This window comes from Monodelphis domestica, chromosome 6 (assembly GCF_027887165.1).
Source record: "Monodelphis domestica isolate mMonDom1 chromosome 6, mMonDom1.pri, whole genome shotgun sequence".
Taxonomy (NCBI): Eukaryota; Metazoa; Chordata; class Mammalia; order Didelphimorphia; family Didelphidae; genus Monodelphis; species Monodelphis domestica.
Window position 1 is genome coordinate 265,244,404 of NC_077232.1, and position 288,358 is coordinate 265,532,761.

At 38.8% G+C, this 288,358-nt stretch overlaps 2 protein-coding genes and 1 long non-coding RNA gene across 4 annotated transcripts in view; 1 reads left to right on the forward strand and 2 right to left on the reverse strand.

The window, feature by feature from the left end:
* Nucleotides 1-1,369: 1,369 nt before the first annotated feature.
* Nucleotides 1,370-217,910, forward strand: TSPAN5 (tetraspanin 5). Its single transcript, XM_001370035.4, has 8 exons — nucleotides 1,370-1,505; nucleotides 169,371-169,421; nucleotides 200,266-200,412; nucleotides 206,497-206,667; nucleotides 208,756-208,881; nucleotides 210,537-210,584; nucleotides 210,713-210,829; nucleotides 215,525-217,910. Exons 1-8 carry the CDS (start codon nucleotides 1,425-1,427, stop codon nucleotides 215,588-215,590), a joined length of 807 nt encoding a protein of 268 aa, XP_001370072.1. The 5' UTR covers nucleotides 1,370-1,424; the 3' UTR covers nucleotides 215,591-217,910.
* Nucleotides 26,120-74,749, reverse strand: LOC103103649 (uncharacterized). The gene is made up of 3 exons (XR_468472.2): nucleotides 74,560-74,749; nucleotides 71,581-71,759; nucleotides 26,120-28,737 (listed from the first exon to the last, which is right to left on the reverse strand). It is a non-coding gene; the product is annotated as an uncharacterized LOC103103649 (long non-coding RNA).
* A 10,369-nt stretch (nucleotides 217,911-228,279) lies between the features above and the next one.
* Nucleotides 228,280-288,358, reverse strand: part of RAP1GDS1 (Rap1 GTPase-GDP dissociation stimulator 1) — a 275,766-nt gene continuing 215,687 nt past the window's right edge. For both annotated transcript variants that reach the window (XM_007495911.3, XM_007495910.3), the window contains 10 exons: nucleotides 284,716-284,844; nucleotides 266,652-266,777; nucleotides 256,653-256,796; nucleotides 256,437-256,568; nucleotides 255,444-255,578; nucleotides 253,207-253,332; nucleotides 252,301-252,440; nucleotides 241,415-241,541; nucleotides 234,335-234,463; nucleotides 228,280-228,950 (listed from right to left, as the gene is read on the reverse strand). In XM_007495911.3, the coding sequence (XP_007495973.1) occupies nucleotides 228,823-228,950; nucleotides 234,335-234,463; nucleotides 241,415-241,541; nucleotides 252,301-252,440; nucleotides 253,207-253,332; nucleotides 255,444-255,578; nucleotides 256,437-256,568; nucleotides 256,653-256,796; nucleotides 266,652-266,777; nucleotides 284,716-284,844 (1,316 nt within the window). In that variant the 3' untranslated portion in view covers nucleotides 228,280-228,822. The remainder of the gene's footprint in view (nucleotides 228,951-234,334; nucleotides 234,464-241,414; nucleotides 241,542-252,300; nucleotides 252,441-253,206; nucleotides 253,333-255,443; nucleotides 255,579-256,436; nucleotides 256,569-256,652; nucleotides 256,797-266,651; nucleotides 266,778-284,715; nucleotides 284,845-288,358) is intronic.

Here is a 288,358-nt window from a genome sequence, read left to right on the forward strand (position 1 = left end):
TTCCTAACTGGGCAGCTCTCTCTTCCCTAGGGGCCTGCTCCCTTCTCAGGGAAGCAAACTGTCTTTGTCTCGCCCCTGCTCAATCTTTCGTTTTCCAAGCAAAGTCCACGCACACTGAAGGCTCCTGGATATAGAAATAGAAGGGACCACAGAGGCCACATAGTTCAACCGTCTCCTTTTGAAATGAGGAAACTGAGACTGGGGTGGTTAAGCAACTTACTCGAGGTTCCACCGGCAGTAACTAGCAGAACGGCCTGGGCTGCTACCTTAGTTTGCGTCTTTTCCTGCGTGACTCTGGCCAAGGCTCAGTGCAGGGAGTGGGCTGTGTCGTGTGCATGCGCTCACAATAACCATATCATTAGGAAAGGTGACCCTTAGGGGAGTCCCGAAGCCCACTCCTCCTCCTCCTCCTTCTCCTCCTCCTTCTCTCTGTGGCCGTGGCTGGGCGGGATCACCGATGCTGTTAATCTCCTTCTGGCAGGCCCACGGCCTCCGCGAACTCCCCCGCCCCCTCTGGGTTGTCTCAGCAGCCCCAACTGAAGGGAGACAGGGTCCGTTCCGCCCCGCCCTAGCCCCACCCCCCTCCTCCAAGGGGGCGGGGAGAAAGGCGGCGGTGGGAGGCCGCAAAGCCGGGAGGAGGAGGAGGAAGAGGAGGAGGAGGAGGAGGAGGAAGAGGACACGTTATTGTGTCAAAGGGGCTCGGGTGCTCTCAGTTCCTTGTGTGTGGTGGATGCGTGAGCGTTGGGGTGATCAGGCGCGCGCAGCTCTCCCTGGGTCCTCTTGGCTGCTTCCCACCGAGGAAGAGCGAACGCAGGAGAACCCGATCCCCACGCAGCATCTCCTGGCCGCGGGCAAGCAGCAGCTGGCCGGCAGTCTAGAGTGCTGTGCGCTCAGTGCCGGAGAGGCAGCCTCGGCGGCTGCTGCAGGAGGAGCAGCTGCAGAGCCCGAGGCAGGGGCAGAGGCTAGGGCTCCGGTTCTAGCTCTCCGGGGAGCCTGCGATCCGAGCCCGTTCTGTCTGTGTACTCACTGCCGCCACCAGCGCGGAGGCTCTGCTCGGCAGCCGGGGCCTCTGTGCAGGAGAGAGGCCGGCTGGGAGAGAAGGAGGCAGTCAGCCCAGCACCGCGTAGAGCAGAGCCGCTCTTCGAGTCCGCTCCTCGGCGCCCAGCTCAGCCTTCAAGGTCCTCTTGCTGCTGCTCCTGCTGCTGCTGCTGCCGCCTCTGCCTCGTCCTCCTCCTTCTCTTCCTCCTCCTCCTCCTGCGGCAGCTGCGACTGCTGCTGCTGCTGAGCCGGAGGTGGTCGCCGCGACGGGGGCTGCACCCGACCCCCTCCTGGAGCTGGGGCTGCACTGCCTTAAGGTCTTATCGGGGTGCTTCGGGGGCTCCGACCTCTGGCTGCCCAGGAAAGTGCCTTCATGATCCCAGAGGATGTCCGGGAAGCATTACAAGGGTCCTGAAGTCAGTTGTTGCATAAAATATTTTATCTTCGGCTTCAATGTGATTTTCTGGGTAAGTTGGCTCGTTGTTGTTATAACCCCTGGTGGCGTGGTGTCGGTGTTTTATGCACTATCGTTTTCCCCCAGGTTGCCCCAAGTGATTTCTTACTTTTCGGCCAACCGCGAGGCTTTTGCCTGCTCTTCCCAGAAGCGAGAGAAATTGCCTTAAAACCTTTTTCTTTTTTAATTTCCTAAGATCTTAATTCTTTATAGTTGTTTTGTTGTTGGGGGTAGGGGGGAGACGACTAACAAAAACTGAGATTGAAAGGCAGCTCCCAGGCCTCAGATTGTCTCTGGAAGACGAGAGTGAACTATTGTTGGGATAAAAATGAGATCAAGGGTTTGGCAGTGTGGGACAATGAGCAGCGACGTGGAATAGATTTGTTCCCATAGGATATTGATGTTGTGCATGGCGTGTGTAATATTCGGGCAGATTAACCATGCAAAACACCCTCCCCGAAGTCCACCTTTGTGAGAATGATTTGATTGGGCATGAGGTTGCCACTGCTTTTACTGCTCGATGTTCCAGGCACCGAGGCTATCTGCCTTCTCCATCACAGGCTTTTGTGTTTGGATGATGCAGCTTGAATGGTATATGGTGTACCGTATTCAATATGCACATAAATAACACTTCTAGCACATTCTTTCCAAGTCTCGTTCCCAAAAGCATTTTGCATAATGGCCCGTCTGTGGGTGTGGATGATGGGGAAGATTTATTTTTGTATCTGTCATTGTCAGAACAATAACTAGTAAACCGTCTACATGTATTTCAGTCTAGTCCCTCAAACAATTACTCGTCTTTCGCTAAGGGATGACTTTAGAGTGTTTCTTGGGGGGCGGGGAGTGGTGGTGGTGGTTGGAAGAAGAAATGCAAACCAGAACGTGTGCTGGATAGAGAAATAAAGCAAATGCTCCAATGCCACTCAGAAACTCGTCCTTTGTGTTTAGACCTCCCTTAAATAATGGAAATGATTTTTGTTGTTTTGAGCTCACTATTGCTTTTCAGCAATTAGACAGAGTTTCCTCGGACCTGAGAGACACAGGTGTTCGAAAGACCTTGATTTCTAACATTGCCTCTTCCCCCTCCCCCCCTTCACACTACCCATTCTCAGGCTATGAGAAGTAAAAATGGTGATTGTTGGGGTTTGCAGCAAGTTACTGCTTAGTGTAAGTTTAAAAGTCCCCCAACAGGGAGAGGAAGATGTAGAATGATCAAATCAAAAGGTCATTAGGAAGCCCAGAGTCCAAATGTGAGGCATTCATTCAGTATCTTTTTACATTTTATACATTTCACAGGAGTAAATATCAATCTCTACGAAGTGTTTTCAGAAGAATTCTTTTTTGCTGTTTCTTTTGCTGCATTTCTTTAAACGGATTCTTTTCTTTCTTTTTTAACTGTTTTCTTTTTTATACATGTGTCGCATTGAGAACACATGTTTTGCAGAATGAAACAGGATTGGAGAACTCTTTCCATACCATCTTGCCATCTGCCCTCAGGACTGATGAATACGATTAGGAGGATGGGTGAATAAATATAATAAACAGTCCAGTACTGCTTTGTGAGTGATTGATTGCCCATAACTGGTGTTCCTGTCAAACAATCTTCTATTTTATGTGACTGTAGCCCAGCTTCTAACTTAGACTAGACTTAGTTCTCCATGGGGAGAAACTCTGCCTTTCACCCCTCAGTTTTCTCTCTGAATTCTTCTAAAGTGGTCTGTAATGCCTTTTTGGACATAGTTTTAATTGCTGGGGACTTGACCTTTAGGGACTTAAGGACATATGAAGTCCCTAGGCTGGTAGTTCCACTTGCTAGTCTTGTCTTGTTTGAACACAAGCAATCCAGTCTAGTTCAGCTACAAGGAAACAAAAAGGGTCTATTAGGCCTTTATGTTGGTCTCACAGAAAAGGATAAAAAGGATATTTTATATATTAAAAATATAAAATGTCGGGATTTGGTGTCTGTTTTCCAGGGTAATTTTGTTAACTGGCTTGGTCTAAAACCACTAGGATGCCTCATCAAAAAGTATGTGGTGGAGTGGAGCTCAGTGGTATGGTTTGGGAGACACCATTAAAAAGATTTAGATTCCCTGTGTGCTTTTGAGTGAGTAATCAAGAATGGAGCCTGCCCTTATTTTGGACTTTGAATGAAGGAACACATCTCTCTCTACAGGGTTCTTTAGGAAAATGGGAGCCCTCGACCTTAGATTGTTAAATTAAACTACCCATCTGGACTTCAGGCAGAATTTTTATATAATGTGGGTATAAATTGCTTTGAGTTGCCTTTTCTGCTTTTTTCCATTCTTTTGCTTTTTGTATCCTTTTCTTCCTTCCCAACTCATATGCTGGCCTCTGACTCAAAAGCACCGTTTTCCTCCCCTCCTCTCTAGCTGGGGTCCTGGCTCCAAAGTTCCCCATTCCCTGCTTTTCTTAAAATTCTAAGTTTCTCTGTTACTGGATCTCTACTGGTAGCTGTAAACATCTGGCTTATCTGATTAAAGTAATTCCTAGATTCAGATATTCATTATGTTGGAACTAGAGAAGGTCTTAGGTGTGAATGATTCATGGTCTTAACTGTACCTGAGGGTATTTGCATTTTAATAGAGTTAGATAATTGGTAGACCCAAAGAATCTTTGTAGGTGAAGTGTTAGGTGTGGTAGTAGGAAGAGGGGAGGATGGGCAGATATATCTTTTGAAGTATGCCTCCCCTATTCTCTGTTCACTCTCTACACCAGCCTTACTACCTCCCACCAAAAAGAAGAAAATCCATCAGTAACTTGTCAATTGAATTTTGAAAAGTTAAGCATTTTGCCCTCTGTTTAAATGGACCTAGGTTGAAGTTTCACTTGATTTATACTGCTCTGTGATCTTGGTCAAGTCACTTATCCTGGCACTGATCTAGGCAACTTTCTAAAAGTGTGGTTTTTTTTGTTGTTGTTTTTAGTTAACAAAAAAATGCATTAACCAGCATTAGGATCCATGAACTTGGATGGGGAAAAATTACAACTTTATTTTCACTAACCTTTTACTTTAGTTATTTGAAAGCATCATTCTGGGAAGGGGTCCACAGTCTCCATCAGACTGTAAAGGTGTCCATGACACAAGAACTTCTGAAGTACACGGAATCCTTTATTGAACAGTTCCTAATGTCAATGGGATCACTGGTTCTATATCCATTTTTATATGGTATGTTTCTCATTGATTCTAAGCCAATAACTCCCTTCCTTCTGTGGATGGGAAAGAATGATGAATATAATAGAGGAAACAAGCTTTTACTCTTGGGCTGTTAATACTAGAGTGAATTTGAAATAATGAGACTTGAGATGTAAGATTTTTGACAGATGGAGAAAAATGTCATGTTACAGGTTAGTGAGTTTCCAGTTGAGTCACCAACAAGCCATTTAACCTTTTGGGATCTTGGGTTCCTTAGAACCTTAGAATGGTTAGAGATGAATACTTGTCTAAAGTCTCTTCTCCCTCTAAAACTCAATATGATTTGGGCCATGTTAAAGGTGAACAAGGGTTTGTTTTTTTTTGTTGTTGTTGTTTGTACTGGTTTTTGTTGTTTTTTTTTTCCATTTTACTGCCTCCAAAGTTGAAAAAGATAGGAAGTTATACGGTAGATGTAGTGTGAATCAATCCCACTAGCTGTGCTGAATTATACTTGGGTGTCCAGAATCCACAGAATGAACTGGGCTGAGGTAGAGGTTATTAGAATTATAGGATTAGAGATAGAAGGATCCTTTGAAACAATTTGGGACAGCCCCTTCATTTTACCAATGAGGAAACCAAGCTGAGGGGAGACTTCCCAAGTTTACTCTGATCACAAGTGCCACTTAAGAGTTGGACCAAGGACTTCTGAATCCAAATCCAGTGCCCTCTTCACAAATCATACTTTTACTTAGGAATTATTCAAGAAGCAGTTATTAATCTTTTAATAGATGCCTAACCCCTGGTATACAAAGAAAGGCAAAAGACATTGTCTCTGTCCTCAAAGAGCTCACATGTTAGCATCGTTTTTTTGGAGTGAGTTGTGGAAGTGGTTGAGCATTTCTTTTGAAAATTTTTACTCTGAGGATGTACCTGGGCTCCACTTTGCATCTCTATAATGCATATATGCCCTTACCTTCTGCCTTGGAACCAATACTGGGCTAGGCAAAGGGGGTTAAGTGACTTGCCCAGGGTCACACAACTAGGAAGTGTCTGAGGTCAGATTTGAATTCAGTACCTCCCCTCTCTAGGCCTGACTCTCAATCGACTGAGCTACCCAGCTGTCCCCCATATTTTTTTAAACTCTTACCTTCTGTATCAATACTAGAATCAATACTAAGTGTCAGTTCCAAGACAAGAATGGTAAGGGCTAGGCAACTGGGATCAAGTAACCTGCTCAGGATCACATAGCTAGGACATATCTATGGTCAGATTTGAACCCAGGACTTCCTTTCTCTATGCTTGTTTTTCCATATACTTGAGGGCTTTCCCAGGCTTTTCTGTGTCAGAGAGCATCTCATTTCTGTGGGTACTCTCCTACAAATATCTGTTTATCGTCACGTTAGATATTGTGGCTTCACTGGGTTGACACTCCCATCCCCTCCTAGGTCTTGGGGAGGGCATCCATCTTCCCTTTCCTGACAGCTCCAAACTGGGGGAATGGATTCAGCTTTGTACTGGGCCCAGTAGGTTTTAATTGTTTTTCTTTGCAACATACATCAAACCCAGATTGTAATGTTACATTTCCCAGAAGACGGACTTGTATTTTTCTCCTTTGCTTGCCTGTACAGAGGCTGCAGGTTGTAATGATTTAGAGAACAGTTTGTTTCATGGGGAAGAGAATAAGCATTTGTTAAGCACCTACTACATGTCAAGCACTGTACTAAGTGCTTTATACATATTATCTTCTCTGATCCAACAACCCTTGAAAGTTGATGCCACTATTGACTCCATTTAAAGTTGAGGGAATTGAGGCAAACAGAGGTTAAATAATTTGCCCAGAGTCACACCACTGGTAAAGTGTCAGAAGTCATATCTGAACCCAGCTCTTCCTAACTCCAGGCCCAGCTCTCTACTTATTATGCTACCACTTAGTGGCTTCTCCCTTGTCTCTCCCCCTCCTGCATTTTGTAAAATCTCAACAGGAATTAGGTTCAAAGAGTTTCAATGACATTTGCCAAGTCTAAAGAACCAGGTTGTGGCAGAACCAGAACTAGAACCCAGTTTCTCTGAGTCTGAATCTTGCCTCCAATGGTTGGATACTTTCACCTAAATTTATTCCTCAAGCTTATTTACTGTGCTTGTATCTTGGTGGAGGTGTCATGGTCTCCTTGTTCCTCTCTCACACCCCTCCCCACCCCAAGCCTCCATATCCAGTCTTCTGCTAAGTCCTGTCATTTTTACCTTTCTAACATCCCTCTGCTAGCCCCTTTCTGTCCTCTGTCACTGCCATCACACTGGTGCAGTCCCTCATCATACATATCATGCATGTCCTTTGGGTTGCTTTCTCTACCTCAAAGGTTTCACTACTGTAGTCCATCTTCTATTCAGCTATCAAATTGTAGATCTGCCATGGCAGCCCTTCCTAGTCAATAAACTCCAATGACTCCCCCTGATCTTCAGGATCAATATAAAATCCTGTCAGGCTTTTAAACCCCTTCGTCATCTGTCTTCCTTCTGCCACCATCCTTATATCATAGTTCTTTCATGTATTCTCTCTTTCTCTATTTTAATACCCTTACCTTCTGTCTTAGAATCAATACTAAGTAATGGTTCCAAGGCAGAAGAGTGATGAGGGCTAGGCAATGGGGGTTAAGTGACTTGCCCAGGGTCACACAGCTGGGGATTGTCTGAGACCAGATGTGAGCACAGGACCTCCTTTCTTTCAGCCTGGCTCTCTATCCCCTGAGCTATCCAGCTGCCCCCTTTCATGTACTCTCCAATCCAGTGCCACTGGCCTCCTTGCTGTTCTTCACACACATCCTCCTGACTGTGTATTTTCCCTGTCTGTCCCTCATGTCTGGGACCCTCCACCCTCATCTCTGCCTCCTCACTTCCTTTAAGTCTTTTACTAAAATCCCACATTTTGCAAAAAGCCATTTCCCATTTGCCTTAATGCTAGTGTCCTTTCTTTGAGATTGTCTCCATTTTATTATCCTGCCTATATCTTGTTCAGACATAATTATTTGGGTGTCGTCTCCCTCTTTCAGACTGAGAGCTCCTTGAGGGCAGGAACTGTCTTTTGCCCTTCATGATTTGGCCAGAGCTTTGCTAGCACAGTGCTGGACACATAGTAAGTGTTTGCTTTAATCAAAGCTTGTTGACTTGACTAGAGGGCAGCGTTTATCTTTCCATTTTGTTCTGTGGTGCTTAAATTCAGAAAATAGGGAGAATTCGGGAACCTTGGGGTACATCGGATAGAGAGATGAATCTTGTGATTCACAATAAATTGCAAGATGTGTTAGGATGATGATACATCAGCATTTTACATGTCATAATTTTTGCCTTAATTTGCTAGGCATCTGTTAGCTTCGGTGGCAACCATATGGGAGTCTAAACTGCCTTTTGAATTTTTACAGGGAGATAGTAGGAGGGAAGCTAAATATGGTTATGTAAGTGTCATATGGGAAAAGTGTAAGGAAAGGGATATGGATTTCTCTGTGGGGAAAGTAATTGAATCCCGCCCTGCTTATCCTAGTTGCATCCTCTGTGGGTCACTGAGAAGGCACTGCCATGTTTTCCCTTGAGGATGCCTGTAGGAGTTTGAATGAGCAAAAGAGGAAATTGATGAAAACAAATAATGCAACACCCACAGTAAATTACCAAGGTGAGCTCATTTAGATGGACTATCCCATCTTTTTAAGGTTTTTGTTTTTCATTTTTTCAGTTACGCGTAGAAATGATTTTTGACAGTTGTTTTTTGATGTTTTTAAATTCAAATTTTCTTGCTTCTTACACTCCCCCCATGATAAATAGTCTGACATAGTTATGCCCCTACTTTCATGTAATACCTATTTCCATAGAAGACATATCACACATATGATAGAAATCTCATGAAAGATATACAGTGAAAGAAAGTGTGCTTTGATCTGCACTCAGGTTCTAAATGTTCCTTCTTTGGCAGTGGATAGCATTTTCTTTTCTTTTTTTAGATGAAAATTTTTTTTATTTTTTAATTTTTATTTAGAATATTTTTCCATAGCTACATGATTCATAATTTTCCCTCCCCCATTCCCCCCAAAGTCAACAAGCAATTCAGCTGGGTTATACATGTATCATTGTTCAAAACCTATTTCGATGTTAATTCGTATTTGCAGTAGAGTGATCCTTTAACATCAAAACTCTAATCATAACCCTATCATACTACATGATCAAGCATATTGTTTTCCAATGCATTTCTGGTTTGTTGATAGCATTTTCATCATTAGTCCCTTGTGATCTTGGACACTTGCTTTGCTGATAATAGTTTAGTCCTTTACAGTTGATTATCGTAGAATATTTCTGTTACTGCATATATTGTTCTGGTTCTGCTCACTTCACTTTGCATCAGTTCATATAAGTATTGCCAGGTTTTTCTGAACTCATCTGTTTGTTATTCCCTATGGTCCAGTAGTATTCCATTACAACCATATACCACGAGTTGTTCATCCATTCCCCAAGTGAAGCCCTCAGTTTCCAATTCTATACCACTACAAAAGGAGCTACTAAAAATATTGGTGCAAGTATGGACCATCTCATCTTAATATTTAGTCCCTGGCAAAAAGTGAAAGCAAACTTCATTGACTAAGGATGCTTTGCAGTAAGGGGGTCTTGCATCTGAAGATTTCAAAGTACTTTAAAAAACACATGATCATTCCTATCTGTCAGAACAAGAAATCTAAGCAGAGAGATGTGGACTAACTCTTTACTTGAAACAAAAGAACATCAAGCATTCTAGGTAGGAATTTTTTAAACCCTTACCTTCTGTCTTAGAATGGACACCAAGTTTCAGTTCCAAGATATAATAGCAGAAATGGCTAGGCAATGAGGGTAAAGTGACTTGCCCAGGGTCACATACCTAGAAAGTATCTGTGGCCACATTTTACCCTGGACCTCCTGTCTTACTATCTACTAAGCCACTTAGTTGCCTTCTCTAGCTAGGAATTTAAAGTCTTGCACTAGGATCCTTGAGTTGGTCTATTGGAGTGAAATTTGTTTTCAAGAACCAAAATTTAGGATGCTGAGAACTTGAAAAGAAGAAACCAAGTAAACAATTTACATTTGATAGTGTACCAAAGGGGATCTTGGTTTTGTGGACATATTTTATTTAAGTTAATGCCTTTCAGCAGAATGACAAAAGAGGGGGAAAATCCACTACTTTTTGGGAGAGAAGGGCAGAAGAGAAGAGCCTATAGTAGTGGCTCTGGACCTGGCCTGGGTATGGAAGATGCCATTACAACTCATCTGAAACTTCTAGTCTTTTATGATTGTTTGGAGGCCCTGAGAGTGGGACATCCATTCAGTGTGTGCTAGAAAGGAGACGTGAATGCCTTCCTAATGACAAAGTTGGGCTTATCCATTGTGCTTCCTTGCCTTTTGAACAATAGAACAGAATAATAAGCAATCATATATGATTATCTTTTAAACATTTCTAAGTGTAAATGCATTTTTAACAGATTCTTTGAATGAGTCACATGTATTTTACATGTTAGTACCATGACAAATGTCCTTAGTTTCATGGTCCTACCTCTGACATTTGAATCCTAGAATTGGCAGCGATTTAAGAGATTAAGTGTAGGAACCTCAAGAAACTGCAGTCACCCAAGATTTATTCTCTGATGTTTTTGTCCCATATTCCATTTAGTCTAGTCTGTGTCTGAAGACTTGGGGTGAGCTAGATGGCACAGTGGATAGAGTGCAAAGCCTAGAGTCAGGAAGACCCGAGTCCAAATCTAGGCTGTGTGTCCTTGGGCAATTCACTTAACCCTGTTTGCCTTAGTTTCCTCTCTTGGAAAATGAGCTACAGAAGAAAATGGCAAACTACTTCAAATTCTTTGCCAAGAAAACTCCAAATGGGGTCAAGAAGAGTAGGATATGACTGAAAAAACAACAATAAATATTGTCCTTCTATTCACAATATCTTAAGCATTCCTATTTTTCCAAGTGGTTCCTTTTAACAATGCCTTTGGTGTCATCCATGCTGTTGAATTGCTTTGAATGGCTCATTGCATAAGGAAAGGTTTCAAGAAAATGGAAATGCTTAGCCTGGAAAAGAGAAGGCTCTAGGGATAGAAGAACCTTCTCATGTAGCCACAACTATATACTTGGCTCTGAGAGGGGAAAACTTCATGTGGGGTGGATGGAGTTACATCCCCCCCCCCCCCACACACACACATTAGTTACTCCTTAATGAATCATCCCCATCCTGTGCTTGGCCTTATTCTTCGTACTTTTCATTTTATTAAAAACAACAACAACACTTACCTTCCATCTTGGAATCAATTCTGTGTATTAGTTATGAGGCAGAAGAGTGGTAAGGGCTAGGCAATTGGGGCTAAGTGACTTGCCCACGGTCACACAAATAGGACATGTCTGAGACCGAATTTGAACTCAGGACTTCTTGTCTCCAATCCTCGCTCTCAATCCACTGAATCAACCAGCTGCCCTTTCATTTTGTTTTAGCCTAGCCTTGGGTAGCTTTTCTGAATCTTGATTTAGCTGAAAGTTTTAAAAATGTTTACTCTCAACTCCATGTATGAACTTCTCCAAATGTTGGAACCAGAAAGTACCGTTCTTGAAATAATAATACAAACTGCATTTCTATATCACCTTGGCTTAAATCCTTTACAAACATTATCTTGTTTGATTTAAGATGAATTCTATAGGACTTGCATCTACCTGGACAGTTGCAGAGTATTGTGTGGAGTTGGGGGAAGTCTCTGTCTCAGTGTCCTTTTATTTCTCAGCAACTTCGGGCACAGGAGGAATGCTCTTGCTGCAGGGAAACGTTTATTCTAGGAAGAGAGAATCCCAGGGATCTGGAAAAGGAGAAAGCAGAGAGAGCCCCTTAGGGCTAGGGCTTCCCAGATCATCCGAATACTTTCTCTAGATAGTGGCTACTTTGTCCCAGGCACTGTGCGAAGCACCTGACAATTATGCTCTCACTTGATCCTCACAACAACCCTGACAGGTAGGTGCTATCCCCTTTGCCATGCTAGGCTCTATCCACTGGACCACCCAGCTGCCTCAAACTGGTCTAAAAACCAGTTTTTTTCTCTTTTAGTGAATTTTTTAACTAGTCAAAAGAAGGTGCCAGTTCAGTTGTGTCTAAGAGGACTAAAAATAAGCTGAGAATGTCATTGGTATAGGGAGGCACTAACTTGGAAATTAATATGTTAAGAAATAAATATTTTTTGGGTGGAAGCTGGTGAATTCTTCCAAGCTGCGAAGGAAGATGGGCCCTTTGCATTCCTTTCCTCTGATGATGCTGGCTTTCCTGCCTTGCCTGAACTCCCCATGTACTTGTTCTGCATACTTTTAATTTAGCAGCCCAGATTTTAACATGTGCCAAAAGGCTCTCCTCTCCTCTCTGTCCTCAGTTAAGTTGGTGACCATTTATGCAGAGTTCTGTTGAGTGAGGGAGATTTTCTCCACCTCCTAAGCTCTCTTTTTGCCTCTGGCTCTGGTAGGGGGGGAGGGGATGCTTCCTGCTCCTGAATCTCTGTGGCAATTTTGTCAAATAGATTATACATAATCGGTGCCTAATAAGTGCTTGTTGAAACAAACTGGATTCTACGATAATTCTATAAATGGAAAATTTCTGGGTGAGTTTTCCACAGTAGATGAAAGAAGTTTGGCTTTTTAATGTAAATGCAGTACTCTTGTATGGACTGGTTATGTCTAGGGGAAAAAAATACAAAACCCTTATGCTATTATACTAAAGAGGCAGCTGGGTGGTGTAGTGGATAAGAGTTCTGGCCCTGGAAGCAGGAAGACTCGTTCAAATTTGACCTCAGACAGTTGGTAGCTGTGTGACTCTGGGCAAGTCATTTAACCTCTGCCTCAGTACCCTGGAGAGGGAATGGCAAACCACTCCAGTATCTTTGCCAAAAAACTCTGAATAGTATGGTCTGCCGGGTCAGGAAGAGTCAGACATGACTGAACAACAAATTCTACTGAATGGGTCAGACATGATTTAGCTCCGTTTCTTCATCACACAGATGAAGAACAGAGGTCAAGAGGGGTAAAGTGCTTTATCCAGGGAACTTCCGTGATTACGCCAAATTCACACAAATGACTCCAAAGCCAATGTTTTTCCCATTATCCCACCTACCTTCCCACTGTTATCTAGCAGGCCATGTTATCTTTCACTCTGGGACTCTTTAGTGGTTCTGTAAATATAATAATTTCCATCAAATTGAAATTATAGTTGTTAGTTTTTGAAATAAGTAAATAAATAGTAATAGAGCTAGCATTTATATACTGCACTTTATGATTTACAAAGCACTTTATAGATATCTCGTGTGATCCTCTCAACAATCCCAGGAGGTAGGTACCATCATTATCCCCATTTTATAGATGAGGAAACTAAGGCAGAAAAAGGTTAAGTGACTTTCCCAGAATGACACAGTTAGCTGCATAGGGAAAATTTGAACTGTGCCACCTAGCTGCTTGTAATTCAGTAAAACCATAAAATGCTTGCAGGGAGATTTCATTCTGTATCACCATTATTACTACCACTGAAAAAGCAATTCAAGACACTGCTGCCATTGTCAGTATTACACCACCATCATTTGTACACAAAGGACAACAGTCCTGAAAATAAATATGAGGAATACCAATGTGATCTTGCTTTAAGCTCTCCAGCAAGATCGAAAAACAGGAGGGTAGCTGGCAAACATTTGGTTCCTAGCCTATCAAAGACATTATAGAATTCTATAGCACTTCTAATGACTATTTATTGTTTTGAGAAGCAATTGAAGGCATAGCCTTTTTTATTTTTTGCTGAAAATCCTTTCTCCATTATGCTTGGCACTGAGGCTAGAATTTCTAAAAATCTGGAGGGAACAGCTGGTGCTCTAATAAATATTCAGGCCAGCCATTTTAATGCTTTGTACTTAATTAACTAGTCCCAGTAAAAGAGAAATACTTGCCTTCAGCATTTCTCTAAGTGTAATATTTTGCTTCCAACTTAAATTTCCCCAAACAGCTTTAAAACTCCATTCTGCCAAGTCAGTAGTTCTAATCAAAGGAGAAATCTGGAATGCCATAGAAGAGCTCTCTGGCACTAAATACTCTGATACTGACAGAGGTTTTTATGTATATTTATGCAAATAAGGGCTCAGGTCCTATAGTTTGTCATAATCCAGAACTTCGTGAACTTCTTGTAGACAGCAGCAGAAAATTCAGTTGATTCATACATAGAATAAGTTGTCATTTTTACTTCTTCCTCACTTCTCCGACTCTGGATTTCAATGTTTTCTTTGCATATATATGTGTGTATATATATATATATGTATATATGTATATATATATATTCATTTATATATAAGTTAACATCAAGGCATAAACTTTTTCTTGTCAACTACAGCCTGCCTATGAAAGTGCATCCAATAGGGGAGGAGATTTAATGGTGGAAGGGGCCTTAAAGGCTAACTCCAACATCTTCCACATGAGGAAACTGGATTGCAGAAAGGTCATATTGCCCCTGTCATGTGTTGGGTTCTCTCTCCCAATGAGCATAAGCTCTTTGAGGTTAGAGACTTTCTTTTTGGCATGTATTTGTATTGCTAGTGCTTAGCATAGTGCCTTTCATATAAAACTTTGATAAATGCTATAACACCCCCCCACACACCCCTTCCCCTTTCTCTCTTTCCTCTCTTCCTCCCTCCCTCTTCCTTCTTTCCTTTCTCATCTCTTTCTTTTCTCTATTCTCTCCCCCTCTTTTTCTCCCCTTCCCCCACTCTCTCCCTTTCTCTCCTTCTCTCCCTCCCTCCTTCCTCTCCCCTCTCCTTCCCTCCCTTCTGCCTCCTTCTCCTTGAGCCAGCACATTTCCCATTATACTTTGCTGCTCATACTGTTCTTGCCTTTATGATGACTGGCACAGCCACAATACCTGCTATCATGGTCACCAGAACGTAGATTCTCGTCTACTGTTATTTGCAAATTATACTGCAATTGTTTTCTTTTCCCTAATCAAACTTAATCCAATTCTTCTGCCACACTGGAGCATCAGATTACCAAGGACTGAGAAACAGAGGCTTCTGGTTTCTTTCTCAAGGGCTGTCTGGATGTTGCCAACACTTCAGTGATCTGTAATCTCTGGGGTATAGATATTCTTTCCCCAAACACATATCATGGCCCTTCTAGGACTTAGTTGAGGTGGAGCTGGGGTTTTAGCTTGAACTACTTGTTTAAGTGCTCAAATCTTTTCCTTAATAATGGCATCTTGGCTGGCATGCCTGGGCATTCAAAGTTTGTCGGCTTTTCTGTCTCCCTCCTCTGGTTCTCATTTATGTAAATACAACAATTTCCTTCTGAAATTAGTGGCAAATTTATGAAGGTTGGAGGGACCATTTGGGGTTAATGTAGCTTTTTGTTATTGTCCTTTGTACTCAGAGGACCAAAATGGCATCACTCTGTTGGGGTCAGTGAACAATGTGTCCAACTATGACTAATCAGAACAATCATGGGTAGAGTTATGAAGGTCAGGGTAAATGTAGCTAATACCAGTGCTTGAATTGAAACAAAATTGGCCAAATTTTGATATAACCTTCTAATTGATTTCTCTGCCTCAATTCTCTGCTCTTTCTAGTTCATTCTTTACCCACTGCCAAAGTGATAATCCTCAAGCTGGGAGCTGATCTTGTTACTCCTTTGCTGAACAAACTACAGTGGTTCCATAATGCATCTTAAAATAAACTATAGACCTTTCCAATTGGCCCTTTACAATTTGGCTCTCACCTCCCTTTCTAGACTTTGACATTAGTTCCCTTCATGCACCCTTAAATAGTATGCCCAAATGGGCTTTTCAGTCTTCTCCCCCACACTCTTATCTCCCATCTCTATTTCTTTGTACAGGTTCTCCCCAGTTTGGGAATGCATCCCTTGAGAAAAGAATGAGAAAGAGAAAAAACCAAATAGCCCAATTCAGAGCAGACCCACACATTGAAAAAGGCTTGACTTCATCTACAGTGGTCCCCACCCATAATGTCCTACCCTTACAGAGAAGGGAGGGAGGGAGGTACTGCCTCATAATTGTTCTTTGGCATCAAATTCAGTTATAATCTCATAGCATCCCCTTTCATTTATTTTCATGTTCTTTCTATTTGCATTGTTGTAGTATTGCACACAGTGTGCTCTGAGCTACTTCTACTATCATTATTAGCCTTCATGTTTATGGATTTTGTGTTTTTGCTTACTTTTCAGTAAGTTCATATTAGTTTTCCAATGCTCCTCTATATTCATTGTATTAATATTTTAAAAAAATCCTTAAGTTAGTATTAGTTAGTTACCTCTTAGTATCAGTTCTAAGTCAGAAAAGTGACAAGGGCTAGGCAATCAGAATAAAAGGATTTGCCCAGGGTCACACAGCTAGGAAAGGTCTGAAACCATATATTGAGCTAGATCCTCCCAACTCCAGATCTGGCACTGCATTCATTGTGCTATCTATCTAGCTGCCATTATATTAATCTTAATGTGTTATTTTTCTTGTGCTGGGCAGTTAGATGATACAGTGGATAGGGCATCAGGCCTAGAATCAGGAATATCTGAGTTCAGATCTGACTTCAGGTACTTTGTAGATGTGTGACCCTGGGCAAGTCACTTAATCCTGTCTGCCTTAGTTTCTTCATCTGTAAAAAGGAAGGAAATGGCAAACAATTTGAGTATCTTTGCCAAGAAAACTCCAAATAGGGTCATCAAGAGTTGGATATAACTGAGAATGATGGAATGATCAATTCACATGCCAAGACTTATTTATTCATTCGCCACTGGTAGTCACTTACTTTGTTTTTCCCCACCACAAGAAAACGCCTTTAATGGGGCCTTTGTTATTGTCATTAATCTTCTTGGAATATATGCCTAGCTGTGGAATCTCTGGGTTGGAGTTGTAAGGAACCCTTTAGTTATTTAGATACTTTGGGAATAATTCCATATTGATTTCCAGAATGATTGGATTCATTCAGAGCTCTACCTTTAATGTGTCCACCTTCCTCAACTCCTTCAGCACTGATTATTTCCATCTTATATCATCTTTGCCAATTTTTCTGGTTGTAAAGGAAAACTTCAGAGTTCTTTCGATCTGAATTTCTCTTATTGGCACATTCAGAACTATTTGTTCATCCCCTTTGAACAAATGGTCAATTCTCTATTGATGAACATTCTCAATTCCCTACTGGGGAATGGCCTTTGGTCTCATATATCATGTTTCTGTTAGTTACTTATATTTCTTGGCTATCAGACCCTTACTGGAAATAATTGAGACAAAGGTTTTTCCCAATAGCTTTCCTCCTAGTTGCATTAATTTTGTTCATTCAAAAGCTTTTCAATTTTTTGTAATCAAAATGAACTATTTTGTGTATGTCTTGTTTCCCTGGATAAGGTCCTTGTGGACAGGCATGTACAGCTTCATTTCTGTCTTTGGAACCCTAGCATCTAGCCTAGTGCTTTGTACTTAAGAAATGGTTATCGATCCAGCAGAGAAAAAAGGGGAAGTAGGATGGCTCCTCTAATGAGCGCAACTGAAAACAGTAATAATGTTTTTATTGTTTTGAGTCATTTTTCAATTATTGTGACCCCATTTGGAATTATCTTGGCAGAGATAATGGAGTGGTTTGCCCTTTCCTTCTCTGGCTCATTTTACAAATGAGGAAACTGAGGCAAACAGAGTTAAGTGACTTCTCAGGGTCCTACAGCTAGTAAGTATCTAAGGCCAGGTCTGAACTTAGAAAAATGAGTCTTTTTGACTCCAGACCAGTTACTCTACCTCCTGCTCCATCTAGTTGGGATGTGCTTTAGACCCACCTAAGAGGAAAAATAAGATAGCGAACATAGCAACTCTCTGCAAACTGAGCAGAAGTATTTTTTAGTCTCAAAGGGAGCCACGGATTATGTCTCTCTCCCTCTCCCAGTCTTGGCAGCCCAGCAGCAATTATAGGTTAATGTGCAGAGATTTTTGTGCATAAGTAGTCTTCTAAGAGACTTCATGATAGGGCATTGATCTCTCTAAGGCAGGAGCAATGCCTTCTTCATGTTCTGTACTATGAGTGCCTAGCACAACCTGAGGACCTTTGGAAGCTGGCTCTCTTGGTTTCACACAGGTGATCAATTCAACAATGAATGTCAGGGCCTTGCAGGACCAGGGCCAGGCAAAATTGCAAGTTGTTGAAAATTGCATTGGGGACTGTTCAGCAGTGGAGCCCTGGTTCCCAGGTCCTTTTAATTCATTTGACTGGGGCACCAGCACCTGCTATGGGAATAGGTCATGAGGATCTTGTCCTTTAGCCTCAGAGCTTTCCCCTTTGATCATTTTTAAACATTTCCTGGGGCATAGAATCTTCTGGATTGGCTAGCCCTGGATCCTGGCTGGCTTTCTGGGTTTAGAGTTCTATGGATGGCTAAATTACCTTTTCTTTCTTTTGTTCCTGTCAGTATATCTGTATGCTTGATCCTGGCATCTTTCCAATGCTTTTCTAGACCACTTTTCTAGTTCTTTTTTAATCAGGGAAAAGAACACACATTTCTACATAGCTATCTCAAGAAGATGAGCATTAGAAATGTGAAGAAAGTAAAATAACCTACAGGCAAATTAAGATTAGGCGGTGTCTACTTATTAGTTTGCTACTCAGCTTTAAAGTTCTGATCTTTTCCAGGCTCAGAGATTCACACCATCATTATAGCTCCGAGGTTTTGTCACCCCCAAGCTCAAGAATGCATGTCTCTATCATCCCCCTACTCTCCTCTCCCAACACTCGCTCTCATACGTATAAAGCATAGTAAACAGATTTTTAAAATGGATTTTTCTCAGTGGTTCAGCTAGGATTTATTATTTCAATAGCAAGGCTCATTCTCAATCAGGAAATTTCATCATTAATGTATGATGTCCATGTTATTAGGGTAATGCTTAGCTAATTAAGTAGGTATCTCTCTGTTCTCTCAGGAATACAGGGAGGGGATAGAAAGAGAACCAACTAGTCCAGACCATTAAAACTTGTCCTTTCACCTAAAAACATGCAAGAAAGACCTTCCTTTGATACTCTTCCACTCCCTGGCACCCCTCTTTCACCATCTCCCACAGTGCCTAGTGATTGTTCAAAGGGCTCTGCTCTACTTTCATAACCCTTTCTAGAAAGTATCCAATGCTTCAAAATAGTTTTTCTTCAAATGTAGAAAATTAGGTAGGAAACTGTACTGGCAGTTCAGTACTAGGTACAAATACTAGAACTATCTCTCATATAAGTTACTTTTCCTTCCTGAGCCTCAGTTCCTTCATATGTTACAATGAAGGTGTTGGATGAGATGATCTAAATTTTCTGATGGTACAGTATTTAGAGCATCAGGACTTGGAGATAGGATAGACCTCAGATCAAATCTAACCTCAGATGTTTTAACTAGCTGTGTGACCCTGGACAACTTGCTTAACCCCGTTTGCCTCAATTTCCTCATCTGTAAAATGAACTGGAAAAGGAAATAGTAAACCACTCCAGTCTCTTTACCAAGAAAACCCCGAATGGGCTCATGAAGAGTCAGGCACAACTGAAATGACTGAACCACAAAAGTTCTCTTCTGAAGTGAAATCCTATGATAACTTACTCATTTCCTTTCCTTATATCCAGCTCTCTCCATTTAATTCTAGATTATCTGGAGGAAAGCAACAGGGCATCCAATCCACAATCTTAGCACTCCCAGGTATAAATAACATAGCTGAGCCCTCCCTATGCAGTTTAAAGAATATTTTATTGCTTTTTTTTTTTGGCATAGCTACTTCCCAATAATCTTTTTCCCCAAACAAACCCTTCTTTGTAACAAAAACAAAACAGGTAAGCAAAACAGATCCATTCTATATAATGGTCCCCATCCATTATAAACCACCTCTTTTAGGGAGGAGGGAAATAGATTTCATCATCAATCCCTAGGAATCAGGATTGGCCATTAAAGTAATATGACTTCTGATATCTTTTAGTGTTCTTTGTTTAGTCATTTCTGATTTCTCATGACCCTGTTTGGGGTTTTCTTAGCAAAGATACGGAATACTTGTCATTTCCTTCTCCAGCTCATTTGACAGATGAGGAAATTGGGGCAGAGTTAAGTGATGTGTCCATGATCACACAGCTAGTATCTGAGGCTAGATTTGAACTTAGGTCCTCCTGACTACAGACCTCTATCCACTGCATTGCCTAATTGCTCACTAGTGTTCTTTGCCTTTATATTATTGCGGTCATTTTGCATAGCATTCTCTTAAATTCTGCTTTGTATCAGTATGAAATGGAGTTTGCCTTTTAGAGTTTGCTTATTAACCTAAGCAAATCTATGAATGGTAGAATCAAGGAGCTTGTAGTGGCAGTGGGAGATTCGTGAGTGCCATTTTTTTCCCCCCTAAATGCCAAACCCAGTCTTGAAGAAGACAGACTAGTAAATTGCCACTTACCCTTAGTCCCTATGCCATTCAATAAACTATGTCATCAGAAAGAGGAAGAATGTTGAAGGAAATAGCACTAATTCCTACTTCCAGGGTACCTGACACAAATATAAGGGAAATCTTATTTCTATTTCTATAATATGTGGATGGTAAGTACTTTAGTAAGTACTTTGAGATCCTCAATTAGAGATACACTCATAACTAGGAAATCTTGGGCAAATTCAGTCAAGGGGATCAGACTACAGAGGACAACGTGCCTTGGGATATATTCCTCAAAGAGGAGCCATGGAACTTTGGAAGCCTGGATCATTCTGGTTGAGGACCATCAGGCTAGAGTCAATTGTAGTATGTCATGAGTAGGACTTGAGTTAAAGATCTTACTGTTTAAACATCTATTTCTATATCACCAGGTCCTTCTTTTCAATTAATTGTTATTCTTGGGGGCAACATATAGAAGAAATACTCTGTACACAGTGTCTTGTGAATGAGCTATCAATTTCAGAGAACCAGGGGAAAAAATCAATACATCTCCTCTAGGCATTTGAAAATCCCTGTACTTTCAAAGAAGGATTCACACTATCAAATAATGTTGTTTTTTAAAATGAGGAGCTCTGGTGGATGCGATTTCCAGCATGACCTTGCCTCAGATAGACAAACAAGGATTGAGTCCCTGCTTTTTTATTTACTTACATCCTCTGTTTTCCAAATGTCTTAGCTATAGAATGGTTCTTGACAATTTATGTGAAAAGAGTTAAATTTCTGGGTTTTTATGAAATCTCATAACTTGAAGCTTACAGAGGATTTGCACATTCTTTTCATCATTCCTATTTAATTGGACCTTTTTTTTTTTGAGAGGAGAATGTGAGGAAAGGGAAAAGGTAAGTGAATAAAGTTTTTCCTTGTCATCTCCCTTTGTTCTACAAAATTGGCTAATTATATTGAAAGTAATCTTTTTTGAATGTTGGTGATATTTTAAAGTTACCCTCAAAAGAGAAGGAATCAAAGGAGTCAGGAGGACCTGAATTCAAATCTAAAGACAGGTTTGACAAAAATGGGATTTTATGTAGGTTCTTTTGTAGAGAATTCCCAACAAATAATTAGGAGTTAAAGAGAAGGAGGCCACTGAATGGAAGATTGAAAAACACTTTTTGGAAAGAATTCTATTTTTTTATATAAGTTAACTAATATCATGTTAGAGCTGGAAGGGAAACAAAGCAATCTAGTCCAAAACCCTCATTTTACAGATGGGAAAACTGAGACCTAAAGACATGAAGTAATTGTTCCAAGGCTTTGGGCAAAAACTGGGACAAGACTCTTTTTCCCACTCCAGGATATCCTTGGAACTATTTCAAGGTAGATGTGAGCATTGTTTGGGAAAAATATGCCTATGGGCATAGGATTCTATAATATTCATGTATTTGGTTTACATGTTTAACAATTACAATATGTAAGCTTGGATAGAGAGAAGAGACAAGATAATTAATGCTCTTCTCCTTTGCTTGCAGAGGTAAGGAACTAAGGATGTGGAACATTTCATGTGCTGTCAAACTCCGGAGATGTGTTGGTTGGTTTTTCTGGATAGCTTTGTTTTAAGGGATGGCTTGCTGGGACAAGATAGGGGCAGGGACAAGAGCTATATTCAGAAATAAATGAAGGTGATATACAAACATTCTATTTTCAATTTTAAAATTTTAGAAAATTGTATACTGTATACCATTTGGAAATTGTGCTGGCATGGCATTGTCAACTGGTCCTTTTTTATGAACTTGAGAGTATGATGTCTCCAAAAGAACATATCCCTCCTCTAATGTATAAAATTAAGTTATGGTTTCTACTTAGAATAAAAATAAAGCAGTTTTTCCTTATCCATGACAGTTTTTTTCTTAAGTTGTGAAAGTTTCTCAGAGAGATCCACATAGGGTACTAATTAAATGGAATTTGTTAGTATATTAGTAATGAGCTATGGAGAAAATGTATGTGGGGGGGGGTGAATCAGCACTGTGGTCTTTGAAGCTTTGAAATTGTTCAAGCTTCAGGGTAGGCTGCCCCACTGATCAGTTTTATGCCAAGAAGTCTTTATGGACTTGGAAGTAATCTTGGTTGTCCCCTAGATTTTGAATCCAAGAAGATCCAGGAAGGTTCAGTATCAGGCAGAAGCAGCATTAGAAAGAGTAGAGAACTGGAGTCCAGCCTAGTGAGTCTTCTCTGTTGCTGGGATCTCCTCTTGAAATGATGCTTCTTCAGGCATCTTTTAGGAATGAATCCTTTTAGGATGAAGAAATGAAACATTTTTTAAAGCATTTATTATATGCTGAGTGCTGTGCTAAGTACTGAATGTACAAATATAATATCAGAGACAGTTTATATCATTATTTCTTGCCATTGAACTTCATCTTCTATTCCTCTATCCCTCTTATCTTTACCAAGCCCAGAGTCATCTTTCTCTGTGTGTGTGTGTCTGTCTGTCTCTGTTTCTCTGTCTCAGTTTAGCTCTCCTTCTCTCTCAAAACCCTTACCTTCCATCTTAGAACTGATAGCAAGTATAAGTTCCAAGGCAAAAGAATATTAAGGGCTATGCAATTGAGGTTTAGCAAATTGCCCAGGGGCACACAGCCAGGAAATACCCAAGGCCAATTTTGTACCCAGGACCTCCTGTCTCTAGGCCTGGCTCTCAATCCACTGAACCACCTAGCTGCCCCCTTTTCTCTTTAATCACCATTTATGATGCACCCTCTGAATTTAAAGCCTTTTATGTATGTGATTATTCTTTCAGTGAATTTTTTGTCTGTTATCTCTTATCCCTTTTCCCTATTGCTTGAATGTATGGCTATGCCAAATTATTATTATCTTTTTTGCATTGAATTCCCTTTTGTTTGGTTCAGATAATCATAATTAATCAACCAAAAAGTATTTATTAAGTTCTTACTATGTGCTCGGCATTGAAGATGCAAGTACAAAGAAAGCAACAGTCCCTGCTTACAATGAGCTTATGTTCTAATAAAAGACTAGCACATGTAAAAATATGAAACACAAATAGAAAAATGAATAAATATAAGTATATACGTAGTAGTTAAACAAGGTATCTCAGGAGAGAAGATGTTAGCAGTTGAGAGGGTCAGATAGTGCTTGAGTCGCATCTTGAAGGACCAGAGGGATTCAATGAGGGAGGAAGGAGAGGGTTCATTCCAGGCTAATGGGATGGCCAGGACAGAGGTGTGCATCAGGACATGAAGTAGGTGAAGAAGAAAGAGACAGACATCATTATGGCTGGATCTCAGGGGAAAAGAAGATGTAATGTCCAACTAGCCAGAAAGAGAGTTTGGGACCACCTTGCGTAGAGAGAGTTTAAAAAATTAAAAAACAAAAAAGTATATTTGGTCCTAGAAATAATACTACTGTTGCCCGAGTATGGGAATTACATAGAGCCTTACTAAAGGACTTTGGTGTCCTGTGTGTGGTGGGCTGGAGTGGGGAAAGTGGGGAAAGACTTGAAGCAGAGCCCAATTAGGAGGCTGTTGCAATAATCTAGGTGAGTGGTGATAAGGACCCTATGCGTGGAGGGTAAGGCTTAGAAATTTGGCAAATGATTGGATATAGTTTGTGAAGGGAGAGTGAGGAGTCTTAAGGTCATGAAGCTAAGAAACCACAGGGATGGAAGTGCCTAGGATAGAAATAGGAAGGTTTGGAAGAAAGGAGGATTTGGGAGGAAAGATGTCTTTAGTTTTGGACATACTGAGTTTGAGATGTGTCAGGGACATCCAGTTTGAAATGTCTCACAGGCAATTAGTGTGGCTGCAATGGAGTCCCTGGAGAAACTCTATAGTCTCTCAGCCCATAGTATTTCTTTATTGTATTGAGTGTTTTCTGTTTATTTGTATCTCTAGTCTCTATTCCTGATTGGGGACTTAGTATCAGTATTTAGCTTTGCTGTCTCCTCCATATTTGGATGGGTTGACCAGGCTCCATGTTGCCCCACTGAGATTTCTAGGAATCTTGCTGTTGGCTTTTACCTTCCCTGGGACATCCACATTTAGAGTATTGGCAAGCTTCATTGCTCCAGGTGTGGGATCTGCAGTCTCCTGCCAGTTGGGGTCCTCAAAGTCTTTGGTGTTCCAGTGGCATCCCTATCAGGGCCCAGAGGTGCAAGTTTCAGAACTTTTTACTTGAATGGGTGCTGGCTTCCTGCAGTCTAGCACCTGAAGCTTTTGGCTTGTTTTTAGTTCAGTCTTGGGCTTTTTTAATCATAATTTTATCTTTGCTAAGGTATATGTGAGAAGGGGGGTTCCTCTGGGATCTTGAACTGCCATTTTGACCACAAATCCCATATTCAGATTCTTGAATGTGTTGTGAGTGTGTGGTGGAGGCGAGGCATTGCTAGTTCACGGATTTTTAGTGTGGTTTTAAGGGTAGATGGTTCAGCCAGTCATACTGAATGAAGTTAAGTAATCTCAAAGCTCTTGCGGCATGTGGGGAAGATTACTTGTTCTCCCTAGGAGAAGGGAGTCTGGCTAAGTCCTTGGCTTGTTAGACCCTCCACTTTGGACAGCTTTGGCTGAAAGATGGAGCCAAGCTTTTAGAAAAATTCTTCTAGGGTCCCACATTCCCCTGGGGGTGGGATTCAAATTCAAATTTAACCCAGAATGTGATGCAGCCTTGGAGAAGACTCCAGGTTTGAATAATATAAACCTGGGGTTTACACAACAACTTTATATGTAGCCAAATAGGAGTGGTGTGGTTTTTCGTGTGTGTGTGTGTGTGTGTGTGTGTGTGTGTGTGTGTGTGTGTGTGTATGTGTGTGTGTGTGTGTGTGTGTGTGTGTGTGTTTTAAAATTTGCTCAGCTCCCAGTAGATCCATGCTTTGGAGTGGGCAAGGGAGAGCAAGGAACTGGAGGCATGCCCCAGACTTGTCAGCAGCTTTCTTTGTTCAGTATCACAGTCTTGAGCTTTTTAGGACAGCATGCTAGTTACAGTCTGTCTTATCTCTCTTAAGGTCTTGGACCTGCTCAGCTTTGAGGCTTCCAGAGCCTGACTTCTCATAGTTTCCGTTCTCTTCTTGAACTTGATATTGTTTCTCACTCTGTTGGTACATACTTTGGGGAGGGCATGGACATACCATCTCTATTTCCCTTCTTTCCATCCTATACCATACCCATTCTGCATATATAACACACAGGTCAAAGACTATGTTTGGGGATCTTTAGGATCCCAATTGCCTTATGGGGCAGTTCAATAAATGCTTTGTTTAGATTAGTAATTAATGGATTATTTACTGACATCTTTGCCAGCATGTCATAGTGGGTAAAGGACCAGTTTGGAAGGAAGGAAGGAAGGAAATAGACATTAAGTACTTACTATGTACCATGTACAATATTTAACACTTTACAATTATTTTCTCATTTGATCTTCACAGCTCTGGGAGGTAAGTGACATCATTATCCCAAATTTTACAATTGGGGAAACCAAGGCAAATAACAGTTAAGTGATTTGTTCTGAGTCACATATCCAGTAAATATCTGAGATTGCATTTGAACTCAGATCTTCCTGAATACATGCTCAGCATTCTATCCAGTGTGCCAGCTGGGTTCAAATATTGATACATACTGAGGTTATGAGTCACTTAACCAGTTTGAGCCCCCCGCATCTTTCTAAGAGCAAGGGATGCAGTGGAAAGGATGCCAGGATTGGAATCAGAAGACTTTGTTCCAAATTTCATTCCTCCCATGTGCTTCCTCTGTCACCTAGGGTAAGTCATTTCCCTCTCTGTGCCTCAGTTTTCTCATCCATAAAAGGGGACTGCTTAGCTTCTTATAGCCAGGCATTTACATTTTAAAGTACAGTAAAACTATTTAAAAATATAAAAACTATTCTTATCTTGTGCTGGATTCAACACAGCCCACCCACCCCACTGTAATTTACTGACCCCTAGGCTGGATGGTTTCTAAGGTCCTTCCTTTTCTGTTTTAGATCTATGATCCTTTAAGTTACAGAAGGTTTGATGACCTGCATCATTGGAGGGAGGCCCTCAAATTGGAGTTCTCTGCACCAGTGAAATCATGGGTCTGCTCTTTCCTCCCTCTGCTTCTCCTCACCCCCCCCCCCCCCCAATTAAGACAGTGGTGAAGGTGTCCAGTGGGAAAGTGTGGCTCTGAATGCCTGTCTTGGCCACATATGTCTGATACACGGACACAAACAGGTGGCTTTCTAAAAATACCACCCTCTAGTTTTCTCGTGTAGACTGCCTGTGGCAAAGCAAACAGGTCAAACAGCCTAATCCCTGTAGATGCAAACCATGGTGTGTGTGCTGAGGAGGGAAGAGAAGACGCATCTGTTTCACATTTACACATATCATTAAGATGAAATCAGTGTTTTGCCTGTGTTATTGCTAAGATGTGTGCACAATGTATTTATTACCTCTGTTTCCAAGTCACAAAGCATTCTCTCCCATTTGGTTTTACTAAACAGTTTTGGCTCAGCCACTTTGATTAACATCAATGTTACATATGTTAAATAAGTCCTCTGGATATTTATTATGTATTACTAGTGTGCTTCGGAATGAACAGCCTTCGAGTCCATGCCTCATATGGATTCCATATGTGACTTTTAAGTTAGCAGAGAACATGAAGGCAATTCAATTAATTTGCACATAAAAATTGCATATTGGATACATTAAGCTGGATGGTATAGGCATTATTTAAAATTTTCAGTCATCTAAAGTACCCTTCATGTTTAATTTTTAAAACTTGCAATCAAGTTTTAGGAGACTGTGGTAATTAACTCAATCTACAAATTCACATACATCTGATGGGGGGGGTTGTTATTTTTTTGTCCACACTAGGTGGTTTTTTTTCTGCATTGAGATTCAAGTAATATGAGGAAATCTAAATGGAGTAAAATATTAATTTTTTTTCTGCCAATCAACTCAACTTTTTGGAATCAACTTGGGATTATGAAATTTACTAGATACAGGTGTGAGCTGATTGCTCTCAAATTCATTGACAGATCTATCGGGATCTTACCTTTTGGGAAGAAAAAATTAAAGATAGAATATTGCTAGAATGTACTGGAGTATCATAGTAACTGGGGTTAGTAATAGAAGTAATAGAAGATGCAAGCTCAGGAAAGACTATAGAAGCCATTTATTTCATTTCTTACCTGAAACATTACTATCCTTTACATGACAGGTAACTTGCTACTTGTCTAGGCAACTATTTTCGATTTGGACAACTAGTTCTAATATTCTTCCTTACACTGTTCAACTCTACTTTCTTCAATATTCCACTTAATGGTTTCATTTCTGGCCTCGGGGCCAAGAAGAATAAGTTGAAACTCTTTCTAGATGACAGTCCTATAAGTACTTGAAAACTACAGTTACATCCTCAACTCCTCCTTTCTCTGTAGCCCCACTCTGTGCCCTCTCCCCTCCCTTTTCTTCTCTAGACTAAACAGCTCTGGTTAATTTATCCAAATTTCAGATTCCCTGACTATGCTGCTCTCATCAGTGTCCCTCTGAAGTCTGAGGGTTCAGAACTGGGCAGGGCAGAGTCCACTTCCTTTGTTCTTGGCTAGACTCCTATTGATGCAGCCTAAAGTCACATTAAGTTTTTTTGGTTGCTATATTCTACTGTTGACTCAGATTGGACACACTGAGCCTCCTCAGGGCTGTATTCAAGTGATTCGTGCTGCCACCTCTCTTTCATTTTGGATTTCCCCCCTTTAACCAGAGTGGAGGATGTTGTATTCATCCTTTTAAAAAGTTATCCTTTTGGCCTCACTGTCACATAGCACATTCTTCCAGTCTTTTAGGATCTATTTTCATCCTAACTGGAGGTGATTTGGTACTGAGGAAAAGAGACTTGGCTTTAAGTTTTGGCTCTGACATGATCTGTGTGGCATTAGGCAAATCACTTTATCTTCCTGGGCCTCAGTTTCTTAATCTGTAAAGTGGAGAAAATATTATATTACCTATCTCTCACTGATTTTTTTTTTTAGCAAAGTGTAAGGCTTAAAGTGCTAAGTAAATGCAAGTGATTGTTATTAATTATCATCCCTCATATTAAGATCTCTCCCAACTCTGTTTTATCCACTGATTTAATCACCATACTATATGCTTTCATGAAAAGCCATTGATAAAAGTGTCAAAGAGAATGGAGCCGTCCTTTGGCATGCCAGTAGAGAACTCCCTCTACATGTAGATGAATTCGTTAGTCATCAGTATTTAGGCCCCTATTTAGCTAATTCCAATTCTGATGAACTGTGTTCTAATCCAACCCACGTTTTTCTATCTTCTCCATTTTCTTAAATGCCATGATGAAACTCAGGTATTCTATGAACAGGGATTTGCCCAGTTTGCCAGTTTAGTACATATAAGAGTGCTTTGTAGAAATATCTTGAACTTTTGGTCTATGGAATCATTTTATTGAAAATATTCTTGTCTAAATAAAAATGTTAGCTCTGTGTGCATCTTTCTATGGTAGTGCCATCCACGGAGCTGGTGAAATCGATAATTATGGGCCATGTTGTCTGAAAAGTCTGTCATCAGTATCTTGGGGACAATTACTCCTTTGGAGTTAGTGCAAGACTCTGTGGCTCTGAAGGACTTTGTTGTATCCTTTTTCTCTGTGGTTTTCTTTCATTAACCTTTAAAAAATCAACAAACTTTATTAGTGCTCCTTAAAAGAACAAAGAAACAAAAAGACTTTGCTATTTTCTAATGATTCTCTTCATCTTGACAGAACTACCTGGTTACTTTAATGGCTAAGAAATTACCATATTGCTTTCTTTTAAAGCAAAAAACCTTTCTGATACCTTGCAGTTAGGTTCTGAGGGATAAGGCACAAGGGGTTCTCTAACTAATGCATTAGAAGCCTAGAAGTTAGCTTAAAGTTAGCTTACTTACTACTTTGCTCACAATTAATTTTTTAAAAACTCTTTAATAGCTGCAGGGATGGATACGGAAGAGGGCAGATCTGTTGACTAGGAGTATGGAGGGGAAATCCCTAGTTTTTGGTTTCTTGCTGCTAAGATTCCTTCCTGGAATTTCTTAAAGCCCCAAATAATTGAAGCATTTTGTTACATTTAAGGATTTTGTTTCCAAGTATTTTCTGTTGATGTTCAGTTTGGGTTCATAGAGCATGGTTAGCCTCTTGAATGAGGATCATTTGTATTCTAGCTTGCATTCCATCTGTCAACTCACAAAATTTCTTTTTACTTGCATTTATTTACTTCTATAGCAGCAGTAATGGCTTTCTGTGGTGTGTGTGTGTGGGGGAGTTGTCTGCTTTTCTTGCTGCAGAGTCCTTGGGAGTCTTGGGCTACATCCTTCTCTCTGCTTACACCTTTACCCCTATTGTGTTTTTCATAGTTAGCCCTTCAGAGTTCCAGCTTAGGAGTTGGCCTGTCCTGCCCTGATCCCTGGAACCAGACACTGTTCTCCTTCAGGGCATTAAAAAACAATAAAAGAAAAATGACACCAACAAAATGAATTAAACATCTGATGACTATTGCACTTGAATAAATGAATTTCATTGTATAAAATGACACTGCTGGGTGGCTTTGTCAACAAGGGATCTGAAGTTGGAGTCTGAAAGATTTAAGCTCAAAGCCATTTTTTTTGATACTTTCTAGCTATGTGACACCCTGGGCAAGTCTCTGAATCTCTGTCAACCTCAGTTTTCTCATTTGTAAAATTGGGATGATGATAGCACCTACTTCCCAGGGCCTTTGCTAGAATTGAATGAGATCATATATAAAGGACTTTATAACTTTGCAAATTTTAAAGCCATATGTCAATACTAGCTATTATCATCATTGTTATTAATAGTAATAAAATAGCCGTAACAATTTATCGGGTATCAGTGAGGTTTTAAAAATATTTATATGAATAAATATATACATACATATGAGAGATAGCACCAATAAAGACACAACATGCAGAATTAAAACAAACCATAGGGGAAAGTTTCAAAGTTTACAAAATAATTAAAAGCTAGCTCGGGTCCTCCATACCAAACTTATAAGGAGAACTAGTGTAGGCTCTTTTGTAGTCTCATACTTCTATTCCTTGATAGTCTTTTCCTGCAGCTGTTATGTCCCAACATGTTTCATTCCATTTTTGTTCCTTAGAGCTATATCTTTCTGGAAATCCCTCTTCCCTTTCAAAAGGCAGCCCTAAAGCAGATCCCTGGTATCTCTGTCTGTCTGTCTGTCTGTCTGTCTGTTTCTGTCTCTGTCTCTTCTCTCTCTGTCTCTGTCTCTGTCTGTCTCTCTTCTTTCTTTTCCTCCTTCCCAGAATGCATTCTGGGATTGATACTTAAGAGGAGGTAACCTTGTACAGTGGAAAGAGCACTGACTTGGGAATCAGATGATTTGGGTTCATACCCACTTCTGACAACTGAGAGACATGAGACAGATTATTTATATTTCTAGGTCTCAGTTTCTTCATCTGCAAAATTGTGTATGTGTGTTGGGGTCAGAGAGTTGGACTAGTTGACCTCAGCTCTAAATCTGTAATCCTACTTGGTCTGTGTCATGGAGCTAACAGAAAGAAGGCTGACTTTCCTTGTGGCATTCACCATGTTGACAGAAGGAACACTGGCTGTCCCTGTGTCATTCAGCTCTGGGTCTCATACCTGCTCAATTCATTGGTGATGAATTTGAATATAATGACTCCTAAAGTCCTTGAACATTCTGTAGTTCTGTTCTCATCAAAGCTGTTACAAATATAGCAAGAAAATGACCATGGGGTATTCTTAACTTCTATCAAGGCTGAGTTAGAGATACCTATGTTCTGTGTCCATATTATTCTCCTTCTTGTCCCACAAAAGAATGGAAGTTCCATGAGGGCAGACTATTTGAGTTTTGTATACCTACTGCTTAGAGCTCATAAGGCACTTACTTAATGTGCTCATTGAACGAACAAATGGAAGGATGACAATAATATTTCCAATTAAAAACTGGCAACTTTTAAATTTAAAGAATTTGAGGATATTATGAAATTTTCTTGGGAAGACTAACCATCTGACTAGCTAAATGCTAGCAGTGTTTAATAAATGATCTTGGAATGTCTATTCCTTTACTTTTCAGTCTTTCTAGAAACACAAAAATCTGATGCTTGGAGGAAGGAAGCAAAATTGGTCTTGTTTCACAAAGAAACTACAAGAAGGCAAGGTATGAGCTGACCCTAATTTGACCTTCTTCAATTCAAACATGAAGCTAACCTGCTTCTTGGGGAGGTTTAGAAAGGATGACTAACTGTGTTTCTCCTTTAGGCAGAAGTACCAGGCATACCTTCTTTTATTGTGCTTCATAGATATCATGTTGTTTTTGTTTTATTGTTGTTTTACAAATTTGTAGCAACCATGCATCAGGTAAATCTGTTGGCACCATTTTCCCAACAGCATGTGCTCCCATTATGTCTCTGTGCCACATTTGGATAATTCCCAATATATTTCAAATTTTAAAATATTATTACATCTGTTCTGGTGACCTGTGATTGTTTTTGGGCACCTTAAAATAATATATAAGATGGGGAACTTAATTGAACAATGTTACATGTGTTCTGACTGTTCCACTAACCAGCCAGTTCCTATTCTTGGGTTTCCCTATTTCCTGAGACACAACTGTATTGAAAAATATTCCCTAAACTTAGTTGATAAAGCAATGGAAGGGCTTGAGAAGATTGACTTTAATTTGAAAGAAGTTCTGCTGTGGCTAAAATGTGTCAAACAGCATTACATACTACAGAGAAGCTTCTGTGAAAGGGTGAGTCAATAGATGTCGCAAACTTTGTTGCTGTCTTATTTGAAGAAATTGACACAGTCCCCCCAACCTTTAGCAACTGCCACCCCTGATCAGTCATTAGCTGTCAATATTGAGGTAAGACCTTCCAGCAGCAAAAAGGTTCTGACTTACTGAAGGCTCAGATGATGGTTAGCATTTTTTAGACATAAAGTCGCTTTATTTATTTTTTTAATCCTTACCTTTTGTCTTAGAATCAATACTCTGTATATTGGTTCCAAGGCAGAAGAGTGGTAAAGGCTAGGCAATGAGGGTTAAGTGACTTGTTCAGGGTCTCATAGCTAGGAAGTGTCTGAGGTCAGATTTGAGCTGAGGACCTACCATCTCTAGGTCAGACTCTCAGTCCTTGGAACCACCTAATTGTCCCCATAAAGTACTTTTAAATTAAGAAATACATTTTTAAAAATCCCATAATGCTATTGAATCCATTATTCAATATGGTATATGCACTGGGCAACCAAAACAATTCATGTGACTCACTTCATTGCAATATTCACTTTATTGTGGTGGTCTGGAACCAAGCCCCCTATGCCTGTTTTGAGTTGAGCTCTTTGGGATAATAAGTCTTGAAATATCTTTTTCAGAACTTTAGGATTCATTCAACAAACAAACCCCCCCCCCCCCAAAAAAAAAACCTACCACAAAATTAATGAACTAGACAATGGTGACATGGAAGATTTATTAATGTTTATAATTGAAATAATGGCTATGGGATGGAGGTCCATATCAGTTGATAAGAATTAATTGCATGGATCCTTTCTTTATTCATTCAAGTCTATTGCTGTGGCCTCCTAATTGGTCTCTTTACCGCTCCTTCTTTTCTCCCTCCTACAGTTCATCTTCTATATGGCTGCCAAAGGGGTTTTTCTTAAGTGCAGATCTAATCAGATCACTCCAGTGATTCTCTGTTGTGTCTAGGATCAAATATAAACTTCTTTGTTTGACTTTTAAAGTCCTACACAACTTGGACTCATCTGAGTTTTCCAGCTTCCTTATGTGCTACAGTACAGCTAAAAGTAGTCTTCTTTCTGTTCCTAAAACAGCAGCAAGCACTCTATTTCCTTCCCTTCCTTCTTTGTGCATTTGAATAGGCTCTTTTATATGCCTAAAATGCACTCCTACTTCACTTCTGCCTTATGAAATGAGGGATGGGTAGATGGCACAGTGGATTAAAATACTGGAGCTGGGATCAGGAAAACATGAGTTCAAATCCTGGTGCACACATTTACTAGTTATGGGACTGAGCAAGCCATTTAAACTTTGCTTCAGTGTCCCCATCTGTAAAATGGGGATAGTAATAATCTTTATCTCCTAGGGTGGTTGTCAGCATAAAATAAGATCAAATATATAAGGCATAATTATCATTATATAATGACAATATTCTTAATATCCATCTCTCTCTTTAAGATGCAGCTCAAACACCACCTTCTGCGAGAAGTCTTTCCTGTTCCACCTTACTACCAACATCCCATCTCTTGTTGTACTTATGTTGTGTTTTCTATATGTAACTGTTCTGTACATACCAACTTACACACACACATACAGAGTGCAATCTCTCTCAACAGAATAAATATATCCTGCTCCAGGGTAAGTGATAGTTTTATCCTTTCTTTGTCTTCACAACACCTAGCAGAGTGCCTGGTATGGGCTGGGTACTTAATACATGCTTGTGAATTGATTAGTTAATTATCCTCGATCAAAAATCTACACCAATCAAGGCCCTCAGAGGCTACTGAGTCCAATTCCTTCATTTTCTTTGTAAGGAAATTGAGAGCCATAAATGATTCTCCCCAAATCACATACTTTCCCAGATCACAGCATCAGATGCAAGATTTGAACTTCAGTCCTCTGCAGAGCCAGTTCTCAGAATAAATAATAAACAGTGTTCCCTTTCCTATTGATTCCTGTGGATAGACCCAACCTAAATCAATATGGAAACAGCATCCTCAAAGTCCACCCACCTGGGGTTCAGTGAAAGAGTAAGGCAGTGGGACTAAGTAGGATTTACTTTTTGGAATTTCTATCCCCCCCCCCCCTCCATGTTTTCTTAACATGAGGTTTCATGAAAGCTTAGGAAGATGCATGGATCCCCTTAGACCTCTAAAGAAGATGGACACGTGGGTAGGACTGACTCAAAATTTTCAGGACTGAAAATTTGTTTTTGGCAGGCCTAATGGTTTTGGAAAAACTAAGGCTGCTGTAATGGTTAAATTGTTAACATATGTTGGAATTGGAGCCTCTGTGAGAAAGGTAAAACCAGGTAATCAGGATTATGTGATTGTTCTCTTCTGGTTTCTTGGGTCCCTGGTCAGCCTTAGAAACATTCCAACAGAGCAATTAAAATGCCCTCTGTCCTCTCGGCTTTCCAGATGGCAAGTCTTCAGTCAGAGAATCAGGGTAGCAGCAAGACTAAGTACCAATAAAGAAGTTATTTTTGTCCTTGCTCTGACCTAGTGAACGAGTCTTCTTTATATGGCCCTAAATCCTTGTGTCTCTATAGTTAGATACAAGTCTGTGTCGATAGAGTTCTCACTATCTCCTTAGCCCTGGAGGACCTTTTCAAAATGACTGAGGCATTTCTGGAGCCAAAGCACTTCTACAGATAGAATCCACTATACTCTAATGGTCCAAATATTGGGGATTTCCTAATTAAGACTACCCATCCATTTTTAAAGGCTTTCTTAGAAGCCCTCAAAAGCAAGGTAGTGGAACTAGGTTTGTACCCAAAGAGACAAAGAAAAATGGGGATGGACATGTTTGTACAAAAGTATTTATAGTTGTGCTTTTTGTGGTGGTAAAAAATTGGAAAATGAGGAGGCGTCTCTCAATTGGGGAATGGCTGAACAAATTGTGGTATATGATGGTGATGGAATGGATGAACAGGATATTTTCAGAAAGAGCTGGAAAGACCTACATGAACTGATTTGAAGCGAAGTGAGCATATAATGAGAACATTACACACAATAACTGAAACATTATGGGACAATCGAATGCAACGGACTTCTCTACTAGCAGCAACGAAATGACCCAGGACAATTCTAAGGGACTTAAGAGAAAGAATACTGTCCACCTCCAGAGGAAGAACTGTGGGAGTAGAAATCCAGAAGAAAAAAAATGATTTATCACGTGTTTATTTGGGTATATGGTTTGGGGTTCTGGTTTTAAAAGAATACTCTATTACAAAAATGAACAATATGGAAATAGGTTGTGAGTTTTATGTGGAAACAATTGAATATAGTGGTGAAGAATTCAGACTCATAGGACCTGGGTTCAAATATTCTCTTAGTCATCCATGTCCCTCGGGGTCCTTATCTATAGAGGAATGACTTGGACTAGCTGGCCTCTAGGGAAAGGAGGGAAGGGAACACATATTTTATTTATATAGCACCCACTATGTACCAGGCATTTTTAGCACACTAAGCTCTAGGTCTATTATTTTGTGACTTTGGAGGAAGGAAGCCCCACACAACTGTATGGTCCTACATTATTAGCCCAAGGCCTTGAACATGGAGTCCAGCTCTAGATAGCTTATCTATGGAGTCCAGCTCTAGATAGATATCCTAATTTTCTACTATTTACAGAAAGAATCAGGAGGAAATCAGCAGTTTTCTACATTTTGAAATAATTGGTTTTAAAAATGTTTTCAAATGGGGCTTTTTACTCTGGGGTACACAGATTGCCAAGAAGTCTCTGTCTCTGTGTGTCTCCCTTTCCCTCCGGTTCCTCTTTTTCATTCTTCATACTCTGCTAGGTTCCCTCTCTCTTCCTGTTCTTTAGGAGCTAATCTAGTTAGGGAGATAAGACATAAGCATCAAACAGCTAAGTAATGGGAGTAGAGTCAAGTTTTTGGAGAGTCCATAGAGCATTTGAGGAGAGTATTGGAGGGAAAAGGGCATGAACTGAACCTTGAAGGATGGGGAATGTTTGGACCAGTGATAGAGAGAGGAAGGAGTAGGCAATAGTGGGAGGAAAAACAGCCAGAGAAAAAGTCATTCATTCCCTGGCCTCCTCTGACCCCTTCAGCCCACACTTATTTCTGAATTCCAAATGATTTTGAAGTCATTATTTAGTTGTTCTCATTGTCCCTGACTCAACTGTAAGCTATGCAAAAACAGGGACTGCCCATGTCAATCTTCCAATTTCCCTAGCAGCTTTGGGTGCCATTTGCTTATGTAGACAATGCTTGGCCAATGGTTTTTATTAAATCATTTTTTCATGCTTAAAAAAAAAAAACAAAACCCAGCCATCTTAGAGTCATTACTGTGTATTGGTTCCAAGGCAGAAGAGCGGTAAGGGCTAGGCAATGGGGATTAAGTGACTTGCCCAGGGTCACACAGCTAGGAAGGGTCTTGAAATCATATTTAAATCCAGGACCTCCCATCCATGCTTTAAAAAAACGAACAAACATGATTGTACTTTTAAAAAAATAGCAGTTGCAAGGTTGACTGCAAACAGACCATACAAAATGCTTTGTATTTCTTAGTTATGGCTATTCTTCTAAGGTTTGGTTTGACTGAAATATTACATCATGCTGGTAGAGTTGTTTCATAGAATTATTTGAAGTGGTTTGGCCCTCTTGTTTTAGAAATGAAAGAACTGAGACTTAGAGGGTGCTGTGCCTCGAAGGTCCCACAACTAGTTTCTGGCAAGGCCTGGACTAAAATTCAGCCATTCTATGAAAGATGATGATGAGACGTTTTTAACATGCCAACCTCCACTTCTTCTGGCCTTCAGCTTCTTTTCATTTATTTCTATTTTTTAACGTCCTATATTTTTACAGGGCAGTCATTCTCCATATCTCTTTGACTCAGTGTAATCCAGCAAGAATTTATAATCTGTAAACTCTGTGCCAGGTGGTGTACTAGATGCAAGTTTTCCCAAGGAATCTCTGAGACTCCCCTGCTTCCTGACTGACAGAAGAGAGGCGTTTTTCCTCCTCTGTTCTCTGGACCTGATTGGATAGTATAGTCCGAATTGCCTTTTAGAGGTGTCTTAGTTTTCATTATTGCTGTTGTGTATTTCATTCTCCTGGTTCTCCTGCTTTACTCAGCCATTGCTTTGTTTCTAGCTTATTGCTACCACAAAAAATTACTGCTGTTACTATTTTGATAAATATGATACATTTTTTCTTCTTTTGATGTTGTTGGGGTAAATGCCCACTAGGCATTGTTCTCCGTCATTGCTTTAATGAATCTTTATTATTTGGACACCTCACTATCCTACTCTTTTTCCTATAAGCAGCTTTAATGGGGGTGTCTATAAACTACACACAAAAAATATCACATCCATTTATTTATAGTTTCTAAAGTTTTGCATCAATTTGGGTTAAGACTAAGTGGATGGGCTAGCTAGGTCGCTTAGTAGATAGAGAGCCACTCCGAGAGACGGGAGATCCTGGGTTCAAAACTGGCCTCAGACACTTTTAGTTGTGTGAGCCTGGGCAAGTCACTTAACCAATGCTAAGTATTGATTCTAAGTCAGAAGGTAATATTAAAAAAAAAAGACTAAAAGGAAAATGCCTTGTCATTAACAGTGCTTCCTTGTTACAAAAACAGGGCCAGAGAGAGATAAGGGAGTTTCTGGGAAGAAAGAATAATAGAAACTATTTAGGTCAGTGAATCAGTGTATCGAATGTCACCAACCTATGTTTGAATGAGTATTTGTTTGTGATACATTGAAACGGTCTTTCTTCAGGAGTTGAAGAAATTCTGAATATTGAGGACAGAAGTTTGACAATGGGAAACACTGAGCAAACAAAATTGGATGTTCTTTTCCTTGCAGTCAGTTTAGAGGATTATAATATTATTTATTATTGATTTTAAATAAAGATCTTAGTAATAAAGATGCAATGTTATTTGTTATTACTTGTCTCAAATAAAATGAAGGGACACCAGGGGTTAATGAATCCAACCTTTTCATTTTACAGATGAGGAAACTGAGGCTGGGAGGGATTAAGTGCTTTGTCATCCAGCTATGTAGTATTTGAGGCAGAATTTAAAGTCATACTTCTTATTTATTATGCCACCCTGTGGGGATATCTGATAAGATCTAATTATCTACTCAGGTTTAGGAGTATTTCTTATAAAACATGCCTATCTAGGTGCTGGTAAAAAAAAAAAACAGTTTAAAAAATTACCCAATGAAGACCTTTGGTTCAATTCAGAAACCATGTATTTCATGCCTTCTATGTGGGAAGGGACAGACGGAAATGTTCAAATGATAGGCCCTGCTCTTAAGAAATGTACAATCTAGACATGTGCATAAATAACTAATGCAAGCGAGAATGTGATTACGCATTTTGGAGCTATTGGATATTTATTTAGGGAGGTATCAGGGAAGGCTTAGGAAGGATGAGAGAGGGCAGCTAGGGGACTCAGTGGATTGAGAACCAGGCCCAGGGTTCAAATTTGGCCTCAGACTTCCTAGCTGTATGACCCTGGACAAGTCACTTGACCTAGCCCTTACCAGGGCTTCTGCCTTAGAACCAATAAACAGTATTAATTCTAAGATTGAAGGTAAGGGATTAAACTACAACAACAACAAGGAGGAAGAAGACTCCTGGGCTAGTCTTGGAAGAAAGATTTCATTAGGTGGAGAGATTTGGAGGCATCTTTTCTAGGTTTTATGGGGAATGGTTACATGAGGATGCTGAGTGAGGTGGAAATAGTCCAGAAGAATGACAGGATGATGAGGAGACATAGTTTATTTTGGTGGGAAGTATAAGGGATCAATATTTACTCCTTTACCAAGGATGCTTTGGGGATTTGTTGCTTTGAAAAAAAAAACAACAGATCCCAGTTTTTGTTATTGTTGTTGTGGTTCCAACCTGTGACTTCATCTCTTTAGGGAACTCTTGGTGGGGAAACTCCCTCTACCACTATTAACTAGCCCTTATAGTCATAGAGTTGCCCAGGGATGCGAGAGGGTGAGTGATTTGCTCATGGACCACACAGCTAGTACATGTTGGAGGAAGAACTTGAACTCAGATCTTCTTATCTTTAATTCATAATCTCAATGCTACATTGCCTTTCTTATGTTTCTTTCTTTCTTCTTATTTAGCCTATGCCAGTAGAATTGCAGACCTGAGATTCAAACCTTGGTTTTCTTTCTGATTCCAGAGTCAATAGTATTCTTTAAGGATGGGGGAAAAAGATGGAATTTTGTGGATAGGAGGATTTTCCTAAAGAAAGCCAAATCACCACATATTCTAATGTCAAACCCAAGAATTCATGCTGGAAGAGATCCTACGAGACTTTACCTTGTCCATATTTTATAATTATTGGTAATTTAACATCCCAAAGCCTATCTTATACTCTTTTGTGGGGCTCAGGCTGGGATGTCTGATATCTTTGGTACAAGGAACTCCCAGTGGGGAAATTCCCTTTCACAATGCTGACACAATTGATACTCTTATTTGTAGTCTTAGTGAGTTGCCTGGGGAACGGAGAGGTGAAGTGACTTGTTCTGGGTCAGGAAGCCAACTTATCTGAGTGGTTTCAAGACCAGTTGGGCAGTTAACAAGCACTTTAAAAACTCTTTGTATGTACCAGGCACTATAAAAAGCGCTTGGAATAGAAAGACAAAAATGGCCCCTGTTCTCAACTAGCTCCCCTTCTAATGGGGGAGACAGCATACGGATAACTACACATACATATGAGATACATAACTCTCTAGTTATGCCAGTCTGTTCCTTCTACATGCCTTCTTTTAACACTTAAAGCATATATACATTTACTTTTCTAACACTGTATTTTCTTGTAGAGATATGCCTCATTTAAAAAACATAGTTGTCTCATTTGTGGCAACACAGACAGTGTGAGGGTCAGACAGCTGCCTGGAGTCAGGAGAGCCACAGGAAGAAGACCTGAAGAGCCCAGAGAACTCCTTAGTCAGCAAGCCTCTGCCTTACTTGCCAAATGGAGAGGAAGATGGCTGCCAAGAACAACACCAGGTTAGAATATAAACTTGTTTTTATGAGCAGTATCCTCCCATAAAGGAGAAAGAAGCAATGGATGGTAAAACCAACTTAGAGGAAGCTTGGCAGTATCCAACCAAGCAAAGTCATCCCAAGGGCATTGAAGGATGAAAATGGAAGGAAAAATATGGAAAAGATTTGGACTTTTCTCCAAGAATATCGAGGAGCTATCACACTTAGATCCAATTTTACTGTTCCTAAAGTGGTCAAAAGAAGTGTTAGAAATGGTACTAAATTAAAGATTCTTAACTTAGGGTCTATGAACTGTGAATAGTTCTTTTTTTTTGAGGGGTCTGTGAACTTGGATGGGGAAAATGTATACTTTTATTTCAATGGAATTGGGTTTCCTTAGTAAGCCTATATATTTTATGAGAAAGTCAACATATAGCCCTCACCAGGAAGAGCCCAGATTGAGCCCATTCCTGTGGATAGTGAGGTCCTCCAGATGCATCTCTTTATATATGACATTGGACTGATTGTATTGAGTCTTAAGAAATAACAAGGCCTCCTAGAAGAAATATCTAATCCCTCAGAGGATGTATCATCCACACAAGAAAGACCAAATGGATAAAGAATTTCTATTCAGATTTCACTTGCCTTGGACGGACATGGAACTTGCCTAGCAGTATTTATATCTGGGATAGACAATACAGATAGACAGTGAGTGGGCTCAGAGTTAAAAAGGAGGAAGATGGTAGGCTTTTACTGGCCCCAAGCTTCCGAGAAAAGTCAAGGTTCATTTTTTGAATACTAATATTTTATTGGTATTGCAATATGGCTGCAAGAACTGGAATAATATTGCCTTGGCGGAAGGAAAAATGGCTATCATCCCAGAGAGGGCAATGGGAAGGCTTATGGTGGGTGTGAACAGGCTGTAACATGAACTAATGAGGAACTTAGAAGAATAAAAAACATTCTTAAGGAATTGTATGGAATTAAGAGGAGATGGGTTGGTAGATGGTGAGAGTGAAGGGTGATGGAGAGGCAGAGTCCTCCACCAGCATCTTTGAGATGTCACAAGAAATCCAGGAAGATCTCTCCCATATTGTGATGAATATGTGATGGGACGACATTGGTAACAGTTGCAAGCAGTGGATAGTATGCTAGGGTCATGAAGATTCATTTTCCTAAGTGCAAAACCAGTCTTAGATACTTAATAGCTGTGTGACCCTGGCCATAACTCTTAAACCTTTTTGCCTCAGTTTCTCATCTGTAAAAAGTGCTGAAGAATGAAATGACGAACTATTCCAGTATTTTTGCCAAGAAAGTCCTAAGCAGGGCACAAAGAGACAGAAATGACTAAACAACAATATATTTCTTTAAAGACCTATTGTAGATTTCTCCTCCTGACAGCCTTCCATGATTCCCCCCAGTTGTTAGTATCTCTTCCCTTATTTTTTTCTAAAGATCTTTCATGCTTCTTTTGCTTCTTTTACTCCCCACTTTATCATAAACTCATCTGCATCTCTGTTGTTGCACCCTTCTCCTTGGTAAGACTACAAGCTCTTAGAAGGCAGAGAAAATTTCATTTTGTGTGTGTCTTTATATCCCCAGCACCTTACCCAGCGCTCTGGGCAGAGAATGTGCTTAGCAATTGTTTGCTGTTGGCTAAAAAGAAGATCTGATTTTTATACCATACAGCAAGGGAAATCTTGTGGAATTTTGCTAGCAATACACATCCCCTCAATTGGACTTGACATTCTTTGGGTCTCCCAGATAGTTTCATGTTAATCCTTTTCACTTAAGGAATGACAAGGTGCCAGCTTTCATTTCACCACAGCATTTGACTGGCAGTAGCTACCTATAGCACTTGTCACCTATAAAAACCCGCTCTACTCTTCCTTCATGGCACGGGACACCCAAATGCCACAAGTGGCCACATGTTTTTCTAGCTGATTGTTCTTCACAGCTCAGAATGGTACCAAAGATTTATTTATTGTAGGGCCAGCCCACTCTCTTTTGTAAAAAGAATGCCATAGAATAGTGCAATTCCTGAGGATGAAGTCTATTCCTCTGGGTGAACAGAGATGCTTTTTTCTTCAGCACTCATATGAAGGCTAATGTTCTGGCTAATACATTTCATGGTAATGCAAGGATTTAACCACTCTACTTATTGTAAAAATCATCATATCTGGACTGAAAGAATTAAGTCCTTTTCTTAGAAGAGTAACAAAGGGAGGAGAATGGAGCTTATGGAATGATTTTTCAAATTTCTTTAATCATTTGGAGAGAGTCATACTTTGCTGCTTGTAACATTAATGAGTGTTTTTCTCACAAATTAAAAAATCTATTCTTGGAAAATTGTTTCTACACGTATTTTTTGAAAAGAAAATCCTATTTAAAAATTTAAATTTAAAAATCAATCTTTGGAAAATTGTTTCTATACGTATTTTTAAAAAGAAAATTTTATTAAAAAATTTAAAAATCTCTTTTTGGAAAATTGTTTCTACATATATAGTTTTTAAAAGATGAGAAAAAGTTCCATTTTAAAGAACAAAATAAAATAAAACTTTTGGTTTCTACCTATTATTTCACTGAATGAATGGGCTTCAGGTGAGGAAAATTCCTTTTCCAGAGAAAACCTCAACTGTTCCACAAGTGCTAGTCAGAATTTTGCTTAGGAACAAAGCAGAAGGGGGAGGCCGACAGTGTACAGGGCTCAGGCAACTCTGTACCTGGGCAGTCCTACCCACCTCACAGTGGGAGACAGGGCCGGGCCAGTATTGGGGAAGTAAAGCACCTGGGAAGTCGGCTAGCCATATAAACAGTATCTGAGTGGGACCTCCTCATGGAAGGCATTCCTATCTCCTGACATGGAAGACTTCACTGTTTGTTGCCCAACCCTGAAGCTGTCTCCCCATTTTCTAGATTCACTGGCTTTCTTAAAATGACAGTGTCTTTCCTCTTTGGGCATCTTTTTTTTTTCTTTTAAAGCCCTTATCTTCTATCTCAGAAGACTGTGTATTTGTTCTTAGGCAGAAGAGAGGTAAGGGCTAGGTAATGGGAGTTATATGACTTGCCCAGGGTCACACAGCTAAGAAGTGTCTGAGGCCAGATTTGAACCTGGGATCTCCCATCTCTCAATCTGGCTCTCTATCTGTCAAGTCACCTAGTTGCCCCAGTGGTCATCTTTAATTTATTCTCTGTGTGTGTGTGTGTGTGTACATATATTTTAATACATAGTTGTTTGATGTTGTCTCCTCCATTGGACTATGAAATCTGAGAGAACAAGGACCATTTTTTGCCTTTCTCTGTATCCCCACTGCTTAGTGCAATACCTAGCACATAGTAGGTGCTTAACTAATGTTTGTTGACTTCAATTAGGTCCTGTCAGACTCCTAGCAAGGAACAGAGCCAACTCTGCTTCAACAAGCAAAGGAGAAGCCACAGTCAGAACTTCTGACAAGAAGCTGAGGCCAAGCCCAGTTACATCTGCAGAAGGTTGAGCCTGATCTTAGCCACTGAGTCTAGTAGCCAGCAGAGACTGGCCATGTTAACCGAGAGAAATAAAGGGTGCAGAGTCAGTTTGAAACAAAGTCCCAATCCAGAAACTATGGGAGACAATAAGGCATTAAAAAAAACCACACCAAAAATAATATAAAACATAGAAGCTGACCTGGAAAGCAGGTGATGGAGAGATAATCTAAAAATTTCTGCCCACTTGCAAATCATGACTCCATCTTCTCTCCTCCCCCTCAAAAACTGTCTGGACCATTACGATTGAAATTCTCAGGTGGCAATACCACTCAAGACAATAAAAAATGACCGTTAAACTCCCTCCTCATCTGACCACCACCAGTGAGAGTGAATTTCGCTGGCTAATATCGTATAGACCCCTTAGTATCTTATCATTCACCCTTCCCTGGACATTCTAAGACACCTCTGATTGTTAATAGCCACTTAGAAGGTGGACTTAGAGACCCCAGCTCCTCTCTCATGACTTTAGCACAGGACAAGGCTGTCTTAGGCAGCCGACATACCCTTCCCTTCTCACTGTGAGGCTGAACCACCATACTTAAAAAGCAGCAGCTAGTTAGGTTATTTCATTTGACCCAAGTCTTTCAAGAAGGTCAAGTGGTGGGGGCAGCTGGGTAGCTCAGTGGATTGAGAGCCAGGCCTAGAGACGGGGGGTCCTAGGTTCAAATCCGGCCTCAGCCACTTCCTAGCTGTGTGACCCTGGGCAAGTCACTTGACCCCCATTGCCTACCCTTACCACTCTTCTGCCTTGGAGCCAATACACAGTATTGACTCCAAGACGGAAGGTAAGGGTTTAAAAAAAAAAAGTCAAGTGGCTACTCTGCCTTGACCTTAATTCTTTCATCCTTAACAAAGATCTTAATAAAAGAAGGGGGAGGGGGGACTCCATCCAGTTTCATGGAGAAACTACAGTATTTCAGCCTGACCTTACAGTTAGGCTGTTCTTGGAGTAGGGCTAAAGGAAAAACTATTTCACAATTCAACATCACAATTTGATATTAATTTTCCACAGGGCAGTGTATGTATGTCTACATAAAGCCCAAGTATCAGTATTGCTTCTAAGGCAGAAGGAGTGGTAAGTACTAGGCAACTGTGGTTCAGTAACTTCAATAACAGAGTCACATAGCTAGGACGTATTTGAGTTCAGATTTGAACCCAGGACCTCCCATCTCCAGTCTTGTTGTTCTATCCACTGAGCAACCTAAGCTGCCCCTGAACACAGTATTTTATGCAAACTAGGAAAGGTCTGCTAAAGCCAGAGTTCAAAGTATAGATAGAAAGAATCTACTTATGATTTAATGAAAGAAACCTTCAAGTTAAAATGCCTAGGAAAGTCAGAGCCAAAATCCAGAGTCACTAGAGCAAAGAAAGTTGTGAAGGGTGAGGAAGTGGGGTAGGATGGAAAGAAGAGATGAAGTGACTTGCCCAGTGTTATAGAGCCAGAATGTGTATTTGAACCTATGTCATCCTGACTTTGAGAATGGTTCTATAATGCCATCTTTCTTTTATGTAGTATATGATGCATATTATTTCTATTCAATGTTTTCCTTTTTTTTATCTCTCATTTTCCTATCACCTCAATTTTGAGGAATTAATTATATGATTATTTTTCTACCAATAATTGTTTTTTTTTTCTAGACACCGTGGACCTCTGAAAAGACTATAAAATTAATTGCTAACAGCATTTTAAGTGGTGTTCGCTTTGCTTCATTTATTCTTTTTCTTTTTTAAACACTTACTTTCCGTCTTGGAGGGTCAAGTGACTTGCCCAGGGTCACACAGTTAGGAAGTGTCTGAGGTCACATTTGAACTCAGGACCTTCCATCTCTAGGCTTGGCTCTCAATCCATTGAGCTACCCAGCTGCCCCTACTTCATTTGTTTTTAAAGGTAAAAAGAGAGAATTCTGTGTTGGGGAAGTGGAGATTATGTTCTAGCCAGGCTACATCTACAGCTGTGTTAAATCTAGCTTTCTTTAGAGAAGCTAAGATGAAGTGAGAACAAAATACTTGACATGCCTAGCTATTTTAACATGAAAGTATCTGCGAGTAGGGGGAAATTTATGCAAATAAATAGAACTCCTCCAGAACACTGTATTTCATATACAGTGAGTAATCGTTGGGAAACTCTTTTGATGTCAGTTAGGAAAAGTTTTCCCTCATGTTACTTTTGCTTTATAATCTTTCCTATTGAGTTCATAGAATTAAATTCAATCACAACAATAGCCATTATTTATATAGCACTTGGAGGTTTGTCAGACATTCTACAAATATAAAACTATTTTGTCCTCACGGCAACCCTAGGAGGTCTGTGCTATAATTTCTCCCCTTTCCCCCCCACTTTTCAGATGAGGAAATTGAGGTATTATGCGAGCTGCTTAACCTCTAGGTAGACATAGCTAGTAAGTGTCTAAGGCTGGATTTGCACCCAGGTCTTCCTCAATCCATATGAGGCACTCTATCCATTGTGACACCAGCTGCATTTATGGAATCCTACTTTTGCCAGGTGATATCTTCTTGATACTCAATTATCTCTGTGAAAAGGCTCTTAGGCAAGAGACATCTATTTTATTAAGAAATGAGTGTGGTGGTATTTTCCTTCTTCAAAGGAATGAGTGCATACTGCTAATTGAGCTAATAAAGAAACTAATCAGAGAAAAATTGGGTTCCCTGCTATTGGCAGAAAGCACTTAGTTTGCTTGTGAGAGAATGGCTGGTGCTTTTTCGAGTTGCATCGATGGTTCAGATTAGCCACTGGCACCTGCAATGAAAGAAAGACTGTTGCCAACAAGCATGAGAACAAAGATGTAGTACTTGGAGATGCCAAGCCACACTCAAGACTGAAGATTTTATAGCTGCCAACAGACTTGAGTGAATTCTGATCACCGTACAGGTTGAAATCCAGCAAGGTTCCCGTTACGGCAAATTAAGAAATCTAGAGTGGGCGACTTATGGGAATTTGCACAGCATATTCCAGTTGATTGGACTAGAACCAATGGCCATGGTTTATAGAATTCTAACTCCAAATAATGGGAATTGAAGTACATGTGACTCTTTTGGAAGATTCTTTGCACACATCAGAGCCTATTACTAGAATGCTATTTTCAGTCCTTTCCTTACTCAACAGCATTTCCCTATTTTCCTTTTGGGTCATTTAAAAAAAAATTCTTTTCTTTGCATGTGACTTCTTGAGTTGGCAGCCGTTTCTGCTTGTTGTTGGACTAATTTAGGTAGTGGTGGGTCACTCAGAGAATGGGGAAATGGGAAGGGAACACCAACTGGTTTTCCAACTGATCCCAAACCTCAGGCTTGGCTCTTAGCCTTGCACCAGACTGTGCTCCACTGATTTCTTGATGAAGTTAGTTCAAGCCAGGTCAGAGGCATTTGGGTGGAATTGTTTTGAACTGCATTTTGCTGAACGAAGAGTATTTCACCATGTTGTAGATGATCAACGCTCTAGGAGAGAAATCTTGGAGGGGCTGGATTTTCTTTTTTTCATCTTTTCATGGTGGTTTTGAATTAAGACAGGTTCTTCAACCTCCCTGTTTAAGGTAGAGTTTAGCACTACTTGCTGTTTTTATATCTGGAGCTCTGTCTCCCAAATGTACTTGTAGACATATGTGACATCAGTTAATTTTCTCCAGTTGTACAAGAAGTCTATGATTTTGCTTGCTTCTTGGGTTTGTGGTGAAGATTAAGGAATAAATTCCTGTTTGGAGCTCTATCCAAACGAATTAGAATGCTAATTAGAATTAGTTACTGTTTTTGTATCATTTCAAAGAACCATCAGCTTACTTCAGGCCTTATACCTGAAACTATGAGAATGATCTTCCTCATTTACGTTTAGAAACAGAATTTTGTAAATCATACGCTGTCTCTTTAATCTAAAGATTGAAGCAGCTAGTTTGTGCAGTGGCTAGAGTACTGGACGTAGATTCAGGAAGACCTGAGTTCAAATCCAGCCACAGATTCTTACTAGTTAGTTGTGTGATTCTGAGCACTTAACCTCTTTCTGCCTCAATTTCCTTGTCTGTAAAATGTGAATAATAACAACTATCTCCCAGGGTTTTTGTGAGTATCCAATGAGATCTTTGTAAATCATTTTGCAAACCATAAAAACACTATTTATATCCTAGCTGCTGTTGTTTTTATCTTATTGATCTCAGAATGGGGGGTGGGGGAGGTGCTAGGATGGACCTCTAAGGCTTATTAATAGTATGTGCTTTTGATGTGCATAGTTTTCTCTTTGAAAGAAACTCTTCATTTCTAGGCTTCCCTATATATAGTTAGAGACTATATCTATTTCTTCTGTTTTTGTTTTAAAAAACTTACCTTCCTTCTTAAAATCAATATTAAATTTTGGTTACAATGTAGAAGAGTTGTAAGGACTAGGCAACTGGGGTTAAATTAATTGCCCTGGGTCACATAACTAGGAAGTATATGAGGCTAGATTTGAACCCAGGACCTTCTGTCTCTAGGCCTGGCTCTCTATTCACTGAGCCACCTAGCTGCCCAGACTATGTCCATTTCTAAAACCAAGTAGAATTCTTCTAACATAACTTTTAAAGTAAAATCAGAAATAAATAGCCCTTCCTGCACTCTCTGGTGGTGTTCTCTGGGCCACTTTCCCCCTTGCTAGTAACTAATCCACTTTGGCTGCATAAATCGATAAGAAACAAGAGATGACATTAAGGGTCCAGATGTTCGTTTTCTACTGAGTTCAGACTCAGCCTTAAGGTTTAGTTTCTGTCCTCTTTTTCCAAGTGTGATGCTTTGCTTCTGTCAAGTAATGCAATTCCTTCATTGAGAATGATAGAATTAGGCCACATCATCTTGAGGTATTACTCTATTCAGATAAAGTACTATTAGTGGAGAAACGCTTTATAGAACTATTTCTATTCATTTGTTCTCTATTAATTAATTACATGTCAGATGACCACAAGGGAACCCAAATCTGGATTATTATAGACATTATACTAATTACTCTCTTGATTTTGCTTTTTTCTTCTCAAATTAATTGTCAAAAGCCTTTCCATATTTATCTGAATTTCTCATATTTGTCATTTCCTATTGAACAACAGTGTTCCATGGCATTCGTATACCAAGCCAGGACATGAGCATCCCTTGTGTTCCTAGATTGCAAGTGCTGCCATGAATATTTTGGGATATGTGGATTTTGTTTCTTTTGGTCTTCCTAGGGAGTATATGCCAGTAATGGGATCAGTGGACCAAAGCATTTGTATGCGTTAGTCAATGTTTTTGCATTATTTAAAATTAAAATATTTGGCTACTTCACATTTTTATCAGTAAATAGTATCTCAGCATTAACTCTTTATCCTGCCTCCTAAGTGTGTGTGTTTTTAAAAATCTGTATCCAGACTAGGAAACTATCCAAAAGCTAAGGCTTATTTAGAATCCTTTCTTTTTTAATTAAGCACGTATTTTCTCTATTCCCCACCTCCTTGGAAACCCTACTTTTAATATATACACAAAACACATTCTCACGTTGGCCATGTTCAAAAATATATGTCTCATTCTATATTTGAGTCAGTCACCTTTCTACCAGGAGAAGGGGAATAATCTTCGTCTAATGGTGGGTCATTGATTGACCGGAGTTTTAAAATGTCTCATAGTTGTTGTTTTTATTAGGCTGTTTTTGTATATATTGTTTTGGTTTTATTAATTGTTTATCTTCTTTATTTCTTTTCATATCAATTAATACATATTTTCTAGGTCTTTCTCTATAATGTACTAAAACCTTTAGTTTTAAAACTTTAAAACCTTTTTTAAAAAATGAGATTTTATTTTTTTCAAGTACATGTAGAAACAATTTTTGGCAACTGTTTTCTGACATTGTGATTCAAATTCTCTCCTTCCTTTCCTTCCTCTCTTTTCCAAGGCAGTCAATATTCTGATATAGTTATATCAGTGCTTTCATGCCGTATATGTTTCCATATTCCCCATGTTGTGGCTGTAGGCACATCAAACATACAATAAAAGACTCATGAAGGAAATAAAGTGAAAGATGGTGTGCTTTGGTGCGCATTGTTTATTGATCAGATTAATTTTAAAACCAAGATGCACAGTGATCTAGTGCATAACAGACAGCCTTGGAGCCAAGAAGACCTACGTTTAAGCTTATTTTTGAGACAATACTGGCTAGGGGACCTTTGGGCAAGTGAAAGGGCCAGGAGAACTTTCAGATTCAAGTTGATGGATGATCTACATTGGTGGAGAGAGATTACACGCCAGGAGGCTTTAACCACTGCCCCCACCTCCAACCCCCATTAAAAATTAACATCATCCAAAAATTATCATTTGGAATTTTATCTTTTCTAATATGGTTTGAAATGGATACATAAAGCTAGCTATACTTCTAGAACAAATAGTTTTTCAGGAATGAGATAATTTTGGCCCAAACTGCAAGAAGTTCTTATGCCAGATGTTTTCTTCATTTTCTCATCATTGACTCTAGTTTGATGACTCTAGTTATTTTCTTTTTAGGAGATGGGACTCTCACTGAATATCATTGTGGAGTTAATGCTTATTTTGCTGGTGGGTAGAGTATTATTTATTTTTGCCTCAATCTCTTAGGCTTCCTATGGATACTTTGAAGTGGAAAGTGTCCCACTGTTTACCTTGATACAATGGATTTTTGTTAGGAACCCATTGAGATGTCTCTTCAGTGGGACTATAATAGGTTAACATAGCTTAATCAAGACTTAGGGAAACAACAGCCACTTCGAGAGATAAATGAAGACATTTTAAAAAGTTTTAGAATAGATAATTAAGGGGCACAGTAGAAAAAGCCCTAAACTTACAGTCAGGAAGGCTTGAATTCAAATGCAGCTTTCATTTTCCAGCTGTGTAACACTTTACTACTTAGCTTCAGTTTCTTTATCTGTAAAATGGGGATAATAATAGTATCCATCTCACAGAGTCATTTCAAGAATGAGATATTTTTAAAGAACTTTGAAACCTCCAAGTCTTATGAATATTAACTCTTAAGATGAATAATTATTAGCTTCCCATACCCATTATTTTGACTTGATAATTCCCTATCCATTCTTTCACACATTTTTCCTCTTCTTTTGTTCTGTAGGCAGTTTGTTGTTGTTGTTGTTGTAGTTTTGTTTTCTTGGCTAGGTTTCATTTGTCACTTTATCACAGGGGAATTAAAAATGACCTGGGATAGGTTACTATCAGAATTGCAGACATCTAATAGAGCATTATAACTGAAAGGGATCTTAGTCCTTATAGCTCATATTTATATAGTGCAAAGTATTTTACACCTATTGTCTTATTTATTCCTCTTTGTCCTGTGAAGTATTTATTATATTATATATTTATATATAATAAATTATATTATTATATTATATTATATATATTATATATATATGTCCTGTGAAGCTAATATTATCCTCACTTTACAGATGAGGAAACTGAGGCCAATAGGTTCAGTGACTTGTGGAAAGGGAAGAATATTTATGAAGAACTTGCTGTGTGCCAGGCACACAGTAGGAACATTATCTTATTTCATCCCCAAAATAACCCAGGGAGGTAGTATGGAAGAGGCATGAAGAAAGAGAGGATTTGCAGGACAAGCCAGGCATGCAGACCAAGGTGAAGGATCTGATCTGTCAATCAAGGGGAAGATTCCAAACAGAATGTTCCCAGAGAGGCAGTTGGAGCTGGCCAGGGGAGAGGAACTGCTTCTCTGTCTCTGGGGGTTTTCTGACCAAATGGGGAGAGACTGGCTTTTCCTGACTTAGGCAGAGAGAGAGACCTTTGTGGCTTTTGACAGAGTCTGGACTCGAGTTACTCAAGCAGAGATTATCTGACTAAAGAAAAAGAAGAAAAGAAGAAAGATACTTGTCCTCCAAACTCTCTGATTGTCCCTGAGTCACAGCTGTGGCTGTACTGACATTTCCCACACCCTCCTAATTCTCCTTGTAGACTAGGGACACCCCATCCTACTCACCTTCAATTTTCATCCTGTCCTATCTTTTCCAATAAACCTCCTTACCTGAGAATGAGAACAAGAGTATCATCTCTAAATCTCATAGTTCACCTTTGAATTATATAGAAAGGTGACTGACTAAGACCGAGGGAGGGGAAAGGGTGCCAGGAAGGCATCAGGTGGAAGACTGGGAGGTGAAGGGTGAAGGGTGGAGGGTAGGAAATAGTTTGATTTATTAGCCATTAATAGGGATCAATAGGCAGCCCAGAGCAACCTCTCTAGCAGCATCTCAGCATCTCTCTATATCTCTTCATCTATCTCTCAGAAGTACTTCTATCTTCATAACAAATAGGCATTCCTGAGGTTCCCCTAGTACCTCTCTAGTCAGCCAAAGTATATCCATTTACCACAACCAGTAATAGTCACATGGATCATCTCTTTATTATAATAGGTGTGATTATTATCCCCATTTTACAGTTGAAGCTACACCAGAGGTTAAATGACCACAACAGGGAAGCACAGCTAATAAGCATCTGAGGCTGGTTTTAAACTCACGTCTTCCTGAATCCAGGTTCAGTGATCAAGTCTCCAAGGCAAGATTTGAACCCAAGTGGCACAGTGTATAGAGGACTGGGCCTCAAGTCAAGAAGATTCCTCTTCCTGATTTCACATCTGACATCAGCTATTTATTAGCTGTGTGACCCTGGACAAGTCACTTAACACGATTGCCTAGCCCATATCACTCTTCTGTCCTGGAATTGATACTTAGCATCCATTCTAAGGCAGAAGATAAAGTTTTAAAAAACATTAATTCTAGTTGGCTGACTATTACTACTACTACTACTACCATCTTCACCACCACCATTACTACTACTAATACTGTTAGTACTGTTATTATTAGAAGTGCTAACTTAAAGGGAAGTCATTTACTTTAAAAAATGTAAAACTTAACAAATTACACTCTAAATGAAGTCAATTTTTTTTCAATGTGAATTCTCAAGAGGAGAGAGAGGAACCCATGATCATATTTTGTAAGTTTAAGCAATCTGCTTTTTGGATGGATGAAGAGAAAGCAGTGGTTGAAAGTCCTCTTTCTTTAGCCTACTCTGTGATATTCACCCAGTGGTACAGGGCTTGGTAATCTTTAATGGTCCCTCTCCTATAGTATATAAAATGGAAATATTTGATTCTCTTCCTCCTTCCATGCCTCCATTAACACACACACACACACACACACACACACACACACACACACAATCCCAAATTCAGGGCTAGGAGAGACAAACATATAACCTTGCCAGGGCTGTAATTCACTTGAGCCCTCCGGCTTGCGCACAGCTGCTCTGACATCTGTATTACAGACTTGTTAGATGAGTGCCAACTTCCCTTCCTTCCGTGTACATTTCCAGGGCCATTTTTATGCTGAAATCACTTGATATGCAGGTGGTTTCAGTTCAAGAAATGAAAATTCATTTTCAGTTTATTTTTTGCCTCTATACAAAAGATGCACATGTAGCTTGTTTGGGTTTTATATATAGCTGAATTGGAGAACAGCCCTTGCAGCGTGAGTGCTGAGGTTTGTTCTGGATTGTGTCAAGTCAGAAGTGAGTCTGGGATCTGGCTGCTTTCTGATTGTAGAATGCTGACCCTGCTCTTCTTCCTTCATGGATAAAAAACAATAATAACAAGAAGAAATAATACAGGACACCTGGTTTTGTCAAATGTACAGATGCATGCTTTTTTCTTTCTTTAAAAGATGGTAGTGGGGACAGCTAGGTGACTCAGTGGATTGAGAGCCAGGCCCAGAGATGGGAGATCTTGGGTTCAGATACTTCCTAGCTGTGTGACCCTGGGCAAGTCACTTAATCCCCATTGTCTAGCCCTTACCACTCTTCTGCCTGGAAACCAATATCTAGTATTGATTCTAAGATGGTAGGTAAGGGTTAAAAAAAAAAAGGATGGTAGACAGTTATTATAGCTAATGTTAGGAGACATAGTGGATTTTGATCTTCTAGTATCCCTGGTTTTTATCCCATTTTTAAAAAGAGGTAATTTGGAGGAAGCTAGGTGGATCAGTGGATAGAGAGACAGGTCTGGAGAAGACAGGTCAGGGTTTAAATTTGACCTCAGACACTTCCTACTTTTTTGACCCTAGGCAAGTCATTTAACCTGGATTGCCTAGCCCTGTGCTCTTTTGTCTTGGAACTGATACTCAGTGCTGATACTAAGATAAGAAGCTAAGGGTCAAAAAAAAAAAGAGGTTGTGAATGCATATCCCTTTAGCAGTTGATTGTGCAGTGTTTCATGTGCTGGGCTTGGAGTTAAGAAGAGCTGAGTTGAAATCTGGCCTTAGACACTAGATGTGTGACCATAGGAAAGTCACTTAACTTCCATCTGCCTCCATTTCTTCAACTTTAAAATGGAGATAATAATAGCCTATCTGCTAGGGTTGTTACAAGGATAAAATGAGATTCTTTTAAAAGATGTTTAGCACAATGAGTGCCTAGCATAAACAGTCAGTGTTTAATCAATGCTTATTCCCTGTAACCTGTTCTTTGTGTGTTGTAGAGCCCTTAAGCAGTCTGATGAAGACTATGAACTCCTCAGAATATTTTTCCCTCTAAAAGCGTAATTGAAGGAAATGCCAACTTTTAGTTAGAGATTGGTGAAAATATAGATTTTTTTCTGTCCAAGTTCATAGACTTTCTTTTGTTTCTAATTTAATATTTTATTATCCCAATTACATATCATAACTGGGGACCTCCTTAAAGCTGTATGTATATATATATATGGAGAGAGAGAGAGAGAGAGAGAGAGAGAGAGAGAGAGAGAGAGAGAGAGAGAAGAGAGAGATGCATTTGGGCTTCAGGTTAAGACCTCTTGCTCTAAAGGTATCCCCAAGGCTCTAAGGGAGTCTCAGTTTAAGAGGTCTTTGTTAGTTCTGATCATTGGGATCATAAAAGGTGGCTAGGGAGGATCAACAGCTGTTGCAGAGCAGAGTTTGTGATGGGGCAAGTCCAGGGACAGATGGATTCTCTGCTATTTGGGACCTGTCCAGCTCACAGCTTTGAAAATGATGGCCAAAAACTTGAATTGGCTTTGAGACAACATTGGTAGCCAGAGCAGGAAGCAGAGTCCCGGGGATGATGTCTTTTGGGCAGCTGCTACTTCTCAGTTGGTAGGTTGGCACATCACACATTAGCTTTCCCATGGCTTGCTGCAGAAATCCCACTTAGTCCATTAACCAAAGGAGATTTAGTAGAAAATGGTAAAACATTTAAATTTGCATATTGCCCCGATCTGTATGATTCAGTGATATGAATAGCCCCCCCACCCCACCCCCGCATTCTTTTAACCACAGATATGTCAGAACTGGGCACAGAATTGTGGGGGAAGAGATAGAGTGTAGTCACATTTGGGAAACTAAACACAGAAGTCCATGCTTTTAATAGTAGTATTTTACCCATGGCCTTGTGGCTCAAAGGTGTAGAATGTGAGAATCTTCAGAGAACCCAAATTAGAAGTATTCAAATGGACAATGGAAAACTCTATGATGTGCATTGATGATACTATGCATGAAATGTGTCAACAAATGTATTTATGATTGATGAGGCAGCTTTAACATTCAAACTAAGAGCTGGCTTTGAAGGCAGGAGAGCTTGGATTCAAATTCCACTTCTGACAGATATTGATTTGCTTTGTGAGCCTCTTCAAGCTACTGAGAATGTGCCAATCTGTTCTGTTAGAGCAGTGGTTCTCAACCTTTCTAATGCCGTGACCCCGCAGTACAGTTCCTCATGTTGCAGTGACCCCAAACCAAAAAATTATTTTGGTGGCTACTTCAAAACTGTAATTTTGCTACAGTTATGATTCGGAATGTAAATACCTGATATGCATTATGTATTCTCATTGCTACAAATTGAGAGGTTGAGAACCTCTGTGTTAGAGGGAACTTCCTAGACCATTGAAATCACAGGACCACTTCCTTTCTCATGAATGGAAAAGATGCAGTTTGTCACCAGGAGAGGAGAAAAAGTAGATGAACAGCCCTTTTGCTACCTTGGTTTCAAAATCTTGAATTACGTTATTGGGGAAATGTAGATGAGAATTGTACAGAACAAGGATTCTATTCTAAATCAGAGGAGAGTATCCAAATATCATGCTATGGTTCTATTGAAGGAAGTAGTCCCACACAAGAGAACTATAGAGAAGCAAAACTGAGGCAAAGAAAATTTTAGGAGGAGACAAATTTTTGTAGAAAAGAAGTGAGGGGGCAGCTAGGGGCTCAGTAGATGAAGAGCCTGGTCTAGAGACAGAAGATCCTGGGTTCAAATTTGTCCTTGAACACTTCTTGCTGTGTGACCCTGGGCTTAACAACCCCTACTGCCTAGCCCTTACCACTCTTCTTCCTTGGAATCAATACACAGGATTGATTCTTAGATGAAAAGTAATGGTTTAAAAAAAGAAAGAAAGAAAATGGAGGCAAAGTGAAGACTAATCTTCTGAAGTCTGCTGTTGCCCCTGAATACTTCTGAGATTTACTTCTTTCTTGATTGTAGCATGCAGGACTGTCCCTCTAGAGTGCCTTTACAGTCCCTTTGTTCAGAAGTGCTCCTGCAAGGTGGGATAGTCTTGTTTACTTTCCTCCTCTGAGGTTTTGAAGGAGGACACGTGATATTTTGTAGCATCTAGACTCCAGAGCCTTTGGAGCTTTCCACAGAGAAGACTGGTTGCTACTTCAGAAGCCATAAGGTCAACATAGATTTAGAACAAAAAAATTTGGGGATCACCAAGTTCCCCTTTTTATAGATGAGGAAACTGAGGCAGAGAGCAGTTAGGTAACTTGCTTAGTGTCACACAGCTAGTATGTTTTGGATACAGGTTGCAAACCCATGCCTTCTTGACTCCTAAGTCCAATATTCCACTAGAATAGGTTTTCTATAAAAATCTCACTTAGTTCCATTAACTAAAGTAGATTTAGTAGAAAATTATAGGGTCTTAAAAGGCATCAATAAAACATTTAAATTTGCATGTTGCCCTGATTATGTCAATTCAATTAGATGGTCAGCCCCTTACATTATTTTAGCAAAACATAATTTTTGGAATAGTAGTGCAGGTATATCAAATGAACTGGACAGGACAGGCTGCATCTGTAAGATGTTCAAATGGAAACAAGAATTTATACTGGAAACCAAGTCATTGAATCCCTAGATAAAGACTAATTTTTAAAATATCCAGAGAATTGCTATTAATTGTCCAAGATCATACAAGTAGTATGTGTTAGAGTTGGAATTCCAATCTCATCTTCTTTATCTCCCTCACAAGAAAATTCATAATATCAGTCTCTAAGCATTAATCTTGGGCTTGGTATGTTTCCTTGATAATAGCTAATAGCTAGTATTTATATGGCACTTTAAAGTTTGTAAAACACTTTAAAAATAGTGTCTCATTTGACCCTCCAACAGTTTTGAGAGGTAGGTACTATTATTGCCTATATTTTTACAAATGAGTCAACTGAGACTGAGAGAAAGATAAGTAAGTGATTTGCCTAGTCTCATACAGTGTTTGAGATTGGATTTGAACTTCAGTATTCCTTGACTTCAAGGCTATCTCTATTCAATTTAAATTAAGTACTTATTGAAACTATGATAAAAGAAGGCGATATGCTAGTTAGTGACAGCTTTATAGTTAATTAGCTGTCTTGGGCTTCTTTCTTATAGAGATTTTTATTTGGCCACCTTTTATCTTTGAAGAAAGCCTGTTGGATGAATCCTTTTGTGGTAAGCTCATGGGAGGATATGATCAAGAGGCAGCTAGGTGGCTCAGTAGGCCTGATAATGGGAAAGTCCTGGGTTCAAATCTGGTATCAGGCACTTCCTTAGCTGTATGACCCTGGGCAAATTACTTAATTAAATTAATTAATTGCCTAGCTCTTGCCACTCTTCTGCCTTAAAATCAATATTGGCTCACAGATGGAAGGTAAGTTGTTTTTTTGTTTTTTAAATGAGTTACATAGTCATGGATGGGTTGGGAAGGAAACTTTCAAACCAGTGGGACCACGTGCTTATTAGTGTATCACCTGATGCTTGAGACAAGCTATCAGTCACTAGACAATTTTAAAATTCTTGGGAGAACTTTGTTTACAAATGAGGATTTGAAAGCTAGTAGAATTACTTGCAATTGGTTACTGGGTTTGGCATCTCTTGATGTATCATTGGTTTCTGTAAGTTATTTACTGAAATTAATGCTTTGTATAAATACAGAGAAGTGTCTCCCTCTTGGAATCTACTTGGCTGGATGACCATCTGAACCCCTCATTGGAAAAAATGGTTATTTGGGGACTCTAGGTTTGTGTAGACTTAGTATTATGACTGGTTTCAGCATTCTCAGGAGAGGAAGAGGGAGGAAAGGAGAGAAGAAAAGGGAGAGGAAAGGCAGGAGAGACAGAGACAGAGAGACTGAGAGGAAGAAAATGTTGCACTAAAAATGGCCACCTGACTTCAAATGCAGTTGAGCCCTGGGAAGAAGCTTACCATGGTATTTCTGATTTGAAGCCTCTGATGGAATATTTTCCATCTTCAAACACATTGTGGAGGCTCCATAACCTGAAAAGCCATTTTATTGACCCTCTTCTCACCATGGAATATATAAGTAGTAGGAATCACCCCCCCCCCCCATCCAATATCCTTGGAAGAGGAAAATAAAAGTTAAAGCTATTATTTGTGCTGGTTTACATCTAAAAAGTGCTAAAAAATAAAAACTAAGTTTAATTTAGAAGAGAAAAATGTGAAAGCTTCCAGTAAACTCAATGTTAAATTGATACTCATTTTCAACCTGCCTTTGTGGATGGATCAGAGTTCTATTGTAACTGTTTTCTCTAATACATGGAGAAAATAAGCAATATGTACTACTTTTATGAGTGCTCTGGTTTATTGCCATATTGTCCCTTGTTCTCAAAACATGATGTTTCTTAGCAAAAGGAAAAAGGTCAAAAAATGTTGACTGTAGAATAGTGACTGGGTTTTCATTTTTCAGTAAGAATCAAAATGAAGAAAAGAACTATTTAGTTCTTTTGCATTGAAAAAAACCAAAACCCAACTGAAAATCCTTTTCCTGAGGCAGCTAGGTGGCTCAGTGGATACAGAACCAGGCCTAGAGAAGGAAGGTCCTGGGTTCAAATGTGACCCCAGATACTTCTCACTATGTGACTCTGGGCAAGTCACTTAACCCCCATTGCCTATCCCGTACCACTGGAACTAATACTTGTTTCAGTTCTAAGAAGGCAAGGGTTTAAAAAAAAGAAAAAGAAAGAAAATCTTTGTCTCATGGGTTGGAAATACACTAAATATAGCGACCTTGTTCTCCTGTCTGCTGCCCTAGATTAAAAAAAAAAAGTCAAATGGAACTTATTGAGCTTTCCCTCAAAATTATAGGATAGCTCTGACAGTCAACAACTTTTCCCATGTAGTTTCAAGAGCATTTTAGCAAACTTTTTGAACTTTTAATTTAATTTTGGAACTGGTGGTAAATATGTGGGCTTGACTAATTCTCATGCATATCTGAAAACAAGTTAAGTGGGTAGGGATGAATGAGAATGCTAGCTGTAGTTCTTATCAATGCACCATGGGATGCAGAAAAAATAAAAGACTCAAGCTCCCAATGGTATTACTTGCCATAAAAACGCCAGAGTAGGGCACATAAAAAAGTAATCATTATGTGCCTGGTTATGTACCCTCATCTGTGGGTACAGGTGGAAATTATGATTGTGGCACTGGCTTGCCTGAGACTGCTTCTTTTAAAAACAATGTCCTTGATGGATTTATAGCTGTTACTGTCAGTGCTTTTGTCATATTTGTGCTTTTGGATTGTAAGTACATTTCACTTTAAGGAGCATGACAAGAAGGGAAAGATTGGCATAAACAGAGCATTTCAATAAAATGTGCCTCATTGTTCTTGCAAATCCTATTGGCTTTAGATGTTCACCATTCTTCGAATTCACTCGCCGTTTAATGTCAGCTGTTGGGAGTACTGGACAGTATGTGGCTTATCATCCTTCCTTTTTGGAGCATTTAGAACTTTCCCGACCTTGGGAGGGCAGAGGAAGAGTGTTGTCATTGCTAGGTGAGATCATGAAGGTAGCATTCTTGGAATGAAATGGGCAAAGGGAGAGCTGAGCACATCTCAGGGAGAAGGAGAAGGCTTAGGATTGGGTCATGCCAACAGGAGGTAATCCCAAAGAGGAGGTCCTGAAACTGTAAGGAGTTTCTCTCCATCCCCACAGACCACTGGAGAGTGCCTTCTTTTTAGGGCATCATCATTGTTAAATGGAGTCATGCACAAGGGAGACAGACTAGCATAGGAGGAGGAAAACCCATTTTTGTGGTTGAAAATGTGAGTGTCCTAATGACCAGGTGGCCAAGATCTCTCTCTCTCTCCACTCTCTGCTCCACTTACACTTCTCATTTACTTGAGATAGTACTTTTTAAGGAAATGCTTTCTTTTTTGTGGTATACTAACATGAACTTGACATTTCTTATGCAAATGGACTAGATCACTGATGGTGACTAGAATGCTGACTGGGTCTTGGGCATTTCCTGGTCCGAAGCTGGGCTAATGGCCATGAAAATGACATAATCCTGTTTTGTGTTAAATGCGTCTCAGTTGTGCCTAGTAAAATGAAGCTCATGGGATCATCCCACTCAGTACCTGACTTCTTTTTTTGGTCTAACTGTCTTCCATAACACTGGATTCTAAATTCTCCTTGACATTCCCAATCCTTTGCTTTTTACTTGGGACCACCTGTAGTTTGTACTTGTTTACTCTCAGTGACTAGTAGTTTGGCTTTTATAAAAGCTGGAGATTCCTAGATAACCAAGGAGCACAGTGGATGAGAAGTGGACTCAGAGTCAGGACATCCTGAATTTGAATCCAGCCTCAGACATTCTGTGATCCTGGGCAAGTCATTTAATGGCTGCTTGCCTCAGTTTCCTCATCTGTAAAATGGAGGTTAAAAACAGCACCTACCACTCAGTTGCTGTGAAGATAAAATGAGCTAATATTTTTAAAGCACTGGGTAAACTTTAGAGAACTGTACAAATGTTAGCTAGTATTAACCCAGGGTTAGAACATCTGCCCCAATTTGATTTGGTCTATGTGCACCATGATGGCAGCAAACACTTGGCAAGTTTGTGTCTCCTTCTTTTACTCCTTCCTTAATATTAATTTTCAGAGGGCAATTTGTTAACATCTTAAATGATTTTGTCCTTGGCCTAGGAGACAGGTTGTTTGAGAAAACCTTTAAGGGGAAGGGGATTTTTACTATGAACAATCTCATTTTTTTTGTTTTTAATTTTATTTTAAATATTTTCCCATAGTTACATGATTCATGTTGTCTTTCTCCCTTCTTCCCTCCTTCTTCCCAGAGCTGACAAGCAATTCCTCTGGGTTATGCATGTATTATCACTCAAAACCCATTTCCATATTATTCATTTTTGTAATAGAGGAATCTTTTAGAACCAAAACCCCAAGTGATAAATCATATGCTTTTCTTTTGCATTTCTACTCCCACAGTTCTTTCTCTAGATGTGGATAGCGTTCTTTCTCATAAATCCCTCAGAGGTGTCCTGCAAAAGTGATTAGCTTTACAAAAAAAATCTCACCTTTTGTCTTAGAATCAATATTAAATATTGGTTCCAAGGCTGAACAGTGGTAAGGGCTAGACAACTGGGGTTAAATGACTGACCCAGGGTCATACAGGCAGGAAATATCTAAAGCCTGATTTGAACTCAGTACCTTCTATCTCCAGGCCGTATTCTTTATCCACTGAGCCACCTAACGGCCCTTTATGCTCATTTTTTAAAAGGAACAATTGAGAAGTAGTTATTTGATTGGTCATCAGATTGAATACTTATGGATACCAGTCTTTTTATTTGTCATTCTGCATGTATCATTCCCACCCCAGCCCACATTTTGTTATAGTATTATTTCAAATTGTTAACCTGAGAAATAAAGACATCAAAATCTAAGATCAAGGCACTCTTGCTTTCTAGAGTTTTCAGCCTTGGCTGTCTCTGGCCCAAAGAATTTGTGGAGGGAGGAAGGTCTTAGGTTCCAGAACAGTTATTTTGGGAAACCTTATCAAAACCGTTTCACTCTGTGACCCATTTTCCATTACTGTAGGGATGCAGGGTGTTTATATAGTTTATTCCATTTACTTTTAATTTGTTGATGCTTTTTATTTTTACATGAAAGTCATTTCAAGACATTGTATTGCCCGCCCCTGCCTCTCTATCTTAAGCATTCCATTATAATCAAACATTTCAAAAATATTCTGGCTACAGCGATGACCCTTGATAGTCCTCCATCTCAAGCAAGAAAGGAGAGATGTATTTCTAATATGTGGCCAAGATTGGTCATTCACATAATTTACTTCTGGTGGCTATAGACCTGGATAGGCATTGCCTCTGAAAAGCTTTCCTGTTTCTCTTGCAGGCAAGTGGAATGTATTGTCCCAGTTATATCTCTGCCTTTCCTTCTGCATCTTCTCTGTCCTAAATGTCTCCTTCATCCTAAGAACCCCTGGTTAGCTCTTTCCTTTCTTTTGCCTTCCCAAGAGCAAATTACACAGGTAAAAGGAGTACTTTGGATTTGGAGTCCTACCAGTCAGTTCCATTTTCCTCTCGTGTCTCTGTTGGGAACACTGGTGAATAGAAATGACCTGAAGAATGTTTTAATGCCAGCAGTGTTATCTTGTAAAAACCTTTAAAAAATGATGATTTATTTTCATTGAATAAAAATGACCAGTTGGGTCCAATGGGAGACACTCTATAAATGTTTTTGGAATCAATGTTTTGGAATTTTCTAGTACTTAATTTCCTTAATTTTGAGACATTTATGCACTTAATGTCTTTTATTATTCCTTGATCAACTCTTATACTCACTAGCATTTAAAGTAGCAATGGCTGGTTAGTTCAATTTCCTTGTCTTACAGAGAAAGAAACTGAGGTCAGTGAGGCAAATAGCACAGTCAGGATTAGAATCCAGCTCTTCTGATGCCCCGAACAGTGCTTTTTCCCATGACACCATGCCCTTTCTCAGTCACTGCCAATAAGCATTAACTCAAAGCACAGAAAATTCTCAGTTGAGTTTAAATAGCCTTGAGGATTTTTCAGCATTCAGCTATTTTCTCTGGCAGTAAAAGGGGACTATAAATAATTCATCTCATTTTCTTCCATCTTTTGTAGTAACTTATTGTAGTTTAGTTATGTAAGTTTCTTAAAACATGCTGCCAGTCAGGGGAGGTTTTACGTCAGAATAGACAATGAAAAATAAGTTTCCCAACTGAAAAAGTGTTTAACTCCAAACCTTTTTTCTTGATGGTATTACTTGTAGTTGTTTGAGGGATAGAGAACATTTAGAAACAGACATTATGTTGTCTGTCTGCATTTTGGGTTGAAAATATTCACCCAGAAGTGAAGGGAATCTAGAAGGCTATTGACTTGCTTGAGGAATTTGAGAAACACAATTCAAGTTGTCAGTTTTGCTCTCTCTATTTTATATTGGTTTTTGTATTTTAACTTCCTTTGAAAAAGATGACTACTAATATTTAATACCGGAATTGACAAAAGAATCTATCATGGTGAGTTTTATAGGAATGAATGAATGGTAAGCATTTGTCATGTGTAAAGCATTAGAGATATAAACACAAAAGGGAGACAGTCCCTGCCTTCCAGGAGCTTAATTTTTTTTATTTTCAAATCCTTACCTTTCATCTTAGAATCAATACTGTATATATTAGTTCTAAGGCAGAAGAGCAATAAGGACCAGGCAATGGGGGTCAAATGACTTGCCCAGGGTCACTCAGATAGGAAGTGTCAGAGGCAATATTTGATCCCAATCTCTATGCCTGACTTTCAATCCACTTGAGCCACCTAGCTGCTTATATTCCCATGCCATAGGGAAATGATGCTCTCGGGAAGGGAGCCATGAACTGGACAGTCATGAAGATGGTCAGTGGAACTATAAGGCAGTCTGTTGAAATGGCCTCTCTAGAAGCAATCGGAGTGGGATTTGAGTTCTCAGAGCTAGTGAGAGAAAGTGGGTAGGTTAAATAGAGAACTGAGGAGTCAGGTGTAAGGGAACAGCTACTTCATGGCATGGCTCACTTTGGAACCAAGACAAAGTCCAGATTCTATGATGGAAGGCCAGAATTGAAGAATAGAAAAGACAAGAAAAGAACCACATACAGCTCTTCCTATTTGGAAGTTACTAGCCTTTAGATGTCTGGTGAGCAGGGACTGTATTTTGCTTTTGTATCCCTGGATTCAGCGTAGCATTTGACACATAGTGATTACTTAATCAGTGCTAGTTGACTGACATTAAAAATGGATCCTTTATGATTTGTACAAACTGATGCAGAACTAGGGAAAGAATCTACATAAGGACTCTGATTAATATAAGTGAAATTTATACTAAAAAAGCAGCTCAAGTCACATTAATTCTAGTGCTCATTCTTACTTATTACTTTCAGGCTTTGAAAACTGGTCATAAGACCCTTCAGAACTTGACTACTAAAGTCATCACATCTGACTCCTTCATTTTTTTAAAGCCTTACCTTCTCTCTTAGAATTGGCATTATTGTATGATCTGGGGTTTTGGTTTTAAAAGATTACTCTAGTACAAAAATGAATAATGTGGAAATAAGATTTGAGTGATAATTCCCATTAGGAGCCCTCAGAGCCCAGAGAGGCCACGCATCTCCCCCCTTAGAGAGTAGGGTCTTCTGAAAAAACAGAAACCTAGAGGCGAAGTCAAGATGGCAGCCTAGAAGGAGCATAGACCTGGCAACCTGGCCAGAGCTTTAGAGATCCTCCATATCTGCTCCAGCCGTCCAGGAAGTTTAAAACTCAGAGTAAACCCAGCCCAACTAAACTGAACTCAATCCCATCAAAAGTCTCCAGAACACAGGGAAGCCCAGGCTCCCCATCCATCCTCATTGACTGCTGGACTTTAAGCCAATCAAAAGCCTCCAGAGGACAGGAAAGCTCAAACCCCCAACAACCCTCCCCCAGAGATTACACCAAGAGATCCTCTGTTAAAACTCCAAGAGGGGAGACTGATAGAAGTCCCCCAAAAACAAAAAAACGAGAGGAACAAGAGCGCAGACAAATACGGGGAGGAAAGAAGGGGTGAATTTGAACAAACAACAGAAACGGAAGAAAGAAACTACAATAGACAGCTACTACTCACCAAATGGAACAGAGGGGGAGAGATCAGCAAACGATAATCCAGAAATCCCAGCAAATTGGATACAGGCTGTGGAAGAACTCAGAACACAACTAAGAGAGGCTGAAGACAATTGGGAAAAGAACTTAAAAATTAAGATAAGTCATCTGGAAACAGAGGCACTTGAACTAAAACAAGAAAATAGTGTCCTGAAAGCCAAAATCAACCAGCTGGAAAATGAGGCAAAGGAGATGAAAGATGAGACAAAGGAGATGAAAGACGAGATAAAGAGGATGAAAGATGATCTTCAAAGAAAATCAGACCAGAAGGAAAAAGACGACCAAAAAGCCACAAATGAAATCCAATCTTTAAGAACCAGAGTAAAACAACTAGAATCAAGTGACCTCACAAGGCAGCAGGACACTATAAAACAAAACAAAAAGAATGAAAAAATTGAGGAAAATGTGAAGCATCTCATTCACAAAACAGACGATTTAGAAAATCGTTCAAGAAGAGACAATTTAAGAATAATTGGACTACCAGAAGACCACGATAAAAGAAAAGCCTGGACATAATACTAGAGGAAATTATCCAGGAAAACTGTCCTGAGATCCTAGAACAAGAGGGGGAAATGGAGATTGAAAGAATCCACAGATCACCCCCCTATATTTAATCCCCAACTGACAACACCAAGAAAGGTTATAGCCAAATTCAAAAACAATCAGATGAAAGAACAGGTATTACAAGCTGCCAAGAAGAAGCCATTCAGATACCATGGAAACACGGTGAGGATAACACAGGATCTGTCTGCATCCACACTGAAGGACCGAAAGGCATGGAATACAATATTCCGGAAAGCAAGGGAACTAGGCCTACAGCCAAGAATAAAATACCCATCGAAACTGACTATATTCTTACAGGGGAAAGTATGGTCATTTAACACAACAGAAGAGTTCCAAGCATTCATAAATAAAAGACCAGACCTGAACAAGTCTAACCACAGAACTCAAGAGAACCATCAAAAGGTAATTAAAAAAGAGGGGAAAACCAACAACAACAACAACAACAACAACAACAAAAATTTTTTAAGAGACTCAATTAGTTAAAATGATATGAATCCCTATAAGAAAAGAGGTCATTGGCAACTCTTAAAAACTGTTGCTATAACCTAAGCAGCTAGAAGAACTATACTCAGAGGGAACAGTGACAAACTGTATAGGATGAAAGGACAAGACATAAATAGATATATAGATATATAGATATATGCATGCATATATATATACATGACTAAAGCTAAAAAAGAAAAGAGGTTATGACTAAAAGAAATGGGAAAAGAAACAAATGGGGGTAAATTTATATGTCACAAAGAAGCTCATGGCGGGAGGGGGGAGAACATTGATACACTGGAAGGGTAAAGAGGTTGGAGATAGGAAATACTCAACTCTTACATACTTTGAAACTGACCCAAAGAGGGAAGAACAATCCAATCCATTGGGGAAGAGAATAGATTTGCGCCCTATAGGGGAGTAGAAGGGTAAAAAACAGACTGGTGGGGAGGGAAGCAGTATGAGGGAGGGAGAGGGTGGGGGGGAAATTTTAAAAAAACTACAGGGGAAAATAAGGGAGGGAATAAGAAGGAACGGGGGTAGAAAGGGAAGTACAAGGGGGACTGATTTAAAGTAAATCACTGGACTAAAAGGTAGAGCTGAATAAGAAAGGTTAGAATTAGGGAAGGATATCAAAATGCCAGGGAGTCCACAAGTGACAGTCATAACGCTGAACGTGAATGGGATGAACTCACCCATAAAACGTAGACGAATAGAAGAATGGATTAGAATGCAAAACCCTACCATATGTTGTCTCCAAGAAACACACATGAGGCCGGTAGACACCCACAAGGTCTGAATTAAAGGATGGAGTAAGACCTTCTGGGCCTCAAGTGACAGAAAGAAGGCAGGAGTGGCAATCATGATATCTGATAAAGCCAAAGCAAAAATAGACCTGATCAAAAGGGTTAGGGAAGGTAATTATATTTTGTTAAAAGGGACTTTAGATGAGGAAATATCACTAATCAACATGTATGCACCAAATAATATAGCACCCAAATTTCTAATGGAGAAACTAGGAGAATTGAAGGAAGAAATAGACAGTAAAACCATATTAGTGGGAGACTTGAACCAACCATTATCAAATTTAGTTAAATCAAATAAAAAAATAAATAAGAAAGAGGTAAAAGAAGTGAATGAAATCTTAGAAAAATTAGAATTAATAGACATATAGAGAAAAATAAATAAGGATAAAAAGGAATACACCTTCTTCTCAGCACCACATGGCACATTCACAAAGATTGACCATACATTAGGTCACAGAAACATGGCACACAAATGCAGAAAAGCAGGAATAATAAATGCAGCCTTTTCAGACCACGAGGCAATGAAAATAACGATCAGTAATGGTATATGGAAAACCAAATCAAAAACTAATTGAAAACTAAACAATATGATACTCCAAAATCATTTAGTTAGAGAAGAAATTATAGAAACAATTAATAATTTCATTGAGGAAAATGACAAAGGCAAGACATCCTTTCAAACCTTTTGGGATGTAGCCAAAGAGGTAATCAGAGGTAAATTAATATCCCTGAGTGCATATATCAACAAACTAGGGAGAGCAGAGATCAATCAATTGGAAATGCAAATAAAAAAACTCAAAAGCGATCAAATTAAAACCCCCCAGCAGAAAACCAAACTAGAAATCCTAAAAATTAAGGGAGAAATTAATAAAATCGAAAGTGATAGAACTATTGATTTAATAAATAAGACAAGAAGCTGGTACTTTGAAAAAACAAACAAAATAGACAAAGTACTGGTCAATCTAATTAAAAAAAGGAAGGAAGAAAAGCAAATTAACAGCATCAAAGATGAAAAGGGGGACAGCACCTCTGATGAAGAGGAAATTAAGGCAATCATTAGGAATTACTTTGCCCAATTATATGGCAATAAATACACCAACTTAGGTGATATGGATGAATATATACAAAAATACAAACTGCCTAGACTAACAGAAGAAGAAATAGATTTCTTAAATAATCCCATATCAGAAAATGAAATCCAACAAGCCATCAAAGAACTTCTTAAGAAAAACTCCCCAGGGCCTGATGGATTCACCAGTGAATTCTATCAAACATTCAGAGAACAGTTAATCCCAATACTATACAAATTATTTGACATAATAAGCAAAGAGGGAGTTCTACCAAACTCCTTTTATGACACAAACATGGTACTGATTCCAAAACCGGGCAAGTCAAAAACAGAGAAAGAAAACTATAGACCAATCTCCCTAATGAATATAGATGCAAAAATCTTAAATAGGATACTAGCAAAAAGACTCCAGCAAGTGATCAGAAGGGTCATCCACCATGATCAAGTAGGATTTATACCAGGGATGCAGGGCTGGTTCAATATTAGGAAAACCATCCACATAATTGACCACATCAACAAGCAAACCAACAAGAACCACATGATTATCTCAATAGACGCAGAAAATAAAATACAACACCCATTCCTATTAAAAACACTAGAAAGCATAGGAATAGAAGGGTTGTTCCTAAAAATAATAAACAGTATATATCTAAAACCATCAGCTAATATCATCTGCAATGGGGATAAACTAGATGCATTCCCAATAAGATCAGGAGTAAAACAAGGATGCTCATTATCACCTCTATCATTTGACATTGTACTAGAAACACTAGCAGTAGCAATTAGAGAAGAAAAAGAAATTGAAGGCATCAAAATAGGCAAGGAGGAGACCAAGTTATCACTCTTTGCAGATGACATGGTGGTCTACTTAAAGAATCCTAGAGATTCAACCAAAAAGCTAATTGAAATAATCACCAACTTTAGCAAAGTTGCAGGATATAAAATAAACCCACACAAGTCATCAGCTTTTCTATATATCTCCAACACAGCTCAGTAGCAAAAACTAGAAAGAGAAATCCCATTCAAAATCACCTTAGACAAAATAAAATACCTAGGAATCTATCTCCCGAGACAAACACAGGAACTATATGAACACAACTACAAAACACTCTCCACACAACTAAAACTAGACTTGAGCAATTGGAAAAACATTAACTGCTCATGGATAGGATGAGCCAATATAATAAAAATGACCATCCTACCCAAACTTATTTATTTATTTAGTGCCATACCTATGGAACTCCCAAAAAATTTCTTTACTGATTTAGAAAAAACCATAACAAAGTTCATTTCGAATAACAAAAGTTCAAGGATATCCAGGGAAATAATGAAAAAAAAAACACAAATGAGGGGGGCCTTGCAGTCCCAGACCTCAAACTACATTACAAAACAGCAGTCATCAAAACAATTTGGTACTGGCTAAGAGACAGAAAGGAGGATCAGTGGAATAGACTGGGGGCAAGTGACCTCAGCAAGACAGTATACGATAAATCCAAAGATCCCAGGTTTTGGGACAAAAATCCACTATTCGATAAAAACTGCTGGGAAAATTGGAAGACAGTATGGGAGAGATTAGGAATTGATCAACACCTCACACCCTACACCAAGATAAATTCAAAATGGGTGAATGACTTAAACATAAGGAAGGAAACCATAAGTAAATTAGGTGAACACAGAATAGTATACATGCCAGATCTTTGGGAAAGGAAAGACTTTAAAACCAAGCAAGAGCTAGGAAAAAAAATCACAAAATGTAAAATCAATAATTTTGATCACATCAAATTAAAAAGGTTTTGTGCAAACAAAACCAATGCAACCAAAATTAGAAAGGAAGCAACAAATTGGGAAAAAATCTTCATAACAAAATCCCCTGACAAAGGTCTAATTACTCAAATTTATAAAGAGCTAAACCAATTGTACAAAAAATCAAGCCATTCTCCAATTGATGCATGGGCAAGGGACATGGATAGGCAGCCAAAGAAATCAAAACTATTAATAAGCACATGAAGAAGTGTTCTAAATCTCTTATAATCAGAGAGATGCAAATCAGAACAACTCTGAGGTATCACCTCACACCTAGCAGATTGGCTAACATGACAGCTATGGAAAGTAATGAATGCTGGAGGGGATGTGGCAAAGTAGGGACATTAATTCATTGCTGGTGGAGTTGTGAACTGATCCAACCATTCTGGAGGGCAATTTGGAACTATGCACAAAGGGCGATAAAAGAATGTCTACCCTTTGGTCCAGCCATAGCACTGCTGGGTTTGTACCCCAAAGAGATAATGTACAAAAAGACTTGTACAAAAATATTCATAGCTGCGCTCTTTGTGGTAGCCAAAAATTGGAAAACGAGGGAATGTCCATCAATTGGGGAATGGCTGAACAAATTGTGGTATATATTGGTGATGGAATATTATTGTGCAAAAAGGAATAATAAAGTGGAGGAATTCCATGGAGACTGGAACGACCTCCAGGAAGTGATGCAGAGCGAGAGGAGCAGAACCAGGAGAACATTGTACACAGAGACAAACACACTGTGGTATAATCAAACGTAATGGACTTCTCCATTAGTGGCGGTGTAATGTCCCTGAACAATCTGCAGGGATCTAGGAGAAGAAACACTGTCCATAAGCAGAGGACAAACTGTTGGAGTAGAAACACGGAGGAAAAGCAACTGCCTGACTACAGCGGTTGAGGGGACATGACAGCGGAAAGACTCTAAACGAACACTCTAGTGCAAATATTAATAAAATGGCAATGGGTTCAAATCAAGAACACATGTGATACCCAGTGGAATCACGCATCGGCTATGGGGGGTGGGGGGGAGGAAAAGAAAATGATCTTTGTCTTTAATGAATAATGCATGGAAATGATCAAATAAAATACTACAAAATTAAAAAAAAAAGATCTGAGTGATAATACATGTAGAACCCAGTGGAATTGCTTGTGAGCTCTGGGAGTAGGGAGGGAAGAAGGGAGAGACACAACATGAATCATGTAACCATGGAGAACTATTTAGAAAACTAAAAAACGAAATCTGAAATGTATTTGTAAAATAAAAGCTTAGATGAATAAATTAAAAAAAAAGAATTGATGCTATTGATTCTGAGGCAGAAGAGTGGTAAGGGCTAGGCAATCAGGATTGAGTGATTTACTAGGATCACACATCTAGAAGTATATGCAGTCAGATTAGAACCCTGAATCTCCCATCTCTAGGTCTGGCTCTCTATCCACTGAGTTACCTAATTGCTCCCACCAACTCTATAATTTTACAATTGAGGATACTAAGGCCCAAGGAAGTTAATTGATTTGTCAGAATCACACAAATAGTAAATGTCTGAAGTAGGATTTGAAACCAAGTCTTGTGTCACTCCTTTATTTTAAGATGAGGAAACTGAGACCCAAAGAGTTTAAATTATGTTTCCAAGTTTGACCATGTAATAAAAGTGGCTCAAGTGAGATTTGAACCCATGGTCTTTGACTCCAAATCCAATGCTTTTTCTGGACTGTCTTTTAATAGTTAGATATTCAGCTCTTAATTCTATAAATTATCCCACTAGATCAGCTTTGCCACTCTTGAGGTTGTGGACTTGCCTTTCCCCTCAAAAATAGTAAAAAAAAAAAGTCTGCCTCTCCCTCCTCCCCCTCCCTCTCCCCCCCCAACCAATTAGCAAAAATTTAAAAAAAATACAGAAAGTGGTTTTAGGTTTTTCCTTTGGGAAAAAGGAATTTGACTTAAAGAAATCAACCCACAAACATTTATTAATGCTTACTATGTGCCAAGCACTGGGAACACAAAGAAAAAAGACAAAATAATTTCTCTTTCCAAGGCATTAACATTCTATAGGAGGAAGGAATATGCAGAGATATAAAGAAACATAAAATATAGATGCAATAAGTACAAAATAATTCCATAAAGCCTGTCCTCTGGATATATGAGGGGAGCAGGGGATTGGAAGAGGTGATGGTGAGGCCAGACTGATTCAAAAAGTCAGTATTCCACAATTTTATTCATAGAACCTTCTAGACTATCCTGTTTCTGAAAAAGGATCCATTCTACAACATACCTAACATGTGGTCATCCAGTCTTCTTTGGAGAACTTCTAGTGGCCACTGTAGAAGTTATATAACATTTTGTCGATGAATTAGTTGGCAGCCCATTTTTTGGCACTTTATCCAAGCTGTCTCTTAGTATTTGGCACGTCCCATTTTTGATTGCACTGACTCAGTTTCTGCCTGAAGCTAGCTGTGAAAAGATGGATGAGAAGCTTTCTTTTAAACAACACGCTAACAATCTTGTCAAAAGACCTTTCTGAAACTGTTAAACTTGCTTTGTGTTTTGGAAAAAACATTGCAAGCAATTCTATGTCTATCTGGGCTTTGGGATTTGAGGTCTTAACTTTTCTCCAAGGGGGGAAAATCCTATAATGACTGGGTTTTCTTGACTTTTCTTGTTTTCAGAACAGAGTGTAGAAATGCCCATGTGATGTAACGAAAGGCCTTGTTACATCACAGGGTAGAAAAAAGTTTCAAGAGACCATTTGCTTGGTAGAATGGCCAAAAGATTCCCTCAGAAACCAGGAAATAGAACTTCCATTGTTGCATTCTTCACTTATTTTGCCATTTTTAGGTTTATGCTAAGACCTTCATATATCTTTCAGAGGAGAAGATAATCATGCTTCTCTTTCTCCAGCCATGGGCAGGCATAAGTACCTCTTATATTCCAGGTAGGAGGGATACAAAAAATGAACTAGTCCCAGCTCTCAAAGACTTGACTCTGTTTTAAAGAAGATCATGTGTACATACAGGCAGCTAGGTTGCAGGGTAAATAGAACACTAGGGAGGCTCATCTTCTTTAGTTCAAACCTGGCCTCAAATATTTCCTAGCTATGTGACTCTGGGGAAGTCACTTAATCCCTTTTTGCCTCAGTTCCTCATCTGTAAAAATGAGTTGGAGAAGGAAATGGCAAATTAATCTGGTATCTTTGTCAAGAAAAACCTAAATGGAGTCCGCAAGAGTCAGACACTACTGAACAAAAACATCAGTTATATATAAACTAACATCCAAGTGTCTATAAGGTAGTCACTAGCAGTTCAGAGGAGCAGGAAAGGCATTTAGTTGATGAGCTTTGAAGGAAATTAGGTATTTATTCTGAGAAGTGGGAGTATGGAAGGGAGTGTGTTCCATAAATGGAGGGTGGATAGTTCAAGGGCATGGAGATAGGAGAGAGACACAACATCATTTTTTGAAGAACAACAAGAAGCACCTTGTGGTGAAGTTTTAAGGATAAACTAGAGGATAGATGGGAGGGTACCCTGCACATTTAGGCAGAAAGGCACTCTATGAATTCAAGTTATTTTAATAATTCTATCTTGGACTTATTTCAACTCATCTATCCTTTTTCAGGAGAGGGAGCCCCATATCAGACATTTTATTCCAAATAAGATCCTTACTTGCTGCCAAAATTAGAGTTGAAGGATTCCTTCATCATGCTTGCATATCATATTCCTATTAATATATCCCTGTATTACATAAGCCATTTTTATAATTGTACTTATTACTGATTCATGATCAGCCCATACTCAGTTCTTGACTGTTACTGTCAGAGGTGCAATAAGAGTAGTTCAGTTGTTTGGATGATGGGATGTTAGTTTCTATTCAGTGTAGCAGAACATTCATTTTTGAGGATAGAAAGGAAATATTCTATCCTGGCAAGGAATCAAGGGAGTTAGGCTTGCAAAGGATCTCATGGGCCATTTAGCCCAGCATTTTACAGATGAAGAAACTGAGATCCAGATGGTGACTTTTACCAAAGATAAGTAGCCCAGGTGAGAATTTGAGCCACGGCCACATTTCTTTTAAGATAATCTCCCGAATGACTTAGAGATTAAGGAATGGAAAGAGGACCCTTGAATAATATTGGATTTAAGAGTTCTAGAAGATCTAAATTGCAGTGATAACTTTGCCACTCATCTTCTGTGCCATCATTTATTTCTCTGCCTTAGTTTCCTGGGCAAGATAGAGAGACTCTGGCTTTTAAAAACAAAGAAAGATATATTTTTTCTGTGTAGTATTTGTTTTGTTCTTGGTTGTGTATCCACATAAACTATCTTCATAAATTGTGCAAGACAAAAGCCATTGTTGTAGGATGCTGTGGTACTGCCAGAGATACTGGCATCTTTCTTTTCCATTCACCAGCACAGATGACACATTTTAGTCACACATGCTCACACAATACTCAGATTTCCCTTCCCTTCCCTTCCCAACCCTTGTCTTCCCTAAACTCTTGCCTTCTCTCTTAGGATAAATATTGAATATTGGTTCTGTTAAATTTATAGTTGGACTGAATATTTAATTGGTCAACAGGGATTTTATTTTCCAATCTGATCCAATCCAAAAATGAATTACTAAAGTAAAATGGAATTTATGCTACTTTATTTTACAATAGAGGTAAGATATTAAGGGAGAGAGAGAGGGAGAAGGAGACAGAGAGAGAGAGAGAGAGAGAGAGAGAGAGAGAGAGAGAGAGACAGACAGACAGACAGACAGACAGACAGAGAGAGAGAGAGAGAGGGAGAGGGGGAGAGAGAGAGAGAGAAACAAGTCTCAACACCATGAGCCTTTCCCAGAGGCTCACACCTCCAAAAAGGGCAAAGAAGGAAGTCAACCTTTACACTCACCACATTGTCAGTTCAATCAACAGATTCTCTTATCCTCAACTTCAAGTGACTCCCTTCAACTCTGTCTTCACTCAAAATCCAACTCTCTCCTGTGTGTCTGTTTCCACTTTTAAAGACCCTTTATTCTTGTCACTTCCCCTAAATTTTATGTCTACCAATCACAGCCAATGCTCCCCTCCAGGACTCCCCCACAGACCTCCCACTCAATGTCTGAAATGGGTGTTCACATCTTTTTGTGGTTAAAATCCAAAATGGGCAGATCTCCATACTCAACTTTAAGTACTGTGTTTACACTTGGGGATTAAAATCTAAAAATAGATAGGGGGTTACAATTTTATCTTCACAATCAAGGAAGAGCTAAGTACCTTCATTGTTACAATCTGGGGAGAGTCTAATCCAATCTTCACAAGTTCCAAGGTAGAAAAGAAGGCAACTCAGGTTAAGTGACTTCCCTAGGGTCACACAGCTAGGATGTGTCTGAGGTCAGATTTAAACCCAGGACCTCCCTTCTCCAGATCTGGCTATCTATCCTCTGAGCCACCTAACTAGCTGCCTCAACTGCCAAGATTTTCAAATAGCAAGTTCCTTGACCAGGAGAACTCTTTGAGTTTCAGAAATCTGACCTTGGAGGCACAGAAGAATTAACTGGTGGAAAGAGTGTAGGTATTGATTTCTCAAGTTGAGAAAATAGAAAAAATAGATTACTTTGCCAGTTAACTAGTCTTAAAGAGGTGGTCAAAAGATTACTTACTGTCAGATGTCTATTGGAAAGAATTGGCTACTTTATTTAAAACAGTGCATGAAGGACTTTTAATGGTTCATCCTTGATATAGCTTTGCTCTCCTTCATGATCACATCTTAGGATCACACTGGCTTTTGCCAAGAGAACCCTTATGACACAGTCTGGAGCCTTCAAAGAATATGTGCTCTCAGAAATGAAAGAAGGGAAGAAACTGGGGAAACAGTGGTTCTTAAGGAGATCAAGCCTCTACCAGTTAAATATATATGTGGGTTAATAATCATCAACTTTTAAAATTGCACAAATGTCAATCAAAGTTCCTTGAGGACAAGTCTTATTTGAACATTTTTCTGTATCCCTAGTGCCTGGCTTAGAAATCTTTATTTATTTGTACTGTTTGGAAATAATCTCTGCCCTCAAGAAGCTTACACTCCATGTGGGGACAATGTGTACAAATATTAAAAAAACAAAGTAGGACCTTGGTTTATTCAAACAATACTGCCCAAGACCCTTTGAGTAAGTTGTGCATAATAGCAAACACCATTATTTATTATTTCTTACGTAAACACTCCTAGATACTTTAGAACTTTTTTTGGGCTTATCAGAGCTACCAGCATCACTACTCATGATCTTTGGAGCCTAAATAGCCTTAATGAAACAATGCAGCCAAGACTTGTTACAAATGAGAACTCCAAACAGACTTGATGGGACAAAGACTGATATGGGAGCTAATGTTTGGTGTGAAACAATGTAATGACTCACACTAATGCTTTTCAAAGGAAGATTGGGCCAACATCTGTGTGACTTTATGTCACCTGGGAAAACGGTGCAGATTTAGCATGTAATTTAACATTTTTATTTTATGTATTTTTTGCAATTGTCAATCACATGTACCTGAATTTGTATGTGCTTTGTTAACATAAAATGAGGTCTTTCATAAAATATATACTATCTAAGTAGAGGGTAATTCCAAATGGGGGAATGAAACTAGTTGGGGGATTAGAAAATGTTTCATGGAAGAGAGGGTACTCAAGCTGATACTGGAGAGAAACTAGATTTGTAAGAGAAAAGTGAAGATGGAGTACATTCCAAAGATGAGGCACAGGCTAGACCTTTTAGGAGTACTGAGAGATGAATTGGATTTGGAATCATAGAAGTTATATTTAAAATATTTAAATCTAGGCTAATGCCCCTACGTATACGATCACTGTTCTGGACCAATTTTCTTCATCTGTAAAAATAAGGATTGGGGTTTAGAAGGTAGATCCCTTCTAGCTTTTAATCCGCTGAGACTACAGCCTCGTCATGCATTAGCATCCTTTGGCTTTTAGCTTTCTTTATAGTACCGAACTGAGTTTTTCTGCATAGAAGAAATGTAAATTTTGATTAGAAGAGAGGATTTCAAAGGTTAGCTGACAAATTAGTGTCCTGTTTCCAAATTTTGCCAACCCTCTTAATACAAGGAAAAGAATTTAAATTTATCCCTTCTTTCCTCCTTCTAAACTGAAGCCTTTCCCCTGGGACCTAGAATTCAAGGTATTGCTATTAATAGTTTTCATCTGTATTTTGGATTACATAGCAAGTAAAAGGGATAACGAATGGATGGATTTTAGAGTTCCAAAGCTATCAAGTTTTAATAGCATAAAATGACACAAAGACTCTTGGGACACCCTTTAAACTCCATTGATATCCATGCCATGTCAAAAGATTCCTAGCACATTGTAGAGAAGAAATGTGAGAAGACATGTATTGCAAATGTTGCCTAAGATGAGAAGTTGTGGACTGGTTGTGATCATGAAATTGATCATTTAGAGACCAAAGTATGGGTTAAGGAGGCTTTTCTAGGCTGCCTTAGGAATCCAGCCAGACTTCGTAACATAGTTTCTCTGGGAAAATACTTTGTGATTTCTAAACAAGCATTTTGCCCCATGGATATTTTTAACCATTAGTGATGATATATGATCCATTTTTTTGTTTATATTACACGGACATTTTACATTGAGACTTTAAAAACATTAATATCAAAATAATTTAAATTAAAATTGATTTTTAAAAAATATTTTAAGAAATCTCTTTGAAAAAAATTTAGAGGTTCTTTTTAGCATCATTTCCCCTTAAGAACTTTGGCATGCTTTGCCCTCAACTGTGAGATGATTATGTACCAGAAAATTCTTTCTCTTTTGCTCCTTTTATGTTAAGCAAGTTTTGAGGCCTTGGCGTTCCTTTCTGTTTTCCAGAGTTTAACGTTCAGATTTTTATTGTGATAGAAATTAAGGGAAAATAAGGAAATTCAGAACGTCAAAGAGAATAATATGACCAAGTTCCCACTTAGAAGAGGTATACCAGAAATCTGAGTGCAACTTTATTCACTTAGGCTTTAAAAGCTTAAAATTACACTAAGACTTTTGGAACATGTAACAGAGTCCTTTATACTTTTCAAGGTAATTTCTTTACAATAATCCTTAGGGAAGTAATAGAGTCAGAAGCCTCCATTTTAGAGATTTTCAAAAAAATCTTAGTCTCAGGGAGGTAAATGACTTATCAGTGATTATGCTACTAATGTCAGAACTCTGCCTGAAACTCAAGAAGTCTTATTGTGGGACTCATCATGAAAAACTTAGCATTGCTTCATCAAGAATAGTCCTTGCTTCATTATTTCTTTTATGACTGACTATAATATATTTTTACACTTAGATTTCAGAAGGATGTTGACAATATCTCTCATAAGACTCTTGTGGACAAGCCGGTGGGTTTTGGGCTAACTTAAGGATAGTAGATGTGAACTTGATTAAATGATAAAACTCAAGGTGTCATGCTTAATGAATTGGCATTAAGCTGGGTGGAAGTCCCTAGGAGTATGCCTATGGCACTGTTCTGTCCATCATTTTAATGTAATTTCAATGAAAACACAAATAGTATGATTATAAAATTTGCAGATGGCATGATATGCCTGAGAACTATCAGTATTTAGGATGATGGTATCTGGACTCCTCCTTACCCTCTTCCCCCACATCCTAACCTTTTGATTAAGCCTAAAATTGAGGGTTAACTATCATGAAATTTATTAGAGACAAATGTAAAGGTTTGTTTTGGGAATTAAAATATCAACTGCACAGATATAGGACAGCAGATATCTGTCTAGATGGTACCCATCTTAGGCTTTAGATCAAGAAGAGACCTTGAGAACTGAGTTCTAAGGTGTGTAAATGACTTTGAAATGTCACACAACTATTAAGTACTGCATTTGGGATTTGAACTGTGGTCTCTCAGTTATAAAAATGAGGCTTTTAATGGTCTTCAACCTCAAAGATGGTCTGCAGATGATCTGACAGCCCAATAACATCATTTATAGAAGTATAGTATCCAGAACAAACTCCTGTATTATTATGTTCAATTCTAGGTGGCATTTCAGGAATGACAGCCTCCTTCAGAACAGTGCTTCACCTTTTAAACAGCAGCTATTTCAGTGATACTACATAGATAGGAGTCATGGGATGTCAGTCTTATCAGCATTAAAGCCGAGAGTCAACCAAAAGGCAATGGAGAGACTCATGGAATGAATATGCTAAAACACATTACTAACAAAGAATAGTCCAGGGAAGATGGTGTAATAGACTTGATCTAAGAGATTTAAAATAGACTAGCCATGTTGTGAGAGTACAGGTGGATATCCTTCAGGCTGGGTAGGATCAGTGAGTACTATGAGTCAGATTCATCCCTTTCCAGCCAATAGGGGATTAGTACAAAAAGAGCACTGAACCTTGGAGTCATGAGAGACTCCTAAATTCTGGTTCTGATCATAGGCCCATTACTAGTTATGTGATAATAGTGTCTCTGAAGCTCATTTATAAAATGAATTTTTGTTTTCTCAATTAACAAAAATCTGTTTTCTTCCCTACCCTACCCCTCCCTATTTGGGAAGAAAGAAAACAAAAACTCTTGCAATAAATATGCAAAACAAAATCCTATAATGGCCTTGTCCACACAAATAAGTATCTCATCCTGTACCTTGAGGCCATGACTTCCCTGTCATCTAGAATCCTGGTTGGGTCAGAGTTCTGAAGTCTTTCAAAGTTGTCTATTTTTACAGTGTTGTTGTCATTTAAGTTGTTCTCAGTTTTCTATTCCTTAGAATAGGGATGTTGCTACTTCTACTACTACCATAAAAGGAGTGATTGCAAAGAAAGGGTTTTGTTCTCTCAAAGTGTGTAGAACTGGGAACTATTTTGATGGTCATAGAATTGGATGAATGAATGAATGGCTTTAGAGCAGGAAAGGGACTTGCAGTTTATCTGGTACAACTCCTTCATTTTATAGACAAGGACATTAAGGCCCCAAGACCTAAAGAGATTTGCCTAAGGTTATAAAATGAGACTTTAAATCGAAGACTTCTGGGCTCAAAATTTCTCCTATGTTCTACATAGAATTTCCCCTTGTGCCTGATGTTGAATCAGACTCTATAGGCTTCAGCCTCTATAGGGATCAGAGTTTCCATCACTTAGTTACTTCTGGGGACTGGCATAGCCTACTCTTGTACATATCCTGTGCATATAGTTCTGACCTACTCATGTCATGGACATCTTGGTGGGTCAGTGGGTAGAGTAGTAAACTTGAAGTTAGGGAGAACTTGGTTCAAATCCTGCATCAGACACTTAGTTATATAATCCTGGGCAAGAGACTCAGCCACTTACTCTGTTTCCTTGTCTGTAAAAATGCAAATAGGAATAGTACCTACCTTATTGGTTATGGTGAAGATCAAATGAGATAACATGTAAAGCCCTTGAAACCTTAAAATCCCATGGTTTTTCCAGTAAAAATGTATGACTGTGAAACTTAGGACTTAAAGGACAATTTAGCCCCACAGAATCCACACTTTCAAGTTGTGATGCTGAAAAAGACCTTTGGGAGTCCCTTGGACAATATAGAGATCAAATCAATCAATATTTAAGGAAATAATTTCAAACTATTCACTGAAAGGTCAAATATTAAAGCTGAAGTTTAAATACTTTGACCATATAATGAGAAGACAGGATTCACTGGAAAAGCCCTTGGGAAATACTGAAGGAAGAAGGAAAAGCAGACAGTAGAGAATGAGATGGAGATATGGTGTCATGAAAGCAATGAACATGACCTTGGACAGTCTTTGAGAGACAGTGGAGGAGACAAGGGCCTGTAGTGCTTTGCAATGTCCATGGAGACACAAAGAGTCAGATACAACTGAACAACAACAAAAATTAATATAGCATGGGGTTGTTGCCCTTGCTAATCACTCTTCCCCCCATTCCTTCATTCCTACTGTAGTTTCCTCCTCTTTCCTCTATCCCAGTGGCTAATCATTTAACTTCTAGACCTCAGTATTCTCTTCTGTAAAATAAGGGGTTTGAACTAGGTCAACTCATAAAGTCCTTCCACCTCTTAATTCTATGATTAGTGGTGGTTGAGTATTGACTTTGCTATGATCTGTGTATGTTTTTGGCCTCGTCAGGACTAATTTTCTTTATTTGTAGAATAGACTAATAATGATTGTATTAAAGGGCTACTTAGAGGAAAGCATCTTGTGAATCCTAAGGCAGTATATAAATATGAACTGCTATTATTACTAAGTGGAGCTCTCAGATGAATCCTCCTAAAGGACCTCTTTATTTATACTCTTAGCTTACTTAAGAATCTGCAATTGCTCCCTGCTGCCCACTTTGTCAGGTCCAGAGTATTCTGCTTGGTTTTCAAGGACCCCTGAATTCTGGCTCCAGCCTCCTCATGCTATCTTATTTCTTAGAATCATTCTTCACTGGAGTCAAGCGATTCCCTGGATCTTAGGAAGGGATGAATTGATGGTTTTCACCCCCTCCCAATATGGGAGGCTATCTATCTAGAGCTAGAACTCTGAAGCCATCTAGTCTGGTCCCTCCCTCACCCCTTTTACAGAGAAGAAAACTGAAACCCATTGCATAACTTGTCCACAGTCATAGAGATAATCAGGAAAACAAATGTGGAATTTGCTCACAGATCTCTGACTCGAAGACTTTTAACACGAGGTGTAAAACACTGGTGAGGAGGAGGAGGAGCTACAGTCTGAACCATATTAAAATGTAACTGGGAAATTTTGAACAAAATGTAGTTTCCTAAATCGATATACAGCAGCAGGGATCCTTATGTACAGTTTAGTGGTCCCTGTTTCTTTTTTGAATTTGATATCATTGTTCCATGCTATGCCTTGTTATTACTAGGTTACAGAATGCTAAAATTGGTACATTCTCTCCATTGTACCATGTTGCCTCTGTAGATAACAGCACTGCTCCTCAGCCTCTCATACCACCTCCATCACCCTGACCCCCCCCCCCTTAAACCTCTCCTTAAATGCTCAAGCATTTGAACACTTCTATTGGAGTTAATGGGGAATTGTTGATCCTCTTTCCTATACTGAAAGATGCTAGGGGACAGGCACCAATTAGAATTACTTTGGTGGTTGTTTATTCATTTTTCGGGCATGTTCAACTTTTCACAACCTCATTTGGGGTCTTCTTGGCAAAGATACTAGAGTGGTTTGCCATTTCCTTCTTCAGCTCATTTGACTTGCTCTCTGCAAGAAGAAACCAAAATTCAGGGAAATTTTCCTTACTGACTTCCTGTAAAAATTTAGTCTGGCAAAAAAAATGATGAACACGGCGGAAGAAGAATGTAGTTCAGTCAGTGAGGAGCATGGTACAATCTAAGCTGAATCCAAAAGATCCCCCTTTCCAACCTACTGCTGTGGAGAGATCACCTCATAAGGAAGTGAAGAATAAGCAAGATAATATAATGGCATTTAGTTATTTTTTAAAAAAATGACTCCTCAGAAGACTAATTGAAGAAGAGCATTCCTATAGAAATCAGTATATTCACTATAACCAAGCCAGGGTCTTGCCTGCTAAAATAGGCTTGACTCCTATTAGATTTGGTTTGGTAACCAGAGAGCAAAGAAAGAAGAAATATGAAGGATGACTCCTAAGAAGAAGAAATGTGCAGTCACACTATGTCCTAGGAAAAATCCCTTTTCATTCAAGTGACTGAAGTTCCCAAGCTTGTTCTCATCCTTTATCCTTAGGTCCTCTCCAACCAAATCCACTGGAAATTAATGTTTGGAATGGAAATGGATCTTTATAACATTGTTAACAATTTCTATCAACCTTTCAGTGTCTATGTTTCTCTCCCAATTTCCCTTTATTCCAGTGTAGCAGGACTGAATTTTCAAATACGTTCAGTTCTACTCAATATGAGATCTGCGTCTTAAAGAAATGTCATTTGGCTAAATGTAACTGGAGGAAATCTATCAGATACTTGTCAATTTTTAAATATATTGGGAGAATAAAAATAAAAAACATTAAGACATTATAATATAATACAATATAATAATAATATAATATACATTGCATTATCCCCCCTTATCTGCTAGGAGTGTGTTCCAAGACCCCCTCAGTGGATGCCTAAAACCATGGATAGTCCCCAACTCTATAAAGACAACACTCAATTTAATTTTTTTAAACTCTTACCTTCTGTCTTAAAATCAATACTGTGTATTGGTCCCAAGGCAGAAGAGAAGAAATGCTAGGTAATTGGGGTTAATGACTTGTCCAAGGTCACACAGTTAAGAAGTATCTGAGGTCATATTTGAACCCAGGACTTCCTGTCTCTAGGCTTGTCTCTCTAACCACTAATCTATCTAGCTGCCCCTCACTTTATCTTTAGCACCTATGTTAACTTTACAATATAGTACTGGACACTTTCTCCCTACTTCCATCCCACAGCACAGCACTCCTCAACCTCTTATCCTCTCACCCCCCTCCCAAAAAACAACCCTAAAAAAACCTCTCCAAATGAAAGCATCAGAATTAACATAACACTCTCTCCCCCCACCTGCAGATAAGGGGGGACTACTATATTGTGGTCTAGGATTGACTTGTGACCTTATGACCAGGGTAGAAATACAGTTATAGTTCTGAGAACAGGCAACTTCTAGGCATGATCATGGGTATCATCCACCCACATTTTGGCCAGATGAACCCAAAATTCGGTATTTCTTCATGACAGGCATCAAAGTCAGAAAAAAAGAAGGCCAGGTTACAGCTATCAGACTTCAGGGATTGTAGGTGTATTTACATATTCAATAAATAAATACTATGGACAAATGATGTGCCATGTAAAACTTAGCTTGATCTGTAGGAATCTGTTGAGTTGACTTTGAGGTGGCATATTGATTTTTCTGTTAAGCATGATTTTATTAGAAACAGAATCCTTTGATTTTTATCTCCTTCCCTCCCTTGTCTTTCCTTTACTAGTAATGGTATAATTGGAAGAGGAAAGGCTAATAATGAAAGCTAATAATGAATTGATCAGATGGGTCCCAACATCTGATTTTCTGCCATTACTGAGCTGGGAGAGAAGATAGAGGAGGTATAACAATGTACATATGCTATTGAAATAACAAATATTTCCTTTACCCTTGGAAAACACATGGAAACCAAACCATTCTGGGGCCATTTCTGTGATACACTGTTGTGGTTCTGTGGAGATTTCGTTTGTTTTGCTCAAACATTTGGTGTAACTATAAACTGATCTGATAAAACACCTTGTATTATTGGTTCTTCAGAAGACTGACATTATGTTTTTAAAAATCTTATTACTGTTTTAGTTCTGAGGCTACAGGCAACACAAATGTTTAGTTTCTTGGTTATCGTCAAACAGTGTTAGCAAACAATATGTGGGTTGTGTAGTATTAGTGCCAGCACTGTGGAAAGCTAAGTGAATGAGGTAGGCAAAGTACTTTTCTAGTTAATTTCTCTAAAGAAGGCACAGTTTGTGAAAAAGCTTTTTATGTTATTTATGTTCAAATCTACCCCAAAAGGTCTTTATAGGTGATTGATTCCTTTGGTAATCTCTCACCTTTCCTTATTATTATTATGATGATGATGAATAGGAGGAGGAGGAGATTCCAGTGACCATCAGAGGCTTTAAGTGAAAGTCAGTTAAATATAAGTATAAATGCTAGTGATCTTTCCCTTCAAGCACTAAAATAAAGCCTGTATCTTAATGCAGATTAAAATGAGAAATTACTTCTAATTGTAGTGGATTGACCCAGGAGCTACCACAATTTGAGGTCCTGGTCACAAATTCTTGACTTTAATCCATTCTATTTTAGCAATTCATTATGTTCTGTAAAAGCCTGGAGACCAATGGAGACTTTTTAAAAAAGCGGAATGGATAAGAGCAGACTGCTTGTTTTTCTTGCTTTCCTTTTTATTCTGTAGATTCAAAATCACAGAATATCTGCATTGAAAGATAACTCAGAAGCCATCAACCTCAACTCTTATCTGAATGGGAATCCCCGTATTGTAAGAATCCCTGGCATGATTATACTGCCTCTCCTTTAAATTTTAATGGGCAGGAGGTAGCTAGGTGGCACAGTGGATAGAGTACTGGGCTTGGAATTAGGAAGACTCATCTTCATGAGTTCAAATCTGAACCTAGGACTTCTTGTCTCCAAGTCTAGTACTCCATCCACTCTACTTACCTAACTACCTCATCCCCCACTAGTTATCTTTTGTTTGAAGTATTTGTTCATTTATAGAATGGAGCTTCTTTGAGGTCTGGGGCTGTTTTTTTAATCTTTGTATTCCCAGTGCCTGGTACATAACAGGCATTTAATAATTACTGTCAATTAATGAAATCCCTCTTCTGCCTTCTGGGGCCCAAAAGAATACATCTTACCCCTATCTCTTGAAGCCCTTCTAAGTCAAAATAGCTCCAAAAAAATGAGGATGAATTAACAGTAACAACAAAAAATGACCTGGTGAACTCTTCCAATATATTGCCTGGTATCTTGCTCTGAAGTTTAAAGTCGGGCTTTTAAAGTATGACAAGAAAGAAAATAAGACACTTCTTCCAGAAAATGTTCAGAACTCTTTTCCCAAATGCCAAGCATTTGTGTCTCTTCTAGAGAATGCACCAAGAATGTGACGTGATGTCTTAAGTAACTTGGGCTGCCGCATTGACTTAAACTAACTCCTGTCCAAAAATGGATGGTCACTGTGCTGAGATCAGTGGCAAACTTCTGATTGGTTCTTCCTTTAGTTCTCTGCACTTAACCTGAAATAAGTAGTTGGTCATTCTATTGAATGAATTCACATTCAGAGTATTTCATTGTCTAGAGCAATAACAAGATCATAGGTGTTCTGTGCATGTTCATTCCTTTTGAAGAGGAAATTTTAGGCTTTCTGATAGCACATAACTTGTTGTGGGTCTAGAGCAGTGATGGCAAACCTTTTAGGCACATGTGGAGAGGGGCAGGGGAGTAGCCCAGCTCTGCTTCCCTCTGGCTTTCTAGTAATGAACTCTGGCAAACTCGGGCCATTGCTCGGGCAATGGTGGGCATCCCCAAAGAGAGGGCTCTGAGTGCCCACTCTGGCATGTGTGCCATAGGCTTGCCTCCACAGGGCTAGAGGTTCCTTTGGTGAAGCATGCTATAGTACAAAGAAATCCCTTTGAGTTATAGAACCAAAATTAGTTTTGAGTACCTGTCTTTTCAATTCCTTCTTAAATATCAGCTCTGGGGGCTTCCAGAATGACTAGCACCTCTGGTAGGAGGGTTTGTCAAACTGCAGTCAGGGCTACCCATCCTCCTTTGCTGTCTACCTGCCATATACTGCTCACCTGTGGCTCTAAGAAGCTGTAGCATGCACAGCAGTCGTATCATGATGAAACCATCTCAGCAGGTGAGCTAAACCAGGTTGAAGGGACATGATAGCTTCAAAGCAGTTGATGAGTTAGGGGGGATGTCATTGGAAGACTCCCCCTTGTAGAAGGGCAGGGATGACAACAATTTACTCCAATGGCTATGAAGACTGCTGAAACAGGTGCTACAGAACGTTTCAAGATAGATACTAGGCATATAAAGAAAGACAAAAGATAACCCCTGTCCTCAAGGAGTTCACAGGCTAAGGGAGAGGAAGAGATAACTATCTATAAACAGGTTACATACAAGATAAATCGGAAATAATCATCAGAGGCAAGAAACTTGCATTCCTGAGTATGGGGAAATGCTACTAAAAGAAGGTGGGATTTTAGCTGAAATCAGGAGGAAGCCAGGGAAGCTATTATGAGCACATGAAGACCAGTACTGAACTATAGGTAGGTTGGCCAAAAAGCTGTGGGAAAAGAGAAATCTGGGAAACCACAGCTTCAAGTTATAAAAAGAGGGTCTTCCAGTGAAGAAAGAAGAGAGAACAAGCTATTAAAAAATCAGTGGTATTTTTCAAAAGCAACAGAATCAGAGAAAAAGTTGAAAAGCAAAGAGTCAGTGAATTATTTAAATGGAAATTAATCCTCAACCCTAGCCTTTTAACTTTGGGAGGAAAGAGGGGGACTATGCTAGAAACAGATCTCTGCAGTTCTGGGTAGTTTTTGTTAATGACAGTCACCTTGTTTTATGCCAAGTTGGCACTATTGGGTCTTTAAAAAGCTCAGTGATCTGTTGGAACCCCTAATGCCTCTTTATTAGAATGTTTTCATCCCTTAGGCCATGAGGAAATTAATTCCTTTTTAACTTTCTGAGGCACAATCACTTTTACAAATAGGAAAATGAAAGGAGGGTACAGATGATTTGGTTTGTAGAGGACACAGTCTAAGCCTGTGTTTCTTGGTAAGGCAGGGCAGGAACCCCAGGAATTATATATTTTATATGTGGTTTAAGGCATCAGAGTGAAAGGTTAAAGGGGAAATTGGACTTACTGTTAGAAAATGGAGAACCCCAGAGGACTCATGCATGGGTTGTGGGCAAGTCACATCTTTTCTCTGGCCTCATGGGATCATAGGTTTCTCATTTGTAAATATAAGTCCGATGCAGTCGTTGACTTCAAAGGTTGTCGATTCTCTGTGTGACTGACATCTCTTTTGGTACTGACTTGGACACTGCTTTGTTCAAGGCTAAGCAGAAAGAATTCATGGTTCTGGGCTTTCTGCATTTCGGGTACAAGTCTGATTAAAACAGTTTCTATCAACAACATTCTAAATACCAGCATATTTAGCTTAGAAGAGTATTGGAACTAACTCCGTGTCTTTGAAGCTTTTGGATTACTATTCGAGAACTAGCTAGGCCAGTGAAGACTCCAGGCTCAGAATGGTTTTTATGCTTTTCACTAAAGTTTTATTACACTGAAAAAGGTAAAACCTAGTCCCTAAACAAAAACCAGCTGCTTTTGGCCCTCAGGCCATAGTTTGACCCTCTTCTACTACATTATAGTAGTCTAAGCATCAAGGGAAACTATTTGAACTTGCCTCTTCCCCATCTCTTCTTCTAGGATTGGTAATCTTAATTCCTTCTGAATTGAAAGTACTCACTGCTTCTAGGTGGGTCATAGCATCCATCACTGTAGGGGATGGAATAAGTAATGATCTTAACTGGACAAGAGGTACTTTTTGTTTTCAGCTTGTTCCCCTTTTCTTCCCACTGCCTCCCTTCATTTTCACAAGACCTTAGTTTTTTGTTCTTCATTTTTTACACACATTCTAAAAGGGAAAAGTTTAGAAGGGATTTGAAACTGGAGTAATATTTATTTCTTAACATTTTCTCTTGAACTAAAAAGGGTTTTAATCAAAACATATTTTACTTTATCCTAATAAAATGTTTTAACAATAAATTTAGTAATTATCAACAGATAATAAGTTACCAAATATTTATTAAGCACCTCCTATGTGTGTTAATAAAACAAACACAACAGGGTGCAAAAACCTTACCTCAAAATCCTACGCTTTGGTAATGAGACAGAACTAACAAGCTAAGGAAATGCTTTTGTTCAGGGTCCCCCACCCCAAGCCTGCTCCAAGGTTTTGTTTTTTTAGCCAGGCCAGTTTTTAAACATAGTGCTAAATTTGTGTTTAAATACACATTTAATATTGTGTCTTGGGTTGAAATGAAGGGAAATAGGCTGGGGAGAAATGGGAGTGACTGATAATTAGATACCTTTGTAGTGTGTGAGAAGTATTGGCAGCATAAATGTCCATGAAAAGACAATGAGGCTTTGTTTGCAACTAAGAAAGCTAGAAATCATTGTGTCTCATTACTCCAGCATTCCAGAGTTGTCAGGTCCCTACACAAGCCTGGTTTTCTAATTGGAGCTGAGCACACAAAAGAGATGATTCTTCCTTCTTCCTCCCCCCTTCCCTCCAAGCACACATTCATTTTTATTATTGTATTATTAGGAATTGACCTGCTCCCCTTGCTTTGGCTCCTGTCCACTTTTCACAGCGCCTGGGAAGCAGCTGCAGGCATCTTGAGTCCTAGGAAGTTGAGTTCTGGTCATTCATTGGAGCAGACCACTTGAAGGAACTTTCCCATTGGCCTCCCACTCTTGGCCATTGGTCTTCTCTACTGCCCAATGGCAGACACACCAGATTCTCTCTCTTTTGTCTAAGATGCCAGGATCACATTAGCCCAGCTTTCTCAGCTTCCTATTGGCTTTAAGAAACCCACATTTCTTCTTTGTCATGCACCATGAGTTTAATATGTGTACCACTAACTTAGTGGGAGGGGAAATAGGAAGTTCAACTGGTTTTTTCCTAAAAGTTGGCAAGGCTGAGTGTGCTGGGCTATTCTGGTATGGACAGAAGCTGCAGAAACACTGCCTAGCCAGGGTTCTTACCCTTTTTTGGGTCAAAACCCTATTTTGCAGGCTGGTGAAGCTGATAAACCCCTTCTGAGAATAGTTTTTAAACACAAAATAAAATATGTCGGATCACAAATCGTTATCAAATATATTTATTTAAAAACCCCCAAATTTATGGACCGTAGAGGAAGAATCTGCTAAGTAGGATTTAAGTTCTGGGTTGTTTATTTTCTTTCTCTAGTTTAACTTTTCTTCATGGGAATTGTTTTTCACTTCATCAACTAAAGCAAAGTTTCTTTTGGAATTTCTTACTTTGGTAACCATGTTGTCAAAGGAGAATCATTACATAGCCTATAATAGTAGCAAGTCAAATTCTACCTATTTACTACAGGAAGAGAAATGGAAGGATTTATAGGCTTTCTCTCCTGTTAGTAAAATATGACTGGTGTGACCTAGTTCATTTACATATTAAATGTGCTAGACATATCTGTGCTTTTTTGACTTGTAACCTAGGAAACCAATACTCTGGTATATCGAAAAGCAATTGTATACAGGCCACTATGTGTCTGGTACATTGTTCTTTTGTACTTGAGAAAGCAATAAAAGGAGACAGTTGTAGTTTTCCAAAATGTCCCCACTGGTTATCAGAGAATGGGAATAAAGCAAGGAGGCATGTATGTTTTTCTTGTAAACTGTTCAAGGCTTTATTTTAAAAAATTAATATGAAACTGTTTTGCCTAAATTTCCATGTAATTATAGCAAACATTTGTGTAGCCTTTTAAACTGCAAACAGCTTGAACATTAAAAAAAATTGTTGACTTAAGTAATTGCAGAGTGGTAAAAGAAGAGCTTAATGTTTTCCTCCAGACCAAGTTTATTGACATCGAAACAAAACCAGCAGGTTAGATTATCAACATGTCCTCCATTCAACTGGGCTAATTGTAACTTTGATTCTGCAAGATGATAGTTTTTAAAGGACATTCTTTCTGGAAGATCTCATTGTAAGAAAATTGGACTAGTGAGTAACTAAGCCCATATCCTTCAATTTGTTTTTGTGGTATGTTCTTGTTTTGAGAGAATATATATCTATCTATATATATCTATATATATATATATATATATATATATATATACATACATACATACATACATACATATACACACACTTTGCATTTTACTCCCAGATGCAGATCCTCGATTTTAGAAGAGAGGCCTTTTTTTTTTTGTGGCAAATATTTTATTTGACTAATTTACATGTAATATCAATCTTCTACATTAAGTTTTCTGGTTAAAAGATCCAAATTGCCTCCCTTTCTCCCTCCCTACCCTTTTCCTTCCTGGAGCTGGTAAGCAATTTGATTTGATTATATATGTATTCTTGTGCAAACCACATTTCTATATTGTTCATTTTTGTAAGAGAATCCTCATATAAAACCAAAACTCCCAAATAAACTAAAGTGAAAAATTGTATGCTTTGATCTGCATTCTCACGCCAGGAGTTCTTTCCCTGGAGGTGGATAGCATTCTTTGTCATAAGTCCAAGTGAGGTCTCTAAAGAGAAGCTCTGAACAGAAAGCTTATTTGTACCATCTTGGAAACAAGATATTGAGAGAGCCATAGTTAACAAAGTATTTATATCACCTGCTACCAGGAATGTGCTAGGTTGGCTGCCTTTAAGAAACTTCTATTCTGCTAGACTAGGGTTCTTGACTGTTTTTCTTTCATGATCCTCCTTTGCAGTCAGGAGGGTCCTCATGGACCCCTTCTCAGAATTATGTTGCAAATGCATACAGTGAAAGACATTGGATTGCAAAATAAACCAAGTCTTTTGAAATAGCATTCAAAATATTTTTCCTATCTCTGTCCATGGACACTAGAATGAGACTAGATGGATGGATACTTCATGCTTAAAGTGAATAAAGGAATTAAAGTCAAGGTCACTGACTTGTAGATTACAGAGGCTTTTCTCATTTCTTGAGAATTGGAAGAATACATACTGGAATCACACACATAGTCTTCTGAAATCCCTTTTTCTAATCTCTTCTGTTCTCAATGTTTTCAATATTCTGTAATCCTAGATGCCAGTTCATTCAATACAGAAGAAAATAGTTCCTACAGTCTAGGTGACTTGAATTTGATAAGGAGGGAGAGAGGAGGAAGAAGAGGAGGAGATGATAGATAGAGAAGTAATGCTTGAGAAAGTGAAGAGAGAGAGGAGCGTGAATGTCTCCCAACAGATGTATCAATAATTGAAGTTATTGGATAATAGATAGAAGGGACCCAGAGACCCCTTATAATCAAACTTTCTAATTTTACAGGTAAGGAAACTGAATCCCAGAGAAGTTAAATGAGTTGCCCAGTGCTACATATATAGTAAATGTCTGAAGATGGATTTGAATTTAGCTCCTCTGATTCCAACTCCCCATAACTATTTTATTATCATTCTATGCCAGACTTTTGCCAAAAAAATCTTAGGGTAAAAGCAAAGCACTTATATTATTTCCTTTAATGCTTAAAAGTTTTTAAGATGTTAAGTATATTGTAGTGGCAAAGAACTGCAAATTGAGGGGATGTCCATCAATTGGAGAATAGCTGAACAAGTTTTGGTATATGACTGTGATGGAATACAGTGATGTGATGGTTTTTTTTTTTTTAATCCTTACCTTCCGTCTTGGAGTCAATACTGTGTATTGGCTCCAAGGCAGAAGAGTGGTAAGGGCTAGGCAATGGTGGTCAAGTGACTTGCTTAGGGTCACACAGCAGGGAAGTGTATGAGGCTAGATTTGAACCTAGGACCTCTCGTCTCTAGGCCTGGCTCTCAATCCACTGAGCAGCCCAGATGCCCCCACAACAAATTTTTAGACATTTAAAAAAAGGAGTAAATATCACAATTTACCTAGCTATTTTCTTATGAAGTTATTTATTTTTATAATAAATGAGTTTAATATATATTTATTTTTTCACTTATTTATTTTATAATCAGAGTTTAATGTATATATAATGAGTAATTGGGGTTACTGATGATACCCTTCTGGAGAAACAAAGGAATTATATACTATCCTATACTTCTTTTACTTTCCAATGGAAGCTGATATCCAGCTTTCTCTAAATACCAGTGTAGGTAGTGTAACAGTTAAAATTTAGGAATATGGGGAGACTGAGGCAGGTAGAAATTAGTTTCTCTCTGCAAGGAGTATTATATTTTTTTAGAGGTTTATTAAAGATTAAGGATTAAAGAATATACAAGTAAGAAACATGTGCCTAGGCCAGAGGCCTAAACAAAATAACCTCACATTATGGAAGAGACGCCTCTGCTCCAAAATGGAAGTCCAAAAAAGAGAAAAGAGCGCCAAAAACCTTTGCCACCAGCTTAAATCCTTCCTCGATCTCGGCCCACCTCAGAATTCCCTTGAGATTACAAAGCATTTTGGGGAAGTGGAGCAAAGGCTTGTGGGGATTGTAGTCCTGTATTCGAGTCTATTTTTTACAGTAGTATGCACATATGGATCTTCCATAAATGTTGGCTAGGGAAATAGATCAAAGGAGATAATAAGTATGTGCTAAATCAATGCTAGCTTACTATTATTTCCTCTAGAAAGCCTTACCTAACTACTTAACCTACTCTATCCACTTGCTTTACTAAAAGCTAGCATGGGTGAATGCCATGGGAGAGAGTGGAGACTGGAATGACCCTCAATGGTACGGTAGGAGTGGCACCCAGCTTTGTGAACCACTGAAAATCTACTTGGGAAGTGTTTTTGGTGGTCCTGCTTCCCTATTTCTACATGGGACTGCACAATCTCCTTATTTATTTTTCTATTAACCACTCTGTTCTAACTTTCTAGTTAAAAGATCCTTCTCCTTTTCAGAAGAAACATTAGCAAAATATGATTCGATCAGCTCTTCCTTTGCTCTGTTGATTTCTCATCCTTATTACCCTGCGTAGTGGTCCTGTCTCTTCTTTGGTCTTCCTGAATTGGGTTCTCCCAAAGAGGAGAGTTTAACCTCAGTTTATAAAGTGTAACATGAGGACGATCTGGGTTCAAAGTTCATCTCCAATGCTGTGACCATGTCCTCAGTTTCCATATGTAAAAAGGGGATAATATTTCCCAGGATGGTCATGTGATAATGTATATGGGATGCTTTGAAAACTTAACATGTTGTGTAAGTGTAAGTTATTATAACCAGTTCTGACATTACTGTCAGCAGAATTTAAAAATTCAAAATAGATGAATGTTGTTTCAGTTGAAGTACCTCCTCTGTGTGCTTCAGTCAGGGATGAGAGATATTTTGGTATTTTTTAATAGCATGTCCTACCTGACAACTATTATTAAGCAATGACTCACTCAGCTTTAAAAACAAAAACTAAAAAACCAATAGCCAAACCCAATTCCTTTAACCTTTTATAACCTATTTATTTCAAGAAGCAAGCAAATGGGGAGATGGAGAGTTAGGTAGAGAACCAAACCTAAGAGAGGTAGGAGGTCCTGGGTTCAAATGTGACCTCAGACACTTCCTAGCTATGTGATCCTGGGCAAGTCACTTAACCCCATTGCCTACTCCTTACCAGTCTTCTGCCTTAGAACAAATACACCATATTAAAATAGGATTAAAAAAAAAAGAAGCAAGCAAATGAACAACAATAGAAAAGCAGGTCTCATAGGGTTCCTTTGTAAATCCTAGACCCATACCTAACTAATTTCCAAGTCAATATCCTCAGTCAAATATTTCTTGAGATAGTTTCATCAAGACATCAAGCATTTATTAAAGACCTACTGTGCACTTAGTACTGTGCAAAGCATTTTGGAAACATAGAAATCAGACACATGAAGGTCCAGTGAATCTGCAGGAGAGAACGGGTGGGTGAAGAGAGGGAAGAGTCATTTTAGTGCCTTCAGTGTTCATTCTTGTTCAGAATATTAGTTGAAGAATATGTATCTGGATGTCTTTTGGCAAAATGAATTGCAAAGCCAAGTCAACTGGCTAAATAATTTTGCTTTTTGAGTTATCTGACTATTTCAGATGACACATTCTAAAGTGGTGGGGCTGAGCTTTGTGTGAATTATCTAGCTTCGTGACAGAGCACATCCTTCTACTTTGTTAGTTTAGGCTTGCCCCGATGTGTTTTTTGAAAGCAGATTGAGCTCCTTTCTCAGCTCGAGAACGCAAAGCTATTTGGAAGCTTGGGTCCTTTGTGGGTAGGAGGCTGAGTGTAGCTTAATTTAATATTGGGACTCACAAAACATTAAATAACAACGTGAAAAATAGAGTAGTGGGAAGACTTCGACTTCATTTCCAAGGAATTACTCCGAAAGCTTTGCACTGTAAAACTGTTTACCCAGAGATTTTGCGCCATTAATGCAATGGCTTATGTCATTAGGAGAACTTGATGGGACTCTATTCAGAGGGCTATCCAAGGCTAAATGCTTTCCTGCAAAGATGAAGATGCATTTCAATGGAAAAAATCCTTCCATCTTTTTCATCCTTTTTTTTTTAATAGTAGTACGTATTGTGCTTCTGTTTCCAGATTTATATGAACTCAGTGCTAGGCAATGTCATTTTTTTGATACAAATTCAGAACTAGCAGCAAGTATGGGAATTTCTGTCAACATATAAGCTTCCTCCCCCAGGGGTCTGTAAGTGGCCCCAACTTCTTATGAAACCAACCATAATTCGTTTTATTGCGATGTTTTCCTTAAGTCTCACTAAAATTTTTATAAGCATGTTCCTTGATGCCCAAATGTCTTTGGAAAAAAATGTTGTTCATCTTTTTTTTTTTTTAATGGGAATGTCAGTTAAGCTTAGAACAAAAGGAAAGAATCCTGTTCTTTGTTGAACTTAGGCCAATAGCAAAATGAACAGCCCTCTTAATTCAGTTTATGGTGTAACAACATGTTAATGCAAAAATGAGAACAAATGAGGAGTTAATCCATGTTGGTCTTCCTTGGTGTATGGAGTTGGGCTGTGTTTGTAGCATGATGCAATGGGGACTGGATAATTAACCCTTCTGAGGGATTAGTGGGAAAGATAGAGGTATAAAAGGCTGGGGAAGAGAATGAATGAGCTGAGAAAAGAGAGTTTAGGAAAAAGGTACTCTGGGAGAATTTCCCTCTGGGGGATTTTCTCTTTTAAAATTTTCTCTTCCAGCCTGTGAGTTTATTTCTTTTCATTTTGAATAGTGACCAGTAACACAGTAATTCAGGTACTGCAAAAATATTTGTCTGAAGACATTTCAAATAATTTAGTTCTGAAATATAAACCCTAGTGAAAAGCATGAGGGTACCACAAAAGGACCCTCATCAGGCAGATGGAAGACAGTACTGGGCCTGGAATCAGTCACTGGGCCTGGAGTCAGGCAGGAAGACCTAATTTCAAATCTAGGCTCAAACATTATGTGTTGATCTTGGTGACCCTGGGCAAGTCTCTTAATTGTTGTCTACTTCAGTTTCCCTAACTTTAAAATGGAGATAACATCTGCCTCTCAAAGTTGTCATGTGGATCAAATAAGATAATGTTTTTAAAATGTTTGATGGGGAAGAGGGCAGCTAGGTGGCTCAATGGATAGAGAGCCAGTGGGGAGGACCTGGGAAGAGTGTAGCTTCATTTAATATTGAGACTCACTAAACATTAAATAACAATGTAAAAAATAGTCTAGTGGGAAGATTTCAACATGATTATTTCCTTCCCTATAAAAGCTGCCACATGTTTTACTTGAGGCCACAGAAAAGGGATCTCTTTTTCCTATCTAATTTTCTAACCTAATCCATTTAACATAGTTTCTATTATTAAAAGAATCTCTTTTAGGCATCCTTAATTTTTCTATGAGGGCAGCTAGGTGGCACAGGGTGCCAAGCCCGGAGTCAGGAAGACTCATTTTCCTGAGTTCAAATCTGACCAGATACTTATTAGCTGTAAGATCCTGGACAAGTCACTTAACCATGTTGGCCTCAGATTCTTCATGTACAAAATGAGCTGGAGAAGGAAAAAGTTCTTCAGTAACTTTGCCAAAAGATCGCAAACAGGGTCATGAAGAGTGGGACATGACTGAACAACAGTTGAAGAACAACAATTTTCTGTAAAGCTTCAAAGAATGGAGGTTGCTTCCCTGATGAGTCTGTTGCCTTTTTTCTAGAGTATGACTGTCCTTTTGATTAGTATCCATTTGGCCTAATGTAATTTCCCTTCTTCCTTTTATCTTTAGAGTCTCAAAGGAAACTTAAAGCAAACAGTAGTCAATAGCCTCTAATCTTCAACTGGTCTCTAAAATGGAATTGGGGAGATATGAAAGTAAAAGGGGGAGTAGTTGGAAGGAAGCAATGAGCTTTGTTTTATATATTTATATTAAAATGTATATATGTGTGTGTCTATAAATATATGAATGTAGCAGTTAAATATTTATATAGGTTATATACACATTCAGATTTACAAATGAAGGGCGATATTCAAGATTTCATGGGGCCATGTTTGTTATAGGTTTCTATAATTTGTAAAAACCCTTACCTTCTGTCTTAGTATCAAATCTAAGACAGAAGAGTGGTGAGGGCTAGGCAGTTGAGGATAAGTGACTTGCTCAGGGTCACACAGTTAGGTAGTGTCTGAAGCCAGATTTGATCCTGGGTCCTCCTGCCTCCAGAGCTGACATTCTATCCACTGAACCACCTAGCTGCTCCTGTGAGGAACATTTTTAACCAATTCAGATTTGCATCTTTGCAACTTTGTCTTAGAGAGTTGTCAAATGCTATGGGAAATCTAATGCCAGGGTCCTTGTGGAATAATTTAGATTCAAACCCAAGTTTTTGAGATCTGAAGTTAGTTTTCTATCCATGATGCCCCTCATTCACATGTACAAGTACACACACACATACACACACACACACACACACATATACATATACACTTACACATACAGGAAACTAGAGCAAGATTAATCTGCTTTTGTCAACATCTTCCTTGTCACCATTTTTGTTTTTGCTTCCATTTTAATGCCTATGAGTTGAAATACAATGTACAATATCAAATTAGGAATATATTTTTTTTTTGGATTGAATCTAATTTATTCTTTTTTTTTTATCATTATCTAATTTGATTTTTTAAAAATATATTTTATTTGATCATTTCCAAGCATTATTCGTTAAAGACATAAATCATTTTCTTTTCCTCCCCCCCACCCCCCATAGCCGACGTGTAAGTCCACTGGGCATTAGATGTTTTCTTGATTTGAACCCATTGCTTTGTTGATAGTATTTGCATTAGAGTGTTCATCTAGAGTCTATCCTCTGTCATGTCCCCTCAACCTCTGTATTCAGGCAGTTGCTTTTTCTCGGTGTTTCCACTCCCATAGTTTATCCTTTGCTTATGAATGGTGTTTTTTTCTCCTGGATCCCTGCAAGTTGTTCAGGGACATTACACCGCCACTAATGGAGAAGTCCATTACGTTCGATTATACCACAGTGTGTTTGTCTCTGTGTACAATGTTCTCCTGGTTCTGCTCCTCTCGCTCTGCATCACTTCCTGGAGGTTGTTCCAGTCTCCATGGAACTTCTCCACTTTATTATTCCTTTTAGCACAATAGTATTCCATCACCAACATATACCACAGTTTGTTCAGCCATTCCCTAATTGATGGGCATCCCCTCGTTTTCCAGTTTTGGGCCACCACAAAGAGCGCAGCTATGAATATTTTTGTACAAGTCTTTGTGTCCATTATCTCTTTGGGGTACAGACCCAGCAGTGCTATGGCTGGGTCAAAGGGTAGATATTCTTTTGTCACCCTTTGGGCATAGTTCCAAATTGCCCTCCAGAATGGTTGGATCAGTTCACAGGAATATTTTTTAAGAGGAAGTTTCTAATTAAATCATGGCATCCAGATTCACAATAAAATATTTTTACTTTGAATATAAAATACATTTTGTACATAAAATAATTTGGAGCTTTAAAAATAATTTGTTCTTTTTTTTTTTTGCTTTCACTATAGTTTTTAAAAAAATAGAGTTCTTTTATGACCAGAGCATTCCCTTTTTTTTTTTCTTTGTACTCCCCCACCACTTCCTAGGTTTTTTTTTTTTCCAATTTCAGGTACTTGACTTTTCTTCAATGTTTTGTTTTTGTTTAATCATTTTAAAGAAAGTTTGCAGTCTATGGAAGTAAATTTTTCATGATTATATATTCACATTGCTTACTATCTCTGGGACCAAAGAGGGAAAGGAGGGAGGGGGAAGACAATCTGAATCTTATAATTTTGGAAAATATATGTTGGAAATTGCTACTACATGTAATTGAAAAAATAAAATATAAAAAAAAGAAGGAAAGCTTGCAGGTTCCTTTTAGATTGGGCATAGCTTGGTTTAGAAGTGTGAATCTAAAGTACTTTGAGGTGGCTTTACTGCTTACAGGAGAGAGCTTAGTATACCAGCTGGAATGTCTTCATTGGAAGATTAATTAAATGAATAGATTTCCATGAAATTTATTATTCAATTTAGTATGCTTTGTTTTAGGGCCTCTTGGGACTGGTCAGAGCTTTGAGGGACAACCACACATCTTAGGTGAGATAGATGAATGTTGATCTAGGAAAGAACATGGAGGAGGAGAATTCAGCTAAGTAGAGAAAGAACTGGTAGCTTTGATATGAATATCCAGAGATAATAGAGTATCTAGGAGGGATATATAGTTATCATCCTCCCTTGGCACTTCCACCCCTGGAACTCTGACTTCTGACTGGTGACCCCTTCTTACTTTGGGTCTACCATACCATTCCTAAGTCATTTGCAAGCATGTCCCTACCCTCTTTCCCAATTCTAGCTTGACTATAGATATTGTTGAATGGAAACTCCTTGAGGGCAGGGATTATCTCACTTGTTTAAGCATAGTGCCTGACACCTAGTAAGATATTTAAGTGCTTCTTCTTTCTAGAGTGCTGCTAAGAAGTCAGGAAAAAGAAAGGACTAAGAAAAAGCCATCAGATTTGGCTATAAGAGACCATTTTTTTAGGTCTAGATAGAACTGTCTTGGTTCAATTCTATCAGAAGTTAGTTTGCAAACAATTGAGAAGTGAGAAAAGAAGAAGTAAAAGAAAGAGTTCTATTATGAGTAACATTGACCTTGATATCTTCCATGAGCAATGGGTGTTAGGTAAAGGGTATGACCCTCCTTGAGTGTGACCTCCTTGAAAAATGAGAAATAATTCACTAGAGTTCAGATTACAGGAACAAGGAGCTGGACAAGTGTTAAAGATAGATCAAAGGAAGCAAGAATGCTTAGTGATTAGCGTAAAGGGAGGAATCTGTAGGTGCCATTGATGAGCCAGGAATATGCCTATTCTTTAGGGAAATGAAAACACTTTGGGCTTGACTGGGGTGGGAGGAAAGCATTCCACTCCCTCTTTAGGACTTTTCTATTAACAAGAAATGTAAAGAGTATGTAGTAAACAGGTCAGGGATAAAGTAAAATTTGTTAACAAAAATAGGACCTCAGAAGACTGAGGAGAATATGAACTGGGTAGGGATAGGATTGAGATGATGAATAATAATGCTCAGGGAATGAAATGGGTTAGTGGATAGAATTAGAAAGGAAACTTGAATTGGAAAGATCCAATTCAAATCCAGCCTCACACTAGCTATGTGATCATATAATTGCTCTCATCCTTAGTTCCTCATCTCTTCAGAGAGGATAATAAGAGCCCTTATCAAAGTTGCAGTGTGAATAAAGTAAGATAACATTTGTAAAGCACATTGCAAAGGGCTATATAAATATTAGTTATTATTGTGATAATTGTATAAAATGATTATCACAATAATTGCATTTTAATTAAACATAATTATTGCTATAATTCAATAATAATTATATATAATGATGTTACAGAATAATATCAATATAATTATATTATTAAATATGATCATCATCATAATAAAATACCATAGATTTTAAATGTTGAAACAATACAATCATTATAATAATTATTCTTATATAATTATGATCATAATAACTAGCATTTATATCACACTTTAATATCTTCAAAGCACTTTACAAATATATTTTATCCTCACAACAAGAGATAGAAGACTAAATATGAGAGAATGGGGGGAAGCATTTCTGGAGGAAAAGGTCAATGCTAGAAATTTTTCATGAGCCTTAACTGAGTCATAAGGACAGAGGCCTTAATCTTTCCCTTGGAGGTAGGATTAGTGAAAGTTGTGTTCATCCTGCATTCTGTCCATCTCTACATACTTGACTAAGTGAATTTATTGGAGTTTACTTCATTTCTGGGAATCTCTGTAACTGAGAAAGTGCCAGAAGATGTCTTCTGACCTGGCATGACCAATGGCAGGGCATGTATTTGACTCATGAAAAATTGTCATTGGACCCTCGAGCCTTATTTTCCTTCTCTGTCCTGGGATTTGTTCATTCAAAAAAAGTTCATCCTCAGTTTTGAGCAGGCACTATGGTACCTATTTTTGATGCCATTTATGTCATCCTTCATTATAATCTCATGTATAATATATAAAAACATGTCTTTGCAGTGAGCTTGTAAAATAAGTTGATGAAATGTATAAGATAATATGGTGCTCTCACTATAAATACTTAGGCTTGCTGATGAGAAATTATGTTTTTTTCATTAACTGAGTTTTGCTGTTAGTGGATGAATTTGGATGTTTGATTTTTAAGAAGTCTTTGATATTTCTCTTGCTTAGAATAGTGGAGTCTCCCAAGTGGAGACATCAAGAAATGTGTGACCCAATCAGAAAAGTGATCATAGGTTTCTATCCAAAGCAACTACACTACTCCCTTCATCTATTATAATTAAAAATGCCAGGCACTCACCTAGGAACATATAAAATCCTTATCTTCACCCAACCCCAAACCCAGCCCTTTATCACTTCATAACTGCTGAAGCACCCTTCAATCAGAGAACTTTGTGCTCTGGAGAAGTGGCAGACAGATAATGCTTCCCCCTCAACCCCACTCCAATGCATGAACACACATTTTTTGATGCATCAGATGAGCAAATATAGATAGGTGGTAAGCTATATTGAAGATTCTGTTCCATTATCTTCCCCCAAGAAACTGCTCCTCTTTTGAATTTCCTTATTTCTTTTCTAGGTTCTTATTATCCTTGACTTTTCACTCAATTGAAATTGTTCTCTCCAAAGTTATCAGGGATATTGTATTTATCAAATCTGATGGCCATTTTTGAGTCCTGTTCTTCTGGGACCTTTCTGCAGCCTTTAACACTATTTCTCATCCTCTCAATTTAGTCTCTCTTCTCTGGGTTCCTAAAAATGATATAAATGTGTTGGCTACAAAAACTCTCCCATCTGTACACTTAGAAAACACTTGGGAACAGAATTCTCTAACATGTTGAAAATCTTCCAAATGAAAGGTTTAGTATATTTTGAATCCATTTGTTAAAAAATATTAAAATGCAACATTTTCTGATAAATTTATAAAAACAACTTATCAACATCAAAGATAATGCATACTTGCTAGCTTCCAATACTTGCTAATTCCAATAAGATTGACATAATTGGTGGATAAGATGTTGAAAAAGAATTATCTTTGTGAGGGTTCTCTTCTTCCACCTTCTCCTTCTCTGCCATTAAAACCAAAATACCAAAATAAACACAAAGTAATTCTGAAGGTGTTAACCTATGATTTTATGAATTAAACATACTTATTACCATACTTTTGCTAAAAATGTTATCAATAATATTTTTAGTGGGAGTGATAATTTTTCATGCTGTTTGTAATAATATATTTCAATTATTTTGTTTGTACTTCATTTAAATTGCTTTTGGGTTTCATAATGTATGTAATAGTATGATAAATATATGGATCATTCATGAATAACTAAATATACATACATTGAGGATATGTACTTAGAAATTTCTTGCTGGGATTATATAGCTAAATTGACTTAGACACTACATCATTTTCTTCTACTTCACTTTTCCCACTCCATATGATTCTTTGAAGATTTGAACTTCTGTGCATTATGTTGGCTTATTTGCTTCTAGTTTTGTGATGGGATGTTATAATCCTACCCCAAATTCAAATAACTGTGTGAGAGTTGACATTGGAGTCTCAATAAGGAGTTGAGCCCATGGTGAATTGGTTCTCTATGTTACTCTGGAAATAACCATCAAGTCATCCAAAGAGCATCTGATACAGATTTGGGCATTTTACCTTCTCCTTGTTCAGCCTCTTTAGCAGTTAGAAAACACAATATTTGGATTCTGGTCCAGCCTTCCTATTCTCAGTGGATCCCTGTGCCTAGAAGCATAACCACTCTTAGAATTTCAGTTTTATTATACATCCTCATTTATTAAGGTGTTGCTCTAATACTTCATCAAATTGCAGAAGTGATTGTAGGTTCTTTTGCAAATTTTATGTTTTTAAAAAAGAGTAATGATAATGAATTCTGATAAAAATAATCTTTTTCACTACTATGAAATCACATTTGTTCACTATATCAGAATTCTGAGTTTGTTTTATTGCTTACTTCACTTTGCATCAGTTCAAACAAGTTTTCTGAATTTGGATGAATTTGTCTTATTTATGGATTTGTATAGCACAATTTATCCAGCCCTTCACTGATCACTCACTTTGTTTCTAATTTTTGTTACCACAGAAACTGATGCTCTGAATAGTTTGTTATTTAGGGAACCTTTTCTTTTGTTCTTAGTCCAAGATGTTATCTCCCACCTGGACTAGTTTGGCACAGAGGAATAGGCATTAAGCTCCCCATTCAAGGATATATATTTACAGCCTAGCTTTTGCTCTGTGGGTGATCTTAATCAAACAAGTCAGTTGTCTGACTCAGACCCTTTCTAGATTGAGAGTAAGGACTGAAATTCTTAAGAGGCAGTATTCCGTAATTTTAGTTAATTTACTAATTGATCAGTAAAGACATCCTACTCTGGCCAGTTGACTCTCTCCATAGGTATAGTGTTTATTGAATACTTATTATATACCAGACACTGTGCCTAGTAATGAGAATACAAATACCAGCAAAAAGAAAGTCTGGATTTTCAAAAAGTGTATACTCTAATTGAAGGAGACAACACATGAGAAAGAGCTATAAAGAGAGTGGGTGGTGATCTGAGGGCAAAGAAAAGATGTAAAAGTCCAGAGGTTAGGAGGGGGACTGTGACTCCTTTCAATGCTCAGCTCAAAAGCTATATTGGCTTCATGAAACCTTTCCTTGGACGAGTCTATATCCTTCTCTCCATCCCATCCCTATTATCACTTTCTTCCCTAACCACTAATCAATAAGTATTTATTTTGAACCATATCTAACCTCCTGCTGTATGGCAGAGATTGGCTAAGGAAGAGCTAAGTCACTGACTTCTGAAGACTCTGGGAACATTTGGGATCCTCATCTTCACCTCAGTCATTTTTCATTCTGCCTACCAATAAACTGTCCCAATTGTTCCTTCTAGTCTCTCAACACCCTCCACTTCTTGGTCTGGAAACTGTATTCAAATCAAGACTACTTTGCCTCTGGTAAATGGTATGCTAACTGACTGCCCTGTTGTTCCACCCACCATCTTTGTCTTTGTAGCTCATAACTCTTGTGACTGGCTACTCCATGCTCCAGGAGCATCTCCCTTTTATATTCAGATGTTCAGCACTTAGAATAGTGTTTGGAACATAGTAAGCACTTAGCCTGTGCTTCCCAGGCATTCATTTTCTGTGGCCATATTGTATTATTCCAGTAGAATATAAATTCCTGAAGGGCAGGATTTTTATTTGTATATATTTTTATGGGTATGTACAATAGCCCTCCCTTATCTGCAGTTTTACTTTCCATGGTTTCAGTTCCCCACTTCCAGGGGAAGAAGAGAGGCAGGAAGAAAGCTGCCACCAGATGAGGGAGGGGGCCAGCTCATGATTCAAGGAGACATGGAGCCTGGGACTGAGCATGGACAGATGGAAGACAGATACTTGGGCCATCAGGTGGAGAGTTGGGTGGGCAAAATAGGACAAAGACTCCTCTGTGTTGGAGGTCCACCCATGGCAAGATCTGGCTGCATGTCAGTTCTTTTGCTTTTACCTGGAGGGTTTTTTGGGGAGAGGGGGGAGGTTGAGGACTACTGAGGAGGAAGATCAGGGAAAGGTGGCACAATATTATAAAGTTTCAGGCATCTAAGGGAGATCTTGAGATTTATCCTGTATGGATGGGGCAGGTACTCTGTCATACTGTATAATAATGTAAAATGTATTTTGTTGTTACTGTATAGGATATTGGTAATATCTTACAATGTTTTTAATTTACCAATTAAACTTTGTTATATGTTTGTAAGTACACAAAAACCACATTATATATAGGGTTAGCAGATGTTCATTTATATCCACAGGTTTAGGCATCCATAGTTAGATCTTGGTCTATATCCCCCTATATGTATATATATATATACATATATATATATATATATATATATATATATATATAATAGTGTGTGTGTATGTGTGTAAATTGTTCCATGTTTGTATTATATCATTTTATCCTCAGAATAGCTTTGTGAATTGGGTGCTATTATTTCCCCTATTTAATAGGCAAAGAAACTAAAGCAAAAAGTTAAATGAATTACTTATGGTCCCAAAATTATAAATGTTTGAGGCTGAATTTGCATTCATATCTTCCTGACTCCAAATCATATACTCTCTAACTATTGTGCCACCTAACTGCTACCATAACCTGACTAAAAACAGTTCCCATTTTCTCATTAGTTCCTGTTGTGAAATCTTGTCTGTCATTATTGGTCCTTTTCAGTGTGGAGGATGTGGTAAGAGACTGCCACTCTGTGTTTATCCCAATATTTCTGGTGTTAGTATTTAGCTGATTTTCTGGAAGCTGTCGAAGAAGATTCTGAGCCCATCTAAATCTCTCTTCTCCGACTCTCTGCAGACTACTCAATCCATTTGGTACAGATGGCTATCTAAGTTGTTCTTAGAAATCTTTCTTTACAACCTGTCTTGACTGCCTTTATCTTAGAGAGAATCTTCATTGTAACTAACTCCAAATCTTTCCCATTGCAATTTAATTTATTTTTCTCTGTCCTATTCCATCTACAGTAACATTTCTGTTGAGGCAATTTTTATTGATAGAAAAAGGAGTATTACTGGACCACAGAATCTCAGAATAGACAGTGTCTGATAGACTAATTCAAATTTCAGTGAGATAAGAATTCCCTTTACAATATGTCTTACCCTAGAGGCAATACAGCTTTGACTGGCACATAAATACTGTCAATGATGAGAAATGTACTACCTCCCAAGGCAGTCTTTTTGGATAGCTGTAATCATAAAACGTCTTTCTTTACATGGAGCCAAAAGCTGCCTCTCTGTGATATCTACCCATTTTTTTTTCCTGGCTCTGCCCTCTGGGATCAAGCAGTACAAGTCTTCCACATTAAGTTCTTCAAGTGTTTAGTGAGATTTGGGTATCTCTTTGTGGAGAGGATTGGTGGATTCTTTCAATTTCTATTTTCCCTTCTGGATCTATGCTATTTGCATCTATGTACTTAAAGCTGAACTATTCTCTAGTCATGTGATGTGGTGGTTAGAGTATGAAGCTCAGAGTTCAGGGACACCTGGATTCAAATCCCACTACCAGCACTTAGTAACTATTTGACTCCATGGAGAAGTAATTAATTTATAAGGGCAGTTTTTCTTGACAATTTCTGGAAATGTGATGTCTTGGTTCTTTGTTGATCATGGTTTTCAGTAGTCCAGCAATTCTTAAATTAAGTTTCTTCAATCTTTTTTTCCAGGTGTATTGCTTCACATTTTCTTTTATTTTTCTTTCTTTTAACTTTTTAAATTGTTTCTTGTTGTATCTCATGGAATAATTAGTTTCCACTTGCCCAGTTCTAATTTTTAAGGAATTATTTTCATTTGGGAGAGGTTTTGCACTAATTTTCCCCATTGGACAATTTTGCTTTCTAAAGAGTTTTTCTTTAGTGAATTGTTCTCCCTCTTTTATCATTAATCTAATTCTGTGGGTTGTTTTTTTTTTTTAATCCTTACTTTCTATCTTAGAACTGATACTAAATATTTGTTCTAACGCAGAAGAAATGGATGGATCAGGCAATTGGGATTAAGTGACTTGTCCAGTTACACTGCTAGAAAGTATCTAAGGCCAGATTTGAACCCATGACATTCCATCTTTAGACCTCTCTCTAGCCAATGAGTCACCTAGGTGCCCCTTGAGGAATTATCTGAAAGTTGTTTGGAGGGGATTTTCCTTGATTTTTTTAATTTTAAAAAACATTTAAACGCTTACCTCCCATCTTAGAATTAATACTATGCATTGGTTCCAATGTAGAAGAGTAGTAAGGGCTAGGCAATGAGGGTTAAGTGACTTGCCCAGAGTCACACAGCTAGGAAGTGGCTGAGGTCAGATTTGAACCCAGGACCTCCTATCTCCAGACCTGGCTTTTAATCCACTAAGCCACCTAGCTGCCCCCATTCTCATTGATTTTTTGAAAGCAGTTCTTGGTTTGTAATCATTGAAGATAAATTTAGGGATCCATTAATCACATGAAATTAAAAGATTTCATACCATATAATAATTTTCCCAGCAGCAATTCAGAACGTCCATCTTTTGACATGTGATGGGAGATATTGTCCATACTGGGATTGCACCTAAATGATACACCAATCATTCAATTAATGAAACTGAGCAACCAACAGATTTTTTATAAAACCTACCCTTTTAATCTCTGAGCCTTCTGTACTGAGAATTCAATATCTCGATTGGTGAATGCCTTAGCAGGCCTTCTATTTCGGTCTGATTCCACCAGCTATATGCTTCATTTCACTTTGGAATCCCTTAGCCATCTTTCATGTCCATATCCTCCCTACCATAATCCCTCCTGCTCTGGAACTAAGATTAAGTTAGCTTTGTCCATTGGTCCTGGAAGGAATATGCCTGTCTATGCTGATTTTTCCATTCATCATCTTGGTAAATTGCTAGACCAAAATTTCCTTCTCTTCTGTGGAAGGTTTGTCCCATTAGAATGTGTTAAGATCAAAATTCTTTAGGGACTGTATCTTAGTTTATCATTATTTATTAAAAGTAATTAAAGGAGTGGCTCAGAAAAGCAAAAGGTTCCAGTTGCCTGTGACCAATTGTTCCCTTTGCAAGCCTCCTTACCTAGCTAGCCCTTGCTCAAGCTCATACTCTCCTGGCCACCTTCCCTGAGTTTACTTCATGGACCACTATAGACGTGCCTCCTCTCACTCTAGTTCCAGGACAACAAGAGACTGACTTTTTTTTCTGACCCAAACTTATGCATTCAGTGATATCACTTTCCTGAGTCCCTCTGATGTGGCAAGGTTCTGATCAAAGACCTGTCTTCCAAATGCCAAGAGTCATATGGGACGAGAAGCAAGTGTCTTCCAGGTGCCAGGGAGCCAACAGACTCCCCGTGCCCTCCCAGAGTGGGCTTGCATCCTCATTATACAGATAGCTCCAGGCCTTGTTCTTAATTCAATCAAAGGGTAGGGTTGAGTTGTAACCTCAAAAGAATAGAGGTTCAGACTGAATTCTCATGAATGTAAACTTTTTTAGAGTAGAGACTGGTTTTCCTTTAGTATTTCCATCTCCATTGAGTATCATAGTTCAGCCACAGAGTAAGTGATTTATAAATAATATCTTTTTCATTTATTCTTTCAAAATAATTGGATCTTACATTTAAAGCTAGAAGGGACTTTGGGGACCATCTGCATTCTTATTTCTCCATTTCATAGATGATGAAACCGAGGCTCAAAAAAACTAGGTGATTCGCTAAAGGTCATGGTAGCTAGTAAATATATAAGACAAGATTTTAACCCAAGTTTAGTGCTCTAATCACCATTTCCTGCTGCCTGTGTAGAATAAACTGAAATTTAAAATAACAACCAACAGGGAAAACTGGACATTTTAAAGCCAATATTGATATTGGTTAAATAATATTGATTAAAATAGTAATGTTGATTAAAGCACTAATTTGATAAATTACCTTCCATATTTGAATCAATACTAAGTATTGGTTCCAAGACAGAAGAGCAATAAGGGCTAGGTAAATTGGAGTTGTGACTTGCCCAGGGTCATATAGCTAGAAAGTGTCTGAGGTCCGATTTGAACTCAGAAAGAAGAGTCTTCCTGACTCCAGGCCCAGGACTCTATCTATTGTGTCACCTAACTGCCCCAGGAAAGACTGGAACAAGTCAAAAGAGCAAGACATCCTGAAGATGCTGTGTGAAAAAAAGAGAGGCTCATAATAATTCATTCAGAAAATTCTTTATTCTTGAAAGAGTTTTTGCATGTGTATATATACACACAGTGAAGTATATACAATGTATATGCATATATGAATGTATCTATACAATGCCTATGTACATTGAAGTAGAAAAGGAGGGGGCAGTGTGGTATTATGGTGAGGGAATCAGGGAGATCTATTGCATGTTCAAATCCCACCTCTGTAACCTACTAGTTATGAAACCTTGGGAAAGCCACTTTGTTGATCCTTTGGGTTTCAGGGCACCATCTGGAACTTACCCTCCATTTTGCTCATGAAATCACAGTCCTTCTATTTTAGAGATACAAAAAATAAATTGGAAGTAAGGAGTGACTCTCCCTGCTCCTCCCTCACTAGCCGTTAGCCACAGGGAATTTGAAGGCACATCCAGTTTTTCAATAATAGACTAATGTTTGAATTGTCAGAATAGCTCTGGGAAGCCAAACCCTGCTGGGTGACCTTGCCAACTCTGTGGCTCCCCCTAGGAAATCAATAAAAGCAGCCACTTCATAATCAGATGTAGACGGGAACAGATAATACATAACCAAAGATAAGGGGGCCAGGATTGATAGTGAAAAATTTCTTTTTAGGAGTTGAATAACATAGATGTGGCATACTGACATGAGTGTCTTATCCTCAGTAGGATTTGTTGATGTTGTTACTGTAATTAGGATTGTGAGGACCTTTGGGCAATTCTCAAAAATCCTAGGTAGGTTGGCAAGAGAGAAGTTTAATTTGGCTAAGCACAAAACACAACCCATTGGCCAGAATAATTTCTTTTACGTTTTAAAAATTCAGCTCCAGATTGCCAAAGGTAGTTGGGAAAACAGATTACCAAGTTAGATCCCAGAAGATATTCTAAATACTGGCATACTTTAATAATAGACTCTTACCATAAGACATATACTTCAAACAAAAGAAGCATTTGGGAAAATGAGGGCCATGACTGACATTTATTTTTTGTATTTAACAAGAATTTGTACTATTTAGTGCTCAAATGAGAAAAGATCAGGAAGAGAAGTCATGCAGAGTAAAGAGGATATTAACCTGTCCTCTGTTAAAACATATCTTCTTCACATGAACATTCATATCATTTGCACCCTCCTCCTCAAAGGGCCAGTTTACATTTAGTTAGTCATTGGACCTCAATGCTGTTAGAGCTTTGAAAGACTGGCAGGTTTGTTGGCCAAAGGTTAACTTAAAAGTTAATAAATCATTGTCCATAGATTTGGGGACATCGCAAATGTGAAAAACTTGTTTCTCTTGGATATGCATATTTATTATAATTTATTACATACTTATAGCAAATTATATCTATTATTATTATATTGCATATTGTTAAATATAAGTATGCCACATAAATTGTTAAATATAAATATAAAAAATAAAAGGGAACTAAACATTATTATCTATGCTTTCCAAGCCTACACTACTTTTAATTTCTTTGAGTCTTGGGTATGGCAATAAGGAACTTTATCCAGCTCAAGCATTGTGGGATTATCTTTTGTTGTCTAATGAGGAGTTTGGACCAGTGTTATAAATTAGAGATATATTACTATGAATGAGTAGATCAAACATCAGATGAATCTGTTCACCTCTCAAGGATGTGAAGAGATGGGAGAACTGATTCTCCATTTTGGCAGAAGCATTAATAATCTGTTTCTCTTGTGCATTTACAAAGCCTTATGTTTTTTAGATAGCTACATTCTTTTATCTAACAGCTTTAAACCCTAGGCACATTTCAGAGATCATTTTGCATTGCTTGTCTTTTGGTTAAAAAAGAAAGTCAGAACATTTTGTTCTCCTGTTTCTTATTAAGATTATTTAGTCATTTTTGGGAAGGGAGTTTTTGGTGGGAGAGAACACATTTGGCAGTTTAAGATTATCTTTGTTCTTAAGAGTCAAAATGCCATTTCGTGTCCAGTCCTTTCAGTTTTACATGGTTTTAAAAGGAAGATTGAATCACTCTATTGTAATCATCATTCATTTTAGATTGTGGTTTCTCTGAAATTGTGGTGATGACTGATATGACAGGCTCACAGATGTTCTAGAGTTTGGTGTAATATAGATACACAGGATCTTTTATTATTCATTTCAACAAATTAAATAGCAGCTAAGTGTGGAGAACTGTGCTAAGTGGTGTGGGAGGTACAAAGATGAATAAGACAATGTCCCTGACTTGAAGGAGTTTTCATTTTATAAGGGAGAGAATCACAGGGAACTTTAGAGGCAATGTAGTTAAAAGGAAATCCAAGCAGACAGCCTCTCTCCTGTACAAGTGGTCATATAGCTTAGTAATCTTAAACTCAAATAGAATGGGATCCATATTCCCACACATTGCTCTAGAAAATCACAAATTAACATTATCTATGTTTTATTGAATTTATTTCATTAAACATTTCCTAATTACATTTTAATTTGGTTCAGGCTTTACTTGGGCTTGAGTATGAGTATGAGACCTGGCCAGACCAGTGGCAATGGAAAACCTTTTCTTCCAGATTGCTCTTTTTACTTTTTGATAGCTCTGATTGGTGGGATCTTTTTCCTTTTATTTAATTAAAACTGACTTCTTTGCATCTTTAAGTATTTTTTCATTTCTTCTGTTTTCTGGAGACAAGCAGAGCAAGACTCATCTCTTTCCCAAGATTTTATATACTTTATGCACTTTAAAGTTCGTCTTCAGATTCTCAAGAAGACTCAGCTCCTGAAAAGCAGGGCCTGTTTTTGCCCTTTTTGTATCTCTGGCACTTAGCACAGTGCCTGGCACATTTGGCCAGTCATTTCAGTCATATCCAACTCTCTGTGATCCCATTTGGATTTTTCTTGGTAAAGATACTGGAGTGGTTTCTCACATCCCACCCCATGGCACATACCAGGCCCTTAAAAAAATGCTTTTTTTTAAGCAGGATAGTGTCACAGCATCTTAAGTAAAGTCTTCAGTACAGTGCCTGGCTCATAGTAAGCACTAGCTAAATGTTAATTGTTACTGTTATGATGAGGATGATGGAGTCCAAAGAACCCATCAAGCACTTATAGCCTTAACTGCTCTCCAGCCATGTGATATGATGGTTAGAACACTAGGCTCAGAGTTTAGGGAGACCTGGATTCAAATCTCACTATCAGTACTTAGCAACTATTTGACTCCAGGGAGAAGTCATTAATCTTCTCTGGGGCTGTTCCTCATCTATAAAAATGGAGATAATATCTTTAGTATCCCCCTTAAAGGGGTTGCTCTGAGGTTCAGATTAGAAAATAACATCAAGTCTTATTTCTTATGTTGAATTTTTATATTCAGTTATAGGATTTTAGCTATATCATTATTAAAATTAATTTCATTGTGACATATTTTGTTGAAATATTTATTGGATCTCAACATCATCTGGTATGTTAGCAATCCTTCCTAGTTTCATGCAATCTGCAAATTTGCTAACAATCCCTTCTATACCTTGTTGAAGAGCACATGACCAGGGATAGAATTCCAGTGGAATTCTAGAAGCCACTCAATGTTAACATTGACCCATTTAATGATCACTCAAGGTAATTGAATTCATCTAACCAGTTTTGATTGTTGTACCTAAGTGCTTGATGAATTATATACAATAATTATTATAAAATAGACTAATTTACAAGTAGTATGTGAAATCTGAAAAATAATAACAACAATGGGTAGCATATAAGGTTTTTAAACTTTAAGGTTTAAAAAGTGTTTTACAAATATCTCATCTTGTCCTCACAACAACCCTGGGAGGTAAGTGCTAATATTATTCCCATTATACAGGTAAGGAAATTGAGATTGAGAGAGATTAACTAGCCCAGGATCACCCAGCAGGTAAATATGTGAACTCACGTCTTCCTGATTTCCAGTGTAATATTCTATCTGCTGTGCCACTTTGCTAAACTGAAGGAAATATCATTTCTGACTGGGGTGCCCTGGAAGTCTTTATTGATATGTAATGATTTGGGCTGGGAAGGATGGATCGAATTTCAACCAGTTGAGATGAGAGTAGAGATACAGAGAAAGGTTAGGAGGGCAGGGCAAACAGAAATATGGAGGCAGAAAATGACATGTATTGGGAGAGGAGTCTAATTGGACTGGAGCCTAAAGTAGCTCGGGATGGCAGGGTAGTATGAAATAAGGCTGTAGAGAAAGAAAAGGCTTTGAATGTTGGGTTATGGAGTTTAGACTTTATTTGGCCAGGAAGAGAAACTCTATTTCTTCTTCTTCTTCTTCTTCTTTTTTTTTTTTTATACTTACCTTTCGTCTTAAAATCAATACTGTGTATTGGTTCCAAGGCAGAAGAATGATAAGAATCAGGCAATAGAGGGGTTAAATCCAGTAAGTATCTGAGACCAAATTTGAATCCAGGGCTTCCCATCTCTAGACCTGGCTCTCAATTCACTGAGCCACCTAGCTGCCCCTCTGAAATTTTGTTGACCCAGCTTGAAAGTTTATCCCAAACAAACTTCAAAAATAAGTGATATAAATAGTATATATAGATTTGAAAACTTTGCAAAATATTACATGACTATTCTCCTGTGTACTCTTCAGGATTACATGAGTGGTCTATGGTATATAGCCATTTCTAAAGATAAGATAAACCAAATCAGAACATGATTTAAATTCTTTTTAATGAGAAAAACAAGAAAGTTTGATCTACAAAGCATTTATTTCCCTCTCTTGTTTTACACACACACACACACACACACACACACACACACACACACACACACACACACACACACACACACACCCCACACCCCTCCCCACTACAGACTCAAGAATGTCTGGGGAACAAAACGTGTGTGCATTTGTAACATTTTGGTTGGACAAAGGGGTATGACTCCAGTTCAGCAATTGATGAAAACAACATATGGTTAGTTTTATGAGGACTTAGAAACAGATGGTGACCTATAGCCTAATTATGCAGTTTGCAAGGTTCTTTAAACACATCTCTGGGGTTTTCAAGTGACTCTTCTGCACGAATTAGATACTCTGTTTTTTATTGCTGTGTTAGATAAACATGCTCCAGGTGAGCTTGTCGGAGCGTTAATACTAGGTGAGGATATCTCATGCTACTTAACTGCTCCATGGAGCCTCTTCTGGGAAATCTTCATGAAGGGACCAAGGAAAGTGGCATTAGGTGGCCACACTAGTCATATGGAGGATGATATATCTCTGACTATCTCAAACTATATAGAAGTGAATTGTTTTCTTTTTAGGAGAGATCATTTTGGAGCTTAAAAAATCTATAAATAACAATTATTGCAAAATGCTTTGATCCAGTGATGTCTTCAAGAACTATGGGCATATTTAACTTCCTTCTAAATGGCCCCAGATCTGCATAACTGAGTACTTGTGTCCACATTTTATCAATTTTTTTCCTGACTCCTCTCTTACTTTCAAATGTCGTTTTCCCCTATTCTTAGAACATATGTTTGAGCTCTCAAATCCATCCCATCTTCTGTTTTGTGAATTTGTTGCTTGTCATCTGTTGTAGAGATAATAATGATAAGGATGATAATGATAGTAACATTCACCCACTACATGCCAGGCACTGTGTTAAAAACTTTACAATCATTATCTCATTTGATCCTCACAGAACTCCGGAAGGTAAGTGCAGTTATTAGCGCCATTTTCCAGGTGAGGAAACTGAGACAGAGGTTTAAGTGACTTGCTCAGGGTCCCACAGCTGGTAAGTCTGAGGTCAAATTTAAACATACATATTCTTAACTTCAAGCCTAGCATTCTGTCCGTTTGGAAGCTATATTTTTTTTAGACATCACATGAGAGTTCAGAGTTTCTGAATGATTGCCCAAGAGGAGTTCATGAATTTTAGTGTGTGTTTTGACTTTTTATTGACTGATCATTAATATTTTCCCTATACCTCTTTTAGCTCTGTGTACTGTATTTCAGAAATGAGTCTTTTGTGAGTTTCTTTTTAGAATCAAAGGAGTTTTATGTTAGTCTATTAGCATGACATGGTATAGGCACAATTGGAAAAATAAGTATCAGCCAAATGTATAGCTACTTAATATAAGAAAGAAAAACCATTTATTAAGTCCTTGTGATATGACAGGCACTGTGCTAAGGGTTGAGGATACACATAAAAGAAGAAGAAGAAAGCCTATTCCGGTCCTCAGTGAGTTTATATTCAAATAAGGGATGGCAACCCATAAAAGGGAAGCGAAAAGATATGGGAGAATGTGAAAGAAACTACCTGTTTGAATAGAGCTCTGAGAGGAATGAAGACTGTCTTGAATCCCATTCAGATTTTCTAATGGAAGAAAAGAGGAATGTGAGTATGGTGAGTAGGGGAAGGAGATCACAGACTATTTCATGAACAAGTGGTAGTTCCAAGAATGAGCCAGGAGTATGGGGATGGGGAGTAGAAATCCTGAAGAAATCAGAAAGGAGGCTAATAGGGGGCTGAAGGGAAAGTCAGTTTGAACTCCCCCAAAAGGCTCTTAACAATGGGAAAAGGTGCCAGGACTTTTGGAGAATAAGTCACGTTGAGTAGGCTGAGGAGATGGTAGTTTATTCCAAGTCAAGGAGGCCCCAGGAGCAGAATGATTCTGGAGTTTGAGTCTCCTTACTGTCTACTTTCCTTTTCTCATCTGTAAAAGAAGGGGTTATAATGAAAAACTCTGAGATCCTTCTGCCACTAATCCCAATATTCTAAGAAAGGTAAAGAGTAAAAAAAAAAGGTTTACGGATACAAGAAGAGCCTTTAATAGTGCACTGGCTAGTTCAAATATGGTGGTTCCATTGTCACCATGAAAATAGACTGAAAGAGAAATAATGACAAGTCAGTTTCTTCCAAGTTCAATCTTTTTAAAAGAGTTGCTGGCTGAGGCCCCCTAGTGGCTGTTTTGGCTTCATAGTTAGATCATTCACATTTATTACTACTCTAAAAAAAATACAATCAAAGCCAAGATCTTTGCTTTTAACCATTTCCCCCCAAAACCAAGTTTGCTTAAGTAGTTTAATAGAGAGACGTGGATAGAGAGAGACATTTTGAAGAAGAATTTGATAAGAGTTGGTTGATTGAATGTGTAGGTTAAGAAAGAGTGCTTTGAATATGAGCCCATGGTGGTGAACCTAAGTGACTGGAAGGATGATTGTGTCCTTGACAGAAAGAGCACAGACAAGAAGGGAGTTTGATTGGGGGAAAGGGTAAGGAAACATTGGTTTCCATTTTGAATACATTTTCTTGAGATAGAAAGGAAACCAGTCTTATTTAAAGTAAAGACAATTACATGTTACATACTTTCTTGTAAGTAAAATTATTCAATATGATACTCATTTTAGCACCTTTTTACAGATGAGAAAAATCAAGGCTTAAACAGTTGAAGTGACTTGTCTAAAGATACATAGCCATTAAATAATAGGATAAAACCTAAAACTCAAGGATTCTGTTTCCTAGTCCAGGACAATTGCCATTGTATATAATGAGTATTGATAAATGAGGTTGGAGAAGATGGGATGTGGGGGTGTATATAAGGAGATGAGGTGGGAAAATAGTTTTCATTCAGGAAAGAATCAAGAGTCCATTGAAGGGGGAAGCTGGGTGGTTGAGTAGATTTAGAGTCAGGCAGGTCCCAGGGTTCAAATCTGGCCTCAGATACTTTCTAGATGTATGACCCTGGGCTAGTGTACTAACCCTTACCACTCTTCTGCCTTGGAACCAAATACATGGTATTGATTCTTAGATGGAAGGTAAAGGTTTAAAAGGGGGGGGGGACCCCTGAAGAAGGTTTCTGAGAGGAGAATGACATGGATTTTTTTTTAAGTAAAAGAAGATTAGTATTACCTTTGTGTTCAGGATTTATTCTGCTAAAATCAAGAAGCTAAGAAAGGAACTGTCATACAGTCTTAGGCATGGGGAGTGGGGTGGTGGAAAATAGAAAAGAACAGTCCAATAGATGACTCATTTTAGAGGAAGAAATCAATAGGACTGGGTGTGGAGTGGAATAGAGGGATGACTTCAAAGGTTCAAACCTGGGTCAGCGTGAAAGAAGCACTTGACAGATATGAAGGGAGTTCCAGAAGGGAGAAGACCTTAAGGAATATGATTAGTAGAGTTTATTGTCTTGGACATGTTGAGATTTCAGTGAAAGCAAAACAGCCAGTGGAAAGATTTGGTAATCAGTGGACTCTGGAAAAATACTAATGAGGTTTTGTCTCTTACTGCCAATAGTTGAAGTTAAACATTTAGGAAAAGTCATTTGAAAGGCTCTTTTAAGCAGTAGCACACTTAGATTTGATAATATGGACTCTAATGGCAACAGAAAAATGAGAATGCTACATTCAACATATAACACTTCTTAGCATTTTTGTGCCATTCTTAGTTGTAGAGTTTTTTGGTAGATATCAATCAAATGATATATTATTTCTTAAAAAGTTTATAAACTAATAAAAAGGATATGCTCACAAAAAAGAAGAGGTTATTGCTATGCAAAGAGTTTCAGGGGAAGATAAGAACAACTGTGATTTTATGGGCAAAATTTGCAGTAGTTTCTTTATAGAATGCCAAATTATTCTGATCATTTGAAGGTCTCTGGACAGTTATTTGATCTATATATCCATCTATAGGTCCTGAGCCTTTTCTCAAGGGAATATAAACCAATTCATATTACTTGTCACAGAATATATGCTCTGTAAAATTTATACAGAGCTTCATTATTGAGCTTCTAAATAGGATCTTTGGGATGGGAAGTCTATTCCTCCTCTTTGATGGTACCTGAGTTAGTATTTTGCATGTAGAATCCCAGAGGCCAAGAATAAATAAATAAATCTATAGTCCTACCTAACTTCTTTGAAACCTTTCATTCCTTTCTTGAGAGAATAACCTAAGGTCAAATTCCTAGTATTTCTGGATACAGGAACCTTTCTTGCCAGGTAATTCATGACAATTGACTTGTCACATGCAATTTATTCTGTAAATGCTAATTGTTTCTTGTTTGTTTATTTGTATGTTTGTTTTTGCTTAAACCAACCAAAAAGTCACCTCCTTTTTTGTAAATAATAAATTCATAGATAAGTGTCCATCTGGGCCTTATGGGCTTCATAGCTCCTTGCATTAGGGATAGGATCCTCCCTCCATATTTCCCTTGTTTGCCAACCTTGCACAAAGCAAGGAATTTTGAATTTCAATGCTCTCAGCCCCCTTAATTAATTATTATGCCAAAAGATCCAAACGTATGGATCTAAAAGTGAAAGCGGCAAGATAGTACCTTGTTTCCCCACCAATGGTGATCTTTGATTCTGTGAATTGAAGGAAGCATCTTTAACATATGTTAGAGATGCGACTTTTTAATGCAGAAAGGGAAACTTGGAAACCACTTTTGCAGTTGGGGAAATGCCAAACCATCACCTCAGTGTGAATGTAAATTTGGAGGCCGCCTGTAATATTCCTCTCCCATCCCCAGATGATCATAAAGAATGTTCTTTAATAAATTACTTTTGGACAAAAAATCTTATTCTGGGTTTCCTTTACTCCTCCCTTGTGTAGATACTTGGGTTACCATGTACTCATTCATTTGGAGAGACTTTTATTTACCACCAAACGAAGGAAATGAAATGGATCTCCTCTTTTTTTTTTTTTTTACTTCTTGAACTTAGGGAAACCTCATTGAAGTAGCTGCAATAAGAGTTCCTTATTTAACAGTGTCAACCCATTACCCTAGGATCAAGTGAAACTTTTAGAATTTAAAGCTCTTCATGTCCTAGAATGAACTCTTTGGGAATGCTTGGTCTCTTTCAAAACTAAATCAAGGCAGCCTTTTTTGGTCCTTTTAGCCTCTAGTACTTTCACCTTCCTCCACTTCCCTATCCCAAGCTATCTTATATCTGTTTGGTATATGTGCTTTTCACTTTCATTAGAAAAGAAGTTCCCAGAGGGCTAGAGCTGATTTGATTTTATGTTTCTGTTTCCAGTGCCTAGGATGTCCATTGTTTCTGCTTATTTCACTTTGTAGCATCTCGTGTCTTTCTGTATTTGTCTGGTTTGTTTGTTGGTTTTGCTCAGAGTGCAGTAATATTCCATTTCATTCATGTAGCATGATTTGTTTAAACCATTTACCAAATGCAGGGCATCTATCTACTTTGTTTCTAATTCTTTGCTAGTAAATAAGTATCCAGACTGATATTCTTAGGGCAGCATAGGGAAACCTTTAGAGAGCTCCAGCATCCAGAGAGCAAATTCCAACTGTCTGAGCCCCCTAGATTACAGAGGGAGTTGAGGGAGAAAGTGCTTGCTTTGGACTGCTGGATAGGTTCTCAGGGGCTAGGAAGAGGGGGAACGGAGCAACTCCCGGAATGCTGGCTCTGCACATGTGCCAACATGGTCCTAGAGCATATTGTTACTACGTTATTGCATGTTATCACTCCCTTGCTCAATGAGCTTTAGAAGCTCGCTAGTCCTAATATGATAAAATGGAATCTTCTTTGGGTGGGAGGCGGGGAGGTGGAAGGGCATTTGGAGCCTTTCCTACTCTGGTTCCAACTGAACCATATTTAGAGCTGGAGGACTTGGTTCCCAGTTTTAAATTTCGCTCCTTACTGCATGTTGGGGACCTCAGATTTCTCATGGGATTTGGAATACATAGATAATTGTTACGGTCCCTTCCACCTCGAAGTCTTGGGATGCAAACCATACTTTCCCTGAGCTTACTTCTCCTTAATTCTTCCTGCCCTTTTCGCAACTAGATAACAAGCTTCTTGGGCATCTATCCCCATCTTCTCATACTTCGGTGACCCCCACAGCAACAGGTAGGAGTAAGAAGTGGACAAAGCACTTTCTCATTGATGCCAGCTCTTCCTGGCATGAATTTCTCAGTAGTTCTAACCTTAGCTCTCTTTTTATGAAGAATACTTGAGTTAAGCCTGAGGGCAAGTCATGTTCAGAAGCTGTCTGGGACTGGTAAGGTGCTGCTGCCCTCCTGAAAAACATCAGAGGGCAGCTCCCACATGTGTTCTGTCAGCAAAGGCTTCCAAAACCATTTCTGGAACAACTTGATCATGTGATTTTCAGCCCCTAGAAGGTATAGGCACGTGGCTTGTCCCCAGGGAAACCTACTATCCTGGTGTCTGATGCCTAGCTCTGTTCTATGACTCAGATCCATTTCCCTCTAAAAGTTTAGGATTTCAGTTTTCCCTGTGTTTCCATTAACATATAGAGAGCTTTAGCTTTTTTTCTGTTTTTAAACCTTTACCTTCTGTCTTAGAAGAATACTGCATATTGATTCTAAGGCTGAAGAGTGGTAAGGGCTAGACAATGGAGCTTAAGTGACTTGCCCAGGGTCACACAGCTAGGAAGTGTCTGAGGGCACATTTGAACCCAGAACCTCCCATCTCTCTCCCTGACTCTCAAAACACTGACACCCCAAGCTTTAGCTTTAAAATAAAACCCAGCTACTATACAAACTCCTGCCTGCTCTCCCTGCTCCTTCACATGGAAGTCTAAATGCCTTCTTACATCTTGCTGCTGTTGAAACAAGCCCACGGCTTGTGGTATCTTAGCACTAATTTGTCACCCACTTCAGTCGGCACTCTGTTCCCGAGCTTCTTTGCTGTATGGTATCTTTCTTTGCTTTGCCTCGTCCAGCTGGTCTCTGGCCCATCGCTGGAATCACATGTTTTGGCTCTAGCTAGATTTGTCTTTGGCATCCTTCTCAAGGTTGTCAGAGTACATCTCCACTGCTTTCTCTTTCTGGTGCAAAGGGCCTTCCGTTAATTGCCAGGGGGCACCCCTCACCACCCCAACCCCCATTGAGACTGAGGCTTTTTTTCTTCTCCAGGCTTCTTTGCATGCTGAGTTGATGTCCAATTCTTTCCTACTGCAGTGATGCTGGGGGCCTGGTTTATACTTAGCTCAGTGAACACATATAACTCTTGTTCTCTTTGGTTACACCACTTGCCAATTCGTTTCTCTCTGCCTGAGGAGCCATTTCGAATTATAAGCGCTCCCACTTCTTCCAAGAACAAGAGAAGTTGGAATCTGTTTTTACCAAGCCCCCAACCAGTTATAGAAGAGTTCTTTCCTCCTCTCCTTTCCTATTGAATGGGTTTGGCTTTTAATTGTTCACTTGGCATTTCACTCAGACTTGTATTAAATTTCCTCGTACTTTTGTGCTGGGAGATGCCTTGGCATGATTGCACAGCAGGCAGAGAGACATCGTTTCTCATTCATGCTCTGCTTCACTTCAGGGGGACTTATGTATGTCACGGGCAAAAGCTCTGAGCCCAGCTGAAGGCTGCATTCTGGGCCACTAGAAGAAGGCCAAAGTCTATTTAGTCATAGCTAACATTTCTAGGCACTTGAAGGTTTGCAAAATCCTTTACGCATAATATCTTATTTGATACTCACAACCCTATTATTTTCCCCTTTTTACCGATGGGGAAACTGAGACAGAAAGAGATAAAGTTCCTAAGGTTACATAACTAGTGTTATGTATAACATAAATGCCTGAGAGGCAGGATTTGAACTCTCTTCATTATACCTTCTACCTCTCTTTTCCTTTCCCCCCTCTTCCAGGTTATTTTTGCTGTAGAAATAAGGTTATACTATCATAGATCTGGGGCAGGCAGAGACCTGAGTACCCATAGCCTCCTGATCTTAAAGAAGAGGACATTGGGATTTCAGTCTATCAACAAACATAACACACCTGCTATATGGCTAGCATTCTGCTGACACGAAGGAGCTTCCATTTTGTCGGGGAATATATTACATACATATACAAACACAGGAAAATAAATATTCCAGAAAAGTATATGTTGAAAAAAGTATTTTATGGAAAGAGGTACTAAAAAAAGACTAAAATAAAAGTTGTTGTTTTTGTTTGGTTTGTGGATATGTGTGTTTAATAAAAGGTAATACTTTTTTTGGGCAAGTCAATTAATTTCATTTGCCTAGCCCTTTGTGGCAGAGGCATGGGGAGAGAGAGAACTTGTAAACCAAGATGCAAGGCTGGAGACCTAGCTGTCAATCAAGAGAAAGTTCCAACGGAATGTTCCCAGGAATGGCAGTTGGGATTTTTTGACCACACTGAGGAGAAGAAGCAGGATCTAAAAAGGCTTTGGACTTTGTCTCTGGCTTTGAGCAGTTGAAGCTGACCAGGGGAGAAGCTTTTGAGTTGGTTGTCTCTTGGAGAGAGTTGAGCTGGCCAGGAGAAACTGAGAGACTTTGGACTTAGTTTTCTCTCTGGGGTTAAGCTGAGAGACTTGCTGATTTTGTGAGGAAGAAGAAAGAAGATTTAAAAGCTGTTGTCCTCCATCTCCCTAATGTCTTAGAGTCACAGCTTGTGACTGGACTACTTTCTTAAACTCTCAATTCTCCCTCAGTTTATATTGGGGACATCCTCATCCCTCTCTCAGTTTCCCATTTTGTTATCCCAATAAACCCCTTGACTGAGAAAGCAACTAGAGTATCTTTGTAGTTCACTTAGGAGGGAGGGAAGAAGCCAAAGGCTTCAAGAAGATTGGGAGGTGAGGGAGGCAAAAAGGAGAGGGTTGGAGAAGGGAGGGAGTGAAGGTAGGAGGAGGTTAGAAAGATATACTGATCCATCAGCCATCAGTAGGGATCAGTAGGCAGACCCCAGAGCAGTACCCCCTGTGTAGCAGTTCCCTTGTGTAACAGTTCCTGTGTACCAGCATCCCTATGTGGCAGCATCCCTCTCATTTCTCATTCCTACCTCCATTTCAAGGAAGCAGTTTCAGGTTCCTGTAGCAGTTCTCTCTAGTCAAAGCCAGAGGACATCAGTCATTGTTAGAAGAAACAATTTCCCATGAGTTTACCTTTCTATTTCAACAAGTAACAGTTTCCTTCCATCTACTTTCTCTATTTCACCATACTAATTTAAAGACAGAAGATAAAGGTTTTAAAATAAATAAATGAAAGATAATATTTAATCTGCTTCTTCAAGACTGCTAAGTGATGCAGTAAATAGCATGTGAGGCAAGTTAAAAAGACCTGAGTTCAAATCAGGTTCAATCACTTAACTAGTTGTATGACCCTGAGTTTAACCTCTGAACTACTCTAACTGTAAAAATCTGGATTATAATGGTGCCTATCTCACAGGGTTGTTTTGAGTATCAAATGAGATAAAAGCACTTAGCACAATTTCTGGCAAATAGCATTGTTGTCCTTTGGTCATTTTCAGTTGTGTCCAACTTATCTTTTAAGAAAATCATTTTGGCAACTATATGGAGAATGGATTGAAAGAGGAGAAACTTGGATACATAGACATTAAGTGTCAGAAAAGGCATTTGACACAGTTCATTTAGAGAACTCAGAACTTCATGAAGACTTATTTTCTTATTTATTTTTTATATTCTTAATATTTCTCCTACTTTCTTATTTTATTAGCTGGTAATCACTCAGTAAATTTTGGATGATTGACTCATCCTTGTCAACTATATTCAGGCTGTATTTCATTTATGAAGAGGTTGTTGAAGGCAATCACCCTACTTAGCAAACATTTATCTGTTTTAAAGCAAATTGAACTACTTAGGGCTAATAGAATTAAATACCTCTCTTTATAAAAAAACCAAGCCCTTACCTGCCATCTTAGAAGAGTAATAAGGGCTAGACAATCTAGGGTTAAGCAACTTGCCTACAGTCACATAGCTAGGAAGAGTCAAGGCAGATTTGAACCCAGGACCTCCCATATCTCACCTAGTTGCTCCCAATACCTATCCTTTAAAAAAAAAAAAGTTTTTGAAGCAGACCTGTGATCTTATCAGTGTAAGAAACCACTAGAATGGAGCTTTCATTTCCAAAAAAGATAGCCTCTTAAATTATATTCTGAGTAACCTGGGCTACTGAGATGTTGAATGACTTGCCTATGGCCAGAAAACCAGGATGTATCAGAGGTAAGTTTTTCTCTTGAACAATTGCAGAATTTGATTTTGGTTTTTTTGAATTGTTAAATTTAACTCTCATGAATCCTGGAGTTTACAGCATAGAGGATTTTGTTTTTGTTTTCATTTCTTTCTGAAGATCATTGGTAGATTCTTTAGATTGTTTTTGTTTCATTGTTTTTGGTGTGTAGAAGACCTGGGTAGTTTATTTGTATTTTTTCTTGCATTACAGTGTTGAAAACACATGTTCTTTTGGAAGACCTATTTATCTTACCTTTAGTTTTCTGTGCATCCTGAGTTTAAGATCCGTATGTTTTGCTTGTATGGGGATAATATGTCATTGCTTTTTTGCTTCTCTTCTTTCTAATTGTCCTTCACTTTTGTGTATGCATTCCAAACTAATTGTTCTCTCTTTTGTTTCCTAGTTTTCCAGTTATTTCTTCTGTGTGGGTTGTATATTCTGCTTTTTGTCTTTTGTGCTTATTTCTCTCTTGAATCATTCAGGAGCATACTATTGTGGTTCCATACTCTTTTGGGAATCCAGACAGTTCTCTGCTTCACTAGGTGTTGATTAATTTCCCATTATCTTCTAATATTTATTCAGTGATGTTTGAGCTCATTTAGATGGCCTAGTGGCTATATTTCCTTTCTGTAATTATTATCTTCCCTGTTGTTTTATCTGCTTGTGCTTAAGGTTTTTAAACTGAATTTTTCTTCCTCCTGAGATTTTTGGTAATTTTAGTCTTTTTCCCTTATATTCTCCTATTGCTCACTTTCTACTTCCTTCCCTTTTGATGGCAGATCCTCTTAGGGCTGAACCTCAAAGCTGTCAAAGCTTTCCTCTTTGCAGGGCAAATTCAGTCTTTAACAGCCTCAGTTTCTGCCCTTAGTTTGAGGGGGAAGAGTAACAATCTTTGCCTCTACTGGATGCCAGTTCCCTTTCTTTCAAGCCTGGTGGAGCTTCTTACAATGAGGGAACTTTGCTCCAAATACTTTTTTTCTTTAGTTCTTTGGCTGAGTATTGTTGCCATCTCAGGCATAAAAAGCTTCACCATCCTGTACTACATCCGCTCTGCACAAGGCATAAGGGGTGGGCAAAGGATGCAGAGTTTTTTTTCTGGTGCTTCTTGCAACATTTCTCACCCAGCAGCTCTCCTCTGACTGTATCATGCTCTTCTAGAATCTTGTTCTGCCAGATCACATCAATCCTGAAACTCATACTTCTTCAATATCCCCTGTCCTTGGTGTTCTTCCCTCCCTCTGGAAAGAATGGAGGGGAGATACTATAGAGCTCCTCTTACATACTCTATTTAAGGACAGCTATCTAATAGGTTTTATCATGATACCATACTGAATTTTATCCCCCCCCCCTTTCCCTTTTATTTCTTTCTCTGTATTTAGAACATTCCCTGACAAATGGTAAATACTTGTTATATGTTTATTGACTGACTTTTCCCAAAAAAAGGTGAACTAAGGTCAAGGGTGGGACATTGCTATTAGATCAGCAGCAAGGGAATTACTGAGCGGATCCCAGAGCAGAAACCTGTGGATCACCTTTTGACTATCTGGAGCTGGTGAGGGGAGGAGCATACACTTCTCCCCTTTCTACTGTTAATTTATCAGATTGTGATCTCCTTAAAGTTCTTGGTATATTGGGCTGGGGATATTGTTGCAATTAGTTTACCTCTTGCCCCCAAATTATTACTTTGGAGACATTTAGAAGGTCTATAGCAGTGATGGCAAGCCTTTTGGAAATGGAGTGCCCCATCCCCACCCCTTTACCCCACACAGGGAAGGGAGCAAGCATTCCCATTGGGCTGCTGGATGAAGGGGTGGGTGAAATGAAGAATGTCCTCAGCAAGTGTAGAGAGGGGGAAAAGAGTGGCCCCAGTGCTCTGCTCCCCTCCAGCTCTGCTGCCTATGAGCTGCCCACTATACCCCCTGTGCACTCTCATTGGGCTACTGGGCAGAGGGGCAGATTGATATGAAAAAATGTCATCAGGTACAGGGAGAGGGGGAAGGGAGCAGCTCCTCCTGAGCCCCTCTGCCCTTCTAGTAACAAAGTCTGGAGAGGGGAGGGAGGCTGCTGTGTGCCCTCAGAGAGTGCTCTGTGTGCTCTTTTTGGCATGCATGCCATAGGGTCACCATCACTGATCTATAGGATTGGAGAAATATTTTGCTCCTCTCTCATTGTTGTTGGTCACATGAAACCAGAGACAGAGACAGAGAAAATGACCCAGGAACATTCTGACTCAAAGGTCAGATGTCCTTTAAAACATTAGAAAAATAGCCAACATAAACACTGGCTTACTACAGGGAAATGCTATCTAAATGACTAGAGAAATAATGCATAGAGGATAGACAGTTGGTCTTAGCATCCTGGGGCTTGGGTTGATTATGTGCTCTAGGCTAAGTCACTTAATATCTTGGAGATCTCTTGAAAACTAGTCATGGCAGAACAGTTGGTGATCTGGATTGGTAGAGGAAGTTTTATCACTGGGAGTTCCATATACCCATGAAATCATAGGGCCCATTCATCCTTCCTTCTTCTGTCCTTCCCTCTAATGAGATGATCATTGTTCATATGCAATTTCAGGGAGATGAGAACTTTAAGAGTACTGTGCATGGAAAACCATTCAATATTTTCTGACCATGTTGCTCTTAGCAATCAACAAAGTATTTTTTGGCAGATATTAATGATCTTCCTTTAGCCCCTGAAAATATGATATCAAATTGAGTTCTTAAACAAAGTGATTAAGTATCAAAAATCTGTGCAGAAGGTCAGGTCCCATGGAAATCTGTAGAAATGAAGAAGATAGCCATTGGAACATATAACTGACACATTTTGATGAGACATTAAGATTTGATGTATAATAGGAATTCTATGTTCCTGAATTCTAGATACAACCCATTTTCCTTGCCTATAGAAACACGTAGACATGTCAGAATGAAAATGTTCTTTGTCAACTCCTGCAAATGGTTTCTTGCCATAGCTATTCAAAGGATGTGACAAGTCATTTTGTCCCAAAGAACAAGGTGCAGGAGAAGTGAGTCTGTAAGTGGCAGGTCTTTGCCCTGTGATTTATGCTCCATGAAAGTTCATTTAGTAGTCAGTGCCCTTCCAGTGTCTTCAATGCTTAACAGATCCATTGTCCACCATGGGATGGGATGAAAATACTTCCATTGTTAAGAAGATGCTGACTTATTTTACTGATACTAATTCAGTCTCCTTTTCCAATGAGATGATAATATTATTTGGAGTCTGTTTGTGTATTTAAGGACAATAAACTGTGTACAGCTAACCTTTTGTGCATCATAATTAAGATGGGAGTCTGAACCTATTAAAATTATGAATACTGTCAGATTAAGTGCTGGAGAACAAGGCAAAATTAAGTTGATTTTTGTCATCCATGAAACTGGGTTAAGCTCATCTCGGTTCTCCTGCTTTTGGAAGCAAAACAATGTACAAATAAGAAAAAGAAATGAGGTGAAAAAGAATCACCCTGAATGAGATTGACTTGATCAACAGTTACTTCATTTCAGATTTTAATTTACATTGTTTAAAAGACTTGACTTCTTTTTAGTAGCTTAAACTTTAATTATCTCAGTTTGTCAAATTTAGAGACTCAATGTTGGAAGTGTTCTGTGTCAGTGTGTATGTGTGTGTGTGTGTGATTAAATAACAGACTGTATTTGACAAGTTTTTTTTAAAAATTTGGATTTAGCACAATTTCTTGTGAAAATTTTTGTGCATTTATTCTATTTCTGTGTAATTTTAGTTGTTTGAAAATGAGAAGGATTTTTTTTTTTACACATGAAATAGTGGGTTTGTTGCCTTCATCATACTTCAGTCTTTTTCCAGGGACTAAAATTGGATGAGTTTGTGGGCAACTGGTTAGGTTAGCCTTTGGCAGAAATCTAAGATATTCTCCAAGAGAGTTACAGAATTGGTCCATGTGTTAAGGTTTGTGTGCACACACATGTGTGTGAGCACACAGAGATTTTTGTTCCCAAACTCCACCTCCTGACTTTATTTTTTCTAAATCGGCAGTCTATGAAATTATAAGTTCTTAATTTTTCCATTTTCCTTTTATAGCATACTCTGATTACATTTAATTTTAGATCCACTGCTATGATTGCTAGTATTATTTTAAAATGTTTCATTGATATCTATGGTTTTCTATAACTTGGGTTTCCCTAAGCAAGTTATACAGAACTAAATAAACATTAACCAAGTTCAATATGACATGAAGTGTTCACCCCTCATAGAGTCCCTTTTAGAGTTTGAGATTTGAAATCAGAACCTTAATAGTTTAAAACTGCACTGAGAATTTTGGGACACTACTATCAGTCCCCTACCCCTGCATTCCCATATGTCTCATCTTTGGGGTTAAAATTCGTCAATATAATTATAATTAGTCATTATGTATATATATATTTAGTCAAATATAATTAGTCATTCACTGTTGTCTGTATAAATCCAGAGAAGAGGATTGGTAACAACCAATTCCATTTCCTTTTTGTACTGATGAATCTTTTTTTAATCACATTCTGATGCATTCATTTGCCACAACTTGTTGGACATTTCTAAGTAGATCAGCACCCCGCCTTTTCCATTTCTTCACTACAACTAAAATGTTATTACTCTAAATGTTGGGGTGTGTTATGTATCCTTGACCTTCTTAGAGTATCTCTGCAGCAAAAGAATCTCTTTGTCAAAGGGTATGGACATTTGAGTGAAGTTTCTTAGCAGAAACACAAATTGCTTCCTATAACGCCACCTATAACAAGAGGAATAAAATTTGATGAAATTCTAAACCATTCCATTTTTAGGATAAAGCAGAAACACTTCATAGTCCACATTTAGTTTTTGTATCTGAGTTTCTTTGAGTGAGCCACCTTTTATTATATACCTTCAATGTGCTAAGCATAAGCAGTAGGGATAGAAAGAAAGACAAATGGTAGTTTGCCCTCAAGGAGCTCACAATCTAATGGGGTAGATCATATACAACAGCCACAAAATATAGACCAGAGAAATAAGAATCTCAGTGGGAAGGCACTAAGATTAAGGAGGACTGAATGGATAGAGTCAGGACTGAGATGGGAAGTCTTGAGTTCAAATATGACCTTGGGCGCTTTATGACCCTGGGCAAGTCATTGCCTAGTCCTTACTCTTCCACATTGGAACTGATAGTTAACATCAATTATAAAGGAGAAGGTAAAAGTTTAAAAAAAGAATAAAAATGTAAAAGTAAATAATGAAATAAATAAAAATTTAAAAGATATTTTCTAAAAGTGGGCCATTCAAAAGAAGCTAGGGAAGCCAGAAGCAGTGAGGCAGAGGGGAGAGAACATTCTAGGCATGAGGGTCAGCCAGGGAAAATGCTGAATCTGGAGATGGAATGCCTTATATTAGAAACAGAAAGGAGGCCAATGTCCCTGCATCATAGTGGGTGGCAGGGAGAGGGGAAGTATAAGAAGACTAGAAAGCTAGGAGAGGTTATTAAGAGCTTTAAAAGCCAATTAGAAAATTTTACATTTGACCTTGAAGGTGATAGGGAGCCACTGGAGTTTATTGTGTAGGAGAGTGAAATGCTCAGACCTGCACTTCTGAAAGATCCCCTTGACAGCTAAGTGGAGGCCAGGAGGAATTTGAGGTAGGAAAGACTAATGGGATATTTCAAGAGTGAGATGAGAGGGCCTGAAGCAGGGTGTTGGCAGCAACAGAGGGTGAAGCATCTGTGAGAAATGTTAGGAAGGTACAAACAACAGGACTGACAATTAATGGATTGGATTATTGGAGTGAGAGAAAGTGAGAAGTAGAGGACCAGGGTTGGGAGTTTAAATAACTGGGAAGATGATACCCCCTAAAGTAACAGTGAGATTAGGAAGAGGGAAGGATTTAGGGGAAAGATAATTACAGTTGTCCCTCACTATATTGTAGTTCACTTATCATGGCTTCACTGTAATGTGGGTTTAAAAAATATATATGTGTCTCTGTATCATGGAATTTTTGCTATACCACAGGATGAATACAGTACTGTAACAATGAAAATGCAGTGTGCCACTACCACTTGCACCAGTTTGCCACCATGAGATTAGAAATGGCTAATGGCAAAGTGGGCATTTCTGTATTGGCTGATGGAAAGAAAAGTGACCAACCACAGCGCTGTGTTCTGTATCTTGGGTGCCGATTGGCTCAGTGTTTATGAGAGTGTGGGAAAGGTTAATCAGAGTGTGGAAAATGTTTATAGGAGAGTGGGAAGGGTTTATAAAATCTTTTATATATACATATATATACACTAATATATAATATAATAAATATAATGCTGCTACTTTGCAGATTTTCACCTATTGGGGGGGGGGGTCTCTGGAACATAAATCCTGCGATAGGTGAGGGATCACTGTAGTTCAGTTTTGAATACATTGATTTTAAATTGTCTATAGGAGAGCCAATTCAAGATATCCAACAGGCAGATGGAGATGCACGACTAGATGTCTAGGGAGAAGCTCAGGGCTGGACAAATATAGCTAAGAATCATCTGCTTAAAGATGATCATTGAAGCCATAGGAGTGATTGAGATCATCAAGTAAAATGGTAGAGAGGGAGAGAAGAATGGAGGATTAAGGCTGGGAAGGTTGGTTGATGGATGCAGGTTGTGGTGTAGAAGACCACACAATAAGGCAACAAGCCTTTATTAGGTATTTACTGTGTGTTAGATACTATGCTAAATCTTGGGAATACAAATATAATATGGACAAAATATAGCCTCTTGATCTCAAGGAGTTTACATTCTTGTGAGAGAGGATAGAGAAAAGAGAAGTGAAAAGTGAAGGGATGGAAATCAATTAATAAACATTTATTTTTATAATCATTTATTATTAAAAATATTTGTATGTTTAGCATTTTTAAGGCTAAAGTAGTGTTTCCTAAAGACTTCTCAGCCACTTAGCTTTCCCCTGCCTTGAAAGTGATGCATAATATTAATTCTAAGATGGAAGGTAAGAGTCATTAAAAAAAATTATCAAGAAAAGGCCAAAAAAGGCCACTAGAGAGTACCTTAAAGAAGATCTGGAATGTTCTTTTCATATATTGACGAGATAATATTTAGTGGGAGTTATTTCAGTAACCCATGATATTCTGCTCTGCAAGAACTATTTTTCTGGAAACCTGAAGAATTAAGAGGCAGATAGCGTGATAGAGAGCTGAACAGTAGAGGATCTCTCTAACAGGGTTGCAGAGCATAGTTTGGCTTTGGTGCACAAAAAAGAAAGTTCTTCTTTTGATTAGTGTTCTCTAGGTTCAGCTCTACTCAGGTCCTCCTCCCCTTTCCACTTCCCAATGAGTTAGAACATTCACCAATAGCAAAGTGCTTCTAAATTGGCAAAGTGCTTTGCTATTCACATGAAGTATGGGGTGTGGGAGGGTGAGAGATGGTGGAATTTCAGATGGCCAGGCTGCCTTTAGCTCTCTTGAGCATATATAGTCTCCATTTCTAATAATAGCACCATTGGGGGAAGGAAGAAAAAAACTTGAATAAAGAGGGATTTGTTAACTAAAGAGAAAATTGGTTGCTTGTAGGAGCAAGGAGATAGCCATCAAGGGCCTTCCTGGGTGCCTTTTGGAAAACTCATTCCAATGAACACTTGCCTCAGGGTCAAAATGAAAGAAGTGTCTGTTGAGCACAGTCTCTTTTTCCATTAAAAAGGTTTCAATTTAGAAAGAATAAAATTGATTTTCTGGGAATTATGGTTCTTTGAAGTGATTAGTGGCAGGTGGAAGTTTCCTTCAGAAGTGACATCTCAGGAAAGAAAGCCCCCAAACTGCCCTCTTTAAAAGAAAACTAAACAGCCAGTCACCTTAATTGAGTGGGGAAAAAATAGTCCTTTGTTCTGCCAGTGGCTAATCCCAATTTTTTTATTCCATACCTTAATTTGAGGCTGGAGAGGTGCTTGTTTGCTAAGATCCTCCATTTGTATAAGCAGGGTTTGAAAATAAGGTAACATTTGTGAAAGGGATTTGACCATAAAGATATTTGCAAATGTAGGTCTTTGTGTCTTTTCAAAAGAATTTTTATTTTTTGTCTTAGTAATAACTCGAATACAGGTGGGCAAGGGCTACGCAAACAAGGTTAAATGACTTGTCCAGGGTAACACAACTAGGGAATGTCTGAGGCCAGATTTGGACCCAGGTCCACTCCAGGCTTGGTGCTCTATCCTCTGTGCCACCTGGCTGCCCTGACTCATTGTGTCTTAATGAAGCTTTAAGAATACTTGGGATATAAAAGTCCAGTACAAGGAAACATGGAACACACAACCAGACAATAAAATAAGCCAGCCTTATAAGGAGATATACTTAGAACTTGAAAGGTAGTGAGCCTCCTGGAGAAGAATGGAAACAGATCAGGTCTCTTGGTCAAGACTAGGTGGAATTAGGTTGGGGCTACAGTGGGAATGGGATACCCCCAACCAGTAAAATCTGTCAGGCTTTTATAGGATAAGCAGGGGTTGGAGAAAGAAGAGGAGTCTAGAGCTGGCAAGGTGACATTCAAATTCCCCTTTGGTGGGAAAGGGACTTTGGCCCATTACTGACGGGCTTACTTTGAAGGAATGACTCGGGTTTTGAGCTTGCCTATTCATTTAATGGGGTGAGGAGGCATTAAAATCATGTGAGACTCACCTTTCATCTCATGACCCACTGCAGAATTTGCTGGTTATTTATCAAATAAAATTTGATTTGATAAGAATATTCTTAGTTTTAGTTAGTGAAAATTCAGGGACAATGTTTTGACAACTTTCTTGATTCATTTTGGATGTAACAAATGATTCATTTTAATGTTTCTCTTTTTTTCTTCTGAATTTTGAAACTGTATTAAAGCAAAGGTCATTGTATTCTTGCTGTTAGCTGGGATGAAATGATTTTTGTTTCCTCTCTTCATATTAGAGTGAGGAGAATTAACTTGAATTCATTCAATTATTAATATAAATTAATATAAATTTGTTATATTCCCTTCTTTGTCAAGGGCCCAGCCCCTCCCTAGATAGTCCTAGGAAAGAGCATTGCTGCTCTTAAGTCATTTTTCCTCTTATCCAGGTTGGGGTGGGCTCCACTCTGAGAATCTGCATTTTGTTTACCCTAAAAACAGAAACCCAGTTGGGCTAGCTCTGGTTACTGAGAAGTGACTTGAGTATCCTTGTCACTTCATTGAGATTTGGGGATATTTTGATCATGAAGAAAAAACTGACTAGAATGATATGGGGTTTTCTGCTAAAATTTGCAAAGGGCAACATAGTCAGGCCTCACTTCTCTCCCTCCCTCCCTTTCTCCCTCCCTTTCTCCCTCCCTCCCTCCCTCCCTCCCTTTCTCCCTCCCTCCCTCCCTCCCTCCCTTCCTCCCTTCCTTCCTTCCTTCCTTCCTTCCTTCCTTCCTTCCTTCCTTCCTTCCTTCCTTCCTTCCTTCCTTCCTTCCTTCCTTCCTTCCTTCCTTCCTTCCTTCCTTCCTTCCTTCCTTCCTTCCTTCCTTCCTTCCTTCCTTCCTTCCTTCCTTCCTTCCTTCCTTCCTTCCTTCCTTCCTCCCTCCCTTCCTCCCTCCCTCCCTCTCTCCCTCCTTCCCTTCTTCCTAAGAAAATCATAGAAATCTTATACATTCTGGGCCATTTGTAGAGAGTTCTAAAAAATCTGAACATTTCACCCTTAGCGTTGATACTACACCTATCTGCTCTGGGGAATAAAATGTTCAATGATAATTAAATTTAGCACCACTTAGGCAAGATCCAAAGGAATCCAAGCCAAGGAAAAAGCCTAAACTGAGAGTCTATACTTAAAAAGAGCCTTTCTGAAACCTTTAGATGAAAAAGCAGTTCCCAAAGTCAGTGGGAATTTTGTTAATTAAGAGGCTGATGATAGTCTTAGTCAGGGCAGGGTGGATGTTGAAGTACTTCAGATCTTTGTTGAGAGACTGACTGTAGATAATTAACAGCTAGTTATCTGAAACCCCATTTATTTGTCTATCATTACTCAAGAACTTTTAAAGCTTTCAGCATAGTATTTTTTCCTAACTTCAGGCTAGGATTGTTCATTATGTAGCTAACTTATCTGGAGGGAGCTAAGATACATTAAAAAGAATAACTTGATCAAGTGCTTTTTATTTGCCACCTTTTCCAGAAACACATTTAGCTTCTTAGAATTTTAATCAAATGTCATCTAAAATATCAGTCATTTTTCAACAATTCACAAAGATTTCTCCTTTCTATTTAAATGATGTTTATATTTTTGTAGGTTTAAAAATGAACAGTGTACAAATCATCCAATTGAACCCTCAAAAAAATTTCTGAGGGAAGTTTCTGTGTTCTAACTGGTAGATGGGAGTGGATAGGTTTTGGTATAGTGGAAAATGTAGCCATGCAGAAAATCCTTTTATATGCCTTCCATTTTTATATGTCTTCCATTGGAGAATTGAGGCATTACTGAACAAGACTACGTCTTGGACCTGAACATTGCATTCTAGTTATTTGTTGTTGTTGTTGTTGAATTGTTCTTCATTCATGTATTTTGACCACTTTGAGGTTTTCTTGGCAATGATACTGGAACAGCTTGCCATTTCCTTCTTCAGTTTATTTTACAGATTAGGAAACTGAGGCAAATAGAATGAAGTGACTTGCCCAGGGTCACACAGCTAGTAAGTGTCTGAGGCCAGATTTGAAACTCAGGAAGATGAATCTTCCTTACTCAGACCCAGCACTCTATCCTGTGCCATCTAGCTGCCCAGGAAACAAACATTCTGAACATAGTTTATAGAAATTTAAAAACCTAACCTTACATTTTACAGTTGAAAGTAGAAGGGGTGGGGGAGGAGAAAGAGATAGATGAATGCAAGTTCAAACAGTTAACAGTTATTCAGTCAGAAATTAAGATGCCCTGACCTTCAGATTCCCAAACCACTGCTCTTTCTGCATCCAGACTCTGCTTTTCTTCAGTGGCCTCTGAAATTCTGAATGATCATTTTGCCATTTCCCCCCTTCTATCCTGGTCCATTTCGGCACATGGTGAGTTATATAATTAATTCAGTTCAACACACACTTAAGCAACACACACTATGTGTAAGGGCTTGTTAGGTGCTTCGGATCCGAATACAGAAAAATATCATAGGTCCATCTCTCAAGGCAGAAGGAAGATAGAAACATGGATTAGTAGTGGAAAGGATCTTAGAAAGCATCTGTTTATCACCTTTATTCCACAGACAAAGATGCCCAGAGAAATGAAATGACTTGCTGATGGCCACACAGGTATATAGTACACATGCAAACAAATGTTATACAATGTAGGATATGATAGAGACAGTCAGGCCTCTATGATCCAGATGAGAGATCCTGGATTCAAATCTGACCTCAGAAAGAGATTTTTAAAATGGGAAAAGTCCTGTTTGTACAAAAATATTTATAACTGCTCTTTTTGTGGTGGCAAAGAATTGGAAAATGAGGGGGTGTCCATCAATTGGGGAATGGCTGAACAAGTTGTGGTATATGATGGTGATGGAATACTATTGTACTATAAGGAATGATGAACTGAATGATTCCAGAAAGAGTTGGAAAGACCTTCATGAACTGATGCAGAGTGAAATAAGCAGAACCAGGAGAACAACGTATATGGTAATTGAAACATTGTGGAATGATCAACTGTGATACTACTAAGAGTAATACAAAGATCCAGAACAATTCTGAGGGACTTATGACAAAGCATGCTATCCACCTCCAGAGAAAGAACTGTGGGAGCAGCAATGCAGATTTCTCACTTGTTAGGGTTTTAGTTTTATAAGATTATTTACTTACAAAAATGAATAATAATATGGAAATGTTTTACATGATAATACACATATAACCCAGACTGAATTGTTTGCCAGCTCCAGAAGGGGGGAAGAGGAGAGGGGGGAGATACTTTGGATCATATAACTTTGGAAAACTTATGTGGAAGTTTGTTATTAAAATAAAAAATAGCAATAAAATATAATTTAAAAAAATAAAATAAAATGACTTTGACACAGTCAAAAAAAAAATAAATTTGGCTTCACACTCTTCCTAGCTGTGTGACCCTATCTGTGTCACAGCCTCCATTACCTAGCCCTTACCACTTTTCTGCCTTGGAACTAATACACAGTACTGAATTTTAAGACAGAAGGTAAAGGTTTAAGGGGAAAAAAAGAATATGATAGATTCCAAAGAGGTCTATACAAAATGTTCAAGGATAATTTGTTTCTTTTATTATATATTTTGTTTGTACATCATTCATATTTCTAACTATATCCTCTTCCTATGTTTACCTGGCACAGTGGCACAGTGGATAAAACACCAAGCTTGGAGTCAAAAAGCCCCAATTTCAAGTCTGGCTTCAGACACTTACTAGCTATGACACCCTGAGCAAGTCACTTAACCTTGCCTTAGGTTCCTTATGCCAATAAAACCCCAAATGAGGTTACAAAGGGTTACACATGACTGAAAACAACTGAAAAATAATATATCCTCTTCCTATGTCTTCCCAAAGAGATTTCATATAATAAAGTAAAAAAAAAAGATGAAGAAATTTTGATTCCATAAAATTGACCAATATATCAAAAGAAAAGAAGAAGAAGAATTTTACCCTTGTGCAAACAGGGGCAAAGGAGGTGCCAATAGCTCTTCCATAGGGCTGAACTTGGTATACAATTCTTTGTATTCAGTTTTTAAAATTTAAATTTATGTACTTATTACATCAAAATGTCCCGCTCTCCCTCCCCTGCCCCCTTTAGGGAAGGCAGCATTTGACAAAAATATATATGCATATAAAAAACTGTATCTTACCTTTTTCTGTTTATCAGTTCTTTCTCTGGAGATAGACAAGCAGAAGTCATGTAACCATGGAAAAATATTCTAAATAATTTTTTTAAAAGCCACTAAATTAAACCAACACCAATACTTCATACTATTAACTCCTTACCACTTCATCAGAGAGAAGGAAATGCATTTTTCCCCCAACTCTTCTCTGAGGCTGGGCTTGTTCATTATAATTACACTATGGAGGCAGCTGGGTGGCTTAGTTGCATTAAAAGCCATGCCTAAAAACAGGAAGTCCTGGGTTCAAATCTTGGTCTCAGACACTTCCTAGCCATGAGACTCTGGGCAAGTCATTTAACCCTCATCACCTAGCCTTTCCTGCCCTCTTGCTTTGGAACCAATGCACAGTATTGAGTCTAATATGGAAAGTAAGGTTTATCCCCCCTCCCCCAATCTTTGAGTCTCTCTAACTTTCCACTCTTATATTCATCTTTAGCTACGTGCTCTTGCTGCCAACTTTTAGGCATTTTAAAGTTTGATTGGTTTGATGTGTTTCCTACATAGGCACCTCAGAACCTTTGGATTGCTGCTCCAGTTTGTACTTAATAGATTCATTCATTTAGGATTCGTATCTTTTCTCTGAACTCTTTTAAATCTGCTTTCCTAAAATGCACACTATTTTCAGGCTCTGTGCCCAGCATTCTCCCCTGTCATGAACTATAAAATACTTTAACACTTTCCTTTCATAATTCTTATACTGTGCACTTGGTAGACCATTTCCCTCTCTTTGGTTCTAGAATCAGTTGTATTTGTTATTTCTGCTTTGAAGGATGAAATTATGAAGTCATCAGAAATTTCTCAGATACCCTTTTTTGTTCCTCAGTTTCTTCTTTTGTAAAATGTAAAATGATTACTTATATTGAGGAAATGGCAAGTTAGCACTTTGCTAACCTTAAAGCACAATCTAATGCTAGCTGTCATTGCTGTTCATTTGTCATAAAAGTTGGGCTAGATCAGCAGTTCTCAAAGTGTTAAAGCTATTTTTCATTTCTAACATGATAAACTTTGATAAATATAACTCACATAAACAAAAGCTCTTGGAGTGTGTGTGTGGGGGTTTCTCAATAATGGTTAAGAGTATAAATAGATCCTGAAAAGTCTGAAAAGTTTGAAGATTCTGGGATAAATCACCTTTGAGGTTTCTTCCAGCTCAAGCTTTCTAGAGCAAAGGGGGTTAAGTGACTTCCCCAGGGTCACACTGAGAAGAAGTCTCTGAGGCAGATTGGACCCCAGAATCTCCTGGCTCCAGGACTGACTCTCTATCCATGGAGCTACTTCATTGCCCCCGATATTGTTTTTTAATGTAAAAGAATAAAGAAGAATGGCCTTCCTTTCTCTGATTCCCACAATATTTTTGGTCTAGTTGCTATTGTCTTATATATTTTATTATGTTGGTTTTCCCTTCCCTATTAGTTTGTAATGTTTTGGAGGAAGCAGGGACCATACTTCCTTCCTCTTTGTAGCTCCACAACATGTCCCCCCCCCCATTTTCCCATGGTAGGGGCCCCAAAGTATTGCTCATTGGCCATTTGTAGGCTTATTAAAGCAGAGGAATATGTACAGTGTTTGCATTTAAATGCCTGAATGTAACATCTTAATCTGACAAGGGGGACTTTTCCTCCCATCTCCTTTCTCTTTATCGAGCAATCATAGTATACATCCAGCACCATAAAAGTCAAAGAAAGCTGGAGTTAGAGACTCTTAGGGGGTTAGGGTTAGTTGCCACCTTTAAGAGGAATAAACAACAACTTAGTATCTATACTTTATTTGGGGATTAAAAAAAAAAAACTTTGAAACTGGAGAATCCTAAAAGGATGCATTTTTGCAATTCTAATGATAATGATTTAGTCTTGGTGCAGTTCAGGTAAAGTACAGATAAACTTATAACAAAATGGGTCTCATCCATGAAACAGTTCCTACTGTTATGATAGGAAATTTTCTGCCAACTAATTTTGGCTCAGCATTTTGAAAGAAGCTCAAGAATTCTTGCCATTAAGTTTCTTTAAAAGGGAAGTGATAAAATGTGAAATGTCACCTTCATTTTGTAAGCAATTTTTGACAATTGTTTAAGAAATATTCAATAGTATGTAAAAGGTAGCCAGGAAACTTTTATTGGAGTTAATTATGCAGTCTGAAGTCAGATCTTGGAGATTTAATTCTTCTCACAGCAAAACCAGAAAACAGTGAAGGTACTCAATTTTAAACATCTTTGCTGCTACCTTGGGTGCATGGTTCTTTTTCATTCTTTTTCAACCATTTAAAATCATTTAGGATTTTTAAAAAGCCTTTTTTTTTTTTTGGTGGCATGGCTCAGAATGCTGCCTTGACTTTTCACCTTCCTTGTATGTATCTGTAGGGAAAACATATAACAAATATTGTTGAATGCTATTGCATTTACTCTTTCAATTTAGCCAGAGAGTAGTGTTGAGTCATTTCTGAAAATAAGATTTTTTTAATTGATAAATTTATCCATGACAGGATACAACTAAATGAAAAGCACAAAGGTATAAAATAATTATCAAATGTTGCTGGGAACTCTGCTAAGCCCAAATAAAGAGAGTGGGGGACTTCTTGTCCTCCAGGACTGTCCACTCTAATTGGAAGCCTAATTTTAATTTTAAGATTTTAATTTTAAGACTAACTCTAATTTTTATAGGTAAAAGAAAATTTAGCTACTAGCCTAATGGGAGATGGTCAGAAGTTGGAAAGATCTAGCCCAGTGATGGCAAACCTTTTAGAGAGTGAGTGCTGAAACTGTACCCTCATACCACATGTGAGCTTCTCCTTACCCCAGACAGGGGAGGGAGGAAGTGCTCCCATTGGGCTGCTGGGAAGAGGGGTGGGGTATGTGAGAAATGTCCTCAGGTGTAGTGGAGAGGGACGGGAGAAGCTCCCTCTGGCATGTGTGCCATAGGTTAGCCAACAGGGATCTAGCCTATAATGACAGCGAAGTCCATAAAAGCCTTAGAAAACAGTGGCAAGTCACATATGAAGTCCTAGTTAACTTCATCACTTGGGAAAACATGGAGTCAACTGCCAAATCATCTGAGCCCTCTGAGCTCATAAGGGTGGAGGACATTGAATGTAAAGAGGGAGGGGAAGAATCCCTGTTCCTCTCTCTTCCCTCCATCATTGGGCTTTCTTGTTGCCAGGCCATCCTTGATGGAATCATCCCCCATCCAAAAAAAGTGCCCCCCCTCCCCAAGTTAAGCACAACAACCACTTAATATTTCAGAAGGTACATGCCTTAGATATAAATATTTTGTTCTTTGTTGAAAAGAAAGAAGGGCATGCTTTGATAATTTAGTTCAGATATTGTTCATTGTTCTTTTTATCAAAGTTTTGTTGTTACTATTGTTACTATTTATATAGTTACTATTTATATTGTTACTATTTATAGTAAAAGTTGTTACTATTTATATAGCTGTGACCACAGAGTATTTTGTTCTTTTTGCTCTTCTCTCCTGGTTCTAAGCTTAGGGAGCCCTGGGAGTTAAATGGGTTAAGTGATTTGTAGCGTATTATTGTCTTCAGGCAAAATGTTAGGGATACAGAGGCATGATAGCAAATGATGTGAGAAAAGAACAGTAGGCTTGAAGTCAGGGAGATCTGGGGGTCCCTGAGACTTAACTAGCTGGGAATTCAATTGTGGAGGGAACTCCCCAGATTGGTGAATTGACAAATTCTTTGAGTGAATTGCTGAGTTTGAGCAGTCTCTTTATTGGACTTTATGGTACAGTTATTTATTTTCAACCTATCTCCTTGAACTCTTGTAGCTATGGGGGAAATTTCTTCCTGTGAATCAGTGCTTAGGAAACTTTCCTTGTGACTGACTCTACCCACTTTGGGGGAAGGAAGAATAATAAATATTTATTTAGCATCAGTTAAGTGGTAGGTTATGCTCAGCACTTTACAGATATCTCATTTGGTCTTCCCAACACCCTTGTTGCTATTAGAATCTAAAACCCAGGAAACTGAGGCAAGCAGAAGTTAAATTACTTGCTCAGGGTCACATATCTAATGTCTGAGGCTTCCTGATTTCCAGTCTATTCTCTAGCTTCCACCAGGTCTTTGATATTTTGAGGATATAATACAAAATAGTATCAGGGTAGAGCTATTAAGTTAACAGCTCCTGGCATTTCAGGGTAAATTTGCTTTGAAGCTGGCCTAGAGTTTGATCCTAGTGGTTTAAAATTTTTGCATCTCTCCCAACACTCTCATTTTCCTTCCTTTGTAAATATTTCCATTACTGAGCAACATGTATTTATTTATAAGCTCTATTCTTCAAACCAGTATTGCCAAACAAGTGGTCAGGGAGAATGGAAGCATTATGTGGCAGAGAGTTTCTATTTTTTATTTTCTTCTATTCTCACCTTGGTTTCTTGTAATTATCATACTGGAAATGTTTTTTGTTCTTTCTTTCTCTCTTTTTCTCTCTCCCTCCTTTAATCTTCCTCCCCCCGTCTCCCTCTCTCCTTCCTTCCTTCCTTCCTTCCTTCCTTCCTTCCTTCCTTCCTTCCTTCCTTCCTTCCTTCCTTCCTTCCTTTCTTCCTTCCTTCCTTCCTTCCTTCCTAGTACTTGACAAAAGTGACACAGATTATAAATGTCAGAGGTATGATTCAAACTCAGATCCTTCCTTTGACTTTAGTTCTAGTGCTCTTCCCAAGCAGTGTGGTAAGCTCTAGGTATATAAATAAAAGTAAACAAAATAGTTCCTATCCCTAATATCCTTATATTCCAACAGAGGGAAAAAAAGGAAGTAAAGGAAAGGGTGAGATGCCCTTAGTAATGACTTGGGCCAGGACTATGTCAGTTCTAACAGTGGCTCTCAAAGTAAAGCTAAATTTAGCATGGGAAGGCTGGTGGTGGAGAGAATTCCAAAGAATAATCCATTATATTAAAGTATCACAACTTGTAAACTATTCTTCAATCAATGGAAATCTCTCTCTCTCTCTCTCTCTCTCTCTCTCTCTCTCTCTCTCTCTCTCTCTCTCTCTGTGTGTGTGTGTGTGTGTGTGTGTGTGTGTGTGTGTGTTTTGTTAAATTTATGTTTGGCCTGAATATATTTAATTGGTCACCAGGGATTTAATAACTAAATTCCAAAAATGAATTACTAAAGTCAGCCTTTTGTTAAATTTTTACTTATGGTTGGACTTGAATATTATTTAATTTGATGGTTGCCAGGGATTTAATGACTAAATCCCAAAATAAATTGCTAAAGTAAAATGCAATTTATGGTAGTTTGTTTTACAATAGAGGGAAGATATTAAGGAAGAGAGAGAAAAAACTCTGACTTTCTCTGAGCCAGGTAGAAATTCTAAGGCCCTAATTAGGGAAAAGGAGTCTTAAGATGATGGCCCTTTCTTGGATGTTCACACCTCCAGAAAGGGCAAAGAATTATGTCAGCCTTTCACTCACCAGGGTGACTGTCTAAAAAGAAAGCAGTCAGAAGTCTCCTGCACGAGCTCCTCTAGGGGTCCAGTTCCACAGCCAAGTGTCTTCACTCCAAGTCTGAGTGTCTGTCTTCCAGTCTCTCCTGAGTGGCTTTTCTTCATTCTTGATTGATCTAATGTTCCTTCTCCCTCTATTTAAAGATCTTTTTCTCTTGTGTCACCTCCCCTAAATTTTACCAACCACAGCAGATACTCCTCTCCAGGACTGCCCACTCTTTCACACATGGGTCACAGACCTCCCCTTCAACGCATGAACTGGGTGTTCATACCTTTTTGTGGGTAGTTCACACCTTTTTTTGTAGTTAGTTCACACCTTGTGGTTAAAATGGGTAGATCTACTTTAAATACTGGGTTAACATTTTGGGTATTAAAATCTAAAAATATACCCAGGGATTACAATTTTATCTTCACTATTAAGGAAGAGGAAAGTATCTTGTTAAAATTAGGGGAGAGCTAAATCCAGTCTTCACAGTGTGTGTGTGTGTGTGTGTGTGTGTGTGTGTGTGTGTGTGTGTGTGTGTGTGTGCGCGTGCGCGCGCGTGTGCGTGCACGTGCACATGTGACTAGTTCCTTGTTTTAAAAGAGTTATTATAATGGTTTTGGTATATATATAGATGAGACCTCCCTGGGATATATGATCAGTTCTGCAATCTCTGGTTCAAAGTTCTAGCCACTTAAAAGAATTTTGACAAATACCTTACTTTGTCTTTGCTGTTGGAATATCTGATATGTTGTTAAGAGCAATAAATGAAGTGCTTATATAATCTCTTATTTCTTCTGCTTTTTAAAAAATGATTTTCCCTATATTCACCCCACTTCAGAATATTATTCTCTTGTTAAGGATATCACGGAGATCCTTCAGCAGGTTTGTTCCCTTCTTATTTGATTGTGCCGAGATCTAACCAATGATCATTTAATCATAGTCCTGCAAAGCTTCTGAAATCTGAATGGAAAACCCCTTTATCCTAGGGCCCTTTCTCTTATCCTTTCTCTGTCGATAAGGGAGACTGAGTGATTTGCCAAATGTCCTGGCATTAGGTTTCAGATCTTGCTCTCTTGCAAATGTTTCAGTGGAATGTCTATGTGTACATCCAAATCACACATACTGACCCCTGCAGATGAAATAGAAGACAATGAGCACTGTGGTCTGAGTCAGGGCAGCCGATGGTAACTGTGTCTGCCAGAGAGTTCAAGAGAGGTAGATGTCTGGTCTAAAGGCAGTCAAGTTCTTCAGTTTTATCTACTTTCAGTAAGCGTGTTGTCTGTGTGCACTTGCAACATTCATTAAATTAGAGATAAAACATGCACACAGGGTTTGTTTTAACTGTGTGGCCTTGTTGTTGGGGGTGCTTATGCTTGACTATTCTAGAGTTAAAACTGAAGGTGTGTGTGTGTGTGTGTGTGTGTGTGTGTGTGTGTGTGTGTGGTATTGTATAATAGCAACATATTTTATCTTTTGATACCACAAATATACACGGTTTCTTTTTTAAAGTTAAAATAAGTAAAAAGTGAAAGTTTGCAAAAAGAACAGAGAAGCCAGGAGATGAAATACAAAGGTTAGAAATATCAGGGTATCTTTAGAAGTTCAGTAACTTATAAATGCATATGAGGTACTGTAAGCATCCCCTAAAAGCAAAAGAAAAACCGGACTTGTTCTCTGGCAAGAAGGAAAGATTAAGAGATTTTTCGTAGATTTTCCAGATCATGGTCAACCCTGCAATGGGGAAAGGATACCTGTACTTTAAAAATTACTTTAATAGTCTTAGCATTTCCATTTCTATGAAGTCTTTTAAAAATCACCAAACATAGCTAGTCCTGAATTTAGAAAGTCAGAGCAAAGGCTTCTGAATCCTGACTTTGTTACCTGTTTCCTGCTACTTTGTTGGGTGTCCCTTATCCTTTACGAGCCTGTGTTTCCATCTGGATAAATGGAAAATATTGAACAAGATGATGGACCCCCTACGGTCCTCCTTAGCTTTATTTTGTGAGCCTGTGATCCAATTAGGAAGAGTAGGACATACCTCTGCCTGGTTTTCTCCCTCCTATTAACTACTGACTCATAAATTCTTTGAGCTACAAAGGACAGTTCGAGATACCTGGTTAAGAACATTTGCTTTACTGTTGTGGAGACTGAAGGCTAGGGGGGTCATCTGACTTGCCTGAGATCACACAGTGAATTAGACCCAGAGCCAGGACTAGGAATTATCGTTATCTTCCAGGCCAGAGCTACTTCTTGATATTCCAAGTTTGTCAAGGAGACGAGAGAACTTGACTGAGTCTTAGTGCTTTTTATAATGATGTTTTCTTATAGGGCCTGAGGTCTTAGGTCTAGAAGGGACCCTGGGAAGCCTTGTGCAAGGCTATTTATATGAATGGTGCATATATTTAAGAGAGAATTTTCCCCAGCCTGTTCTTCCTCATTACTAATAAAAATTTGCCATTTCTTCCTATTTGATCTCTATAATAGACAAGGAAAAATAACATCATTGGGGTTAATATTGTGGAATTATTTGTATCTTAAGAGTTACTTGAGGCTCATTACTAGCACTGAGTCATGAAGGCATATCATAAGGGAAAGGAAGACTTGTATTGGTTCTTTATTTAGATAACATAAAGATTTATTTGGGGGGGTGGCATCTAGGGAGCTCAGTGGATTGAGAGCCAGATCTAGACCTGGGAAGCCTGAGATTTAAATGTGGCCTCAGATACTTCTTAGCTGTGTGACCCTGGGCAAGTCACTTAATCTCCACTGTCTAGCCCTTACTGCTTGATTCTATGATGGAAGATGAGAGTTTTTAAAAAATTAGTTTGTAGAAGATGAAACACAAATCCCAAAGCTATTTTAAAGAGGGAAACATTTTTATTGGTGAACAAAAATTTTATAAATTACATACATCACTCTTTCCAAATAACAAGTATCAAAACAAAAAAGTGCAAACTCTACCTTGCACTTTTTCCTGGACTGTTTTGTATGACTATAGAGTAGACGGTTAATTTTTTTAAAACCCTTACCTTCTGTTTTAGAATCAATATTGTGTATTGGTTCTAAGACAGTAGAGTAGTAAGGGTTAGTTGGGTTAAGTGACATGCCCAGGGTCACAGAGCTAGGAAGTATTTGAGATCTGATTTGAACCCAGAACCTCCCATCTCTAGATCTAACTCTATCTACTGAGCCACCTAGGCTACCTCGAGGGTTATTTTTCAGTGTAAATAATTCCTTAAGAGGCTTATTCTGAAGTTCATCAGAAATTGGATTAACTCTCCCCCCTCCCCCATTTTATTATCATGCAAAACACAGTTCCATATTGACCATTGTTGTAAGAACAAAGTCATCTATAACCAAACCCCCAAAATAAAACCATAAATACATTAATGTGAAAGACAACTTCAACAGTTCTTTCTCTGGAGGTGGTTAGCATTCCCTTTTATAAGTCCTTCAGAATTGTCCCAGATCATTGCATTGCTGAGGGAAGTCAAGTTTTCACAGTTGATCATTGTACCATATTGCTGTTACTATGTATGATGTTCTCCCGGTTCTGATTATCTTACTCTGCATCTGTTCCCATAGATCTTTTCAGGTTTTTCTGAAATCATCTTGCTTATCAAGAAATTGGATTAATTTTGGTGGTAGACCTTGGGGTAGACATTAGAGATCGCCGATTCAACTAATCCAGGACCTCTTATCATTTTAATCATCCTTGGATAGGCTGCTCATCTTCAATCTGACTGAAAATCCAGTCAGTAACCTTCCAATAACCCAAGACCAGTCAGAAACTCCCACTAGAATTTTCTGTTGTGTCCTCGGTCCCAGCTCTGGGGCAGAACTTAATTGCTTCCTGAGATTAGAGCATGTGACATCCTTCTTTTTGAGTCTTGCCTATGAGAGCTACGTAACTATAAACACTGAAAATTCAAGTATTCCTATACTTGTTCAAATATTAGATGTTTGGTAACTTTCTAATCAATAGCCTTTTCCAGAATGCCCAATCTGTTTTGAAACTGAGCATTTCATGGACGGAACAGTCTCTTGAACTGAGGGGGAATTGGTCCCCAGGGTATCCTGCTTCTTTCTCCTCCCTCAGGTGTTAAGAGTTGGATCTGGTCAATTTATTTATTTCCTTACTACTGCTGACTGCACAACAGGGACTTGATCCGAAGCATCAAAGACTGGGGACTCTTAAGTCTTACCTCCTTTTGTATCTGATTAAATCCTGAACTACAGACAGTGGTACACAATCCTCTTTGTCATATTATCAACTGAAATCACAAGAAGCAAAGCACTGGGGACTCAAGAAGGTAAACCATCTCCTCTCCTCCTGTAGAGCTGGAACTCAGATAATGGCGCCACCTGATAAGATGGAGAATGCCAGCTGCTGCTGCCAGTTTTCTACCAGAATAGAAGAATGCATTCGGATGGTGAAGGATATGCGTTCACAATGGGAGTTTCTCAGTGACCTGCATTCTCTCTCTTTTCTCCCTCCCTTTGAAAAGATCACTGGACTGAGAAGCAGGACATCTGGCATCTAGAACTGGCTCTGCCATTAACTAGATGTGTGACCTTCCTCATCTGTAAAACAAGGAGCTTTGATTAATGATTGTAAGGCGCATTTTTATGACAAAGTACTTTCTTCACCAATCTCCAGCACCAGGCTAAATGCCTCCTTTCCAGCTTTTCATTTGGGGCCATATTTAGCAAACTCAGTTTCTCAGTGTGGAGACAGTGTGGGTAAGACACTTTTGCTTCCTGACCAGCTCCTATTCCTCCATCTGCTCCAGCCTGCTGTGAGGCATGATATACATTCACCATCTGCCACCACGTTGACCCTGCATGGGGGTGAAGGGGAAGAAACCTTGAACACATACTTTAATCACATGCCTCCCTCAATAGACCTCTCTCTGACCACTGATACTTCATAGTCTATTATCTACCCACTCCCTTTTCCGTTTCTCATCCCAGTGATTTGAACCCCTAGCCAGCAACGTACAAACACCTTTCCTCATCCCAAGTTCCCTACTTCCATATTCTCATCCCCCTCAACTTTAACCATCTCCTAATGTCCCATTCCAGATCTGCCTGTCCCATTCGCTGTGCTCTTTGGAATGTCTACTCCACAATTAGCAAACTTTCTTTCATTCTAAATATATTTCTTAAAAACAAAACAAAACAAAACACACCCTTGCCTTCCATCTTAGAATTAATAGTGTGTATTGCAGGGGTCCCCAAGCTTTTTACACAGGGAGCCAGTTCACTGTCCCTCAGACCATTGGAGGGCCGGACTATAAAAAAAAACTATGAACAAATCTATATACCACTGTCTAGGATATTGGAGGCTGCAGCGCTGGCTGTGATGGGCCTGTCACACCTTGCCCAGACCCATCACTGCCACCCCTATTCCGGGCAACAGTATACACAGTGCAGAATCCCCTCCCCCAGATCACTGCTCACCATGCTGACATCTTCCATTGTGCAGCCACATAATCCTTTGCTTGGCACCTCATTCTCATTCAGTTACTCTCAGAACAAGGTGCCAGGCAACAGATTATGTCACTGGAAGTAGTACTGTACGTGAGCGATGCCACACTTTGTGGTGCTGCCACATAAGTGCTCCTCTCACTGACGACCAATGAAAGAGGTGCCCCTTCTGGAAGTGCAGTGGGGGCCGGATAAATGGCCTCAGGGGGCTGCATGTGCCCCGTGGGCCATAGTTTGGGGACCCCCGGTGTATTGGTTCCAGAGGAGAAGAGCAGTAAAAGCTAGGCAATGGGGTTAAGTGATTTGCCCAGGGTCACAGAGCTAGGAAGTTCCTGAGGCCAAATTTGAACCCAGAATCTCCTGTCTCCAGGCATGGCTCTCTATCCACTAAGCCACTTAGCTGCCCCCAACATATTCCTTTCCTTGTTGTTATTGTTTAGTCTTATCAGTCATGTCCAACTTAATGTGACTTCATTTTAGATTTTCTTTGCAAAGATCCTGGAGTGGTTTGCTATTCCCTTCTCCAACTCACCTTATAGATGAACAAATGACTTGCTCAGTCACACAGCTAGTAAGTGTGAGGTGGGATTTGAACTCAAATCTTTGTGACTCAAGACTCTGTACTCTATCTAATGTACCAGCAAGCTACCCTTTTCCTACATTATCACTACTGACTCATGGAGCTTGGGCTCTATCCTGATGTTACTGCTTCTCTTGCCACTCTGGTTGCCCTTTTACACATTATCTCCTTTGAGGTTCATACTAATCAGATTGATTACACAATCTAGATGCTGGCAATTATTACTAATAGCACCCCCGTGCACCCTCTCTAGTATATTCTCCTTCCTTCCTCAATGGGTTCAGTGCCTGGCTTATACTTTCTCCTCCCCATTTCCTGCTCTCATCATCACATCAGGATACTTCAGCATGTGTATTTATTCTCCCTGAATATCCCAACTTCTCAGTTCTTCAGGCTGCCTAGTTCCCATGCCTGCCTCTGCCACAGCAAAAGGTGATGGGGCCTTTGATGTTGCTATCACACCTGTGTTCCACTTCCATGTTTATAAACTCTGAAGTTCACTTATTTGATCCTAATCTTTTATCATGTGACTTTCCCTTTTCCTCACCATCCTTAATCCTAATTCTTTTTCTTCCCCTCATATCCATTGACTATGAATTGAATTGAATAAGAATGGTAGCAGTGCCATTCAGTTCTTTTCCATCATTCAGTTCTTTCCTATCATTTTCTTTCTCCTTCCACTCGAACTTTGCTAAACCTTAGCCTGAGATTGCTCCCACCATCCATCTCCTTTACTCCCATTCACTTGTTAAATGGAGCTGCAGAAGATCACAAAATCATGGCAACTGTGACCACTACAATTTTGTTATCTAACATCAACTAGGCCTTCACTACATACAATGAGGCAACCATCCTATGTGCTTCCCTCGAGGCAACTAAATGGTGAAATACAGAGAATGTTGAACTGGAAGTCTGGAAGGCCTGAGTGTTAATCTTGCCCTAGACAAGATTTGACCCTGGGGATATCTCCTTGAAATCAGGGGTTGTCTTTTGTCTCTTTTTGCATCTCCAGGACTTAGCACATAGCAGGCACTTAATAAATGTTGATTGATTGACTTAACCTCTATCTGAGTTTCCTCAATCATATAATACAGGCATCCCTTCCACCACAACTTTCCCCATTGAGGCTTTGATATATCGCAGATTGGCACAAGAGATAAAATGGGAATTTGGGGGGAATTTTGTAGATGCTGTAGACCCGGCTATAATTAACACAAAGTTTACAATAAGGCACTGTAAATATTTCATAAAAGAAAAAGGAAAATTTCAGAGAAGAGGACAAAAATACTTTATAAAAGTCTTCCAGTTGGCAGCTCTGTGCCCCTAACATCCGCGATGTGGAAGTGATACCTGTGATAGCTCCTTCCTCCCAAGGTTATTAGGAAGATCAAATGAGATAATATTTGTAAGGTACTTGGCTCTTAGACCAAAGTAGCTCCTTAATAAACACTTGTTTCCTTCCTCACCTCCTGCCCCCACCCACAACTGCCTCAGTGTCTGTTCCAAACCTTTTCATCCCCCCTCTGGTTTCTCATAGAACTCTTGCCCTACATCTATCCCCATACCCTCCAGGTGAGAATTTAATTTTATACTTGACTGAAGTAAAGGATGGATAGGGTGTTAGGGGAAAGGCAGAGAATAATAACACATACAGAGAAAAGTGAATTAAAAATATATCAAAGGTAGGTACAATGTAATTTTTAGAGAAGAATGCAGGTATCCCTCCCATATAGCAACCTTCCTGATTATGATTTCATTATATCTCAGATTGACCTAAGAAATTAAATAGGATTTTTTTTTTAAGTTTTATGGAAGCTTTAGGCAACATGGTAAGGACAGCAGGCAACACTGAAAAAGTTCCAGAAATGCCTAAAACATATGTATAGTATTAAATACTATCAACATATATTATCTTTTAATAGCATAAAAGATGGTATATCACAAAAGATGTGATACACCACAATATACTATTATATTATCATAAATATACAGTTTCTTTTTTAAAGATAAAATAAGACGGTAAAGTTTGTGAAAAGAATGGGAAAGCCAGCAGATGATACACAAGGGCTAGAAATGCAGAGATATCTTAAAAAGTCTAACAACTCATAAATGTATATGAGGTATTGTAAAGTCTCCATAAAAGAAAGGGAAAAAAATTCATACTTCTTCTATGGTAAGAAGGGAGGACCAAAAATCTTACATGGATTTTCCAGGTTGTGGGGGCACGATTCTCTTCCTCTATTCTCCCCTCTTCCCTCCCACCCCATGATGTGGAAGGGATACCCATACTTACAACCAAGGGAACAACCAAGGTTTCTTGTAAGTAGATGGTTTCTCTAGACCTAAGTTGTGAAGGAAGCTACATATTGTATAAATCAGCCAAATGTCTGGGTACTATCCTAGGTGTTGGGGACACAGTGTCAAAAGTGAATGATCCATTTTAAAGCAGGAGAAACTGATGTATGTTATTAGATAAATACAAAATAGATTAAAGGCACTTCAAGCAGAAAGTGGTACTTCTGATGGAGCCAAGTCTTGGAGGAGGTGGAAATGTCCTTAGAGTTAGAGGAGTTGGAGGGACATATCCCAGGCCTGGGAATACAGCCTGTGCTTGCTCTTTCTCCATGGAGAAAGAAGACTGGAGTGGCCTTTGCAAGAATGGCCAGTTCATTATCAGAGCCTGGAGGAGAGAGTGAAACCATGTAATTGTGCCATCTTCCATAAGAATAGCAGAGAGTTGCCTTTTCCCACCTCATCATATGGTTGTGCCAATTTTTTCATGTTCTTTGGAGCCTGCTTTGGCTATTTTGGGTTTGAAAAGAAAACACAAGCCACTGGATGGAAATTCTTTGGCTCCTTTCATCATCATGTCTGTTGGCTTGTTTCTTAGTGATTATTTTTCAGCCTCTGCTTCAATTCAGCAGCCATTTCAAGTTTCTTTTTCCCTTCATTCTTTAGTCTTTAGTCATTCTCTGTGGCTGGAGGACCTTCCTTTATTCTTGTGGTGCTTCTTGTCATCAAGAAAATGGAGAAATTGCCCATTCTCCCCAAATTCTCAAAGTAAGGCATTGCTTCAGTATTCTGTTCATCAAAACGAGTCAGCATTTCCCAGTTCCTGTCTTGTTTTCCCTCAGCCTCAATTATTCTGTCAGATGTAATTTCCTTTTCAAATTTTTATTTTATGGCTTCTATACCGACACTTCTGGAACTTCTCTAATAACACCATGACTTTACACAGTGTCTTCTCAGTTGCTCACTTCACAGATTATTCCATTAGCCCTCAATCATTCCCACAAGGCAAGCAGGATCAGAATGTCTGCATGTGAGAACACTGGTTGGAAACCAAGGAGTCTGAGGAATGAATACAGTGAGGCAGGTCTTCCTGTCTTTATCAAAGAGTCAGTTCCTTATGCTAACAGCCTGGTGTAGATGAGTAGAGTATGGGCTTGGGAGGCAGGAGGACCTGGGTTTGAATTAAGCCTCAGTCACTGACAGGCTGTGACCCTCGCAAGTTGGGACACTTCTAAATTTCAGTTTCTCCACTTTTACACGTAATATCATTTACTCCAAAGGGTTGTTGTGAGGATCAAATGAGATGATGTATTTAAATCACTTGGAAACTTTAAAGCACCATGTAAATGTCAGCTATAATTGCTTTCATGTCAAGTTTCTCCTCTAGTCAGTCTTTTACATATACATTCTGCAGGCTGAATATTCTCTGACCCTAATTATTCTTTTTGGAGAACTGCCATTGTTGCTGAATGAGATGAAGGTGGTAATGAATGAATTAAAAAAAAAAAACATTTATTAAGCACTAACTATGTGCCAAGAATAGTACTGTGAGTTGTGGTTTTTCAGTTCTGTCTGACTCTTCATGACCCCATTTAGGGTTTTCTTGGCAAAGATCCTGGAGTGGTTTGCTATTTCCTTCTCCAGTTCATTTTACAGATGTGGAACTGAGGCAAACAGGGTAAAGAGACTTGCCCAAGGTCACATAGCTAGTAAGTGTCTGGAACCAGATTTGAATTCAGGAACTACATTTTAATGAAATTATTTTCCTTTGTAAGCTTGTGTAATTTATGCATTTAAAAGCATTCTGCAAAAGGGTCTTAGGGACTGTCAAAGGGGAGGGTACTTGACCCATAAAAGACAAGAATATCTTTTAGAGCTATCAGAAGTAATCACTATATTAAGCCCATGACCGTTGGTTTGGGTTTGAAATGTAGCTTTTCCTTCAAATTCCTTTAAATTCCCATGAATTTAAAATTAAATTAAATATGAAAATTACTAGGATGGAAAGAAACAATTATTTATTAAGTGCCTACTGTGTTCCAGGCACTGTGCTAAGCTCTTTACTCTAATTTGGTCCTCCAACAACACTATGAAGTAGGTTCTATCCTCATTTTGTAGTTAAGGAAACTGAGGCAGCAGAAATTAAGTGATTTCTCTAGGGGTCACACAGGCAGTAAGTGTCTGAGACTGGTTTTGAACTCAGGTCCTCTATCACAACACCTAGTATTCTTAGTGAATAAACAAAAAGCGCCTCTCTACTATGTGCAGGTTGTTGAAATCAGTAAGTTTAGTTGCTTGCTGCTGGCATTGTTAAGTCATTCTAATGCATACCTTGGACAGAGTCAATCCCTTGGTCAGAAACTTTTAATGATTGCCCATTGCTTGTTGAATAGAGACTGATCCTGACATTCTATGACCTGCCTAATCTTCTATTCCCATTGGCACCAGACTAGTATATATTTGTGCCTACATGGGCTATTTAATTATTACTATTAAGTAGCCTTTCGTCCCCACAAATCATAGCATTTGAAAGAGTAAGGTTCTATTTCACACAGTTATGTTACAAAAATCTCCAGTGACTCCCTATTGCCCGCCTAATACAGTGTAAAATCTTTGTGAATCCCCCTCCTGTTGTATTGTATTGATGAATCAATAAAGCCCCTTCAAAATGCCCAAACCAAACCACTTCTGTCATAGCATGCTACATACACATTGCTTTATATTTTAGTTATTTGTGTTCCCCGTCCTAGCTCCATGACTTCTCGTGTTCTGAAGAGGGACAGGAAAGCACCTCCCCACCCTACCCCCACAATAAAATATTACTCATTGGTACAGAATAGAAATTCTAGTCCAAGAAGCAAAAACTTCACAAAAGCAAAATTCTTTCTCTCTGGAATATCTATGAAGTTGGTCTCAGAAGAACTAAAATGACAGTTGTTGGGAAGCATGCGTGGTAATCAAAGATGCTTATGCTGACATCCAGAACTTGAAAGGAAAGGCAGTCCAAAGCACAGACAATATCTTTCAATCACCTGACAAATCATGTACCACAGCTCTCTCCCTCTCTTATTCATATCTTCCATCTTCAGCTGCCTTTTCCTGGCAGAATGGGATAGTATTTTTCTTTCCTTCTTATTTTTTAAGTTAAGGGGAAATTTAGTTCCTCAGGGCCATTCAGTTGATGATGCAGGAGTGGAGTTCAGGAGAGAGATGCTTACTGATGAGAAAACAGGCTTAGAAAAACTAAGTGACCTGTCCATGATAGTGTAGGACTCAGGCAAGTCTGTCTCATGCAAAATGTCTAGGATGGAATAAAATGAGTCATTCATAGGCCATCTGACAGTTAACAAGCATAGTAGTATAGTACTCAGACCATTGGTTCGGAATTAGTCAGGAGATCTGGGTTCAAATTCTGCCTTTGGTAGGTTTACTTCCTGTGTGACCTTATTACCCAAAAGAAAAGTGATGCACTCTTGTGTGACCTTGGACAAGTCCTTTTCTGTCCCATTTTCTTCATTTATAAAATGACCAGGTTGACTAGCTGACCTCTGATGTCTATTCCAATAATTCTATGATTTTACAAAAGGATTTTCAGGAAGGACACAACAGTAGGTCAGGTAAACATGTCCTTGTATCCAGTGGAAATGTGCCTAGTCAGGAGAATGTACTGGATGTGGTGATTTACATGGTAGATTTCACCACGTCTGAGAGACACTAGCTCCTCACAGTTTGCTCTTCATATATCACAGGCAATCAGGCAGCCTGGCAGTTAGCCTTGTGGATCAATTAATTCTTAGACTACTTTCTTGCCTTTTAGGGGAAAAAATTCAGCTCAACCTGTATAACACATTCAGCTCCTATCACATATGGTTAGACAACCAATAAGTGTCAGAAGAGATATTTGAACCCCAGATTTCCCAGTGTTCTTTTCCCTAACACCAACTGTATGACAAACACTAACATATAGATAAACCTTCTATTGAGACTTCCATTTAAGGTTTGCTTCAGTGATTGTTTGTAGTATTGAGGTGGCCTGGGAGACTTCATGAGGGCAGCATGCATCAACTATGATATATCCTGCCAAGGTCAAAGGACTTCAATAATGTCTGATAAAGGACAGTATGTTTGTCCTACCTACCCAACCAAATGTAAAGAGATTAAATACCAAGTTGGCCCACAGAGTGATAACCTTTTTTTTTTTTGGTCATTATTACTCACAGACCATCAGCCAAGTCAGAGTTTTATCCTTTTCTGTGTTATAGACCCCTATGGCAATTTGGTAAAACCTATGAACCCCTTCTCAGGATAATGTTTTTAAATGTGTATTTAAAATATATAGGATGACAAAATAATTTCAATAGAAGCAAAAATAAATTTTTTATTCATAGGATTCCTTGGATTCCATGTATAGACCATAGAATATTAAACTATTCTAAATTGTAGAAGTGACTTCACCCTCAAAAGTCATTCTTATCCACATAATATTTTGATCAATCTCATAAGAAAGTGTTGAAACAATGCAAAATGACATTAAAATGATGATCAGATGTATGTAACTTTGCTTGAGTAGGTGTACCTAAATCTAGTCTTTGTCATCACAAAGACCTCCCTCCCATTTTTCAACTCCCCTTTGCTTCAGAGTGTAGTAGAAAAAGGATTAGAATTCAAATTGGAGAACCTGGGTCCAAATGCTGCCTCTGCTACTTAGTAGCCAGGTGACCTCAGGCAAGGAGTCCCTTAGTGTCTCTAGGTCTCAGTTTCTTCATCTATAAAATGAAAGTTAGCCTAGATGACCTCTAAGGGCCTTGCTTCTTAAAATCTATTATCCTATGATAAATTTTGAGTTTTGTCCAATAAATCACATTTGGGATCTCAATTGCTTTCTCAATGCCAGATACCCTTGTTATTAAAAATACTCATCTTTCCGTTTTATCGATATTTGTACCTCATCGTGTCATCTCACTGGCTCTCTAGTCTATCACCTTTCTTTGAGATCTGCCTGTTAAGAGATTGCCTTCTCAGTCTTTCTCCATTTCCAGTAGTGTTTTTGTTGTTGTTGTTGTTGTTGTTGTTTTGGTTTCTAAGGACTCTTCTTGATATTACAGATGCTTGCACCTGATGTTTCCATCTATATTATTCGTTTGGAGTATGGTACATTAGTTATCTGAAAACAGAGATGCCATGGGCTGTGGTTTCTGCTTTCATTATTAACTCCTGTAAAAAAAAAAAGTAATGAATGAAAGAGTTTCTGTTTGCTTCTCCCCTCTCCTCCCACAGAAAAATTTAGTGATTTGTAAATGCCCTTCCTTGGTCTCTGGCCCTCCCCACCCCAAACCTGGGTAGTGAATATTTATATATAACTTGTTTTATTGAATAAGTTCAGAGTATAAAATGTGTTAGTACTTGTTTCATAGCAAGCAAAAAGGACAACATTAATACAGCCTATGTATTTAAGGGTCTTTCTGTGTAGTATTTTATTTACTGAAAAAATTGAATAAATGGTGTTCTCTCTTTGTAATAGAGATATAGATATAGATATGTTAGAAAAAAGACTGTATATTGCCTCCAAGTCTTACTTGTTCACTTACAAGTGAATATTTTGTTTTTAAACCTGTGTTAGTGCCAGGATTCTTAAAAGAATGATACTCATTTTCTTCTTGGCTTAAACAAACTATCTTCATAAAAGACTAGATCTAACAAAATTGATTTGATTTAAGAAATCTAGTTATCCCCTTTCTTCTGCATCTATATCCTCCTCTGTAGAGCTGGCAACTGACAGCCTCAGACCTATCAGAAAATTAGAGTTATGTCTACCCCAAGCATGTGAAGATTCCCCCTGTGGAGTGGGTGGATACGGTCATGCACTGCATCTGCAGCCATCGCCAGTCATCCTGACTTTTGTCTTGCTGTTGGCCTTCAAGGACTGGAATAGATTGAAGCTGACCACTTTGAGCAACTCTGCCACACTCAAATCCAATTTATTCACAAGTCAAGACATCACTCTATGATATCATTAGTCCTCTTTGAAAATGAGATATAAACAAAACAACAATATAGTCTCAATGCACCAGGCATGGGTCAGATGGATTAAAAAATCAGGCAAGATGAACACTTGAGGGTTCAGACATTGACTAGGAAGGGGACCACGAGTAAATTCTTTCTAGATCTCAGCTTCCCTATCTGGAAATCTGGGAAATTAGATAGTTAAATTGGTTTTTCCAATGCATCTTTTATCTCCACCTGCAAAAATCACACTAGAGTTGAAGTCTCAGTTTTGCATCTTAATACCTTTATGATCTTGGGCCAAGTCTCTTCATTTCTTTGGCCTTCATTTCCTACGCTAATAAATAAGAGTGATAGACTAACTTTTTAAAGTCCTCTGGTTCTTAATCCTACTAGCAGAGACCTATGGAATCCAAGGACAAAAACAAGGATTCCAATTTTAAAAGTGGCATGGTATGTTGACAAGCTTAAAAAAAAAAACAACCCAAACTTTATATTCTCTCTTAGGATTGATATTAAATATTGAGTCCAAGATAAAAGAGCAGTAAGGGAGAGGTCATTGGGCTTAAGTGACTTGCCCAGGGTCACCCAACTGGCAAGTGTCTGATGCCAGATTTAAACTCAGAACAAGTCTAACTATCCACTGAGCCACCTAGCTACCCCTCTAGCTAGGCTTTTAAAAACTAGCTTTCCTCTGTTTCAGTGTGCTGTTTAGGAAAACTAAAGAGTTTGCACAAAGCAGGAGAACTTGTCTTAAAAGAGATTTGGGGAATCACTTTTGTTCAATAATCTAAATGCTTGGCAAAGTGGCATTCCCATATAAGTCATATTGAAGATGAGTAAGTTAAAGGCAAGCAGCCTGATTTATATTCCTGATGGAAATGCACCTGTGACACGAATAAAATGGAACATGAATTAATCACCCAGGCCTCTCTATTCACTAACCACATTGGTTGGTGCTCACTTGCATGAAGTGACTCAAAGGGCAAGCCATGAGCCATTTTTCATGAACATGATGCTACTGCTATAAACAGGCATGGATGTAATGAATGTCGTCAACCACTTACTTTCTCATGATGCTTCTTCCTGGTCAACCAGTGTTAAATCTAGCCTTATACAAAAAACACAAAAGCCACAAAACAAAAGTAGCACTTAACCCCCCCCCCCCGCAAACCCCTTAATTTTCTGTCTGAGAATCAATACTATGCATTGGATCTAAGGTTCTAAGACAATATCAGTAGGGCTCAGCAGTTGGGGTTAGGTGACTTGGCTAGAATCTCTCTCTCCCTCTCTCTCTCTCATACACATAAACATGAAGTGTCAGACCAGATTTGAACCCATAATCTCTAAACCTGCCTCTCAATCCACTGAGCCTCCCTAGATGCCCCCAAAAGTAGCTCTTCTCAAGTTGTGCTTATTTTTTGAAGTCAGATCAAACCTACTAGACCCCTTAAATAGGTAAGTGAGATGATTGTGCCCTGTCTCACTTCCTTAGTACTGTGGCATTTATTCAATTGTTGAATACTGAAGAGAGCCAGGGTTAAATTAAAGAAGTGATTTAAAAATACAGTTTAAAGTCTAAACATGTAAGTCCTCTGCTCAAAATTCTTTAGTGGATCCTTATTGCTTGTGGGATAAAATATTAGCGTCAGCAGTTAAAACTTTCTTCAATATGATTCCAACCCCTCTCCAGGCATTTTATATTAATCCTCCTTTACAAAGTCCACATTCCAGTCAAGTGGCCTCCAAGCTGTTTATTCATTCCTCAAACTCCACACTTAATAACTCATCTGAGAAACCATCTCCCATGCTTGTGGATGAACTCATTTTTCATCTTTTATCTCTTGAAATTCCTATCTTTCTTCCTACCTTCCTTCACAGCATCTATGCAAAGCTTTTCCTGATTCCCCAGCTAATAGTGCTCCCTCCTTTTTTTTTTCCTTAATAAATCATTTGAATGTTACATTAAAGTTCCCAGTTATCTCCTTTTGTCCCTCTCTTCTATGTAGTAGAGAAAGCATCATTTGATAAAAATACGTATGTGTGAAACCATGTATTGCTTGTTTCTGTTTATCAGTTCTTTTTCTGGAGGTGGATATATATTAGTCATCCTTCAAACAATATTTCTGTTCTTGTAAATAATGTTCTCCCTCCCACTTGAAAATACCTTTATTTGTTTACTTAACTGGAAACATTCTATATATACATACATTCCTACCCACCCTAACCCTGTTTTCTTTTTGACTTGATATCTCTAGTTCTGACCATGGTGCCCAGCAAATTTTGTTTCTTTTCAGTGGTGTCCAACTCTTCATGACCCCATTTGGCAAAGATACTGGACTGGTTTGCCATTTCCTTCTCCAGCTCATTTTATATTTAGATTTAAGTTAGTTTAGCTCATTAGATGTGGAAACTGAGTTACAAATGGGGTTAAGTGACTTGCCCAGGATCACACATAAGTGTCTGAATCTGGATTTGAACTCAGATCTTCCTGACTTCAGGCCTGGTGCTTAATTTTTATTGATAATAATTATTGATTGTTTATCATTGGGGAATAGCTAAACAATTTGTGGTACATGATTATAATGGAATACTATCACGTTATAAGAAATGGCAAGCAGAATGATTTTGAAAAAATCTGGAAAGATTTACATGAATTGATGCAAAGTGAAATGAGCATTTTATAAGAAGAATATTTTATACAGTGACATCAATATTTTTTGACAAAAAACTCTTGAGTGACCTAGTTATTCTTAACAATGCAGTGATCCAAGACAATACCAGCATATCATTCTTTTATACTAAGGTCATTTGGATATATTTATCCTTTTTCAGATGAGAAAAATATAGTACTCTTCAAACAAAAGAGAGTCATGATGAAAAATGTCATCTGTCACAACTGATAAGAGTCTGAATGCAGAATGAAACAGACTATATTTTACTTTCTTTTTACTTGTTTTTGTTTTCACTTGATAATATTCTATAAAATGACAATATGGAAAGATTTTTTGCATGATTGCTTCTGGGAAATCCATATGAAATTGTACCATCTCTGAGATGACAAGGAATAGAAAGGAAGTGAGGGAAATGGAGAGAATTAGAGATCTAAAAAAAAAAAGGTTCAAAATTGTTTTTATATACAACTGGCGGAAAATAAAATATCATTAAAAAGAAAAATAAAGTGATAAAAATGTTTCAGTTGGCTAAAAAGTGATTGTTGAATGCAAATAGTCATTCTTTTGATTTTTCTTTAAATTCATGAAAGCTGATTTCAACTTTGATCTGAATTATCAGACGTCATGTCAGCATATCATTCTACTATAATAAGGTTATTTGGATATATTTATCCTTTTCATATGAGAAAAATATAGTACTCTTCAAACAAAAGGAAGTAAGGCGCCCAATGCACATGCCCCTCCTTCTGTCTGACAATTTGTATTCCTTATGATGCTGTTCACCATGACACTCTAGAGCACTCTTAATAGAAAAGGAAAATTGAGAAGTGACCATACATGAAGACCATCCTAGATAACTGCTGGTAACTACAGATGAAGGCTTAGTGTTCTATCTTAGAGCACCAATTGATTCTTATTGCAATTTGTTCTATATCTAAATTAATTGCCCTTTCTTTATGCTTTATTGTACCAGGGGTACAGATTCCAGATGCTCATGTATATAAAAACATTTTGTTATACACTTTTTGTGGTGAAGGAAGACAATTTCCTTGAGTCTTTTTTCTTTCTTTAAACCTTTTTTTAAGCCTTTACCTTCCATCTCAGAATCAAGGCAGAAGAACGGTAAGGACTAAGCAATATGACATGACCAAGGTCACATAGCTAGGAAGTGTCTGAGGCGCTTGAATCTTTTTCACAAAATCCTAGGATTTGGATCCCCCAGTTAGATATACTCTATTCTGTATTCATTTTGTTGGATTGCTGTCATAAAATCATAAAGGAGATATTGTCCCAGCTAAATATCATTAAAGGCATCTGATAATAACGGGATAGACAAAAGTAGGAAAGATCATGAAATGACATTAACTATTATTTTCTTGAGACAGTGTTGATTTAGTTAGATTTATAACATCTGTGATGATTAGCCTTCTGAAGGTCCTGGGTTTCTAGAATAAGATTATAATAACCCAGCATGACTTCATGGGCCAAATGACCACTTACATGGCTCTCTGTGTCAGGAAGATCTAGTCCATATTTTTATGTAGACATAAGGCTTGTAATTTCAGTGTTCAGTAAGATGTTATCCTGAGCATCTTTGCTGTCAGTGTTAGCAGAGAGGATTCTTTGGGATTTTAGTCATTCTGAACATAAGGAAGAAATCTGAATTCGGAACTTGGTGCCTGGCACATAGTAAACATGGAAGACAGGATTTTTTCCTTCCTTCCATTGTGTGTGTGTTTTGTGTGTGTGTGTGTTTTGTGTGTGTGTGTGTGTGTGTGTGTGTGTGTGTGTGTTTTTGGTTCTATAAAGATTGGGGGGTAGGGGGGGAAGAGGGACATTTGGTTTTCCATCATACATTAGCCAGATTCTGGACTCTTGATTTCATTTGCTGAAGAGAAGGAATGGAGTGAGATAGTGTCTATAAAGCACTTGGTAAACCCTTTTCTGCCTCTGTCTGTAAATGCCAGCTGTTAGGATTTTCATTTAGTTTGTTATATAATAGTCAAGCTTGTTTTTCCTGCAATAAATGGAAAATTATTTGTTGAAACAATAAAGCAAAGTGTTTAGAATGCTGGGTAGAGTAAATCATGGAGTTTGTTCCTTTGGAACTTTAAAAAAAGATATTTGCATTAAAATGATTGAAAACATTTTATTAACTCGTGACAGAATTTACCTACCACCTCGCTGTTACCTTAAGATGCACCTCTTTGACCTTTTTAAAAGCTTTTTACAGGTAGGCTACAACCTACCTTTCCAGGGGGATTTTTCATCACTGTCTCTTATGTATTCAGGATCCTGGGCAAACTGGCTTACTGGCACGGTACTCAACAGTCACGTCCCACTTCTGTGTCTCTGGGTGGGCTGTACCATTGCTTTTTTATTCTTCTCTCTGCCTTCTTGAATCCCTGGCTATATAGCCCAACTCTAACTACTGGAGTCTTTTTTTTTATTTCTCCCTAATATTTATGCTTCCCTTCCCCAAATTGGGCATATACATATGTGTAAATTCATTTATTTATATCTATTATAGTCATATATAATACATATTATATAAGATGTTATAAAATATATTTAACTACAATTATCTATAATTATAATTTAATAATTTAAATCTATTCATACATTATAATTATATATAATATGGTACCTATATTATAAAATGAATTTAAATATTATATATGTATATATTAAATCTTTACCTTCTGACTTAGTATCAATATTAGTGAATTGGTTTCAAGATAGAAGAGTGGTAAGGGCTAGGAAATAGGAGTTAGGTGACTTGTCTAGGGTCATTATAGCTGGGAAGTATCTGAAGAGCCAGGACCTTCTATCCTCCAAACCTGGTGCTCTATCCACTGAGCCATCTAGCTGCCTACTATATATTTTGCATTAATTCCTTTCTACCTATTATTTCCCAATAGCCAAATGTAATCCTCAAGATTGCAGGGATGCTCTAATTTTTGTATTCTTTTTGTTTTTTTTGTAAATTAAAGTTCATTTAATTAATTAATTAATGATATTTTTTCATGGTTACATGATTCATGTTCTTTCCCTCCCATTCTCACACACCCCTTCCATAGCCAACGAGCAATTCCTCTGGGTTTTACATATGATCAAGATCCATTTCCATACCATTGATATTTGCTCTAGGGTGATCATTTAGATTCTACATCCCCAGTCATATTCCCATTGACCCATCTGATCAAGCAGTTGTTTTTCTTCTGTGTTTCTACTCCCACAGGTCTTTTTCTGGGTGTGGATAGTGTTTTTTTTCATAAGTCCCTCAGACTTGTCCTGAATCATTGCATTGCTGCTAGTAGAGAAATCCATTATGTTAAATTGTGCCACAGTGTATCATCAGTCTCTGTGTACAATGTTTTTCTGGATCTGCTCCTTTCACTTTGCATCAATTCCTGGAGGCCGTTCCAGTGCACATGGCATTCCTCCAATTTATTATTCCTTTTAGCACAATAGTATTTATCACCAAAAGTTACTACAAGTTTTTCAGCCATTTCCCAATTGAAGAGTTTCCCCTCATTTTCCAATTTTTTAGCTATCACAAAGAGTGCGGCTATAAATATTTTTGTACAAGTCTTTTTCCTTATTACCTGTACCTTTGAGGTACAGACCCAGCTGTAGTATGGCTGGATCGAAAGGCAGACAATCTTTTAAAGCCCTTTGGGCATAGTTCCAAATTGCCTTCCAGAATGGTTGGATCAATTTGCAACTCTACCAGCAATGCATCAGTGTCCCTACTTTGCCACATCCCCTCCAGCATTCATTACTTTCCTCTGCTCTCATATTAGCCAATCTGCTAGGTGTGAGGTGATACCTCAGAGTTGATGACTTTATAGTACAGTTTAAGATCTGGTATTATTAGGCCACCTTCCTTCACATTTTTTTTCATTAATTCTCTTGATATTCCTGATCTTTTGTCCTTCCAAATGAACTGTTTCCAAATTTTAGGGGAGGAATTAAAAAACATTACCTAAGCTGGTAACTGGATAAAGTATTTTGAAATGAGATTTTTTGGGGGTTTAAAACAGTCCTGGTGGGTGATGAAGTGTCCCACAATGCCAAGAATTGGAATCTTTTTTCTGCCAGCAGTTTTATAAGGCATGTCTCATTTTGTTAATTTACTCATAAAATGCAGAATTTAAAATAGAATATGTAAAATATTTTGTACTCCAAAAATCTAACAAAAAGAAGTACCTCTGAGAACATTGAAGGAAAAACATGATCTGAGAAGTGTAACTGAAGGCCACAGTCTTCCTCTAAGAGTTCTCTTGCCAAGGGGCGTCCCTGCTGTCTCTCCTCCTGCCCCAGGGAAAGAGTTGGACTAGAGATGATTGTTAAAGGGTTTGCTCTTTAGCAGAGAATAATCATTTTTACCTTTTGTGCAAAACATGTTACGTTTTCAGATCATTTCCAATGAGCACTACGCGCTGTCGATGTGAATGTAGGGCCTGGAAAGCATCTTGCTCGGTTTTGAGCCTGGTTCTAAAAGCAATCTCCCGTGTAAAGTGTGTGACTAGTTTGATCATTTGTACACAAAAAAATTTGGAAAATTTTTTTTCTAATTCAGTAAAAATTTGGTTCATTTTTGTATTCTTATCCCCAGTGCCTAGACAATGCTTATTGAAAGGAACAGAGCATTATCACTAGCTAATTAGGCTTTGTCCATGTGCCCAAAGAACATAATCATTCTTCTACATTTTCGTTCCTGACTGGGCACAGGGATTCCTTTTCTGTATTGATTTTCATTACTAGTCAAAATATTCCATTTGTGGTATAAATTTATAGAGTTAGAAACTAGATTTGGATTTAGATGATGTGAATTAAAATAAATCCTCAATCCTATTTCTTTAGAGCTATATAACCATGGACAACAATAGCTTAATCTCATCAAACCTTGAGTTTCTCCATGTATAAAATGGGCATAATTATATCTGCAGTGCTAGCTTATAGTATGGAAGCACCAACTCTGGAGTTCAAATCCTGTCTCTGGTGCTTATTATCTAGGTGCCTTTGAGCAAATCGTTTACCTTCCATCCTGGGCCTCAGTTTTTTATCTGTAAAATGAGGGGGTTGGACTAGACAGAAGATTTTTGGGACTCTTTCCAGCACTAGGTCTATTTCCTATGGAGCATCAGATGAGATATGAAATATTCTGTAAGCCATTAAAACATCCCTTATAAACTTCAGCTATTATTAAACTATCTGAACATGGGTTAGAAAATGTCCATGTTTTTCATTAAATGTGCAGCTGATTCATTTCCCCTTATGTGCACATATCACCAAGTCATCCAGATGTTCAAATTGTGACTGAAAATAAAAGATGCCCTTTTGAAAAGATTGTTAGAAAATGAAGCCAAAGTTAGTGAGAGAGTTTAGATAAGAACTCATAAACCTACAGTCTGTTGCCAGATTGCTCTCAGGACTAGAGCCATATTTTATTCATAATGATTCCTCTTTGAGTAAGCAAAATTGACCTCCATTTTAAAATGGGATCTCCAAGTTAGTGTGGGATCTTGAGCTTATCTGTCCTGAAGGCAAAGCATATAAATTAGGTAGTTAATTTTCCATAAATCCATTCTTTAAGGGGGAAATAAAAAAGAACTTGGCTAGTCAGTCTTTTGTTAAGTACTTACTATGTGCTAGGAAAACAAAGAAAAGTAAAAATGTCCCTTTTCCTCAAAGAGTACACACTCTAATGGGAAAAGTAGGTGAATTCAATAGTGGTCCTTTGGTTGAGCTTGAACAGTCTTTGGGAGATATTGGAGGTTAGAAGGTCTATGGGGTTGTGAAGAGTAGGACACAATGAACAACTAAACAACAAAAGGATAATGGAGTCAAGAGCTGAGAGAGATTCCTTTAAGATCCCTTAAAGACTTGGTGATCCCTTCAATTTTACAGCTTACTTGCCAAAGGCATAGGGGAAGAAATAGATTTGAATTCAGGTCCTGACTTAGTCAGGTTCTGGTGTCATTGTGTAAAAGGCATCCTTGCATATAACTGATAACATTTGATTGCTAGTTTGCATATCATTTAGAAATAACATATCATTGTAAAGTGGTTTTATCTTTCCTTCATAAAGGAATTAAGTATTGATTCTTAAAAAAACAAAACAAAACCTTACATTTCATCTTAGAATCAATACTACATATTGGTTCCAAGGCAGAAATAAGAGCTAGGCAAGGGGAGTTAAGTAACTTGCCCAGGGTCACACAGATAGGAACAGTCTGAGGCTAGATTTGAACCCATGACTCTTGTGTCTAAGCCTGGCTGTCAAACTGAGCCACCTAGCTGTTCCCAAGTATATTAATCTTTGAAATTGTGCTCAATGCACATGAAAATTCCCTGGGTCTCAGAATGAGGTCAATCTTTTGTAGTTTCCCAATTAGCCAAGTGTGTCCCCAACACTGTATGTTGTTTCCCCCATCTTTGTTTTGTTTTCTTTTCCTTTTTGTCAGTTTAAAAGCCTAGCTAAGTGCTGAATGCTTTTTCTGTATAGTAGACTCAACCTATTTGAAATCTCTGTAACATAGTATGGCAAGTGACCATTTTGAGGCAACATTGCACATTGACTACTTTGCCATTATCTTGGAAGGATGTTCAAGGAAGACTAGTACCTCTGGCATGAGGGCTTGTTGAGCCATTTTCAGGGCTGCTCATTTCCTTTTGGTGTCTATCTGTCCCCCAACTCTAACTAGGAACAATTTGTTCAAATGTTCATGAAGGCAACTGAGGCAGGTGCTATGGAATACTTAGTGATTGATCATACATCAAAGGCATAAGAGACATCCATCACATCGAGGCTATCACCAGTCATTTTGCCTCTTGTCTTTATATTTCAATAACTTGAGAAGAGAGGGACTGATGAATTTGTGCAACTCTACCGTACATAAATCTAATTCATGAATGAATCAAGATATCATCCTGTGATGCCTTTGGTTCTCTTGGAAAGCAAAGGATGAATACCAGCTTAAAAAAACAGTACCAGCATTATCTTGGAGTTAATTAATTTTATATATACATACTCATGTTCTTTCCTTATTCTCTTACCATTTGGGAAAACCATTAATATTCTTCATGTTTATAAATTTCTTGAAAGATAGTGTTTTCAGGAAAAGTATAACCCCCACCCCCAAATAAAAATACCCCCCCCAATTGATGAAACAGGAAAAAACTCAAGTTGACATCCTATATCATTCTATTTTCATCTTCCTTTGACTGCTTCATTTCTACATGAGGATTACTTAGATATGTCAATCCTATAGTCAACTTGGATGGAAAGGCAGAGTTTTCCCTTCAGGCTTCCCTTTGTCTCTATGATGCCCCAGCTATATGTTGGGTAAACCAAACTTTTCAACTCTCAACAATACAGAGGAAACATCATTGTGAGGTTAGCATGTTAGGGCCTCAAGCACTGAGTCACAAGAAATCCAATTAGGGCACATGGCTACATTGTTGTAAGTCATTTAAATATCTTATTTTCCCCCCTGGGTAATGACATTGATTAAACATTAGAACAGGCTACCAAAAGATTGTCCCTTGAGATCTTTGAAAATAGGATCAATAATTAACTGTCTATATCCATCTTGGATGCTTTCAGCTTTCCTACATACAGTTAGGGTCCTGAACTGGAAAGTATCATAGTTTACATTTTATTATAGAGTGTTTTGCATACTTTATCTCCTGCGCTTCTCACTACAACCTTGTGACACAGGTGAGAGGTATTGCTCCCCCCATTTTACAGAAAAGGAAACTAAGGCTTAGAGATATTAAATGACTTGCTCATGACTGGTGATTCCAATTTTATCTCTCCTGACTATTTAGCATTCTTCCACTCTCCCTCATACTTCTCTTCTCTAGAGTACCATCTTATATTCTTGTGACTAATTCCTAATTCTATGTATAACTAAAAGGACAGTGGGACTAGTATTGAATGAGGGGCACAGAAGACTTGGTTTTGGGCTCCAGATTTACCATGAAATAGTCATTTGACTTTGGCCAACTTGCTTGCTTCCCTTTGTTTCTGATTTTAAAGCAGAGACAATAATTTTTAAGGCTCTTTTTTAAGAGCTTTTAAGGCTCTTAAAATTGTGGAACTGTAAATGTAAGGCATTTAGTAGTCTACTTATGAGTTATTACCTTATCCTACACCCCATCCCATTTTTCAGTAAGCAAGTTTAAAATTTTGATTGCTTTTATAAATATACTCTAAATAATATATAATATAAAATAATGTGTATTTTAAATAACTTGGTTATAAAGTAGTATTATTTTAGATCTTAAAATATTATTGTTGTGGCATGACAGTTAAGAGACCATTTTGTTGTAGTTTCAGTATTTAAACAATTTTTTCATCCTAATGAATCAATAGTTGAATGAAATTGATTGTATCTTGTTGAAGCTCAGTTTCCTCTTTAGGACTGTGTTAGGAAGGGTTGATGATATCTCACACAATGATAACTTATATTGGTTGAAACTAGTCTTGTATGTTGAGTATAACTTTGAATTTTTGTAGTCACTGAACTATTGATTTGTAAACACCTCATGTAATCAATCATCTAGCAATTGTTAAGCACCTACTATGTTCTAAGCCCTGTGAAAAGTGCTGCAAAATCTAAAAGCTTAAAGATCAAGGTGCTTCCATGTCAGGTCTGACATTTTTCATCTCTAGTCTTTGGAATTTAGGCTGTAGTCCTTCTGATTTTGATAGATTGTTGGGCTGGTCCATCGTCTTTCCTCTAGCCAGACTGGAACAGAATAATGGCAGCTTGTAGCATGTATCTTCCTGGAGTGTAACTCATAGGCTATGAATCCCTTTGTGGTGTGTTGTGATGTATGAGAAGCCCTATGTATGTAGCCTTTGGAATGGTTCTAATGGGTGAACTTTGGTTTTTTGTTTTGGATTTTTGTTTCCATTTTATCATAAATGTTGAACCTTTTTCATTATCTCCATTTGGTCTAAAGTTTATGGAAGTGTGCCCAGACCAGGAATGAGATATAGGACAATTGTCTAAGTCTCTGAAGACCTCTAAATGTTTCTAGAAATGCCCCCCACTCCACTTCTTGGCAGAGATTGGGAGCCATGAATATGGGTTACTCCATATATCAGACTTTGGGGATTATTTTGACTAGTTTTATTGAACTATTCTCCCCCTCCCCCCCTTTTTTTAATAAAGGATGATGCTCTGGGAGAGGCAGAGGAATACATTGAGAAATGCACAGGATATAAGAACAGAGGCTAGCAATAGCATTTATTTTTTAAAAAACAGACTGCAAAAGTGTTTTACTATTCTCATCATGGATTCTCTTTGAACATATTTACTTGAGTGATAATGGGAGATGGTGTGATACAGTGGAAAGAAGGTGGGCTTTGGAGTCTTTTGGCTGGTTCAAATACTGCCTTGGTCATTTGCCTCTGTGATTTTGGGGCCTTTTACTATCCTGTTTTATTATATATAAAAAGAAAAGTTTAATCTAGATAGACTTGAAGGTCTCTCCTAGCTCTAAATCTATGATCCTGTTATTATATGAGGAGCTGATTGAAGGGACAATGTGATGGCTTATAATACATGGGACTTCGAGTCAGTTCAAGTCAGCAAACATTTATTATTGACTTACTATGTGCCAGGCATTGTACTAAGTGAAGGAAATGTAAAGAAAGGCAAAAGACACTGTCCACTCTCAAAATAGGGTAGACGATATGCAATCGATTGGGTGCAAACAAGTTATACTGCAGTTAGATTAGGGCAAGCAGCAGTGGGAAGATACTAGTATTAAGGGGGAATCAGGGAAGGCTTCTCAAAGGAAATAGGATCCCAGCTGAGACTTGAAGGAAGTCAAGGAATCCAAGAAGTACAGATATGGGAATAGCGAATTCCAGGAATGGAAGACAGATTTGAATTGATAATGAAGTAACTATAATGTTGAAACTCAGCACTGTGGCTTTCAGTATTCTGCTTAATCCAGCATCTGAAGTCAATGAAATCATCAGACACAGATTAAGGGGGCAGATGAGTAGAAATCATGACTTCTAAATCCAAACAGGATTCTCTGTTTATCTGTATAAAAGCCATAATTTTCTTACCCCAAATTTGGTTTATGCAAATGTTATAATTAAGAAAACTCAGTGAAATTTGGAAAAACATGGAAAGGCCTACGTGAAATTATGAAAAGTGAGAGAAGCAGAACCAAGAAAATATTACATGCAGCAACAGAAATATTCTTTGAAGAACTTGAATATGCCTACCTCTAGAGAAAGAACTGATAAATAGAAATATATAAGATACAGTTTTATATATACATGTATTTTTGTCAAAGAATGTCTTCTCTAATGGAGGAAAGGGAGGGAGTTAATGGAATATCTTAATATTTTAAATGTCACAAATTTTAAAAAAGAAAGCTCAGTGAAAGTGAGAATGTAGTTATGATAAAAATCAAGACATTTATCTTAATGATTGGAAAGAATAAACTTGTCTTGAAAATACATTTTCATGCAAAATTCCTTTCATTATCAAGTATCTATAACATATGTGAGGGTGTAAAATTAACCTTCAAAGAAATTGTAGGGCTAAAGCTCATAGTCAGACCAATAACTATAAAATAGCATCTTCTCATACTTGATCTGGCAACATTGGGCATGATTAATGTTTGTTTGTATATTTTAAACCCTTACTTTCTGCCTTAGAATCAATACTAGTTTTTGGTTCCAAGGTAGAAGAGCAGTAAGGGTTAGGCAATGGGGGTTAAGTGACTTGCCCAGGGTCACATAGCTAGAAAGTGACTGAGGTCAAATTTGAACCCATGACCTCCTATCTGTAGGCCTGGTTCTTGATCCACTGAGCAACCCAGCTGCCCCTGATTTTATCTTACCTATCAATAAATAATAGAATAATGGATCTCCAGATAATGAAATATCTTGAGCTTCCCAAATTACTTCCTTCAATCCTAGTTGATGGTGAAATGATTTGAGCCAATGGATTTGTGTGGTTTTTTCCCCCTCCCTATGAAAGTCTGAAATTCACATTATTTAAGAAGTGGATTTTTCATAGGTTCTGATCAAGGGCACATGTAATACCCAATAAAATTGCACGTCAGCTGCCAGAAGGGTAGGGAGGGAAATAATGATTATTGTAACCAAGGAATAATATTCTAATTTGACTACGTAAATTAATTTTTTTTTAAAAAAGGAGATTTTTCAGAGAAAGTGAAAAAAGAATTGCTAAAAAGTTGAATTTTCCATTTTTTTCTTACCGTACAAATATCATCTGTACATACCACTCACATGACTTTATTTCTTTCTTTCAGTTCTTGGGCATAGCGTTTCTTGGAATTGGACTCTGGGCATGGAATGAAAAAGTAAGTTGAAAATGTTCCTCCTTTGGTGGGTGGTTACAAATATCATGCTATGGTCCATATTTTCTTTGGGTTTTCTTGTCAACAGTTGGGTAGAAAGAAGCACACGGAACACTAAATAAATATTTGTGGAGATCATGTGATTGCTTTTTATTTTAAAGACTGCTGAAAAACAAAGGTCCCAACAGACACTTGCAACAAAGCAATTTCAGGCATAGCTAACATGTCTTACATACAACTACATATGGGTCCACATAAAACACACACATGCTCACAGGTATATATGCTAAAATGTGATCAGTAACCAAAATAGAACTTAATGATTTTCACGATTAATGATGGATCAACCATGCAGATATTTATTAAGCACCCATGATTGTCTAAGCAGCTGATTGAAGGGACAGTGTGATGACTTTTGTATGTACTGCTTATGATACAGTAAATGCTAGGCTTTGGGGATACAAAGATGAAAAAAAGAATCCCTCCTTGTTCTCAAAGAGTTTAAGAGTATAACATATAAACATGCTTCTGTAGTAGACTATGCTGTTGGACAAAATTGCAAGAATTAGAGAAGGGTCCGTGATAATTTTGAAAGCAGCAATGATTATTGGAGATGCGTGGATGGTACAGAGAATTTCAGAGATACTAAAGAAACAGCAAAGCTAGGGTACTGGAAGGAGAACTTCACATGAATACTTTATGAGTGCTTGGTGCTGACTGTTAAGTAGAAAAAAATGTTGCTCTGAACTAATATCTAAATCTTGTATAATGGAGGAAAATCTGGAAATATGTAATATTCTAGTTCTAGTGAACTAGTTTGGTTTGTCAAATGATTTACTTTTGAACCTTCTTACCCACCCCATTTCAAGCCTTTATTTTGGCTCCCATCAGGGTTTTAATTTTCACACTTTAACCTCTTACAGTTGAGCTTGGAAGCTATAATTAACTATGAACTCTTTTCTTTTAGAAATATGATAGTAACATGTAATGTTAAATCTTTATTTTTTACTGTAGTGAAAGAATAAGTTACTAGGTGAACAGATATTCCACTTAGTGAGATAATAGTTTAACTTTTGCTTGATCAGTCATGTTCCACCTCACCTTCCCTTATCCTCCTTCCTTGATCCACCTTATGCCCAACTTAAGAACTAAAAGTCTTCTTTTGAAGGCTAACATTTGCCATGAAAGAGGATAATTGTATCTTTTTTTGTTGTTCAGTCATTAACTCTTTTTGTTGTTGTTGTGATCAACTCTTCATGATCTCATGGACCAGGGCACACCAGGTCTTTCTTATCCTTCACTGTCTCTCAAAATCTTTCCAAGTTCATGTTTATTTTTTCATGACATTATCCATCTCATCCTCTGCCATTCCCTTCTCCTTTGGCTTTCACTTTTTCCCAACATTGAGGTCTTTTCCAATGAGTCTTGCCTTTTCATTATGGGTCTGAAATATGTAACCTATATCTAGTGGTCTGCTTTCCAATCCAGGGACTCATAACATTTAGAACTGGAAGCCAATCACCACTTTTGACCAATTAGCAGATGGGGTTTAGAAGCCTAAAGTGACTTACTGCCCACGATTATCTAGAGAAAGTTTCAGAGCCTAGATTGGAAAACCCAGTCTATGCCTTTATCTTCTATAGTTGCTCATAAAATGTAATGGACAGTGGTAGGTAGGTAGGTAGGTAGGTAGGACAGTGGATAGATGGATGGATAGATGATGGATGGATGGGTGGATGGATAGATAGATAGATAGAGGTAATAACATATTCCTGAGCACTTTTGAATTCCCATTAGCTTTTGTATTGAGTTATCTGTGCTAGTTTAAAGATTTACATAGAAGAATAACAAACATTTCACTTTCTTAAGCCTTTAGCTCAATAAGCACTACACAACACAACTTAAAACTATGTATTTCATTGGCTTTGGGGTCAACTTTCAATGGAATATGAAAAACTATTATAAGGTCTTTTAGCTTTAAGTCTTTTGGCTGTGTGTGTGTGTGTGTGTGTGTGTGTGTGTGTGTGTGTGTGTGTGTGTGTGTGTGTGTTGGTGGGTAACAAAGGGTGTTTTAATTAGTCATGTTAAACTTTCTTTTATTTTGCCACTTGATCTGAATATCTTCTTGGAATGTAATCACTACTTCTTCCAATCAGTGATTAAATTTCAAAGTATGGGACATTCCAACTAATTAGAGTGGGAGATAAAGTTTTTAAACATTTGACCACTCAGAGTCAAGTACATTTAGTTTCTTCCTGATCAAGTATCAGATTAAAAATTTTTTTTCTTACTTTTGAGGGGTAGTTAGGATCTGTGTTCTTCTTCCTTAGAAATTACCTCCAGCCACACAGAGCTACTACTTGTCTCTGTCTTCTAACTTTAGAGTTATTAAGTGCATTGAGTAAGTCACCTAGCCAGTATGTGTCAGGGGGAGAACTTGAACCCAGGTCTTTTGTATTCTTTTAACTTTATATAATGTGTTTTCTCCTTCAAGTGCTTTTTTGTTCAGAAAACCTCTGTTCCTCCTTTTTGCAGAATTTTTAGAGTTGATGCTATGATTTTTTAATTAGCACTATCATATGCCGCATCCAGTTTAGTAATATTGATTTAAAATAATTTTAAAAAACCCTTACCTTCTGTTTTATAATTGATACTAGGTATCAATTCCCAGCTAGGGCAATGGTAAGGGCTAGTTAATTAAGGTTAAGTGACTGGTCCAGGGTTATATAGCTAAGAAATGCCTGAGTCACATTTTGAACCCAGGATCTCCCATATCTTAGCCTGGCTCTCAACCAACTGAGCCACCTAGCTATCCTTACATTCATTCTAATGGATTAGCCATTCTGTAATGGATGGCCTGCTAATTTGTTTTCAGTTCTTTAGGGAGCTGACTAAGAACATCAAAGACCTACCCCTGAGTGCAACTACACCTGAAACCCAAGCAGGCTGAAGAGCTCAGAACATGGGCGCTTGCGGGAAGATAGCACAGAGAAGGGCAGCAAACAGTAGAAGCTGTGGAGATTCTAGAGCTTGCCTCAGGCAAAATCCTTGCTCCATAATTCCATACACAGAGAGCTTGCCCATTTCACTCATATTTCTGACTAAAAAGGGAAGGAAAAAAAACCTCCATAGTGATGGCAAATTGTGCCCAGGAGCAACAACCTTCCTCCACCAAAAGAACAAGAAGGGGTTGACCCTGGAAATTTTTTACTGAGGAAAAACCCTGGCTACAGAGGAAATCCAAAATTTCCAAACCATCAAAAAAAAATGAAAAATTTCCACAAGGTCTTAAAGAATTTAAATTTGAGCTTATCAAAAAGATGGAAGCCTTCTGGCAAGAAAAGTTGGAAATAGTTCAAAGAGAAAATAACAGTTTAAAGAACAAGAACTCCCAATTAGAGAAACAGCTAGAAGTCACAAAAAGCAGGATAGACCAAACTGAAAAGAAAAACCAGTCTTTAAAGACCAGATTTAGGCAACTGGAAGATAATGACCTTGCAAAACAGCAAGAATTAATAAAGAAAAGGCAAAAGACTGACAATATAGAAGAAAACAAAATATCTCACAAAATATCACATGACAGATCATGAAAACACAGAAAGGGGAGACAATTTGAGTATCATTGGTCTATCTGAACAGCCAGAAATAAACAGAAATCTTAACATCATACTATAAGAAATCATTCAAGAAAACTGCCTTGATGTTCTTGAATAAGGGGGAAAAATAGACATTGAAAGAGTTCATAGAACACCCTCCAAACTAAATCCTCAAAAGATAACTCCCAGGAATGTAATTGCCAAATTCAAGAGCTTTCAAGCTAAGGAGAAAATTCTATGAGAAGCCAAAAAGAGACAATTCAGATACCAAGGTGCACCAATCAGGATCATACAAGACCTGGCAGCTTCCACACTAAAGGACCACAAGGCTTGGAACATGATATTCATAAAGATGAGAGAATTGGGTCTTCAACCAAAGATCACCTATCCATCAAAACTGACTATATACTTCTAGGGGAAAGTATGGGTATTCAGCAAAATAAAAGATTTCCAAGTATTTGCAAAGAAAAGACCAGAATTTAGTGGAAAGTTTGATATCCAAACACAAAGATCAAGAGAAACATGAAAAGGTAAATAAGAAAGAGATGGAAAAGGGAAAAAATGTTTTTTTGTTATTCAAACTCTATGCTTTAAGGGCTACAACTAGATCAAATTATATATATTAATACATGGGGGAAATGTTATTTGTAACTCTCAAAAATTATATTCACTATTATAGTAACTAGAAGAATCATTCACAGCAAGAGATTAGGGTATTAAGTGGTGTAAGATGATATGCAAAAAAAGAAAAAGGGAGGGGGGGAATTGAAGATGGCACCGAGATACTTGAAGAAATAAAATAAATAGGATAATCTTTATCACACAAAGATATGCATGGGAAGGGGAGGGGAAGAATACTCTTATAAGAAGTACAAGCAGAGACTGCTAATAGGTAATACTTAAACCTTTCAGTGAAATCAATTCTGAGATGGAAGAGCTTCTAGATCCATTGGGGTCTTGAATTCTATCTTATACTACAGGGAAAGTGAGAAGGGAAAACTAAGGGGGTAGGGGGAGGGAGTATAAAAAGGGAGGGAAAGAGATGGGGGAGGGAACTTAACAGACCCTAAAAAATCAAGAAGGGAACAAAAAGGGAGGAGCCAGAAAGGGAAGCATCTTAAGGGAGGGATTAGGGGAATTGATTAAAAGTAAACCACTGGTTTAAAAGGATATACCAAAAGAAGAAAGGACAGAACTAGGAGAGGATATCAAAATGCTGGGTAAAACACAAGTGACAATCATGAGTTTGAACATGAATGGGATGAACTCACCCATAAAATGAAAACAAATAGGAGAGTGGATTAGAATCTAAAATCCTACCATATGTTGTCTACAAGAAACACACCTGAGGCAGATAGATACTCACAAGGTTAGAATTAAAGGTTGGAGCAAAACCTATTGGGCCTCAACTGGTAGAAAGAAGGCAGGCATTGCAAACATGATATCTGACAAAGCAAAAGTAAAAATAGATCTGATTAAAAGGGATAGGGAAGTTAAATACATCCTGATAAAAGAGAGTATTGACAATGAGGAAATATCAGTAATCAACATGTATGCAGCAAATGGTATAGCATCCAAATTTCTAAAGGAGACACTAGTGAAATTGAAGGAGGAAATAGATAGTAAAACTATACTAGTGCAAGATCTGAACCTACTACTATCAAATTTAGAGAAATCAAATCAAAAAATAAATAAGAAAGAGGTAAAGGATGTGAATGACATCTTAGAAATATTAGAGTTAATAGATATATGGAGAAAAATAAATAGGGACATAAAACCTTCTTTTCAGCAGCACATGGTACATTCACAAAGACTGACCATGTACTAGGTCATAAAAACATGGCAAACAAATGCAGAAAAGCAGAAATAATAAATGCAACCTTTTCAGATCATAACACAATAAAAATAATATTCAGTAAGGGTACATGGAGAGCCAAATAAAAAATTAATTGTTAATTAAATAATATGATTCTCCAAAATTGGTCAGTTAGAGAACAAATCATAGAAACAATTAATAATTGCATTGCAATGATGAGACATGGTTTCAAACTCTATGGGATGCAGCCAAAGCAGTACTCAGGGGGAAATTTATATCCTTGAGTTCATATATTAACAAATTTGCGAGGGCAGAGGTCAATGAATTGGACATGGAAATCAAAAAACTTGAAAGCAAACAAATTAAAACCCCCCAGAAGAAAACTAAATTAGAGATGCTAAAAATCAAGGGAGAAATTAATAAAATTGAAAGTGATAGAATTATTGAACTAATAAATAAGATCAGAAGCTGGTATTTTGAAAAAACAAACAAAATAGACAAAGTACTGGTCAATCTAATAAAAAAAGGAAAGAAGAAAATCAAATTAACAGTATCACGGATGAAAAGGGAGAGCTCACCTCCAATGAAGAGGAAATTAAGGCAATCATTAAAATGTATTTTGCCCAATTATATGGCAATAAATATGCCAATCTATGTGATATCAATGAATATTTACAAAAATATAAATTGTCTAGATTAACAGAAGAAGAGATAGAATTCTTAAATAATCCCATATCAGAAAAAAATCAAACAAACCATCAAATAACTCCCTAAGAAAAAATCCTCAGATCTTGATGGATTAACAAGTGAATTCTAACAAACATTCAAAGAACAGCTAATCCCAATACTACATAATCTATTTGACATAATAAGCAAAGAGGGAGTTCTACCAAATTCTTTTTATGACACAAATATGGTACTGATTCCAAAGCCAGGCAGGTCAAAGAGAAAGAAAACTACGGTCCAATCTCCTTAATGAATATAGATGCAAAAATCTTAAATAGAATACTAGCAAAAAGCCTCCAGCAAGTCATCACGAGGGTTATTCACTATGATCAGGTGGGATTTATACCAGGAATGCAAGAATGGTTCAATATTAGGAAAACCATCACATAATTGGCCATATCAACAAGCAAACTGACAAAAATCACATCTTTATCTCAATAGATGCACAAAATACAACACTCATTCCTATTGAAAATACTAGAAAGTACAGGAATAGAAGGATCTTTCCTAAAAATAATAAATAGTATTTATCTAAAACGATTAGCAAATATCATTTGCCATGGGGATAAACTAGATGCATTCCCAATAAGATCAGGAGTTAAACAAAGATGCCCATTATCACCTCTATTATTTAACATTGTACTAGAAATACTAGTAGTAGCAATTAGAGAAGAAAAAGAAATTGAAGGTATTAACATTGGCAATAAATAGACCAAGCTATCACTCTTTGTGGATGATATCATGGTCTACTTAAAGAATCCTAGAAATCAACTAAAAAGCTAGTGGAAATAATCAACAACTTTAGCAATGTTGCAGGATACAAAATAAAGCCACATAAGTCATTAGCATTTCTATATATCTCCAACACATCTCAGCAGCAAGAATTAGAAAGAGAAATTCCATTTAAAATCACCCTAGACAATATAAAATACTTAGCAATCTATCTGCTGAGACAAACACAGGAACTATATGAACACAACTATAAACCACTTTTCACACAGTTAAAACTAGATCTAAACAATTGGAAAAACATTGATTGCTCATGGGTGGGATGAGCTAACATAATAAAAATGACAATCCTACCCAAATTAATTTACTTATTTAGTGCCATACCCATTGAACTACCAAAAAACTTTTTTACTGAATTAGAAAAAACATAACAAAGTTCATTTGGAAGAACAAAAGATCAAGGATATCCAGGGAAATAATGAAAAAAAAATGCAAAGGAAAGTGACCTTGCAGTACCAAATCTCAAACTATGCAGTGGTCATCAAAACAATATGGTACTGGCTAAGGGACAGAAAGGAGGATCAGTGGAATAGACCTGGGCTAAATGATCTCAACAAGATATTCTATGACAAGCCCAAAGATTCCAGATTTGGGGACAAAAATCCAGTATTTGATAAAAACTGCTGGGAAAATTGGAAGACAGTGTGGGAGAGATTAAGTTTGGATCAACACCTCACACCCTACACCAAGATAAACTCAGAATGGGTGAATGACCGGAACATAAAGAAGGAAACTAAGTAAATTATGTGAACACAGAACAGTGTACAAGTCAGACCTTTGGGAAAGGAAAGATTTAAAAAATAACAAGACTTAGGAAAAGTCACAAAATGTGAAATAGATAATTTTGATTACATCAAATTAAAAAGGTTTTGTACAAAAAAATCAATGTAACCAAAATTAGAAGGGAAGTAACAAATTGGGAAACAGTCTTCATAAGAAAAACCTCTGACAAAGGTCTAAGTACTCAAATTTACAAAGAGCTAAATCAATTGTACAAAAAATCAAGCCATTCTCCAATTTATAAATGGGCAAGGGACATGAATAGGGAATTTTCAGGCAAAGAAATCAAAATTATTTATAAGCACATGAAAAAGTGTTCTAAATCTCATAATCAGAGAGATGCAAATCAAAACCACTCTGAGATATTGGCTAACATGATAGCAATGGAATATAATGAATGCTGGAGGGGATGTGGCAAAGTTGGGACATTAATGCATTGTTGGTGGAGTTGTGAATTGATCCAACCATTCTGGAGGACATTTTGGAACTATTCCCAAAAGGGTGCTAAAAGACTGTTCTTTGATCCAGCCATAGCACTGCTCGGTTTGTACCCCAAAGAGAAAATAAGGAAAAAGACTTCTACAAGAATATTCATAGCTGCATTTGTTATGGTGGCAAAGAATTGGAAAATGAGGGGATGCTCTTCAATTGGGGAATGGCTGAACAAATTGTGGTATATTTTGGTGATGTAATACTATTGTGCTCAAAGGAATAATAAAGTGGAGGAATTCCATGGGAACTTAAAAAATCTCCAGGAATTGATGCAAAGTGAGAGGAGCAGAACTAGGAGAACAATGTATACAGAGAATGATACACTGTGGTACATTCGAATGTCATGGACCTCTCCATTCGTGGCAATGCAGTGATCATGAATAACCCAGAGGTTTCTATGAGAAATAACACTACATTCAGAGCAAAAACTGTGGGAGTAAAAACACTGAAGAAAAACAACTGCTTGGTTTACATGGATCGAGGGGGATATGATTGGGGATTGTAAACATTAAAATTTCTTAGACTTATGAATGTTGGAAATTTCCCCATTGGGAAATTTCATACTTGAAAAAATCTCCTACTGATAGTAAGAACTCTATTGGAACATGAAACTCCTTGGCATGGGAGGATCCTTCTCCTCCCTACTTAAGACTACTTTAGGACAGAAACCTTTTGCTAAACAATGGAAAGGGCTTTGACCTATGCTTAAGCATAGAACAGGAAGTTCTTTGAGTCATGATTGATTTTAGAATTGATACAATAGAGATACTTGGAATGAAAGAACCAGGTCTTGGAAACTACAATCTCTACCCTACTCAGAGTAACAGGATTTAGGAAGGGCTGCAGCAAAGATCAAGATTTAATTATTTGAGAATATGACCTTCAACAGACATGTGCAAAAGGGACAGACCTCTGGGCGGTCCTGGGTTAAGCTAGAGCCACCATTGGCACAAAGGAGACATCGACAGTGATTGGTAGATGTGACAACTGAGGGGAGGGAACTTAGATTTTTGCTTAAAGATAGCGAGGTCTGAGGACTGAAGGGAGAGGGGGTTGATGCTCTGAAGGAGGTCTGAGAGGAGAGAGGTCCTGGAGGGAGAGCTCCTGGAGAGGTCTTGAAGGAGGCTGTGGAAGGAGAACTCAGGAGGAGTCAGGAGGAGGATTCTCTGGAAACATTTCTTGAAAGGAGGCTCTGTTGAAGGTGGAGCCTGAGATTGGCATGAGAAGCCTTACCTAGAGAGATCTTGGGTGAGTGATAAAACCAACTGACTGATTTATCTCTTAGGACTGAGGTCTAGGCCTTATTGGCTTGAGGCCCTTCATTCTTATTCCTTTCTTCCTTTCTCTCTTTTCTATTGATTAATCAGTGTATTATAAATTAAATTTCTCTATAAAACCCAGTTGGCTTGGGCATATTCATAAATTGGGAATATATTCCCTGGTGACCATCTTATATTTATATAAAACCAAGACACAGTAAAAAACATATTTCAGCGGTCATAATTGTTATATGTTTCCCTTGCTCCCAAACATTTTAATTATCACAGTTTATGGCTCCCACTCTCTTATCTACAACTATTTAACGCTCAAAACTATTTAAAATCTAACAGGATATAGACCCTAAAGGAACATCCTAGTGCAAACATCAACAGCATCGAAATAGGTTCCGATCAAGGACACACATAATACCCAGTGGAATTGCACTTCGGCAATGGGAAGTGGGATGGTGGGGAGGGGAGAGTGGAATAGAAGATGATTTTTATTTTCAAGGAATCATGTTTAAAACTGACCACATTTTAAAAAAGTATAGAGCAGTATTTTTTTGTGGTAATAAAGAACTGGGAGGAAAGGGGCCTATGGATTTGGGGATGGCTAAACAAATTGTGTCATATGAATGTCAGGGAATATTATTGTCCCATAAGAAATAAAAAACATAAAGGATTCAGAGAAACCTGGGAAGAATTATGAATTGAATCAAAGTAAAATAAATGGAAGAAGAAAACTATTTATATAAACTCAGAGAGGCTTGGATCAATGCCATGACTAATTGGGACTTCAGATGGTGAAGCATATCTCAACAGTGAGGTGACAGACTATTAAGTATGGATGGAGTCATACAGTTTTAGATATAGATAATGTGTTCAAGTTTTTTATTTTTTTAGTAGCAATATATGGCCATGAGAGTCCTGTCAGTAGAGGGAAACTGACATGCTTCAAAGCTTTTGGTGAATTTGGGGGATATCTATCCCAAGCTTTTGAAAACTTCTTCTTGTAGAATAGGTGGATGAGAACAATTTGTTGCAATGGCCACAAAGGCAGCTGAAGCAGCTGCTGTGGTGTTCTTAGAGCTTTGTCAGACATTGAAGATGCCAAAATCATCCACTGCATTCTGGGGTCTCATCAGTCATTCTTTTTTTTTTGTCTTGTCACTGGACTTTGATGACTCTGGAGGAGAGAGTAAGATCAACAATTTTGTACAACTCCCCCTTACTTAAATCCAATTCATGCTTAAGTCATCACCCAAAATGTCATTGTTCTTCTTTAAAAAGAGACAAACTATACTATACTTGTGCGAGTTGGGATGTAAGGATAGTTGAGTACTACAAAATTGACTCTTTCAAAATGTGGTGCTGGAGAAGACAGCAAGCAGATCAAATTGGCCAATATTTAAAAAAAGTAATTCAGACTGTCCACTGGAAGGTCAAATGCTAAAGATGAAACTTAAATCCTTTGACCACATAATGAGAAGACTGGAAAAGACCTGATGTTGGGAAGATTGAAGGCAAAAGAAAAAGGGAGCTTCAGAGAATGAGATGGATCGATTATGCCATGAAAATAATGAACACGAGATTGAATAGAATAGGGAGATGGTGGACAATGGAAGGATTTGGCATGTACATGGGTTCATACATAGTCAGTCATGACTGAATGACAGAACAACTGCTAATGTTGATTTGCTCTACTAGACTGTACTTCACTACTTCATTAATAAAACATTTGAAACACATGGTCTAATGGAGATCCCATCTGCATTTGGTGTATTGAGTTGTTGGGATAGGAGCTGGGAGAAAGACAACTAAGTGGTAGAATATGGACTTCCCATCTCCACCTCCCTAATCAGGGTGGAATAACTTTCCCCTGCTACTGTGAAGGGGCACACATGTTGTGTTTCTTACATCATTTCATCTTTGATCCGTGGGTCTTGGACTCCAGTTTATAATTTGATGAGCCTGGGAGCCCTAGGGATACTCTAAAGAAGATACTGCATGGTTGCTATAGTAACTCCAAAGGACATGTTGTTGAAACCCTTTGGGTTAACTTCTAAAACAAGCACAATTTCTGAGTGGCCAGCACAGGGAGTCTGGACAGGGTGTTCCCCACTGAGCTCAAACATAGCCCCGGAAATCAGTAAATCCTGTTGAGTACAATAAAGTGACATTTATTTTAGAAAATACCTAAAAGGTAGATCCATGAATTGGGTCACAGCTGGAAGGATGAGCTTTAAAAACTTTTTTTTTCATGAAAGAAAGAACAGGAGCATTGGGGGCAGTATTAGTTACTTCTTATTGTTATTTGGTGCTGTGACCAATATTGGATTCAGTATTTAATAAGTATAATCATTAGGACTATCATTAAGATGTTGAATAAAAAGACACAGTGGATTAAGTCCTACTTAAATCCCTTTAGCAACCTAAAAATATTACCTTCCCTAAAACAGTATACAGACAAACAATAAATGATTTAAATCTCTTCTAGCAGTACAAGGGATAGCGGCTGGTGCTGGTGCTGCTTCTGAGCTCATATAGCTACAGTTAAATTCTCTCCTGAAGGATGTAGACTCCAATCATGTCCACTTCTACAATTCAGACCAAACTCAGTTACATCTCTTTTCTCCCCTCCACAGCTGAGAAGCCCGGAAGCCCCAGATTTCCAATGGCTGCTAGATAAAGTGAGATATTTCTAAAGTGCTTTGTAAGCCTTAAAGCAGAATACATAAACACTAGCTTTCATTATCATCACCGTCATCTTCATCATCATTGTCATCATCATCATTGCCATCATGATCGTTGTCATTGTCATTATCATCATCATCATCATCATCATCATCATCATCATCATTAGGAAGCCAGGCTTTTCCCTATCCTCTATTGGCATATGGTAGCCGTACAGCATTCTTCCCTCTACTTCCAGAAAGCTGGCCTCCAAGAGCTGCCAGGTTATCTGCTTACACCCACAACTGCATCCTTTAAAAAGTGCCAGGATATCTGCCCACATACACAGCTGCCTCCTCTACAAGTGCCAGGATGTCAGCCCACATCCACAGCTGCCTCCTCAAGCAGTTGCCAGAATATCTGCACACATTCATAGTTCCAACATGTAGGTGCTCCCTACCATGGAGTCTACACCCACATCCACAGCTCCAGTCCTGGAGGGCCAACAGGTCAATTTTACAAGTTTACAACCCTTCTTTTCCACTGGTTTCTAAAAGTTTCAAGTCAGACCCCCAGGTCTCAGCGCAGCTCTTCTACTGCCACATTCAGAGCTCACATCTCCAGTTGAGGACAGTTTCCACCTCTGCCCCATCCATCCTCAGACCTCCAGGATCTGAACCTCCCAAATCCCTCTGTACTGAAGCCTCTTCTACTCCAATTCCTATCTCCAGGATGAGCAGGAACTTCTAGCCATTACCTTCAAAATCAAGATGCATGAAGCTATAACTCTCACCCAGGATATCTTTAGGTGGCCCACCTCTCCTACCACTGGACCCCTTTGAATGGAGATAATGAATAAAGAGAAGAAAAATATAATGATACGGAAGCAAATTCTATGATCTAAAAACTCCAAGGGAAAAAACATCACCCCCAATATACAAGTTAAAACAATTGAAAGTGAGGCAATGATATTATGAAAACGAAATAAATGGAGATATAAATATGTTCAGGTAATTAAAACCTCAAATTCATCAATAGAAATATCACATAGCAGAATAAATAAAATTAAACAGATCAACAAGTAACAAAAATAGCTCCAAAAATAACAGATCCTGAAAGATTAGTAGTGATATGCAGGACAAAATAACAGACTTGATGAAACCTTAGACTAAATATCATTCCAGAGGATGTTTTTTAAAAAACAAAAACTTGACACTCTACTTGAGGTGAAGAAAAATTTCTTGACTAGGCAAGGACAACGTGCACTTGCTAATGGAAAGAATCCAGTCACCTAGTCTGAAGAAATCTTATCTTTTAGTTCCTGGGTCACTTACTTATTATACTTCAGAATTAAATAGTTTTCTTACATTTCTTACAAATATGATTAAATTACCTTCAAAAGTACACATTTGACTATAATCAGATTGTTTGAGAATAATATAAGTCAAATAACATTGGATAAAAGTATAAAAAATTAAAAGAACAAGATTAGATCCCCCAAATCTCTGTCTGTCTGTCGGTCTGTCGGTCTGTCTGTCGGTCTGTCGGTCTGTCGGTCTGTCTGTCGGCCTGTCTGTCTGTCTGTCTGTCCGTCTGTCTGTCTCTCTGTCAGGTCTCTCTGTCTCTGTCTCTGTCTCTCTCTGTCTCTGTCTCTGTCTCTCTCTCTCTCTCTCTGTCTCTGTCTCTCTCAAAATCCTTACCTTCTGACTTGGAGCGAATCCTATGTATGTAATAATTCAATACTATGTATTGGCTCCAAGGCAGAAGAGTGGTAAGGGCTAGGCAATGGGGGTTCAGTGACTTGCCAGGGTCATACAGCTAGGAAGTGTCTGAGGCCAGACTTGAACCTAGGATCTCCCATCTCTAGGCTTGGCTTTGAATCCACTGAGACACCCAGCTGCACCCCCCCTTCCCAAATTATCTCTTATTGACTACTATTTGAAAGCAAGAGAATGTCTTTTAAAACCACCTTGAGAATTTATGAACAAATCAGTCAATGAAAAATATTTATGTGTCAGACATGGTGCTAAGTACTGGTGATACAAAAAGTACAAAAGACAGTCCTTGCCCTCAAGGAGCTTAGAAAGAAATACCTACATGCAGTAGAAAAATTACTAGATTTAATGGCTGAGATTTCCTTGTGTAGTTTTTTTAAACTCTTTAAAAATAGTATTCCATCTTAATATAATACTGCATATTGGTTCTAAGGCAAAAGAATGGCAAAAGCTGGCAATAGGGGTTAAGTGACTTGCCCAGGGTCACATAGCTAGGAAGTATCTGAGGTCACATTTGAACCCAGGACCTCCCATCTTTAGGCCTGACTCTTAGTTCACTGAGCCACCCAGCTCTTAATAGTATTTGCAGTTAAGATTTAAACAAAATGTGTTTTAAAAAATTTAAATAATATAGTTTTTGGTTTTTAAATTTTTAGTTTCAGCAAAATGATATTTTTATTTAAACAAAATGAACTTTGGTAACAAAGAAATAATCAAATTAGGATTTTAGTCTAATGTGATTGACACAAAAGGAGAAAATTTAAAACTTCCATTAATGGAAAGGTATCATCAGGAAATACTAAATTAAACTCAATTAGTCTCTGCAAGAATTATGACAAATCATTAATGAATTGGCCTACAAAATTATCTTGTCTAGACAAGTTCTTGGGTAAACATTTTCACAAGTTTGAAATACAAATGATTCGTAGATAAAGAATAGAAACCAACCAGTTTTCTGAGGCAAATTCCATCTTCACTTTAAACAGAGTAAAAATAGCATCTGAAAAGGTAAAACTATAGACCCGTTGAAATGAACAAAAATAAAAAATTTTTAAAGGACAGCTACAGTCATTCATTAAAAAAATAGTATTCATTATGATCTGACCAAACAATTTTGATCAAGCGTATCAGGATTGTCTATCAGGAAAACTATTGATATAATAATCAATCGATCATTTGCCAATATCTGCCAGGTATTAGGTGAAAGGAAGTTATAAATATATAGAATGAAACAATTCTTACTCCAAAGGAGCTTATATCCTATGAGAGACAAGCATAAATATATATTTATATATGTGAATAAATGTCAATATATACAAAGTAATTAAATATAATACAAGGTGGTCTTATGACTGTCAATAGATCTAATATTCCTTCATGAGAAAAACAGTAAGAAGTTGTAGACTGGAGAGATTTTTTCATTATTATAATTAGATGGACCCATTTGAAACTAGGAGGAAGCATAATATACAATGAACAAACAGGAAAATACTAACTAAAATTAGGTATTGTGGCATTTGAAAGATGAAATGACTCAGTAAACAAAGGCTCAAAGTTCTAAGCATATCTATTTAATAATCAATGCATGTCCTTGTTTCACTTGATATTGGAAATATTAGTAACTACAGTGAAATTAGAAAATACTATCCATGGGATTAACATGATAAATTGAGAGGTCAAAATAGCATCTTCAGATAGCATAATCCTATGCATAAAAGAAGTCATTGAACAAAAATAATACTTCAAATAATGAATCTGACAAGGTAGGTTTTATATAAGAGAAACATTTAAAATTATTTCCATTCATATAATAATATCTAAACATCCTGCAAAGAAAATTTTAAATAAATTCTATTTATAACCATAAGAAAAAACTACTTATAAATTAATTTACCTACACATACACAGTATGATACACAATGCCTTAGCTTGTCAACTATAAAATAATAGTGGAAAGATTAAAAGTAGATTAGTATAATTGCAAGAATAATCAATATTCATAGATGGAGTACATGAACATGATAAAAAGTGTTGAAACTCAAAATCAGTTTATAGATTTAGTATGATCAAAATAAAACTGGGTTTCTTCATGGAACTATAAAGTTAAACCAGATATAAACACAAAAACTAAAAGTCAAGAACATCACAACATATAATAAAAGAGAAAAGCTGATAAAGATAAAATTACAATTACAGGTATAACAATAGTATTAACAGAGATAGATGACATTTTATAGTGATATGATGACTACAAAATGTTTATCAAAATTATACACATTGCCATTTGTCCTTGATCTCTTTATAAAAATTGACCATTTCTGGGTCCTAAAAATCTCCTCAATTGAAGAAAAGTACTAGACATATACTTTACTGATCATGGAGCAATAAAAATTATAACAAATAAAAATAAGCTTTGAAGAAAATATTCAAATTTAACTGAAGATTAAATGTAATCTTTAAAAACCAGTGGGTCACAGTGGAATTGCTTGTCTACTTCAGGAAGGGGAAAGGATGAGGGAAGGGAGACAACAAGAATCAATGAGTCAAAAATTAAACTTTAGAAACAATGATTTCTCAAAAGAAAATGACAACAAAGATAAAAGATGTTAATGAGATAAAATATAAAACATTTGGTACATAGCCAAAGAATTTCTTAACCGAAAATTTATTTGTTTATAAGCATGTTCGTCAATAGAGAGAAAAAAAACAGATCAATGATGTAGCACAGTGATGGTGAACCTTTAACAAGTTTGAGTGCCCAGAGGTAAAATTTAAGCTGTCAATGAGCTCCCACATTACCTGAGAGAGCTGAGGGAGAAAGTGTTTGCTTTGGATGGCTAGACAGAGGGATGGGGCATGCAAAAAAAAAAAAATCTGCAGCTCCCAGAGTTCTGCAGCCTTGCCACATCTTCACCAGTGAGCATTCAACTTTTTAAAAAGCCCTAGAAAAGCAACAAATCTCCAAAAACACAGACAAAAAGAATTCATTAGAAACTTTCCCAGTAAGCACAGAAATATAGTAAAAATGCCCACTCACCCCACTATTTATTTATATATATATAGTTGTGGAAATGCTACCAATAGTAATAAGAGAAGATAAAGAAATTAAAGGTGTAAAGACAGAGAAGGAAGAAATAAAAGAAGATGAATGGAACAGACTAAACAAGAATTAGAAACAATGGAACTCAAGAACCTAGGGTCTCAGATAACAGTACTTACTTAAGAGAATACTCCCTATTTGATTTTTTTTTTAATCAGCTAGGGAACCTGGAAAGTAGTCCTTCAGAAATTAGGATTAGACCAACACTTTAGAACATATTCCAAAATAAATTCAAAACATATACATAACCAATTAAAAGACAGAAGCAGTTGCAAAAGATAAAGTAGGTCATTTTGATTACTTAAAACTGAAAATCTTCTAAAGATGAAATTAAATCATCTAAGATAAGAAGGGGAAGCAATTGAATGGGAGGAGGAAATCTTTGCATTAGACTCCTAAAAATAAGGGTTTGTATTGAAGATTGACCACTTATAACTAAAAAATAAGTCCCAAATCCATTTCCTAATAGACCAGTGGTCAAAGAATGTAAGCAGTTCTCAAAAGAAGAATTGACTCATAAAAGGAGGGCAGGACGACTGGAAAAGTCAGAAAAAGACTGGAAAAAGTCAATGGAAAAGAAAGATTCCTACTAAGGACCCATAAATGTACAAAACATCATTTCATTAATCTATGTGTGAAAACATACATATAGACCCACACCTCGAGGTTAAAATGCTGCCTTTATTTGTCTCAAGTCGGTATGTGTCAGAACCGATGCTGAACTCGGGTTTTATTAGTTCCAGGGTCCGCTACATCTCACACTAATAGCAGCTATATCATGAACACTTAAACCATATTCAGATGAGTTACAAAAAGCAGAGGACAATAATATAATACCTGTTTGTCAGTTTTTGAAGGGATATAAATATCTGTGAATGAGTAAGAGGAAGTATTATTTAGTGATTCAAGGACCAGGTTGGAGCCAGAAAGGCTTGAGTTTGAATCTTCTTTGACAATACCTGTGTCTCAAGCAACTCAAGACTAGAAGTTATAAGAGCTTCTAATTTGTTAGTAAAGGGAATTTATTTACCAGACGTTTTGATATGCCAGTAAAATCATATGTCTAGGCAATCCATCTACAAGATCTCCTTAAGGGGTCCACTTAAGGATCTTTTTTTTTCTCACACGCAAAGGATAATGCAGAGGTCTCTTGATTGGTAGTGGGTTGTCTTTCACCAGCCTATTTTCTCTTCTAACATATCTCTGATGACATCTTTTTATTCTGGTCCCTCTTTGAAGTTGCTGATTTCTATGTTGTAGCCTAATCACCCCTCACTTTTGCTCTCCATTGATGGCCATTTTTTTTTAAACATTATTTTATTTGGTCATTTTCATACATTATTCACTGGAAACAAAGATCATTTTCTTTTCCTCCCCCCCACCCCCCCCCCCCTTTCCCTCTCCCATAGCCGATGCATGATTCCACTGGTTATCACATGTGTTCTTGACTGGAACCCATTTCCCTGTTGTTGGAATTTGCATTATAGTGTTCATTTAGAGTCTCTCCTCAGTCTTATCTCCTCCAACCCTGTAGCCAAGCAGTTGCTTTTCATCGGTGTTTTTACTCCCACAGTTCATCCTCTGCTTGTGGGTAGTATTTTTTTTTAGATCCCTGCAGATTGTTCAGGGAAATTGCATTGACACTAATGGAGAAGTCCATTACCTTCGATTGTACCACAATGTATCAGTCTCTGTGTATAATGTTTTCCTGGTTCTGCTCCTTTCGCTCTGCATCACTTCCTGGAGGTTGTTCCAGTCTCCATGGAATTCCTCCACTTTATTATTCCTTTTAGCACAATAGTATTCCCATTGATGGCCATTTTTAAGTCTTTTAAAAGATTGTTGTAACTTCCTAATATTCCTCGTGTTTAACTTTAGGTCCAATTTTCTGACCATATATACTGTCAGTATCCTAAAGATGAACAGGCAGGCAAACTTAGAGAGGTGACATATCCAAGTGCATGTTATAATTATGGCTAATATGATCAATAAAATCATGACACAAAATTTATAAGGCTTTGTTAAAAATATTCGACAACACATAGTATTGAATAGCAAAAATGTTCAAAGGATATGAATATACATAGAGAAAACACACATGGTGTATCTCTTTGAAAAGAAGTCACTAATAACTGTTAAAATAATTTTGAGGCAAATTTAACAAATGTTAAAATAATTTTTGCTTTCACACAGTCTTAGTAGAATTGCACTTGAAATCTTTTTGGGAAGGAAATCTTACAATCCATTGCAAACATTTTTTTAAAATCATAACCTGTGACCCATAACTGAGAATGTAACCTGAACGTGTTATGAAAAATAAAGTCGTGTCTGTTCACAGAAATTTTTATATAAAACTGGAAATAACCCAAAATATCCAATGATAGGCTGAATTAACCTGTGGACTCATATAATAATATAATGCAATTCAGATTGATAGCTCTGAGGGACACAGAGAAATCTGGAAAAAACAGAAAGTTAAAAAAAAAAACAGATCCAAGAGAACACTTCGACTCTATGAAATGTATAGATAGGGATAAACAAAGAAAATTGATGGTGTCTCAGAGGGAGTGACAGACTGTTAGGAGATATTTCATATTTAGGAGTTCATTTATTCAAATACAAACAATTTAAACGTTTTCTACTTTTGTTGAAATTTACAGTTATTCATAATCATTTATTATTTAAAATACAATCACTATTTCCCTCCAGATCTACATTTTGCCATTGAATGCTGAAGTGTTGAATAGAGTGAGGGATAGGACAATGCAAAAGTTATCTCTTTGCCAATGATCTCATTTACCTGATATACTACAGAGAACTCTGGCCAATCAGTTGTTTTTCCAGGGATATGATGGCCTCAGGGTTTCAGGGGAGACTGACTGATTCCAATCTCTGGTATCTTATAAGGGTCAATAGCCAAGAGCTGAAATAATGTGGGTAATGTTGCTTATGACATTAGTTGGACTCTCCAATACTCCAGTAGCTTATCAGTCTCATAAATTTGGATGAATTTAAATCTCCTTCATCAGTGCAGGCCAGAACTCATTCATTCCAGCCAATCCATGCCAATGACTTATCTAGTCTTTCCAACAAGTTCACCTTCCATGCTCTCTTCAGACATCACAAGGTTATCAATGGAGCGATTTGATTGTCTATCTATTTCCCTCTCCATATGACTAGCCCATTTTTGGGGAGGGATCTCTGCTATTCTAAAAAAAAAAGTGGGATTAGGTCTATAAGGCAGAAGACTAGAGGAATGAAATAATTGTTTCCTTTTGATTATCCATCCTTTTCTTTGCGTCCCTCTCTTCATTGTTATAGGGTTAAAAGTAGTAGCAGAAGGCAGCTACCCAGCTCAGTGGATTGAAAGCCAGGCCTAGAGAGGGAGGTCCCGAGTTCAAATCTGGCCTCAGACACTTCCTAGCTGTGTGACCCTGGGCAAGTCACTTAACCCCCACTGCCTATCCCATACCACTCTTCTGCCTTGGAACCAATACTTAGTACTGATTCTAAGATGGAAGGGTTTAAAAAAAAAAAAGCAGTTCCAAATATAAGTCTCTGTTTTGTGTGTTTTTTTTCCTCCAAATTTAATAGGTATTTATTCTCTTTCCCTTTCTGCACCTCATTTAATAGCAACAACAGTAACAAAGATAAAAAAACAAAAGATTAAAACTCTAACAAATATTAAAATGTACGTATTCCAACTAAACTAATTTCTACATTGAATAAGCCCAAATGACGTTTGTTACATTTTGTGCTTCATTTTATTTATTTTTCATTTTTAAAAAAATCCTTAAAAGCTGTTTCATACTGGCTCTAAGACAGAAGAACAGCAAGAGTAAGGCAATTGGGATTAAAGTGACTTGCCCAGGGTCATACTATTAGGAAGTGTCTGAAGCCATATTTCAACCTTGGTTCTCTTGATTCTGGGTGTGGTATTCTATCCACTGTGCTCCCTAGCTGCCCCTCCATTTGTGCATTTCCAATCCATCCCCTCACTAGGGCAGTGAGAAGTTGGTATTCTTCATCTTTAGTCTTTGGGACTTATTTATCAGTGCACTGATTGAAGTCCTAAAGTCTTTCAACTTTCCTAATGTTGATAAGTTTTCTCTATAACAGTATAATTATATCATTTGTTCTAGTTCTGATGACTCCACTTTCCTCTGAAATTTTCCATTTAGTCATTTCTTGTGATATAATAATAAACCATTATGTTCATATACCATATTTTGTTGAGCCATCCTTGTTAGATAGGTATTCTCTTTGTATACATTTGGGGGTCTAATATTATTATTATTATTTTGAGCTAACAGGTTTTTATTCTATTCTTTTTATAAGTTTATTTAATTAATTAATTTAGAATATTCCAAGGTTACATGAATCATGTTCTTTCCCTCACCTCCCCCCACCCAACCCCCATAGCTGAAGCACAATTGCACTGGGTTTTACATGTGTCATTGATCAAGATTATTTCCATATTATTGATATCTGCACTACGGTGATCAGAGTCTACATCCCCAATCATATCCCCATCAAACCATGTGATCAAGCAGTTGTTTTTCTTCTGTGTTTCTACTCCCACAGTTCTTTCTCTAGATGTGGACAATGTTTTTTCATCATAATTCACTCATAATTGTCCTGGATCATTGCATTGCTGCTCATAGACTTCTCTACTAGCAGGAATGCAATAATCTAGGATATTTGGGGTCTATTATGAAAAGAGGTGATGTAAATATTTGTGTGCATATATTTTCTTATTTCTCTGATTTCTTTGAAGGCATAGGAGTGATATCTCTAGGCCACAGGGTTTGCACTAGTCAATAAATTGGGGAGTATAATTATACATGTAAGCAAGTATTTGTTCAGGGATATCTTAGGTACAGATATTGCCATCGCATGAATGTAGTTTGCTCTTGAATCATGAGATCCTTATACATTTTTCTGAGAACAGAAGGATCAAAGGGAATAATATTTGTAAACAATGCCTGGCACAGTGCTTGGCACAGAGAAGGTGTTTAACCTTTTAAACCTGATTGACTAAAAGTGGTAGTGATGGAGCAGCTAGGTGGCTCCTGGAGATGGGAGATCCTGGGTTCAAATCTGATATTCCTATTGGGCAAGTTACTTAACCCCTCTTGTTTAGCCTTTATCTCTCTTCTGCCTTGGAACCAATACTTCATACTGATTCTAAGATAAAACATAAAGGTTAAAAAGAGAAAAGTAGTAGCTTTACTCCTACATTCACCAATCTCAGCAGAGAAAGTCAACATTCATGGATCATTTGGGGCTCTCATACCCCATTAAAGTCAGGTCAGGAGAGAGAGTGTCTGTTCTCAGTTCAAAAGAAAAACAACATTATTGGTAAAACATCAGTCAGGTAGGAGAAAGTCATTTTTAGGTGTGAGTAGGAGGCTATGCTACTTTGCCTTTTTGACTCTTTTTGCCTTTAACTATAATAATAATAATAGAAGATTATGCTGAAAAATAATATTGAGGGTCACACAGGAACAGTAGGAAAGGATCCTCAGAAGGGCTTCCGCCAGAGAGACGCCTTTTCATCTTGATTTCCTTTGGATAATTTTTTTTTTCTGAAGTTTTGATTCTGCCATTGTCACTTACTTTGTTTACATGGCCTGGAGTTCCTTCCTGTTAAATTCACACAGTATCTGGAATTATTTTTACAATAAGGAAAATGAGAGAACCATTGATGTTAAGTGAGGCAGTCATTTTACCACCAGATGTCAGGGTTTGTAGATCACAGATCTGGAAGTGACCTGAGAAGCCATCTAGTCCATCCTCTTCATTTTATAGTGGAAGAACTGAGCCCTACAGAGCTTAGGTGATTTCCCCTTTCAGGTGGGGGAATAGGTGGCAGAGTTGATTTGAACCCAGGGTTCATGTTTTTTCTACTGAATATCAATTGCCTGTGATTTGAGTCTGAGACAGTTACTTGAAACAAGGTTCCAGGTAACTTGGGCAAAAAGCTGATTCAGCTATCTGAGTTTAGTTCAATCCTGTTGAGACATTCCAAAAATGCCTCTACTAACAAGATATTCTGGTACAATGGAAATGAGCAGCTGCTGGCCTGAATAATTCAGATAAAGTTCTCAAATCCTCACTTTGGGGCATCATGCATGGATGCCCTAGGCACTGATTTTCATAATTGGGGATTACTTCCTCACATTTTAGTGGGGGGAAAAAGATGTTTGAATCTTAATTGGAAATGAGATTGATTCTGTTTTCCCAAGATCCCAGAACTGTTTCCTCCTTTCATCAAATCATCAGTCTCTCATGGATGTTTTGTGTCACACTGTTTATATGTGTTATAATATTTCATTTTATACTACAAAGTTTTAAAAAGCTGGTGGCTTAATTTTGATGGATCTGTGCTCTCATCGGTGTGAATATTCTTTCCATCAGTACAGATGGCAGCCCACCCATGACTTCTGAACCTTTATCATTCTTGTTCATGTTCCAACATAAATGTTTCCTCAAGGTTCTAAGCATTTCTCTGAACCCTTCCTGGGAGGGGTAATGGGTAGATTTTTAAATTTGGGGGGTACTAGCATAACACTTGGGTTGTTTATGTATTATGTTGTGTTTTATAGTTTTATTTTTATTTGTCACCCTTTGGGGCCCCTTCTCAAATTAATCTTCATTAGTATTACAAGGACCTATATCCCCCATTTTTCATCTTTCCATCTTGCATCTTTTCTTATTAAAGTCTACTCTTCTCTCTTCCTAAACAGTGCAACTACCTCCAGTGCTTCCATCCCTCATCTTCCAAGCTCAATCACTCTTATTGGGCTTGACTTTCCTACTTTCCCTGGCTGGACCCTGTTCATTTGGCCTGCATACTATCATCTACCTTGGAATTCTTAGTCCAGTCTTCACTTGTTCCTTGCCAACCCCCATCTCTTATTTACTTCTATATCTCATTGTCTTAGATAACTATCACTTCCTGTTGACTAGAATCATCCCCCATTTTATATCATCTAATCTAACCCTTTACTGACAGAAGATAAAGACTTTTTCATTCTTTTTCAGTACTCACAGTACTTATCTATACTTCTGCTTCTCTTACAAACTATTCTTGCTTTCCTTCCAGCAGTTCTTGCTTCCTATCTCATACTTTACTGAGGAAAAAGAGCTCACTGAGATGGGCAAGGCAGATGTCATTTGCCTTGACCTCCCTCTTGGAAGTAATCTTTTTGTGACATAAATGAAGAATTCTGAGGCCTTGGGACCTATCTCAGCATTCCTTTTCTACTGGGGCTCATAGGGGAAGAAAGCAAAATTCTCCAGACCCCTATAAAGTGAGCACGACTGGGCAGCACCTCTCTGCCCATTTGACCTTGAGAAACTGCTTCTGGGTCTCCAGTGTAACAAGGTATTCCCTTCACCACCCAAGAAGCTCTATTGCTTTCAACCCAAGCCTAGGGTTTGGACTACATTCAATCTTGTGGAGCCCACATCACATGAGAGGGATTAGACTCCCTGTACTCTGACTCTTGGATCCATTCAGTCTCCATTTAAGAAACTCATTTGGGGACAGTTTTACTTATAACTCATATCTAGAATCTTCCCAATGAAAACTTAACAAAACAGAAATAATTTTTTATTACACACAGGAGAGAGGCTAAAGGTAAAAAGACTCCCAAGCACAGAATAGTAAAAATACTGATCCAGTCTGCTCAGAGGCTGATCCTTAAGTTCATCAAAATATCAAGCAGCATTCAAAGCTGCTTGCATTTAAGCCAGATTTGAATCTGTCACTTTCAGTCCTGGCCATTATCTTGGACATTTGTCTTAGGATAGATCAGAAAAGATGGCCTCACACAATTGAATGTAATGGACCTCTCTACTAGCAGCAATGCAATGATCCAGGACAATTCTGGAGGTCTTATGAGAAAGAACACCATCCACATCCAGAGAAAGAACTGTGGGAGTAGCAACATAGAAGAAAAACAACTTCTTGATCACATGGGTCAATGGGGATATGATTGGGGTTATAAACCCTAAATGATCACCCTAGTGCAAATATTAATGATATGGAAATAGATCTTGATCAATGACACATGTAAAACCCACTGGAATCACTTGTTGGCTACAGGAGGGGGTAGGAGGAGGGGAGGGAAAGAACATGAATCATGTAACCATGGAAAAATATTCTTAAATAAACAAACTTTAAAAAAAAGAAAAGATGGCTTCAGACACTTCCTAGCTGTGTGACCCTGGGCAAGTCACTTAACCCCCATTGCCTAGTCCTTACCACTCTTCTTCCTTAGAACCAACCAGAGTATTGACTCTGAGATGAAAGATAAGGGTTAACGAAAAAAATCAGGAAAGAGCCAAAAAAATAAAGAGATGATTCTAATGCAGCTTTTGACCTGTCTCAGCAGGTCTTGTGCTTTAGTTTCCATAAGCATTTGACCACTTGACATCCAGGATAAAGAATGGACCAGCCACCCCTGGGTATTGCTCAACACTGTGAAGATATAGGCTATCCCTTTTGTACATTCACAATTCCTCCAGCTCTTCAACCAATAAGGAGATTCCTTGTTTCCTGACAGTATAAGGTCCTCAAGCACTCATAAGAAGCAGCCCCCACAACCAAGACTGGTGACTGCCTTTTCAGCATCTCCATGGATTAGAGGGGAAGGTTTGATTCCTGACTCATTAGATAAATCAATCCATTTATAATCTAAAAAGTGTAGTTTGTTAATTTTTAAATTCCTTAATTTTTTATTCATATACATTTCTGTTCAAGAGTGTAAAATACTCAGGGAAATCACTTTCTGTTTCAAAACAATAGTGATATAGGCCAAACTATAGAAATAACTGATCTCATATTCATTTTGGGAGACATTCAGCCTTAGTATTAGAATATAGATACAAAATGGCATGCTCATCCTTGTTCTAGATGGTGAGGATCCTAAGAAAAATGGCAACATGACACTTCCAGAAGCTAAATATCCATATGCATCCTTTTTTTTTCATTTAGATGAGGTGGCACTAAAGGGTTTAATTACACCTAGAATTGCTATTTTTTTACATTCTAAATTTAGAAAACAGCAGCAAAAATAAATATGACATAATAAAATAGTCTCATTAACTCCAAATAATTGTTGAAAAATGCACATGTGATAAAATAAGAAAAAATTGTCCTATTTATTTCCACTTGCCCCATGGCTTTATTTTCCTTCTGAATATTTTAAAACTTTAATGTTATCATATTACAGAGATTTTGTATATATGGGTATAAGTATTAGATCATCATATATATTATCATTTTTCCTTTCTATTCAATATCACTACCTACTACTGACTTTTCCCTTATATCTCCCTTTCCCTGAATAAAAAGCTCTTCCTTGTAATAAATAAGTATAGGCATACAAAGCATTCACATAGTAGTTATTTTTGAAAATTCATGTCACATTCTTTATCTCTAGTCTATTGGAGAAGGGGAAGCTTCCTCAATTTTTCTGGAGTCATCATTGGTTCTTTCACTGAGCAGTAGTTTTCTTTTACACAATGCTCTCCTTGTATAAATGATTATTTTGGTTCTGCTCATTTCAGACTGCATCAGTTCATATTATTCCTCCAAGATTTCTCTTCATTCATATTTTAAAATAATTTTTATGGCATAATAATATTCCATTATAACATTCTATTCCATTATTCATATTCATACATAATTTATTCATCCATTCCCAATGGAAAGACACTACCTTGGTTTCCTGTTTTTTGTTAAAGCTTAAAGGTTTTTTGACCATTTTTTAGCAATTTAATGGGTGGCATTTGGTGATCATGTTGGCTAATATAGAATAGATTTTTTTTTTGGCCACCACAACTCTAGACATCTCTCTGCTATGTTTTGTAGGACTCACTTGAATGTAGCATCGGTGGAAGGTGTTCCAAAAATTAGGAAATTAAAGGTCTTGAATACCGATGGCTGGTTTTCAGAGTTGTTTTAATTTGCATTTCTCCAAAACCTTTTTTGAAGCTGATTTTGGGAATTTTGTTTTTCTTTCATGAATTGCCTGATCATATCTTTTAACATGATTATCACTACTAAATCCAATGAGGAATAATTTTTTTTACAAATTTGTGTCTTATAGAATCTGGTCATTTGATTTTTTTCACTTTCATTTAATTAAATTTGCTGCTTATTAATCAGGAGGAAAATTGGTCTTTAAAATAGTTTTTGTTTTTTTATCATTTTAATTTTTCTTTTTTAATGCTATTTCTGTTTAAATTTTATTTTTATATTTGCTTTTGGCACACTAATGTTAATTTTTCCAATTTCATTCACTCCAAACCTAGCTTGTTCAACTCTCTCTTTTTTTCATGTTAATATATTCTTTCAGAGATATAAATTTGCCTCAATATAAATTTGAGTACTGTTTTGGCTGCATCTCCTAATCTTTGATATGTTATATTTATCCTGGAGTAGAACTGCTAGATTCCTTGATGAAGGAAGTACAAAGCAGAATGGAATGTGCTTAATTCTTGTTCCAACATGAGTGAAAACATTCACAAATTGACTGTGGAAATGTTGACTTTTGGCACTAGGTAACTGGGTAAAGAGAGTTGAAGATTAAAATCCTTTCTCTACCTAAATTTGTAGACTTTTGAATGTGAGCTCTGTACAAAGTTCAACAGGAACTTGACATTTCCCATCCCAATTTCCAATCTGTCCTGAGTTTTTTTTAAAGTTTCTTGTCATACAATTTCTGAGCTTTCGTTTGTATAGGCCTAGAAGTTATTCAAGTAGTTGCTTTTGTTGTGTCAGGAGCCACAAATAACAATATCCCTAGACAAGTTTTCTCTAGTTCTTCATTTTCACCTGCCAAGCTCTTGGGGGAAAAAAATTCCCATGTTGGAGGCTCCTATCCCAAAATCCACTACAACCATTGGAGGCTACTGGAGCCAGCTAATTGGGCATCTTGCAATTGAAAGGATCAAATTGGGAGGAATAATGCTTAGTTCCATTTTCTTCCTAGAAACAAGTAAATGCTTTTTTGGAACCAGAATGTTTTTAAGTTAGAAAGAAGCAGGAAACTAAACCTCACTTCCATTTCAGACATCTAGTTGGTAGTCCATCTTCCTGAGTTTAAAACTGGTCTCAGATACTTAGGTGCTATGTGACCCTGGGCAAGTTACTTTACCTTGTTTGCCTCAGTTTCATTATTTGTCAAATGAGCTGGAAAAGAAAATGGCAAACCACTCCAGTATCTTTGGGCTCGTGAAGGTTTGGACACAGCTGAAATGACAACAAAAACAAAAGACAGAAACTTTGCCCTATGATTTTAGGCTTCTATACAAAGTTTTTCTAGGCTTGACCTAGTTTTAGACCAATTCCTGCCATATGCAAGAATATATTAGGAGGAAATTGTCACTGTCCTTTATAGAGTGGTTCCTCTCTCTCTATGCCTTGGATATGTTGAAATTTGGGAAATAAATGTTGTAGAACTAGCAGGCCAGTGAGACGATGCTGACTACTATTTCCATGGCAACACGTTGAGTTTCTCTCAATTAAAACTACTCCTGCAGGCTGCTCCAAGAGTAAGTATTCAGGGAAGATTGTTTGAAAGGGTCCAATTGTAGAGAGGAAAAACTAGCCTAAAACTTACTGTCTATTGGGAATGGAGTCTTCTCTAGTATTTCTGTGGCTATTTGAGTGTGTTACAAGGTTTGCCAGATAATTGTTTCTATTCAACACTGGACTTTCATTTTTAAAAGGCACATGCTGTGGACCTGTCCCTAAGGAATTATTGGAATTTGGGACATGCCTTAGTGAGTCATAAAAGGAAGATCTAACTGGGGGAAACTCCCAGTGAACTAAGTCAGAAGATGGAGATTTGGGCTGGCCTTGGATCCTTCACCTCTGAAGAGAGGGATAACACTATCTGCCCCAATAACATACCCCGAAGGATCTAAATGAGGATGAACTGTATAAAGGCAAACATTTTATGATTTCTAATGGCCTTATGCAAGGCATTGGAAGGCATTTGGGATCCTCTGATGTTGCAAAGTATTAGAAAATCTTAGAGATCAATAATTTTCAATCCAATGTAGGATTCCCCCCCCAGTGTCCCTGGGAAATTGTTTTCCAGGCACTGTCTCAGCACTTCCAGTGCTGGAGAGCTCATTCCTCACTAAGGCAGCTTGTTTTATCATTGCACAGCCCCTAATTACTCAAAAATTGTATTTCTGTCCCACGTCCAAGAAAACCTTCATTAAGCCTTCTTCTTTGCTTAATATCTGCTATTTCTGGGGGCATTGTCTGACTGGGCCAATAAAGTCTCTTTGTTTTAGAAGGTAATTCAGTTCCATTCAGTTTAATTCAGCAACATAGCATCCTAAACGTAGGGCTAGAAGAGAATTCCAATACCCTCCGCTTTTACAGATTTGGAAACTGAGGCACAAAGAGATTAAGTGGCTCATCCATGCTCATATAGCTCCAAGTGTCAGAGGCAGGCTAAGTAAAGACACAATAATTTGAGAAGGAACAGAATGCTAGGTGGTTCAGGAAAAACTTCAGAAAGGTGGTCCATGAGCTTTGCGGGATGCTGAGGGGTAGAACCACATCACAAACCGACCAGTGCTTTAGGATCAAATATTTTGTCAGCTAGATTTACAGTGAGTTGAAGGGAGCAAGCATTGAGACCAGTTAGGAGATTGTTGCAATAGTAGTTTATTTAAGTGGGCATGAGTACCCGAATTACGCATTTTGGTCACAAAAGGGAGGAACCAGAATGGATGGAAAATGTAGAAATATAACTGGGGAATTGGCTCTGGGAGGGGGGAAGGAAGAGGGAAGGGAAAGAACATGCATGGAAATATGGAAAAATATTTTAAAATTAATTTTTAAAAAAATATGTAACTGGCACATAGGGAATAGGATAAAATATTGAGTATGACTCCAAGGTCATAGATGAATGGGATAATTTTGAAAGCTACTTGTTAAATTTATTATATTTAAAACAAAAGCTTGTTGTTTGTAATAGAGCTTATTTGCATCCCTTCTGTTATTCTAGGTGTTTGGAAATGCTCAATTCATGTGGTATTTATTAAATTAAATTTTTTCTAAGAAGAATAGGACCCCAAGATTTTGTAGCTAGTCTCCTATGGTGGATTTTCCTATTAGAAGTGTGTGTGTGGGAGTTAGAGGGATGGCTGGTTTAGGGAGAAAAATGTTTAGTTCCATTTTGGATAGGTTGCTTTTGAAGTACTCTCAGGACATCCATTTGGAAATGTCCAGTAGGCAGCTTAGTGATGTGGGACTGGCACTTAGGAGAGATTTAGGGAAGCCTGAGCTGCAAGAGTGACCTACGGCTAAGAGTATCTCAAAAATTTTATTGGTGCCATCTCAAAGGGCTCAGTTGGGTTTAGAGGCCTCCTCCCTGTCCCTACTCCCCAACTCTTTTCCAGTTTTTTATTTGGAATCTTCTGCTATTCTTCCTTGACTCGTTGCAGCAAAGCTGTGAAAGTCTTAAGAAAAGGCATCTAAGTTGTACAGGCAGTTTCTTTTGGATAATTATACCTGTAATTCATTTTAAGTGTCAACAGGCAAATATTCAAGTCTTCAGAGGGAAGAAACTCATTCATTCTTTGTATCAATAGATTTAATGTTCCATGCCAATTGTTTTGAAATTACTCTTTTAAAAAACATGTTTTTCTTTTTTATAAATTTAATTTTTTACAAGGATCTCGGCCCCTCTCTCCCCTCCTTGCACCCTAGAAGGCATCGTTTGGGCTATGACATTGTTTTTATTTTTTAAATACAAAAACTTATCTCAGCAGTATTTTCATTTGTTCCTTTTTCCCCCTCTTAGGGAGTCCTGTCGAATATCTCTTCAATCACAGATTTGGGAGGATTTGATCCTGTTTGGCTGTTCCTGGTTGTGGGGGGAGTTATGTTCATTTTAGGATTTGCAGGATGCATTGGAGCTCTCCGAGAAAACACTTTCCTTCTCAAGTTTGTAAGTATCCAGGCTCTTTGATCCCAACTCTCTGTGTTTGTGGAGCAAAGGGTATAATGTAGGAAGGACTCCTGCAAGCATTTGATCAAGGCAACCCCCTTCAATAAGAAATTGGAATAAGTGGAAAGTTTCTGCCTCTGTGTTCCTTTCTAAAAGAGAGGGGCTTGGCATCAAGCCCATAACTCATGATCAAGTGATTGTTCTCATTTTCAATTAATTTAGGAGTTCCTTAGGACAATGGTGTCCAACATGGCAGCCTATAACTTTTGAGAGTGGTCCAAACCAGAATAAAATGGAGCTCCTATCTCATTTTAATGTGTTGGTGTATTAATAAAAAAAGAAAGAAAGAATAAACATGTGTTTTTCTAAGTTAATATATGACCTTTAGGGATCCTTATGTATGGTTTAGAGGTCCATTTCTATTTCAGTTTGATACCACTGCTTTAAGAGAGGCCATGGCATTATATAAGTGGTTATTTTATGGTTTAAAGAATACCTGGTAAGTGGAGTTCAGGATGAGCAATTCCCCCAAAGGTAGCACTTAAATGTATAAGCTGGCATGCTGTTCCTTGGCATTCTGGAAACAGAGGGTTGAATATGTATACAGTCGTTTAAAAGAAGGTTTGCTAATATGAGCACCCTTCTAGACATGTCATCAGAGCCATTGCTGTAGCCCCTTGGGATCCTGGCAAAGTCTAGGACCAACTTGGTCCTCATGCTAATGTGCTTCAGCAATACAAAGAGGACTATGTGATACAGTGAGAAAAGCAGTGGAGATTTGGGATCAAATCCCAACTCCATCATCACCTATGTCACCATGGGCAATCCAATTGGGGCCTCAGTTCATTCATCAGGGAAAAGAGAGCCCCTTCCCAACTCTACAACTAATATTCTATGAACAGAAGAACAAGGAAGCTGCTTTGTGTTATTTTCTCCGTAACAACAACAATGTCATGTTGAACACTTGCATATGCCTAGATGTCAAACAAAAGAATAATTTTATTTAGTGACTTTCTTTTTCTTTTATACCCTTACCTTCTGCCTTAGAATCAATACTATGCATTGGTTCCAAGGCACATGAGTAGTAATGGGGGTTAAGTGATTTGCCCAGAATCATATACTTCAAAGTATATGAAGCCAAATTTGAATCCAGGACCTCCCATCTCTAGGTCTGGCTTTCAATCTACTGAGGCACTTAGCTGCCCCCCAACGACTTTCCTTCTGATATTCGAATTTTAAAAAATTCTAAATTTGATATTCTTTGAATGGGTGTGAATTCATCTATATTCACATGATTGACAAGTGGCCAGTTTGACAGAGAAAGAATGATGCCTGAGAAACCCAAAACTAATGTTATAATGATATCCCCAAATTGAACCCCTCCCCTGTCCCCCAAACTCTTAACTGTGTTTTAAAATAAATGAAATGAATATACTCAGCTTAGTGGCTACTAAGTCTCTAAAGCTTTCCTTCCTGACAATGTGAATGTAACAAACTTGAATGGAGAAGGTTATTCTGTACATTAAAGGAATACAAATCATTATTAAGTACCTGCTATATAGACAGAAAGCCGGACTTGGAGTCACGAGGTCCCGGATTCAAATACGACCTCACATATTTCCTACATATGTGACCCTGGACAAATCATTTCATCCCAATTACCCAGTCTGTGCTTCTCTTCTGGGTTGTAACTTATACTTGGTATGGATTCTAAGAGAGAAGGAAAGGGTTTAAAAAAGAAAGCATCGATCATGTACTTAGCACCAGAGCTACAAAGACAAAATGGATAACTAGAGGTACTATAATAAGTATAACAGTGGCTGGAACTTTCCTGAATTTTGAGAAGCGATCAGCAGAAGTGCCAAAAGAACAAAGCTAACAGAGCTGTGCAGAAGTGAATTATAGAATGTCACCACTAGAGGGGAGCTTCTAGCAATGGTTAGTCCAACCCCTCTCATTTGATGGAGGAGGAAAACGAGGCTCAGGAAAGCGAGTCTCATGCAATTGACAAATAATCGACAAGCATTTATGATGTGTCTATCATGCCCAGACGTTGGGCCAAGCACTGGGCTAAAGAGACCAGATACAGACTAGAGTTATCAAAGACCCAGCAGAAGAGAGTTCTTTTTCCTCAGTGAACAACAAAAGTGCTCTAAGAACCCTGAAAAGGTTGGAGCCAGAAGGGACCTCCAGGCTAATTGAGTCCGATCCTTGGATTTTACAGAGGAGGAAACTGAGATCCAGAGAAGCAAATGCCAGTTATGGCTGAAAGATAATCAGCTAAGTGCTTACTGTGCACCAAATACCAAAGGTGCACTAAGTAATACAAAGATAACAAAATGAAATACTAGCTACTCTCAGAGCCTAGAGAACAAATCTGGAGAAGTCATTGCACTAGACAGTGTTAGAAAATGTAATTATTATCTGCAAGAACAAAAGGTCAAAATATCAAGGGAATTAATGGGAAAAAAACGTGCAGGAAGATGGCACCAGATTTCAAACTGTATTATAAAGCGGTTTGTAATCATCAAAACAGTCTGGTACTGGCTAAGAAATAAAGCAGCGGATCAATGGAATAGATTAGGTACATAATATACAGTAAATAACCATAGTGACCTAGTGTTTGATAAACCCAAAGATCAAAGCTTTGGGGATAAGAACTCCCTATGTGACAAAAAAAGGAAGAAAAGAAAACTGCTAGGAATAGGGCACCTGGGTGGCTGAGTGGATTGAGAGTCAAACCTAAAGATCTTCTGATCCTGGTTCTGGTCCTGGGTTCTTATAAGGCCTCAGACATTTCCTAGTTGAATGACCCTGGGCAAGTCACTTAAGCCCTTACCACCACTCTTTTACTTTGGAACCAACAGACAGTATTGGTTCTAAAATGGAAGGTAAGGGCTTGGGGGGGGGGGGAGGGACCTTGGGAAGGCTGGAAAACAGAATGGCAGAAGTTAGGTATAAGCCTAATATCTCATATGCCAAGATAAGGTCAAAATAAATACATGATTTAGACAGAAAGGGTAATACCATAAGCTAATTATCAGAGCAGTTTACCTGTTATATCTATGGAGAAGGGAAGGATTTATGACCAAATAAGAAACAAGGATAATTATGAGATTTAAAATGGATAACTTTGATTACATTAAATTAAAAGGTTTGGGCACAAAGGAAATGTAATTATTAGCCTGCCATGGTGGCACGTGCCTTGTAGTACCTGTTGTTGAAGAGGCTAAAGCTGATAAACCACTTCAGTTTGTGGACTCTGTGCTATATTAGGGCTGAAGCCTATCCAGTGCCCACACTAAGTGTAGCCCCAATGTGGACGGTGAGTTAGGATGAAGCAATTGAGGGTTACAAAATGGAGTAATTCAGAATTCCCAGTCATGGCCATTGTACTCCCAGCCTAGGTGAGATAGGAACACTAGTTTTAAAAAAAATGGAAGAGAGAAAAATTATTATCTTGTAGGACTTCAGGTTTTCATTTCAGTAAGAAAGTCTGTTAAAATTTTTTTTTTAAATAAAAAACCCTTACTTTCTGTTGTAAACTCTTTGCTGTATATTGGCGCCAAGGCAGAGGAACAGTAAGCAATGGGAATTAAGTGACTTTCACAGCTAGGAAGTATCTGAGGCTAGATTTGAACCAAGGACCTGCCATCTCTATGCCTGGTTCTCTATCCACTTTCAGCTATTTTCCTTTGGAATCATTCTTGGGTTTGTTATCTTAGAAGAACTGGAATTTAGGAGAAGTTTTACAGAAGGAACTTGAAAATGAACTTCTATGACTTCTAGGAAGATGAGAATGGGAAACTTCATTGGGGCCTTTGACCCTGGTGTTTAAATATCTTGCTGTGGTTGAACTGTTGAATTAAGGTGGTGACTAAAAGAAATAGGAAGTAGCCTATACTGTACCCAAAGGTATAACATAGTTATGTGCCTAGCTTTTCTTTCCCCTTGAGTCCTACTTTCTGGTGCCCAAGACTGGGGAAGTGGAAGAGGAAATCGTTGCCAAGAAAATCCCAGATGGGGTCATGAAGAGTTGGACACAATGGAACAACAAAAACGTTTCCAGTAATCACTGATGCTGCAGGAGCTAGGCTATCTTTATATTACACTGAGATGTAAGAAGATTTGAAAGGACTCATGCCACCAATAACTAGGTCTATTGGTGTTTTGCTGCCCGTTGACTCAAGCAGTCATTGTATATACCGGCACATGGGTCTCTCAACGTCTACCTTTAGGAACACAGATAATGGTTCTGGCACTTAGGGAATCTGGTTGTGGGGATGGGTTTTTAGAAGGTTCTAGACAGCAATGTCTGCCTTTTTTAGATCTGAAGGTGCTATATAACTTGGGATATGCCACCTATGAAACATAGTTGGGTAGAATTTGATACCAAATAGCTGTAAAATTCACCTTAAGCTGAGGTTCTTTTTGTGTGTCATGGTCCCCATTGGCATTCTGGTGAAACCAATCAATTCCTTCTCTGCATAATGTTTCTAGATAATGGAAAGAAATGCTAAACTGAATTTAGAGGCTTATGAAAATAAAGATGTCATTGCCCTCGAACCCCCCATATCTAGGATCATGGAGCCTTTGAAACTTATCTACAAACCCTGTAGATCTCAGTCTACACCTATAGTCATGCGAAGAGTTCCCATATTTCTCATGCACCACCCCATTCATCAGTTTTGTAGAGTAAATCTCTGATTCTTTCCCTACCACAACCACACAAACCTTTCTCCTCCATGATTTGCTGTGGGTGTTGATCCTGTTGGCTGTAAATAAATGGAAAGCTCTTAAGTGTATTTCTGTCTCTTTAATTTGGTTCTACCAAGCGAGCCAACTCTTTGGTTGGCTGGGTTCAGCTGCCGGTGATCAAGACCCCAGCTGGGCTTGCCTGTCCCTGTTGTTGTTGTTGACCTGCATCATTTTGCCCCAATTCCCATTTCTTGTTTCAGTAGCATTAGACCTGCCAAGAGAAGAGGGGTGGGTAAATGGGACACCTACAGGAAAGAGTTGGGTATCTTAGTACAGGATGTACATTGGAGCATCTGAATTTTCTAAGGGAAATCATACAAAATTTCCACCAGGTCCATGGTTTTGAGCCTGTTCTCCTACAGAGTCTGGGGTCAAAAAAGTCCTGCATTTACTTCCCAAAGGCTCTTTGGGGCTTTAGAATTAAGAAATGATTGTTTTGGAAAAGGATGGTAAAAGTGGGGCCTGAGAAGTGGCCACACATACAGGGGTGGATGGTGGTTTGGCTTATTTTCCTCTTCCACATGTGGTTAGATTACTTTAATGCCTTGTTCCTCCTTATCACCTCTTAGACTTCCTCATTCTCCTTGAATGAGCCCTTTTGCTATTCCATCCTGTGCAGGAGGTGCAAGGGGAAAGTTTACAAAATATATCCTCTAAAGTCCTCTAAAGGAATATGGAATCCTGACCACCATTCCAGAGGACAGGAAAGCTCCATTATCAGTATAATCTATATCTTTTATGCTTATTTATTTATTTTTAACTCTTACTTTCCATCTTAGACTCAATACTATTTATTGGTTCCAAGTCAAGGGATAGGCAATAGAGATAAGTGACTTGCTCAGGGTCACACAGCTAGGCAGAATCTGAGGCTACATTTGAACCTGGCACTTCCCATGTTTAGGCCTAGCTCTCAATCCACTGAGCTACCTCCCTGCCTCAATCTTTATCTTTTAAACACCAGTAAAAGTTCCCAGAGGTAAGGAATGGGTCGTTATTAAAAGCTCTTGGCAGGAACATCAATCATGTGAATTCATTTGGACTTAATTTGGGTATAATGAGTCATTCTTGTTTGCTTATGGGCTTTGTTGGTTAATTACTGACTGGAATACCAGTGCACCTAAAATGTGATTATGGAATGTTTTTTTCATCCTTCCTGAAATGTAATTTTGTGTTAATGAATCTCCAGAAAAGATGAGCATCTGCTCTGGAACTGAGTAACATTCCGATATAATGACGCGCGACTTCAAAAGCGAGAAGAAAAAGTATTTTAACCAAATATGGTGAAAATCGCCATCATAACTGTTCTCTGTGTGTCTTTTGTCTTAGTTTTCTGTGTTCCTGGGAATTATTTTCTTCCTGGAGCTCACGGCTGGGGTTCTGGCATTTGTTTTCAAAGACTGGATCAAAGACCAGCTGTATTTCTTCATAAACAACAACATCAGAGCTTACAGGGATGACATCGACTTACAAAACCTCATAGACTTTACCCAGGAATATGTAAGTTGGAATCTTGTTTCCTTTCAACCCAGAGGACCTATTCAATGGATAAGCCTACCTAACTGCTTTCCTCTGCTTTTTGTTTTGCCAACTAAGACATCCTCTCCCTGGCCTGCTATTTTTCTGGTCCTCTGACTTGCCCTTGGGCTGCCTCAGGTCTAATTCTGTCATTCTGATGCTTTTTGCTTGATGTGAAAAGGACGAAGGTGGAGAAGCCATGTGGATGGGCACCTGCAATGCTGGCTGGTCTCCTCTTATTAGCAGTGCATGAGAATCAGCTGCTTGTATTTTTAAAGTTCCACCTGGGATCTAAAGATAACTGCTTTCTGGCACCTGCTTCCCCTCTTCCTCACAGCCCATAATTAGGCTGTTACGTAACTGGAAGGCAGCCTGACTTTGGAGTCAGAGGACCTGGGCTAGCATCCTGGGCTGTCTCTGCGCCCAGCCATGCAGGTCCCTTGTCCTGTTATTGGGTCTGTAAAACAAACCCGCAGGGGTGCTGTGAGGATGAACAAAATGAGAACTGTAGAGGAGACGTTTTGCACTATGGTAATAACCTACGTTAATGAAAAATCCCTGCCTTGTATAAACTGTCTGAGACCTTTGCTCCCTGGCTGTGGTCTAGTGTCCGTTCTTTTACTTATTTTTTAAACCTTTACCTTCCCTCTTAGACTTAATACCGTGCATTAGTTCCAAGGCAGAAGAGTAAGGCAATGGGGATCAAGTGACGTAACTAGGTTCTCACAGCTAGAAACTCTCTGAGGCCAGATTTGAACCCTCAACTTCTGATCTCTGGGCCTGGCTCTTAATCCACTGAACTACCTAGCTGCCCTCCATTCTTTTATTTAATGAGTAAGCCCCTGGGTAGGCACCCTGTTTGTGTAGTGAAGAGAGTGAGAGTCAAGAATCCCTATATTTTAACCCTGTTGTGAACCACTCTCTCCTCTCCTGGATCTTGGTTATGTCATCAATTGAGAGCATATTTGTAAAAAGCTCTTAATACAGTGCCTGGTAAACAGCAGGAACTACATAAATGCTTATTCCCTCCCCTCCATTCACTCATACAGTGGACACATTGGCTGACCAGAGCTATAATGTCCTTTTCTTTTAATGGTTACTTTCTTTCTTGGAGTCAATAATGAGTGTTGATTCCAAGGCAGAAGAGCAATAAGGGCTAGGCAATTGGGGATAAGTGACTTGCCCAGGGTCACACAGCTAGGAAGTGTCTGAGGCCAGTCTTTTCAAGCTCCAACATTACTATCAGCAGTTTGTGCAGTGTATGTCATAACTTCTCTGTAGTTGGCCAGGTCTTCTTTGGGGACCAAAGCTCCCTCTTTCTATTCATCAGATTCTGAAGTTCTCTTTAACTGCCTTCACTCCCCAATTTAAAGTCAGTTTTATTTGTAGCTGGTTTGCATGGCTGATACAGTCAAGTTTTGTTGCTTCTGTGATTTGTCCTTTGTGTTATCCAGAAGAACCCTGCCCAGTGATCAAGTGGGGGTTGACCTGGCATGACCAACACACCTGTTTGAAATGTTGTTTGCACTAGGTGAAAATTGCATTCTCCTTTTGCTTTGTTTTCAGTTCTTCCAAGCACACCATTTGAGTTGTGTGGCACTGAATGCTTCCAGGCAGCTCTGGCCCTGAATGCCTTAGTGCAATCAGATTGTCACATTGGCCCAGCAGAGTGGTGCGAGCAGGCACCCCAGGATAATGAAGAGAGGCTGTGGGCCAGACGCTGTGCCTTCCCTCCCACGCCCAACAGACACAGGCTCCATTTCAAATTGCACAAAATTAAATCAAGCCTGTTGGAACTTTGCTGCCTGGTTCCTTCTGGGCTGTGATGTGACTCTCCACTTTTCTTTAGCAATTGTAAACCACTGAACTAATTTTATAAGTCGAGTCTTGGAATTTCTTCGATGGAGGCTTTTTGATGAACCATTTAGGTTGTTTGGCTTGCAAGGGCATTCTGGGGAGGCAGGAACACTGGCAGCTGGCTAGAGCAAAGTGGTGTTTCAGTGGAAATGAATGCAAGCAGGATGGCCATCGACGAGCCAAGAGGTTCTAATTTTCTCCTATTTGCTCTAGTGGCAGTGCTGTGGGGCTTTTGGAGCGGATGACTGGAACCTAAATATTTACTTCAATTGCACAGATTCCAATGCAAGTCGAGAACGATGTGGTGTACCATTTTCATGTTGTACTAAGGATCCTGCAGTAAGTGAATGAATATTATTGACAAACTATTGCTCATCTTCTTTACCCAAAGGGCCTTGGGGGTGAGAGAGAAGGGTTCTATTAGTCTCCTCTGGGTCAGGGCTCTTTGTCCCTCTCCTCCTTGAAGCCTTACTTCACCTCACTTCACCTCTCCTGGTTCTTCAGTTCAACTCATCATATTATTATTGAGCACGTACAGTATTCAATGAACTGTGCTTGGTATGTGGGAGATCCAAAGAGGAACCAGACATGGTCTCTGTCCTCCAGAGCTGACAGTTTAATAGGGGAGGAGAGAGACAAGTGCACAAAGAACTAGAATACATGGCAGGATGTGCCAGGTGCTAGGAGAGAGGGTCCAGTGGTGCCATGAGAGTTCTCAGGAAGATAAAGTTATCCAGTTTGAAGGATCAAGGAAGACTTCATAAGCAAGGGTAGATGGGCCCCTATTTATGCTTAATTTATAGTGTGTGGTTATAGGCAGTTAAGGGTCATAATGGGTAGACTACAGGAATTGGAATCAGAAAGACGAGTTCAAATACTGCATTAGACATATACTAGCTGTGTGACCCTACACATATTATTTGATCTCTTTGACATCATCTGTAAAATGGGGATAGTAGTAGTACCTATCTCTCGGGATTGTTCTGAGGATTGTGAAAACACACACACACACACACACACACACACACACACACACACACACACACACACAAAAAGCTTTGCAAACCATAAATACCAGTTGATGATGTTATCCCGTCACCTTCACATGTGGCTGTTTTGATGAGCTCTCTGCTTTAGTTGGGTGTCTCTTGCTCTTTCTCCCCTCAAGATAGGGACATAGTGGCAGAAATAATTGCTTGTGTTGACTATCAGATGGACAGGCCACTCTGCTGAGGAGTTTTTCATTCTAGAACTATGCAATAAGATTCTCTTATCAGATGCTTTCCTTTTTGGAGATTTTAGACCCAAATCAGGAAGTTTTCTCATGATCACAATGGGATTATCTAGCGTCACCTTCTCAGTAAGGAAGACCCACTTTTTCTAGAGGCAGCCTCATCTTACTTTAGAGCAGCTCAAATTATTTAGCTTTTCATGGGGTCTGGGCTAAATTGACCTTTTTGCAAGTTCCACTTATGGCTTCTGGTTTTCTGTGCCTATCATTCTCCCCATCCCATGCCCAAGTATCACCTCAGTAGTGCTGGTGTTAATGGGGTGAGAGCAAGGGTGGGATGGCAATGGTTTTTACTGGCAGACCTAATTATTAAATTGTCAGTGTGAACATTCACACATCAGAAATAGCTAGGAAGCAAGATTTGCTTTACTGTTTAATTTTGATTGTTTATGTTTAAGAAAAATGACAAAGAAATTGTTAATAATACAAATTAAATTTTCTAAAAGTATATCCCAGGCATCAGAGTACCAGTTGTCAAACTTCTGCCAGAAGATTCCTGGGTGAAAGGTTCTTTTTATATTCCCTTATGGAAAAAGCCAGTGTATAGACAGTTCGGGGGCCAGAGGGATGGTTTTGCCTTCTAGCTCTACTCTTCTATGATCCTAATGAGCCTCCCAGCTCTTTTCCTAAACCATAATCAGTGTCTCCATTTGGTGGTATCTCTGTAACAAGGAGAAACTTCTCTGTTTCCCTTTCCCCTCAGGAAGATGTCATCAACACTCAATGTGGATATGATGCCAGGCAAAAACCAGTAAGTATCATTTCTTGTTGTTCTTGTCTAGTACAAAGACCTCTTTTTCCTAAACAGCTGAATATGTAAATACTCCTTGGAACTAAAAGAGGATCTGTGACACTCTCCTTTTCTTGTCTTTTGTGAAGGAGGTCGATCAACAGATTGTAATCTACACAAAAGGCTGTGTGCCCCAGTTCGAAAAGTGGTTGCAAGACAACTTAACCATAGTGGCTGGTATTTTCATAGGCATTGCATTGCTTCAGGTAAGACAGACCTTCTTTATTAGGGTTGGTCTTCTTGTAGAATTGTTGTGAGGGATTCCACATGGAGATGCCCTCCACAGATCCAGATATGCATCTCTTCAGAAACTTCGTGATTTATGGGGGCAGCTGGGTGGCTCAGTGGATTGAGAGCCAGGCCTTGAGATGGGAGGTCCTAGGTTCAAATCTGGCCTCAGACACTTCCCAGCTGTGTGACCCTGGGCAAGTCACTTGACCCCCATTGTCTAGCCCTTACTACTCTTCTACATTGGAACCAATACATAGTATTGATTCCAAGATGGAAGATAAGGGTTAAAAAAAATAAAGAAAGAATGATTCATGATTTAGATAATTGCCTGGGAAAGTAGAACATTAAGTGGCTTGTCTATGCTTAGTTCGGTGTCAGAGGAAGGATTTGAACTCAGATCTTCCAACTGAATCCAGCCTTCTCACTACTTTGCTCTTTTGAAACATTATAAGGGAGCCCTCTCTTATAAAAAACTAGTAGAAGATTGTTCCTCAAAGTCATTTCTAATTTCATTCTTTTAAACTAGAGTCAATAGGTCAAGGGAAGTAGCCAGATGATATTAATTTTTACATGATTTCACTCTCATTTCTAGAAGACATGCTTTATCTAGGTACTTATTGCCAGTGCAGGTATTTTGCAAACATAGGTCTGTCCTGATTTAAGAAAGCTCAATAAAATGAAAATTCAGACAAATACAACTATCAGGTGGGCAGTTTATTCATATTAAACACAGAATTTATAAAATGATTCACAGTAGGGTTACCTTAAGTGAGCAACTCTCCTACAAAATGCAATTTAGTTTACATATATTTTAGGAACACCTCTTAGGTAAAGCAAAGTACACTAGAATTTACAGTCCTTCCTTGGCAATTCAATCTTTATCTGTCTGTCTGTCTATCTTACCATCCATCTGTCTATTCATCTACCCTTCTACCTACCTACCTACCTACCGACCTACCTACCGACCTGTCTGCCTGCCTGCCTGCCTGCCTGTCTGTCTGTCTGTCTGTTTGCCTGTCTGCCTGCCTGCCTGTCTGTCTGTCTGTTTGCCTGTCTGTCTGTCTGTCTGTTTGCCTGCCTGTCTGTTTGCCTGTCTGCCTGCCTGCCTGTCTGTCTGTCTGTTTGCCTGTCTGTCTGTCTGTCTGTTTGCCTGCCTGCCTGCCTGCCTGTCTGCCTGTCTGTCATGCCAACCTTAGAGGTAGGAAAAAAGGAACTAAAGAGATGCTAAGTGTTCCCTCAGTAAAGTAACAACAGTGCACCTGCCTGTTTTTTTCAGGACTAATCCTTTGTTTTTGTTATTTTGTACTTGATGTTTTATACAATAATTTGGCTCGCTTTAATTCAAGAAGAATTTTTCAGGTGCTTACTATGTGCCAGGCATTCTACATAGCACTGGGGATACAGAGGCAAAAACCAAATAATTCCTGCCCATAAGAAGCTTACATTTGACTCGAGAGAAACATAAGATTTTATAAATATCTCATTTTATCCACAAAATTCCTAGGAGGTAGGTTCTATTATTATTCCTTTTTTTATAGATGAGGAAAGTGAGGCAAACAGATAAAGTGATTTACCCAGGGTCATACAGCTAATAAATGTCTGTGGCCAGATTTGAGTTCCAGTCTTCCTGATTCCAGCTGTAGTATCCACTGCACCATTTCCCTGCTTCATTGGGACAGGTCTCTTATAGGGGCCGAGCCTGGTAAGCAGTGAGGGATTACAAGAGGGAGTAGTGACGAGGGCAGGAAGGGGGACACAGCCTGTGTGAAGGCACAGAGATGGGAAGGGAAGTAGACCAGTAGACTAAAACATGATGGGACCAGGTGGGGCTTGGGGTTGGTTGGGGGGGAGGGTCATGTGTAATCAATCAACTTAGAAGGGTTGGAGCCAAGCAGGGCTTTCAGTGCCAAAGTGCAGAGTTTAGATTTTATCCTAAATACAAGAAGAGTTTCTTAAGTAAGAGAAGGAGTGATATGATTGGACCTATGCTGTAGAAATAGCCATTTGACAGCTGCAGGAAAACTGTTGAGGGAATGGAGGCACAGTTCATTGGAACTGTGCTAAATTTGGATAGTTGTGGTGTGAGTGGAAAGAAGGGCTTACATTCAAGTGATATTATAAGGGAAGAATCAGCAAGACTTAGTAACATTGATGAAGAATATTTCTATATTGTTTTTGTTTGCTTCTCTTTTTTAAACCCTTACCTTCCATCTTAGAATTGATATTGTGCATTGGTTCCAAGGCAGAAGAGTAGTAAGGGCTAGGCAATGGGGGTCAAGTGACTTGCCCAGGGTCACACAACTAAGAAGTGTCTGAGGCCAGATTTGAGTCACCTAGTTTCTTCCAAATTACCTTTTTTTTTTAAAATTACAAACTTAAATGGCACGTTTTTATATACTTTAGAGGTTTTTGTTTTTAAAATATCTATTTTAACAGTCATAAAACAGTTCTTTTCATTTGTATCTCCTGTATTTGTATTGTACATTTTGAGAAAATGGTTTATTAAAGATTTTTTAAAAATCTGTTACTACTGGGGGCAGCTAGGTGGCTCAGTGGATTGAGAGCCAGGCCCAGAGATGGGAGGTCCTAGGTTCAAATCTGGCCTCAGACACTTCCCAGCTGTGTGACCCTGGGCAAGTCACTTGACCCCCAATACCAAGGCCCTTACCACTCTTCTGCCTTGGAGCCAATACACGGCATTGATTCCAAGATGGAAAGTAAGGGTTTAAAAAAAAAAAATCTGCACTAACCATTAGCCTTCCCTGTGCCTGCCATCACTACTACCACCTTGCTCCCACAGAAGCTCTCTCCCTTATAATAAATGCTTAGAGGCCAACAAAACAAATCAACACATTGGCCATGTTTGAGAATGCATCATTCTACATTGTTATTCTGTTCTTTTTCTTTCCAGATGTCAGCTATGTTTCAGTCAGTCTTATTGTGGTTTTGATGGCAGTTCTGAAGTCTTTCTAATTTGTTTTCCTTCATCTTATTGTTGTCATTACCTTTTCTTGCTGATTTCAATCTGCATCACTTTGTTCATCTTCATGAATTTTTCTGAATCTCCCACTCCTCTTATTTTGTTGTAATTCCTTCCCATGTTTCTTCCTTTCCCCTTCCTTCCTTGCCTCTTTGCTTCCTTGCCTCCTTCCTTGCTTCCTTCCTTGCTTCCTTCCTTGCTTCCTTCCTTGCTTCCTTCCTTCCTTCCTTCCTTCCTTCCTTCCTTCCTTCCTTGTGCTGGAATAAACTCTAGATGGCTAGATTTTTAGCAAAGCACTTGATAAAACCTGCTGTGATTCCTGTGCACGAGACAGAGAGATGTGGGCCAGAGGATAGTATAATTCCAAAGATTCAGAAATGCTTTGAAAGCTGGAAGCAAAGCCAGAGTCACAAATTGTTCCATGCCAATATGGCAAGGATTGTCTGAGTGCTCTGCACTTGCTTTACCAGTTACTGGGTTAAAGCTGGAGATGACTCTCCACTCAGCATATCTTTGGAGGCTACAAAGTCCTAAGAGGAATGGCTAAAATTTTGGAGGCAGGGATCAGGCACCCCAGGGACTACAAGAAGCTTACCAAGGGAGTAGTAGCTAGGAATTATATAGTAACTAGCCTAGATAAAGTATTTTAAGGTTAATAAAGGGCTTTTAAAATCACAAAACCCTGTGATAAGGTAAGTGCTGTTATTATCCCTGCTTTATAGACAAGGAAATTGAGGCCAATCAAGGTTAAGTGACTTGCCATAGCTAGGAAGTGTCTAAGATAAAATTTGAACCCAGATCCTCCTGACTTCAAGCTTGGGGCTCTATCCACTATGCTGCCCCTGATAACTTGTCTTCACAAGCCATAGAATGGAGACTTTAGCTAGTTTGGTACTTTGGACAAATTGGTACTCTCTGGGATTTGATTTATCTACCTGTGTAATAAGGAGGCTGCACTTCCACCGATAATGGTCTATAACAGTCTATAACCTATGATGCTTGAGTTCCTTCATAGATCAGAGATTCTTCAAGTTAGCCTCTGTATCTGGAAGCATCATCATCATCATAATAATTACAACATTTATAATGGTATTCATATAGCTTTTGAAAGTTTTTTATATGAAATGATATGACATCTCACTTGAACCAAAGTTTGATGTTCCAATTTGGAAGAACAGACCACATATGTGATAGGATAGTAGAGGTATTAAGGATGTTAGAATGTGTCAAGTCCAACCTCTCTCAGCTTTGGCTTTGAGGGTTGGCATTAGCTTCTTTTGGTTTTTATGTTTTCAATGAGCACATTTGCAATTTTTTTTTTTTTTTGCCACTGCCCTGTTCTCCCACCCAAGAAAAAGAAAACAAAATAAACCTGTAACAAATATTTGATGTGAAACCAAATAAATTCCCTCCTGGACAGAGGTCTCATTTTTCATTTTTACTCCATCTCTGGCCTGCCTGGAAATGGGTAGTGTCTTTTACCATTGGTCTGATGGCATTGCTTTCATGGGGGCCTAAAGCTAATACAGAGAGTTCCTGTCCTGATAGAGCTGGTCATGATAGGGCTGCACTTTTCTTGACCTGAATGGGAGAGATTTCCCTTTTAAGATGGGTCTTGAACCAAAAGAAGAAAAGTCCCAGGAAACCCAATGACTACCTCTGATGCTTTTGCACTTTCTTCTTTTCTCAGATTTTTGGGATATGCCTAGCCCAGAATTTGGTTAGTGACATTGAAGCTGTCAGGGCCAGCTGGTAGAACTGCTGAATGAACTGACTACTGTAAGACACTGGACTCCTGAGACCCTGCCCTGCCTCCAGTCTTCTATGCTGATGCCAAGCTCCTACCACAATGACAATGCTTGCAATCTGTAGTCGCAAAGACTGGTATTGCCATGAAATTGCTTCTGAGGGGGTGAACCTGGGGAGGGTTATTAGGACCTGCTGCTCACTGACAGATTTTGATTTTAAAAACAAAAATGACCCATTGGAAAGCTTTTGAACCGTGCATCTACTGTAGCCAGGGTTTGTGAACAGTTGGACACTTACCAAAAAGAAAACTCAAACAGATGTGCGTAAATTGAAACAGAACTACATTATGATCTGGGAGAAATGCTCTTTTTCTCTCCTTGTGTTATTTGAGGGCTGTCAGAGGTGCTAGAAGGAGTTTGCATCTTCATTGTACCCAGAAGGGCCAGTCATTTTGCCATTAAATGAAAGAAACTGCTATCTTTTCTAAAACCCATTAAGAGGCAATTTTTTCCCCCATCTTCATTCTACATGTTAAGAAACTCTTAAGAACCAAGAAGAAATCAAGAAGAAAACTTGGGTCTTTTCAGTGTCTTAGTTCAGAATTTGAGAACAGAGTCCTTAAATAACTTGTGAGAAGCATCACCTGCCGTTCCAGGTTCTTCTCTCTTTGCCAGGGAAGGGAATCAATATGACATCTGTACTGAGCCAGTGGGTTGGAAGACTTCAGGATGCCATATCTTAGCCGAGCAATCTTCTTAAGCAAGCATGGAGTTTATTTCAAAAGGAAGTAGAAGAAATTGTGTTCATTGAAATGGTGTTACCTAATCTTCTCCCCTCCCTTCCCCCCCCAAATCAGTTGCTGTATTCTTTGGAAACTTCTAGAATACTCTTTATTTGGGGCTTATGGGGCTACAGTTATTTTAGATTTTCCTTTACAATATCTTCTTTTTCAGCTGAAACTTTGGTTTTTCCTTTTAAAATAATTTTTACCTGCATGCATTGCGACTTGAAATCCACCAGCCAGGACTCCCCCTCCTCCTGTCTCAACACTCCCAGAAATATTTCAAACTGTAATCTGGTCAGAAATGGCCCATTTCTTTTTCTGTGCATGGCTGTGGGAAGTTCTGGATCATTCCCTCATCCTTGAAGTGAAGGGATCAGCCTTGACACACAAAATGCTTCCAGGAACTCAGCCATGTTGTCCCTGGGGTCTTTTCTCATGACTCTTCCCCCCTCTCAACTCCCTCCCTCCCTCCCTCCCTCCCTCCCTCCCTCCCTCCCTCCCTCCCTCCCTCCCTCCCTTCCTTCCTTCCTTCCTTCCTTCCTTCCTTCCTTCCTTCCTTCCTTCCTTCCTTCCTTCCTTCCTTCCTTCCTTCCTTCCTTCCTTCCTTCCTTCCTTCCTTCCTTCCTTCCTTCCTTCCCTCCCTCCCTCCCTCCCTCAAATGGAATTAAATACCAATGGAAAGCATAATGAAAAGAAAGAAATCATGTGTGTGGTCTGCACTTACCTCCGTCCTCTTCCAGGAGACTTAACAGCTAGAATGATAATGAAGCACAAGTGTCAGGAGCCAGGACTGCCAAATAAGCCTGGAGGAAGGATCCTATGACACTGTCTTGGTGCTGCCACCCCAACATGATCCAGTGCCAGTAAGAAGGCCAGAGAAAGCCTCCAGGCTTTCCTCCAGGAGTTTCTGTGTGTCTAGCAGGGCATTTCCCCTCCCTGGGCAGCAGGGATGCTATAGGTACCGGGAACTTTCTGTATAGCATGCCTCATCTTTAGATCGCCATTTGGCAAGCCAGCGCACTTTGGAGAGAGAGACTGAGATTGTGTTTTTCTCTTTTGGCCCATCCTATCCCAACCCTAGGTATGATCAATTTTTGAGATGCTCATAAAAAAAAGAAAATGCTCCATCCACAACTTTCTTCTAAATAGTAATCTCTTCCATTTTGGGGTGTGTGTGTATGGATGTGCATGAGTGTGTGTTCTCTATCTGTACTTGTATAGTTAGATAGAAAGGTTCACTCCATGTCCTAGTGATACACAATGACCACAGTCCATCTCCAGTCCCCAGATTTAGTCACACATCATCCCATGGCGGTGAAGACTTGAGCCCTCCAAGTTGCACTTTTGCCTTTTTCCATGAATTACCTCATGAACTCCATTCACCCTTAGACTCATTGTCAGCCAACATCTCACCCTTCAGTGAAAGCAGCAAAAGACCAACAGCAAGTCTGTGTGAGCTTCCTTTTTTTTATCCCCTATTATTTTTTACATTTGGGAAATGTTTGTAATAAAGATTGTCCTTAATAAACCTGGTTCCATCTTTTCACAGTGTCACGTTATTTTTCATCACATTTTCCTTAGGAAATTGCACTGACTTCCTGATTCACTTTCCCCAAGGGTGGGCTAGAGCGGGAGACAAGACCCCATCTCAACTGCCACTGCTGTAGCTTACCTGGAATGGATGTCTGGAGCCTGGAATTTGTCAGAGGTGTAATCCAAGAGCCAGTCTCTTTGCACACTCAGATCATTGCTCTTCAGGCCCTCTTTCACCAAAGTTGGGAAAATGCTAATGAAACTATTCAGAGAGGATAGTTTTGATTTTTCTGGAAAGTTTAAAGTATTTTCTTGGACTCTGTCTTTTATTGTTTTGAATAGCCTAGTTAAAGCAGCCCTTCTTCATTTCACTAGCCCATAGTACTAACTGATCTAGCCCCTCACATAGGGTAGGGTGACTAACCTCTCTACCTATTCTTTATCATAGCTGTACCATGGTTACATTCTTTATGGCTATTGTTAATTATTATTTGGGGAGGAAGCTAGGTAGCTCAATGTATTGAGAGTTTGGCATAGAGATTCAAATATGATCTCTGTTCCTTCCTAGCTGTGTGACTCTGGGCAAGTCTCTTGACCTCCACTGCCCAACCTTTCTGCTCTTTTTCCTTGGAACCAATACACAGTATTGATTCCATGATGGAAGGTTAGGGTTTAAAAAAATTATTATTCTTTATAGTTCTGGAGAGACAATATGATTTAATGGACAAAGAGTTGTCCTCCAACCCCCAGAAAACCTAAATACAATATGAGACAATATGAGACATATTGGCTGTGAGACGGTGGGCAAGTCATTTAACATAGTGTTCTTTTAAGTTACTCTTTTAAGACTATTATGCTCACCAAGGACCAGTCCCTATGCCTATTTATAACTTTTCTACTCCTCCCCTCCCCCCAGATTCTAATAATACTTTCTCAAGAAGTATCTGAGATGTAGGGCTTTTTTCTCATTATGTAAATATATAGAGTTGCATTAGTTGGAGGATGGGATGGAAATATTTTAGGAGGGAGCTTTCCATTGGCTGTCTTACCTGTGTACCCTGTTTCCAGCCCCAGTGAAAAGAAGCTCCAGGAAGTCTATGGCCAGGGACAATGGAGATACTGAATACTGGTGACCTAAAAGGCTCTTTCCTGCTCTTTGTTTTTGGATTTCATTCTGAGGAACCCTTCTCCAGGGTCGTTTTGACCTCCGAAGAAGACCTGGGCATTTCTCCACGAAAACTGGCCAATCGATTTTCATTTCTGGCACCCCTCTTTAAGGCAACGAGGGTGGTGGTTGTGGCGGTGGCGGAGGTGGTATTTCTTTCTCTGCTGGTGGGAAGCCAAGTCCTTTGAGCCACAGGGGAAATGATGTGGATTGGTCTTTCTGTGGTGATAAGGGAAAAAGTGCATCCAGAGGCTGCAGGCGTTTGAACCCCAGAGGATGGAGAGTACTTTAGATATCAGTGATAGCCAGGTGTGAATTTAGAAGATTCTTCCAAATCAAACCATTTTTTAGCTGCCCTCCCCCTTTTTGATAGAGTTTTTTATTTGCTGCTCTAAGAAGGGCATTAGAAAACCTAGTTTAAGGAGTTCCAAAAAATGAAATATTCCTTCAAGGCACTTCATTGCATTAGTTCCTCTATCGTCGTCTCCACTCCTACACGATAAGGACTTTTTGTTTCATTGCTTGTTTAGTGTTAGATGCTTTCTAGACGATGAAGGCCTCCCTAAGTTAGGACATGCCTGCCAAGCTAGTCCTGAACCCCAACACAAACCACCCCCCTCAGAGAACCAACACTCTGCACATAAAATAAGAACTGACTGCTTTTTTGCTCGTTGTCCAGTTGCGTCCTGTGAAGGGGAGTCACAGAATTTGGACATTTCTTCCCCCCAATCTGGGAAAGGGCGGGCCCTTTCCAAGCTTTTAGTGAGCAACTGAATTGGATCGGGAACTCTTGGTTGTCCTGCCCTCTAGTGTCCATGGCAGAGCATTACATGGGACTGGAGCGACCAGCTCTGTTTAATATCCCAATGGGGTGATGTGTGCTTGGAGCCCTCGACCTCACGGAGCTTCGGGCAGTCCCAATCGGTAGGGAGAGGGTATAAGCCATGCCGGTCACTCTGCTGTGGGCTGACCTCCCAGAGTGGATCTGGGCTCCCAGCATCTGTTGCCTTTTTTATAATGTTGAAATGAAGATAATGAAAGGTCCCGAGAAAGCACCAGCACTTTCCTTGGGGCTCTGGACCTCACTGTGCCTACACTGGTTGCTGCTGGGACTTCATTAGGCTACTGGCCTGTGTATTCCTCAAAGCCCCTTCCCAACCTCCCCCCACTCTGCTCTCCACTACTCTGGGAAGCCATTGTTTCTCTATCTTGTAGCACTTTAGTGGAGGTCCCAGAGTATCTGCCTTTAAGGCTCTCTGTACATTTCTGAATCAAGAGTTTGAGGGCTTGACTGGCGGAGATGGCTGTGCAGCTTGGACAACCCGCTTTATCCCTGGCCACAAACCCCCAAGTGCTCAGAACATTTGGCTGCTTACCTATTGCCTTCTAATGTTTCTAAAGGGACGACAAAAAGATTTCTGTTCATCCAGTGTGATGCCTACACACACTGGACATGTTACAATATCGGTCATCCCGCCATTCTCATACGTGCACACACACACACACACACACACACACACACTTTAGTTGGGATTGGTGAAACAGCCTAAGAGATCTGTGGAAGAGACTGAATGTGCTAGTTTCATGTCCATTTTCATCTAGCCCCTTTTCCCAACCGACACTGCTTCTGGAAAAGTGGTGACTTGTGCCTGGAGTTTCCTTTGGTTGACTCTCATTTTAACTACATTTTTATTGATTGAATCACCTACATTTTCTAATATCCCCTTCCCTGCTGTCTCTTTTCTACTTATAGTTGAAAAAAAAGAAAAGAAAATATAACATTGTTTTGTGTCTTAGTATTAGACTCCATTGTTTCTTTCCAGGACTTGCTGTGAGAACCCCGACTGGCCACCCGATATTGAGTCTCTCTCCTCCCTTTTTACAGCTGGCAAAATCCATTTACTCATGCACAGGTCTGACTGTGTCTCTCTCCTGTTCAGAAGCCTTCAGAACTGTAGGATTTCCTGGCATCTAAAGCCCTTCCCAAGCTGCCACCAACCTCTCACTTTCTGTTGCTGCTCTTCACAGATTCTTCCTTTTAGCTAAGCTCAATGACTTGCAGTTCCCCAATATTATCCTTCTGTAGCCTATGTCTGCATTCTTAGAGGTTGTCTCCTGGGCCCATAAGAAGCTCCAACTGCATTGCTATCTGTTGAAATACTAACCTTCCCTTAACGTCCAGCTTGGGTGCTGCCTCCTCCAAGCTGACTCCCTTGATCTCAGTCTTTTCCTTTCTCTTTCTCTCTTTCTTTTTCTTCCTTTCTTTTTGTCTGAGCCTGTTGTCCCACTTATCCCATTCTCCTGTCTCCTGCATACCTGTGCATGTGTCGTCCCCTCCTTGTTAGAGTATAAACTCTGAGAGTGGGGTCTATCTCCTCCTCTTCACTTTTGTATACCCACTTAATAAATGTGTGTTGAATGCATTTGAATATGTTGACTATATCCTCGGGTTGTTGCTTTAATTTGTGAATTTGGAAAGCAACAAGTCTGTTGGAGGGTACTGTTAAAAGTGGATTGCATGTCACTAGATGTGTACTTGGAATCTTGGGGGGTTTACCAGTTGGCTGTCTTCAATGGAAGGCAGTGAAAGGAATGGGAGGGCTAATGACAGATGTTGTCTAGTGGGATATTTCAATTATATGTGGTATTGTGTCCTCTTTGATTTAAATGGATAGAACGGAACCTTTCCATGGAAAAGGCTATGTTGACACTGCTTCTTACTATTCATTTTAAGTGATCAAAAATGGTCTTGCTACCATTTGTGAGGTTTTTTAATGGGTGACTTTTTAAGGAATGTTTTATTAAATTTATGATGGAAATCATTTGAATAGTTGTGCAGTATTCTGTATTCACTTGAAGTAAATAATTTTATATACGATTTGTTAGCAACTGAAATTTTATAAATAAAATGGTCAAATATTCTCATGGCAAATGTTTTCTTTTGTATAGTGATATGATGTATCTTGTGCCTAGGACTGTGCTGGGTGCTATGATGGGTATAGGAGAAAGCTAAGATTTGGCCCCTTCCCCCCAAAGAGCTTACATATTACAATCAAAGAAATAAAACAAACACACATGAAATAATGGAGGAAATTAGAGAACAGCTCTCAGAGGATTCCAAAAAGACTGGTGAAGGTAGGATGTGAATTTGACTTTATAAAATATTACTAAGCAGAAGAAAGAGGGCATTTGGGAATAAAGAAAAGAATAACATCTGAGCAAAAGCACAGAGGTGGGAATTTAGAGGAGACCAGGAATAGACCGGTCAGCCTGGAGCTTAGGTAGACATGACAAGTTAAAAAGTCTGACTGCACAGAGGTGTTCCAGATGAATGTGGAAGAAGTAAGGATAGTAGTTTTGAAATGAATATAGATGGGCAAAATTAATGATTATAGCTGAGGAGACATCCTGCTACTCTCAGGGCATTTTTAATTCATTAGAAATATTTGTCTAAATTGAATATACAGAAGCAGATTAACATTATGACTTCTCTTCCTTAATTAAGGTAATAATTTAGAAATCTGCCATAAGCTGTCACCAAGAAAGCGTGTTTTACAAAGAGCAATTGTACACATCAGCAAACCAACAGCTTTAGAATCCAGGAAACTGCAAAAAAGATCTCGTCTCCATCTCCATTTGCTCTTCTTGGGTCCTAGATTCTCAGACAGCCAATAGGAATGGTACTGTTCTGCATTATTCAGAAGGGAGCAATTGTCTCTTCTGTAAAACGGGAGAAGGGGATGAGGCATCATCACAAGAAGCAAAGTCCCTTCGCAACTCTTAAATCTCATGACAGAAATACTATTTGGGTAGTCTTACCCAAACCCTGGAAGGTAGGGATTTAGGATTTATCATCTCCATTTTCTAGAGGAGGAAATAGAGGCCCCAAACTTCACCCAGGTTGTTATGAGGGCTGGGACTCCAGCCTGGGGGTTCTATCTCCTGAATGAATGTTCTACCCCACTACACTGAATAATATAACAATATAATTGTTTCTTTAGATTTGTGTCGCCACAACTTTGTTACACTTCACAAAGAATGAGGGAAGCATTCTGAAGCAACTTTGACTCATGATACTGTTTCCTGCTGCCTTTACTTTTAACTATCTACCAGGCTTGTTTCTGAGAAATCTCTATTTTAATGTGATTTGGGTGGCCTTCAGGTCATGATGTTGTTCAGTCATTTCAGTCGTGTCTCTCCATGAAACCCATTTGAGGTTTCTTTTGGCAAAGGTACTGGAGTGGTTTGCCATTTCCTTCTCCAGTTCATTTTAGAGATGAAGGCACCTGGGATAATACCATTAAGTGATTTGCCCAGTCTCACAGCAAATAAGGATCTGAGGCTGGATTTGCATTCCAGGCTTCTTGACTTCAGGCTCAGCACTTTATCCACTGAACCACCTAGCTGCCTCTTTAAGGTCGAGAGCTAAGGCTTAAGACTAGAATGGGAAACAGAAGCCCCAGAACTCATGGATTCTCTATTTATTCTCTGTGTGGAAGGATAGGTAAGATACAGAACTTCCAGGTCAGGTGGGGCAGAAGTGGATGGAAATTGCACCTCGATGTCACAAAAGTCTTCCTAATACTTGGAGAGGTCCAGAAGGGAAATGGGCTGCTGGGGAAGTTGTGAGTGCCTCTCCACTAGAAGGCTTCAAGGGAAGGCGAGATGTCCACTCGTCAGGTACCCTGGAGAAAGGATTCTTGTCTAGGGCTCCTCTAGGTTACATGGCCTCTGAGATCCCTTTCCTCTTGAGATTCTGTGATTCAGGAGGAGCAGATGGTTGGGACCAATACTTCAGCAGCTTGGTTTAGTGGTTGGGAGCACTAGCTCCTTAGGGGTTAGGAAACCTGAGTCAAAGAATGGCTAGGTGTTGGGCTTGAAATCAGGATAACTGAGTTCACAAAATTGTGAGGACCTGGGCAAGTTACTTAGCCTCCTTCTGCTCATTTTCCTCATCTATAAAGATGACCCACATCAGAGAATTGATGAGATCGAGCAAGATAGCATATCGAAAGTAATGCTGACCATTCCTATTGCTAACTGGCTCTGCACTCGTAGAATCACAGACTCTTCGAGATTTAAGATGGGGACCTTCAATGCCATCTTTTTTGCTTCCTTGATGACAGATGAGGAAACGGGCTTAGAGAAGTTCCATACTTAGTATTAGTAGGTCTCAGAGCTGAGTTGGTAATTCAAGTTTTTCAACCCAAAGTCCAGCGTTCTCTTCTGTATTCTATAGGCAGAAGTGGTTGTGCAGGGACATATTGTATCAAGGACACATGTACAATCACTCAAGTTAAATTCGTCTTGCTGAGCAGTTTTCTGAATTAATTTATCATGACTGATGAACAACAGCAGTATAATTGGGGGAGTTTGGTCTTGGAGCTAAAATTTCTGTGTCATTTTAATTCTGCATAGTTGATATATGTATACCCATTTTTAAAGGGCTATGGGAGTGTAGATTACTCCATAAAAATCTGCCAAAAGCCACTCTTGTTAAAGGGAAAAGTTTCTTAAGATTCTTGGACCACAGAATCAGCTGGAAACTGGAAATAGCACTGGCTCTATAGTCAGGGGATCTGGGTTCAGATTCCGCTTCTGACATTTCAGTGAGTCAGTTAACATTCCTTGGTGTCATATGTAAAAGGAGGGGCTTGGACCAGCTGAATCCAATGTTCTTTTTAGCATGAAATGCAACTGTCCCAAGTGAGGGTGGGTAAGAATGTTTACTTAAAAGCTAGGTTTAATTTCTTGGATTGAAAATTATATATAAATTATATATATATATATATATATTTATATTTACTTAGTATATATCTACATTTTTTTGTGATTACAAGATTAGCTCACTTCAGTATGTCTGAGAAAACTCAGCATCCTTTGCTTTTTAATTTGTACAAGGTGTTGAACTAGATGACCTAGGAGATGTCGTTCACCTCTAGATGTGGGTCTTACAGTCTAATCCAGATGACCTAAGGCAATGGGCACAAGGGGCAGTGGTCCTTCTGAAGACAAGCTTTCCATTTTCAGTGGAGCATATGGTTTAATTAGCAAAAACTGTTCACTTGGGATGAGACAACATTTTAGCTGTAGCTGATGGAAAGTGAGAAAATATTAGCAACTATACAGAATGGTGGGCTGTACTCTTTAGTTGGTTTTAGCTTAGAAACCAGGGAATGAGATTGTATATAAAATAGGAACCTTGAACAGCATGTGTGCATGTGGATTTCTATACACATGTATGTGTACTGCATCCACCATTTGCTGGTGTGTTCAAGACAGCAGAGCCTAATGAAAAGAATCTGGAGGACTGAGTTCCCTTTTTTGGCTCAGATATGGGGGAACTGGATAAGAATTTAATGTAATAGATACAGTGATGGACTCAAGAGCTGAGACCACCTGGGTTAAAATCCCACCTCTGACATTTATTTGCTCTGTGACTGCAGGGACAAGTCATTAGCCTCTTTGGTCTTAGATTCCTCACTTGTAAAATAAGGGGATTGAAGTCTCTACTCCTACGAACTCTTCATGGCTAAGTTGCCCCAAACTTAATAAAGGTAAGATCTGCCATTTGTGAATTGCTATTAGTGGCCACCTGAAGTGAAAGCTGGGCTTTGAGTTGCTTATGGGGGAATAAACCCAAGATGATTTTCATCTAACTTTGATAGGTGGGCCAAGATGACTCCAGAATTACCCCTCAGATTTAAATAAAATGCTTTCAACATCTTTTGACTTTTGAATGTGACATGGCAGCATCCTATCTGGGCAGATTAAGATGATGTAAACTAGGATGTATATAGTAATCACCTGAAGGTGAGACCTTCTTTTTCCTTAATAGTAAAAATACTCAGATAATGGTAACATTATCTATAGATGTTCAGTGAGAAGCAAAAAGAATCCATCTAAATTGAGGATGCCACTGCTGGTAAAACTCTACTGAAAAAGGGTGCACCAGGGGCAGATAGGTGGCTCAGTAGATTGAGAGCCAGGCTTAGAGATGGGAAGGTCCTGGGTTCAAATCTGGCCTCAGACCCTTCCTAGCTGTGTGACCCTGGGCAAATCAATTGACCCCCATTGCCTAGTATTGATTCTAAGGTAGAAGATAAGGGTTGAAAAAGAAAAAGAAAAAGGGGCACCTAGATGGGTTAGTTGACTGAGAGTCAGGTGTAGAGATGGGAGGTCCTGGGTTCAAATCTAACCTTACATTCTTCCCAGCTATATGATCCTGGGCAAGTCACTTAACCCCCATTGCTACTCCTTATTGCTCTTCCACCTTGGTGTTGTTACACAGTATTGATTTTAAGATAGAAGATATGGGCTTTTTAAAAAGCTATTGAAATATTAAATCCTTTGACATTCAAATAATCTAACCTGTCCTCAACCTTTCTTAAAGCCTTATCCTCTTTCCCCCATGTTCTCTTGGATTGAGTGACACTGGCCTCCTGGCTGTTCTTTTGTTCGAAACTATATATTTCCTCTGTCTTCAGACTCTGGCTTTCTTTCTGCTGTCCTCCATAGAATGCTCTTCTTCATCTCCACCCCCTGGGCTTCTCTGGGTGTTGCTTCTCCAGGAAGCCTTTCCTACCACCTTTTAATTCTTTGTCAATTTTCTATTCATTCTGTATATACCTTATGTGTATGTCTCCCCATGCTCCTCCAGGACAGGATTGTCTTTTGCCTTTCTTTGCATCTCAGTTCCTGGTCCATAGCAGGTGTTAATAAATGCTTATTGACTGATTGAATTGAAAACATTTGTTACCCAGAAACCATATTTGTAGAAGAATCCAACATTTGGGGAACCCCTGGCCAAAGTTTCCTACAAGTTTTAGATTTGTGTTTCTACTCCTTTGGAGAGATCAGGAGTGCATTTCTATGCAACTTGATTGGGGAGTCTCTGGGAGAAGGGGACCATCATGGTGCCAGGTGCCTCTGAAACACACTCTAACCTTTTTGAGCCTACCAGCGCCTTATCTGTAAAATAATGGGGTTAGGCTAGATGATCTTGAAGGTCTCTTTACTTCATAAAACTTCAATTGGGTTGGAAGGGGGGGGGCTCTTTTTTTTAACATAGCCAGGTTTGGGAGAAGTTTCCAATAAAAAGAGTTACATGGGTCCACCAACCTCTCTTATAGGCTACCTCTTCACCTGATATTTGACTTTAACTTTAATACCCCTAAATGTTTGGGTAATTCAGGACTATGCCTATATTCATTTGTTCTCATTCATTTTAATTTGTAAGATCTCAATATAGCAATCAATTAAATTCAACCCCCTCCCCAGTTCATTAAATATTGTTTATTTAATAACTTGGAGAAGTTTCCTTTTTCCAAAAATAATCATCTCTAGTTAAAGTTAATCATCTCTAGATGTTAAATCCCTTAATCTCCTAGAATTAAAGATCCTGAATATGTAATTTATTAACAATGAAATCAATAATAAAAGGCAGATAATAATTTCTATTATTTTAGCTGTTTTTTTTTCTAATATAGCGCCAAAGTAGGGTTAGATTTGATGACTTCTGATAATTCCTTTCAGTCCCTACAGAGTATGATTCTCTGATTTAATGCAATTAGTAAACCATACTTATTAAGGTAGGATTTGGGTATGCAAAGTATAGGGCAGTAATGATATCATTTACTTATTGGTATCTTCTCTTATCATTCTTGACCTGGGGTTCCTGAGCTTGTTTTTAAATATTCTGAGAACTCTTTAAATACGATCCATTTCCTCTGAAAAGGAGGTCAAGGACCCAGCCTTCCCCAAAGGAGGACAACATTGTCCACCACAAGAGAAGGGAATAAACCAACTCCCCTCCCAGCAGCCACTTTTGCAGCCCAGCTGGAGACGTCTCCATCTCTTGGGGGATCAGGTTTGTTTACGAGTCAGGAGCCAAAGCCCTGCCTGGAGATTGAGGTGCCTTCTCTCCTCCCTAGAGGCCCACCATCTTCTCCCCCAGCCCTTCTTTCTGAGCAGAGCTCGTTCCCATCTGAAGGAGGGGCCGGAGTGACCAGCACGGATGCTGGAGGTGGGGTGAGAGAGGAGCCAGGGAGCCCGGAGAGCCGTGCAGCTTACCCTGGGAACATGGGGCCGCAGCCGGGCCTTGCTCCTGGGCAGAGTGCAGGGGGCTCGCGCATGCTGTCCCACCCGAGGCTGTATGGGTGCCGGCGGGCAGGGGGGAGCCCACGGGCCCAAAAGAAGAGCCGCAGAGCCAGGGTAGAGCACGGGATTTTATTGGTTAGCTCTAGGTACCGTGACTCGGACATTAATAGGCAAGACCAGTGAACGAGCAGCAACACATCTCTGTTATCATTGTGCTTCGGCAGCACCAAAAATGGAGCTATTATTATTAGAATGATGATCACTTCTACGACGTCATCCTACCTCCACGCACTAGCCAGATCTTGCTGTGTACGGGATGGCTCTACTTGATCGTAAGCCGGGATGCGGTGATGGGGGCGGGGCGGCCATGGACATTTACGGTTTTCGGGGTTACAACATGCACATTCTACTGATGGGACTCGAAGCCACGAAGAGAACACGAGTAGAACGGTGATGGGCGGAGCCTGGGCCGTGGGCGGCCCGCGTTCACACCGACTAGGGCGAAGAGGCCTCGCTGGGCAGGGAGCTAAGGCGGTTCTTCCTTGGGGCGGGAACGTGACACGCATGCACGAGTGATACGGCAGAGGACGCGCAGGAGCTGCAGCCAGACACAGGACGAAGGTGAAGGACTTGGGCTGCGCGGCAGGGGGCGCCGCTCTCAGCTGTTCACGGCCAGCCTCTGCTCCGTGAGGGAGGCCTGCTGCGCCACCGTCTTATTCTCGTGGCTGCGGAGCCTCGACACGACCTCCAGGACCGCCAGGCTGCGCACCTCCTTGTGGAGAGGCTCTAGGAGAGAGGAGCACAAGGATTAGGCGGCACCACCCCCACACGCGCCGTCTGGTCCAGCCGGGCCCTCGCTGCATACGGCGCGTCCTTCCACAGAAGGACGCCAGGGGGCCAACCACATCCCGCTCATTATCCCATGGGGGCCATGAACAGCAGGGTCTTGGGGGCAGCCAATGACTCCTCCTGCCTCACTTTTTAAATGTGAAATAATAACTTTCACTTTCCATCTTAGGATCAATACTAAGTATTGGCCCCAGTGCAGAAGCACAGAGAAAGGTAGGCAACTGTGCTAAGTGACTTGTCCATGGTCTCGCAGCTAGGAAGGGTCGGAGTTCACATTTGAACCCAAGACCTCCTGTCTCTGGGCCTGGCTTTCAATCTTTTTCAATCTACTGAGCCACCTGGCTGCTCCCTGGTCCCCTTTTCACTTATTTTTATTTTAATAAATTTCCACATAAGTTTTCCAGAGTTATATGATCCAAATAGTCTCTCTCCTTTCTTCCCTCTCCCCTCTTGAAGCTAGCAGGCAATTCTTTCTGGGTTATACATGTATCGTGCAAACCACGCTTCCATAGTATTCCTTTTTGTAAGTGACTAATCTCATAAAACCAAAACCCTAAAGCATATACTAGGCCCTCTTTTCAGAATAAAGTTTTGAAACAGCTGAATGAAATGTTAACTTTCTTTCATTTCACACATTTCAAGCCCAGTAAAAACAAAGATGTCATTTTCCCCACTCATCCAAGTTCGTGGACCTCCGTTAAGACCCTCTCTGATCTAGTCCAGCCCTCTCTCAGGGACAGAAGAAGCTATCACTAAAGGTGGCTAACCCATAGGGCCCTAGACTGGTGGTCAAGAAGGCCCCAGTTCAGCCCCTGCCTTGGACACTTACCGTGCGACCTTAACCTGTGTCTGCCTTGAGGATAGGACCCCCCCCCCCCCATTTCCAAGGACACTTCAGGATCCAAGAGACGCCACATGGAAAGCATGAGGCAAACCTCAATGTACTTTATACATGCCCCAGGATGATAAGGATGAGGAAACAGACGATGCAGCTCATGTCACTCATCTTCATGCAACCCTGTGCAGCACAGGAGTCACACTATTGGCTCTACTTTACATTTAGACTCAGGAGAAGGGGCTTACCCACGGTCATACTATGTAGAAGTCTAGAACCCAGGCTTGAATCTAGGTTCTCTGACTCCAAAACAAGTGCTCTTTGCACTATCCACACTATTTCCACTGTGACAGGAGGAAGATACTAGAAGGGCCCCTTGGTTTTGACATCGCCAATCATCCTAAGGCTGTGTCAGGATAAAGTGTGAGCAGGAGAGGCGGATCGTGTTCTTGAAGGTTATGCTGGCAAGATGCCATTTCTGGCAGGTTCTCTGATGCCAAGGTGGCTCTGAGCATGTTCTTGGCTGCTCTGTTTGGTATTTGAAGCCCAGACTCATGCAGTAAAGAGATTCTCCAGCAGCTTTGCCATTAGGAGGTGAATTCTTTGGGTATGGGAACACATGACACAGATAACAAAAGCAAAATGGCAGCGAGTCCTGCCTGGCTCCTTTCCACTTCTGGAATGATGGGCTTAGAGAGGCCATTAAAAGTCCTACATATTTGATTCCACTAGTACTAGCCCCTGATACATGCAGAAATAGGTATGGGCTCAAAAAGATGAAGCCTGATTTAGACTTAATCTAGATCACACAGAAGAAATGGTTGTTGATGAAGCAACAGTAAGAGTACTCAGAGAGGAAGCTGAGTGGCTTAGTGGATTGAGACTAGAGATAGGAGGTCCTGGGCTCAAATGTAGTCACAGACATTTCCCAGCTGGGTGAGTCACTTAACCTCCATTGGCTAATCCTCACCATTCTTCTGCCTTGGAACCAATACGCAGTATTGATTCTAAGATGGGTTTCTTTTTTTTTTTTTTAAGTATTCAGAGATCAATCTTCAAATTATCTTGAAGGCAAGAATGACTTAAAAGGCTGGAAAACATCAGAGATGATGGCTTTATTATCCCCAAGCTACGGGTACACCTACATCAATATACACTCTGATACTTGCTGACTTTAACACAGAGGAGGTGAGACAGGAGAGAAATATATGGGCAAGTTGTGGTTCTGGTGAAAAAAAGGAGAACGCCAAAGACTTGCCAATCAAGAAAAAAATGAAGAAATGGTAGGTGCTAGACAGTGCAGTCAGTAATATCAAAAAGAATAAAAATGACTATACTTTAATACATGCTAAGACTTCTCATGCAGAAAGCAGTTATTGGAACCAACTGTCTAAGGAGTCAGCTCATCTATCTGCTCATCCCAGCCAAGCTCAAATTTATAATAAACATGTAGAAATAATAGTAATGGTGAAAGAATAGGGTATACAATTAAGAAAATGTAACTCTGAATTAGATAAGCTACTCACAATTAAAAAAGGGAATGTACAACAGAAATGACATTGAAATCTGTTATAATTTCATTCATACATTAATCTAATGTTAATTAGTTGCTACAACAAATAGAACCAAAGACCCTAGAAAGCACCTTAGTTAATGATTTGCTTGTCGAATGGAGAGAGATGCCTGCTAAAGGATATACAGGGTTAGAATACAAATTGCTCTTAAATCTTAAAAGAAGGATGATGGAAGAATATAAGTAATCTTATCTCACAAATCAAAAAGGAGTGGAAGATAAAACCAGATTAAGGAATGCTTAGCAAGATAATGCAATATGCAACGTCATCTCCATGAAAAGAGACAAGCAATACAAATAAGAAAAAATGGAAAAGATTTGCAAAAATCTTTTCAACAAAGAATTTGTTTTCCAACAAGGATAGTGGAATCACTACTTGGATTCCCATTTCATAGTCCCTGAGGTAGAGGAGGTAGAAATGGCACCCAAGAGAACAAATATGGGGAAAACAGCTAGACTGGATGAGGTATAAATTGAGATTTGTGCTGGAAACAAAACAATTATGAGGGCATTGAGGAACTGATATGCAGGGAATCTGAAGTAAGGGAAGATAGCAAAGGTATGGGGAAAGATATTTCAAACCATGTGAATATCCAAGAAAAGGTGACTGAGAAAATAGCAGTCATTACTGATCACCATATCTATTTTCTCACTTATTCAGAATCTTTATGAAGGTCATATTCACGTGAATTGAAAGAACATCAGTGAGGTTATTAGGAGGGTGCAGACAGAATTTTGCAAATGATATCTAATAATGGACCATATCTGCAATCTTATAAACTGAATGAAAGATACGGAAAATATAAGATAGCATTGCACTTACTGTTTGTTGATTATGAAAAAGCATATAAGTCAGTAAAACAAAATGCTACCATAAGACTCTTAAAATAAATTATTTCCCATCTCATAAATGAAGATTATTCAAAATTCCTTGGAAGATACAACAATAGAAATAACTGTGCTTAGTAATGGCAAAACGTGGAGATACATGATTGTCCAATTATCTGCCTCTGAGATGGAGGGGATCTAGCAGAGTTTAGGCCAAGGAAATGGTGAAGTCCTCCATATGGTCCAGTTTGTACATAACACTGTATTGATTGCATCAAGTCCCAAAACATGGCAGACTCTTACAGAAGAGTCTGCGATCACTCAAAAAAACTCATAAATGACAAAAAGGATAAAGAATGTCTATTACCCAGCTTTGGACATGCATTCATCTGAGTGTACATCCTAGGGAGCTTGTCCAACAGCAGGAATACCTGAGGCCAATATTACAGCTACACAATGAGCTGGGCCCAGGCTTCCACGACAGCTAAGGCCCATCTTTTTTATACAGACACTTTACTGGTACGGTACGGCAGTGAGACCTGGAACCCCACTACCTGTGAAAAACTAAAGAGGAGTGTCATATGGAGGGTGATGGGAAGATGGAGATTAGCAGGCTGCAGCATTTACTCAAAAGGAATTCATTATAAGAATAGGAGGAAAGGAGAGTATGATAGAAAGAGAAAATGGGCTAGGCATATGTCAAGTGCAGGAGATGCGGGTGGATACCTAGAATGTTGCACTGAAGACACTGTGAAAAAGTAAGAAGGCCCACATAGAGGCGGACCGCCCATAACAAACTTTTTGGTGGACATGAATGAGAGAATTGCACAGGATAGGAAGGAATGACTAGACTGGAGGAAAACCCCAAATCTTAGGGAGGTGGAACACAGTAAAATTAGCAGGCACCAAGGAGTCAGGGAAGCTGGGTTATAACTACTGGCTTTTCCTATGGGCCCAATGACCCCATTTGTAAAATAAAGGGATTGGATTTGAAAATCTTTCCAATTCCTTGGTATCCTCTCATTTGAGAGCCTAGATTCTAAAAGCAGATGGTAGGAGGAGCTGGCCTCCCATGCACAGGACACGTTAGATGAGGCCACTGATAGGATTCAAGTATGGGGATTCATCTGGACCAATTGGATTTTTTTCCCTTTCAACAAAATTCACTGAGCTTTTCCCAAGTCTACTTTGTCCATTGTGCTACATGAGGCACTGAGAAGATGAAGATTATAGGAGGCACAGTCTCTGCCCTCACATGGGAGCCAGTTTAGCAGAGAGGATAATATAAATACACAGATAACTGCAACGTATATAAAATACAGAGGAAGAAAAAGTCCAAGTGGAATGGCAAAAGATTAAAAAGGTTACAGAGCTAAGAAAGCTGGGAAGACTCCACAGAGGAGGTGGCACTGCGCTTGGGCTCCCATTTGGTGCTATCCAGAACTGCACTGATTACCTGCCACAAACTAGCCACCTACATACTCTTACATCAATAATCCAGAAAAGGTGTTGGATGTGGGAAGCAGTGTGGGAGTTAAGGTACTAAAAAGAGAATTGGTGGCTGTAAATTCTCATCCTGCCCTCCTAACATCAACCTGGACAGAAGCCACCTCGATATCTGCCCATGTATCCATTTGGCTCTGGGTAAGCAGGCCAAATGTCCTCGGAGGGAAGCTCTGGGCAACAGTGCCTACAAATGACAGTAAATAATGGAAATGCTAATTGTGATTTCCAGTACAGTATTCTCCTTAGATAATGTCACTTTAGACAAGCACAAAACCTTGTTTTTATATCAAAGAAACACATATTGGCACTAGGCTATGTTAGAGAAAAGGTCACTCATGATTTTTATTTAGCATTGATTTTACATGGCTTTGGCTATCCCTGAGCCATTTTTACACCCTTCAAAAATCACATTAAAAGTGTTTTGAGGACATTACCATAACAAAAGTTGGCTCAAAAGGCAACTCAAAAAGTATGGCTCAAACCACTGTCTAATGGATTTTAAATCCAAAGTCACTGCTCACTCTCCTGTATTTTCTACTTAATTGCTACTGTAAATCAAATGGTAGAGAAAACACTTACCAGATCCCACGAGAGCACAGATCAAGACCATGGAGTTATATTTGATTTCAGGAGCACTTCTATCATCTGCTAACAGTCTGTGTAGGATGGGTACAAGTTTTGCATTTTCTAGATCCTTCTCAGCAGTGACTAGAAAAGAATACAATTTGTGGATTAATTTACATCCTTTAAATGTCTTTTCCCCAACCTTTTGGGGAAATATTTTTCCTCCTACTCTAGATGGATAATATTTTTATTGCAGGCCCAGTGAATAGAAAAGGACTAGATTTAAACAAGAACCTCAGGAGCTTAGTTTCAGAATTCAGCATCAAAGCAAGCACAATCTGAAGATAAAATGCTTCTTTATGCTATGGTTAAAATAATCAATTTAATTTGAAAATAGAGGCTAAGTAGGAAATTATTTCCATTTTGTGAAGAAAAAGGCTTTCTTGATGTTGAATTTGAAGATTTAAAATTTTTTAAGGAATTTTATAATTTAATATAGAAATAATAAAAAAAGAAAATGGTTCCAAATTTAGCCTGATTTGAAAATTCTTGGAATTTTTCTGAACAGAAAAACATGATCTAGGAAGAATGCAGCATCATGAAAGTGAAGTCCCTCAAGGTCTAGGCAACTGTTCAAGTGGGTTGGCAACCAAGAAGCATATCAGCGCACATTTTTGAGGTCTTTTCATCTTAGGAGATAGGTATTACACAAGCATTATTATTCCACTGAGACTCAGAAGTTCAAAGTGATCTGGTTATAGACATACCACGATGGTGGTGGTCAGAGACAGTCCTCAAACCTAGGTCTCCTGATCCCAAGTCCAGTGCATTTACCACAGTACCATGTTGTCTCCTAAACTGACCCAGTGCAGCACTTGTCCTTGAGTCTGTAGTTTCATTACAAGCATTCTCGATGGCAAAAGAGTTCAACATTCCCTCTGAATCTACTGTTCCTAAACCCTTCACGTTTTAATGCAAGGTTCTTCATCTTTTGAGTCATGGTCTCCTCGGGCAGTTTGGTGAATACTATAGACTCCTCGTAATAGTGTTTTTAAATGCATAAAATAAAATACACAAGAATACAAAAGAAACCAATTATACTGAAGTGCAGTTATGCTTTAAGCTGTTATTGGGGGATGACTTTTAAAAGGTGGCTCAGCAGGTAAAGCATTGGGCCAGGAGTCAAGAAGACCTGAGTTTAAATGCAGCGTCAGATACTTCCTAGCTGTGTGACCCTGGGCAAGTCATTTAACCCCTGTTTGCTTTAATAAATGGCATCTTTGCCACAAAAACTCTATGGACAGCACAGTTCATGAGGTCACAAAGTTGGATATGACTGAGTGACTGAACAACAAAGCATCAGGCCTGGAGGCAGGAAGAGACCCAAGTTCAAATCAGCCTCAGATACTTATGAGTTGTGTGACTCAGAGCAGATCACATAAAATCAAGTTCTCTACTGTAACATGGGGGTGATGATAATAACAATGAACTCCTATGGTTATTGAGAAGATCAAGTGAGATGTTTGTAAAGTGCTCAGCATTGTACCTGGTACATAGGAGGTGCAATATAGATGATAATGATGATTAATTAGTGTTAATTACCTGCAAAGTTTAGATACCAAACTTTTATCAGAAATACATGAACTAAAAAAATTTTCCCCAACTGACAATTTATCTCCTTATCATTCTTATATTTGTTTTATTCATTCATAAAAGTTAAAACTGTAGTTGCAACTGCTATTTTTAAAAAAATAAGTTCTTCTTTACTTTGATTAGGAATTCTCCTTCCAAACATAGTTAGGGAAAGTAGATTCTTCCATTCTCTTCTAATTAAAAAAAAGATTTGCCCTTTTATATTTAGGTCATATATTTATTTAGATCACATATATTTACGTCAAATATACTGGGGTATATGGTAAAGATGTTGATCTTATTTTATGTCAAATTCCTTTCCAATTTTCTCAGAATCTCTTTTTGAAAAAAGGAATTTTCTCTCCCCAAAATTTACATTTTGAGGCTTATAACATAACAGGATATTGAATTAAAACTGCTTTCTGGTTCTGCTTAGCAAGTCTGTCCCACTGATCTATTTTAACCACTATCAAGAAGTTTTTTTTTTTTTAAACCCTTACCTTCCATCTTAGAGTCAATACTCTGTATTGGCACCAAGGCAGAAGAGTGGTAAGGGCTAGGCAATGGGGGTCAAGTGACTTGCCCAGGGTCACCCAGCTGGGAAGTGTCTGAGACCAGATTTGAACCTAGGACCTCCCGTCTCTAGGCCTGGTTCTCAATCCACTGAGCTACCCAGCTGCCCCCTCAAGAAGTTTTAATAATTACTATTTTATAATGTAGTTGGAGGTCTGAAAGTGTTATTTAACCCCTTCACTCATTTAAAAACAATTACTTCCCTTAAGATTTTAGAACTTTTGGCAGCAAAATTAATAAAGCACTAGACTTAGATTTAGGTAGACTTGAGTCTGAATACTGCCTTAAACGTTACTAGTTTTGTCCTGGGAAAGTTAGATGACTTTCTCCAATTCAGCTTCTTCATCTATAAAATGGGGACCTCAGAGGGTTGTTGTAATGATACAATAAGATTCTAGAAAATGCTTTGTATGTGCTAATATGCTATATAAATATTATCTATTGTTATTTTGACTCTTCAAATAAGTTTTTATTGTTTTGTCTATCATTTAATACTCTGATTAAGAGAGATTCAAACTGAAAAGGAGCAGAAAGAAATGTTTACAAATGTGTATATATCCACCAAGCTAGGTAGCACAAAGAAGCATTATTTGTAAATTGTGAAGAATAGCAATAGAAACTACCTCTAGGCAATATAACTGTTAGTATCCTAATTTTTATATTGGCTCGGCCCAACCATGAGCAATAAATTATCTCATCTTCTTTTATTTCTGTAAAGCATGTTTTATGCCTATATTTACATACAGTATTGAGTGTATCTTTATAAGTTTATAAGTTTGTGGCCAGAAAATATTTTTAATTCTTTTGAATGAGATTTTTCTTTTTGTAATTTTTCTATTATTTCTTCCTGTTTTTAGAGGAATGTTGTTTTTTGTAGATTCCTTTTATATTCTGACACCATTTTCAATTAGCTTCTTTGCTGACTATTATTTTTTAAGTGAATTATCATATCAACTGCAGAGAGATACTTTTGTCTCCTTCTTTGCCAATTTCAATGAGTTCTCCGCCTTTTTAGCATTGCTTGACTTTTTAAAAACACATGTAAAGAAGATGGGGCAGAGGATAAACACCATGGCTCTTTAAGAAAATTACTGTGGGGCAGCTAGGTGGCTCAGTGGCTTAAGAGTCACACCTAGAGATGGAAGGTCCTGGGTTCAAATCTAGACTTAGACACTTCCTAGCTGTGAGGCCCTGGTTAATTCATTTAACTCCAACTGTCTAACCTCCTGTACGCTCCTGTCTTAGAACCAATATAAAGTATTCATTCTAAGACAGAAGGTAAGGGTTTTTAAAAAATCATTGTAAAGTCTACTTTTCAAAATGAGCTAAAGCTTTTATTTATTAAATAATATTTAACATATATTTATTAATTTATTTATATTAATATAAATATAACTTATATTATATATACATATATATAATATATCATATTAGTATAAATATAATTATTTATTTATTAAAGCTTTTAAAAATGCAGCCTTACACATGTTTTGGGGTTTTGGTCCTATGATAATACATGTATAACCCAGAATGAATTGCTTATCAGTTCTGAAAGGGGAAGGGAAGGGAAGGAAGGAGGGAGACAATATGGATCATATGACTTTGGAAAATTTATGTGTAAATTTGTTATTAAAACAAAAAATATAATAAAGGCCTAAAAATGCAGCTATAAAAATCTATATTTAGGTGGATAATGGTAAGAAAGCCAAATTTTTAAACTCTAATTTTGCTTCTGTCTTCCCTACCAAAGAGAATGATTTTTGGACTGGAAAAGACATTTAAGAAAGTCAATTCATGAGAGAACACTTAACTAATGGTGTGAAGTTACCAATTCTAACTCAGGATACAAAAGCATTCCCAGGATCTTTGGGATATGGAGAATGGATCCACAGAATATTAGAGGTGAAAAGGACCTCAAAGACCACCTACTCCAACCTAAAAATAAATGAGAATTTCCCCTGCAGTAACACATCAGACAAGTGGTGCTTTGGCCTTTGTGTAAAGACCTCCAAAGAGATGGAAACCCTTCTTGGATAGTGCTGCCCACTTCACCACTGAAGAGAGCTTATTTTTTAGGTTCTTTTTTTTTTTTATGTCAGGGCTTAATCTGCCTTTTTACTTTCTTTGTACCTCTTTGTCCCTTTCTCCTAGTTGTATAGCCTGGGTGAAAATAGAACAAGTCTGGTCCTTCTTCCATGTGACAAGCCTTTAAATGCTTAAATCTTTTCTCTGGGCAAAGTATTTCAACCTTCTTCAAATGATCTTGATCCAACTGTCCTTCACCACCCTGGTGGCCCAATGTCTTTACTAAAACATGACAGCCAGAGCATCACACAATATTCTAGATGTAGTCTGATCACAGTTGGCTACAACAGAATTGTCACTGCCTTAGTCTGACACATGAGGCTTTTTAAAAACATGGTCCATGACGGCATTTGTTTTTCTAGTTGCCTGTTCACTCAATATTGAGCTTGCAGTCTATGGAAGTTTCTAGATTTCTTCAGTTAAATGCTACTTAATCATATATCCTCATTTCATATTTTTGAAGTTGAATTTTTGAAGACAAGTGTCTTTAGATAAGACTTTATTCAGTATATCTACTTAAAGGGGCAAGAGCAATGGAGACAAGTAAATATTTCTCCAATTTTCAAAAGGGGGGAAATATGGCAACTCCTGATGAGCCTGACTGTCCTGGCAGGGTTCTAGAAGACGGCTTCAAGGGGAACATCTAGAAAGGGAAGCAGTAGGCACAAAGCGCAACGGTTTCATCATCCTTTGTCCCAAAGATTCCACTGGGGGGAGGAAGGGGAACAAATGTTCCAAAAATATCAGAGGCAGAAAGGTCCCATATATGTCACAATATTAAAGGTAGCATTTTGGAGGTAGCAAAAAACTAGAACAAAGTGGGTGCCTAACCATCAGAGAATGACTCAACATGAATGTATATGAATGTAACAGAATATTTTTGTGCTGTATGAAATAAATGCAAGGAATGTAGAGAAAAAGAAGACTTAGTTCATAGAATACCATAAATTTAGAGATGGAAGGGAGCCAAGAGGCCTTCCAGTCCAACTCCCTCACTTTATAGATGAGGTAACTGAGGCAGAGAGAGGATTGTTTGGGGTCACACCAATAGTAAGCATCAGAAGTAAGATTCGATGATGTTCTAGTCCAGCATTCTATGCTAGTTAAGTGAGCAGGATCAGCAAAACGCTGTGTGATGGTCATGATTAATCTTGACCCCAGAAATGCATCTACTTCCTTTTCCTTGGAAAGTTGGGAATCTATGGATGTAGCATGCTACACATGCTGTCACATGGTTTTTACAATGTGGCAAGTTAAATAAATTCTACCTCCACAACTTCTGTTCCCAGCCCCTTCTCTGCCCATGAGACCACCTCCTTAGTTCTGGCCCCTATCTCTTCTTGCCTAGATTGCAAGAGTCTCCCAATTGTTCTCCCTTCATAAAGCTTCTTTCCATCTCATTCTCCTAACAAGGCCCAAGGTGATATCCCCAAAGCACAGGTTTGACTACATTACTTCCCTCCTCAGGTAGCTCTAACAGGAGCTTCTTGGCACTGCCAGCACTATAGGTCTTCTTGGGGTACAGTTGGTCTGCCATGTGGCTTTGGAATGAGGAAATGGGTGTGAGGAAACAGTATCAACCAATGGTCAATGCTCCAAAGCTTGCCTTTAAAAAAATTTTTCTCTTATATTTAAAATGTCTATATAACCTACTTGCCATGGAGAAGAAAATAAAGCAATTGGGTGAGCTATTTGCTGAAGGTGTCAAAATCCTTCTTGTGGTGGCAAAGAATCGGAAACTAAAGAAATGTCCACCAACTGGGGAATGGTTGAACAAATTGTGGTACATGATAGTAAGAGAATATTATTGTGCTATAAGGAATAATGAAGAAGATAATTTCAGAAGAAGCTGGAAAGACCTACATGAACCGATGCAGAGTTGAGCAGGACCAGGAGAACATTGTACAAAGTAACAGCAATATTGTGGAATGATAAACTGTGACAGACTCAGCTACTCTCAGCAACACAATGATCCAGAACAATTCTGAGGGACTTATGACAAAGAATGCTATCCACCTCCAGAGAAAGAACATTAGAGTAGAAATGCAGAAAAAAATATGCGATTTATCACTTGTTTAGTTGAGTTTATATTTTGGGGTTGTGGTTTTATAAAATGATTCACTTAGAAAAATGAATAATATGGAAATGTTTTGTGTGATAATATACATATAACCCAGAATGAATTGCTTGCCAGCTCTAGGAGAGGAAAGAAGGGAAGGAGACAATTTTGATCATATAACTTTGGAGAACTTATGTGGAAATTTGTTATTAAATAAATAAATGAATGAATGAAATTATTCATGTACTTGAGCTTATCTTTATCATATAGTTTGTAAATGGTTTTAATAGAGTTTTATACTTTATGTGTAGAATAAAAAGAAAGCGCACTGAAGTAGACTGTTAAATGCCCCAACACAGAGTAAGGTGGACAGGTAGCTGGGAGCTCTGATTAGGTTAGATCATTTTTATATCCTTTTTTAGATAGGGTTACTGGGTAGAGATATGGAGAGAGTTTATTTAGAGTTTGGCCATTTGACAATTTGGCCATTTGACATGTCTCTCATGCATTTTTAGTAAGGAATACAGAGAAATGGAGACTGTAGACCAGTATAGTGAAGCGAGCTTGGAACTGGTGGGATGACTGGCCTTATATAGCTACTATTAATAGTTTGAGATGAACCCACAGAAAGTGATTTTTCTTAAAAACAGACACATATTCAGATGTATCAGCAAAAGTCTTGCCTTTAGTCCACTCCTGTAAGAGATGCAGACGGGGAAAAAAGAACTTACCACTGGGGGACTTACCTAATTCTAAAGCAGCTATTAGTGCCAATGCAACAAGGGCTTCATTCTGCATTATTACATGTTCACTAGTTGCCATGGTTACTAGATGCTTTACACCACCATTCTCCACAATGGTTTTAATTACATCCTAAAATTAAAAAAAATCCACAGAAATATAAAAAAGATTTGCATTAAATATAAATAAGTTACATCATAATCAGTCAATTTATTATTTAGTCTCATAGTTCCTTGGCAAGGAAAAGGCATTTTAGCTATAAATAAGTTTATCAAACTTAAATTACCTAACACTTACTTCAAGACCACTTAAATTAACAACTTAAATTACCTAACACTTACTTCAAGACCACTTTTGTCAAGAATCCATTTTAAGCAACAGACACATCCAAAATATCAAGCCAAATAAATAAATATGGCTGCTGATCCAAAACTCATCAAACAAGGAAAGAGAACTGGAACCAAAAGCTCATCATTTACTAAATTAGTAAGCCCACCTATCTTTTTCCTAAGTGACTCGGGGCAAATAGCTGCCTATTTAGTGTTTCCTTGGTTAGGGCTATAAAATATACAATGTGAAAAGGAAATACATTTTCTGTACTTGAACATAAACATATCTAACTTTTTCACTTCTTCCTGAGCTATAAATATCTGATACCCATGGCAAAGCATGTCCTGTTGCTCATTATTTTACTCTCATCCCAGAGAGAGATTTTCAGGGTTTTGTTTTACTAGAGAAAAACTTTACCAATTAAAGATAAATGTGACTAAGTAAGAAGTTTAAATTATAGAATAAATTGGAAGATATGTATTATTATTTTCAAATACTTCTAATTAGTTAAAATAACCACCAACTGCTTTCTAAGATGCTTTTTTAATGACAAGACTTAGGGGTGTATAACAAAGAATCACAAGATCATAGATTTAGAGGTAGAGAAGGCCAAAGAGATCAGTCGTCTACCTCAAACTCCTCCTTTTACAGATAAGAAAAGGGAGGCTGAAGGATGTTAAGTGATTTGGCCAATAGCCAGCAAATAGTAACGATGGGCTCTGAATTTACAACCTCCGATTCCAAATCCAGCAATCTTTCTACTGCACCCTGCTGTATCCCAAATCTGTGCTAATGTCTTAAAAACAGTTTGTTCTTTGGTAATTTAACTATGCCTCCATTTTATTTATACTATTTAATGAGTAAATCTTTTCTTCTCAAATAGAAGATAAGCTCCACTCCAATCCACAGCAAAAGATCACAACTTCTAAACTGGTAGAGTTCAAATTCATGAGGTTCTCTTGCAGTTCTATTCTAATACCTACAGGTGGAAGCACAACCTTAAGCCTATCTTACTTATGTTTCTAGAGAGACTGACATTACTGCAAATGCCTATGGGTAGACTGCATTGCTACTTTGAAGAAGCTATAGGGAAATGTGCTTCAATGGGAAAGAGTCTATGATCTGCTTTTTTCCCTTGTGAACACAAGCCATAAAAAATGCCTTGACTAAGTCTAAAAAAGGCACATCATTGAATGAATTCTTCCACATTAGGTCTTTTTCCTTGTCAGCCTCATTCATTTCTAATGAAAAGAAAATATCTCAGGATACTGTATAATCAATAACAAATTCATTTAGTTGAATCCAGAATACCACAATCTTCAAATTTGTAAAAGTAAAACATGGAAGTTAAAAAGGAACTCAGTGAAAAAGAAAATGAAGACATGGACAACTATGAGAAACTACCTGCAAATTATTTCTGGAAGGTCCTTGGGCCCTGTGTATCTTGTTGCATGGTCCTGCCTTTAGGGCAGTGAAAAGGAGAAAGAATCCACAAAGGAGCCTCATAGGTTTGGAAATGGACAGTATTGCCTTTTAGGGTAATGGAAAGCCCAAGCTCAAGCCCAAGCACAGTTTCCTGATTCTTCTCTTTTTGGGCAAGAGAAGGTAATTGGTATGTTGTATAGTGTTTTTAAATTTTTATATTTTAAAAAAATATTAACAAGCACTCATTTTCTGTCCCTTCCACTTTCTACCTCTCCCTTGTTGGTGGTGGTGGGGAAAAACAGAACCCTTATAACCAATATGTATAGTAAAAAAATTCTCTCTCTCTTTTTCCTCCCCATTCCCCTACAATTTTATTAGCAAGTATTTGTTGTACATGGCACTATCCTGGGTGCTAGGATGGATACAAAGACAGACGTTTTGCTCTCAGAGAACTTATGATCTTACAGAGTTCTCTTTATTGCAGGGCAAGAAGGGTGAATTATAAATCAAATGAATTATTGTTAAATAAGTCATGAATTCCGATCATATACAACAAGTTTAGCCCTGTATAGACCGGAAACCCCAGAGAAAGCTAGAAATGTTTGCATCAAATAGAATACACACACCAAGAAAGTAAGGAACATCCCCTTCTCTCTAGTCTCAGAACCATACTGTATTCTTGGGGATGGTATTTGATGGTCTTGAGGATCTAGAGGACGGTACTATGGTGAGCAAGTGAGGTGAAAAAGGATAGAAGTCTAGGTAGATTGACTCCTACTGTGCTCACCCACTCTCCCTGGGTCATGATACAAGGGGTGTAAAATTAGGAATATGGGGTTCTCTGGTGGTAAGTGGGTGATGGGGAGTTGAAGGGAAGTCTCCCCTATCAGCTGATAGAAAGGGTACCCCCAAATTTTTGTGCATGAACTGGCCATGGAGATAAGCCTCCCCAAAGTCTGACAACTCAACAGGGGAGGAGTCTAGATCAACACTCAGCTATGGCTGATCAGTAGCCTCAATGAGTTCCTCTTTACAAGCTCCTCTGAATAATTCCTCTTTGCTGATATCTGACAGCAGTTAAATAGGTTTAATAGATCTTGGATATTGAGATAGTGGGGAGTTGGATAGAGGGTAGGGGGGGTCCCTATTTTCTATGTCCCAGTAGGTCCTTCACTTTGTCAGCTTCAAAGCCGGACAGAGTTTTACCTGCCCTTCCTGCTGTTTCTCATGCTAAATCAAATATCAGAAGGGTCAAGGAATGGTATAAGCAGATGCAGTAGACAAGGAGAGAGAGTCTGGCTCTCTGGCTGAGAATCCAAGACCCTCACAGGTCCAAAGAAACCAAAAATCTCTTTATAGATATTGTAGAGATATTAAGATGTTGAATCACTCTTCTGATTAAGTCTGAGGGCAAGTCCCTTGGAAATCCTCTGTTGGCTCTTGACAAGATCTCCAGCAAGGAAAATGCTTCCTGCCACCTTGAGATTCCCACTCAAAAAGCCCCGAGTTCCTTTTGGAGCTCCTCCAGGGTCATTCTTCTCTCCCATGATCCTCTCCTACCAACGGTTACTGCCCATCAATCATCTCTTCTTCCAATGTTCCGTCTTTTCCCTTTGCATCCTACTCTTGCAATACTTATGTATAACACCTACAACATTATAAGGGTGTCACAAGCAGGTTCTACTCTCTTTTCATCATTTCAACCAATTATGATGCCCAAAGACCCAAGGCTGAGATTTGAAAGGTAATGAAGATAATACCTCAAAAGTAAAGCCACTCAGAGATCAAATCAGTCTCTGCAATGTACTGGGAGACAAAATCCTGGGAAAGTGGAACAAGTCATTACAAACTAGGGAAATGCAAATTAAAGTCATTCTAAGATTCCACCTCATAACTATCAGAGTAGTAAAGTAGTAAAAAAAGGAACATAGTAAGTGCTGAAGGGGCTGTGGGAAAGCAGGAACACTGATGAGCTACTGGTGGACATGGGGATGTGTACAATTATTCTGGGTAGCAATTTGGAATTATACATAAAAAGTTACCAAACTGTTTATGTCCTTTGACTCATCTATATCATTTAGTCTATATACTCAAAAGGAATAGAAAGGAAAAGGTCCTTGTGTGTAGAAATATTTATAGTAGCTTCTTTCCTGATGATGAAACGGTCCATCCATGGAGGATGGCTAAATAAGGTGAATGTGACAGTGGAATTCAGCAGTGAAGAAACAGATGATTTTTAAAAGATGTGGAAAGAATTAGATCAGCAGTTCTCAACCTCTCAATTTGTAGCAATGAGAATACATAATGCATATCAGGTATTTACATTCCGAATCATAACTGTAGCAAAATTACAGTTTTGAAATAGCCACCAAAATAATTTTTTGGTTTGGGGTCACTGCAACATGAGGAACTGTATTGCAGGGTCACGGCATTAGAAAGTTGAGAACCACTGAATTAGATGAACTGATAGAGAGTGAAGTGAGCAGAACCAGGAAAATAATTTATATAATAACAATGACATTGTAAAAACAACTTTCAAAGCTTTAAGAACAATAGTAATGATTCTGGAGGATCAATGGTAAAATATACGCTGTTCTTCATGTGATGGATTTAGGAAGTGGAATGAGATATATTTTTGAACACAGCTATTGACAGAATTTGTTTTGTTTGGTTATACATATTTCTTACATGAAATTTCTTCCCCCCCAACTTAACAGGATATGACATTCCATAGAGAGTGAAAACAGATTTCTGTAATTTATTTATTTATTCATCCATCCATCCATCCATCCATCCATCCATTCATTCATTCATTCATTTATTTATTTATTTATTTATTCATTCATTCATTCATTTATTTACTTGCTTATTTATTTATTTATTTATTTATTTATTTTTAAAGAGAGGTGGGGACAGTGCTACCAGTGGAAAATGTTGCCAGAACTATCTGATTAGGTCATTGTTTTATTAGTTTTACTTAACTATTTTATTTTGTAAAAGAAGTTTCTCACAAAGTGGGAGTAATATGTAAATACTGGAAAAGGAAAAACAAGAAGACATCAATATAATTTAAAGAAAAAAAGAAATTGTACAAATTAGGGAATAAGAAGGACCCCATCTCATCTTAGAAAAATGGTCACACATCCACCCTTGAGGTTATCACTAGACAAGGTAGTATGAATGGGTGTCACTTATTTCTATGCAAAGGGAACAATTTTTTCATTGCCAGACAATCTTTGGAAGTGGGAGGGACTGACTAGCCCCACACATTGGCAGCAGAACTGAACACACACACACACATGCACACACACACACACACACACACACACACACACACACACACAGCACCCTCCCTCCCATGCAGGTCAAAAGTCACTTGCTAGATCAAAACACATCTTGAGCTCTTGCTGGGCTACAATCAATGTGATTAGGTAAAAAGAAATTGAAAGCCAGAATTGCTGTAAATAAGCCCAAATGTAGGTGATCAGCATGCAGATAATGGAAAGCTGGCTGACTGTACCTATAAACAATTGGTTCTTGGTATGTACATAATTTAACAGAGCTTAACTATTAAAACTTTAGAGTTTGATTTCTACTACTCATGTCTTTTCAGTAAAATGGATGGCATGATAGGCACAAAGAAGAAGGAAAAGAATTTCTATTCATAATATAGATCATAACTTGTTAAAAGAGATGACCCATCTTCAAAAGCTCGGCAAACATTCATCAGTGCACTGGGTACAGCAGAAGGAAGTCTAACAAATTCTAACACATTTTGGAACTCTGAACCCTTTCTGAATAAACATACACTTGCTAATCTACACAACTGAAAGAAAATGATGAAAATGCAGCATGACTGTCACATTGCAATTGAATGGAGACTTTGTATTTCAAAACTGTTTTGAATTTAATTAGAAACAGGAACTTGAAAACAAGAGTAACCAAATTTTTTTGTTTGTTTGTTTGTTTTGGAGACATCAGACCCAGTTTAATGAATCAGATTCCTTTATTACTGTGGGCTCTTGCTTAAAGCAAACAAGAAAATGGATCTCTTTAAGGACTAGTGATTGTCAGAAGCCAGATAAAATTAGGAGCAAACTTTTCCCAGGGTGGGACAGAGTACTAACCTCTGGGAGGTACTGGATGAGTACCTGAATGAGAAAGGAACCAGTCATATGCTGGCTTCCTTTGCCAATTTTGGAAAATGCTCAGTTATTTCCACTTCACTGTTGGTTATATCATCATGGGAAAATGAAGGGGGAAAAGGGTCTATCAACAATTTAGTTACACATGCAGTCTCATTTAATGAGTGCAAATGTTTCCTTCTTTATTGATAGGCATTAATGATAATAAGGGTCACTGTGGCACAATGAATAGAAGTCTGGCCTTGCTCTGCCTTTGATACTACTGGCCTGTGATCCCAGTCACTTTTGCCTCAGAGCCTGGGCAAGTTAGGATTTTCTAGTCACCTTCCCAACCAAACCATCCCATCCTCTTGACTTCACTCAATTTCTAAGGATGACATTACCATCTTCTCAGTCACCCAGATTCATGACATTAGGAGTATCTTTGATTTTCCTCTCCTTCATTCTATAAGAAATTAGTTATGAAGTCCTGTCAATTCCATCCTCAGATTCCTTACATTCATTCATCCCTTTCTTTTCCACTCAAAGTACCCTCACTCACTGCCTATTTCCTCTGCCACTACTATTGTTTTAACATCTCTTTCCAAGGCTTCTTTCCCCCCAGTTGGTCCTTTAAGTTCCTGCCCAATTAACATTTCCAACGCACTACACTTTTATGGGCTTTCCACAGGCTATTGAATGAAATTTAAAAACCTTTTCTTTAGCAAACAAAGGCCTTTGCCATCTCCTCTAGCCTTGTGCTCCAGCAATATAACAGAGAACACAGTCTAAGTTGTAGCTAAGCTGGCCTGCTTCCCCACCTTCGGCCCTTATACTGTCTTTTCTCATCTGTATATCTCTGCTCACATCCCTCTTCCCTCCAATTCTGGCCAAGACCACCATCTTTCCTCTCCCCCAACCCACTGTCCTACTGAAGTCCTTCTAGGGTTGACTCTGGGGCTACATTCCTCTTTTCTTCCCTGAAATCCCAGCTAAAAACAACTCCTTTGTTATCAAATTTCTCATAGTATTCTGAAATTCTCTGTACTTAGAACATTATTCCAAAAGCACTTAGAAGGCATAATCAATAGAGCATTGGACTTGGAGTCAGGAATAGCTGAGTTCAAGTCCTGCTTCAAGCCCTTTCTAGCTATGTGGCAAATCACTTGAGGTCTTTGTCTTGTCTGTCTCTCCTGTAAAAGGAGGGAGCTGGACTCAATGGCCTCTGAGGTCCCTTATTAATAGGTACATCTGACCTGTCCCCTCCATACCAGCAGAAAGGAAAGTCCTTGAGGTCAGGGATTTATTGTATCTGATTTCATATTTGGATCTCTAGACCAAGTAAGCTTTTAACAAGTGTTAAGGTAATTGAGTTTGTTGAATTCAATCTAGTTCCCACCCTTAACAAAAAGATCGTTAGAAAAAGATGAAATAGCATTTGCTCTTTGAATTAGTATGGGGCCACCATACTTATGGACAGTTACTACGGCAGCTCTGTGTACAGAAGGCAGACTGGAGAGCGAAGAGCATGGAAGAGAGACCAGGCAGGAGGTGGTTCTCCATCAATAGAATGGCTTCTACTCCACACAACTACTGCTACTGAGTCTTCTCCATATGTCCTCAGTCTCCTCTCCTCTCTATCCAGAAGGCAGAACACTCAATTCCTCCCAAAGTCGCCTTGTAAGAAGGGCTCCCACCTTTACTGGTCAAGCCATTCTCCACTAGCATAGAACAGTCTGTGCCCCTGATGTTTTCCAGCTCCCTTCTGTAGCTGTATACTTTAGTTACACTATAAACTCCTTGAGGGTAGGGTCTCCCTGTCTCTGACTCTCTTTTTTAAATCCTTAACTTCTGCTTCAGAATCAATACTGTGTATTGGTTGCAAGGCAGAGGAGTGGTAAGGGCTAGGCAATAGGGGTTAAGTGACACAACTGGAAAGTATTTGAGGCAAGATTTGAACCCAGGACCTTCTGTATCTAGGCCTGGCTTTCAATCCCCAGAGCCATCTCACTATCCCCTGCCTCTTTTTCTCAACGTATCCCTAGAGTTTAGCACAGTGCTGGACATAGGGCAGGCAGTTAATTCATGTTTATCAGACTGAACTGAAAAAATGATGAGAGCCTAAATAGCAGTGACACTAGAGAAAAAAGGGAATATCTGAGAGATGCAGAGACAGAAATGATAAACATTCTGGCAAGAGATGATATTTGTGGGGTGAAGGAGGTGAGGAGGGAAAGATGACAGCAAGGTTGTGAGAAGAGGGAAGTCTGGAAGATGAGTGGGTTTGGAGGCAAATACGATGGAATAAAGCCTGCAATAAAGATCATGGCCCATCCATATCTGCTCAGTGTAAATGCATTCCCTGAGGAGTTAGTGAGGAAGTCTGAATTTTAACCTTGATCAATGAGGAGCCTAGGAGAAGACAAGCATTTTAATTGCTCTTTGTAAAGCTATCAAGCTTTAACTGTCATCTGCAAAGAGGCTGTTTTCCTGTTATAATTGGAGGGAGACTGGCCAAAAGGACTGAGAGGAAGAACTCATTTTATTTTTTGGGGGGGACTCAGTTTAACCTTTACAGAGTTAATAAATAAGAGGAGGAACCTTGAGAAGAGACTATAATTAGTATCCTGAGACAAATGAAGGTTAGAAGGAACACTGCTATCCTTTCACAGCTAGAATACTGTAAATAGTTATGGTTATAAATATTTTCCTCCAAAGAAAGGCAGCACCTTCTCTGTATCTTATGGTGTTGTACAGTTGTTTCAATCATGGCCAACTCTTTGTGACCCCAGGTTTTCTTGATAAAGCTACTGGAGTGGTTTTCCATTTCCTTCTCAAGCTCATTTTACATGTGACAAAATTGAGGCAAAGAGGGTTAAGGTCACTTGCCCAGGGTCACACAACTAGGGAGTATCTGAGGCTGGATTTGAACTCACAAAGATGAGTTTTCCTGACTCTAGGCCTGGGGCTCTACCCACCACACCACCTAACTGTCCAATTTATAATCTTAAGAGAATGGTGTGGAGAACGTAGAGATTGAGTCACCTGCCTGGGGTCCCTGAGCCCCATATGTGCATATCTAAGCACATATGAGGCAGAGTTTTAGAATTGACCACTCTCATTCTTGGCCTATATGGATGGGTTGGTCACTTCTGATTCTCCTACTTCACTCATTACCACATTCGTTCTCCTCATCCAGAGTTCTATGGTATATAAATAAAAACACACACAGTTACTGAAACTATGGGAAAGGATTGGATTGCTAGAGAATAGTGAAGAGAGAGAATATAGGACTGAAAACAGGACCTTAGGGAAGACTAATCTTACAGGGATTACGAGAAGAGTCTGAAGAAATCAGAAGAATATGATGCCATGGAAGCCAGCGAAGAAGAGAGCATCAAGGAAGAGTGGGCTGCCCAACCAAGTGAGGCAAGGAGAAAGGGTTAGGGATCAGTGAAGACCGAGATGTAGCTTTGTAAAGATTGGGGAAAAAACAGTGCCAGGGTTAGACAAAGGGCAGAAATGGTGGTATCATATAAATGATCAAGTGTCTTGGGACTGATGAATATTGTCATCATATCTAGACTACTTTATCCATTGGGGAAAGGGAGAAGATAGGACAAAATGGTCACCAGGAGGCTTATTATACTTGTGGAAAGGGAGAGCATAGGTAGTTATTTTCTCTGTTTCTGCTAAATGAGTCAGAGAGAGAATTTAATTTCCTAACTAATTAGGCATACTGGAAAGGCAAACTAAGGCTATACCTTAAATTTATTCTAATAGTTTAGGTACAGCATATAGTGCTTAACATAGAGAGAAACCATAATAGATGAGGGAAATAGTTTATAGACATTCTGATACTAAAAAATCTTGAAATCTAAAGGATTCAAGATGAGGGGAGAAGGAACATTTAAGTACTAATCTAGGGAGAGGAAAAGGACTGTTGGGGAGTCATGATTAATGGAAGGGGCCCACTTCAATCTGGATATTTATTTCCTTAAGAGCTTTGAACTTATTGATCAATATTTACTTAGTCTATTTAGTGATAAGCAAAAAAAAAAAAACAGGCTGAACTTGAATCAAATATTTGTTACTTAAGTAAAGAAGGCAGTCTCAAAAAGAGACTGTTAATTGGTGGCCAAACCATAAAGTAAAGTGGCAACATATGCAAATTGCCAAAAAAAATGTTCCAAAGGGTGAAAAACCTCTTGGACATTAAATCTTTCAAACTTAATGTTACCAAGTGATGGCAGAGCCCCAATAATTCATTTCCATGTCCTGTTTTACAGTTCTTCCTGTGAATCTCTTCTACTTCTCAGTGGTAGAAGAGGATCTACTAGGCAAGAATCATGTTGAATTTCTTCAAACCCTAGCACCTTAGTAAGCATGTCTGAATGACAGAAGAGAAGGAAAAATTCACTGATGTCCTCCACACCTCATATCAGACTTTAGTTTCAACTTTCCTTGTTAAATTTTTTACAAGAGTTGCTGACAAATAACAACACTTGGTTTTTGAGTTCGAGACTCAGTTTGCTAACCCAAAAAGGAGGATTCAGAAAGTATATTAAAAAGAAAAAGAAACCCACCTGGAATGACCCTTCTTTTGTCTGCATTTGGTCATTGCCCAACGTTTACTTTATACAGTGAACAGTCTGGTAGCCTTAACCATCACTACTGCTTTTTGATTAGTGTGGAGGAAATTATAATAAGTAATAAAAAGGTAAGCTGCCCTTTCTTTTTAATCTGAGCCCTAAAAAAAGGTACTGGCATTAGACACCTGACACAGGAAATACTGAAGCCATTCATCAGAGAAGGACCAGAAAGATGCTCATTCTCCCCAATTTTGTCTGGCAAAGGAGTGGTTACATCTGATCTCAGACATTTGACAAATAGGTGAATTCTGCATTCTCTGACATTGCCTGTCTGGAAGTGGCTATGCTGGGGTGACATATCATGGGGTTCTCTTGCAGTCTTCATTTACATTGCTTAGCAGTCACTTCCTCCAAACTTACTTTTGATTTGCTGTGTCGTATGAGGGCAGACAGGAGTCTGTTTGACTCCCCCATGACGCCGGCATGATCTTTGGCCTCACACCACTCCACCAAGCGCTGGACTAGTTTGACATTCTTTCCCAACTGTTCAGCAGCTTCTACTATAGGGGGAAAAGGCAGAGGACAAAGATGCAAAATTCTGTCAGAGATTTAGCTGAAACCTGCAGGATTAGAAAATAAAATCATTCCAGGAAAATGAGACCTCAGAACACTTTACCCAATTGGGTTATTTGGGCAGTGCCAAAATAGTGTGCCCTATGCTGCAAACAATAAGCACCTAATACCTTCCTCCTCCTCTGGATAAACCTCACAGCACTTTAGTACCTGGGCACTTTGCGACTGACAGGTGCCATTTAAGGAAATGGCTTATTAATTTAATTCTGCATTTCAAAGTAAGAGGGGAAATGTAGATCAATGAGGGCTACACAAAAGCTGGCCTTTATTAAAAGAAAGCTATTTACTGTGTTTTCAGTCAGACGTTAGCAAGTTTATCAGATCTTAGTGGTAGGAAGGAAAGCAAGGTAAGAACAGTAATGGAACAGAATTTTTAAAAGGGCAGGTTCCTAATTTGCTTATAATGAATGTCCAATGAAATAACATCTATATGCAGGAATTGAGAAGAATCCTGAAAAGAGCTTGATTTTAATAGCTTGCTATTATTGCTAGGAATATCCAAGGCAAAACCAAAACTATATTGAAGCATAGTGAGTTGATTTAAGATAACTGCATGTATATTTCATTTGATACAGTTACCTCAATTCTTTTTATAAATGTGAAAAAAAACACAAAATTTATTTTTCAGTTAGGAGCTATAGTAAGAGATCATTAGTTCACAAAAAGCTATATAGGTTGACAATTATTTTTTACCTTGTGCATCTATTAACATTCTTAATGTTCCCAGGAGTTTGAACTGCACAGGAGGCATCTCAGATTTGAGGAATTTCAGTACTGCTTCTGCAACGCCTGCTGACAGCATCTTTGCTTTATTTACAACTAGATGAAGTAAAAAACAAAACAAAACACCACTTTTGATAAAGATGGAATTGGGATTCCAGATGATTAACATATGATGATAGTTTTGCCTCTGGAGATAGTCTAGATACTTTCCCATAATTTAAAATAATAAGTACTTTAAAAAAACATTTTGAGCAAATCACTTAACCTCCGAGTCCCCCAAGAAACTATCTATGACTGTAAATTGGCTGTAGAATTGTTGTTAATGTTACCAACGTTGACTTCAATGGAACAAGGATGAAACACGCTTTTTGCTACTGGGCAGATGATAAGACTAGAAGTGCAAATTAAGACCTACCTTTTCAGAGAGGGAGAATGTTGCTTGCTTTGCTATAGTGATTTGTTACAGGGGAGGGTTTCTAGGTACTAGGGAATGACTTAGTGGATAGTGAGCAAGGAAGGATGCAACTACATTAGAAAATACACTGAAGAAAACAAGTTCAGAAGGAGACACAAACAGGGCAATTCTGTTGCTGTTTAATATGACAAAAAAAACACCTCATGGTTTTATAATTATCTTTTATTGGTTCTTTGTTTATTAGAATTTTTCTGTTACTGATGTTCAGAATAAGAAAGAAAATGTAATTTAATTAACTTAATTAATTAATCAATCTTTGGCTTCACACAACTCCACCAAGAGTTGGGCTAATTTGACATTCTTCCCCAACTGTTCAGCAGCTTCTATTATAGGCTGAAGAAAAACCAAAGAAAATCCTAAAAAGGATAGTTATCAATCTGCATTTGTGGGGGGAATTTCCTCACCAAGAGCACCAATGAAATCAATTACAGGTACATGTAAGTTATTCCTTAGCAGCTAGAATACACATGTAATTTAAAAATCTGCCATACAAACCAAAGTCATCTCAGGTCTTTAAGTTCATGTGGACTCATCCACTTCTGGATGAATCAATGAAGAGATTGAAAAGTAAATAAACTTAAAACTTAGAAACGTGGTAGTTAGACATCCTTTAATCCCAAAGGATATTGCAATGGAGATTTTCTTTTCTTCTTTTCTTGATTGTTTCTCTTCTTCAGACTGAGTCTCCTGATCTAGCCCGGGTTGGAAGGGCAAGGGCTATATTCCTGGGCCCAACCACACCAAGGATGAGCCCAGGAGCTTCCCCTCTTCTAATAATTAATGTCTTACCTGGGTCAGTTTGCTACTCCTTAGCCAGCCTGGTGGTACACTGCTCTCAAGGACTCATATGGAGATTTTCAAAGGTTAGGTGCTCGTTGTGTAAAAAAGGGGGGAAAAAAATTCTAGGTGGATGAGTGGATAGAGAGCTAGGCCTAAAGACAGGAGGTCTTGGGTTCAAATATGACCTCAGACACTTCACAGTGATGTTACCCTGGGTAAGTTACTTAACTCCAATTGTCTGGTCCTTATTGTTCTTCTGCCTTAGAATGGATATTTAGAATTGATTCAAAGACATAAATTAAGGGTTTAAAAACTTTTTTTAAAAAGTAGGTAAAAACCCATTATTTTTGTACCCTAAGTATTTTTCTTCAACTAAGGATGCCATCAAAGCAAACCTTGCAGAAAATGAATATAGCTTCTCCCTAGATCCTGCCTCTTTGGAGTGGGGTACAAAGCACCATCCTAAAATGGGGGTAAAAAGGCTGAAACCAAACCTGACAGGCACAAAGGCGCTCATGGCTTACAAATGCAAGGTAATCTGAGGAAGAAGGCAGCACTGAGAACTGGGAAGAATCAATCGTAAGCCTCCTGCTGGCTCTCGGGCCATAGGAGGCCATGAGAAGAGGACAGGAGGGAAAGGCTCTGAGCACCGGGCTGAGGAGGTCATTCTTTACTGGGTAGGCCAGTGCTCTCGGAAGGTTATTTGGGGAGAGACGGGGAGGAGAGAAGCAGAAGCTGGGGGGACCGTGAGGAGCCCAAGGGAAAGCCCAGCTCTACACATGGACAGATGGGCACAGCTTCCCCAAGCCTGGACATCTGACCGGCCCGCAGCGGGGAGGGGGAGCCGGGAAAGGATGGAGAAACTTTGCAGACATAAGGAAGCACCATGACAGGCCTCATGCCTCCACTTCTGCGTGGGTACCTTGCCCACCTTCCAAAAGCCGGGGCTTACCTGGAATGGCCAGGTTCCGGAGGGCACTCAGGGCGGCGTGCTGAACGGTCACGTTCCCATCTTCCACGTGCCTGTCTAAAAGGTCCATGAGTTTTTGCACGATTCCGTTGTCTACCATATGGATGCAATTTCCATCTGAGCAAAATGAGAGAGTTACTCTGCTTTGTGTCCTATAGAATTCCCATAGCTGCCATTAGGGAGAATACGTGTAATGCAGGTATTCCCACCACAGGAAGTGAAGAAAGGCCTCTGTCCCCTGTCACTGGTCAGACCCCTTAGTTGGAGTAAAACCGGGAGTGAACTTCCACCATGACCCTGGAGGTCCAAAATACAGCATAAAAAACACCGGACTAACGACAAGTCTAACAGATGCTTGGGCGGCTGCACTGGCCCTGGAGTTAGGAAGATCTGAGTTCAAGTTCTGCCTCAGACACTCACTAGCCAGGTGCTCCTAGGCAAGTTATTTAATCTTTGTCTCATGGGGGCAGTCAGGTGGCTCAGTGGATGGAGAGCCAGGCCTGGGGTGGGAAGGTCCTGGGTTCCAATCTGGCTTTAGATCCCTCCTAGCTAGGTGGCCCCGAACGACTCAGGCCTTATGCTCCTCTGCCTTAGAACCAATACACAGACTTAAAAAACCAAGTCTACCTTGGTTTTCTCCTCTGTGCCATGAGGTAACTGCAGCACCTACTTCTTCTGGCACCACATGAGTGCTGGCTACCATTAGCCCGTGGCCTTAGACATGAGCTCTCCGGCGCCTCGGCTGCCCCCAGGCCTCAGGCTGGGGCCTGGGGGACACGGTCCTTGGGGAATCCAGGAGTGAAGCCTGTAAAAGGGGATCTTCCCCGTGTCACGGCTGGAAAAGAGCCCGCCTCGGCCCTGGGCGCGAGAGGAGAGTCCCGGGGAGTGCCGGGAGCTCAGAGCTGGGAGGCCTCTCCCAAGCCCAGCCAGCAGGTGGCCTTCGAAGAAGAAGCCACAGCAGCACCATCTACTCACCATTGCGGGCAAAATTGGCGATGGCCAAGGCGCCGGCAAGCTGCAGTTGGTGGTTGTTGGAAGGGATCCAGGAGAGGACCCGCTGGAACACGCTGCCTTTCCCTCCTTCGAACAGCTTTTGCATGGACTCGTCTGCAAGAGAAGCGGAGCCATGAGCTCACTGCCCGGCAGCACCCAGGAGCCCCAGCCCAGCCCCGGCCCAGCCAGGAGACTCGCCTCCCAGCAGGAGCAGGACCATCAGGTCCGAGGCTGTCTTGAGCTCAGCCATATCTTCTTCTCGCTCGCTGTCCACAGTCTGCTGCACGATCTCTAGCAGGCACTCGACAAGGCCTGCATCCACCAGCTGCAGCTTAATCGCATCTGAGGAACAGAATGGATCAATCAATGAATCCACAACTACCTGTGAAGCACCACCTGAAAGGCAGCAAGCTAGGGAGTACAGCAGACAGGGGGCTGGACTTGGAGTCAGGAGGACCTGAATTCCAATCCTGCCTTAGCAAACGATAGCTGGGTGACTCTGGGAAAGCCATTTAGCCTCTCTGAGCCTCAGTTTCCTCATTTGTAAGATGGAGTAACAACAGCATTGACATCACACAGCATTGTGATAAGGATCAAATGAGGTAATAATTAGCCAAACTTCAGAGGCGGTATAAACACCGGGTCTGCCCCTCACCACACACTGGGTACCGTGCCAGTGCTGGGGACAGGAAGACAAAGGGGTGACTATTCCAATGGGGAAGAGAACACAGACTGATGGGGGCAGTGAGCACGAGGCGGCCTGTCCTGGGGACTGGGGGAGAAGATACAGGAAGGCCATGCCCACACAAGGCTGGGCTGGGGCTGAAGGAAAGCAGATGCTTCCAAAGATGCTGAGGGGGTGGAGTTACATGTCTGAGGGGGAAACGAGGTGAGAGCCCCAAGGGAAGCAGCTATGAAAAATAGCAGTTACCATTTCTATAGTACTTGAAGGCCCACAAAAGTGCTTTATAAATACTGTCTCATTTTACCCTCACAAAGCCCTGGGATCAAGGTGCTGTTATTATCACCCACATTTTACAGATGGACTTGTCCAGCGTTACACAGTCAGTAAATGTCTAAGGATGGATTTGAACTCTCTTGGTTCCAGCTTGGCACGCAAGCCGCTCTAACACTTAGCTGCCTTGGGAAGAAAAGGAAAAGTCTAACCATTATGTTTTTGATTTTTGCCTGCTTAGGAGACTCAAAGAACCCCAAGAATCTGAAATAAAACAAAACTCCCTTCACATTTTTTTCCCTTTAAAATCATAGCTATGTTTCTATCTCACCTCAATGCCATGTGGCATCTCAAACTAATCTTTGTTCAGAGTTGGATCCATATAATGATTTACCTCTATTATTCAGATTGTGATATCTGTTGAAAAAAAACTCATGGTTTTCAAAAAGACAATTTAACTCCTTAAAATAGTTCTACCCAGAGTAAAAACACATCAAAGTAGCTAATGAATGTCATTTTACACTTTTTAATCTGTTTTAAAGAAACTATGAAAGGGAAACAGCTAACAGGAAAATTCAATTTAGAATAATCTAGTTAGTATATGTACATTTTTGCTGCCAGGGTGCTTCAAGTCAAATAATGATTCAATCAATAAGCTCTTGGTTAGCACCTCCTACATGCCAGGTCTGGGCCAAGCCATAGGAATACAAGCAGGAAAGCCCACGGCACCCAAGACGTAGGAATGCCTGTCTATGGCTTGTCTGCATGCTGTCTCCTCCATCAGACTGGAGCCCTCTGACTTGTCTTTTGCCTGTCTTTCTCTCTTCAGTGCTTAACATAGTGCCTGGCACACAGTATGGGGCTTCATAAATGTTCACTGGCTGGCATTTGACTGGTGGGAAGGCAAGAACCACAACATATTAAGTAAATACAAGATAGATAAAAAAATCCAAAGTGACTTCAGGGTAGACATTACCAACTGTAGGAAATAATAAAAGGCATCTTAAGTTGAGTTTTTAAAGTAGCAAAGGATTCCAGGAGTCAGAAGTAAGGAGGGAGAGTGTTCCCAACATGGTAGACAAGCAAGGACACAGTTCTGAAGATAGAAGATGGAAGGCTGAGTGCATGGGGGAAAATATGATAGAATCAGCCCAGAAAACCTAGAACCAGATGGCAATGGGCTTGAAGTACCCAACAGACAAGTGTGAATCTAATTCTAAAGACAAAATGAAGTCACTGAAGGATCTTAAGAAAAAAGAAAGACAATGCCAGACCTGTACCTTTGGGATGATTAATTTAGCAGTGGAAAGTGGGACTGAGGTGGTAATAGAAAGATGTACTGGATGCTCTTGGTGGGTGGAATGGGGCTAAGATAGTCTTTTTCTTAAAAGGCACTAAAAATTCTCTCTAGATTAATAGGAATAGGACCTCAGACTTCTTGGTCTCCAGAGAAGTCTCAGCTGGGGCTTTAGGCTCAGCTTACAGGGCAGATTGGACAGAGGTAAGAAAGCTTCAACCTAACCATGTCCTAGACCAGTGATGGTGAACCTTTTAGAGATGGAGTGCCAGGCCCCCAATCCCCCCTTACTCCACACAGGGGATGGAGAAAGCTCTCCCATTGGGCTGTTGGCCAGAGGGGTGGGTGAAGTGAGGAATGTCTTCAGTGAGTATATAAAGGGGGAGGGGAGTGCCCTGAGCACTCTGCTCCCTGTGAGTTGTCCACCTTACCCACTATGTGTTCCCACTGGGTTGCTGGGCAGAGGGGCGGGGGAAAGTGTACCCACAGAGAGTGCTCTGCATGCCATCTTTGGCACCTGTGCCATAGGTTTGCCATCACTGCCTAGACTAAAGGTCCTTTCCCTCCTATGGCTAAGTAAATCTCCATTTTTTAAACTTTCACAGACTCCAAGTATTTCCTTTTGTCGTAAGGATGAGTGTCTAGGATCAGCCTGCTCTGTTCAGCCCTGGTTTGCTACCACCAGAGAAGGAAGAGGCTGCATTCAAGGTAAACAATTGAGGGGCTCAAGAGATAGGTGAGGCAAGAGATGAGAGGGTCTCAACCAGTCTAGGTGTATTGAAGAGCTGTAAAATCCTCAAAAGCAGAGGGTTAATGACTGTGGATCACCTGAAAGAGAAAGGGGCAAGTCTTGAAAGGCATGAAGGAAGAATTAATGAGACTGGGTACAGATTAACTGATTAGATAAGGGGTATGACTAAGCTATAAAGGTTGTGAACCTGGAGGACTAGAAGTGATTTTGAGAGAAAATGGCAATCTTGAAGTGGAGTTTAGCAAAAAGGTAATGAGTTCTCTTCTGGGTACATTGATTCTGAGATGAATATAGGATACCCAGGTGGAGATATCCAATGGTCAAAGTAGTTGATGATATGGGATGGGAGCTCAGGTGAGGGACAGAGGGAGGACTAGACATGTGGCTTTGGTAATCATCCTTCAGAGAAACAACAGCTGGATCCAAATGAGCAGATGAAATCTCCAAGACAGGAGATATACATATATACAGTATAAAGAAATGGTCATGGCCAGAGTCCAGTAGAATAATCACATTTTGGGCATGGAGCACAGACAATAATCCTATGAAGGAGACTGAGGAGCATCAGACAAAATGGGTAGGAAGAGAGCTATGAGAGAAGTGTCATGAAAAACTCAAGGAAGAGAGAGAATGCAAGAGAGGTTAGCTATATTATGACTCAGAAAAGTTGCAGAAGGCTGAAGGCTGAGAAGAGACTTAGCAATAAAGAACTCAGTGACCTTGGATAAAGCAGTTTCAGTTGAGTGGTTGGGCTGGAAGCCGAATTACAAGGGGTGGGCAGGGAAATGGGTAGGAGGTGAGAAAGAGGAAGCAAGTTTATCCCCTCCCATTCCCTCCTGGGAGTTTGGTTGCAAATGGTAGGAAGGATATAGGACATAGGATGATAAATTTGAGGAGATAGTAAGACTGAGTAATAATGATGATGATGTTGATGATGACAGCTAACATTTTATATAAGGTGCTTACTATGTGCCAAGCACTGTGGTAACCACTTTACAATGATCTCATTTGATACAACAAAGCTAGGGGGGAAGTGCTACTATTATCTTCATTTTATAGATGAAGAAACTGAAGCAAACAAAGGTTAACTGACTCCTCTGTATCACCTAGCTGTTTTTTATTTTGTTTGTTAGTTTAAAGATGAGAGATATCTGGGCATAATTACAGGTAGCAGGGAGAAGTGATAAAGAAGGGTAAAAAATTAGGGAGAGAATGGAATAGAGGAGGTAAACCCCAAGAATAAATAGAAGATGATTGGACTGAGGGTTTAAATAGAGGAGATGTTGGTAGCAAGAAGGGCCACCTCTTCCTCAAAGACTAGATAAAAGGAGGAAATATTGTGGAAATTGTTTGTTTATTTTTTTGAGAATTTTATTTAGTCAATTTAAAACATTATTCCTTGGTTACAAGAATCATATTCTTCCTCCTCTCCCCCACCCTTCCCGTAGCTGACGGGCAATTCCACTGGGTTTTACAAGTGTCCTTGATCAGAACCTATTTCCATGTTTGCACTAGGATGTTCATTTAGAGTCTGCATCTATTGGGGCAATTGTTGAGGAGATCCAAAGTGTTGAATTGGAGGAGAGAGGAATTTTCCATGGATGGTCTCATTTTTTTTCAGTGAAATATGAGGTGAGGTCTGCTCAGAAGAGCTGGTATTAGTAACTTAAGAAGAAAAGATCTGAAAGGGCCTATATGGGGAATATGATGGTCACAAAGGGAAGAATGAAACAGGATTGGAGGGTAGCTATAAGGGCCATGCTGAGACTGGACATTGTAAGTTTTTAATTGATCCAGTTAGCACAGTTATATGGATTCTTCCAGCCACATTCAGTAGCACCTAAAGAGGAGAAAGCAGATGATGGGAGTAGTCCACATCTGGAGTTTGAAAAAGAATAAGTCCTGATAGAATAAGGGATTCAGAGGCAGAAGATAATGTAAATTTTGAACTAGTCAAATTTTTGAAGGGGAAAAAAGATTAGATTAGCTTGGGAAAGTGAAGACAATTGACTGGAATGGCTACAGTGGTGGTAAAGGCAGAAAACTGGCCTTAGGAGAGTTTGGCTTTTTTTAAAAGGAATTTGCCTCTAAACAAGGTAAGGCAATTTTATTTTACTCATTGGGGGGGGGGGGTGTTACCCTGTTTTTGTCTTCTGATGGAAGGTGGAACATTTCACCATTACCATGACAAAATGAAACATGTAGGACTACTGAGTCACGTTCTGAGTAATAAACGTTCAAGGTACTTCAAAGATAAGAAATCCAGTTTCTCTCTAGTTAAAGTACTACTCGCCTTATGATACAAAATAGCTGCTCACCTTTCCAATTCCACTTCAAACCACATCATACCAAAGGTTTACAAGTTGGTAGATCATAAGGTACAAGATAATATCACATTCACAGTAGATTATAACATAGAGAAGTTAATTGATCTCCTAAAGAGAAAAGGAAATCCAAAACGAGAATTTCAAACAATCTTTGCTAAGAATGTTGGGGGAGGCAGGGAAGGGAGGGGATGGAGAGAGAAGGAAAAGACAAAACCAGCTAATGAAAGAAAGACAGTTGACCCTTTTAAAGAAAAGTACTGAATTGTCAAATGTTCTGATAAATATACATGGGGGTGAGAAAGCGGGGGGAGAGGGAGAGAGAAAGAGAAATTCAGCTTTCTGGATTGTGAAAGTGGAACATGCCACATGATGAGATCAAGAGCCTGGGTGTGAAATCTCTCAAAGAAAAATCAACAGGATTTAGCAGCTGACTGTATATCCAAGGTTTGGGAGGAGGATGGCCAAGTCCTTTAGAGGCCTGTTTGCAGATGGCACCATGCTGGTTGCCTCAAGCCCAAGAATGCTGCAGTACCCTAGATGAGGATCTGTAAGCTCTCAAGAATTTGGCCTAAGGAGCCTGGGCAGATATTACAATGAACTAGGCTCAGAATGAAACAAAATGGAGAAAATGGATGATTGCCTTAAAGAAGAACTATTCCATTTCCCTCAGTGGCTTGTCTTGGTTTCCACTTTATGGCACATCATACCCCCATGGGCTCCCAGTCCCCTCAACGCCTGCTTTTCAGCTGCCTTTCATGGGTTGTCTTTGCTATTTGATTATCATCTCCTTGAGGGCAGGCAGTGATTGTCTTCCTTTTTCTTATTTGTATCTCTAATTCTCAGCAAAGTGTCTGAATTGAAAATAAAGGAAATTTTAAAGATCTTCAAAAGTCTCTAAACTTCTCTCGGAAACAGAAGCCCATCTTTTCAATACTCATATTGTGGTAGTCCATGTCTGGAGGTTCTGAAGTATCAGAAACACTGAAAATAAGTATCACTAGGTATTTGGCAATGGAGCAGCACATGGTGACTATGAATAGGCTGCAACACATTGAAAATAAGTGATTTTAAAGGAAATCTGATATAAAAGATGACATTAAGGAAATCTATCAATGAAAATACATAGGCTTGCCTATCATATCTTTAAGGGAAGAGAAGAGGGATAAATAATGGACAGCAGATATGGTTTACTGGTGATATGTTCCCTAGTAGTGTGAGGAAAAAAAGGGGAACATCTCCAAAACATGGAGTAGACCCACTGTGGGGAACTTATAGGAGGATATAGGCAGGAAATGCACTGGAAGGGTCACTATCTGCCCTGTTGTACTGAAGAGTTACAACAATATCAGAGATATATAACAGCTGAGAACATAAGGAGATGTGTATCCCAAACAAAAGAAAACTCAGGGGGAGAAATGGTGCTGTCTTCAAGTATTGGAATGACTGTGAATTGAGACATTAGATTCATTCTATTTGGCCCCACAGGGCAGAATCAGGAAGAATATACGGAAATTACAAAGAAGTCAATTCAGGCTTAATGTCAGGAAAAAATTCCCAACAACTAATGATTAGAACTGTTCAAAAAAGGAATGGGCTGCTTTGGGAAGTGTTGGGTTTCTCCATCTTGGAAGTCTTCAAACTGAAGCCAGGCGACCACCTTTCAGATAAATTACAGTAGGGAGTACTTTGTAAGTGGTCTGAACTCAATAGTCAGTGAAGTCTCTTCCAATTCTCAAAATTCTGTGATCAAAGTACCATCCAAAACAAGTTGAGTAGTGAACAAGAAGGGAGAGGGATAATATCTTGGGGAAGAGGCAAGGCTAAAGGAAAGTAGTCTTGTTTTGTTGAGTTCAGGGAAAACTGAGGTATGTTTGCAGGCTAAGAGAGCCAGTTAAGAGGGAGAAATGATTGATGGAGCAAAGTCAGAGAGAAGAGAAGAAAATCAAGGATAGAGAAAGAGAATGCAGCTTAGGGAAGGAAGAAAATCTCAGCTCTTCTTTTGAGACTAGAATCCTGAGAGGTAGAGGAGGGGAAGCTAAGGAAGTCAATCATTGAATGGCTCTTTCTCTTTAGAAAAATATGAGGCAGAGTTATCAGCTGGGAGGTGGGAGAGTAAAGTAAGGGGCTTGAGAGAGAGTAGACAGTTGAGAATAGCTATAATAGGGCATGTTGTGTGAGGGAGAAACAAAGGCATTACTATACAGCAGTGATCACCCAGTGGATATTCAATAGCATTCATTGTTAGCATACCAAGTAAGCAATATTCCTGATCAGAATTATTCAGTTATGAAGAAGGTGTCTAACAAGAATTACCTATAGATATAGATACAGAGCAAAGGAATCCCTGCACAGAATTCAGGACATTATTTTGAGGGCTGACAATAGGATAAAGACCAGACAGGAAAGTAAGTGAAGTCAAAACAAGGGAGGATTAGGATTAGGAGGAATCAAGGGACCAAAGGTCACATTTAAGGTAAAAGTAGACTGCATGAAACTGAATGGGTGGTCCTAGGCTAGGGGAAGTAGTCAGAGCTTTCAGGAATCATTTGGGGAGGCTTGAAGTCAGGGTGAAATGCTATGGATGAGGGAAGATAAGGGGTAAAGCATGACCCCATAATCACAGGTATTTGTCATCCAGTTGTTCAGGATAGGCTTTGAGTGGGATTGGAAGGAAAGGCAGAAGGAAACTGTGGTAAATTATGGTCAAAATTCTCTTTTTGACATTCAGTATCTCAGAGCAGGTGCCTCTCAATTATCTTGCACTTATCTGTTTATACTCTCTCAGTAGACTGTAACTTCCTTGAGGGTATGAACTATTTTCCATTTCTGCCTTGCACACAGTGGATGATTTAATAAATAAGAGCTGAATTAAAGTTATGAATCCTTCCTCTCACACCTAAAAAGGTAGTAAGCTCCTGGAGCCCAGACACTTTGCCCTTTTCAGTCTTTAAAATCCTTTGCTTCAGCATAGTCAGCACTTAATAAATATTTGTTGAAATGAATGCTATTAATCCTTTAGGCCTGCCTATCATTCTCTAAGTGAATTCATGCAACCTACAATTCACCTTATTCACATCCTTCAAAAGAAACCTCAGTATTTTTGTTGGTTTTGCTAAGTTTCCTATAACTGGAATTTGTTGGGTAGGCAGATCTTTAGAAGGAATAAACAGAGCTATTTCATTGTGTTGAGCAATTCTGATCTCCCACCTTATCATCATCTTTCCTGCCATAAGGAAAATCACAAAGAGGGAGCAGTTATTAATGCTTTTCCTGGTCACCTATTTGGTTAGCTGCTAGTACAAAATATCTGCTTTTTCCTGCCCCTAAATAACTGGCCCCAGAAAGTTCATGTAAGAGAACTGAGAATGTTCAACCAGAATAATTTTTAAATAGGTGCATTTGCGCTGTGTAACACTGAAAGTAGGGCGTTTCCTTGGTTACAGAATACTGGACTGTAAATGTGCTCTGACTTGAATTAAAAATTGTGATGGAGGAGGCCCTTTCAAAATAACATCTCAACTACACAGGTTGTACACACTATTTTTTAGAATGGTGGTTGCACCCCTTTCTGCCATATGTGGCCATCGAAGAACACAAGGAGTAAGGCTAGTTCTAGGTGCCTATATGTTTAGGCAGGATTCCTAACAAGTTCACCAAGGCTGTAGCCCATTGCAAAGCTGTGAAACAGACCAGCAGAAAATAACAACAAAGAAGTAAAAATGTCATGATTCTGAAATATTCTAAGGAATGTTAGATGTAGTACTGGTATATTAAATTCAACTTCAGGACAAAGTCAGTTTTATCTCATAAAGCCATCATTAGCACTTAGTAAAAAAAAAAGAAAAAAAGAAAAAAAACAGTTTTGAGATAATTAAAAAACATTATGTCATGTCTCTTTTTTTCCTTTAAATAATATGGAAAATCTTGATTTGATTATGAGTGATGGGATGAGTAAGGATTTGTGGTATGGAACATAATCTAGTGAAATTTATCATATTTAATCTCATCCAGGAAATATTGGCATTAGCTAATCTATTCTGCATTATCAAAGAAAACTTTTTGAGCATGTGAATAATCATAGAAGAGTTCAGAATATTCTTGATGAATACAATTTGGAAAGAACCTCAAGGAGAAACTCCTAGTCACAAGTTTAATTCCCTAAATATTTGCCTATTATGTACCAGGGGTTCTTCCTTATGGAGCCTATGTTCTACTAGAGGACCAACAGTTATAGAGAAACTAGAAGTGATTGACCTGATGGCTCAATCTTGGGTATGTTACTTAATCTCTTTGGGCCTAAGCCTCCTCATCTATAAAATGAGGGCTTTGGATCAGATTAAATCTAAGGTCCCTTCCAGGTCTGAATGTCCCTATGTAGTCTTACTCTCTTTACCATCAAGCATTTACAATGTGACTATGAAAAGAATAGATCTGCTCTTGCATGGGATGAAAGATGCATAGATGAACCAAATGGTTGGTGGAAAATGGCTAAATTGTCTGTTCTGTTCATTCAGTGTACACAGAGCTCTAGAACAGCCAATATGAACTGCCCCAGAGGAAGAGGTCATGTGGTAAAGAGAGCAGAAAAGGACTTAGATTTGGTATCAGAGAACCTAGGGTCAAATCCTAGTTTAGGCAAGTTGGCTAACCATTGCAACCCCCAGGTGACTGATCTAAAAAATGAGAGTTTGAACTCAATTGTGCCTAAAATCACTTTCTATCTCTAAGCTGATAGTAAAATGGTAAGTGAGAAATAAATCAGGCTATTAATATAGTCTAGAAAGCATTAAATAGCTGGCAACTCAATCAGAGGTTAGTAGAAGCTGAAACAGACACAATCCCCAAGTAGGTCCATTTATTTCCTCACCATTTTCTGCCAGAGGAGCCAAAACTTCAAAAATCATCTCCTTTTTATCATGTTCCATCTGCTTCTTGAAGAGTTTTACCAACTCTTCTGCAACATTTGTATATGCAAACTGTTCTTTACTCGACTCTGCAAAAGAAGAATTGGAAGTACAATAAGCAAGCAAAATTCTGAAATTGTTTTCAACTTCATTCATTCCTGGGTCATTCTGATCTATGAGTCATGCTCTTTAAAAGACAGGAACAATTCAGTCTAATACTTAATGCTGTCGAAGTGAAAGGGAAGATGTCTGAGGTTTTAGGGAAAATGTACTGACCCAAATTATCATCTTCAAGGCTTTAAATTTCTAGTCAATAATGCATAGGTAGCCACAGCAACAGTGAAATCATCAAGTTATACATTCAGACTTTCAAGGTCTTCCTTCCATCAAAGAAGAAAAAATAAGTTGTGCTTGACTTCATTTTGCTTTGCTAAGACACAGGGCTAACACTTTTAACTCTGGTATCATCATGGGCAGGCCTGCTGTGGCATGCTTATATGGATTCTGACCCCTTACCTTCTGGAAGCCCATTCTTGCATGCAGAAGGTCAAGGGAAAGAAGATATAGCTCTGGAACATCTTTTTTTTTTTTAAACCCTTACCATCTTGAAATCAATACTCTGTATTAGCTCCAAGGCAGAAGAGAGGTAAGGGCTAGGTAATGGGGATCATGACCTGCTCAGGGTCACACAGCTGGGAAGTGTGAGGCCAGATTTGAACCTAGGAGCTCCTGTCTCTGGGTCTGACTCTCAATCCACTGAGCTACCCAGCTGCTAGCACATCTTAAAAAGTGATGCTTGACAAGGAATCACCAGCATTATTAAGGGTTTACCAGGTGCCAGGGCACTAAGCACTAGGGATACTAAAAAGGAACAAAAGTAGTCCCCGCCCTCAAGGAACTTATACTCGAATGGGGCACCATGTACATAAAAGACAGCAGACAGACAGGCAGGCAGGCAGGCAGACACACACACACAAACACACACACGCACACACACACATATTATCACACAAAAGAAACAAGATAACCTCATAGGAAGAGGGGAGGCACTGTAGTTCTGGATTTGGGATAGTAATGCAGAGAAAGGTCCAAGAAAAGGCTCCTGTAGAAGGGGGCCTTTCAACTGAGTACTGAGGAAGTCAAAGTTTTCTAACTGGTGGGGTTAAAAAGGGAATGCTTTCCAGGTATGAGGAACAGCTAGCAGAAACTGACTACTTTAGAACAGGTCAGTTAAACCACTGTTCCACTGCTTTTAGTAAGCTGAAGTATTTGGCAGAAATGTGCCATTATGACAAAAACTAGTTCTATAGTATCGTATGTGTAGAATTCCTTTTAATTTAACAAGATGGGGGGGGGGGAAGCAAAGGTGGAAGGGGGACCTTTTTCAAAGCCCCTCCCAACCTGTTTTAAACTCTGCAAGGACCATAATTCTTCCAAAGGAGATGGTTTGTTCCGGATGAGGATGATTAAAGTCTACATATTGTCTACTGTTATTCTGCTACTGGCAACTTCTCAAATGAGATGAATTTCAGAAGCATGAAATCAATTCTGACACAGCTGAAGTAGTCTTGCATCCAGTTATGGGCTTTCACTCCTCTATCAAAACATGGTATTAACATCCTTGCATTCTTACATTTCCAATCCATATCCCAGTGCCCAAAACATTTATCAAACTGAAACAAACATAAAAAACTTTATAATCACCCCAGGGATTGTACTTAGCTTGTGTCTAACAGCACTGAGCAACAATGTACTGTTATTTAATACAGGAGTTAAAGGATTTCATCTCCAACTGATCCTTCAGGGGAAACTCAGGTGGGCAGAATTATATGACCAGAGATGGAACACAGCCAGGACATCCTGACATTTGAAAAAATGTCACTAGATTTTCAGCAGCCCTTTAGCTTCATTTATAATATGAGTTGAGAACTGAATTAAAAATAAGCATTTTGGGAGGTACTTTTTTGAAGGAAAACGTCTGGTTTCTAGAATGTGCAACCTTGAATTTTCTTTACATAATCCTTTTTTAACTTAAAACATTGTAATTACAATTTTATTTTACAGTAACTTTTTTTTTTAGTATCATCCATTTAAATTGATTTGACAACACAGACTCCTTTTAATTATCTAAAATTTTAAAATAAAATTCATCATCAATTTTGACCAAAAGCAACTCCAGCATTCAGGGGCCTGTCAAAAACTAAAGCCTTTGTGTATGTTAGATATATTACCCACTTGATATTTAGAAGAGAGGCAGTAAATTCAGCAACAAGGCATGCATGAGTGGACATATTCAGAATAAAAGGAGGCAAAATTCAAGGAATAACTAACTACCTTGTGGAAACAACTTCTATTTCAGCCTCTAACTCTTTAGGTCTATAGTACAAATGTAAAGGGCACAGTGGAATCCTGGTTCTGACATTTACTATCTGTGTGACTTCACACAAATCACTTAAGCTCTCTAGGCCTCCGTTTACATGACAAAAAGGAGAGAGTTGAGCTAGATGGCCTCAGGGGTCCCCTCAAAGGCTAGATAAGTTACATGCAGAAGCCTTTGATTCTCCCTCACTCATTTATGTTTCTAGAAAGATCAGCTCTATTCTTTTCTATTCCTTTCTCAGTCCTATGAATGCCTCAGCACCTCCTAATTTGATTTCCATTTCTCTCACTCTTCTAAAACCAGTCTTTCAGAAGGCCACCAGGGACCTTCTAATTGTGAGATTCAATAGCCATTTTTCAGGTCTTACTATCTTTGACCATCTTCTCATTCTTGATACTATTTCTCTGGCTGCTGTGCCATAGGCTCATGGCTCTGAAGCTGGAAGCAACCAGAACTCAACCCCTTCATTTTACAGATGAAGAAACTGAAATGTAGGGCTAAAAAGATGGGTAATAAACCTCTGTGGGAAAATCTAAATCCAGGTCCTCTGACTTCTTCCACTGTCTCATGCTGCCTCCTACAGGATGGATGCCCATGTGTCCTTCTGTCTCTTATTTACCCTGGTCTCTGGCAGCTCCTTAAAGTTGATGCTTATCAATTGTTATCCTATAACCATCACTGACTCCCAAGATTTCAAAACTTACCTCTATGGGAATGACTCCCAAGCTTATCTGGCCAACCTCTTCTCTACTGAGCTCCAGATCAGTTTTCCCAAATGCCTTTTGGATGTTCCCTTCATCTGGATGTCCCACTGACACCTCAAACTCAACATAATGAATTTGTAATCTCCCTATCTGTAAAATCTGATCCTTCTCTTGAATTCCCTCTTCTGTTAATGGTAGCACAATTCTGCACTCTCAGATTAGAATTCTTGACTATACTCTAACCCTCTGCTCACATATAAATTAATTCCTGCCAAGTGTCCCTATTATGTCTCTACTCTCCTTCAAGGTTCCTCTTCTTTGGAATGGGTCTTCTTTGACCCATTTCATACCCTGCAGCTTACAGTAATCTATCAAAGAATATCTGAATGATAACCATTACTAAGTCAGAAACTTTAAATAGGTCCTTCATTGTCTGATGAATGAATACAATGTAAACTACTTGGTTTAATAATCAAAGTCTATATAATCTGTCTTCATTCTCCCATCACTCAACTATACTATGGTCCAGTCAAAGCACACTGACTTTATACACTTTATTTTTCCATTTTAATTCAACAAACTTTCTTTGTACTAGGCACCAGGAGAGAAAATCAGTTCCTTCCCCAAAGGAGCTTTTAATCTATTGATGGAGATATGAATTATGTAAAGAGATGAGCAAATACAAATGGAGTCGAGGATGGAGTATGAATTAACAACTAGAGGATCAGAGAAGCCACAAAGGAAGTAATGTATGATCTTAGACTTGAAAGAAAAAAAATATTTTGAGAGGTAGAGATGAAACAAATACATTCTAGGCATGGAGGATAGCTTGTACATATAGGAGTCTGAATACTGAGTTCTAGAAACTAGCAGTTCACCCAGTTCAGCTGGAATGTGGAATGCATGTGTGTAAATAGTATAAGAAAATGTTGGAAAGGCAGGATGGGGCCAAATAGTGGTGGTCCTGAGATGCCAGATGTGTATTTTATCCTAGAGGCAATATGGAGTGATTAAAGGTTCTTGAGCAAGAATGTGACATCATCAAGACTTAGGAAGATTATTTTAGCAGTTGTGTATGTAATGGATTAGAGAGAGGAAAGGAATGAAGCAGGGAGGTCAACTGCTAAATGAGTAGATAAAAAGGCTGCTAGGTGCTGAATAGGTACAAGAAACAAGACTTGGCATCTGACCAGATATTGGACTGAAAGAGCTGGAAGAATTAAGAATGCTCCAAGGTAAAAAAATTGGTTAACTAGAGGATAACCGTGTCCTTGACAGAAACTGAGGAACAGAGGCAGTTGAAAGACAATGACGGATTTCATTTCTGACATGTTGAGTTTAAGAGGCTGTGGGAAACTTTTCAAGAGGTGCTGGTAGATGTGGGAGTTCACTTCTCCAGTCTCCAGAGAAGCTGATGGCTAGATATATAAGTTTTGAAGTATTTTGCACAGAGGCCATAATTAAGTTCATGGGACCAGAGAAGATCACCAAGAGAAAGTAGAAAGAATATAGTCTTTCTACAAGAAATGAATGATAAACAAAGGAGGAGGAAAAGCAATGGTCAGATGAAATTTACATCATAGAAACTAAGAGATGAGAGAGTTTTCAGGAAGATATGGCCAACAGGAAGAATTGCTTCAAAAAGATCAAGAAGCTTGAAGGCTGAGAAAATGTATTTGGTCACAACAACCATGAGACAATTGGTAACTTTAATTATGTATTTTGACAGAAGGATGAGAACAGATGCAAGCTTGTGTTTGGAGCAGTTTCTGAGGAGTTGTGCGGTTAGAAGTCTGATCATAAGGATTAAGAAGTGAGTGGTAAGAAGGAGGCAAGAGGAAATAGATAACTCTTAGCAGTTTGAGAAGAGTCAGAGTAGATGGCTTTAAAGGATCAAGGGGTCCTCAATTAAAAAAATTTTTAAAGGATAAGTCCAATTTGGCATATTTATGGACAGTATTGGCTAGGGAGAGACTAAAGATGAGAAAAGGAATGATCAAGGGGGCAATTTGCTTCAGGAGATGAGTTTGAGGACACAATTAAAAAGATTAGCCCTAACACAGAGAAAGGTCACCTTTTCCTTAAAGACAAAAACACATTTTATTTATTTCAATCCCTGTGACTGAGAGAGAGAAAGTATAAGTGGAAAAAAACACCACTGAACTTATTGGGAGACTCCTTGGGTAACTAAAAGTCATAATATTGTGTCTCAGACCAGGCTGATTTTTCCTATCCTACAGTGTTTGGAGACATGAGAAAGATCAGTTTTCATTCAGGAGGGTGTGCAGGAAAGAAATATCTTTTAGAAAGAGCCAGATTTTGGTGAGTAATAAAAGTTGAAAAGAATGGGTGATGAAAAGATCTAGGATGAAGGAGAGCTACAGTAAGTAGCAGCAATGCAATGATGTAGGACAATTCTGAGGGTCTTATGAGAAAGAACACTATCCATATCCAGAGAAAAAACTGTGGGAATAGAAACTCAGAAGAAAAACATATGACTGATCAAATGGTTCTATGGGTATATGACTGGGGATGTTGACTTTAAATGATCACTCTAATGCAAATATTAATAATATGGAAATAGGTTTTGAAAAATGATACATGTAAAATCCAGTGGAATTGCTTGTTGGCTCTGGGAAGGGAGAAGGAAAAAACCATGAATCATCTAACCATGGAAAAATATTCAAATTTAATTAATTATTTTTAAAAATGAGAATACAGTAGGAGGTCCAGCTCCTTGAGGACCACATCAGCTATTAGCTAAGTGCAGCAGACCTCCAATACCCTTGGATTTAAGTTCTAGAGGTGCTGAGGGACTGGGTTAGGGTCTGTTTTAGGTCAGGGCACTTGCCTACTGATTCACATGATTGATCATAAACAGCTTAATGTAGGAGGTACTAAATAAAAAGCTCTGAGTGAGTGACAGCCTGTTTCAGGAGAGTTCTAAGTTAAATCAGAAGTTCAGGACATAAACTTTGGTACCTTTATTCTTCATGACTACTGGTGCAGGGGAAAAGTTTCTCAAAAACCCAGGCAAAGCCTTGGGAAAAAAAAGGCTCAATTCTATCTGCAAGTAAGTTCAAACTCAACCATGAGAATATCCCCACAGTCCCCTCTTGTCTCATTAACTAATTGTAATGCTTAAAAATCCAAATGGTAGATCTGGAAAGGGCAATAATAGATAATACCTTGCTCTTCCACCAATCACTCCCTTCCAGGGACCTGGAAAAATGAAGAAGGATTCCCTAAAACACATTGGAGAGAGGATTTTTCCTGTACAAAGGAGAAGGCTGGGAAGTCATTTTAGGGGCTAGCCATACTACTGTTCTAATGTGGACACTTTTGGAGGACCACAGCATCCTCTCCTTTCTCCTTTCACTGACACCAAACTCTTGAGGGGTTGGGGGTAGGAGGTCTTTTCCTTCCCCTGCTATAGACCCTGATTTATCACCAAAAAAAAAAAAATTCATGTAAAGACAACTTTGCCACCAAATGTAGGACTTGAAATAGATAAGAGAAACTGAGTCTTTTCATTTTAAAATTCTAAACTCACAGATAATCACCCTCATTCAAACCGCTACAATAGGTAGTCCTAATTTAGGGATAAGGAAATCCTTATAGATTGTAGCAATAATTAAAAATAAAAAGAATGAATGTATGTGAATGGGGAGCAGAGTACACATATATACTGTAAACCTTGAAATTTCTTAGACTTATGAATGTTGGAAATTTCACCATTGGGAAATTTCATACTTGAAAAATTTCCTACTGATAGTAAGAACTCTATTGGAATGTGAAAACCCTTGGCATGGGAGGGTCCTTCTCCTCCCTACTTAAGACTACTTTAGGACAGAAACCTTTTGCTAAACAATGGAAAGGGCTTTGACCTATGCTTAAGCATAGGACAGGAAGTTCTTTGAGTCATGATTGATTTTAGAATTAATACAATAGAGATACTTGGAATGACAGAACCAGGTCTTGGAAAATACAATCTCCACCCTACTTAGAGTAACAGGATTTAGGAAGGGCTGCAGCAAGATCAAGATTTAATTATTTGAGAATATGACCTTCAACAGACATGTGCAAAGGGGGGCAGACCTCTGGGCGGTCCTGGGTTAAACTAGAGCCACCATTGGCACAGGGGAGAGATCAACAGTGATTGGTAGATGTGAGAACTGAGGGGAGGGAACTTAGATGTTTTCCTTAAAGATAGCGGGGTCTGAGGAGATAGAGGGAGGTTTTTTGCTCTGAGCGAGGTGGCTCTGAAGGAGGACTGAGGAGGTTGCTCTGTTGGAGGACCAGGAGAGAAAGCTGGCTCTGAAGGAGGAGAATTCTCTGGAAACATTTCTTGAAAGGAGGCTCTCTTGAAGGTGGAGCCTGAGGTTGGCATGAGAAGCCTTACCTAGAGAGATCTAGGGTGAGTGATAAAACCAACTGACTGATTTATTCATTCTTATTCCTTTCTTACTTTCTCTCTTTTTCTATTGATTAATCAGTGTATTATAAATTAAATTTCTCTATAAAACCCAGTTGGCTTGGGCATATTCATAAATTGGGAATATATTCCCTGGCGACCATCTTATATTTATATAAAACCAAGACACAGTAGAAAACATATTTCAGCGGTCATAATTGATATATATATTTCTCTTGCTCCCAAACATTTTAATTATCACAGTTTATGGCTCCCACTCTCTTATCTACAACTATTTAACGCTCAAAACTATTTTAAATCTAACAATACTTTATGTACTTCCCCCCCTCCTATCACTCTGCCTTTGGACCCCTTTCTCCAGCCAGTGAAGGAGTCACTAGATTCATTGAGGAGTCACTTGACTGAACTGCAGGGCTCAGCGCACTAAAAGCATTCCTAGGTTTTCTAGTCTAATCACTTGATTTCTGTGCACCCCAATTTCCTCATTTGTAAAACTATGATAATGTTATTTACATTGCCTGGGAATACAGTGTTTTATAAACTGTAAGGCACCATAGGGGGGCAGCACAGTGAATAGAGGACTAGACCTGGAATCAAGAAGATTTGTCTTCCCAGGTTCAAATCTGGCCTCAGACATTCTGTGTAACCCTGGGCATTTAACCTTGTATGCCTCAGTTTCCTCATTTTAAAAATGAAGTGGAGGAGAAAATGGCAACCACTCCAATGTCTTTGCCAAGAAAACCCCAAATGTGGTCACCTGAATGAAACAAATTAATGAAGGTACCACAAATATGAATTTTTTTTCTAATCTTTTTTTTTTTTGCCTGAACTGAGAAGGCTAGTGTGACAGTAGCAGTAAACTAACTCTTCTCCCCACATAAGAAAGGCTGCTTTTTCCTTAAAAGGCATTAAGAATGTCCTTGAGCCTTTGTTCCCTCAGGGGTAAGTTCAGAGCTGTTGACATCACTTCCTGGTCACTTGAGTATAAAGTAAGAAAGTCATGAATTCCCTGTGCTTGACTGATGAGTCACAATGGGCAACCCAGGCAAGAAGGCAAATGAACCATCTCAGGGCACTCCCAGTGCATATCTCTACTAAATATATTTCTCCCACTGGTAGCTAAACAAATTTCCCTTTTTTTAACTGTCGAATGACCAACAAGTGTCTCAAACTGTATCAAATTTCAACTACCAAAGATGGCCTGAGTCAAGCCCAGGCCAGACCAATTTGTGTGGTCATGCAAGGTGAGAATAGAATGAGATCATTCAAGAGAAGGATGGGCAGTGCAGAAGAAAATGAGGCCTCACTGGCCTCCATGCTCCCAGTGGTGCTTCTAGGGAAAGCTGGAAAAATGGTGCTGGTGAAGCACCCCCAAATGTTGTAAGTTTATAGTGTCTGTGACCATTCAGCAAGGAGATGCTAATTGGAATATAGCCTGTTTCCTTAAGAATTATACCTTGAAGATAACTGAGCTAGCACTCCAGCTATGTTGTTCCTGGGCCATCAGCCTGGTAATGAAAGCTTCCTCCAAGGTCTATTTGGCAATTTCCTCTGAACTCAGTTTGCCTTCAAATTAGCCAGGAGGGACTGAAAAGTATTTCCCCTACATTTGAAAAGCGGGCAGTACAGGATATGATGCTAGGAATAGGTGCCTTTGCCTTGCTACTGAAAGAAGGCCCCTCCCAGCTTTAAAGGATTTATATTTGTGTAAACTGTTTTTAAATGGCTTTTTGGAAATGATGATGGAGCTAAATAAGCAGCCATCAGTCACTTAAGGGGTGGCACATGGGAACCCACCAGTGTAGGAATGTGTTCAACTTGAGAGAGATCTTTGAAATTTTAGGATTGTCTAATAACTGCTAAACAAGCTGTCTGACGTTAATTTTAATTTGGCATTTGAGGCAACAACCAGAATTGTGTCACATTGACTCTGTTATGATTCTTTTATGCAACCCATTGTGGGAGGTTCTTGAGAGGACAGCAGAACCCAGAGACATTTCTGGAATTGAGGATATGGATAAATGTGCCAACTGCACCCTGGCTGATTGACAGAGTACAAACAGAAGTGCTGTTATCAATTTAAAAAATCTTCATTCTTACTCTTGTTTGGAGTTTCCAGTGCGGGGACCCAGCACACCAGATATCTGGCATCTTTCCCTGCCCTTGGCAGAAATAGCTTCTGCTTGTACATGGCAGACAGTACACACAGATTGGCCTAGAGGAGTCTCTGGTTTTACTTCTCTCCCTGAAACGAGAGGATTGATTCTGAGTCGGGCATTCTTAGTCTTGGTGGCGGGTCTTGGAAGGTCAAAACATCAGAAGTTCTGGGACCTCTAGGCCAACCGAAAGAAGGAAGCTTACCACTAATAGGAAAAAGAACCAAAGCCCTGGTAGGATTGACTAGAATCCTTTGGAATTGCTAAAAGTTGTCCAGTGTGGCAGTTTTTGACATCATCAACTATGGTAGACCAGGCAGAGGGAGGGATACTCCTAGCTGGCCAGTGTCAGCACAGGAAGGCAGAGTTAAGGCCCAGAAGTGGCAGTGCCCAAAAGGCTCCTATAAACACATGAGGTCAGTGTTGAGAGAGGTTGGCAGCAATTGTTTGTATAAAGCTGGACAGATTCAGGGACAAAGGGAAAGAGCCAGATCTGAGCAATACAAGAGAGCTCAGGACTACAGCAACATTGTCCTAGCTGAAGGGAAGAGTCCAGCCCCAGGGTAGAAGAGCCCAAACCCCAGGAGTGGTAGTTATCCTGTGTTGGCAGAGGGGATTAGTGGCAGCACCTGAGGCAACACTCAAACCCTGGCAAAGAAGGACAGCAGCTGATCCTGTCAGGGTGAGGATTAAAAGGCCTGGGTGGCAGTGGCCAAGGAGCCATGGCTGCCAGTAGCAACAGACAGCAGACCAGCTTTTCAGCAGCAATGGTGGCCCAGAGGTAAAAGAGTAGGCACTAGGATAGGCAATGGCAAGAGGCAGGGGCACAGCTTATTATAATCTAGGCCCTGTGGAACTCCATCCCAGGGAGGGCTTTGAGGAATAAGGTACAACACTGCTGGGACAGTATGGTATTTTCTTGCAACAAGAAGGGAGGAAGAACCTTCAGAGGCCATTCATGGGTAAAGATCTGAGAAGATCTTGACTTTCAATAGAGGACAATCTCCTGAGACAGGTGCCCAATGTCAGCATCTTTGCTTTGGTCCTGCCATTCCTTTTGCTGCTCATGGTCACACCTTTGTTTTGAGAGTCAAACACAGAGGCTTGACATTACCCCATTAAGGCCCAGGCCTTGTGCCAAGAATACATGAAGCCTGGGGTACAAAAGCTGGGATTTCTATTATTGCTCTTCCATAGTCAGTCACCTCTTTAGGGAGCTAACAAATGTTTTTGCTATATTTCTATTTTTAATTTTTCTTTTCCTCCTTCAATGCTGCCTGGACGAAGCCTCTTGAATCCTTAAGATCAGAATTGACCAGTAACAGTCCCAAAGTCATTTATGTGATAGAAGGTGCTCTAGGACTCTGATGTCTAACTAAAATAGAAACTGACACCTCTGATGCATCATGACATAGGAAACCATGAATTTGTATTCTTTATGTTGTATTGCATTTTTACTTATTTTACTAAAACATTTCCCAATTATATTTTAATCTGGTCTGGCTATAATAGTTTTGGGATCCAGTTGGACATCTCTGCTCTGGAGGACCTTAACAATTTTACCCCCAAAGGACAGTATGGTGTGAACACTATCCATCCTCCTACTCCCACTTAAGTGAAGCTAATTGTTCCTCATAAAGCACTAAAACCCTCTGGGGAAATTTGATTGGCTCAGGCTACTGATACCTCTTCATGGTCTCCTGAATCCATTTGAAGCATGGTTGGCAGAACACAACAGGTAACTCAGGCAAGGGAGCTTTGCTCAGATAAATCAACTCGGGGTGTCCTCAAATGCCTATCCTAGTTGGCTGGCTATCCCACTGTTAGGACTAAGTAAATCTCCCCTTGTTAACTCCTGAATGACTTACAAGTATCTAATTTTGTTTCAATAAACTACCAGTCTGGAACACTTGGGCTGAATTGAAGAATTTTAGATTCCTGCCTTCCAACTGAATGTTGATATATCAAACCAGGCAGCACCTAGAGGGAGCATGGGAGATGATTTTTACTAGCACAGCAGTTACTATTAGGGCCCCAAATAAAACTGCTCAGTAGCCAAAGTTTATTTTTAGTATTCTCCCTTTTGTATACCTAGGATCTTCATACTGCTCTCTGGTTGTTCAGAATCCCCCCAACCTACCCTAATGTGCCTCCCAAATAATCTTTAGTAGCCAGATCAAAACTTCTCTTACCTGATTCTGATTAATATAATTTACCTGACCATTTGTTCTCTTTAGGACTTAATGCCTGTGTTTAAGATGTTGAATTTTGAGGGATGAGATAAGTGAATCATGAACCAGGAATAAAAAGTATAGAAAGTATTTTATTTAAAAAATATGACTAGTCAAAGGATATGAACAAGGCAATTTTCAGAAGAAGTAATCAAAGCTATCTTAAGACATGAAAAAATGCTGTAAATTATTATTGGAAAAGTGCAAATTAAAACAATTCTGAAGTACCACTTCACATTAGCAGATTGGTTAATATGGCATAAAGGGGAAATATAAAATATTGGAGATGTGGGAAAATAGGGACACTAACACATTGTTGGTGGAGTTGTGAATTGACCTAATCATTCTGAAGAGCAATTTGGAACTATGCCAAAGGGCTATAAAACTATACAACAAGCCCAGTGACTTCATAATACCACTATCAAGTCCATATCTCAAGATTAAAAGGACCTATATGAACAAAAATATTTATAAAAGCTCTTTTTGTGGTAATAAAAATTAGAAACTGAGAATAAGCCCATCAATCAGAGAATGGCTAAAGAAATTATGATATTTGATTGTGATGGAATAGTATTATGCTACAAGAAATATTAAGAAAGATGGAGAAACTCATATGAACTGATGCAAAATGAAGTGAACAGAACCAGGAGGATATCATACACAGTAACAGCAATATTGTATGATGATCAACTGTGAATGACTTGGCCATTCTGATCAATATAATGATCCAGGACAATTCTGAAAGACTTATGATGAAAAATACTATCCACGTCCAGAGAAAGAACAGATGGAGTCTTGGTTTAAATTTTATTTTTCTTGACATTTTTTTGGCAGCATGGCTAATATAGAAATGTTTTGCATGATTTCACATGTGTAACTGAGGGAGGGGTGAGAGGGCAAAAATTTGGATCTCAAAAAAAATTTTAATGAACATCAAAAATAAATCATAAATTAAAAATAAAATGAATTACAAAATAAAAGATATGACTGATCATAGGCTTAATCTATTAGGGGGAACTGTGCCATAATATAAAGAATCTGCACTTGGGAATCAGAAAACCAGCTCAGCCACTTTACTAGTTGTGAGACTTTAGGCAAATTATATGACCTTTCATTCTTAGTTTTCTCAAGGGGAAATTGTGAGGATCAAACAGGATAGAAGATAATGCAGGTAAAGCTCTTCATTACTACAAAACCTTTTCAAATGTACAAATAAAGGACTACTGCGTTAAATTATGACCACTACTATTAGCAATTGTCATCATTATAACAGCACTTCAAGGATTCTTTTTTTTTTTAAACCCTTACCTTCCATCTTGGAGTCAATACTGTGTATTGGCTCCAAGGCAGAAGAGTGGTAAGGGCTAGGCAATGGGGGTCAAGTGACTTGCCCAGGGTCACACAGCTGGGAAGTGTCTGAGGCCAGATTTGAACCTAGGACCTCCTATCTCTAGGCCTGGCTCTCAATCCACTGAGCTACCCAGCTGCCCCTCAAGGATTCTTGATTACAAAGTGAGGGCATTAATAGAGATTGTAGTTCTTTCACACATTGGCAGGACCTGTTAAAGCTTGCCCTCCATTGATGTAGCCTTTAAGAACTTTGGGTCATCATAAAGAGACAATGAACTTCAGAGATGACTATCACCATCACCCCCACAATCATTCCTACACTCCTAGTTAGGGATAGGAAAGTGTTACTGGCATCTAAAGCAAGTTTTTAAAACTGTGGTAGAGGCATGGAGAGAGAGAGGACTTATAAGCCAAGATGCAAGAACCAAAGCTGGGGACATGGCTGTCAATCAAGAAGAAGGTTCCAAATGGAATGTTCTCAGGAGTTGGCAGTTGAGGCTGGCTGAGGACCCTTGTGGGGCTGACTTGGCTTTGGGCTCTCTGACCAAGGGAGAAACCTCTTCTCTCTCTGAGATTTGACTGACCAAGAGTTGGAGGAGAGACTTTTCTTAGTGGCTTTGTGAAGAAGAAAGAAGATTTTAACTGTTGTCCTCCATCTCTGACTGTCCCTCTGTCACAGTTGTGACTTCTCAAGCTCTCATAATCTCCTTATAGTTTAGGGACACCCTTATCCCTCTTACCTCAGTTTCCCATCCTGTTTTCCAATAAAACCCCTGACTTGAAAAGAAAAGAGTATCTTTATAGTTCACTCGGGGGGGGGGGGGGGGGGAGGGAAGAAGCCAAAGGCTTCAAGAAGAACTGGGAGGTGAGGGAGACAGGGAGGAGAGGTGAAGGAGGGAGGGAGAGAGGGTAGGAGGAGATTAGGAAATACTGATCTACTAGTCATCAGTAGGGACCAGTAGGCAAACCCCAGAGCATTCCACTGTAGCAGTATCCCCTGTGGCTCCATCTCTCTCTATCTCTGTAGTATCTCTACCTCTATTGTAACTAAGTACCATCACATGTGTCCCCACACTTAATAGCAGCACTCTCTAGTCTCAAGCCAGAGCATCCAGTCAATGCAGCAACAAGCAAGAGTTTCCACAGATTAACATTTCTATTTCAATAAGAAATAGTGTCACACAGATCACCATTTCAATTTCAAAACTAAATGATTCTTAAATGCTATCCATTCTCCCTAGAATGTGCTATGGAATAACCTATACAGAATCAGTCTGTAGTCACACATCATTCCTCCCAGAATTTCCCATTCTTCCCCACATTGTTTGGGCAACTTTGTGTCAGACAGTGCACTCTTGAACAAAAAGTCTTTTATTTTTATTTAAGGGCATCAGTTGGCATAGTATTCATACAAATACTTTAATCTCTGATTGTAGGGTCTCTTTCATTTGGGGCCCATTTTCTAGAAAAAGCCATTCAGTCTAGTAAAAGTAATTAAATATTGCAAGTAAGTTTGCTATGGCTAATAAAAATTTTTAAGTGCTGGATTTTCTTAAGTCCACAATGAAGACAAAAACAGTTGGCTCCAAATTTACTTACACTCACAAAAGAAAGATAAACCATACATAGATTACTCTCTATAAATAGTGAATACGCATTCACATAAGAAGTAAAACAATGGGAATGTGGCAACATTCAGACATTAAAAAATGCATTGCTGGTGGAGTTGTGAATTGATCCATCTATTCTGGATGGCAATTTGGAACTATGCCCAAAGGGCGATAAAAGACTGTCTGCCCTTTGATCCAGCCATAGCACTGCTGGGCTTGTACCCCAAAGAGATAATAAGGAAAAATATATGTACAAAAATATTTATAGCCACGCTCTCTGCAGTAGCAAAAAAATTGGAAAATGAGCGGTTGCCCTTCAATTGGGGAGTGGCTGAACAAATTGTGGTATATGTTGGTGATGGAATACTATTGTGCTCAAAGGAATAATAAAGTGGAGGAATTCCATGGAGACTGGAACGACCTCCAGGAATTGATGCAGAGTGAAAGGAGCAGAAACAGGAAAACCTTATGCACAGAAACAGACACCCTGTGGCACAATTGAATGAATGGACTTCTCTACTAGCAGCAATGCAATGATCCAGGACAATTCTGAGGGACTTATGATGAAAACACTATCCACATCCAGAGAAATTGAAATGTGGGAATAGAAACACGGAAGAAAAACAACCGCTTGATCACATGGGTCGATGGGGATATGACTGGGGATGTAGACTCTAAACGATCACCTTAGTGCAAATATTAATAAAATGGAAATAGGTCTTGATCAATGACACATGTAAAACCAGTGGAATTGCTCATTGGCTATGGGAGGGGAGCATTAGGAGGGGAGGGAAAGAAAATGATTCATGTAACCATGGGAAAATATTCTTAATTAATTAATTAATTAATTAAACTTAAATTTAAAAGAAAGAGGCCAGCTGGATGGCTCAGTGGATTGAGAGTCAGGCCCAGAGATGGGAAGTCCTGGGTTCAAATCTGACCTCGGATACTTCCTAGCTGTGTGACCCATGGCAAGCCACTTAACTCCCATTGCCCAGCCCTTATCACTCTTCTGGCTTAGAACCAATACCCAGTATTGATTCTAAAATGGAAAGTAAGGGTTTAAAAAAAAGGAAAAAAAATAATTTTTATCTCATTAGAGGTTTTTTTTAGAGATAAGTGGATTTTGAGGGGAAAAAACCCTACATTTTTAGAAAAAGATAATAAAATCCTAACAAACTGAGACTTTTCTATAATTTCCCCAGATGCTGGTTTGAACCTTTGGAATCAGTTCTATTCTCCCAATCTTCATATCCATTTAATTACTTTGAACTCTCACTACTGCAACAATGGTTAGGCTTCCATTATCTCTCACCTGGACCATCAAAATAGTTTTCAAATTAGCCTCTCAACCACCAGTCTCTTTCCTGATTCCTCCAGGTAAAAGTAGCTTCTCCAATCCCAAACTTCTAATAGCACTCTTCTAATCTTTCTAATATATTTCTTATAAGCTATGTTCTCTCTATATATATTTCCTTTATTCTTTCCCTCCCCAAAACTAGATGGTAGGTTCCATGTTTCATGTTTGTAACCCCAGTACCTAACATTCTGCATATTTCATATGTTAGTTGACAGAATTGAATTTGAAATTATTTTATACATCATGCGTGAGGTCCTGTGATGTATCAACTATTTGGACATAGCCTGGAAAATTAATAATTTACATATTTTTTATAACTCTTAATAAGCCTTGGCATAGGAACTCAGCGTCATTTCTACTTAATCCACTACATTGGATAGACAGAACCCATTCCCACCCTAATCCTGAAGAATGAAAATTCTTTCTCACTGAAATGATGGATGTTGGGAGAGAGTATGAGCATGGATCAGAGACAGCTGATGGAAATGAGATAAAAGAGAGGGGAAAAGACACTCAGGGAAGTGCACTCATACATCAGTCTTTTTTGGGTGTGCAGATGTTTTTTCCAACTTCACAACAGTATACAAAGGACAAGCTTCTTAAGCATTGAGCTAAGATTCCAGTAAGTAGTCACTTGCAATAGGAGACAGAAATACACTTTGAGTTGCTTATTTTTTTAAAAACAGTATTATTCCTAAAGGAATGCAGGGATACCAATGGAAACTATCTGTTAGAAAAAGGAAGGCTGAGTGTCCACCTTGTAGCTATAAAAATCCTCAAACTGTTCAATTCTATTACATTCATTTCAATTCAATGAGCACTTACTTATTAGTGTGTCCTATGTACAAGGCATTATGTTAAGCCCTGGGGAGAAGAAGACAAACAGGAAACAGTTGCTGCCCTTTGAAAACTTCCATTCCCTGTTTTGGGGGATGGGGGAGGGGGCACACAGTACACCATAACATATATGCATATAAGTAAGAAGAATGTAGACCATCAGTAAAGGGTGGGGGAACACTAAGTAGGGAAGGGAATCAAGAGTCCTAATAGAGGTTAGGAGGGGAAGAAGGAATAGAATCCATTCAAGGAGATCAGCCTGCATTCAGGTAGGAGATTCCATGCCAAGTATTTGTGGGGGCAGCAAGAAGGCCAGTATGGCTAAAAACCAGTTCTCTAGTGCTTAAAGATAACTTCTCAATGCTCTAAATTTGAAATAGGGAACCAAGAGTTGGCTGAAAAGAGAAAACAAATATACAACTCCCAATTTTTATGGCTTTGACTTCAAATGGGCCACATTGAGGGCCAAATAAAGTCTCACATTTTAAAGGATAATGTAAGGAAGGTCAGAACACATTCTACAATTTTTACTGTGAACTTTTAGTTTTAAGCTGTTATTTTTCATCAGTTCACTTTTTTTCTCCCTTATTCATGAATAAAACACTTTATTCTTCTGAAGTATTAAAGCCTCATATTCTCAGCTGACAATTCAGATAGAGGTTTATAAGTTACATCTTCCTCTAACCCTCTAGGAATCTTGATCACTTGCTCAATCTTATGTAGGAATACTAAGGTAAACTGTAAACTATTTCAAATATAATGCCATTAAGCAATGTAAGATATACCTCAGTGAATAAACTGAAGTTCAAAGGACAAGACAGGCAACTAAACAGTGTTAAAAATGTAATATCATAAAAAAGGAATATTTACATACGATTAAGTTTATTTAATTTACTACCCACATTTTCAATTCACCAAAACATTACAACAGAAGATATGTTTTGACTTGTGACTAAAGACTTACCAAGTTCTGCTAAATTGCCAAACGCAACAAGGCACATCTCTGTAAGAGCTGAATTTTGGCAGTGGATGCCTAATAATTTCACTAACGTAGGAATAACACCCATATTGATAAGCTGAGCCTGCAGGGAATCTACAAAAAAGAAAATACAACAAAAATCAGGGCAAGTTATTAAACAAAATGCTAATAAAGCTGGGGATTGATCAAATAGTATGAATTGACAATCTGTAAGATATATAAAAATAGAAAGTCTCCCATTTTTCCTATTGAGAACCCAAAGCTATTTAATTTGAAATAATAAACTCAAGCTCACATAGATATAGATAAAGATATGTATCAATATCTATATCTGTGCCTCTGTCTTCAAAGCATAAAGCATAAAAGTCTTGATTGCTGTCAACAATAAATGGAAATTTTTAAATCAAGCAGGTCTTATATAGTAGACAATCACCACACTAGTTTCATCAGGTTCTTTGAAAAAGCATGGTGTATAATGCTGCTGCCATTTGGTATGTAAATGAAATTGCAGGAAATCACGAAGAATATGAAAAGCTTAGAGGAAAAAGCAAGTTTAATAAAGGCCAAAAAAAAGGAAAAAGAAGAAAAAAAAAGAAAGCTTTCAGAATCCTCCAAGGCAGTATTTTATAATGAATAATTAAACAGGTATAAGACAAAGGAGCAGGTTGCTTGTTCTAGGTGTCTGCAAGTAGAACTTTCTTTCAGGATTGTTAGCAAGAAGCATCATTTTGAAAAAGAAAAGAAGCGGTTATTTACAAATGTTTCCCTGCTATCCATTTTATCCATTTACAATGACATATACAAGTAATACAGAGAAAAACACTGGTTTTAGAAGCGAGAAGACTGAAAGTCAATGGAGACTTGGTACATTTGTCAGCCATCATCTTTTCCTAGGTAACTAACTGGTTTCGTATTCTAACATGTCTCACATTTCCACAACAGTTCTTCTTTGGACAATGAGACCTTTAGTGAAGCAAAAGCAAAAAAAAAAAGCCAAAAGAAAGTCTAATATCTCCTTCCCTAGAAAAAGATTAAAGTAGAAGGAGGACTATAATATTGTCAAGTTTACACTATACTTTCTTTTCATTACTGGCTGCGACAACATTTTTCAAATAAAATTTGAAAATAGTATGTCATTTTAAAGTACTTCTTCCAAGTTCTTTTAAATTACCCTTTGGTTAACTGAAGATAAACATCTATGTTTTCTCAACAAAACAATTTTTTCTTTGTGGCATGCATACCTTAGATAGCTTGTCCTCTAATCTATGCATCATGGTCGCGCTGCATTGGTGGATGAGAGAGTGGGTGAGCTAGGAAGCAGGATTATACTACAGGGAAGAGGAATCAGTTATTGGGGAAAAGCTCAGTTTGGAGGAAAGAATACTTGATTTAGAAATGGAGGACATGGATATTTGTCCAAGCTCGTCATTCACTACATGGATGACTTCAGATGAGTCATTTCATTTCATAGGTTTCAGTTTATCATAGGGTTAGGCACTTTCTTCCTAAATTTATGGGCCTGGAGTAGAAACAGGCTACCTTTTCTTCTTTAAAAGTCTGAAGATAGCCCAAAAGAAGAATCTGAAGGGAATTTTCCTGATTGAGTTTATACATAAAACTCAAACTTTATTAGGAGGTGAGTGTGAGGAAAGAGGGAGACTTCAGTATAAAAGGGGCTCTTTATAGAATAGATTTTAGATCTGAAAGAAAAGGAAGATTATAGATTAGGATTCCCTCCAAGTTTAAAATGGGCTCAACTTCTAAACTGGGATTAGAAATCTGATCCCCTTTAAAAAGGGTCCAAGAAAAGGAGAACAAACATTAGCAAAAGTAAATTTAGTAGGTATAAGGGAGAAATAAAAAGAGTAATGCCCTTTTTTAGGCATGATTTTCCTTAAAATAAAAATTAGTAAGTAACAAAGATAGTGAGCTAACTTTGGTGTCAATTAGATTTGGAGTCAGCTCTACCTCTGACACTGGTTCTCTGAATGTGGAGTCCTTTAACTTATAGATGACATTTTAAGACAATAAATTACAGAACTGCTACAGAGCTACTTTGGCAGAGGGAGAATCCTATGCCAAATGAACCACAAGTCTAGTTAAAAAAATACTATAAAAGTTAATTCAAAATTGGTCAATGATTGCATTCAACTACAGACAGAACAGTGGATTACCATTAGGTTCAGCATTAGAGAGATCATGCACTGTGTGGACTTACACATTGGAAAAAATTCAGCTACTTACCAGTCACTAGAGTTCTTTCCTATTGGGTCATCTCTGCAGATCCTTGTTCTTTAGCATTATTTTTGTGGGCTTTGGGGTTTGTTATAGATTTGGGGGTAGTACCACCTCAAATATTGCAGAGCTGCTGAATCATTAAATTTCAGGTCTGTAAGCGTGAGCACTAGCGCATGCATTGAGTGTCAATCAAACTCCACTCTGTGTGTGTGTGTGTGTGTGTGTGTGTGTGTGTGTGTGTGTGTGTGTGTGAGAGAGAGAGAGAGAGAGAGAGAGAGAGAGAGAGAGAGAGAGAGAGAGAGAGAGAGAGAGAGAGAGCATTGCATACCCCCTCAGTTCTGTTGGCACCAACTGTAAAAATTCAGTGTTCTACCGGAAAATCATGGAGAATAAGTTCTTTGGGGGAGATAATCCAGAAAGAGAATGTCATATATCAATGGTCCAATGTTTACCTTATCCTGGTACTGCCAACGTAGATTGCTTGCTCTATTAATATTAGATTTTGTCCCCAGGGGAAACAAGGGCTAATGTATTAGGAAAAACAAAAATGCTGCATACAGGTTCAAGCAGCAATGCTTGAGGCTGTGGTTGGAGAAAAAATTTAACAGCCACCTGGAAAATAGTATAAATCGCTGCAATCCACTGAAATCAGTTAGTTCCTAGAAAATATGTACTTTGAAGCCTTCTGGGAACCAGATTAGATATATTCTCACATACAACAAACATACCACACACAAGTAAAAAACAAAAATAAGCAGTCATCCAATTGGATAGATTTATTTGGGTTCAGCTTTATTCTTTCATTTCTGTCCACCTAAAGCAACCCAATTCTATGTAACTAAAAGTCCAGGGCAGAGAGGATGGCTTCCTCCTTAAATAATGAAGGCCCAGAGGGCAAAAGAACACAGAATTTTCCAGTAAGGCTTAATCCCAGGCATTCTAAAAGATGGTCTAATTCTTATGGAAGAATTAAGTACATTATGGGAAAAAAATCTGAAAGCTTCATTAGCTTTCTAGCAAATATGACAGTAAGAAAATAAAAAGCACATCTGTAACCTGGACATCTCCATTTGCTTATCTGAGTCAGGACTCTTCATGTCTAAGAAAAATTTCTACTATAAGATCTTTTTCCTGAATTCCAATTGAATGCTACTGCCATTAAGCAGTTTATCAGAATAACTTCTGTGCACATCCAAGTGCAAAAAAGACACTGACTCTTCTAATTCAATAAGAAAAATAAATCTTTAATACTTTCCTCAAATGTCCAAAGAAAACATATTAATGCAAGTCTAACTAGTAACAGCTGTCATCCATGGAACTAGGATTTCTTTTGTAAGGACCATGTCTGAATAAAAAACTCATTTACCTCAACTTATTTAAATATATATAT

Bases quoted from the DNA above. Each gene is read 5' to 3' on its own strand.
- TSPAN5 (XM_001370035.4), top strand. From the start codon at position 1,425: ATGTCCGGGAAGCATTACAAGGGTCCTGAAGTCAGTTGTTGCATAAAA. The intron at 1,506-169,370 runs GTAAGTTGGCTC...TCTTTCTTTCAG, and splicing joins GCTTCAATGTGATTTTCTGG to TTCTTGGGCATAGCGTTTCT. The intron at 208,882-210,536 runs GTAAGTGAATGA...CTTTCCCCTCAG, and splicing joins GTTGTACTAAGGATCCTGCA to GAAGATGTCATCAACACTCA.